Source organism: Puma concolor, chromosome D3 (assembly GCF_028749965.1).
Source record: "Puma concolor isolate L17-30 chromosome D3, mPumCon1.1.hap2, whole genome shotgun sequence".
Taxonomy (NCBI): Eukaryota; Metazoa; Chordata; class Mammalia; order Carnivora; family Felidae; genus Puma; species Puma concolor.
Window position 1 is genome coordinate 38,709,643 of NC_141678.1, and position 276,450 is coordinate 38,986,092.

The window sequence follows — 276,450 nt, forward strand, 5'->3', positions numbered from 1 at the left end:
ATCTGAGGTGAATGGAAGGCCATTGAGAAGTATTAAGCAAAGGAGAGATCCCTCTGGCTGGTATGAGAGGAATGTGCTGGAAGGCAGCAAGGGTCAAAACAAAGCAGGACAGCACAGAGGTTAGGAGGCTCTGACAGCCCAGGCAAGGGCAGGTGGAGATTTGGAAGCTACAGAGGTGGTCCCACTCGGGCGTATCTGGAGGTAGATGGGGCCAACACCTGACAGGTGTCTAGGTGACTCACGACCCCATAGGCTGAATCCTGATGTGCGCACAAACATGGGTTTACAAGTTGAGATGCTAGACTCAATATCCTTTTCTTATACATTTTAAATCCTGGATTATGCTTTAAAACAGGGCACCTGGGTGGCTCAGTTTGTTGGGCGTCTGACTTCGGCTCAGGTCACGATCTCACAGCTCGTGACTCTGAGCCCCGCGTCGGACTCTGTGCTGACGGCTCAGAGCCTGGAGCCTGCTTCAGATTCTGTGGCTCCCTACCTCCCTGCCCCTCAACTACTCACGCTCTCTCTAAAATGAATAAATGTTAAAAAAAAATTTTAAATAAGCATTGTTCTTTTTATGGATCGATGGCATGTGAGACAGGAAAATACGATCAAGTTTGCTTAAAAACTGATGATGGAGCAATTCTCTGGAGGAAATTCTTCCCTTTCAGGTGTCACTTGTATAGTATCTACTTAGAGAGCTACTCGCAACGTAGGTCCTTACAGTTCCGAAGAAACCCTTCATATTTCAGAGATGTCTGAGCGATGCCTCTACTAAATCCCTTCTCATGACATCTTGGGTCTGTGTGAGCCCCTGCCCCAAGGGACAACCTACCACCTAAACAGCTTACTAGATCATCAAAGTGAGGGCTAGAACAGAGACAGAGACTAGTAAGATCCCGGAGCTACACAGTCAAGGTTATAGAATTCTGTCACTCTCAACGCTGGCCAGCCATTTGCCCTAACCTGAACTGATCCCAACCGATTTCATGAGAGTATTCTAGAGATGCATGGAACAGGTAATAATTCAATCCAGAGAATATCCGTTTTCTATCTATACAATGTCTATCCAACCACAAAGCCCTTTTCTAGCCCATTGTGTTTTGACTAGCTTTTCCTCTTCTTTCTCTTCCTTTCACATAACTTCAGGGAGAGAACGTTCAAGCCACTGTTCTTGAAAGTTCCCCAGACAAACTCGGGGGCCATTGCAGGATGGAGTTCCTGCAAGCAATCAAAACTAAGACCTGACAAGCATAATTCACTTCTTTTAGATTTCAGTGGTGCATGAACATACAGTTACTAACCTTTAAGGCCCTGAGCAGCACAAGGTGGCCAGGGAGTTCTGGGATTCAGCCAACTTCTTGCCCTGGCACAAGATAGCTGTGTGCCTGCAGGGATGTGTTCTGCCAGAGGGGTGCCTTTTCCCTGTTTTTAGGAAAGGCAGCCTTTGGGATAGCAGTGGCCTTGCACTTAACCCTCAAATACAACAGGCAATAAGATCATTACCCATCACCTTAACAAAAATGGAGCCAGTACACTCTCAAGTTAATTGAAGAGGTTGCTTTCTTTAGAAACTGGGATTCTGGTCCTTGTGTTCTGCTGACTGGAAGATATTTAGTGATCTCCTATAGCCAAAATAAAGATTCACTAGATTGCAATTAATGAAAATAAATATCACTAATCAGCTACCATACCTGCAAAGAAAGTGGCTCTGATTTTAAAGAAAAAAAGTAGAAATCAGATTAATACTCGGTCTAGTTATCAGCATTGGCTTAAGGTGATACAGATGTTAACAGCCAACTTTAAATCAGTCTTATGTTGCATTTTGAAAACTTCTTGCCTTGTAAAATTTGGCAAAGAATTCACTTTTCAGATAATTAACTTCTACTTATTGCTGACTTTGCATGCTTTGCCTCAGATCAGAAAATAACCTAAACAGTTTCTGCATCCAGAGTGTTCTTTTCACGGGTGGGCATGCATCAAGCAAAGGAACAAAGAAACCTCAAGCCCTAAATCTTTACAATGAGTTTATGATCTGCGGTTATGTGGAAGGTTTATTGATCAGTCACTGTTGTTTGATATTTTGCTGCAAAGGGCAGAGCTTACTCTGGAACTTTCTGCTTTTGGCAACTTGGTTAAAATTTTATTACAATTAAGAGATACTTAAAAAAGAAAAAAAAAAGAAAGAAAAATCATTCTGGGGCTAGTTCATGCCATGCCAACCCTAACAAATTCTGGAGCACTGAGGAGTCACTGAGAGGCGATAGTTTTAAGTATTGGCACATGACTTCACTTAGGGGAAAACTGTTTAGAAGTATAGGAGTATCTACTAGAAGAAAAAAGAAAAAGACAGGATTCACATCAACAGCACTTTTAAACTTCTGTCATTATGCTACATAAATAGCTCAATAAGGAGATGGATGGTGGCAAGTCATTCATATGGCCCTTTATAGTTTTTAAAGCCCTTCCACCAAATTATTTCCTTTAACCCTGTGTAGTTGATGAGGAAATATAAGGAAATTGAGATTCAGAGAGGTTAATCCTGAGATCACACTGCTAGTAAAGAAACAGCACTGGGAGAGGAACTTGGAACGCGTTTCAAGAAATCATAACTTTGTTTGACTTTTTGCTTAACATTTCAAAGTTTGAGGAGCAGAACAGCAGCATCAGGAAGAAAAGATTTATGCTGCAAAGATAGGTCTCCAGGTCGTGCATCAGTAGGCACGGGATGCAAGCGATGGGTTTTGCCAGCCATTGTGTTAGCAATGATGGCTCCTTTGAGAAAACATGGAAAGGTCTTCCTTTCAAAAGAAGCTTAATGCATAAACCAGATAGCTATATTTGCAGAGTCCAAAAATTCATTTTGAGGGCTTCACACTAATGAGATAAATTTAAGAGAAATAACACTTCCTTCCAACTATCTCATTATTCCATTAAGGATGCGCCGAAAACTGTTAAAAGTTCGAATGCCTAAAACGTCTATTAGAGCTACATATTTCATTCAACTCACTGAGTTTTATAGAAACATCTACCTAGAAATTTGGGGAGATTTATGGAAAACGAAAATAATTATTTCTGCAATTCCAAATCTAAATCACTATGTCTTATGTGTTGTCTCCAAGCTCAGTCATTAAATAATTGTAGGATTGGCCCCAGTGAAACTTGCTTTCTAAACAGTTCTTGAATGTGCACTGAGCCTTCTAAAACATGCAGAATAAGGTACATTAAAAATTTGATGACCAATCAATGCTGAAAGTTTGTCCGATGTGTATGAGTTTCCATTTCATTTTACATAAATGTTTTCTAAGGACTTTTGGCTTACAAAGGACTAAGCTGGACACAGGGCTTCAATAATACAAGAAGGGGATTTACTTCCCTTGTGAGCTGAATTGCCACCTAAAAAAAGAAGGTGCTAAATTTGAACTATTGTGAATTCTTTTTTTTAAGTTTTTTTTTTTTTTTACATTGATGCATTTTTTGAGAGACAGAGCACAAGTGGGGAAGGAGCAGAGACAGAAGGAGACACAGAATCCGAAGCAGGCTCCAGGCTCTGAGCTGTTAGCACACAGACCGACGCGGGGCTCGAACCCACGTGTGGTTCTTTTGATAGACCACACGATTTTAAAGAATAGGTTTGGAAATATTTGTAGAACTTTGAATTGTAAGGCTTGGTGATAGGTCATCTAGTCATTTGGTCAACAAACATTCAGTTCAAACCTAACAACACTTTTCTCCAGATTGCCTACTTTACCTTATATTCATCAAACACGGTCTTTTTTTTTTCTGTCTTTATGTTTTTGATAACCTCTTACTACACTCTGCCTTTAGTGTCTATGAGACCTTTTAAGTTAAACTACGTGGCTTCAATCTTTTCAGTGGCATTGGCAACCCTTAGCATGTGGGTGTATCTATAGTTAGTCGTAAATGTATCTATGTGCTTTTGTAATTTCATCCATTCATTTAACAAATATTTATTGAGGGTTTATCACATACCACCTTCTGATATAGGTACTGGGGACATAGTAAACAAAAGAGGCTAAAATCCCCCTTTTCCCTGGAGCTTATAGTCAAGGCAGCTGCAATGGGCAGACTGTATATAAATAAACACAACATCTACTATGTAGGGTTGTAACACATGCTATAGAGAAAAATCAAGCAGTGAGAGAGGGGATGTGGGTGGGAAGAAGGAAGAGCAATTTTATTATTTATTTTTTTTTTCAATGTTTATTTATTTTTGGGACAGAGAGAGACAGAGCGTGAACGGGGGAGGGGCAGAGAGAGAGGGAGACACAGAATCGGAAACAGGCTCCAGGCTCTGAGCCATCAGCCCAGGGCCCGACGCGGGGCTCGAACCCACGGACCGCGAGATCGTGACCTGGCTGAAGTCGGACACTCAACCGACTGCGCCACCCAGGCGCCCCTGGAAGAGCAATTTTAAATATGGTACCCAAAGAAGTCTTCATGGAGGTAGACACATTTGAGCAAAGACCTAGAGGTGGTGGGAGTTACAGGGATACTCAAAGAGTGTCTCCGGTACAGGGAGGAAGATGCCTGGAGTGTTCTAGGAGCAGCATGGAAGCCAGTGTGCCTAGAGTTGGGTGCGGAAGGTGGAGAGCAGCAGGAGATGGGAGACACTGTGGCCAAAGAGGCAGCTCTATTAGGATTTGGGCTTTGTATTTCTACAAGGTAGAAGCAGATGAGCAAGGAAGCAAAATATGACTTATATTTTTTAAAGTTCTTATTTAGGCTGCTGGGCTGGCTGATGGTAGTCTTTAGGAGAGCAAGGACCAACACAGGGGACAAATTAGGAAGGTATTACAATAATCAAGACAAGAGATAACGTTGACCTGAACCAGGGTCACAATGGCAGAGGTGGTGTAAAAGAGTTGGATTTTGGACCTAGCTAAAGGTAGAACCAATAGAATTTATGACAGATTAGATAGGGGATGTGAGAGAAAGGGTATTATTAAGGCTGACTTCGAGGTTTTGACCTGAACACCTGCAAGGACAGAAATTGTACTGGTGAGGTATGGTCAGGAGTTGACAGCAGCAGCAGGGACCCAGGAGACTGGAAAAAGAAGAGGCTGGGGGGGGGGGGGAGCCAGGAGCCCAGGAGGCAGCAAGTGCAATGGGGCAGCAGCTAGGGCAGGGGGCCGGAGGCGACTGATGCGGTCAGAAGATTGTTACATAAGGGAGCTGGAGCAAATCAGTCAATACACTGAGGGCAAGGGAGTCAGGTTTCCTTCTATCAGAGAAGAGATTTATAAATATAGAAAAGTCAGAGGCCATAAAGAATCCTGATACGTAGGATTAGAATTGGAGGCATTGGCATGAACACACGATATAGATGTAGATACAGGTATAGACACAGATACAGAGAGAGAGAAATGTTTACATGGATATGCATTTATAGGTGGATACATAGAGAAAGAGATACATAGATATACACATAGAAATAGACATACATGTGTGTGCGTTTGTGCTTGTGTGTGCACATGTATTATTTATCTTCTTGTTCTATCCACTGAGAGAGCTTAGAGGTTATGACAGGCTGGTAGTGGTGAGCATGTTGGGTGCCCAGATCTTGTTTCTAAATGTCATCCTCCATTAAAAGGAACCAGAGCTTCTTGGAGAGCTGACTGATTGCAGGGCTGGGGCAGGGAAAGTACAAAATGAGCTGGAACATTTTGATATGCCAGAATGTAAGAAGATGCCCAAGAATAATGGGGACAGAGGGACCTAAGAGGCAGCTTGAAGAGACACCCTCCGGCCAAATCTGGGACCATTTGAGCATCAAAATAAATAATGAAAGTAGCAGAATAAAGCTCACTGAATAAAATAGGAATGAACGAGGCTACACTGACATAAATCAATACATTCAGGGAAGGGAAAGATTTTTTACAGAAGAATGCCAATTCATAAATGCGGATGGAATGATGCACACGGAAGATTGTCTTTTGAAAATCATCATTGTGGTGGTTGATGCAGGTGAGCGTCATCAATGTCTCTCATAAGATTCGTTGAGTACAGATTCAATGAGGAACAGAATATTGGTGTAACCTCAGAGTATATTCTTACAAATACCAAGGGGATTGATTACCAATGGGGAAATGGTGACATTATACAGGAGAATTTCAGTACCTAACAATCCAGGTGACCAAGGTGAACATCACAATGGTGGGATGGTTCAAAATCTTGTGCCTTTTAATGGAAATGTATGGTGAACACAGAGTCCTTTCTTTGATATTCCCAACAAGAATGCACGACCTGGTTTGGATATGAAGAAACATCAGATGGATCCAGACTGAAATCTATGAAATCTAGAGGAAATTCATCTGGTTTTTTAAAGCTGTCAAGGAAGAGCAAGAAAGACTTGGAAAGACTAAAAAACTGTAGCAGATTAAAGGAGAACAAAGAGACATGTCAGCGAAATGTAATGTGTGATCTTGGATTGGATTCTGAACCAGAAATGGAAAAGAAACGTTGTGGGGAAAGTTGGTGAAATTTGAGTGGGTTCCATGGATTGGTTGTACACGTGGTGCTTATGTGGGAGAGAATCCTGGCTTGGGAGAGATATATACACTGGAGTATTTAAGGATGATGGGAATCATGTCTACACTTGTTCCTAAATGGTTCAGAGGGAGAATACAGATCATGAGTCGCTATCTGTCTGTCTGTCTAGAGAAAGTGCAAGAGAGATCGAATGCAATATGATAATAATTGGGAAAGCCAGGAGAGAAGGACATAGGAGTTCTCTGTGCTATTTTTCCATGTTTTTGTAAGTTCGGGGTTATTTCAAAATAAATCGTTAAAAAGTGATTTCATTGGTCACGGAGCCTAATCGTATCCTACAGAAAGGAAAAAGTGAATGATGACACTCTGAGCCCCCAAAGTTCTGAACCAACCGTAACCTCTAAAGATTTATGGGTTTTACTTAACAGGCAACTCAGTAGTATCCAGAGTTAATTGCTCATTCAAAACATGTATCTAGAAGTGCGGGCTGCACCACCAGCAGCACTTGGAAAAAAGGGTGTGTTTTGTTTGTTGGAAGGACTGGGCTGGAGAGCTACATTCTCTGGTTAAAGAGGTCAGAGGCAATTTGGAAGGTTAGATGGCGAAACATTGTGAAACCACAGCATTGTGTGGAGAGCCTGAAGGGGCAGAGCATGGTTAGCCCCGGCAAAAGGAGTCACATGGGGGAACTGTTATTTGTCTTAAGCAATTTGGAGGGCTTCCTTGTGAAATAGGTGGCAGACATTTGTATGACAACCATGGATAAAAACAGAACCAACCAGAGGAAAAAAACGTAGTGCCACTCACCTCGTCTTCAAGTAAGGAAGACGAAATGGGTTCGGGGTTAGTGAGGTTCTTATCGCAGGGAATGCACAGGCAGCAGGAGCGCTTGATAGAAATGTTCCATCAGAAACAAATATCAAAAGTATTAGGGGATCATGTAGCTCCTTGAGCACTGCTTACCATAGGAGCTACTACTTAGTGAATGCTTACTACATGCAAAACGTCACAGTGCCAAGCGGTACAGGTGCATTCCCTCAGTTCACGCTTACTACAGCTCTATCGGGAAGGCGCCCTTCTGCCCTGTTCACAGATGAGGAAAATAAAGCTCACATGCAAATCAAGCATGTCACACACGGAAGTGTTGGAACCAAGATTCAGCCCTCTGTCTGCTGAAACCATAAGCCACTCCGGGATTCTCAGCCTCTACGTCCCAGCAATTCTCTTTTGTCTCCTCCTTCAGAATCTTGAGTCACTGGTACGTCCAATGGACCAGAGTCCCTGGATTTCTGTCACTGTCAAAAGACTCTGCAATGTTCTCTTTTTCTTTTTCCAGGTAATTTATTTTTTGAGAGAGAGAGAGAGAGAGAGCGCGCACATGAACAGGGGAGGGGCGGAGGGAGAGAGAGAGAGAGAGAAAGAGAGAGAGAGAGAATCTTAAGCAGGCTCCACACTTGCTTAGCTTGGGGCTCAATACCGCGACCCTGAAGTCGTGACCTGAGCCAAAATCAAGAGTCAGATGCTCAACCGACTGAGCCACCCAGGTGCCCCCGGTAACTTTCTCTTTCAAGTCTTTCTCACTCCTCTTCCTACATGATGTTTTCTCACTTGAGTCCCAGCTCCTTCTATTAGGAAAATGTACCTTTGCCAGTTGTTCATGCCTCACCTGACTGTCAACACATCAGATACGTATCTGGGTTAAGGACGATTTCTACCCCCATCTCCACCCCTACCCCCAACTTTTATCAGGTAATCCCCCTGTTACTGAGGCAACTTACACTCAAATCTGAACAAGCCACACCTTCAGTCTACTCATTGTTTCACCCAGTCCAGGTCAAAGTGCAATTCATTAAGCAAGTACTTTATCTGGAGTATTGAAATACCTCTGTGAATGGTTTGCCTCTGAACCGTGCTACCTGGTTACGGTGGGGGGGGGGGGGGAAGTTTGCTACTAGTCCCCAAAGTGGACCCAAGGTGTTAGGATCTGGACAGGGGATATAAAGCAGCTTTCCAAGTTGCTTAGCAACAGTTGACAGATTATGGCTTCTTGACTGGTTCCAACCGTCCCAAACACGCCCTGTGAAGAGCCACCTCTGTCTTCCTTTTCCTCCTGCCTCACCCTGCTGAGGATTCTACAAGGCGCCCGTTAGACAAGAGTGTGCACGTGCATGCTTTATCGCAGGTAACAGTGCCACCCCCTGCACTCACAAAACATAGATGTTTCCCCAATGGGCTATAAAATGTGCTATTTGGGAAGTTACTTTTGAAATGTTGTTCAACTAATAGGTACTTGGCAATGTACCTCTTTCACATAGATACTCCAGGAGTGCGACGTTTCTGGTTGATGGCATGGCTTTCCAGAGAAGTACTTTTCATATTTTTATAGTTTTTCTCCTCTGTAAGACTTTACCAAGTCACCTTCCCAGAAAGCATGATTTCAGGTCCTACTGAAGAGGCAGAATGGAGCGCACTTGGATGAGAGGAAGAAAAAAGAACAGTAACGTTCCTTTCGTTTACTTAAAAGGCCCAAGAGTTGTGCAAAACACAGGCTTCCCATGTGCTCCGGCGTGAGTTTTCGCGGCCTGGACTGGAGGCCCCAGGATCAAGCAAGCTGGCACACAGGCACGCTGGCTCTTCAGGACTGCTGTCTCCATAGGCAACAGGAGGGATAGGTGGCTTTCTGGATGCTGGAACCCGAGGTTCCTCCAGGGCAGTCGCGCAAATAGGGTGAGAAAAGACAGGATCCCAGGACTTAAGTTCACATTTTGGCCACTTCGAGTGAACTTTAAGCAAACACAACGCCCAAACCGCTGTCTAGCTCACATCGCAGCACACAGATTGCGCTGTGACGTTAACTCTTTTCGGAGATTGCATACCAGCAAAAACAAAAAACAAACAAACAAAAAACCCCCACAAGTATCCAGGTCCCCCTAACGCACACGGAGGGCATTTCTCATATCCTGTCTCTTTCCTCCAGTCCCCAACCTACAGAAAATTGGGTGTGTGCGTGTTCATGTGCGTGGCGGATTCTTCCCCTGCTTGCAAAGCCTAAGCCTAAGCTTCCAGACCTCGCTGCTTCTAAAGCCCAGGGAGGCCTGGAAGGAGACCCGCTCTCAGCGAACCGGCCGCACGGAGGCGGGGAGCGGGGCGGGGCCGAGCGCCGGGACCGCCCAGGCGCGGGGCACAGCCAACCAACGCACGGGGAGGGCCGGCCGGCGCGGGCTGAGCGGCGCGGGCTGTCACAGGCGCCCGACGCGCGCTGCAGGTGGCAAGTTGGAGGTGCCGCCGCCACCGCTGCAGGAGCAGCCCGGGTCTGGCGGCCCCTTCCAGCCTCCGACAGCCCTTTCCCGCCGCCGAGCCCGACACTGGACCCGGGAGAATCCGGAGGAAGAAGCCTCTGCGCAGGGACCTGTAAGCAGCCCTACCTCTCTTTTGCCCTTGCGCTACTTTTTTTCTTCGAGGAAGGTTGTGCCTGGGGGCTGCGAACAGGCTCCAGGAGAGGCTGGAGAGGAAGGCTTCGGGTGACTCAGGTGAGCGCCTCTTCTTTCCGGTGCCCCATCCCTGTTCGCAGCCGGGCGCTGGCCGGGACATCGGCTCGCCCAGTGGGCAGGGGACGGGGCGCGGGCGCCTGCCCTTGGCTCGAGGTCGATGAGGGAGAAAGCGAGGAAGGGGCGAGGCTGGTCCGGCCGGGGGCTGTCTGCCCGGGCCCGCCCAGAATCGGCAGGGACTCTCGGGCGGGCACCCCAAGGCGTGTGGACAGGCAGAGAGATGCTCTGAGATGGCCAGAGGGCTTGCACCCTGGTTCAAGCTGGCGGGGATCGCCCCCGTGCGCGCCGTTCGGGAGCCGCAGCGGAGCCGGGCGCGGCGCCTTTGCGAAGCCCTGGAGAGAGCGCGTTGGGCCGGGCGAGCGCAGGAATCTTCAATCCCCGCGAGCCAGAGGCGCTGGAGGACGTCATCCCTCTCGGCCCCGGCAACTCCTCCTCCGCCCCTTTCGCCTCCACCCCTCCGCGCCGGCGGTTCAGCCTATTCGGAGATTCCGTGCCTTTGCCAACGCGCGAAGTGGCTGCTGCTGTCACTACCCTCCCTGCCCTCACTGGAATTGGAACGCCCCGGGGTCCGGCTCTCCGGCCTTGGCCGCCTAGTTGTGCTCCAGAGACGAGTGGGGCTGGCCAGTTGTCCGCGCGGAGGGCGGAGGTGAGCGCGGACTCGCTTTCCAGTGCTCCCGCTAGCCATCCCGCCCCCCCCCCCCCCACACTCCCCTGCAGCTTGAAGCGCTAGCTCAGGCAGCAGAATGTCAGAAGCAAGACCTTTCTTGCTCTGGGAAATTGGGGGGTGCTGGTGGTGAAGGTGGAGGGGAGCTCCTAGGATGGTGCAAGCTTGGAGGAGAGGCGAGAGCCTCTGCCTCCATCTGGGCGTTTCAGCCCCTGCCTTAAAGTGGCCAGGGGCTCCGACCTCCGCGTCCGGGCTCGCGGGGTGAGGGTGCTGGTGGCAGTGTGTGTGTGTGTGTGTGTGTGTGTGTGTGTGTGTGTGTGTGTGCGCGCGCGCCAGGGTGAGCGTGTGCGATCCTCCGCGAGGCAGAGGCACAGGAGCCCGCTCGCCCTGCTCAGAGGAGCCGAGCCGCAGGGCCCTTCAGCCCCTCACCGCAAGTGGCGCGCAACTGCATCCCAGCAACTCAGCGCTGCTGCCTCCTTTCCTCCCGCTCCAGTTCCCAGGCCCCTCCACCTGGGCGCGTCCCAGGGTGGAAATCATCTGGCCAGAGGTTGCGGGTAGAGGATCGAGGCGTCCTCCCAGGCCGATGAAGCGGTTTCTCAAAACCCAGGGGAGCGCCCCGCGCAGGGCATTTCATTTTCCCGCGGCGGGGCTGTAAGGACCTCGCGTGGAGGCTGGTGGAGGCTGGCAGAGGCAGGCGCGCGCTCGAGGGAGGGCGTCGTGTCACTTGGGAAGCCGAAGTTGGGGCCGCTGAGCAGCCGAACGCCCCTGGGCGCATCTTGCTCCGAGGCCAGGGAGCTAGGCCCGCGCGGGCAGGCTGGAGGCGTGCTGCTCCGGAGGTGGGGTGGCCGGGGACCCGCTGCCGGAGGGCGCCACTGGGTCGCGTTGCCGGGGAGAAGGGGGCGGGGGGTGGGCGGGTCTGGGCAGGCCGGCGAGGGCTCGTCTGGGCTGCGGCAGTGTCGGCGGCACAGGAGTTGCGCTGAAAGTTGAGGACGGGGGGTCTTCACTGTGTGCTTAACAGCCCTCGCGGCCACTGCGGATTCAGGAGCAGCAGCCGCTCGGCGTGTTGGGCCTCCCCTTTGGCCCGCGGGCCACGGCTTTCTCTTTTCTTTCTGTCTCTGAGCCGGGAAAGCCTGGGTGCAGGTGGCGAAATCCTGTCGGGAACGGGAGGCGGCGTCCAATAAACGCGGAAAGGGGAAACGCCGGGATCCGTGGCTTAGTGCAGTCTCTGTAGGGCGGCGGTGAGCGCCAAAATCCCGGGGCAAGGCAAGGCCGACCCAGTCGAGAGGTCTCCGGAGGGGCCCCAGCTTTAGCGCCGCCTTCACCCCACCCCCAGGCTCGGCGACAACTCCTGTGTAATTCCTTCCGAAGTGCATTGGATTAAGACTAGGCCGATAGAGAGAGCTGGAATCCACAAAATGAATGAAAGTAGAAATGACTGTTAAGTCCCAAATCTAATTCCGGTTTAAACCTAAATTCCATTTGATTAGAAACAGACTCTAATCTGGTACAGCAGGGTCTACGTGGAGGCCCCTATGTTGCATTTCTCCGAATGACAGTTACTAAGGGGCCCAGCAAGGTTTGCTCTTCCCACGTTGCAATTATGTTGCCTTTGGAGGTGGGAGTGGATGTGGGGTGAGGGTGAAGGTGTACACATCTCTACCCTTAATTTATAGCCAGGAGGGGTTCGAGTTCAGATTGGTTTTGAAATGACCTTGCAGGCCTCCTTCTTCCCCTTCCTTTTTCTGCCATAGGCATTTCCCAGCTGGATCATTCACAGTAGAGACTTGAGTCTCCTCAGGGGTTAAAGATCCTCTCTCCTAACGTTAGTTTCCGAAGAGGACTTTTAAACAGGCTTCTTTTAAAGGGTAGTAACCCAAAGAAAACATTCTCTGTGCTGAGGAGCAGAGGCACAAAATAAAATTATATAACTAGACTGTGACCTCTCAATCCCAATAATGGAGATAACCCTTCACTAGAATGTAAATGATTGAAGGCAGGGCTCCGTGTTCCTTATCCTTTTATCCCTAGGGTCTGAGATATATAGTAGGTGCGGTGTTCAATTAACATTTATACACCCGCGCTTGTGATTAAAAACTTTAGCCTGAAGACATTTAATAATTTCTATGATCCATCATTATTACAATCAGAATATTAAACTAATTGTAATAGTCACTTTGAGGACTAGTGTGTATTGTTTAGTTGTATATATTTGTAAACTTTAAACTTATTTTTACATATATTGTTAAATTTGGGGTTGGTGCAACCACTTTAAATAAGAATGCCCTGGGTGCCTGGATGGCCTAGTCAGTTAAGCATCTTGATTTTGGCTCAGGTCAAGATCTCATGATTCATGGGTTCCAGCCCCGAATTGGGCTCTGTGCTAGCAGGGTGGAGCCTGCTTGGAATTCTCTCTCTCTTCCCCTTCCTCACTCGTGCACTCTCTCTCTCTCTGTCTCTCTCTCTCTCTCTCTGTCACACACACACACACACACACACACACACACACACACACACACGAATGCCCTTAAGATATTAGGGATTTTATAAATGACAGAATGACAGCGGCATGGCTGAAGTCCCTCCATAATTGTCTGGTTGAATACTTCTAGAAACGGGGATCTCACTACTTTCACAAGTATTCTATTTTAGATATATTCATTATTCAAAGGCTAGGATGACAAAGGTAAGCATGACACGGCGTCTGCCTACATATTCTAGTTGGTGAACTAAAAAGGAGTCATGATTTTGTTGCTATTGTATAGGCAGGTGAGAAAGGTAATAGGTCTTAGCAAAGTGAGCCCCAGCTTAGCGCAGCAACAGCAAAGGAAACTTCACTCAGGAGGGGTCTTGTGGTTTGGATTTGAAGAAGTTCACCCCTAGGGCCATACATAAACAGACTAAGAAGAAGTTCCCTGAAGGTCAGCCTGCCTAGTTATTGATTCTTTCCTGCTCTCTCTTTTGACCTGTAACACTCCACGTCCTCTCTCCTCTGTGCCCACCATTTTATTCAAGAAGTCTCCATGTCTGTTTCTTCTCTTCTCGAGGCCGGGGCAGTTGACTGTGAACGGTTCATTAAAAAGACCCAGGGAGCCGAATGAGTCACAGTCCACTCCGAGCAGCCACTTCCTCCTCTAGAAGGAGAATAATAATTTTCACCTGCCACCCTGTGAGAATCCCTTTATGACTTCAGAGTTATCCGAGGTACAGGGAAGGAAAGTGTGAGACCTAGCACAGGGAACATAGAATTTTCTGATTCAGAGCAAGTTAACCAAGAATCACGAGACACACAACTGATTAGAAAATATAACTTTCAGTGTAGAGCTGGGGGCTAGAGATTTGAAAGCCACTTTAGCATGACCTCTGCAGTACAGATGGAGAAATACAGAGAGCTGTTAGAAAGTTTAGGATTTGTCATTTCGCCAGGGCGAAAAAGAAATCAAAGGTAGCTACCAAGTTGCTGGGGAGAAGAAAATTATTTATATTTGGTTGAGTAGCATGTGAAACTTTCGATTGGGAGCAGCTGATGCCGTAATGACATGTCCCATTAAAGAAAAGCAGCTCTGAGGGATGTCTAGCATGTGTTCTGAAGTTCATGTGTTCTGGGAGGGGGTCCCTGGCTGGCTCAGCTGGTGGAGTGTCCGACTCTTGATCTCAGGGTCGTGAGTTCAAGTCCCACGTTAGGTACAGAGATTACTTTAATAAAATCTTCAAAGAAAAAATAAGATCTTAAGAAAAAGAAAGAAAGAATGGGCAGCAAACGTTGAGGAGCTGTGGGTTACATAGCCCAAAGTTTATCCAGGGGGTCGTACCCTGGTGGGAATGTGGACAGAGCTCAAGGCACAGGATTCCAAAGCATCTTGGAATCCTCTATAATGAGCAAGTTTGAGCAGCTAACTAGGTTAAGAACAGTGATGGGATGGGGAGTGGCTCTGGATATAATTGGGGCTGATCAGGAGAGAGCAGGAAAATAAATATTAGTGGGCAAAGGAGTGCGTGCTAGTCCTTACATTGGGAGCCCTGAAATAAAAGGAGGAAGAGGCAATCATTTCTTAGTGTGGACGTGGAACATGCAAACAAAGATGTGAATCAGAACTCAGCTCCGTACTGCTGACTCCGGCACATGATGTAAAGTCTCTGAGCTGCAGCGTCCCCACCAGTAAAATGGAGTTAGGAATGCAACCTGGGGAGGCGTCCGGAACAGGTAAAACCCATGGCACCCATCTTGCATTATAGGTTAGCTGCCCTGGCAACCAGCTTCTGGTTTTCTAGAAGCAGGAGTGGAGGTTGGCTGGGCGGGGTATTTGCAGATTTTAAGTCTTCAGCCTCCATTAGAAACCTATGCATTTCTTGCATTTCCACCTGCCACGTGGATATCTTTACCCAGCTGTTCCATGGTCACCTCAATCTGAATATGTCTAAAACTCACTCGTCAGTTTTATGCTTTCCTTCTTTATCCCGGGGCAACTGTGAATCACCAGGGGGAAACTAGTTTATGGTTTCCTCTTCTCACATGGCTCCCCCACAGACACACACCTCACAAATGTCAGTGGCCATGTTGTGGTGGCTCCTGGACTTCTAGCCCTTCAGATTTGCCACCTGTTCTGCCCCAGGCCCTTGTCACTTCCTGCTTGGATTTTTGTGCTAATAAGCTTAGCCCTGTCTCCTCCCTCCTCTCCTAACTTCTGCTTGCACTTCAATCCTTTCACAGTAGCATTTTAACTACATCACTCCCCAGCTCCAAACCTCAAGTCCCTCCTGTTTTCCTAAAATCCTTAGATCTGTATTCAGAACACTGAGTTCTGTCTCCTAGCTCTCCAACATTATATCCCACTGGTCCCAACAGGAAACCTCGCACCTGTCACCGTTTCTGATGCATCTTTTTAGCTGTGTGTGTGTGTGTGTGTATGTTTTATCACCCAATTCCTTCAACCTAAATGGAAATTCATCTTCTCACCCTAGATCTTGAAATCCTACCGGTTTTTCAGGGCTCAGCCCAAACACTACCTTCCTCAGGAAGTTTTTCTTGGTCGCGCTCGGAAGGTCCCTCTCCCTTATCTTTTCTTCTGTAGCTCTTTGCTTTTTCTTCTCACATGGCACATCCCTTGTATTTATTCTCCAGTGTGCTCCTGTTGATTGAGAGCTTATTCATCTCTCAATTCACCACCAAGGGGTGCCCAGAGTAGGGGCTCAAGGACTTTTCATTGTGTGAACAATCATACGGAGCCTGAGAAGGGGCGACACAGGAGAAAGATGTTCTAAACCCAAGGCAAGGCAGTATGAGGAGGAAGCAGCCAATGCTTGATCGGGTCTTAATAGGCAAAGTGGAGAAGAGACAGTCACCTGGAACCTTCACAAACCACCCTTTACCTCATTTGTGTTTAATTACACAAATAGTTTCAGCTTTGGTAGCTGGAAGGATCCATATAATTTTCAATATTCTTCATAGTAGAGAGGCGAAAAAGCAGACTTGAATGTGGAGAGCCAAGCCAGTAGTAACCGGGCGGAAAGAAAAATGAGGCATGCTTGCTTGGCAAGATGCCTATGAACTGCTGGAGCATCTGGAAATATGTGAGAGAGTTCTTGGTTTGGGGCTTATGACTTCATCTGCTCTAGAATCTCTTTTACAGAGCCTTTTGTCTGATTCCTAGCACGGCTCCCTGATTCACAAGATAGCATCATGGCGCGTTAATTAGCATGGGTAGTCGCTCCAATGTTTCTGATCCAGAAGAACGAAAAGACAGCCCTGCCTCTGGTGTATACGACATGTTTGAGGACAGGTGGAGAAACAAATTATCGTAAAAGGCTTGCCAGCTTCCGTATTCCGGGAATGGAAATGCTTCCAAACAGTCTTAAATATACCACCTTCACACTTGAGAGTATAAACCCATCCTCATCAAATAGTTAGAAAGTGCCCATGGCTCATGAAATGAGTCAGTAGAACAAAACAGGTCATGATCAGGTGCTGAGGTTTTGAATAGTTGGGAATTACACACTTTGTTGTAATGTTAGAATTATATACTCGGATCTCTTCTGGAATATGAGAAAGTGGATGATCTGTGTTATGTAGATTTTGACACATCGTGTTCATAAAGCTTACAGACATATGTTTCAAACTGGAAAATACGTTGGTCAGCCACTATATGAAAACATTTGGCCCATACATGTGATTTCTATCAGGACACTCTTCCAAACTCGCTTCCTCTGACAGCTTGTTCAGCCTTTCTCTGCTGCAGCTTTCTCACTGGTAAGTGGAAATATTGGAGGATTAGTATCTCTACATTCCACAGGGGATGAAAAAGAACTTAATAATGTGATAAAGTGAGATATAATATTTTAATTACTAGCCTGATAGTTTTTTAAAAATCGGCAAATCTCCCCATCTCTGTCACCTCTTCCATATAAAAGCAGATCATGGAAAATTCACAAGAACAAGTTCAAATGCAAGCAAATATTTAACCAAAGACTCATATTCACCTTTACCTAGAGAACTTATTTTTTTCCCCAATAGCCACAAAGCTCTGCAGAGCTGAATCATCAAACCAGGAGTCCCTGTGGCCCAAGACCATTTGGATAAGCTAGTGGTCTGATTTAAAACAGATTAAGATACAGGGTGCTGGGTGGCTCAGTCGGTTAAGCGTCCAACTTTGGCTCAGGTCATGATCTCACAGTTAGTGTGTTCGAGCCCTGAGTCGGGCTCTGTGCTGACAGCTCAGAGCCTGGAGCCTGCTTGGGATTGTGTGTCTCCCTCTCTCTCTGTTCCTCCCCTGATCGCTCTCTCTCTCTCCCTCTCTCTCTCTCTCTCTCTCTCTCTCTCTCAAAAATAAATAGAGATTTTAAAAAGTGTTTAAACAGATTAAGATACATTTGCATTCCACCTGAAATCCTTGTCTCTTTGAATGCTGGGTGCCCTTTTTCATTTGCATTATAAATAAGAAAATACCAACACAATGTGAGAATGTTTAAAGAGATGTAGGGGTGGCTGGGTGGTTTAGTTGGTTAAGCTTTTGACTCTTGGTTTCCACTCAGGTAAGGATCTCATGGTTTGTGAGATCGAGCCCCGCAACTGGCTCTGCCCTGACAGTTCAGAGCTTGCTGAGGTTTCTCTCTCTCTCTGCCCCAACCTCCCCCCGCCAAATAAATAAACAGACATTAAAAAAATTAAAAAGACGTAGCTACAAACCCTAAAAAATAGAATAAACATGGTGATCTGATACACAATGAGCAAATAGCCTGATATTATATTCAGAACCCATCCCAATGTGTAAGGAGTCGAAGTGAAGTATCTTTTTGAATAAAGAGAAAGATGTTCATATGTGGGTGGATGCTGGGGTGGGAGCAAAGAAAAGATGCCACCTTTTGCCTCTTTCTCTATATCTCACTGTTTTGCTTCCATGCCAATTTCACAAATTCCCTTTTATCATGGTCTTAACGATGACTTTTAGCATAGATCCTTAAGAATTGTTTAAATGTGGTCGATTTTGGAGAATGTTCTCCCTTCCTTCACCTACCTTTACACTTCTGTGAGCTAAGCTTCTGTCCCCCAGACACACACACACACACACCTCAGTGTCTGTGTCGTTTTAGTCTGGATTCTCTTGGAAACAGACCTTGAGATAAAGATTTGGGTGCAGGAGTGAGACAGTCAAGCTGCCGTAATTATCCAACTGCTCCAGTACAAGTGGGTTCTAGCAGAGTGTCTGGGGATGGACAAATCACCTAAGTTTTCTGAGTCTTTGTTTCTTCTTCTGCGGAACTGGTTCAGTAATGCTCCGCTAGCAGAATTGTTATAAGAAATGGAAATAATAGTTATAAAATGTCTGGCACATGGTAAGTGCTCCAACAAATACACCCGTTTGTTTGTGTCATATGATGCACATTTTGTAACAGTTAATTCAAATGTGACAATTTATATTTAACCAATCAACTTTTACTCTCAATATTTGTGTTTCAAGCTTTTGGTCCTGATGATGTTTGTTTATTTTTTAGTCATTTAAAAAAAAAAAAACAACCTTTAGGGGCGCCTGGGTGACTCAGTCAGTTAAGCCTCCAACTTCAGCTCAGGTCATGATCTCACAGTTCGTGGGTTCGAGCCCCATGTTGGGCTCTGGGCTGACCACTCAGAGCCTGGAGCCTGCTTCGGATTCTGTGCCTCCCTCTCTCTCTGCCCCTCCCCACTCACGCTCTGCCTCTCTCTGTCTCTCAAAAAATATATACACATTAAAAAATAAACTTTAATCCTGAGTATATTTAGATGTAATCTCTTTGCCACTTTTCAAGTTGTTTTTTTTTTAAATAGTAACCAAAGCAAAACGCAATTAGGAAGATAAACCTGATAATCCTACTGCAAAATGTTTCTGCATTTCAAAATCAAATAGAAATTATTATTTTTAGGGGCGCCTGGGTGGCGCAGTCGGTTAAGCGTCCGACTTCAGCCAGGTCACAATCTCGCGGTCCGTGAGTTCGAGCCCCGCGTCGGGCTCTGGGCTGATGGCTCAGAGCCTGGAGCCTGTTTCCGATTCTGTGTCTCCCTCTCTCTCTGACCCTCCCCCGTTCATGCTCTGTCTCTCTCTGTCCCAAAAATAAATAAACGTTGAAAAAAAAAAAAATTAAAAAAAAAAAAAAAAAAAAGAAATTATTATTTTTAGTCTACCCCCTCTATATCTGCATCATGGGTGTTGGAAAAATAATGGGCATCAGGGACATTTATCTCTGCCTACACTAAAATAATATGTGGCAGATTTATTTAGGCTCCTTGGTCTTGAAGGGATCTACACTGATGGTTTAATTACCAAGATAATTAGGTAAAACTGCTGTACCTCATTTTTTTTTTCAAATGGACAGAGCTGATCTGTTTTTTTTGTTTGTTTGTTTTGAAAGAGCTCTCTAATTGATAGTGGATGTAAGAGTAACCCATGTTTCCAAGGCCAAACAGCTTAATAAACTGTGGCACAACTGTACTTCTTGGACTTTGTCACCACCTTGCAACAGTGGTAATTCTAACCATAGTCCCCTTTCTCCCGACTGGCCTTTAGGAAGCCCGGAGGATCCCCTGCTTGCAAAACCAAGCCTTCTCTGTGCTGGGTGCCCCCCACCATTTTTATTTGTTCTTATTCTGGCCACCGTGCTGACATTTCACCTCAAAGATCCCCAAGGCACCACGGATGCTCCTAAACTCGCTGTGGCCCGAACCTAACACGGAGCCGCCAGGACTGCCAGCCTGTGATGCGTTCCTCGGCCTGCCTCAAGTCTGGACCGGGTGCAGGTCGTGGGTCACTGCTCAGGGCGCCGTTACCCCTGTGGCCCCATGAGGTCCAGTAGTCACCCCTTGCCTTGACGACACCACCACATAGCAATGCCATTCAGTGGACTCTGTGATTGCACAGACGCGGCTCTTACCCCTGGGACTCTGGCGCAAGCATCTGGGTTCTAGAATGGAGGACGGAGCAAGACATACTCTGTATCGCACTCCGAGTCTGTTACAACTTCTGTGTTTTCATATACAATGCTTGGTACATGGTAAATCTGAGCAAGTATACCCAACTTGCAAGCTTATCAAATTGTGGAATTTATTTGATAGGCACTGGGGAAGCAAGGCAGGATTTTATGCCAAAGCGTGATATGAGGGGGTTAGATACAGAAAGATTACCACGACTGTGAGTGGGGAAGTCTAATGGCACAAGAGGACAGGAAGTTAGAGGGGCAGCTGGGAAGGTTTTGCATTTCCCGTCACATCCACACTGGCCTCGGGCCGAGATTTGCCCCTTGGTTATTTTCTCCCTTGACCTGGGTCCTTTCTCAGGAGGCTCTTTGCTTTTTCTCTTATGGTTAGATATTGGAAACACAGAAGATCTTATTTTTTTAAAGGCGGGATGACGTGGATACTTTTCTGCCACGAAATTTATGAATTCCGGGGAATATTATCATGTTGCAACATCATCTGCATTGTATTTACAAGGGATGAGTAATTTGTGCTATTCTTAGCCATTTGAAAAGCATATGAAAGATGAAAATTAATTAGGTAATGCACCAATGAGTAATGCTGTACATGTGACCCGGTTGTCAGACCTTTTCCCTGAGTAAAAAAGTATCATGATGTTTTGTTTTATGTCCTGTACTTTTCGCACACGGATATACTCTTGCATTTCAGCGTACTGCATGTCCTATTTTGTCTTAAGTGTAGCTTTGCTCTCCCTACGATACGGTTAGGAGATAACTAAATGTGTTTCAGGAAAAATAAGCATTGGTGTAATTTTCCAGATTGTGGGTTCATCGTCACTTAATTTCCCTGGATGACAGTTTACTCATCTTTATGATGGAGTTACAGCTGCTTCAGCTTTCAAATCTACGATCCTAAAGCATCATGATAGATTAAAAACCTTTTGTTTTTTAAACCTGATAACACAGCATAAGTACCGTGACAGTTTTTACAGGTCAGTGTTACTGAGACAGTTTGACACGAGGAAATGGAAATAGCACTTTGCGATATAAAAGTCCTAAAGAAATTCTTTAACAAGAATGGTATTATTATTATCAGCCCAAGTAATCTCACTTTAAGTCTCTGGATAATTGGTAATGTTAGCCTGATGACAGTTAATCTACTGTTTTTCTGAACCAGCTCAGCATTTCCCCTGCTTGACCATGTTACCCGGAATCTCATTTTAGCTCCCTCTTCTTCTAACTCTCCTCACAAATTTGGGTGATTTTAAAGATATTCTGGGTAGGTTTTTGTCCCGCTGTGCCGGAGAATCCCAGGGCTGGGAACACGAGGCCAAGGAGTGCGAGGTGGGCTGGAGGGAGGCTGTAATTTGGGGAGTCAAGAGCGGGCTGCGGGAAGCATCGATGGCCAAGGAATGAGAGCAGGATCACTCCCTCCTTCCGGTTCTCTCCTCTGAACATTAGTTAGCCTCTGCCATTTGCCTGGCCACATTTTTCAGATAACTGGCTGTCAGCAGACGGAGCATGTGCAGAAAAGATAGAGCTCCCTGGGGGAGCCGCTCCAGGGGCGGGGGATCAACTCCAGGCATAGGAGGGGCTGGGCAGGTGGTTTTTAACTAAAGGAGTGAGCGAACGAATGAATAAATAAATTACTCTGAGTACAATCTTTCCAAAGCCTAGCAAGATGCTTTCTCCGTGTAGTTTCCATTGAAATCTACTGGTAGGATAAACACAAGCTAACGTGTAGCCCATCTTTCAAAATGCTTTCTCCTGACTCCGTGGAAAGGCAGTGTCGGTTACATCTGACTAGCTGTTAGTCTAGTGGAAGATGAAAAGTCCACCAGGCAGGGCTGGAAAGTAGCGAGTGGCCTTTACTGTGAGCTGCTCATATGATACTCTCTGGAACAGCTGGGCTGAACCCCCAGTGACTTTCCATGGGAATGCAGTTAACTTCCTACTTGGAAATGAGTTGATTTGAGAGAAAGTGCCTGACCCATCAAGTTATTCCTCCGACCGGAAGTATAATTTCAGCAAGATTGCGGAAAAAGAGTTGAGAATTGGAAAACACATGTCAGAGGGAAAAAGCATCATTTCCTCACGTTACACCTCACGGCGCTGGACGTGGAGGAGAGTGAATGCTGCGTATCAAATTGTGCTGTGTTCACAGAAAATTAACCCGAGTCAACCCCTGAACATCATCCTAGCACTTCCCACCACCGACCCCCCCAAAATCCAAACTCTCTTAATAGCCAAGAGCCAGATTTTGTGACATAGGAGGTGTTCAATAAATGCAAATCGCTACAGTGCCTCAGCATTGTGAACTAGGATGAAAATTAAAGCGCAGCGGTTCATGGATTTTCGGAAACAGTTGAGGTGTCAGAGTTAATCAGAATAATATTTTAAAGACCTCTATTAAACCTTTCCCTGTAACTTCAGCAAGCCTTGGCTATCCCCTTGACGCCAAATAGAGTGCGGTGAGCATGTGCATTCTACCAGGGCTGAAAACACTGAGTTCTGTTCCAAATGCATTTCTTTTTTGATGGTTGGATGGTTTTGTTGTTGTAGAGACAGGCGGAATTGCGCCTGTGTGGGGTTGCTGGCTTGAGATTTATGGTGTAGTTCTTACCCACTTTTTATTGACTCATCTCTGTTCACAAATAGACCTACTGAATTCAGGAATTTGTTTTTAGGCATTGACCTACTAAAGTATCAGTTTGCACATGATGTGAAAGCCAGCATCAAAGATGTGAGCAGGACAAGGTCAATGACCTCTGGATGTTTTGAAGCCTTTTATTGTCAATTGCCTTCATGTGGGGTTTCAGGAGTATCTTGTGCCCTTTAGACACAGGTTGAGTAACGCTGCTGACATAGTCTTCCTCTTTTTTGAGCCAGTGGCTTCTTTTCAATTTCTTACATTTCCCGCATAAGGAATGCCTGCCTATCTCCTACTTGGGGAGGTTTGGGTACTCTTTTTCTGAGTGATTTTTCAAAGCGGAAGACAAGCAGTGATCAAAGTGTAGTTTAATGGATGTTGTGCGTTTTGTTTTTAAGAGCACAGAAATGCTTCTTTTCTTTAGCCTCTGGCTTCTTTGGCCCTCGGGGTGAAGAGATTGGAGTGATAAAAGGCAGAGACCTACTTTCTGAATATAGGCATTCCCCATTTTACAGATGAGTCATTTTTCCAAAAGTGTATTTGTCAGTAGTTGTTCAGAATTTTTGAGTTCTTTACCCCGAGAGAAAATGTTAAAAGTTATGGTTAGGTTTCCAGGCTAGCCCAGACGACCACATTCAATCTATATTATAAAAAAATTTTGAAGTTCAAGCCCTGCGCTGGGCTCTGTGCTGACAGCTCAGAGCCTGGAGCCTGCTTCCGATTCTGTGTCTCCCTCTCTCTCTGCCCCTCCCCTGCTCGTGCCCTGCCCCTCCCTGTCTCTTGAAAAATAAAAACGTTAAAAAAATTTTTTGGGGGAAATATTAGCATCAGTTGTGAGAGTTTGGGTCAGGAAGCCACATGGAGAACCTCAGGTGACAATCTTTGGCTGAGTGTGAAGTGTTTTGTGATTCCCTTCCCGCACCCTTTATTTATCTCCTAGTGCTCATCTCTCTGGGCTCTAGTGTCCACATCCTGAGTCACACTCTTTAGGCTCTTCTTTCCAAAATGTATTTCTTGGGGCGCCTGGGTGGCGCAGTCGGTTAAGCGTCCGACTTCAGCCAGGTCACGATCTCGCGGTCCGTGGGTTCGAGCCCCGCGTCGGGCTCTGGGCTGATGGCTCAGAGCCTGGAGCCTGGTTCCGATTCTGTGTCTCCCTCTCTCTCTCTGCCCCTCCCCCGTTCATGCTCTCTCTCTCTCTCTGTCCCAAAAAATAAATAAACGTTGAAAAAAAAATTCAAAATGTATTTCTTGCTTCAAATGTAGTACCTTCTCTCTTTCTCAAACGAAACTATCATTTTCTTAGTTCTGCTGAGCTAATAGGAAAGCAATCTGATGGAATTAATCATTTTGTGCAAACGATTGATAATACCATAACCTTTCCATGGTGTTTGCATTAAAAAGCAGAAAGTCGGGGCTCCCGGTGGCTCAGTGGGTTAAGTGTACGACATTGATTTCAGCTCAGGTCGTGATCTCATGGTTCATGAGTGTGAGCCCCACGTCGGGCTCTGCTGGCAAAGATGTGAGGATTCTCTCTCTTCCTCTCTCTCTGTCCCCCCGCCCCCCGACTCATGCTTTCTCTCTCTCTCTCAAAATAAGTAAATATACTTAAAAAAAAAAAAAAAGCAAAAGTCTGGTAACTCAAATCAAATACAGGTTGTTGTATTTATTCCAGTTTGGTATTCATTTATCATTTTTAGAAGTATTTTTTAAAACTGATGCAGGCCATGGGGATAAACAAGAATAAAATATGATATTTATCGGGGCGCCTGGGTGGCGCAGTCGGTTGAGCGTCCAACTTCAGCCAGGTCACGATCTCGCGGTCTGTGAGTTCGAGCCCCGCGTCGGGCTCTGGGCTGATGGCTCAGAGCCTGGAGCCTGTTTCCGATTCTGTGTCTCCCTCTCTCTCTGCCCCTCCCCCGTTCATGCTCTGTCTCTCTCTGTCCCAAAAAAAATAAATAAACGTTGAAAAAAAAAATTAAAAAAAAAAAATGATATTTATCATCTCATAGGGAGATGAGTATTTATATACCACCAAGCATGGTATAAAGTGTGATAGTGATGAGTTTCAAAAGACAATTTTATGAAAATATCAAATCTTATACATTGGGGGGAGTGGGTAATCTGACGCAACAATACGGGAAAACAATTATGCATTATGTTATAAAGATATATACACTGCCAACGTAGTATTTCTGCATATCATCTTACTAATTTAATATTGAATGAATAAGATATTGACTATCTCAAGAAACCATTGAAAAATTGTCACACGTACACAGTATAAAATGTTTCAAAATATCCATATTAGCAAGAAATTGGAAAGGACACAAATGTCTATGCACAGGAGACTAGATAAGTAAATTATGGCATAGTCACAAAATGAGATATTATACAGCCACAAAAGCGAATGAACTACAGTTGTCAACCAACCATGTGGAAGAATCTTTAACACGGTTGATGAAAAAAAAAGTTGCAGAAGGTTGAATGATATAATGCCATTTTTCTAAGGCTCACGTTTTCCATGGAAAACTGAACAGCATCCTTTAGGAAAACCTATGTGGGGGGGTGGGCAGGAGGATTGAATTGTAGATGCAATGATATTGATAATATTCTTCTTATTAAGATGGGTGCTAGGCTCACAGATGTGCATTTTATTATTATGCCTCACAGCTTACACTAGGTATGAAATTATTGCACAATAAAACATTTTATGTGCATTTTTAAGTGGCCGCCCCAGTTATGGGGAAACACCAAAGAGGAGCGGTTAATTCTGACAGGGAGAGCAGGAAGGTTTCCCAGGAGAGGTGAGGCTCACCTCGGACTTGAAGGGAAAGTAAGGCTTTGGGGGTCAGGCAAATGTTGAGCGGTGGAAAGTGATGAGAGAGAGGGAGGAGGAGACACATACACAGAGGACTTGAGGCAGAGCCGCATCGGCGGGCTGCATGGGAGCTGTAGGTAGAAAAACTGACGTGAGGAGAGGATGGGGTGAGGAAAGGGATCTGTCATAGTATTTCTATGCAAGGCAACCAAGTGACCACGGTGCCTATAACCCTCCTCAAAGACCTATGAGGTTACCCATGCCTGGAAGGAAAAAAGAAGCCACACATAGATCAGAGGACAGGGAAGGGTAGTGTGGGAAAGGCGAGAAACCCAGGTAAAGAAAACCAGAGGGACCCCCTCAAAGGAACGGGTGAGACGCTGGAAGAGAACTGGAGGTCACAGAACCAGGACATCCCAGGCAGAAGTGGATTTTGCCCCATGCAGGAAGGGATTCCGTAGCACAGAAAAGGGGTTGTCTTTGGCAAAAATGGAGTAAGGAGAAGCCTTCAGAAGAGGAGGGTAAATGAAATCTCAGAAAGATTCTAGACAAACGTTAATGTTAAAGAAGTTATAGGATCTACACCTATTCAGTGTCAAGATATCCACGGATACAGGATTGTATTTTTAATATATTCATTACCGGCATCCGTCTTCACAATATATACACGTTTGCTCTCTTTCTATTTTTTGGCTGTTAAAAAACATCTATGTGTATACATATGCATCATAGCTATCTGGGATGCCAGCTGAGAAAGTAAGAAAAAAAGGGAAAGAGCCAGAGAAAAAGAGCTGCCCTTTGCTGAGCGCCTACTATGTGCCGAGCATTCTGCTCTAAGAGCTGGTGGTGTCTTTGTTCCTGGCCTTTGCCACACCTCTGCATTGTGTGATGTTAAGAGAGAGCAAAATCAAGGCTTACGCGGGCCGAGTGACTCACCCAAACCAAAGTCGATTCAAAAAAGACAGACTGGGTCTGTGAAATCATAGGTTCCCTCCTTCTTTACAACCCCTCCAAAAAAAGAAAAAAAATTGAAAACAAAAAAAGAGGCACCTTTAAATATTTTTTTTGCAACTAGATACCCTGCAAAGTTTAATCCCATGCATGTTGTGCTTAGATGGCTAGCAATTTTAAAGATTTGCCCCCCCCCCCCGTCTTGGTGTTTTACTGCCCCACTCTCCAAAAAAAAAAAAAAAAAAAAAAAATTTATTTATTTCTTTTGAGAGAGAGAAAAAGCATGGGTGGGGGAGGGGCAGAGAGAGAGAGAGAGAGAGAGAGAGAGAATCCCAAGCATGCCTGCACTGTCAGTGCCCAGAGCTTCATGCCAGGTTCGAACTCACAAACCATGAGATCATGACCTGAGCCAAAGTCAGACGCTCAACCCACTGAGCCACTCAGGCACCCTTCTGTTGCCCTAGTCTCGATGGAGGTTCCAACGCCTTATCAGTTGCTCCCTTTAAGGTACAGGCTGTCTCCTTAGTCATGCTGTTCTAACAGACGTCCCTGGAGAATGTACTTTGATAAAATTTTTTGCTGTAACAAGCCTTGTCTCCTGGCTACGTTCCATAGTCCCTCTTCACACACATTCCCTTGCCTTGACATGGCTTAGATCTGTCTTTTCTCACTGACTTCACTAATATACAACTATTTTCTTGTTATTGAAAATCATAATCATGCTTTTAGTTGCTATTTATTCCTGGAAACTGCATGTTAAGATAATTATTTTTATCCTGCCGACACTCAAGTTACAACTCATAAATTTTATAGTCATGGTGCATGGCTAATAACTCCATAGCTTCCTGCCTGTAGCTTCTCAGTGAAGAGAGAAGTGAGGTTATTTCCTAAGAGTGGAGGGAATGCAGAAGGGACTTGACATGGATACAGTTCACAACCGCTTCGGAGGAGAGAGGGGTAAAAGAGCCCAGGAGGCTGAGCAGAGATGGTTGCAAGTCGAACAAGAGGGCCTCCCCATGTTAGGAAGGGCCATTTCCTTCCACCCCAGGGCACATGGCCAGAATGGGAGTTCTGCCCCAGAGTCTGGCTCCACTGGAATGTGGGCTACCTACTGATTATTGGGAGATAAAAGTAAGCTCATCTATAAACATTTCCCGCTTCCAGATTAACCATACAGTTGACTTTAAGTGGTGAGCATGGTGAAGACACTGCACCGGACTGTGTAGGGGAAGTTATTCTTTTAGAAAGCAGCCCCAGGCCGCCTGGGTGGTTCAGTGGGTTAAGCATCTGACTCTTGATTTCGGCTCAGGTCATGATCTCACTGTTCATGGGTTCAAGCCCTCCGTCGGGCTCCACACCAATAGCGTGGAGTCGGCTTGGGAACCTCTCTCTCTGCCCCTCCCCTGCTTGTACTCTCTCTCTCTCTGTCTCTCAAAATAAATAAATAAACTTAAAGAAAGAAAAGATGTTAGAAAGCAACCTGGAGATTGATTATAGGGTGATGGAACTTTCTTTAAAAAAAATTTTTTTTAACGTTTATTTACTTTTGAGAGAGAGAGAGAGAGAGAGAGAGACAGAGCACGAGTCAGAAAGGAGCAGAGAGAGAGAGAGAGAGCCACAGAATTGGAAGCGGGCTCCAGGCTCTGAGCTGTCAGCACAGAGCCCGACGTGGGGCCCGAACTCATGGGCAGTGAGATCATGACCTGAGCCGAAGTCGGACGCCCAACCTACCGAGCCACCCAAGCGCCCCTAGGGTGATGTAGCTTTCTGATGGAGCTTTATGAATTCATTTTTTATAGCGAATCGTTATAGGGTGGAAAAGTAAATTGAACCATGAGTAATTCTGTACAACTATCACATACAGAGAAAGGGACATTAATTGCCACCTCCTACATGTATGGAATAGCCTGACTTTGCTCTGACGTGAAGACCAGAATCCGTCACGTGGCCACTGGAGTATGTTCCTGCTTCTTGATCTGCTCCTGTATCCTTCTTCAGCCCGCCTTATATTATTCGCCCTCCTGCTGTCTGCTCTAGACACACGGTTCTCAAATATTTCCATCTCAGGACCTCTGTACATCCTTTAAAGTAATTGACAAATGCAATGAACTTCTATTTATACGTGTTGTATCTATAGGCATGTATTGCATTAGAAATGAAAACTGAGGGGCACCTGGCTGGCTCAGTCGGAAGAGAATGCCACTCTTGATCTTAGGGTTGCAAGTTTGAGCCCCATGTGAGGTGCAGAGATTACTGAACATGAATGAATGAATGAATGGACTTTAAAAATGATAAAGTGTGTAAGAAATGACAACGAAGACATTTTTAAATACTTTTAATTCACTTAAAAATAACAATAAAAGTCCATTCCATGTTAACATAAATATTTTCATGACAGTTAACTATATTTTCCCAAACAAAAATAATTTAGGGTTAAGAGTGCCACGGCAATCTCTTTAATGTCTGGCTTAAGAGAAGAGAATGGATTCTTGTGTTTGTTCCGGTATGAGAAACTGAGGGTGTGATATACATCATGTAGCTTCTGGAAACTTCCACTGTTCACTCCTGAGAGATTGAGAGTGAAAAGACCAATAATATCTTGGTATGAGTAGGAAAAAGGTTTTGATCTCATCAGCCTCCTAGAAAAGTCTTAGGGACCTCCCAGGGATCCTGGGCTATAAGAACCATGACTCTAGACTCATGGGCCTTCGTTTGGTTGGAAATAAGTCAATAGGGTGACTGCCAGATAATGGAAAATAAGGTTGAAAAGTTAAGTTGAGACTGAAGCCTATACTGTCTTATACGGCCATTCCTCACCTGCTGGGAAAGAACTGAGCTTTCCTGCCAAGAGGCAGACCACAAGTAGGGACATCCCGAAGCCTCCCCGCCCCCCACTCCCACCACTGCCAAATTTCCACAGATTTGTATTTCCCAAAGGTCTTTTTCAATCATCATTTTGTTTGATCTGTACCATAACTATGAGAAAGTCATCACAACTGTGATTTCCACTCAAGGAGAAAGGTGTTTAAGTGGCTTTCTCAAGATCATCCAGTTCCTTCAAAGACCGTACCGTACTTCGACTCCCTAAGGACTTCCCTATGCAAGTTGTCTTCCCTCATTGCAAGGTCAACCCATGTTCACGGAGGGCCAGTGACAGAAATCATGGGCAGAAAGTGATGCAAAGCAGATATTTAAGCTTACTTCTGTTGTAGTGACTCGGGGATGCACCATTATATTCTCTTTTCTGATTCTTTAGCAAACAAAAATGGTTAATGTATGCAAGAGGATCCGTTAGACCCTTTGGTCGGTACTATTAAAGTGCGCATGTCTACAACGAGAAGAAAATTCACCATTCATTACCAGGACCAGTGAGAGGAGATTAAACAAACACTATCCATGAGCCAATTACTAAACTTTTAAAATATATTAAGAATGCTAGGAAGACCTTGCATGGACTCTTTTCAAAGTGTCTTAGACTTGCATAGGAAGGGAGGGGGCTATGTGCTGACGGGCTGGCTCATCATCTCTGTTCTTTGCAGGCCTATCTGTCATGATTTCTGCTATAACTCCGAGAAGACCACAGCCCTTTACGTGACAACTGTCATCCTATCATCTGCTGAGAGGAAGACCAAATTTCTTGAATTCATGCTAGGCCGCCTTTGTTCTATTACAGATTACAGTCTTTTTAACACTCTACACTGAGTGTTGACTTACACACTTGTCTTCCTTCTTTCCTTTGGAGAGTGGATCTAGGAAGAGCGGCCAAGTAGTTCCAAAGTACCGTTCTAACACTGGCTTTTTTGTTTTGAATTGTAGTAAATTACATATCACCTAAAATTTACCCTCTTAACCATTAAAATTTTTTTTTAATGTTTATTTTTGGGAGATAGTATGAGCAGGCGGTTGGGGGGGGGGGCAGAGAAAGAGGGAGACCCAGAATCCGAAGCAGGCTCTAGGCCCTGAGCTCTCAGCACAGAGCCCTACGTGGTGAGGCTTGAACATCACGGACCGCGAGATCATGACCTGAGCTGATGTTGGCCGCTTAACCGACCAAACTACCCAGGTGCTCCTGCCATCTTAACCATTTTTAAGTGTGCAATTCAGTAGTATTACACACATTCACATTGGCATACAACCAACCTGCAAAACACTCTTTGTCTTCTCATTGAACAACAACTCGCAACTGCTCCATCACCCCCCGCCCCCCGTGCCTAGTACTTCCTTTCTGTCTCTACGAACTTCACTCCTCCAAGTACCTCGTGTAAGTGGAATCATGCAATATTTGTCTTCTTATGTCTGGCCTGTTTTATTTAGCATGATGTCCTCAAGGTTCCTCCAGGTTGTGACACATGTTGGAATTTCCTTCTTTAAAGGTTCCGTCACATGCGGTATATCGTGTCTTGTGTATCCGTTCGTGCGCCAGTGCACATCTGGGTTGCTTCCACTCTTTGGCTATTGCGTACGGTATTTCTGTGAATGTGGGTGTACAAATAACGCTCTGAGTCCTTGCTTTCAATTCTTTTGAGTTAACAGTAGCTGGTGATGGAATGGATTAGTAGTGTAAGGCCCCAGCATACTCCAGGATCACAGAATTCCTCTAGCATGACCTTGGCCCAGCCTGGTTTTCCAAAGTGACTGCTCATGTGGAAAGCCTGTGACACATGAGCTGTTTTCAATGAAGACTCAGCATCGGGGGGCTCCATCTACTTGAAAATACGTTTTATGTGATTTAATACCGTAAAATTTCTTCCCTAATAAAGCAACCATCATGGCTTGTAGTGTTGAAAAACAATGCGTACTAGAAGTTTTTATGCCACGTGCAATTTTTTTCTGCGCCTTTATAAAAGGAAATAAATAACTTATTTCCTTGGTCCTTTCTTTGAAAAATTCAAATTCTATTCTCTGACTCTGACCTGTAGCACATCTGAAACGGGTTATAATTGATATTCCTTGAGAATATAGAATTAGAATGATTTTAGTCAAGGGCTTGTTGGGATGTGTAAATAATTTTACTGGGTTTTCTGATGGTGATTTTGAGTCTGCTGAGTCTTTGCCTTGCAGCCATCCTCCCCTCCCCATCCTAGTTCAGGCTTGCTTTCATTATTTTTATGTCCCTATATGTTCATACAGCTCTTTTCATAGTCTCCTTCTGGAAACATCTATTACATATTCAAAAGTGGCTTGCATGTGTTTTCTCTTATTTGCAACTGCTAAATGAAAATGTTAATGAGAGATCCCTTTGGCTCTCTCATGAATTATCTACCTTGTTTTTCTACAGCAACTTTCCCCTTAATCCGCAGTATCTTGGCAGTGGGCAGTTTTCAGGAAAGGAGAGAACTCTAATTATCATGCTTAGTATGGGGGTAAGTTGCCACCAGCTTTTGAATTATTCCTAATTTTTCTTCTCTTTTCTGCCCACCCTTCCTGTCTCGCTGCCTCTCGGAACGTGGAACGTGGATCTGCCCATCGTCTGGAAAAATGTCCTCTCTGCGCAATGGGACGTCGATTATGTGGGTGAGTCCCTGAAATTAATGTTTAAGTTGTTGGTTTTTCCCTTTGTGTGTGGAAGAAGAAAACTGCCAAATGAGATTGTTTGATGAGAAAATACCTTCAGCATCTCAGTGCCCATGTACGTGCACCCCATGTGCCTTCAGTTAGACTTAATCTGCCTGCAGTAAAGATGGAGAAATCTTGATGTGTCTTACTAGGAGTACCCAAATTCAAATGAAACAAGGATGAATCATATTCAGTGACAAAAGTTGGTATTTAAAGTTTTGCTGTTGGTATTCTGTTTGGGGAGGTTAATACAATCTTGAATAATAGTTTTTTATAACAAAGCAATTCAAAAATATCTCATATAGTTTGAAATGGACTTTTCTAAGGCTCTTGTTCAGTCGTCTCCGTTAATCACACACCTCAAATATTCATTGGTACCAATTATGGCAGATACAAATGTATTTATTTTTGTGGTTCTGGCATCGTTTCCGATATAAATGCATTGGAAAACAACACAGTGGAAATTTTCATTGTCGATGTATTTACGTTAAATGAGTCATGAATCTTGACGTGAAAACTTCCCACTTCAGTCGGTCCTTAAGTAGATGGACAAAGTCAAAGTCGCAAAACTGTTAAATATCAAACTCTAATTTCGTTGTTCTGAAGCTGGGTGATAAGGATATATAACAGGCACTCGGCCATTCTGCGCGCAGGACCACGACTGGGGGAGAGGGTGTAAGTCTGTTGGTGGATTTCTTGCTATGGAATGGAGACTAGAAAGCAGTCAGATTTTAAATACAAAAAATAAACTTTTAAGTACATTTTTTTTCTAGTTTTGAAGCATGTGGGAAGCCGGATTCCGAGAAAAGTCTTTGATTAGCAAGATATTAGAGAAGTGGCTGGTCTCATAGCTCCTATACCTTTCTTAAAGTGCTCGGCATGGCTGATTCCTGGGGAAGAAAAGAAATCAGTTGAGGTATACCTCTGTAGGAAAATCATTGTCTTGCTTATCAATTCCACTTTAATCCTGAGTCTCCCACTAAGCAAATTTCAAACTGCCATGTCACTGTCTTAGCCAGTTGAAGTAACAGGATTTCACTTGCTGGGAGCGAACACGTTTGTTGTTGCAATCTGTTATTTCTGAAATTTCTAAAATTATATTGAGTGTGAGCATGAAATTTGGCATCAAGGTTTGTAAGATTTTCTATTCTGGTGTAAGCAATTTGTGAATCTTTCTCTTAGATGATTTGGTTGTCCATAAATAGCCTTAGGAATATGTGTCATTTGAGTTTAATCTGTGAGCTGTGAGTAGTTAATTTGACACAATTAGCACCTAATCAGCTGTTTTGCCTGTTGGGTTATGTTATGACTCTTTGCTCCGTATTAAAATTTCCTTCTGGCATTCACATTGCTTGTTTTCCTCTTTGTATCTCTCCAGGTCTTTTCATCTCCCTCCTTCTCAGAAACGATAACCAGCTAGACAATCATCCTTAAAATCTCATTTTCTCTTCCAGTAATGATCAGTAGCCAGAACTTACTTATTCTAAATTGATCATGAGCTAAATCTTGTGAATTCTTTTGTCTGAGACCTTGAATGCCTTCTGAAGATAATGCTTTATTTGTGAGAGGCTCAGAAAATCTTCAGAAATCTCTGATCCTAAAAGTAGCAAAGTGTAAGCAAGGCTGTTTTCCTATTATTTTTCAACTGCCTCTGTAACCGTCCTTGTGTGTTCTCCCCACCAGCATCTCCCTCTCCTCTTCCTAAGGCCTCCCTCTACCGAGGGACTCTTTTGTTTTTGTTTTTGTTTTTGTTTTTGTTTCTTCAATATATGAAATTTATTGTCAAATTGGTTTCCATACAACACCCAGTGCTCATCCCAACAGGTGCCCTCCTCAATACCCATCACCCACCCACCCCTCCCTCCCACCCCCATCAACCCTCGGTTTGTTCTCAGTTTTTAAGAGTCTCTTATGCTTTGGCTCTCTCCCACTCTAACCTCTTTGTTTTTTCCTTCCCCTCCCCCATGGGTTTCTGTTAAGTTTCTCAGGATCCACATAAGAGTGAACACATATGGTATCTGTCTTTCTCCGAGGGACTCTTTTGAATTGGGGGTCGTTTGGGGTTTTTAATCTGTTTTTGGTGTACTTACTGGGAGGGAGATAGGCTAACTCTGCAGCCTAAAGAATTATTGGTTTGGCCAATTAGGGACCATTTTCTAAAACAAAACAAAACAAAACAAAAACAAAAACAAAACACACACACGAAGAAACAGGTGGTAGATTTGCACCCTGACCGTGATGTGCACGATCACCTGTCATTACCACCTTCACATTCAGCGGCACATCCTCACTTCCTCTCCCCCAGGCGCTGGGTTATGGATTTTACGTGAGTCCCGTTTCATTTCATAGCAACTTTATGATACAGGAACACTCTATCACCTAATTCTATGGGTTGCACAAGCTGAGGTACTACTTAACCTGCCCAGTGCCACCAGGGTCATTGATTCATGAAGTGTTTTCCATAGACATGTTATCTTTTAACCAGTTTAATATACTGTTTGATTCTTCTGTGCCCCCAAAGATGGAATTTTGGTGCATCTCAGGCAATAATATGTCATGTACAACTAAATGTGTCTTTCATCTGGCAGTTCTATAAAGCTCGTTCATGAGTCAAAAGTGACAATCCTGTGGTGGCAGGGCCTTGGGGCAAGAGCGATTATAGTAAAAGACATCTTAGGGTGATTTGCCCTGTGTAAGTGATTTCTGTTTCTAGAGAAGTTGATGTTTTTCCATCTGACAGTATGATCGTATTTTAATAGAACTAAGTAGTTTTGGTGGAAAATCAGAGGCTAACTTTTTTCCAGATGCACATAAACCTCGTACCTACAAATTCCATTTGGATTTCCAATTCTTGTTTTTGAGGGTGATCGAACTCCTTAATCTAACTATGAGTACATCTTTAATAGCTGATTTTCTGCTTTATTAGGCGGGGTAATAAGGCCTTCTCAAAATCAGAGAGACGTGAAAAGCAAAAAGGTATCTTGGTCAGCTAGCTCACCTTGCTTGAATCTTTCAAGGTACTCCATTGACAGTGTGGGAGTTAATGGAGCCAAACTATGGAAGTGTTTGGCCGGAATGCTCATACTTCTGTTGCTGAAGGTGTGCTAAAGGTGTGCATCCGCTATCTTGCTTGAGTTTTACAACAGCTTGCTCAGCCCTTCTTTTCACCTTTATTCTATCTTCCATTTGGCTTCAGAGAGACCTATCCAAACTATAAATCTAATCGTGTTTCACCTTTGCTTTAACCACCCCAGTGGTTCCATATTGCTTCTTGTGGTGCTTCTCCATAGGATTACAGGGCCTGCTGGCTGTTGGTCACTTGTGTGGGTGACACAGGTAAGGTGTTACTCATAAATCAAGTATTAATGTTTAAAAGGCATATATGTTCTAAAGCATTGTTTTAATGCTTATTTATTTATTTTGAGAGAGAAAGAGAGAGAGAGTGCATGCAACTGCACAAGCAGGGTAGGGATGGGGTGGGGGTCGGGGGGAGAATCCTAAGCAGGTTCTGTGTGGTCTGTGTGGAGCCCCAACACAGGCCTCAATCCCCCCAACCACAAGATAATGACCTGAACCAAAATCAAGAGTCTGACACTCAACTGACTGAGCCTCCCAGATGCCTCTAAAAGGTGTATATTTTTTTAAAAGGAAAATAGACTGGATTCAAGTTTACCTCTATGGAAAGATTGTTTACACTTGCTCTTATTCTGTATTATTTTTGTGTGGGAGAGAGAGACAGAGAGAGAGAGAGAGAGAGAGGATGTCATGGCTGGCCAGGTACTAGGGGTTGTGTAAAATCATCAGCCTTGCTTATCGGTCCCATCACTCAATTGTACCCAGTGTCCAGGTAATCATTCTGTTTATCAAGAGTTTCAGTAGCACTTGTGAGTTGTGATTTTGTAGTTATGGACTTTGTCTATATAATTTTGCTCATAGATGATTTGTAGGTAAGAAGGAAGGCAAAGGCAGATGACCAAAGCTCCAACAATTGCATTGGATGTAATGATGTTGTGAACATTCTCACCCCAAGAAACAATGGTTTATGATTACCAAATAAGCAGCAAAATGATGATAAATGTAAAACTTGCAATGAGATGTCATATAAATAAAAGGTTCATTTGTTTCAGTAATAATAAATAACATTTATTCTCCAATAGTCCATATTTATTTGCCTTTTTAATATCAGCCATATAATGGAGATCTGAAAAAAAAGTCTTTTTGCAAAATAAAGCAAGATATTTTGAAACATTTTATGCGTTGAACGTTTTTCTTATAAAATGATTGATTTTGTGTATAACAGATAATGTCATCACTTATGTGTTGACACCCGTGTTATTGGCACTGTGCTTAGTCACCCAAAGTGTCTCTTTGCTTTAGTAGAGGGCAAGAGTTGGAAAAATCTAGAAGTACAGGTTGTATGGAAATGTCTTCCGTCTTGTGTTTCGGTCTGTGAAGGGGAAGTCACAACAAAAGTTCTTTAGGATTACTGGCAAGTTTTTCCCTGATCTGATTACGGCTGCATTTTGCCATTTCACTCATGAGCCCCCCCTGGTCTCCCACTGCTATGCCTTTAGTATCCCAGAACCCTCATATGTCTGTGAGTTTTCTCGTATCTTCTTTCTGACTCCAACTCCTTGCCTCATCTTTCTCTAGCACATCTTGCTTCTCTTTTACACACAGCTCTTACAGGAAGTCTATCTTGATAACTTCCTCCCCGCTTCTCTGGGGTGTAAGAACCCTTTGGCCTTGTATAGCAGCCTGCATGTGCCTCTGTCACACCTTTGCGCGTTGGGCGGGAGTGAAGGACTTACCTGCATATCTCCCCCCATGTTTTCTACAATGGGAAAGAACTGGACTGCATTCTCTTAATATTTCTTTATGCCTAACACCTAAAATTTGGTAGGCTGTCACAGGTTGTGTCTCCTGAGAAGTAGGCTATGAAATGGCCATTGGTTGGCCAGTGCGTTTCTTAGGAAGTACTCCTGGGATCAACACCAAGCAAGAAAGCAGGACGGGGCAGAGGGAGAAGTGGAGTTTGCTTATGTTCCCCACAAAGGCATTACCCACCCCCCATAGGAGCTCTGGAGTTAGGGTGACCTTCGAGTTGTTTCTAGCTAGAGCAAGAGTGCCCTGGCATTTTTATTTGCGCATAGACTGGACATTTGGGGTATTGGCTGCTCTTGACAGGAGGTGTGACTGGAGCAAGGCAATTGTCTTCAGTCGAGATGGCCCACAAAGAGGACTGACAGCTGAGGGCTGCCCTCTGGCAGCACTTCCAGCGGCTGGAGGATTATAAATTCTTCCTTCCTGTCAGGGGATCTGGACCATACGTTATACCATAAGGTCCACCATAATGGGGGAAAAAAAAAGTCCTAATATTAGGTCCTAATAATAGAACACCGTACCTATTTTTGTGATATTAACTGAAGAACAGAATACCTATGAATTAGAGGAACCGGGAGAGAGAAGGAAATGAAACAGTGGACAACTCCTATCAGCTCTATTGATAGAAATGGTTTTAATCACATGGATTTCTTTCTGGATGGTAGTTAATAACAATGTATCATCATTGGTTCATTAATTATAACAATACTGTAATAATAAGAGATGGTATGAAGGTTGGAAACGGATCTGGTCTACTTGTGGAATCCTGTACCATCTTGGCAATTTACGAAACATCCGGAGCTATTTCAAAATAAAAATCTATGAAACCCCACTTTATATTTTTAATACATGTTATTTTTAACTTATTTTAAAATTATTTTAATACAAATTATTTTTTAAAAATTTTAATGTTTTTGGGGCGCCTGGGTGGCGCAGTCGGTTAAGCGTCCGACTTCAACCAGGTCACGATCTCGCGGTCCGTGAGTTCGAGCCCCGCGTCAGGCTCTGGGCTGATGGCTCAGAGCCTGGAGCCTGTTTCCGACTCTGTGTCTCCCTCTCTCTCTGCCCCTCCCCCATTCATGCTCTGTCTCTCTCTGTCCCAAAAATAAATATAAAAACGTTGAAAAAAAAAATTTTAATGTTTTTATTTATTTTTGAGACAGAGAGAGACAGAGCATAAGCAGGGGAGGGGCAGAGAGGGCGGGAAGACACAGAATCCGAAGCAGGCTCCAGGCTCTCAGCTGCCAGCACAGAGCCCGACGCGGAACTCGAACTTACGGACTGTGAGATCATGTCTTGAGCCGAAGTCGGACACTCAACTGACTGAGCCACCCAGGCACCCCTATACAAATTATTTTTAAATTGTAGTATTATTTTTAAATACTAGATATTACTGTTAATTTCCCCACCACCTAGTTCTATTTCTGTTTTAAAGCTAGGATTTATGACCCAGAGAGGTAAATAACTCAGGATAATACATAAGTTCCAATAACACCTCCTCTACATATCTCATGTAAAATTAATGCACATGCATATTTATTTATTACATATTATATTATTTGAGAGTATTTTTTGGTTGTTATCACTTTATTGATCTGGCTATGACCTGGGTTCACTCTCTAAAAAGTTTGTCACCGTAGATGTAGGTCAAGATTAAGACTTTAGTGAGTCTATTATTTCACCCCATGGGTAAACATTCAGAAGGTTGGTCTGTAAAAAAAAATAACAATGATAAAAAGATGAGTAATTCAAAACAATGGATTTCTTTATGAATAAGGAGACACGATTTTCAAAGACCCCTTACGCTTTAAGCCTTCCAACTGTAAAAGCAGCAAATGCATTGTTTGTGACGATTCCAAGTATTTAAACATCTGCTACTCTTTCCGTAAACATTTATTGACTGCCCCAAAGGCACACAGCACTGTAGTAGTTGGTGTGGGACCAGAATAAAAGAAGTCAGATATCAAGGAGATTTCAGACCATCGGTGGATGAGGACATTGAGACAAATTGATCAGAATACAGAATAGAAGGAAACTTTGGAACGCGATGTCATATGAGCTAAACCTTGAAACCTCCGGAGACTTGAGTCTGATTCTTCCAGGAAACGTTAGCTTTTACTTTTCTGCCCGAAATAATATCTCATTCAACTTTTATCGCTCCCCGACTGCTGACCTCTATGTAGTGGAAGGAGGAACACTCTTACCAGAACCTACGGTGGCCACCGAAATGACTCATGGCTGTTCCTTCTCCATTTCACTCCCAGACTCCAAATAAAAAGACCCTCATGCCTCTCAGGTTTGGTTCCTGGAGGGGAACAAGGTCCCCAAACATGGAGCTGTATTTCAATTCCAAGATTGGGCCTGCAGTCTCACAGGTCTGCCTTCTGACATTATCTTGTAATCACTTCCCCAAGTCCACTGTGGCCCTTGTCCCCTGGGTGACTGGGAGCCCTGTGCAGGTCGGAGATGTGTCTCAGCTCATTTCCACTCTATCTGGAAGAAAGGGCCTTTGTTCACTCTCTTTTCCCTTAAGGAGGCCTCCTTCCTTTTCGTGGCTTCTGTGCATATGCAGTTCCTTTGTTTTCTCTACCTTATCTTTAATTGCCAGGATGATGAAGGTGCTGATGAATAAGACATATGTCTCTCTCCCATAGGTTTACTAAAAAGGGGAAAAAAGGAGAAGCGTACGGAATTCCAATAGCAAAGTTCTAAATAATGCTTATGAGGCAGTGTCGATGATAAGGAAGTGGTTAAACATTACTTTGCTCAGGAAGAAATTGTTCTCAGGACCAATACTGAGTGTCAGCAAAATGAAAAACAATTGATTCATCAATTTCTTCCCTCCTTGGCATATAGAGAATGAGATTATTAGCTAGACAAAGTTATTCCTACATCTATTTTAGTCTGTAGCTTTCTTAATCATCCATTTTCCCTGTCAGTCCTGAAGTCCTATTTTTAAAAATTTTAAAACATCACTTACCCATTCTGTTCTTCTAACTCTTCTGACGATATTATTCTGGAGCTAAAGAGGGGAGGGCAGAAGGACTGTAAATCTGTCAGGTCCGTACTGAACCTTCCTGCTAGTTTTGACATCACCTCTCTTGCATCATGCCGGGAGTAGATATGAGGTATCTGGCTCCCCTTTATCTTTTAGAGAACAATTTGAATACAAGCTTTACTCTGGAAGTCTCCATTACCATAGTATTGATGCTGGCTACAAGGCTGGCAGGAAGGATGGAGAGACAGTGCAGTGTTGGGGGGAAAACATATAGGTGTGCGTGTTCTAGTCTCCGGGATAGGTGCCAGCCCCCACCACACTACCTCCCACCCACCTTCCTCCCCATTTGAAAAACGAATTGGAAAACCCCATTATATGGTAGCAGAAGGACAAACTGCTTTGCCATCAACATGAGAACTTGGAATGAAAATATATTTAGTGACTAATTTTCCGTGGAGACCTCTGTCATTTTTAAAGGTATTGAATAAAGCTCTCTTTCAAATATAGTTTGTTCCAGGGACGCCTGGGTGGCTCAGTCTGTTAAGCGTCCAACTTCAGCTCAGGTGACGATCTCACGGTTTGTGAGTTCGAGCCCCGCGTGGGGCTCTGCGCTGACAGCTCAGAGCCTGGAGCCCATCTCCCCCTCTCTCTGACTCTCCTCCACTCAACGTTCTGTGTCTCTTTCCTTCAAAAATAAATAAACATTAAAAAATAAAAGTGAAATAAACATAGTTTGTCCAATTCATCTCATCTTTATTTTAGCCAAATGGCTTGGGAACCCAAAGCTCACTTTCTTTTCTTTATTAAAAAAAAAAGCACCCCTGTCATCAAAGAAGATGATCCACTCCTAAGTGCTGTTCTCTATTCCTACTAGTTTTGTTTCTATAAATCATTTCCGGTAGCAGAACAATAATTTGAATCTAGTAAAAAGCTCCCAAAGGGGGAAAAATCAGCTTGCCAATGGGAAATATGAGGCAAACATCAAAGAATACTTGTTTTTCGTAAGTGTTCTGGTTAAACAGGTATAAATCCCACTATGTTAGGACTGGATTCTTGCCATAATGTTAACTGCCCCCGTGTCTATCTGACCCTGATTCAACCAGTTTCTTGGACTTTCTGGAGAAGAATTTATGTGCGGTCAATGATTTGTACTTGTTCAAAGGTTACTCTGCCACATAATTCAGCTGTCAGCAGAACTATGTCTTGCCTGCTCCAAGATTTTGTATAAATCTGAAGAGAAAAAAAAAGAGTCCACAAAATGTATTGTCCAGGAAACTGACAGCTCCCCGTTGGCTATGTCAGCACAGGGGTTTGGGAATTGGGCAAGGGTTCTCCTTGCTGCTGATCTCAACTTTGCATTTCAAGCACGTTGGGTTGGAAGGCCAGCCCTGAGACAGCACAGAGGGAGCCAACCTAGCAACGGTGGACGGAGATAGCTGTAGGGAGATAGTGATGCTTTTATCCTGCAGCAATGCGCGATCACTAAGTTTGGCCGGTTATCTCACAAGGCTTATCTCCTCCAGCGAGAGTCCACTGTGAGGCCCCAGGGTCCTGTTAGAGACTATTTTTAACTGCAAGTCCTAGGAACCCATAATTAAACATTGGTTGGTTCAGTTCAGAAGCCCCTCCCTCCGCAGACACCCTGAGATATCTGATTAGGGCTTTCTGGATTTCTGCATCATGGAACGCTGGAAGTATTTTGGATGTTCAGCCTTTTGCTTCGGGTCTGGCGTTTTCAAGTCTCTTGTTTGCTTTTAATGACAATGTATCTCTAATTGGAACGTCGTGAAGCATCTGAGTACCATGCCGGCTCTAGACACAGGAGAACATTAACCTTGTTAAAAATATCTTCACGAGCATCCAGAAAAGATTTGATGCCCCCATACCCTGGATAGATACCTCCCTTCCAAATGAAATTTAATGGTTTCATTGAATTCAGAACCTTATGGCTGTTGACTCTGTGGCAGCTGCTTTGCAATTATTAACTAGTGCCTCTCTGTAGCAAATGTTAGCGGTCCTATCAGTGTCAAGGTCTTAATTATTAGAAAGAAAAATTCTTTTCTGGTGGTGCTGTAAGTTCTGAGGATACGTTTAATTTTTTTTTTAATTTTTTAAGTTTTATGTAAGTAATCTCTATACCCAACGTGGGGCTCAAACTCATGACCCAGAGTCACATGTTCTTCCGACTGAGTCGACCAGGCACCCCAAATTTTGAGGAAACATTTTAAAAATGAAAGAATAAAAATGCTTTTTTGGTTTGGCTTCAGTTGTTAATTTTTCTCTTTCCTTTTTAAAAAAATCACTCCAAATCTTGGACAAGGGGCTCCACCTAGTGTAAGTTCAAGGATAAAAAAAAAAAAAAAAAAAAAAAACCAACAAAAAACCAGTATAGACATAAAGAAAGGGCAAAACTTCCTCCTTTTAAAAAGAATATAGCCCTTTATGATAAGTATGCAAAACACAAGAGTGATATAGTTCATAAAAAGCTTTTGGGGTTCAGATGCTTCCTGTAACTTAGCGAGATAGAAACATTCTTTCTCATTGCCTCATTTTCTGCAAATTCTTACTTTTATACTTATTTTTAAAAGGCAAAATTACATTATATATGTGTGTAAATGCAGTTTTAAATTATAAACATTTGCTTGGCCTACGGTAAATGGATTCAGATTCAACTGTCTTGTGGTGTAACAAAACAAGAATCTTAAATGAAAGTTTGGGATGTCTTCACGGTCAGTAAACTCAAGAGTTACTGCCCGAAATCACATTTTTTGGTTGTTTTCTTGTCTTTTTGTTTTGCTAAACAGGAGCTTGAATTTTAGGTTGACATTTTTATTTAATACTTTTCAGAACATCACCTACTTACTTTTTTTTTTTTTAAATGTTTATATTGCTGCCAACGTGAAGTTTCGGATTTTCCACTCAGCAACCACTAAGTGGAGTTGTACTACTGTTGATAATGTAATCTTTTTATAACATTGAAAATAGCACCATAGTGTGGTATTCAGTGTCTTTTTTTTTTTTTTTTCTCATAGAGGGGTATTTCCAATTTTTATATCTATTGCCAGTGAGTTCCAAGAACAGAAAGTATATGTATCCCTAAAGGAGTAAACCCTAGACTGAAGGGACACATACAGGAAAATGACCAAACTTAATGATGACATCAATAGCCAAGAAATGGAGAGAGTTGAGAAATTCGTGTGAGAAAAATGTCCTCTCAAGCGTTTGGACTTTTGGGTACGCAGTCTTTGCCCTGGAACTGACCCATCATTTTCTAACTGGAGTAGTATTTCTTGTATGCCTACTGGATGACAGATGTTGTATGCATATGATACATTTACTCCTCCTAACACCCTGTGAATTAAGGACTGAGATAAGGAAACTGAGCCTCAGGGGCGCCTGGGTGGCCTAGTCGGTGGAGCATCCGACTTCTTCGGCTCAGGTCATGATCTCGCGGTCTGTGAGTTCAAGCCCCGCGTCGAGCTCTGTGCTGACAGCTCGGAGCCTGGAGCCTGCTTCTTGTTCTGTGTCTCCTTTGCCCCTCCCCTGCTCGTGCTCTGCCTCTCTCTCTCTCTCTCAAAAATAAATAAACATAAAAAAAAAAAGGAAACTGAGGCTCAAAGAAATCCAATAGCTTCTCAAAAGTGTGTCTGGATTTGAACTAAATCTGTCTCTCCATCGTATGTGCTTTTTCCTCTGCACCATATTACTCACGGACACAAGACTTACAAAGTCCTTCGTGATACCAACTCTATGTTTCCAATTAATCACTATCTTTTTAAGTTTATTTGTTGATTTTCGAGAGAAAGAGTGCAAAAGGGGGAGGGTGAGAGAGGGAGAGACAGAGAGAGAGACAGAGAATCCCAAGTAGGCTCCACACTGCCCACGCAGAGCTGGATATGGGTTCGAACTCACGATCCATGACATCGTGACCTGAGCTGAAAGCTGAAAGCTGAAAGGCGCCGCTGATTAATCATTATTTGTGTTCAAGACTCCATCTCTGCTAGACTCCAAGGGAGTTAATACTATTCATGTCCTCAAGAAGCGTTCAGTTTAACCGAAGAGACTGAGTACGAGTGTGTTTCCGAGGATTACATATTCGCTTGTACATTTAGCTAAGTGCCAGATGTATGGTATTAATAATGGGTGCAATAAGAGTTCTGATTTCTAAAAGCAGGGGTGTTTCTTTTCCACCTACCCATCCCCAGCAATGAGAACTTTTCTTCTGGAATAGAGGTGATACGATGAATGAAAATTGTATTAGCTGAGAACAGTGTTCTCAAACTTTTTGAAATCGATACCCCTTTGTGCTCTTAAAAATCATTGAGGATCTGCAAAAAGCTTTTGTTTAGATAACCTATACTGTTGGTAGTTACTATTTTAGAAATCAAAACCAGTAACATGTAAACATATGTGTTAATCCATTTAAAAATAACATTAGTAGTGGTGCCTGGGTGGCTCAGTCAGTTGGGCGTCTGACTTGGGATCAGGTCATGATCTCGCGGTATGTGGGTTCGAGCCCTGCGTCTGGCTCTGTGCTGACAGCTCAGAGCCTGGATCCTGTTACGCATCCTGTGCCTCCCTCTCAGTCTGCCCCTCCCCTGTTCATGCTATGTCTCTCTCTCTCTCAAAAATGAATAAACATTAAAAAAAAAATTTTAATACCAACATTAGTCAACACATTATATATTAACATAAGGGGACGTATTTTTTTATGAAAAAAAAAACCCATATTTTCCAAAAGAAAAAAAATTTAGTGAGAAGCATACCATTGCTTTACATTTTTTTTCAAACCTCCTTAATGTCTGATGGAATTGAAGACATTCTCATCTGTGTCTGCTTTCAGTTTGTGGCCATATGTTGTTTTGGTTGGAATATAGTCAGAAAATCCAGCTCTACACCAAAATATTGTTGGAAACAGAGGGAGCATTTCAGTAGCCTTTCCAGATAATTCTTTGACCTTGCTGACCCATGAAAGGGGGTTGAGGAATCTCAAGGGGTTCCTGGACCTCACTTTGAGAACTGCTGGATGAAGTCATCTGAGACCTAGTTTCGGATCTCAGCTCTTTCATATCCCACGTGTGAAGCCCTGGGGAGAACTGTTGCGAAAATTAGAAAGAATGCACGTACAGGATCTGGCACACAGAAGGCCCTCAAAGAAACGTTTACGATGCCGATATGATATCGGTGGTAAAGTGCTGCTGTTCCGCTGGTCTGGGGTGGTGTTCAGGCCAAGTCAGAAAATGAGCCCCATATCCAGTTTGGGGGTGTCTATGAGCAAAACCATGTACAAGTGACAGGGAAGGACTCATCTCCCTCCTAGGTATATGGCTTTAGTCTGTCCAATCTTCAAATGAGGCTGATAGGTAAGCAGCTGCACGGCCTTCCTCTATTTTGACTACACTACACTAGAGAGCCAATTATGGTGGTGATTGTTAGAAGAAATGTAATGGGGTTTCTATGGGGTTCGGTATTATGTATTTCTATTTAATATGAAATGTGTCGTTTAATGCATAATTAATAACGGCAATGTTTCATTAAAGAAACAGTAGAAACTGATGTCCACGATATTGAAAAGAGTAAAAAAAAACACACACACACATTCTGGGATGTCTTTATAAATGCTTTTAAGTCGTTTAATGCAATGTGATGTTGGATGAAGCCCATGTCATCTATGACATGCGTTGCGCTCACTTTTCCCATAACACTTTGGAAACCATTCGGTCACTCTGACATGTGACGTGAAAGGGCTGTCGTCAGGATGAAGTAGGAAAATGGCGGCCATTTCTAAGGGAGGGTCCTGAACCAAGTCATATTACAGGGGGATGGATTTTTGTGCTCTGAGTCAGAAAGGGGGTTCTGAGACAAGTCCAGAATATAGGTCGGAGATCTGAGAAGCAGGGAAGACCAACATGTGAAAACCCGATGGGACTTGGGGAGGGTCTGATGCCATTGGAGGGAAGGTCAGAAACAAATATGAGCCTGAAGCTAGAGACCGGAACAGTCTGAGATGGGGCAAGGCAAGAGTATGAAAAGTTTTGGTTGAAACCAAATCTTGTAGAGTGTGCTTTTACCTAGGGTCTTGCTTAGTTGTGGAGCTAGCTGGGAGAGAGATTTCAAAATGCTGGAAAATATACTCTGTAAAGAGAACTTTTAAAAACTTACCAAAATATTTATGAAAGAATATGACATTATTAGGACACCACGGACATGACCCCCTGACAGGAATCTTGTTATTGCATTGTCGGAAGGATGACGTAATGCTTTTGCTTCAAAAGAACATTTTAGGCACAACAATAAAACGGCCATAAGAGATTCGTCATTTAGATGAAGGGAAAAAGGTCCTCTTTCTCAACTCTTGTCTTGGGATGAACAGAATGAGAGATTCCTTTCTCTTCATATCCTCAGTGGTTTCGGGTAAAACGTATTGCTAAGTAGTTTGAATGTCTCTAACTGAGATACATTTTTGAGTCTGTTGTGGTCACCTACAAGGTTCGGAGACTCAAATGTGACTCCCTTTTGAGGACCCTGCTGATCATAGAGTGTGGTTAGAACCCAGGGCTCTGACTTAGCTATGTTGCTTTGGGTAGGCCACACCCAGCTGCTGAAGGTCTCAGTCTACTCACTTATCACATGAGGAAATAATATTAGAGCGGTGATTCTCAAAGTGTGGTCCGTGGATCAGCACCATCAACGTCACCTAGAATTGCTTCGGAATATGTTCCTAGGCCCCATCCCGGACCTACTGAAGCCTAAGCTGTAGGAGCGGGACCCGGCAGTCGGGGTCCTGACATGCTGTCCTCCTCATGATTCTGTGCATTCCGCAGTCTGAGAGCCACTGGACGAGGTGATCTCTGATCACCCTCTCGTTCAAATGCTACCATATTCTAAGAGTCCTGTGGCTCAGTCTCCCCTTCAGGCGCGTTGTTGTCTGAAGCAATCAAAATGGAGAATCGTTCTCTTTTTTTTTTTTTTTTTTTAATTTTTTTTTTTCAACGTTTTTATTTTTATTTTTGGGACAGAGAGAGACAGAGCATGAACGGGGGAGGGGCAGAGAGAGAGGGAGACACAGAATCGGAAACAGGCTCCAGGCTCCGAGCCATCAGCCCAGAGCCTGACACGGGGCTCAAACTCACGGACCGCGAGATCGTGACCTGGCTGAAGTCGGACGCTTAACCGACTGCGCCACCCAGGTGCCCCAAATCGTTCTTTTTTCAATACCCAGAGGATGGAGGCTGACTTAGGTGGCTCATTTCATTGTTCAATCATTGCGGGAAGCTCTCATACCTTATTGTTTATACAAAAACATATTCAGGGCAGTGATGTTCTTCAAATTGAGTTTTGGATTATAGTTACCTTGAAGACTTAAAAAGAGCTGTAAAGATTCTCAAGGCTCTGTGTGGTAGCGGGTCAGGGGGACATACTTTATATATAATTTCAAGAGGTTCATAGATTCTGTAATGGTCCTTATGGGCTTGGTTAAGAAGAAGTAAGAAATTTGTTGGTAAGTTGTTAAAGTGAGCACATTTCCAGGGGGTCTAAAGCATCCTAAACATTTTCTCCAGTTTCCATTTGTTCAGACACTCAGTGTTGGGGCAAGTGCTGTTTTAGGCTCCTACTTCCTACGAGCGTTCACACAGTTATCTGCGAAAGTGGACCAAACAAGTACCAAATGAGCCAGAGGATTGCTTCTGCCAGAAAATATTTTGGGGAAAGTTCTCAAAAGAGATGGCACCTGAGTTGGTCTTTGGGGATGAGCTAGAGGAGCATTTGAAGCTAAGAGGATGGTTGTGAGGAAAGGCCAGAGATGAAGAACTGTTCCGGAGGCCCAAGTGATGGAGGAGCTCCCCATGAGGAAGCTGTGTCTCCCTTCCAGAGCCACATAGAAGTCTTTAAAAGAAGGGGCGCCCAGGTGGCTCAGTGGGTTGAGCATCTGACTCTTGATTTGGCTCACGTCTTGATCCTGGGGTCATGGGATCGAGCCCAGCATCAGGCTCCACGCTCAGTGTGGAACCTGCTTAAGATTCTCTCTCTCCTCCTCCACCTCCTCCTCCTCCCCCTCCTCTCCCCCACTTGTACTCTCCCTCTTAAAATAAAATAAATCTTAAAAAAAAGAATTTTGAAGGAGGTGAAGTGGGTCCCTTTCTTCCCACACATACAGAGTTCTCAGGTGTATGCTCTAACTCCAAGGATTCTCTTTGAAACAAAAAATTTCTTCCAACTAAGGGTATTGGACCTTAAACAATTAGGTCGTTCTTACAGAGAAGGTTATAATCTTATGCCCACAAGATGTTCCCTAGTGTTCAAGCTATTCCTTTTCTTCAACTGTAAAGAAGCCAAAAATGGGTCATTTTGGAGAGCTAGTAATGAGGCTGCTTGCTCTCAATGTGCCTAGCGTGAATTGATTAATTCCATACACTTAATAGGCGATCGTAAGACATTGCCTGTTAGTGTTTTAACAAGATTTTAATTAATTCTTATAGAAGAGATAATTTTCTACTTATTTGCTAGAGCTTTCCAATTATAATTACAATAGTTCTGTCTTCACCTCATGTAGCCCAACATTTGGTCTTGGTTGTTTAATTTCAGAAGAAAGAAGGCGGTCTAAAGGCATTTTCTGATTCAGTAGAAGCTTTTTTTTTTTTTGGTATTTAGGATGTCACTACTGATAGAGGCTGCCTCTGTTTACCAGGAGGGGAATCAGCAATTCACAGGCTGGCTTCCGAGGCTACCTCCTGGCAAGTTGGGTAAAGGAAAATGAAGCTACTGCCTAGTCTGAAGGTGAAAGATACAGAGTCCAGGGTCAGCATTTAGGATGTCATCGTTAAAAGTTAAATAGCCCGTGTTAAAGTCATCTGTGAACTGAACTTTTACGAAAGACACAAATTATATCATTTTGTACGTTTTGTGACAGTGTAAGGCCCCGAGACAAAGCCTTTTCCTCTCTGCTTGATAGTGATACTGGATCAGACAGAATGCACGCGGACAGTCCAACACCCTCACTCTGGGTGCATTGCAAGTAAGCAAAAGGTCTCCCCTGGTGAAGAATTAGCACCGACTGGGAAAAGTGGGCACCAGATGTTGAGGATGTAGTGGGGGTCAATGATGCATTGGAGCCATATCTATACAACGCTGAAACTTCGAACGGTATTGCTCCCCGACCCCCTCCACGAAGTCCGTACCTCTGGAGAATGGGCCCAGGTGTTGGTGTTTGAACGCTCCCAGGTGATTCTCGAGTGCAGTTAGCATCGAGGCGCCCTGGCCTTCATGACACCTGCGTGGTCGTGATATTTGGCAGCGATGTGATTGAGGAGAAGATGCCAACGGGTACAGCTAGAAAAATATACATACACTGTATCTTCCCAGAGACGTGACTTTTCAGGCCCCCCGAGTTCCCCGTGGCGATTTACAGCTGTGGTTGATGAAGCCTGTGCGGAACGAGGGTCTCCTGGGGACGGGTAGCATCGCTGGCCACTCTGAGCTCTTGCCTCCCCATCCCTCCGGCGCGCCCCCCCCCCCCCCCCCGCCTCTGTTCTGAGGAACCTGGTTACCTGTTTGCCACTTACAGGGTGCAAAGTAGCCTTTGTGACAGCCACCCCCGGACATCCCGGAGTATATAGTGCAAGATTGAGGGAAGGACTTCTGGAGGCATCCAGCCAGGACCCCCAACCGGCTAAGGACCATTTCCACAAAGGCCAGTTCGTGGTTAATCTAACTTCTATGCTGAGGATCGGGATCAGTTTTCTAATTAGTTTTGCCGCGGCATGACTTTTGAGGTAATAGTTGATGAGCTCCTCACTTCCTATTTTTCCGAAGATGAGAGACACTAAGAAAGTTGACCGTTGTCTAAAGCATTTGTGTTTAAGTCTAGAGCGTGCTTAGCTAGGTATTCTTCCATAGGAATGAAATCTGGAGCGCCCTCCCGACAGCAGGTGGCCCGGTGGTGACTTGGCAATTATTTCATTTTTCTGGGAACGGTGTGGCTGTAAAGGATTACATCACACATCTATTTTGTGATGTTCTCCCTTTCCTGCAAACCATATATTGAAATACTTGGAGAGCTTTTGCTTGATTTCACTCTTCTTTCCCTCCTGACGTTTCTTTTTTTTTTTTTTTACCCTATACTCAGGGGTCAGAATAAAGGTGACATTCCCACACATGTTCTACGAAAGAACGACGCACCCAAAATTTTGGCAGTCATTGCCATGCCATTGGAAATTTTATTTTCCTAATATTTTCCTGCCTTTCCTCCCTCCCGGAAAATGGTATTTTCCCTTCCTAAGTCTGAAAAGTAAGGCATCAGAGTGTATAGATTCCATGAATATTTATGAAACGGTAAAGGAGAGAGAAAATGATGGATGGACAGTGTTTTCATGTTTGATTTTTTGTTTACTGATTCCAGGCTTGGGATTCTGTGTGTGTGTGTGTGTGTGTGTGTGTGTGTGTGTGTCTTTAAAGCTCTATTTATTTATTTATTTATTTATTTATTTATTTTAAATTGTTATACAACCAATTTGAATTTTGGTTTGTATCAGTTTCGTATGTTTAGACTCATGTAACCAACACCACAATCAGGAGATGGAACGCTCCACCACCATAAAAAAACTCCCTTGTGCTGCCCCTTGGAAATCACTTTCTTCCCCCACACATCACCCTGACAACCTCTGATCTTTTCGCCATCACTGTATTTTTTGTGTTTTCTAGAATGTCATATAAATGGAGTCATTTACATGACATCATACGTAACCATGCGGGAGTGGCTTCTTTCTCTCAGCCTAATGCCTTTGAAATCCATGCAAGTTGTTGCCTGCATTCATTATTTGTTCCCGTTTATTGCTGAGTGAATATTATTTCGTTGTATGGATACAACTCATACAATTTCATTGTACGGACAAACCACACTGTGTTTATCCATTTTCCCCTTAAAGGACATTTAAATTGTTTCTAGCTTTTGGTGATTATGAATAGAGCTGCTATAAACGTTTGTGTACAACTTTGTGTGTGTGTGTGAACATAAATTTTTCATCCCTGAGGGCAAACACCCAGGAGTATGAGATTGCTGGGTCATTTGGTAAGAACTTCATAAGGAACTGTCCGACTTCCCAGAGTGGCTCTGCCATTTTGCATCCCCACCAGCAATGCATGAGGCTGTCAGGTGCTCCGCATCCTTGTCAGCCTTGGTATGGTGGGTACTTTGGATTTAGCCATTCTAATAGACATGGGGTGGCCCAGCTGTGGATTTTATGGGGGAGGGGAGGAGCGGGCCCTTGGTACTCCCTGAGCTCTGCATCACTCTACAGAATCAGAAATGCATTGGTCTTGGGGAATTGCTCTGCTGGTCACTCCATCAGGGATGCCCGCCCTGGTCTCCTCCTGGCCAAGCTTTGTAAGCCCAGGAAGAATGGGAAAGGAAAAGGGAAGGACAGTGGGAGAGGCAACTTCAAAGGAACGGAGCAGTTGGTGTTAGCCCTCTTCCTTCTCTGTTCTTTGGTGCCTTCTTTCTGCCATGTCCCCACCCCCTTTCCCCCGCCGTGGAAAATAAATGGCTGTTGCAAGGTGCTCCTTTTAATTCAAATTGATGCCTACCCTGAGGAAGACAAAACGCATTTTACTTCAGTGAACAGCGACGGAAGAAAAAAAATTCTAGCAAAAATAAGTTGAAATAATCAAAGGATCTCTGTGTTTTCATCTTGCTCACGGTGCCACCAGCTGTGAATCTGATTAATGTCCTTGAAGCATCAGAGAGTGACTGTCCTGGCAGGAATCCTCATTTAGAACAGCAGCAGCCCCTCAAAAGCCCCCAAACCAAACAAAGTGTGTATAGAATTGAGGAGAGATATACCTATTTTGGGAAACTTTTTTTTCCCCAAAGCATTGGAAGAAAACATCGGCAAAATTTAAGACTTGGGAAATCGGAAATTAAAACACAGAGAAACTGGGGAATATACAAACTATAGGAAGGTTTTTGTTCTCGTTGTTCAAATACATTTCCTTTTTATAACGACTTTGGATGAGACTACGCAGAGCTAAGGAATCATCTAAACATAATTAAATGTGCCTAATGGAGCTCCGTGTCTTTGTATCTTTTACGGCCACATGATCCAAAAAGATATATTACATTACTTGCTATATAGCTATATTTTATACCGTCAAGTCATGATCACCTTGAACAAGAGATAAAATAACAATATTATGATAAACCAAACACTATCCTTACTAACCTTTTACAAGAGACTCAAGTATGTTTACAGTAAGTTTTTTTATGGGTGGGGTAGGCTGGGAGGGTTTGACAGGGAAGAAGTCTGATGTGGTTTGCTGAAGATTTTAATGGTTTCCCAGAATCATTAGCATTTATAAGAGTACACTGTGTAATGAGTTGACATCATAAAGTCAGCTTTGAATTCTCCTCAATGGATATAGGGATATATTCTTTTTATGTCTTTACCTGTAGTAAATCCCTAGTATCACCTATCTACTCATTTAATTATTTATGGGAACATAGTGTGCCTACATCCCTCTAAGTGCAGTATAGGACAAGTATTTAAATACCCATCTCTCAGGGCGCCTGGGTGGCTCAGTTGGTTGGGCGGCCGACTTCGGCTCAGGTCATGATCTCGCGGTCCGTGAGTTCGAGCCCCGCGTCGGGCTCTGTGCTGACAGCTCAGGGCCTGGAGCCTGTTTCGGATTCTGTGTCTCCCTCTCTCTGACCCTCCCCCATTCATGCTCTGTCTCTCTCTGTCTCAAAAATAAATAAACGTTTAAAAAAAAAATTTAAGGGGCGCCTGGGTGGCGCAGTCGGTTAAGCGTCCGACTTCAGCCAGGTCACGATCTCGCAGTCCGTGAGTTCGAGCCCCACGTCAGGCTCTGGGCTGATGGCTCAGAGCCTGGAGCCTGTTTCCGATTCTGTGTCTCCCTCTCTCTCTGCCCCTCCCCCGTTCATGCTCTGTCTCTCTCTATCCCAAAAATAAATAAACGTTGAAAAAAAAAATTAAATACCCATCTCTCAAATTAAATACACTTTCTCGTCTACAGAGTAAGAAACTTTTTATTGAACAAAGAACCCATAAATACTTGGGTGCCTAGAAGCACATCTTGTAATGACTTTCCTACCCTTCATTTTCTTCAAAAAATAAACTCATCAGATTTGTTGATGAATTCCACTTTGCAAGTTTCAAGATTTTATTTAGCTATCCATTCTTTTCCAACCCATCACAAGGCCTATGGAAATAGGAACCTATTGCTTTAATTGTAGTGCAGAGATAATACTTTGCTGTAGGAAGCTGAGTATCAGTAACAGCCTCCTGACATTTGCTCACCCCAGAAACCTGTGTGACCTTGGCCAATGTGCTTAACTTGGAAATGTTCATGACACATGAACGTGAGACAAGTACTTAAATCTCAGGGATGTGAGAAACTAGTAGGCATTTAACAAATACTTCTAGAATAAGTGAGTGGTTCTACTATCTTACTTCAACTGTTTTGACTCAAGATTGCTTTACAGATAATGTGTATAGTTACAGAGTATATGTGTAGTTTGTGTATTTCAAGTGTATCATTATTTGATCATAGCAACATATCATTCTTAACTTACTTATAACTGGGAAAAGGCCATTCCCACACTATTGAAGTCTTGTTAAAAACATACATACAATTCGCACATACAACTTTTTGTCCTTTTGAGGTGCATCTGAGGGTACTGATTCTAAAGTTGGAGTTATTAGGTCCCAGGCCGTGGTCAGTGTTTGACCCTTGTTGACTGTGGTTGTTCTCCAAGTTCATTGCACTCGTTTGCAGGAATCTGTATGAATCCTTGTAACTCCTGCCAACGTTAGATTTATTATTTTCATTTGTGTTTCTTAGTTCTGTAGGTATGAGATGGTACTTTATATTTATTTAAACATGTGTTCCATTCATGCTCTGTAAAGCTGAATATTGTTTCAACGTGTGTTATGTTAGTGCTCCTTTGTGCGAACTGCATTTTACTCTTGTCAGGTTGAGGATGGGAATTACCTTATGGTATTTCTTAGAGGCAGGTATTTCTAACAGGCTTGCATTCATAATATGGGAGGAATTACTGTGAGAATTGTAGCTGTTTTTATTTTCATCTTTGTTGGCTGCTTTTACATCATATGGAGATTTCTGTGGATGTCGTGTGAGGAAACAGACGCAGAAAGGGAAAAAAGGAAGACTATGGCTGTCTGGGTCTGCTTCACCAGTGTCCCTTCTCCAGGATAGTCTTTTTCCGATTATAAGGCCCACAGTCACGTAATTAATTTCTACCCTTCCCTGCTTCTTCCTGATTATCGCTGTTTCCTCAAAGTTGCATGAAATTATTCTCCTTGCTAATTAATTTCTGACAGGGATAGTGACTTATGTGGGTTAAATTTCATTTCCAAGATACATATCGAAACCTATTTTAATGAACTTTTAAGTGTTCTAAGCCAAACTGTGTAATTCATTCATATTTACTTGAGGATATTTTGATGAGTTAAGGTCTTACTTCTGCTCCTCGTGTAGGTAAAGGACAAAATAATTGTGAGGGTTCTGAACAGATGAAGAAATGATGGCCAAAACGACCTGTGACACCAAAAGTTCGAATATCGGCTCTGTTTTTCCAACACCTGCCTATAAATGTGTCCTGTCATCAGGCTTCATGGAGCACATTGAACACACTAAATAGCCAAGCTGCCAAATAATTATCTTTGGAAGTAAGTTAAATTACCATACACAGAACCCTGTTTATCTTAAAGAGTGCCATGGCACCACACGCAGAAAAACATAATGCAATAAAATTCACTGATATTTTTAAAATATTTAGACTACTTGCCTATACCATATGATCCCTCATTCTTTTAGCTTCTCTGTCTAGTGTGGCTTGGCCAAATAAATGAATCTTTTTTTAAAAAAGGGCATATGCTAAAATACAGAATGTTGCTCTAACTGAATTATTGAGTGGAAGGAACAAATTTTGGTGTCCGTTAGCTTGATTTGTGGGCATATCAACGAGGAGCATCACAGGGAAGCAGGAGGCACAGCCAGCTGTGAGCTTTAGAGACTGTTAAGCAAGGAATTTTACAGAAACCAACAAGGGACGTTGAGTCACCAGGACCAGAATAGTGGGAAGCCATTACCACCCCTCGGCTGAAATGGTAAGGAGAGGAAAGTGTGAACAGAGCCCACTGGGAGCTGAAATTGTAAGAGGGAGACCATCTAACGAGAACTGTACTGGGGACAGACTCAGCCACTGGCAGCCACTGAAATAGAGAGGAAGCCTGGGGAAAATACCCCCATCTCTCTTTCCTCCGCTGCTTCCCTCCCGATGGCAAAAGCCAACCCAAGTAAGAGGGTCAGGCGGCCTGAATGATGCGGTTCATAGGGGTAGACCCTCCTGACCAGCTCCCTAGTACCGAGCAGAGCAAAAACCAAATGGAAAATGGATCTGGGTCCTTAACAGAGAAGAGCTAGCATGGTAGAATTTTGAGGTTCCCTTCGAGGAAATCTATGGATGAACACAGTCAGAAGAGAGTGTACAGCAGAATCATTTATAATTTAAATAAATCTATGTTTGCAATCCCTTGTTTCAAGGATCTTGGTTCGAGATCTTTCTGTGTGGTTTGAGTAGCAGGGACAAGCAGTAGAGATACTTTCACCACAGAGTCTACTCTCTGTAAATGACAGTTGCAGACTCCAATCAGGAGAAATTACCAGCACCGGAAAAGAATAAAAGCTAAAATGTAACCACTGCATCTAGCATATGTATTTATTTTCCTCGTTCCAATTTCCCTTCGTGAGTCTTCTTTCTTGAAAAGTTGCACACAATTCCTGAAGGCATGAAAGGATCATTCTATTAATTTGGGGAAATCTCACCCTTCCCCACACAAGGAAACCATTGACTGGTACAGTAAGTCACACGGGCCTGGAGTCCAATTTTCTGAGTCATCGTCTCGTGCTGGACTTAGTGTTACATTCATTTTTTTTTTTTTTTTTCATTCAAGTCAGCCTTGTCTTTGAAGCTGTATACCTTTTGTGTGGATTTGCTACAGATTTTCGCTTGACAGATTTTGAAGCAAATTGAAAGAGTTTGGTATTTCGGGGGTGTCTCACCGTTGATGCTTGCAGGATATTTTCAGATATTTGTCGATTTGGGTGGTGACATTTTCCTCTTTATGTTAGGAAGAAGCATAAAAGATTACTCAGGGAAGGCAGCTAACATTTATTGAACATCTATTACGTGCCACAATCTTTCTACTTTTTGTTCTTCATTTTATTTCACCAAGAGGTTTGGAATAATGTTTTATTAGCAGGCAACAATCTTTACAGTAGCTATTAATTCCACTTAACAGATGGGGAAAAGAAGATCAAGAAAGCTGAAGTAATTTCGTAAAACTATGAAGTGAACCAAATATTTAAGTTAGACTTTGATGTCTCCCTGGTGAAAATTAGCTTATCGGCTAGTCTTAAATTCAATACCACTGACAACAAAGTATGACTTACACCACATATTCAATGCCTTCCGATCACGCCTGTATCAAATGCAGTGACATTGTCCTGTGGCAGAGGCACTAGAGGAACTTTGGGTTTGCCACACATAGGCCCTAGCTGATCCTTAGTGACTGAATCTAGGTAATAAAGGCCCCAGAGCTTCACCACTTTCCGTCGTACTGTCATTTCCGGTTGCCTTATGGAGAGAAAGCCTATGTAGGAAAGGTCAGAAACATGTTAGGTAAGCATTTAAGAATTATGGTCTAGGGGCGCCTGGGTGGCGCAGTCGGTTGAGCGTCTGACTTCAGCCAGGTCACGATCTCGCGGTCCGTGAGTTCGAGCCCCGCGTCAGGCTCTGGGCTGATGGCTCGGAGCCTGGAGCCTGTTTCCGATTCTGTGTCTCCCTCTCTCTCTGCCCCTCCCCCGTTCATGCTCTGTCTCTCTCTGTCCCAAAAATAAATAAACGTTGAAAAAAAAAAATTAAAAAAAAAAAAAAAAGAATTATGGTCTAGGACCCCATACTTTAAAATGGTTCATCTGAAATTTTCAAAGGCATTTATCGCTAACAACAAAGAACACAGCTCTTTGAATTCTCAGTTGCTGTATGATCACCCCACCAATTTAAATGTTTGTTTGTTTATTTCGAGAGACAGGGAGAGAGCAGAGCCCTGCGCGGGGCTTGATCTCACAACCCTGCGATCATGACCTGAGATGAAATCAAGAGACAGTGGCTTAACCGACTGGACCACCCGGGCACCCCTACCCCACCCATCGAATAACAAACAGCTTTTCAGGGGAGAAAACACGATCACACCGAATATATGAATCAGTTTCACATCCTGATTTCAGAAATGTTGAAACGTTCAGAGAAAAAGCACAGTTAGAAATGAAGGAAATAAGGAGTTACTTAGGACATAATTTTCTTAAAGTAAACTTTTTCTCCTATGGTCGGCTGTATCCAGATGATATTCTGAAAACAAGGAGGAAGGAAAATGCGTGTTGATTCTGAATTGTGCTATTCTGGATGACCCATTTAGATAGGGATTCGGGAAAATGGGTCAGGACGGAGCAGTGCCCCTCCCCTCTAGGTGGCTCCCGAGTTAGTAGACTCAGGATAAAACTGTAACTCTGCCAAGAGTCTCAAAACTTCTCCAGGCTTCACTGATTCAGTGGGCAGTCGAAAGCCTGTCTGGTGAGGCTGGTGGAAGCCGGGCAGAGCCAATGTGTGCCGGCCGCCTTGCTCAGCGTCAGGGGCGTGGTCGGAACTGTTGCTATGTGTTTGCCACGATGCTTCTGTCATCTGTTGGTGTCAGCCATCCTGCCTGGAGTGAAACAATAAACTAAAACACAGTCAGAAAGTATTACTCCCCTGAGCCTTCTCTCTGGCTGAATCTCAGGAATTGAGAAGCCTTTCAGGTTCTCCCTTCTCTATTCACCAGCTTATGTCTAGAGTATGTCAGGTGCGTCTCATTGTCATGGTGTTCTTCGTTACCTTATGGTGTCTGCACCTTCCTCTCTGCTGCTCTCTCTGCCAGCCAGGGTGTCTGCAGGGGCTCCCCATTCCTGGGAGATGCCAGCAACTTCCCCAGCGAAGTCTTCACTGGCCCTGCTGAAATCCCAGCGTCAGTGCTGCTCAAGCTCATGTCCCTCGCAGATCCCTGGGAAATGCTTTTAGTTTGCACTTACACTTTCTTAACAGCTCCTGCAATGCCACGGGACATTTAAGTTTTTATGAGGTTAAAATATTTAAAGTGAAAATCTCCATCTACGTCCTACTTCCCGCTCAGTTGCAGACTATTTGTGTCCAATCGATAAGTTGCTTACCTGTCTGGCACTCAGTTTCCTCTTTCCCAAAATGAGGGCTGGAAGAGCTTGTGTCTTTGGTCCTTTCCAGCACTAATACTCTGTTAGAACCGTGTTGGCCATTGTGAAAAAAAATACCAAGTTGCACTTGTTGTGTTTAGAAAATGTTAGTTTTAGAGTATATTCAAGCAAATACTGTTTAGCATCTAAAAAGTAAGCATCTGTTTAGCGTTGGGAGAAATTAAGTGGTGGGTTCCAGATGTGTTTCATTTCTCTGTGGAAATATGTGCTTAAATCATAGCTCTCACAGCTGCCTGGAGGCAGCTGCCAAGACTTCCGTCCTCCCCACCTGTTTCCCTCTACCTGCCTTCTACTCTTTGTGGGATGAAGATCTGTAAAGTTCTGGCTCCGTTGGCTTCTCTGTCTCTTCTGTGTTTAACACTTTTTCTAGCCTGGTTTCCTATTACAGCCTCCCACTGCCTTCCCTCTCTGATGTCTGAGCAAAATGTAATGATTCTGGAGCCCCACTGCCTTGGGATTCAATTTGAGAGCCAACCCGGTGGCCCTTGGATTTGAAATCCCTGGGGGCGGGGGGGGGGGGGGGGTCGGGGGGGAGGGGTTTCCACGGAGATACCAGAAAGCAAATTTTTCTAGTTTGATATAAAACCCAGCATTCTGAATCTTTATTCTCCTTTTCTTTTCCTTTTCTCCCTTTTGCGTGAAAGATACAGGTGAAGCCACGGTGTCTTCGTCTTTTCAAAAGTTAAATTTTTGTGCTTGCAAGACCTGAGTGGAGTCTGATGGAAGGTGGAGGAACTCAGTCAGGGAACGTGGGTGTAAGTGGGGGAGAGGGAGCCTTGTTCGCTTTTCCCCGGGTAACAAGTATCCCCGGGTCTCACATATATGAGAGGTTCAGAGTTTGTAGAGGGTGGGTTTCTTTTTTTATTTCTATATCCCACTTTCAACTCCTATACCCATTTCACTTACTTACATCAACAGAAAACACTGAAAGTTGGGACCCATTTACCGTTTCATAATTCTCCAGGGTCCCAAGCCTCTTAAAATGCAATTTGTGCTTGTAACTGAACTTAAAACCACTGGAGAACTTCATATCTAGACACTAGACAACCCCAGAATTCAGATATCAGAAACCAAACAAGGGAAACTGGATTCTTTGTAAGTAATAATAGCGAGTGTTATTTTTTTATGATGACAGTTGCTATCATTTGTTAAGCACTGGTAACTTTCCAGACTCCATCCTCTGAGATGTCAATCTAAGTAAAACTAGATTTATGTTCCATCGGGTTGTATCACACCAGGAAGGCTTGATGGATTTTCCCCAATTTTGAGGCACGGATTACAAATATTGATTAGTTTGCTCCCACTTGGTTTTTGCTGAGGTCAGTCATAGATATGGGCCTTTCCCTCCGGAGGAGCAGAGTGAGGTCCGACCCGAGACTCCTGTGCCCACTAACATGGAGGGAGAGACCATGCTGGGAAGCATATGCTGAATATGTGAACGACGGCTACCCCTAGGAGCCCCTGGATGAAAGTCAGGAGACCGGGTGCCCCAAGGGAAATACATCTATGTTGAGTCAAGTCACTTCTCACGTGGATGACTGTGTGTGATATGTGCTGGAGGGAGAAGGAACAGGGAGTCTTTAACATCAGTTCATCTCGCGAGCAGTGCAAGGAAGGCTAGGCAACATTGTGTGTGTGCACACATATGTGTGCATGAGTGTGTGTCTACACATACGTGTGCATGAGTGTGTATATATTATGTGTGCACATACATATATGCGTCTGTACCTGTGTGTTGGAGTACGTATGTCTGTATAGAGCATGTATGTGTGCATGACTGTGTGTCTATACTTACATGTAAGGAATGTGTCTATATGTGTATGTTACATGTGTGTATACACGTATCTATGTACATGTGGGTCTATCCATATGAGTATGTATGTGTATTAAGCATACTTATTCATGTACGAGTGTTTGTGTTTATATATATGTGGCGTCTATACAGATACATATGTGTGTATACCTTAGCTGTTAGGAGCTGAGGCGACTGAACCGTCAGAGCTGGGTTCATTACTCTTGCATCATAGTTGCATGACCTTGGGGACATTTCTTATTTTTTTTTTTTAGTTGAGATATAATGGCTGTATATATATATGAGGGAGTTTCTTAACCTCTTTTTCTTTCAATCACTTCATCTTTATATTGGGAATAATAATTCATGCCTCGTAGACCGTAGTGAGGGTCATAATAAACAATGTTGGCCAAACTGTGGCTTATAAGCAACAGAAAGGATTAGTCGCTATAATCATCACCTTTGCCGTCATCCCCAATCCTCATATCCCGAGGAAACTGAGGCTGGGCAAATGAAGCATTTCCCTCCGGTGACCCCGGCAGTACCGAGTAGGTCTGGGATTCCAGCCGAGGAGAGTCTGTATATTGCCCAGAAGTATCTGGAAGACTGGTAATATCTTTCCTGCCTTTCTATCCTGTCTGTTTCTATCCTGATCGGTTCTTGTTATGATCCGTAGACAAGGTCATTCCATCACCGTGGGCGAATGGGAGGAGCTCACTCTTTTTTTGTGCCTCTAGTTGAGGAAGAAAGAGTGGCCCCTTGGGGCGCCTGGGTGGCTCTCTCTCTGCCCCTCCCCTGCTCACCCTCTGTCTGTCTGTCTCTCTCTCAAAAATAAACATTAAAAAAAAATTAAAGAGTGGCCCCTTCCTGGTGGCAGCATGGGCTCTGGAGTCTGACAGACCTGAATTTGAGCCTTTCATAGATTCACTGTATGATCTGGGCCTAGTGTTTGTTTGTTTGTTGTTGTTTTTCTTGGTTCTTCGGGTGCTTTCGGGAAATCTGATATACAAAGCTGGACTACGAATAATCCTTAGCTAATGAGACATTCTCATCAGTGTTCCTTCTTTATTTATTTGGTTATTAGTCAGACACTTTAAATAATGCATTAAGTCCCCACGTGACCACCTCCCAAACAAAATCTAGGATTTTGGTAATCACTTGGGTCTTCCCTCATTTCATCCTGTCTCCGCCTACATTGACCTCATCCTGAGTCTCATGTTTGTTGTTCCTTTATCTTCCTTTATATGCTATCTTATTCCACTCATTAGCATTCTGAAAAGGAAACTTTCGATGATAATTATTTTTCCGAAAAGGACCTAATGTTGCATGTACTCCTTTGAGACTTTTTATTGAGAAGATTCATCTCTGCTATGATACGCTGCACTACATTTGTTCTGTTCTATCTAACATTCTAATGTGTAAAATATACTTTATGCATATCCTCTCTTGTCGATGGGCATGTGGGTATTTTTTAGGATTTTACTGTTGCGGAAAGAGCTGTTTTGGCATTATTGAGCGTAACTCTTCATGTACATGTGCAAGAATCTCTCTTGGGGTAGGAGCAGAACTACTGGATCATAGGGCGTACGAGTGTTCAATATTAGGAGATGGTTCCCAATTGTTCTCCAATTTTTTTTTTTTTTTTTTTTTTTTTTTATTTATTTATTTTTTTTTTTTATTTTTGCGACAGAGAGAGACAGAGCATGAACGGGGGAGGGGCAGAGAGAGAGGGAGACACAGAATCGGAAACAGGCTCCAGGCTCTGAGCCATCAGCCCTGAGCCCGACGCGGGGCTCGAACTCACGGACCGCGAGATCGTGACCTGGCTGAAGTCGGACGCTTAACCGACTGCGCCACCCAGGCGCCCCTGTTCTCCAATTTTTAACTCTTTAACTCTCACCGGAATGTGGATTCACCGTCTTTCAACGCTTAGAGTTGTTTGATTTTTCATTTTTCCTAGTTGAATGGTCATGTCCGTGGGGTTTTAATTTGCATTGCTCTGACCACTAATGATGCCGAACACCAGTTCTCATGCCGATTGGCACATGCGTTGTCCGGCCATGGAATGCGTCTTCATGTCTTTCGATCAGTTTTCCGTGAGGTTGCTTGTGATTTTCTTATGGGTTTTTAGGAGATGTCAGGCAAGTTACTTGATCGTTTTGGGGACATTCCTGCATCTGTAAAAGTGGGGATGATAATACAGCGTTCATGGGGTCAGTGTGTTAATGTGGTTCTGTAAATATGGCACATGACGTGATAGATGATCCCAAAAATGTTAGTTCTCATTCCCTTCTCGGTCTCCCTTGCTCTGAAGCTTCCATTTGGCTTTGTCAGACTTTGCCCGGTTTGCTCAGTGGAGAATCTTTGCTTATTGGTGTGGCCAGCGTGGTCCTGCTCATGCTGTACTCGAGGGAATAAAGCAAGTTAGATGAACTCAGAAAGTGGAAGGGAAGTGGTTCAGTGGGGCCCTTGGCAAAAGGAAGGGGAACACGTCAGGATAATCATCACCTTCCTCTCAACAGCTCTGGCTGTAGGTGTGTGAAGTGTGTATTAGTAGGGCAATTGGGAAAATGAAGGGTTTTAAAAATATCCACGTGCATCACTGAACTGATAACTCTCACCAAGCAAAAGATCCTATGACGATGCTTGGGAGCCAGTGGTCAAGGAGCCCTATGCCGCTTTCTGCCTGCCTGCTGCTGGGAGCTGCTTCCATAGCACTTTCGAGACTGCTGCACAGTCATGCGGAGAAGCCACGCTGGGAACCGGGGAAAACACCGGGAGAGGAATCCGAAGGGCAGCGTAAAATGCCGTGCAGTTACTGCTTCCTGTTCCCGGCTGGCTCGTCTTTCTGAGTGTTGAATTCAAGGAGAGTGCCTGGCTGTGATAGTAAAACAATTGCTTTTACCCCCGCCCTGGATCTTGGCGTGCCTCACGGAGAATATTCCTGGAGGCACAGAAGCCCGAATGTCAGCGCCCCGGTAACTTCGGAATTTGCTGCAATGCCATCTTTCATCTGTCTCTATCTGTGTTCAAAGTCCCTCCTAGGATTTGGAGGTAAAGTTTTTGTATTCCTAACATGAAGTAGACTTAGGAGAAGTGACCGCTTTTAGTGGTTATAGCTCTGAATTTGATAAATATTTAAGCAATACCACGTGTAAATTCAACCAGGGAGACGTGGAAATTATTCTTTGTGCAGGAGGCTTCTTAAAATGTTTGCTCATTCAATGCTATGCTAATGGTTCTCTGGTTTTTTTTTTTTTTTCTTTTCCGGCTTGAATGGTCTGCTTTTCAGTGTTTAGTAGGAAAATCTGGAATTGAGAACAGGTGGACATTAGCTACAATGTCATCTCACCTTTCCCTGTGTCCTTGGTACACGCCAGTCTGACCGATTCATCTGAAACGCTTTGCTTTTTAAGGCCTCACACTTAAGAGTTTGGGAACACCATTTAGCTTGATGGCAACTTCAATTTAGGAAGTGGTTAAGGGAAAAGTTTGAATGCTCTCCAAAGACAAGAATGCCCTGTACTTATGCTTAGCCTTTGCAGTTCACAAATGATCACATCTTTTCCTTTGTGCCAAAAATTACACAGAAGAATAATGAAATAGAATTTAAATTTCTTGGGGCGCCTGGGTGGCTCAGTTGGTTGAGCGTCCGACTCTGGCTCAGGTCACGATCTCGCGGTCCGTGGGTTTGAGCCCCGTGTCGGGCTCTGTGCTGACAGCTCAGAGCCTGGAGCCTGTTTTGGATTCTGTGTCTCCCTCTCTCTCTGACCCTCCCCTGTTCATGCTCTCTCTCTGTCTCAAAAATAAATAAATGTTAAAAAAAAATAAAATAAAATAAAGGATTTAAATTTCTTTTGTAAGTAATTATCAAAACAACTTCAACAGAATATGAACAGGGAGCAGGGAGGATACCTCGGAACAATGGAGCCACTCATTTGACTAGCCTGGGAACCTATTTCAGGCTTGAGTTCTTTTTCAAGTTTGTTTTTTTTTTTTTTCGTGTTTTTATTTTTGAGAGAGACAGAGACAGAGACAGAGCATGAGTGGGGGAAGGGCAGAGAGAGAGGGAGACACAGAATCTGAAGCAGGCTCCAGGCTCTGAGCTGTCAGCACAGAGCCTGATGCGTGGCTTGAACTCATGAACTAGGAGACCATGACCTGAGCTGAAGTCAGACACTTAACCGACTGAGCCTCCCAGGCGCCCCGGGACTTGAGGTTCTTTTGTATGGCCCCCTCCGTGGCTTCTGTAAGCCGTTTGTTGATCACTGGGAAATGAATTTCAATAATTGGTATTAGAAGTGAGTAATGAACAAGGGGTATATGCAAACATACCAGTTAATGCGGAGAGATTTTTCAGTGGGCTCTTGTTGAAGCCTTCTGATCTTGATGGTTTTCACAAAGGGAGTCCTTAATGTTTCAGAAAGAGCTGTTTCTTGTCTGTCGACTGCCTCAGCCTGAGGGACACGGGGCCCTGGCTGAACAGAAATCCGCCCCTTTCCTGCCAGCTACTGGCTTGCTAATTTCTCTTAATTCGTTTCTTTTCTGATAGTAACGCTCAAAAACAATACCATTACCCAGGAGATTACGGCCTGATATTTTGAGTATCATTCCTATTTTTGTAGTATATTTTCCTTTAAAGGTCTAATTCTGAATTGTTTCTCACATTTTTGCCAGTGCATCCAGAAATTTTTTCAGAACTGCACAAAAATGGCTTTTCATTGTGGAAGGTACAGAGAAAATAGGCCTGCCTTCGCAGTGCAGTTTTGTTTTACAATACACTCTGATCGAATGTACCTTTAGCTGCAAATCAATAAGAAATCATTTATACAGAGAGCCAAAATCTTGCACCTGGATATTATATGTATCTGTAGTTTTATTCATATTGTATGTGTAAGGATATTAAGACCTAGAGAGGTTGTGAATTACTCCCAATTAAATAGGAAATAGCAGGACAAACCGAGGGAACTTAGAACGGAAACCAGGTGCCCTCACACCTGAGAACTTGCCTTACACACTTCCATCTCTCCTGCGCTGACGATGGTCTACCTGAAGTACAGGGTCCACCTTGGAATCCGGCGGAAGCTTCGGGAGAAGTAACGTCACGGCAGGTTCTGAAGGGCTCAGAAGATGCTAGACGTGATGTAGCAGGCCATACAAGTTGTGTCGTGAGTCCTAGGTGCGGTAGTTTGCTAAGAGGACGCGCAGGATTCAACCTACAATGGTACTCACAGTTAGGGTTTCTTGCACTGAAATGATACAAGGCCAAATCAGCAAAGGGAAAAGGCACAGAGTACAAAGGCCAATGTAGGACCCGCGACACAACTCATATGGCTACGGAGGGAACTGCAAGCTTCCAAGAGTCCTTTCCCAGGACGGTCACCTAGGATGTGCTTCCTTCCTCCGGCAACAAACTGTGACAACACAGAAAATACTGTCCACCCAGGAAGCTTATTATAGACTCAGTGCCCAGGATTTTTCCTGGGGGCTGGTCACATAGATAGCCGCTGCCTCGCACCTATCAAAATTCCAGACTTCCAGAGAAAAGCATGTGTTTGGCATAAACCGCATTGTTTTGTACTAGCAGTTTGGGCACAGTGAGCCACCCTGATTAGTTGCGGAGTAAGTTTCCAGACTCCAGACGAGGGTCAACCTTGCAAGGAGGCCTTTCTAAGGACAGCATCTCAGGCTGGCTATGGTAACTCTGTTGCACAGGGTCTAGGGTGGTTTACTGAACAGCTACAGTAACATTGAAAACAATTATTTCAAAGATTTTATCAGATCCCATCAGAGAGAGTTGACAGGAAGAATAAACAGATTGGAGGTAAGTAATGAAGGAATAAGAAGATATTTTCAAGTCTGGGAGATGAAATACATGGAAAGGTTGTGTGTGTGTGTGTGTGTGCACATGCGTGCACACATATGCATTTCCCCTTGCAGAAAAGGATTATTTAGGAGTGGCTGGATGGAAGAGCTGGATATATTAACTTTGAGATGACAGAGGAATCAAATTAGAATTTTTTTTTTTTTACCACAAATGAAATACATTCAAGATATTGGTAGATTACTTAAAAAAAAAAAAAAACCTGATTCTAATATGAAGTTGATGTCCATGGTACGTTCCCATGTCATGTTTACAGACACATCCCATCATTAAAGAATTTGGGATTCCTGGGTGGCTCAGTTGGTTAAACATCCGACTTTGGCTCAGGTCATGATCTCATGGTTTGTGGGTTCAAGCCCTGCATCAGGCTTTGTGCTGGCAGCTCAGAGCCTGGAGCCTGCTTCAGATTCTGTACCTCCCTCTGTCTCTGCCCCTACCCTGCTTGTGCTCTGTCTCTTTGTCTGTCTCTCTCTCAAAGATAAATAAACATTAAAAAAAAAAAAAGAATTGGTAATAAGAGGGAATGTTGACCTTGTATTACCTGTGAGGAACACACTGTTAACAGACGTAATTTTAACATGAAAATACTATTTTTTAAAAAAAATTTTTTTAACGTTTATTTATTTATTTGAGACAGAGAGAGACAGAGCATGAACAGGGGAGGGTCAGAGGGAGGGTGACACAGAATCTGAAACAGGCTCCAGGCTCTGAGCTGTCAGCACAGAGCCCGACGCGGGGCTTGAACTCACGGACCGAGAGATCATGACCTGAGCTGAAGTCAGCCACTTAACTGACTGAGCCACCCAGGCGCCCCAACATGAAAATACTATTAATGTTATTAAAAGTATGTATGTTAGGCATTTTTTTCTAAGGACCTGAATTAGCTTCTACTTATTACTCATTGAAATTAAGTAATTCTTTCCCTGAGCTGTCTAACCTGAACTTGATATAAAACAAAACAAAACAAAAAACCACACAAGTAGCTAATTTCTCCTTATTTGTTTATGAGGACTATGTGAATAATAAGAATTATAATAAGAATTCCCTAGAGGGTTGTGGTTTTTTTTTTTTTCCTCTTGGAGAAAGGTCCTGATGGGTGTAGATTTAGCACAAGAACATAGGAACTGACACACTGAAGGGTAATGTGAAATACTGTGGAACCTGCTAGTTTGCACCAAACTGGTGAAACTGTGTGTGTGCAGGCTTCTGAATATTCTAACATAAAATCTCTTTCTCGCTGATGCACCATACAATCTGGGTAAGTTTCAGCCCCGTAGGAGTATCCACGCCGTACCCCACAGTGCCTTCCGAGACTCCCATCGTTATATTTCCTTCCTCTAGTTCTTCAATTAAATATTCAAATCCTGTTTTTTTGCTCTTGATCAGAACTGGCACAGTTTTCTTTAGCCACGACAACTCCTCTAAATACCTCTTATGTGTGTGTGTTTTAAATGAAGCTTGTCTCTTATTTGTGGGGGTGGACAAGCTCGTAACAGGTTTGGGGTAATTTTTTAAATTGCATATGCGTGTGGGACAAATCAGGATGTGATGGTTGTACAGCAATAGGAACATAACCACTTCATAAATATGTATTGTGGAGATGACATTCTTATGTTATACAAATTGGATGCGTCAGGACTTTAAATGTCACCTTTGGATTTAATGCACCAAGTTCCTGACTGGCATTTTCTTGACTTTCCTTGGAAGGGACCCTGTAGCCACAGAAACTTCTTTTCGGTTCCTTGCTGCCAAAGAGGGAGGTTTCTCTCCCTCCCTCTTCTGTGCCCTCCCAGCTCCCACCTGCTCCTGTTCCCCTGAACTCACGCCTTCTCTCTGGATGTCAGGACTCACGGCCACAACAAGCCGGGGATGGCATGGGAGAAACCCTTCATTCTGCTTGGAGTCACTAAATGGGAGACCAAAGACATAGTAAGAGGATTGTCTTCTCTCTCTTCCATTGACTACCTTATTTGTGGTTAGTTTTTAAAAGTCGTACACTGCATTGCTCTAAAGGACACTTGAGGTAGGCGTCCCCATCATTAAAATAGGATAAATGAGGGGCGCCTGGGTGGCTCAGTCGGGTAAGCGTCCAACTCTTGATTTCTGCCCAGGTCATGATCTCACGGTTCGTGAATTCGAGCCCGTGTTGGGCTCTGCACGGATATCATGGAGTCTGCTTGGGATTCTTTCTCTCTCTCCTTCTCTCGCTGCCCCTCCCCTGCCCCTCTTTCTCTCAAAATAACCAAATAACTATTTTTTTAAAAAAAAATAGAATAAACGGTTGGAGAAGTCAGGGTTAAAAGACAATATAAGAGAGAAAAATAAAGGCAGGGCAAGATGTGTGTGACAGATGCCTGCCTCCGTGCCTGGTGCAGTGGAGACAGGTGGGTTGCAGATTCCACTCTCAGGTCCTGAGTGGTGAAAGTGAAGAGGGAAACATGGTCAGTTACAGATCTGAAACATCTGTAAGATACAACCCAAGTTTTTCTAATGCTAAAACCTAAGCGGACCTTCTTCCGCAGGTACTCTCACAGGGTGACGGAAAGGACAAGGACTTCGCCAACACCCTTTTAACAGAGATGGGGAGGCTCCCATGACTATGACAATGATGCCACAAGCAGGGATAGAAATCTTCCTCCAGAAATAATTCTGGATCCACTTCAGACCAACATGGATTGTGATTCTGATTCAGGTTGTCTCACCTTTATAGCAGTAATTTGGAAAAAATTAAAAATTCAGGCTAGGAGTCATGGAACAACCACATTGCCTAGAAAGGAAATGTCATTAAAGCCTATGTTAGGCCCACTGGAAAAGAAATCTTAAAATGCATCATGCTGAAATGTAATCAACTATCCGAGAGCTACGAATCCTTAGGGGCCTAGCATTTGGTACACAACGGACTGAAAAAAAATACACCCCAGAGATGATGCTTCAATTTTGATCACATTCTTTCTCATTTCAGAATAGACAAACGAACCTATAGAACATTTTGCATTCCATTCTCTAAAGAACAATTTTTTTGAGAGAGAGAGAGAACAAGCAGGGGAGAGGAGCAGGGGGAGAAAGAGAGAGAATCTTAAGCAGGCTCCACACTCAGTGCAGAGCCTGATGTGGGGCTCAATCTCATGACCCTGGGATCACGTCCTGAGCCGATCGGATACTCAGAGCCATCGAGGCGCTCCCAAAGAGTATTTTTTACTAGGCAGGCTAATGGGGTTGAAAATGGCATATTATTTAACGTTAACTAGTGGTTCAAACTGAGTAAATGTAGAGCCTATTTATATTTCTCTCTTTTTTAATTTTTTTAACGTTTATTTTTTGAGAGAGAGAGACAGAGAGAGACAGAGCATTAGCAGGGAAGGGGCAGAGAGAGAAGGAGACATAGAATCTGAAGCAGGCTCCAGGCCCTGAGCTGTCAGTACAGAGCCTGACACGAGGCTTGAACTCATGAACTGCAAGATCACTACCTGCGCCAAAGTCGGACGCTTAACCGACTGAGCCACCCAGGCACCCCGAGCCAATGTATATTTCTGATACCTCTTGGAATGCTTCCAAACGTGTCCGCAACCACTTTGCGCACAGTACACGACTTCAGAAAGCCAGAAGTTTTTCACTTTAACCTTTGAAGTGTGCTAGGGTAATACAGAAGCCCATTACAGAGCAGTGTGCATATTAAAATTCTGCCTGGGACTGGGCTTATCTTCAGAAAGAAAAGTCTCTAAAAGACTTGGCATTTGATAAGAAACGAAATACAGACTACTCAATACAATGAAACCTATTGAATTTCAAGGGTTACAAAGCTAGATGGAAAAGGCTGATAAGGCTAGCTTTCCATAATGACTTTAGTCTGCTCTTTAACCTCTGACATCTTTTGCCACATCACTGTTGCCAGGCAACGGCACAGCAATAAAACCTGTGTGAGTAAAGAAAGTTCCCGACATAAGAATGAGTTGTATTCTAGAAGCCGGTAAGCCACTTATTTAGAATTTTAAATACATTGTTTTCATGTTGAACATATCATACATGGTGGTTGAGTACCCAAAGCAGCCACTGGAAGCCTATCTAACTCCCAATGCTCTTGACGTATTGAAAGGCGGCACCTTTCCTATCCAGAATGAATCATTTTTTGATTCTCTTTCTCCAAAATGCCAAATTCCAGGAAATGAGAAAATGCCACTGAACAGCTAAAATAGATGTTACAAAGCCCTTGTATTAGAGCATATTCTTAGAGGAACATTTCGATGAATCTGTAGCCATGTACAAGAATGTCATGTATTCTTACTTCCAATGTAATTTTAACAGATCTTTCTCTTTGATTTGAAGAGTGAAAAAGGATGGTATAAGGCAGAACAGAGACAAAATTAAGAAGCGATTGCTGGGGCGCCTGGGTGGCTCATTCAGTTGAGCGTTCGACTTCGGCTCAGGTCATGATCTCGTGGTTCGTGGGTTCGAGTCCCGCGTCGGGCTCTGTGCTGACAGCTCGGAGCCCGGAGCCTGCTTCAGATTCTGTCTCCATTGCTCTCTGCCCCTCCCCGTTCACTCTCTGTCTCTCTCTCTCCACTATAAATAAACATTAAAAAAAAAAAAAGAACCGATTGCCAACAACCTGAATGCAGAGGAAGATACAGAAAATCTTAGACAACTCAAAGCATAGCTTTCTACTGCCTTGTACAAGAAGGTGGCAAGCTGCATCTACCAGCAGACATCTTGCACTGTGTTATACCTCCTTATAAGAATTATAATAACCATCCCACAACCAACAAAATAATGCTCCTTTTAAAGAGGAATCTGTGCATTTTAGAAAGTTTGAATCATAAATAGCTAACGTTTGGAAGAAAGCACCACAGACTACAAGTTTTGAAGGGGTACGTCTTTAGCTCTTAAACAAAGCTCATTTAGAGTAACAAAAACCTGAGATTTCTGTACATCCGACTTTACTATAGAAATGCAGCAATGTAATTAGACATCTGATTTATGAGATGTTGCCATGGGGAAACATATTATGAATTCCAACTAGGGACACCAGATAAACATCCCCCATTCAGAGGCACTGAAATTTAGCTACAGAAAACTATCTGCTCTTGGGAAATACACAGAAAAGAGAAGAAATGTTCTCACCTTTCTGTAAGGGAAATACATGTCTCTAGGTTAGTCACCGGGGTGTTGTGAACTATGTAGAAAACGCATTTGCCCCTGAAGACTCCAGGAGCCTGCTATCCCCGTCATCTCTCAGCTGGGCTGCTCATTCACAATGGGAATATCCCCAATCTGAGGACTAATTTATATATTACACCTCAGCGACATTTTAATCTAATTGTTTAGGAGCCTGCTGATTCTTAATTGTTGTTTTGGTCATGCACACAGCAGTGACAGTAATTCCGAATTAAAAGGTGAGTGATTGGTATTGAGCGTTGGGTTAACTTCCCAGAGTAAGCGCCGATACCTGCTAAAAATATCTGGAGGCAGCCCACCACCTCTTTAAGATGCAACCATCTAAATGTTCGGCTTACCAAAATGGAGCCCGCTGTTACTGTTCCGTTTCATTCTTGCTTCTTCTAGTGGACTGCTATAGCTGGAGGACTAATTTTGAGTTATTCCCATTCCAGATTACTGAGAATTGTTCCAAAATGCCGTGCAGCCTTGTTGAAAGGCAATGTTGCCCAATCAAATCTACAGATTATAATCAAGATACATTTTGTAAAACTGCATTTATGGAAATGTTCCCTTAGGAGATTCCATAGCCCGCGCTGAATTTAATCTTTACACAGTTCCTCCCGTTTTGATAACTGCACGTCTTGATTTCCTTTCCCGATTTTTCAGTTTGAGTTTCTTATAGAATTCCTTAAGTTCAAAGCATGTTGGGGCTACGCCAGGGCTCTTGGAAGTACCTGATAAGAAGTGGGCAGTGCACAACATTTTCAGTAACAACTTCTTAATTTGGAAATTCAGGGGTCTGAAAGTGTGGACACAGAGAGTAGAATGTTTACCATGCTTCCTCCATTGTGGAGCCAGGGAGTGGTTTGAATATGCGCGCCGCCAGAAGATGCCTTGGGGGAAATTAACTGCAACTAAGTCAGCCCCTTCTGTTGTCAGTATCACCCAAGGATGTTTTGCCTTTAATCAAGGCTTGGGTGTGGGGACAGCTCCAGTTGTGGCGATACCTCTGGGAAATCTGCATCCATATTTCACATTTAGTGTTTCAGAAACATTCTTTGATACTTCAACAAAGCCTTTCTTTTCTCATACCTGATTTTTTTTTTTTTCTTTTTAACGATTCGGAGGAATTGATAGAAGCCATAGTGGAGACAGAAGGGAAGCTCCTGGATGTGGATTGGGATGGTGCTCCACTGAGGACCGGTGGCCTTCACACTTTTTGCTTCGTACCACTTAAAAAAGTGAAAAACTATGTATCTCTTGCACATTTTCAAGCTCGCATCTAAAATCGTTATCTTAAACTTAAATGGCTTCAGATAAAATTTCAGATCTCATGCACATATTGGGCTTTTTATAATCCAATAAATACATCACTTCTTCATAGATACCTTTTAAATATCACAGCAACTGGCTATCCATCATCATCTATTTCACAAGCACAGGAACAGACTTTTCTTTTGCAGACAGTTTGCATCATTTCTTTTCCTCCTTAAACTTTTATTTCCATTCTACTTACTGCACAGAGTACTATCCTAATGTAATATTTTTATGCTTGAAAGTATCTTATTGATTACCTATCAAAATTCCCTGCAATAAAATGGGTGTACAAATTGAAATTTGAGCTTCATTTTTCATTTTATGTGGCCATAATGTTCTAAGTCTTAGAACTATTTTCTGGATTAAGTGATGATTATAATTATTAACAGTAGACACTTTAGTGCGAACAACACACATATATTACAAACTATGATAAATATTACACATAAAAAGTAATCTGTTATTGGAAATTAATCTCTTAGTAAAACAGAGAGAGCATTTTTTTCCATTAGTTCATGCATTTGTGGGTAAATATTATGGGTCGCTAAAGTGAGCCATGGCTCAGCGTCCTCTTCTTTCCTTCCCCCTCCCTTCTTTCCTGTCTTCCTCCTTGCCTCTCTCCAACCCATGTTTGTTTGTTTGTTTGTTTCTCTCTTTTCTTTTCTTTTCTTTTCTTTTCTTTTCTTTTCTTTTCTTTTCTTTTCTTTTCTTTTCTTTCTTTCTTTCTTTCTTTCTTTCTTTCTTTCTTTCTTTCTTTCTTTCTTCTTAGATAAGTACAAACAAAAGTATTGATGCAAAAAGGGGCAACTGGGTGGCTCAGTCGGTTAAGTGTCCAACTTCGGCTCAGGTCATGATCTCGCAGTCTGTGGGTTGAGCCCTACGTCAGGCTCTGTGCTGACAGCTCAGAGCCTGGAGCCTGCTTTGGATTCTGTGTCTCCCTCTCTCTCTCTCTCTGCCCCTTCCCTACTCATGCTCTGTCTCTCAAAAATAAATAAACATTGAAAAAAAATATGAAAAAAAGGTGGATGCACAGGGAAGAAGAACCATATTACAGCAAATATCCCCTAATTCTTGGAGCTAATCTATTAGCTACTTCATTTTGTCCTTCAGTTTGGTTGAAAGGAAAAACAATAGAGTTTACTTGAGCTGGGAAATATGTGGGAATCAGTTACCAAAGCGATTCCAGTCCCGGAAGAAATTTTTATCCTTCTTCTAGCTCTCCATTTCTTGCCTTGCAAATGTTTGCTGTCCTGGGACAATGCATTGTGGAGATTGGGCCTGGGGATTGGTTTGCCTTTTGCGTTGCCTAGTGGGAGGAAGGGCCTGCTAAATGGGAGGGAAGAAAGGAGAACCTCAGTTGACTGTTGCTTTCTCAGGCAGATCAGTTTTAGGATCTAGAAATTGAGAATCTGGAAACCGAGTCCCTTAAAACTAGACAAGTGCCAGCATATTCCTTGAAAAAAAAAAAAAAAAATGGTGTGCTCCCAGAGGTAGCCATATTCCAGTCTGAACACCATTGTGGCAGATAATGAATATTTTGCTATGTGATGATTGGTTTGAGGGAAAAGTTTGGATTATCAATTTAGCTGCCCTGTAGATGTTACCATTATTGGGAAAAAAAAGAAAAGCCCTATGTCTGTGTCCCACCCCACATTGTGTGTTGTCTCCCCTCTTCCCTTACGACACAAGCCCTGATAGAGGCTGTGGGTGGCTACAGGGGATGGGGCACCACTGGTGGCAGGAAATTCAGTAGGTGTGGAGCAGCTAAGGAAAGATGGGAGAATTTTTATTTCCTTGGGGACTTAGGTAAAGCACAGAGGTGATAAAGGTGAGCTAGCTGCACATCCCGACCCGTCGCTCCCAAGCTTATTTGTAACTAAGCTCATCTTCCGGTCCTTCCTTCTCGTTTCCGAGAGTGGAAGGTCCTTCCTGCGCCACTTGTGCTCACGACCCCACCTCCTCCAGTGCTTCGCCCAGAGACCCACCATCTGTTCCACATTCCCTCCTCCCCTCTTTCCGCTTTAGGTATGATTACACTCAAAACTAGATCCACTGCAGACCCTTTCATAGTGAGTTAATTCAGTCAAAATTTGGACGTTGCGTGCAAACTGGGTCAAGAAACGGGACATCAAGTCCTGCTGGGTTTTTCTCTGCCTCTTTCTAAATCCATCTCACTTTTTCCCACCCCTACTATTAGTGCCCTACTGACAACTTAATGTCCTGGTAATAATAATCATAACTGATTTATTAGTATCAGTCATTATTTCTTGTTTAAAGGGTAGCAGAAGTCTTCTACCTGGTGTCTTTCTAATCCATCCTGTGTCTTTCTAATCCTTTCTCCTGAATGCTGTCAGAACAATAGCCCTAAAATACAAATCTAACCGTGTTGCCCCCCTCGCTACAAACCATCACCCACAGGTTAAAATTCAAGGAGTTACCTTGATATACATAGTCACCAATCAATGAGACCTTAACTACCTCTGTTCAATTTTTTCCCATCTTCTGTTTTCACAGTGCTTCCCATTCCCTTGGCTATTTCAAGGATCCTGTGCCTTTTATGATTTAGCTGTTTCTTGGGCCTGGAATGCCCTTTCCCCACCCTCCTCTCCTCCTTCCTTGCTGTCTAAACTCCTGTTCATCCAGAAAACCTCCACTCAGGCTGTGTAAGGTGCTCTTGCAATAGTACCTTGGCCCACCTCCAGCAGAACGCTCCCTGCATTCAGTGAAATGATTTGTTCACATCTGTTCTCCCATCAGACAAGTAGCATGTCTATTTTTTCCCTCCAAAGCAAGAGATCAGCTCTCTTTTATCTATTTCTGCTCTTCTAACGTAGTCCTAAGCCACACAGTGAGTGTTAACAAACATCTGAACAAAACTGGGTAGGAACAGGGCCAGGAGGGTTTCAGGGGGTCTCTGAGAGAATCCAAATTGGTGGTATCCAGACCAGAGCTTTGGCGACTTCTGTGGCTGAGGGGTGTGGATGGGAGATCCTCAGGGGCTTCATGGAGGGAGAAGATGTGTGCCAGTGGCCGGTCATGGGTGTTCATCCGATGTTGTTGCCATCATCTCCAGCAGTATGGCTAACACCGATTGGATTTATACAATGTGCTGGGGATGCTACTCTCCTTATATGGTGATTTCATTTAGTCATTATTTCTAGCTCCACGAGATAGGTATCCGGCCTTGTCCCTTACTTATTGATGAAGAAACTGAGCTTTAGAGAAATTGAGTCACTTGCCCAAGGTCACACAGCTCATAGTTGGTTGCATGAGAAGTGGCACCAGGTCATATGATTAATTCTTATCTTATCTAAGGTAGTTATGATTCCCATTTTAGTTACCGAACCCCAAGTTTGGCTGTCCATCACTTGAAAGGTCGATACTCAAGAGACGAGTGTTGACTGGAAAGGAATATAAGCTTTATTCAGGAGGCTGGTCACCTGGGGGGAAGGAGGACTCTTGTCCAAAAGCCAACTCCGTGGTTTCTGACTAGACAAGAGGACTTTAATAGGTCAGGGGGTCGTTGATCAGTGAGGGTATGTAGTGACCTACAACATCTCCAGATTCTGTGTAGATTTTGTGGTGCCTGTTTACAGCTTTCAGTGCTTGAGGGTTTTGCAAGAAGTCAAATTCCTGTTCTAATTCCTGCAGGGGCTTTCTATTCTCCTCCTCGAAAGGAATGTAAGATTTCTAGATACACAAGGAGGGTTAGGAACTCAGTGAACTTAAGAACACCTATTAAAGATCACCATTGCTAGTTAGGAAGATCAAGGTGGCCTCATTTTCATTGTTTAATTCCTGTTCATCCCTCAAGATACAACTCAGTTTAGATGCAGAGGAAGCAGTGAAGCAGTTTTTCAATCATTTATTTCAGTTTTAACTTTTTATTTTGAAATAACTTTCAACTTAACAGAGGAGTTGTAAAAGTAATAGAGTATAGCCCTCACCCAGCTACCCCTAGTTTTAATTTTTTTTTTTCAACGTTTATTTATTTTTGGGACAGAGAGAGACAGAGCATGAACGGGGTAGGGGCAGAGAGAGAGGGAGACACAGAATCGGAAACAGGCTCCAGGCTCTGAGCCATCAGCCCAGAGCCCGAGGCGGGGCTCGAACTCACGGACCGCGAGATCGTGACCTGGCTGAAGTCGGACGCTTAACCGACTGCGCCACCCAGGCGCCCCTCCCCCTAGTTTTAACAACTTACAGAGACATAGGACAATGATCAAAACCAAGAAGTTGACATTGGCACAATACTATAAACTACAGACTTTGTTTATATTTAGCAATTTTCCCACTAATGTTGTTTTTCTGTTCCAAGATCTATTCTGGAATCGCTTGCATGTTAGTTGGCTTCCTGGAATCTCCTTAGTGTCTTCTAATCTTGTTTTTCATGGTGCCGACCCTCTGAAAGAGTAAGGCATCTAGGTATTATGCAGAATGTTCCTCGATTTGGATTTGTCTCATGTTTCTCTATGATTGGATTGAGGTGATGTGTGTTGGGGAGGAATCCATATAGGCGATGTGCCCTCTCTGTGTCCATCACGACAGCTAATGACTTGGTAGTGATGATATTAACTACCTTGGTTAAGGTGGTTCTGCTGGGCTTCTCTGCTAGAGGGTTGACATTTTTTTGTTGTTGTAATTAAGAAATATTTGTGGGGAGATATTTTGAAACTATGCAACTTAAACTTTCACCAACTAACTTGAACATTCTCCAGTGAATCTTGGCTGAAGCAATTATTCCTGCGGTTTCCTAATACTGATTTTTCCGTTTCCTTCATTCATCCTACAATCATTAGTTGGAATCCTTCTGTAAGGAACAGTTGTTCCTTTTCCTCCTTGTATTTATTTATTCAGTCATGTATTTATAGAATATGGTCTCATGGATATTTACTTTATTCTTTGGGTTATAATCCAATATTATCCTTATTGAATTTTTTGCTCAAATCGTTCCATCCCTGGCCATTAGGAGCTCTTTCAGATTGGCTCCTGTGTTCTTTCTATATGCCCTTCTGCCCTCTTTAGCACTTCTTTACGTTATGGCACCACAGGATGCAGCGGGCTTACCAAACGGAGCAAAGTTTAAAAATTAATTACAACTGTATTTGAAAAATAGTACTTCTCATTGGACATTCCATTCGGTGTGTCACTGGCCTTTTAGACGTTTGGCACTTCTCATGAAGGATTTGCCTTGTATGGCCATAAGAAAACCACAGAAGATAGTAAGCTCTTTGTTTTCCTTTTCCCCCCAATGTAAAGTCTTGAAAATTACTATGTAAAGTATGGAATGTAACATTCAAGTCACATAACAACGCCTGCCATTTAATTTCCTTTCAATAAATGTGCAAATGTTCCTTTTCCTGATCAATGTACCCGAACAAATGTAGATTTTTGGAATGGTGCAGCGGGGCATCCTGCAGTGTTCTCTAGAACTTTTAGGATCTGTGTGCTTAATTCCCCTATTTAGATGAATTTGTACTTTACCTGAGGCTTTGCCTTAGTTCAGTAACTGGCTGTCTCTTCCTACAAAGTGAATTAAATTTGAAACAGTTAAAATTACAAAGTTGCTCTTAGCAGGTAGATTGTGCTGCCGAAATTGTTTAGTCTTTCTAAATGTTTCTCTGGGGGAGCTTTTTCTGAGAAATTAATTTTAAGGTAGGGATGAGGATTCTTCACTCTCAAAGCTCCAGAAATCTAGATTGGTGTGGATTGGGACGTTCTCCACCTGTCACTCATCATCGTTGCTATGCCATTAATCAAGGGAACCCATCTAATTTTAAATTTAGCTTTAATCAGCTCTTGTGCTATTTCCATTTTTATATCACCCATTTATACAAACACCTTAGATTACTTTCAGCATCTCTTTAAATCAGAATTCCAGAAAAACCTAGTCCAGCACACCGATTCTGGGAGGATTTATAGGGAAAGGAGCATTTGGGGGAAGCTCAATGGAGTTACATCTGTTTTTACACTGGGATGGTATCATAGTGTTTGAGCCAAAGATCACAATAAGATGAAAAGAAAAATCAATAAAAAGTTAGGCTAAATAACATATTCATGCTGTAGAACACATGAAGGCAAAATTTTATTTTATTTTTCGTTTTATTTTTTAGTTTTTGTAAGTAGGCTTCACGCCCAGCATGGAGCCTAACACAGGGCTCGAACACACAACCCTGAGACCAAGACTGGAGCTGCAATCAAGAGTTGGGTGCTTAACCAACTGAGCCACCCCCACACCCTGCCAAATTTTAAATATGATATAACCATTGTCATGATAGAGATGCCATATAATGAATTTTCTCTGGTCTTAATAGAAAAATATGTCAATTATGTAGGCGAAAAACATTTTATTTAGATCGCATATAAAGAATCTGAGATAGTAATTAACTGTTAGGGATTCTGTTTAGTCTTCCCAGACTTTCCTAGCGAGGTAACCAAGTAAATGTTGCATGATTCGCATGAACCGCATGAGGGTTTCAAATGAAACCCAGTAACTGTGAATTCATGAACATTTACATCCATGAGTTCATTTGTAGATTGCTTATTTGGAACTCAGCAGACATTTTCCCACAGAAAGACTATCTTCGTGGTTGTCTTCCCAGGTAATTGGACAAAAGCCTCTTTCGTCCACGATACATTTAACGTCGGATGAACTGTAGTATGTTAATTATACCAAATTGCCATTTTTTGTATTGCTGCTATGAAGCTTTGCCGTTAGGGTCCTACCTCCGGTGACTGTTGAGTAAGCTAGGAGTTCACAGAAAGCCCCAATGTAACATGCTCTCTCGTTCTCATTGTAAGGTGGGGGAAAAGCAGGGCTCTGATGGCAAAAGTAGAGGCTTCCTATAGTTAGGGTACATAATCCAGAATACCTGTCACTCCGTCTCTCTCATTTTGTATAAAATCGGCATTCTAAATGAGGAAACCAGGGAAAATTTCCCTCTGCATTACTTTGTAAATAGGGGGGGTTAAAACGTCCAGATCTAATGATATGAGAACATTCCATGGTAGAAAACACTATCATCCACTCTATTGATCTGCAGCTTTAGACCGACTGTGGCTGCCTCCACTTCATAAAAATGAAACTGTAGTAGGCAAATATTTTGAAGATCACAAAGTTCTCTACAGGGAAAAGAAAGTGTTTATTCATCTTCCTAAGGAGTATATGCCAAATTATTGTTTTTTTGAAGGATTCTACAGAAATGGTCCTGGAAACGTTCCACTTTAGCAACTATCATTTAATGAATTTCAGACACTGTGTAATGTTGGCAAGGAAAATCCTCCTAAAGCTCAAAAAACTCATACCTGATGTAGGGTAATTGAATTAAAGCACTATTGGGAAAGACTAAGTACACTTATAGAATATGAATGTCTGTCCTGCTGTACCCTCTCCCAGATGATGATGCTTAGAAAATTAATGTATTTTTACATAAATATGAGTAATAATAGCTAACACTTATTATGTGCTGGGCACAACCGGAAGAGCTTAACATGTTTGATTCTCATGCAACCCCACGAAAAGGGTGATGTGGTCATCCCCACTCTGCAACTAAGATACGGAAGCCCTGAAGAATAACTTACTCCAGAGCCAGCAGATTCCAGAGCCAGGTTTAAACTCAGCTCCTAAACACCTCGGCTGTGCAGTTTCTATATAATTAAATATAATACATAATTATTCTATTTACTACCAGCTTAAAGTTTCCATATAAGCATAACGGTATCTGGATACGAATGCCATTATTCGTTGCTCATTTCGAGGTTTTTATTAGGCTCATTTCTGCTTCCTCTTGGAAAGGGTCTCATAATGGTTCCCCTAGGCATTGGGGATTTCTGTACATTTGCAAAGCCCTCTTCCTAGTGGTTTAGGCCCTAGCTCCATTAATCTTGCATACTTGTTTGCGGTGTTTTTGTATCAATTAAAGGAAGCATGAGCATTACATGATAAATTAAAAAAAAAAAAAAACAAATATATCAGAGTACATTCATTCAAAGGATTGATGACTTCTTGGAAAGGAGAGATATTCAAGTAAATACCTCCATGCAGGTCAGTACAGTTCTACTGTTTACCTGGTTATGACCATGAGCAGTTACCTAACCTCTCACCTGTAAGATGGGTATAATAGACTTAAGGGTTTTTTGTTTTTGTTTTTGTTTTTTGAATCTGGAGTGATAGAATGTGTGTAAAAGGGCTTAAGAGTGCCTGGCAGATAGTAAGCACCTAATAAATGATAGTTATTTTTACAGGTGAAGATGACTGTGTTGTTCAAGATCTTTTTGGAACTACTCTTTGAACCTCCTTCCAAGTTGGCATGTTAAACTATTCCAAGAATTCTGTTGAGTGTGCTTACGGTTAAAACTTAGGGTTTTGGTTTCGTTTGGTTTGGGTCCGACGTCCGATGACCCTGACTCTAGCTGACCTCCTCATTCATTAGCTTGGTGCGAAATCATTTTGTCTCCCTCAAAACAAACAAACAAACAAACAAAAACAAAACAACAATAATCCATTTCACCAACATGAGTACTCGCAGTTTTTGAAGCGATTGCCCCATAATGAGGCACATGCTCTTAAAAGAACTTCTCAAATAAGTGCCTTAAAAATGCTTCTCACCATGGCTGCAAGACTGGAAAGAGAAAACAAGAGAGTAGGACCCGCACACGTGTTACTGTGTAAGTTCTTTATTTGGACCCATGAGTCTGTTCCCTGCGAGCAGATGGGGTTTCCTGCGCTTACCCCATTTCCATCGGGCAGTGTGACCAAGTCAGCAGCCCCAGCAGATTAGCTATTAAGGGCTCTCACTGCTTCTTTCCCAGCTCATCTGTGGAGTTACAGGTTCAACACCCGCTTCTCCCCACCACCCTGAGGGTTGAGGGCCATCCTCCTTCACTTTGTCAAGTGGGCTGGTTCTCCAAGGGCCCCACTGCTCTGCTTCTGCATCCTGAAGTCCCCTGAGGTGCCACGAAGGGAGGAGGGGATCCCAGGGCCCTCTGGGCCTCAGGGGGGCTGAGGAGGGTGGCCAACAGGTATTATTGTGAGCTGCCCTCATAACTGCAATACCATTGTATGACACTTCCGTTTACTAAGTGCTTTTTAAATCAATTAGTTCATTTAATCCTCTCAATAGTCCTTGAAGCAGGTTTAGTCATTCAGTTTAGAAATGAGAAAAGAGATAACACGGAGATGAAGCAACACGCTCCAAGCCGAGGTTAGGGCGCTGGCGCGCGGGAGAGCCCGCACGCTGACTCCAGGCCCCGTGCTCCGTCCCCCACGTGGGGCCACGGGCGGACGCAGAGACTCAGGGTCTGCCCGGCTTTCCCTCAGCCCATCCCTGAGGTCTGATGTATAAATGTCTCATTTTCTTGCCCTTCAGGTTAACAGGATTAATCGCTGACATCCAGAGAGCCAATGGGATTCAGTAGTGAAGTCCAGAGGCCAATGCTCTCCTCTGAGGGAGAGTTGGGTCACCCTCCCTCCTAGACCGGCAACATTTCAGGTGTCAAATGTTCCTACTTCAGCCATGCTGCTAGGTGTGTTTCTCCATGGCAAGGTTTTTGTTTCTCCTCAGTCCCTGTTTGCAAATGATACAGATAAATATTTGAGTGCCCCCTATGAACCTTATTGAAGTGTCCAAGATCTGAAAAGCCTTGTTGATTTGGGGTCTATGCTTCTCATTTTCCTTTGTGTCACGCAGAAGTAGAGGGCCCCTCGCAACCACCTGCACAGGCAGCCACCTAAGTATATGGATTGAGGTGTTTCCAGTAATGACAGTCCACTGGTGTTGATTTCTCATAGACGGTCGTGGACTGTCTCCTACGTGCCAGGAGGTGTGCTAGTTGGGGACATACTGGTAAGCAGAAGCAATGCCGTCCTCAATCTCATGAAGGGAGACAATCTCATGAAGTTCCTTCGGAAATCACACACATACACGCACACACATACACAAGCACAATGCATTGTTGCAGTGGAGGCAATGCTGGAAAACAGAGGGACTGGTGCTATCAGAGCCCCTAATGGGGATATGTGACCTAGTTAGGGAATGGAAAAGGGGAATGGAAAAAAAGTGGCCAGTCGGCTCAGAGCAGAGTTAGGGGTATGGTTCAGGAGCCTGGAGAGGACTCAAGGCATTGAAGCTGCATTCGTGGGTCTTGTCCTCACCCCGGAACAGTGGGATGGGAATGTTCAAAGCAGGGGGCCACCGCATCGGCCTTACAGCTCTGAGAGTTTAAGCATGTTGGGGTGGGTGGGGGGAGGCTGGATTAGAAATCTGACAAGAGATTATTATAGAACGGAGGGCAAGGATGGGGCGATGTGGACAGATCCAGGAGATGAAGGTAAAATGCAAAGGAGTTGGTAATAGATCTGATAAAGGGGTTGAAACAGAGCAGGTGCCAGGAAGAGACCAGGGTTTCTAACTTTCTAACTTTCGTGACTGAAGATTCACTAAGCTCTCTACTACCTAGTGCTAGGAGTTTTTTCAGGTTTTTTTTTTTTTTAAAGGGTTAATGTGTCATGCTGTGCATTCTGGAAAATACAATATGAGTAAGAGATACTCGCTGCCCACCTCCCCCCCCCCCCCCCCCCAGAGCTTGCAGTATAGCCCTGGGGGGCAGGGAGAGTGGTTGAGATACTCTGTCTCCTAAAATTTATTTAAATTATGGCTGTTTCATAAAGTTGGCAATGGTCACACACACAGATCTTCCTTCCAGGGGGGTGGAGGCCTTAGAACTTGGGTGCCCTGGTAGACGAAGAGCCTGGGAATGAGGAGACATTCTTGGCAGAGGAAGGAATGGCCTGATGACCTTGGAAAGGCACCGTGAATCACTGAATAAAACCTTAATGCAGACCAAATGGAAAAACACAGTACAGGCTTCAAGCTTGAACTTACAGAATTGAGAACTCATCTTTCATGGGCATGCCAAGTACAATCAAAAGAAGTGAGCCATTTATTGGGCACAAGTGGGATGAGAGTGATTTGTGAAGACAGAGGGTACGTTGCAACTTCTTTTCCTCCAGCAGCCTCTTAAAAGTATTCACTGCCCGATCGTTGCTAAATCTTTATAAGTATCACCATGGCAACCATTGATATGAAAAATAATATTAGCCTGGACACTTCCGCTTCGGTTGATCTGACATTTTCCGCCACGATGGTCAATTTCATTGTTTGTGCAGATGAGTAAGGAGGATCCTGCTTGGATCCTGTCAGATTTTCTTTTGTCCTGGGAAGATGAATGCTGGTTAAACCCACCCGGATGTTAAGTAATGACCCAGCGCCATTTTGGGGAGGGGTGGCTTTACCATCTTTTCATCTCTGGGGACGTGGTGGGAGGTGCACCCGACTGCTGTCATCTGTGTTGGTTCAGGGGTGAGGATGGAGAGTGCTTTAGGGTGGTGGGGAGATTTTGCCGAAATCACTTCCACCAGTGGGTGTGGAGGAGGGACGCTGCATAGAACGATGCACATACTTCTATCATAGGCCCACTTCTTTCTTGTATTTAGTTTCTTCCTGCTGAAGCTCTTCCTTCTAGTGTCTAAAACCAATCTGGGGCACCTGACTCCTCAATTCTGTATTTGCTATTCCTCTAATCACTCTTCTCCCCAGAGTCCCACATTTTATAATCCCTACTGCTTTCTTCATTCCTTCATCCAACAAATGCACGTTGAATGCCTTCCCTACAGCAGGCACTGTTCTAGGTAGCTGGGACACCCATGAATAGGGGCCCAGAACCCGTCTTTGTGGGACTTAAGCTGAATGGTGGGAGACAGGCAATAAATATAATAAATAAGGAAATGGTGAGTATGTTCGGTGATAAGGGGAACCAAGTGGATAAGGGGTAGGAGTGCTGGGGTGGCCCAGGCCGAGATTTAATAAGGTTATCGGGGTAGGCCCTTTCGAGAAAGTGATACATGAGCAGGCCCGAAGGAGGTGAGGATGTTGGCGCAGGACGGAGAGAAGCCTGCTCATCTGAAGAGCTGCAAGGTCAGGGTGAGTGAGACAGGCAGTGTGGATGGGAGATGTGCTCAGACGGTAGTGTGAGATAGCATGCGGTGGGGTGATGCAGCTCCGGGGGCCTTTGGGGCCTTTGTAGGTATGTGTATGACTGACACGATCCGGTTTGTTCTACTGGGATCACAACACCTCTTTGGGGAATGACTAGAAAGGACCCAGGTGCAGAAGCGAGAAATGCGGCGAGGCTGTTGCAAGAACCAGGCGAGGGACAATGGTGGCTTGCGTCGCAGCGCTGGTGGCGGGGGTGAAGAAAAGTGGTTAGATTCTGGATAAATTTTGAAGGTAGGGCCACTAGGATTTACCGAGGGATCGGAGAATTCCCCTTTGGACTTTTTCTCAAGCTGTAAGGAGTAAGACAATGCTCTTGCTTAGTAAAATCGATACAAATCTATACAGGAGTTCCACTCATGCCACCACTTTTTAAATTTATTATTTCCCGTCCTGTAGAGGAAATCCCAACTGAACATATATGGAATTCTGCAAGAACAATTTAGCATCATGGTTGAGAGCACAGTTTGCAGGATAAAATTGACCGGTCCCAGATGGGTGACAAAGGGCAAGTTCGTTAGCTGCTCAGTGGCCTCAGTTTTATCCTTCCTAAAATATGGACCATAAGAGCTCCTGCCTCATAAAACGGTGAGGAATGAAGAGAAAATACACATATGAAGTGCTTAAAATCGTGTGGCGTATACTGTATTAAAGAAAAGTTAACAGTAATGGTTATTATTTTATTAGCATTTGCCTTTATGTTCTTTCTTCTGAAACTATAAACGACCTGAGTATTTTTTTCCTATATTAGCGTTCTTAGAGACCTTTCAGAGAACTTTTCTGTTCCTCTAAAATGTCCCTGGTAGTAGAAAGTCATTCCTTGACTCAGTGCTTGTCTGCATTCATAGTGAATGCAATGTTTCTCATTGAAGTGCATTATTGTACTGTAAACTTCCCATTCTTGAAAGTCAAAAAGCACAGTTGAGTATTGGCGATTTCATGAAATCTAACCAAATACGTATGTATGCGTGTGTATTTGGCTCTCTAGTTAGAGACTTACAGGTCCAGCCTGTAAGGAGCCAGATCACCCAAGACCATCCTGGTCCTACTGGCCATCGTGTAACCCTGGACACGTTGAACCTGCTTCTGCTTCATTTCCCCATTCTCTATAATAGGGGGGATCAGAGAATCTAACTCCCAAGGTTCTTGTGATGGGGAAAGGTAGTCTCATAGAACAAGAGCTTGTAAAACGGCTCTTGCACAAAAAAAAAAAAAATGATCAAAACATTTTGACTCTTGGTACAAATAATGATCCCTGGGCTGGGTGCCATGATGTACTATCCCAGGGCCTGCCTGAACCCTCCTGGGGAAAATGGCTAGCTCCCATTCATAAAACATTAGCATTATATTTATTTAGACATGATTTCCTATAGACCCCTCTAATTTTTTCAAATATTTTTTACGTGTTTCAGCAAAAAGCACATGCTGGAAACGTCTATTAATTTATCACTCAAGATAATCATGAGTGCTCCTGTGTATTTTCTCTGTCTCACACAAGAACTTGGAATAAAACCGTGAATGATAATGTTTTCTTTGGAGTGTTTGAAGAGCTGTTGAAATCTTCGTCATGATATTCAGTGTGTTAGGAGTTCTTTATGCCTGTTGTTAAACATGCCATCACTTTACTGACACATTACAATGAAGTGGGCAGCCAGCTATAGTAATGGGTTTCCCCTGAAAAGTGTGAGTACCAGCAAATCTGATGGTAGGCGTGACCAGGAAACCAAATGTGTTCAAAAAACCAGCTCGTTTTATAGAGGATAATGGGTACATGCATGTGTAATCCAATGGTTTTTATCAAGTACTTCAGGTAGTTCTTCAAAGGACATGAATAGGTAGCCAATATCTGCTAATTAATTAATTATTAATAATTTATATTAATTCTATTAACATTTCCTTTTATGGCACCTTTCTTTTGAAGAATTATGAATATTCAATTTTGTGATTTTTACTCCTCTTCTTCCACTCTGACTACACATAAAATTCATTTGGAAAAGGTTAAAAAAAAATACTGATACCTGGGTGTTACTTTCTAAAGGTTCTGACCTAATTGGTTTAGGGTAGCTCTCAGGCATCAGTATTTTAAAATTGTATTTTTAATTTAAGCTTTTTATTATAAAATATGTCAAATGTACACAAGGTAAAGAGAATTGTAAGAATAAGCCCATATGTATCTATCACCCAGGCATGATAGTGAACTTCAGTTGCTATCTTTTTGGGGTGCCTATGTGGCTCAGTTAGTTGAGCATGGAACTCTTGATTTTCAGCTTAGGTCATGATCCTAGGGTCGTGGGCTCAGGCCCCATGTCAGACTCCGCACTGAGTGTGGACGGTACTTGGGATTTTCTCTCTCTCTCAGAAGATAAAGAAAGGAATACATGAAGTTTAGTTGCTGTTTTTTAAGTGTTCCTGTAAGTGATTCTTCTAATGTATAGGCATGGTTGAGAACTATCACATGATTCTGTTTTTTTAATGTTGATTTATTTTGAGAGGGGATAGGGGCAGAGAGAGAGGGAGAGAGAGAGTCCCAAGCAGGCTCTGCACTGTCAGTGCAGAGCCCAACGCATGGCTCCATCTCCCAACCCCTGAGACTACGAACTGAGCTGACATCAAGAGTCGGTCACTTTGACTGGGCCACCCAGGCGCCGCCCCCCCCCCATCACATTCTTCTAATAAAATAGAAAATGGGAGGAATAATTTCAATGCATATTGATAACAAGAAAAGCTGAAATTTGCCCAAGGCCACATCATGATTTTAATGTATCATCTAGTACTCTGTTCATTGAGCCCTAATGGTGTTCATGGACATATATGTAATATGGTAGGTGTATGCCTGATTTTGTTAAACAGTGGAATAATTTGGGAATGGGCATTGAAACACCTGGAAAAAATTCAGGAAAAGGCTTGAAATATAATGGTTTCCTAGGTAGAATTTTTATACCTTGACTCAGTATCATCCTCGGCCACCTAAGGTCACTCTGCAAAACCTGGCTCAGAGATAAGAAGGGTCTGATGAGTAAGGGTAGGACAAGTAGATTAAATTTATTAAGCAGAGAAAACATGTGGGAGGGGAATGGATGGTGGATACTGCCATCAGATTCGCAGAGAAAAAGCCCTAAGCCAATGGCAAATGAATCTCAACCTATAGCAAAGAAGTTTTGTCGGAAATGCCGTAACATGTAAATATATATCAATCTGTGGGTTTTAATGAAGTCAACGTTTGAGGTTCTACCTCAACAGTGAGGCATTGTGGACAATTCCTGGTTTCTGAGTGGCAAACACTTGGAAAACAATTTGATCTCAGAGTTGGACATAACTTTAAACATGACATTGCCAAAGTGCCCACCTGACGGAGGACTCTATTCTGGGGCAATACTGACATTATGGTATCTCTTTGAACATTCTAGGCGGAGAGCCTACTGCTCATAAGATAGCCTGATGCACATTTCAATAGCAACCCTCTTTTATTGAGCTGAAATCTCCTCATTCTTTAACATCTCTTTTCATGAAAGAAAATATTTCTGATGCCCCCAATGCTGTCTTGTTACCTAAATATATGTAGATGTAGTGCTAGAATACAATTTTTCATGCTTCTAAGTCTCATCGACTATAAAATTAAAAGAACCTTATGAAGCCATATGAAAAATGTAAGACCCTTACAGTAAACCATTAATTTAATGGGATTAATGATACTGTTTTTCTGAAACAAAATTCTTCAGGTTGTACTTAAGGGTAGAAAGATATAGCCTCTGGTCAATTTCTTTATTTATTGTTCATTAGTTTCCACTCATCAGTGCAGGGGGTGTCTGTTTGCATATGTATGTTATACCAGAATGTATTCATAATTGAAAGTCTCCCTTTGCAGGGTTTGAGATTGTCAAGTCTCACACTTAACCAAAACTGCCAGCAATTAGTTCTCCATTTCCTGTTTTAATGAGACATCCCTTGGCAACTTTGTAAAGATGTTTTGTGCACTTGGAAATTAAGGTCAGAGTTGTAGTTTTACTGCAATCTTCAATAAATGGGCATCTAATCCAATTATTGCTGGAATTGGGTACAGAACAATCTTTCATTGTTATTTATTACTATACTTACTGCTAATGAACTGCTGTTGCAAATTGATGCATACGACAGGATCCAAGCAATAACTCTTGCAAAGTGCGTGCTGACTCGTAGTGTAGACTCCCTTTAGTTCTGCTCACCTCTATGCCTGAATGAGGCTAACCTCCCACCGCTTGTCTCTGTTCCAACTTCTAGGAAACATCTGGCCTAATACTACACTAACTTTGTCACCTGCGGGATTATTGTTGTGTGCTGGTCTCCTGGGTCCTGGGACCTTGTTAAAAGTGCCTGCTCTCTGGACTCCAGAGGTTCTTTTTTTTTTTTTTTTTTTTTTTTACTTTTATTTTTGAGAGAGAGAAAGAGACAGAGCACGAGGTGGGGAGGGGCTAGAGAGAGAGGAAGGAGACGGCAGACACAGATCCAAAGCAGGCTCCAGGCTCTGAGCTGTCAGCACAGAGCCCGACGCAGGGCTCGAACTCACGCACCCCAAGATCATGATCTGAGCCAAAGTTGGATGCTTAACTGATTAAGCCACTCAGGCACCTCCAAAGATTCCGCTTTGCTTAGTCTAAGGCTGGACCCAAGAATGGGTGGTATTAACAAGCACTCTGAGTGATTCTAATGTAATTAGTGTGAATACTTTTATGACTCTCCAAGATTACTGTTGACATGAAAAGCATAAAATTTCAGCTCTTTCCAAACAACCTGGATTCAGAAACTCTGGCATCCTTCTCAGATTTGCTATCAGCTGCAAATAAGCCCACCTTGCATGTTCCAAGTTCACCTTGAACAGGAAAGAGTCAATAGCAGAAGCTTTTTAAAAAATGGCTTTGACCTATTAAACACCAGATTTATTTCAAGGGACACAGATATTCTAGATGATATTTTCCTTGATTCCCAGAATATTCTAGATGCTGTGGACTAGAGTGGAATCACATTTTCAGGTTGTACCCATGCAGTTAAAGTATGTAAGTACAGTGAGGTAATTGGAAAAGGAAAAAAAAAAAAAAGTGCTGGAAAGCAGGAATCAAATTAAAAAGCAAAGCTGACATTTTTCTTGGTGTAGTTCTAGCTGTGTACCTCTTAATTTATAAAGTTAATGATGGCATGTTTGCCTGAAGAGGGTAACATAAACCTGGAGACAAAGTTAAGTTAATAAACCAGACATATGAATGCGTCTTATTACCCGGTTTTTTTTCTTCTTCAGCTAATTCTTGTTGATTGCTGTTAGGAAAAAAATATAATAGCTGGTTAGGATTATTTACAACTTTATAGGAGACTGAGAGGCTTGCTGGCATTTATTTTACGTCCTTTCGGGCAAAGTGATTGAAATGGTAAGTGTCTTAGTATAACCCAGTATCGATCATGTTTGATATATCACAGTAGTCTCAGATGGTGATAGTTTGGGAGTTGAATTTAGCAATTTTATAGGTTACCAACTTCCATTCTTTATATTTTGCCATTATATATAAACTGGCCAAATATAGTCTTAATGGATTTTTATTTTTCCTTAAGGGGAGAAGAGAATTGATCATTTAAACCTTATAAAGAACCAAGGATTAGAATAACCTTAAATTTTTTTTTAATTATTCTATTTAAAAGTGCTGAGATTTCTAAAATTTACTTGAAATGGAAAAAGTAAAAAAAAAAAAAAAACTTAGTAAGTTTTTGTATATTTTAATACAGTGGAATTTACACAATATGGATTGGCCCTACCTTTATGACTAATATTTTTACAAGAGTATAACATAAAGACAGAAAGGAGGCAAATATGAAATTCTGATGAATAGGAGTGATTTTTTAAAGTGATGTGTAGGCATGTCTAAACTTGCTTCTTCGCATGTGTACATATTTTTGTACATTTTATGCTGCATTTATAATTATTGGTGGTTTTTTTACTTCATTTTGCATCTGTGCTCTGCATGTATACAGACCCCAGAAATGATGTATACAAACCCTGAATGAAGACAGCATCTGGAAGCTTTAACGAGCTATAAACTTGACACTATTCTGAAACCCCAGAAATTCCTAAACAAATTTTTATTTCATTAGAATAAGCTTGTTGCTTTTGAATGAGGCATTAATCCCCATACTTCCCTTATTTGTTGTCCCTGGTAAGGCTGTGGCTGAAGACTTTGTATCCTGATTTCAAGGACTTGATATGCAATTCAGGCGCCTGACATTATCCTGAGCATACAACACGCCTTAACTAGTTACTGCAAATGTGGCTAACATTTTACTAAAGCATTCTAGGTTGAAAAACAGTCAACTTGAAGTGCTGGAGAATACGGAAGTTTTAAAAAGTATCACAGTGCTTTATGTGATGGTAGTCTGAGGTTGTCAAAGAAGGCAAATGAGTGTTGCATGTCTGTTAGAGTTTCGTAGGGTTTGGTGGGTCTTTGATACTCTTCTAAGCCTCATGCTGGAGGGCAAAGTTCTGATGTATTCACTGGACAGATTCTTTACCATTTCTTTCTGGGGGTCTTGTTGATGAGGCTGACCGTAGGGCCGTGATACAATCTGCAAATTCTGCCCTTGCCGTGGCTATCGGGTTGGAGTTCTCTTTGCTCAACAGATAGCAGAGCAGAATACCGATACCAATGAGTCAGTATGCTGATGACACCCGTGGTTGGGTAGAGGTTTGGGGACATCCTGTTTCTATGGTTTGGGGTGAAGTTTCACACACGTCTTTTACCAGAAGTTAGCTATACCCCTTTTCTCTGTACCATGGCTAGATATCTAGATGGCTTGTTGGCCTTCAGTAATATATTCTGTGTGGAGTAGAATAATTTATTCTACTAGATGGATGTGGCAGGGTAAGCCTTAGTACGGTGCTTGAGACCAGAACAGGCATCCTGAGACTTGGGCTGGAGTCATGGAATCCTTGCCCACGTTTCTTGGATTATTTCGGTGGATAGAGTAAACTGGGAATCTGATGGACTGGGTTTGCAGGACAAATCTGCATTAACTCTGGGACTGGGTGAAAGGTATTCCCTCAACCTAAGAGCTGCATTTCTGTAACTTACTGGCAAAGCACCAGAAGGGGTTTCATACTGGTAAGAATAAGGGCTTCTCTAGGGTTACAGGTGGCTTCATTTTTGGTAGCAAGAGGGATGCAAGGAGAAGTTAGTCTTTACGAAAGAAAGCAGGGGCGCCTGGGTGGCGCAGTCGGTTAAGCGTCCGACTTCAGCCAGGTCACGATCTCGCGCTCCGTGAGTTCGAGCCCCGCGTCGGGCTCTGGGCTGATGGCTCAGAGCCTGGAGCCTGTTTCCGATTCTGTGTCTCCCTCTCTCTCTGCCCCTCCCCCGTTCATGCTCTGTCTCTCTCTGTCCCAAAAATAAATAAAAAAAAAAACGTTGAAAAAAAAAATTAAAAAAAAAAAAAAAAAAAAAAAAAAAAAAAAAAAAAGAGAGAAAGCAAATCCAACTGTAATGGGATCATCACCCTGCTTTCTACTTAATTTTGTTACTTTCCTTCTCTTTTCCATGTAGAAAAGCGCATAATTAAGTTTCCCGATAAGAGTTAAAAAAGGTTTTTCCTTATTGCTTTTGCTCAGCAGGTATTGACAAGTGATCGTGTCTTTTTATTTTATAGACCCCTAGTATTTTTGAAGCATAAGGAATGTTGGAGACAGTCTCTTATATCATACATAAGGAAACTCAGCCCTCAAATATAGTGACAATTGAGCCCATTGGTCAACATCCATTTATTTAGCAAAAATGTTCAGGGCTTGGCTTGCAATGTGCTCAGTGAGGCACTGTGGGGAGACAGGACTATGAGGGGCTCCTGCATGATATTAGTAAGGTAGAAGTAAACATTTATTACAGAGATGGGAGCATGTTACCGGTAGGGCTGAATGCTGTACATGAGTTTTTGTTTGGTATTTTTCTATCTGTGCTAGGAAAAACAAAAAAGACAAGCTGAGAGCCAAAGATTTGCATAGCAGTTGTTTCCCAGATTTACTGTTTAACTATGAAGCAGTATGGTTTTTACTCCAAAATTTGAATTCGTGGGATATTAGGATAATTAGCTAGGTACTTCTAACTTTTAAAAAAATAGTATTTAGTATTCTCACATTTTCTCCCAAGAAAATAGACATCTGTACGTTTTTGCTGATTTTCTCCATCACCAGAAAGAATACGATTTGTGAATCAAGGAGAAAACAGTTTGCTTTCGATTTAAAAAAAAAAAAAAAACAGCAGAAATATGGCAATAAAGTGAATGAAAATATGAAGCCATCTGTGTCTGAAATGACAATGTCAACTTGGTTTTTGTTGTAAACAATACAATTTGTTCAAGTCCACTTCTAAAGGAGAGCGTTTCACACAAACATGGAAGAAAAGCCTTTCTTCATTCACAGATCTGACATGCCACAAAGCCATATACGTACAAATCTGGTATGTGCTCTCCTGTAGCCCAGACAGAAAATTAATACAGGTAGTCCCCAGATATATCTTCCAGGATTTGAACTATCACCTTTATCTGTCACTTGACACTTCAGGTCCTTGTTACCCGTGACACTTGAGGCAATGCCAACATCGCTTCCTATCAGCGTCTTGTATTTGCCTATGCATTCTCCAGGTCACCAGCTTCTTTTTCCTTTGACAGAACTTAAGCCACATTCTCTTGCTTCGATTTTCCCAAAGCTGCACATCTCCCACAGGATACAGGTTCAGAGACTCCATAGCAACATAGCAACCGTGATTTTCCAACCTTCTCTCCCGCACCACCTGAAAAATGCCCCCCTCCCCTTTTCTAGAGCTTTTGACCTGTCCTAGAAACCCAGGCCAAGTCTCCCCACCTCCAGGGGCTTCACTGACAGACCAAGCCTGTTAATCTCGGCCACAGGCTTTGATTCTGCACCACATCTTTGGCACCCAATAGTAAATGCCATAGTTTCGTGAATCCATCACCCGCCTCTCTCCCCTTAAGTGAGAGGGTGCGTTCCAGAAAGGGTGACCAGGAATATTTAAAGAGGGCCTTAAACACTTTAGTAAATATGCCTTGGCTGCTTGGCTGGAGCTTAGGTGTTGTGACCCTACTCAGAATAATTTCTTTCACTTGTAAATCAGAGCATCCGCCCCCTCCTCTCTCTTGCTGCTGAAAGCCTGGCCGATAATGACTTACTTCCCTGAAAGACTTGGAAGCTTGGGAGACCACCTGTAACTTGTAGACTTCTATGGTGGGAGGTGGGAGTCAGGAGGCGGGAGCTACCAAAAGACAGAAAACCTCTCCCGTCCCCCTTTTAATTCAAGTGTTCCCTATTAGCTTAATATTTCTTGAACACCCACCTGAGCAAGAGGCCACCAATTTGAATTTTATCTTTTAAAAAAAAAAAAAAAAAAAAAAGGAACATTACTGCAGTCCCTGAGCCTATAAATTACTCACCTGCTGGTCGGGACACCCTCCTCCCCCCCCCCCCCCCCCCCCCCCCCGCTCTCACAGGGACTGACTGGGAGGCGTGAGGAGGGGACAGAGAGCCGGGGCAGTAATCTCAAGTGGAGACCCAAAGGCTAACGCTATTGGCGACTGTCTCGAGGCGTTGTCCCCGCGTCTGCTACCCCTGCGCCAGGATGGAGGGGCCAGTTACAACCTAACTGTCCTAAAGTGCCGCGGTGGCCCCCGCCCCCGCAGCTGGGAGGCGAAGGCAGGACGCCGCTGGCTTGCTCTGCGCCGGCTCTGGGCGTGTGCCCCCGCCGCAGCTCCGCGGAGCCTCCGAGCCGCCTGCAAAGGGGGGCGGGGAGCGGCGGCGAGCAGCCCGCGTCTGCGGCTTCCTCCCCACGCCCGAGCCTCCTGCGCACAGCCGGGAGGACGCGAGCCCGAGCCTCGTCCCCACGCCGCGGCGCGCGGGCTCCCTGCCCAGCCGAGGTAACTTTTCTGGCCGCCGGAGCGGGGGGATCCGAGGGGGGTCTCCGGCTTGAGAGGCGCGGAGGACGAGCCGGAGGCCGGGGGCGAGGCGCGCGGGGTGCGCGGCTGACGCGTGGCTCCGGCGCCGCACGGCCGCCCGAACTGCGGGAGCCCGGCCCCGGAACCTGCCTGCCCTCCGGCCGGGACCCCCGCGGGGCCGGGCCGAGCCGGTGCGCTGCGCGCCGCGCCGGGGACGTGCCCGCTCCGCCCGCCGCTCTGCAGCATCGGCTGGGCCGGCGCGCGGAGCCTGAGCACCGGCCTCCGGCCTGGGGGCCTCCCCCCGGAGCCCTGGCCGGGAGGGGCGCTCGGTCCCCGCGTCCCTTCTGTACCAATTTGCCCAGATCCCCCGTTTGGGGCGCCATGTTTTAAGTTACCCCTCGGGCCGGGGGCGAGGGAGAGGCGGGCTGCGCGGGGAGGGGCGGGGGACCGGGGGCGACACTGCGGCGCCGCCCGGGGCGGGCGGCCGGCCGGCGGGAGGGGCCCTGCGCTCAGCGCGCCGCGGCTTGCGGGCTCGTCCGGGTTGCCTGGCGCGGGCGCGGCGCGGGGCCGGTAAGGTGCGCTCGGCACAAAGCATCCCCGCTCGGGAGCGGGCCGGCCGCTTTTATGTAACTTGTCGCCTTCCTGGACCTGGGGCGGCGTCCCCCGGACGGCGGCGGGGGCTGCAACCGGCCCCCTGGGGGAGGAGGAGGGAGCGTCCTAGAGAGGTTGCTTCTGGCCCGGCACCTGCGGCGCCCCCAGCCCCGGCCTGAGCTCCCCTTGCCCCCTGCGTTGGAGCCGGAGCGCGGGGAGGCCGAGGGGCGGGGAGCCGCACTGCTCACCTGGCGCTCGAGGGACTGCGAGCGGCCTCGGGAGGTGTCTGCGAGGGCGGCTTTGCGGCGCGTGGGGGTGGGGAGGCCGGGGCTTCGGACCGCGCGAGTCGTGGTCTCAGCCAGTTCCGGGCGGGTGTTTCCCGGCTCCTGCCGTGGGGGCTCGCTCTCTCGGCTTTCGCCTCTCATCTCGCCCTACTTCTTCCCCTCCCCCTTTTCCCTCTCGGCTCCATCCCCCGCCAAGTTCATGGCTTCTGCAATGCGGTGGGTGTGGTTACCTAGTAAATTGTAACTGGTCCTTTGCAGTGCGAGCAGTCTGTTCTTTCGCGGGGTTTTATACCTACGAATCCAAAGTTTTCTAGGGTTTTCTCCTCCAGTTGCAGCCAGGGTTAAAGTTGGAAAGAGATTGTTGCAGAACAAACAGAATGATAAAGAAAACATGTGGTATTAATTACGTGTGGAGGCTGGGCTGGGAAATCCTGAGAGGGCCAGGCAGTCCAGCTAATGCACTGCTTCCATTACGTGTTTAAGTTGGTGTTTCAGTGTTTTTACATTAGTCTTGCAGTCCTGCAGAATTGCTTTTGCAGATATCCTGCCTGACCTTTTTGGGGGCTCCTTTTAGGCTCTCCGAGGTGGCTAGGTGTACTGGAGGTTCCCTTCGTTAACGTTAACATCGCTGGTGGCAGAGTCTTCACTCTTAGTCCTAAAAACATTCTTTTTAAGTTTTACTCTGATACTGAAAGTCTCAAGAGATCAAACATTATAAAATTACGCTTATACCTGGGAGCCCCGGACCCAGGGCCAATTGCTGCAAATTAAGCAGAGAAGCCCCATTAAGAAACGGGAGCACATCAAGCTTGAGTGAACTCTGGGGAATAGGAGGTGATTTATATCTTGACTCAGAGTTTTTAAGAAATGCATCTTAATTTTGGTTTCAAACTTAAAAAAAAAAAAAAAACTTTAGTTGGCGTAACAAAGTTGTGAAAGGAAATAAAGGCTAGATTGAGAAACCCAACTGTAATTGGTTAATTTCACAAAGCACTGATAAAAATGTCTGAATACCAAAGACTTTTATTTGCATTATAATTTTCTGATGGTTTTGAAAAGCAAAATACATCAGATGCACAAGTTACTGCATCAAGTTTAGCTAATCCACTTCAGGCAAATAATTTTTTGCAAAAAAGGACGTTTTGTGAATGATTTATCAGTAACAAAAAAAAGTAGCCACTTTAATTTGTAATACCCCTTTTAGGTGAAGGATTGAGAAGATACAGGTAAAAAATCAGTGTCTCAGCAAACTGTTTACGTTTAATTTTCAAGCCATTTCTTCGTGAATGTGATTTAGGTTAAAGGCAGTTTTTGTCAATTCCTTACAGTGCTTGGACTTTGGCCAGCTTTGAGTTGTGTTGAAACAGAAGACCAAAATATATATGTATATATTTTTTTTTAACTTGATCAGAAGCTAGTTTATACATACGTTGGTTTTTTAAAATTGTTTGGTCAAATGCACTAGGGGCTGCCCAGATGGAAGAGGGGCAAGGCTTTGTATATCGAGAGATGTGATATTGTCATTATCTTGTGAATCTTTTCTGGATTTACTATATGTGGGATTAAAATATGGCAGGAACTTTTTGTCCAGGGTATTGTCTTACATGTTGTAATATACATATTCATCTTCTGCTTTAAAAAAAAGTCTTAAAATTCACAAATTAGAATTCATGTCCTCTCCATGAAGAGAGAGGCTGAAAAATATACGTTTCTCTTCTGTGAGAATTTGACTCTAATGAAGAGAGAGGCTTCTGATTTACTCGACTGCCCTGATCCTCTTTAATTCCCATAGTGTCTTCCAAGTTTCCAACTACAGTTTCCCCCCCTGAATGTCAGCTTTATTATGGAAGATAGACTTACTATTGAAAACCACGAATCCAATTCATCTTTAGCACGACTTCCTTTTAGAGAGATCTTGGGTGGTACAGTTGCTACATCTTTCAAAAGGCGGGCTAGCTGCTAATTTGTTGGGAATTCATCAGACACTCCTGAGGGTTCTGCTGTCATTTGCCTTGGCTGCAAAGAATTGTGTGCTCAGAAGGGAGAACTGGAGCAGTGAAGTCATTGCCCTGCCTGGTGTTGTGACATCACTATGGCTCAAAGGAAACAAGGGTGGGGCAGGCAAAACCAGACGGTCTGAAGCATCTTGCTGCCTTTAACTTTGCCTGATAAATGAATGAGACTCCTTTCTCAAGTTGAACTGCGCCATAAGGTATTGTGAATTCAAGGCTGTGTAGGAAAGTATGTTCCATAGATCAAAGAAGAAGAGGTTTTTTTGTGAAATAGTAGAACCCATTGAGTATTCCTTTTATGGGGGAAAATACTGTAATCTTTAAAAAGGGTCATTTCAAAAATTATCTAGAGAGCAAGAATAATGAGTCTATATAATTATGTTTATGCACAGAGCCAATATATCTATTTTTTTTTTTTTTTTTTTTTGCTATTCTTTGTGCTAAAAGAGCATTCTTATTCTTGCTAAATTTTTGGTTTAGGTAATTAGCGTTGTGTTTTAAAAGTAGCTGTGGTCTATAAAGATAGTGTATTTTCTGGGTAGGCAGTATTCTGATTTATTTTTAAGTGATGTGATTGCAATTGGCAACTGGCAACGATGGAAAAAGCTAGAGATTTCACAAGCTTGCAAGATATCTGCAGTGATTTGGGGTAGTTGATTTCCATTTAAAGTTTTGTTTGGCAAATTATTTTATAATTTAACATTTTAATTCTAACTTAGATTTCTGGTGCACAGATGATCACAGACACATTTCACCCAAATTAGTATTGAATAAATTATAAGCAGAAGTCTGAAATTCTGAAGCTGTAAAGTACATTTCGTGTTTTGATTGCTGAATGCAGTGTGGCGTGAGCATGAAGAAGTGAAGACCTATAGAATGGCTGCAGACCTTCATTGTCTTTTTTTCTGCCTCCCTGGTTAAGATGACTGTCGTGTTTTTCATGTGAGTGTATTATGCCTGTGGAGGCCCTGGGCAGTTCTTAACTGGGTAGCTATTCCAGAGCACATTTCCAAAGCAAGGGGTGGGGGAGGGGGGGAGGGAAGCTGGAAATGGGAAGAATAACACAAGTAGAGAAGTTGAAATTAGATACCAGGACTGCAGATCACTTGGTGGAAATGTCTTCGGTATTGCATTTTTAGACCCCGTGGTGATTGGTTAAATTGCACACTTTAGAATGGTAAGCTTCTATTAGCACCAAACCTCTAATTCTTTTGTAATTTGCAGTAGGGAGAAAAAGCTGACAACTTAATTTTTAGATTGCTGACATTTTGATACGCTGTTCTTGTAGCCCTTCCTTACAGACTTAAAACAAAAAAAGGAAAGAAGCAGAAAGGTCTGAATTGGACCTAGGAAAAAATGCAGTATTTAACCTGCTTCGTGCGTTTGTTTTTTCTCTCCAGTTTTACTTGAGTGAGTGGGTGCCTGATGTGAGTAGGATCTTCTTTTTCTTGGAGCTTCCTCCCCAAACCAAGTACCGGTCTAAACACTTATAGCATTGAGTAAATACTCTGGGACTTGAATGAAAAATGAGGCCACTTGTGACTTCTGCCTCCCTACAAAAAACATTTGAAAAGGCTTCAAAAGCACTGCTGCTTTATTTAAAAATGAGAATTATCGGGCCCGTGTGTGCAGTCATTATTTTTCGTGGCATGATCCTTTTCATAACAAGCTTGCTATTCTGCCCATAGCTTGAATGAGGTAGGATCTGGAGGTTTTCCCCTATCAGAGAAGAGAATACTGCAGGTACCAAGAGAAAAAAAAGAATGGCTTCTTTAAACGGAAGATCTGCAGGCGGCCTGCTTCCTCTCCTGCCAGCCCTAATTGGTGTCATGCAGGACATCAGTGTGGAGGGAATTCTCAGAAGACAAGGAGAGGGATCTCTCTGAGTGAAGTGTGCAAAAGCTGAAAATGGATTAGGGCTGGGTGACGATCTTGATCCTGACGTCGGACTAAAACAGAAAACGATTTTTCTGTTGTAGATCTCTCCTCTGCGGTCATTTTTGTACATAGCGTTCACATTGTCAAACGGGGAGTTTCTGTGTATTTCTGCGAGCCCCAAACTTCGTCATTTCTGGGACAAACTTCTATTTTGGCGTTTTGACGTGTCTGAAATGGGGATGTGACTTAACAGTTATCCTCAGCCATGTGGCAACTTATTTCAGTGATTGGAGCCTGCATCAGAAATTGGAGATTGGAGGTCAGCTGATTGGAAGAAAATCTCGGAGGAGTAATGGCCCTGGGAAGAAATAGTGCCTCACCAATGATACGTAGGAGATGGCTGTGGAAAAGCACAGACCACAGTAACTGAGCCGGCCTGCCATTCAAAGGAGTTGGAAATCTGACCCAGTAAAGAATTTGTAGGAATACCTTGGCCAGATGATTCTGTTTCTATGTACTTATTTATGCAAAGAATACCTAAATATTCTAAGAGTTCTTTAAGTAACTGAAATGAGAATTCCAACGTATGAGTCACAGCTCGATTGGTGGAGTGCTGTATAATGTGATCTCTTGCAACGAAGGAGGTCCTGAATTTTACAGAAGCTGGTTTGTCACTTCGCTGTGCAAAATTTTTTAAATGCTTTATAGTGCTCAGTGCTTATTGATGTGGCTCATTCTGTGTATTAGCATTATGTTTCTTATGTGTATCCCTTTATAGGAAACCTCTATCGAATGATCTTCATCTTCTGTTTTGGTCCTTGGAAGATGGTCGGACTTTGATTGAGATTTGTCATTGAGAAGACATTCCTGATTAGGACACTCCAGAAGTCAACAGGCCTAAATTTAGCTGGAGTGTGGCTTTTACACTAGGGAGTAGTAGGAGACAAGTTGAAGGAGGAAGAGTGGGGCCTGATCGTGGAAGGTTTTTAGATACGAGGCTAAAGAATATTTTGGGCTTTACTGGATAGTGGGGAGCCCATGAGGGAAGTTGAGTAGTGAAGAAGAGTGTTTGGCTGGTGATGAATATAAGGATATATTGGAAGAATAGGAGTCTGGAGATAAATGGTCTGGTGTTAATGGCCTAATCCAGAATTTTTCCGAAATGCATTGTAAGGATTTCTCTCCTCAGTGATTGATATTTTGGCAACTCCATATATTTTTTGTGGTCACATTGAGTCGGAGATCGGTGGCCCACTTTGGGGCTGTTTAGAGTGGAAATTAGATCTATGGAAGATGGGAAGATTTTCATGCTGCTTATTTATCCTTCCAATTAAAATACCTTTGTTATTTGAGATCTTAAAAATAGTGCTTAAAATGGCTTCGAATATATTCTAAAATCCTGAAAAAGAGGAAAAAAAATCTCGTCCTCTAAAGACAGCTGCTTTTAATATTTTGGGCAAACACGCTTCTGAAGCTATCTCTTGGAATGTATAATATGCTGTAGCAGAATCGGACAGACTTGGGTTGGGCTCCCAGTCTCGCCGTTTGATGGTTCTGTGACCCGGGTCAGGTCTCCCCTTGGAGTCTGTTTCCTAATTTCTAAAATGGTCTTAATGCTTACATCTCCAGGATATGAGTATTAACTGATAGAACACATGCTAAGCACGACTCATAGTCACTGATACATAAGTGCTTAGTAAATAGCAGTAGCTTTATTTTGTGTATGTATGGATTCAGATGGGTACATAATATTTTACAAGAATAGATTTCTAGCTTACACATTAATATGTAACCATTTTCTTTTTCATGTAACAGTATGTCCTGGGAAGCTCTCTCCTGTATACAAATCTGTATCTATGTCGTTACTTTTAATGGGAGATAATAATTTTCTTTGGGTCCTATGCAGTAAGGTGAAGGATCATTACCTTAATGATAGCGGTTATTTGAAGTCTTGTCATCCAGCCCCTCCTCCTCCTGCTATTGCCTGTACTTTTCATCATTTGTCTTGTAGCACACACATCAGAGGGCTGCAGTAAAAACAGGACACTTAAGCAAAATTAAAATCTCGAATGGCAATTGTGTACATCTCAGTGTTGTGTGTGCATATTTAGTTCTACTAAAACAGTCGGACTTTAGCCATATGTTTCTTTGTCACAGACGAGGAGTCTGGAGTTCTCTCTTGTCCAGCAAGAGAGTGGATGCGGAAGTGAATACGAAGGAGGCAAATGTCCGGGAGGAGACAAGAGCCCCAAACGGGTTTCATTTCTGTATTTATTGAGTGCTCAAGATCTTACACACGTGGTGAACGTGAAGGAAACAATCAGACCGTAATCGTCCACTTGTGTATAAGAAGCAAAGGGTCTGGGGGGCAAATGGAGTTTGCGATCAAGGCACATTGGCACCAGATGGAAAGTTAATTCCTGCAGGTGGTAGAACAAGTTAACTTGTGATCCCACTAGCTAACTGGGGACCCTCTCGCCCTGTGGCGGTGGCTTTCCACTTTAAGCTTTTTTCTAACCCATCTATGTAAGCAGGGCCCATTTCCCCACATTTCTTGATTTCTTTTCACCTGTAACGTGTAGTCTGTTCACAGTGATCTCCCACCAGCACAGCTTAACCTTTAGGTCCCAGGGACCCACGGTCTCCCCACATGCATTCTGGCACATTCCAACAGGCAGCAGACACCACAGCCTGTAACTGAACTAGACTCTGAGTTCAGAGTCTAGACACTTGAGAGTCTGGGATAGTCTAGGAGGTGTGGTGGGGGCATCGGGCTTCCAGAGACAGCCTTGTTCTGACGTCTGAACCCTCCCTTTGTCTTCAGCAGTGTGAGGGTTAACAAATGTCAGACTCGGTTCACGGATTTCATGCAGGTGCTCCAGGGATGTGGGCCACTCTGTTGTTTTATAGACTAGCCCATGTTTTTGACCCATCTTAGGTTTACTTGAAATCCATCGGGTTTTCCCTACATTCATGTGGCTGAGGCAAATAGCTTTATGGTCTCAAGATGGCGCTAACTGGAAGGGTGCACCTAGACTTCTACTAGGTTGCCGTTGTGGAGTCTGAGCTTGAGGATGGCCTGGAAGTTGCTTGGTGATTTGTATCTGGAGTTACATCGTGGAGGGAGAATTCTAGATTTTTGTTTACTTCATGCCATTATTTTGTGCTAATAGGTGCTGACTTTTATGAACTTGAGCTTAAAAGGAATACTGTCAGTGGACAAAGCATGGGGTTGGAAAAAGTATAGAACTGACTGGTTTGCTCAAGGCATTTGGAAAGCTCTTCCCCTTAAATCCCTGAAATCAAGGTAGCAGTAATTCATGGGGAGGAGCTATGTTGTAGAATAAAATACAGTGAGCTGGAGTAGATATGGGTCGAAACATCTGCTCACCTTCAGTTAAGTAACTTCGGGCAGGTTGCTTCATTTCTCTGGACAATGTTTCCCAGCTGTGAAATGGCGGTGATCATGCCAACCAGAAGGTTGAAATGAGACCTATATATCCCAAGACCTCTAGAGCCATGTGCAATGAGAGTAGACACATAGTAAACATTTTGCCATTTAAGCTACTTTGTTGTTGGCCTACTTTGCTTGTTCCTAGAGACTTGTTAGGAATTGTGAGCCTCCAAAGCTAAATCTGCAAGAGGAGTATGGAATTTGGGGAACATTCCACCTCAAACTCCATAATCCTAAAAGATGACCCTCAATGAGGCTATAGACTTTTGTCAAATTTGCAACTCCAAATGACAGCTGTAGGGGTTTGCAAGGAATTAGCCACGGTGGCTTTCAAATTTTCATGTGTAACAGAACTAGTGGGGGATTTGTTAAAAAGCAATTTCTGGGGATCCGCCCATAGTTCTCTCTCAGTAGATCTGGAGCTGTGTCCAGGCATCTGTATGTCCCAACGGGTGCTTCAGTGGATATTAATTCTGTGACCCCTGGACTGCATTTTGTGATTGCTGTCTTACAGAATCTTTCTCGACAACTTTCTAGTTTATTGGCTTTTTTTCTAGTGAATATGTAATCTGGAAAGGTAATGCACTAAATAGTACTAATGTTTGAGAGAATGCTCTGCATAGAGAGCCCTGCCTCGTTTTCACTGTGGCTGGTCTACCACTTAATCCCTCTTGTGGCCCTAGGAAATTAACTTACAAGACTAAGGAAGTTAGGATTAAAGGTTAGTTTTCTTATCTGTTCAAACAGGATGATGGTAGTTCTGTAGCATAAATGTCGGGAATATTAACTGAGTAAGTAAAAATACGTGGCTCAGTATGTCTTCGGTTGGGTTTATTTTCTTTCTTTTAAAATAGAGTATAATCAGTGGAGAAGATATGCTTCCATGAGTAAAGGTGATTCTATTGATCAAAATCATACTTAGCTATTTGGATTTTATAGATATTTTTAAGCTGCTATGAAGTTCTTCTATATGTGAAAATTAAAAGCTTTGTGTGTGCAAATGTTACAGTTTTTAGTGGTATCATATAAATGGTAAATGGCCCGATTACATAATGATGCATGTTAATTAGCACTATTTTTCTAAATTCCTGTCCAAGAAGGACATACTTTTCACTTCCCTATGTACAGAGGCAACAAAAGCCAGTTGTGTTTCATACTTAAGTTACATCAGTTTCTCAGGATCTAAAGATGAATTCCAGAGGGAGTTTCCAGACCTTGGAGCTATAGTTACAGTGCAGCTTGAAGGGTCTTAAGGAGCTTTCCTGACAGCATGGCTCTTGGTATAGAGAGGCAGCAAGTGAGATGAGTTGTTGAACCATCTTCAGACATTGACTTTTCTCCCTCTCATCGCTATGTCTCCAGATGTCACCAAACTTGCATCTTGGAACCACCTGTAAGAGTGCCTGAACAATAAGATCATATATGGGAAGGGTAAAGGCTGGAATATGCAGATATCAGTAAATTAAATTTCATAATCTCTTTTTCTACTTAATTTCCAATGAAATGTTCCTCTGAAACATTTACTAGTTTTACCGGCTCACCATCGTACCTGTTATTTCCACCTGCTCTTATTTAAGAGTTGGCTTTCAACCTAGGGATCTCCTTGCCCGCAACTTCCTCTGGCTAGAATCGTAAGCCACCTTCTGTGGACTTCTAGTGTACCGAAGAGTCCGTGTTGCTGGTCAGATCAAACACAGCCCCCTGAACGAGCCCCTCCACTCTGCCCTCGGCAGCTTTCCACACTCTGTGTCTCAGTGAATATTTTAACTGTCCTCCACGGTGAATCCAGGTCTTCTCCACCCGGGCCAGCTTCTGTCCCAACTATTCCTTCTCCAGATGACTCCGGTTCCAGTGTCTGGCAGCCTAAAGAAAGAAGCAAAACAAACCAACCCCGTCTTTTGACTCCGCTTCCTCCTCCAGCTTATTGCCCGTGTTTCTTTTCAGCTGCTTGGCGGTGAGCCAGACTTCTTTGAAATTATGATTTGTCCAAGCAGGATGCTCATTTGGCAACAGTGATAGTTAATTTTAAGACTCCCTCTAACGTATACCAAAATACACATCTAGACTCTAAAGACCGGTGATATGCGCCAAAACATGGCACTTTGAGCCTTTGTAAAGTTTTGCTCCTTTATTCGTTTGTTTACTCCACAGATACTTACGGAAGGCTCCTTATGAACCTGGTACCTTGCCTGGTGCTAGGATTACAGCACTGAACAGGACAGAGCAGACCTATGCTTTCCTGTTCGCCCTGGATTTTAAGCAGGGGGACAGGCAATCAGCAAATAAGTGTGGTTATAGAGAATGATGAATGCTTTGAAGCAGGACCAGATCACAGACTGTGGGTGTAGAGGACTACTTGAGATACTATCCTGTGGGGACTTTTAACATTATACAAAGTCCTTTCTGTTTGTATCCCTTCTCTTTGGGTGAGACACCAATTCTCCGTTGTAAGTGGCCCGGGGGCAGGAACCGCATCTGTAATCATCCTGTGTCGTTTCATTCAGCCATGTCAATGCTGAAATAATAGCTTTCACTCTTGTCACGCCTTTCCTGTGCCTACCTTTCCGGTGCTGTTATTTTGACTTTGAATACACATTCTCTTCTTTCTCGTTTAGTTTCTTCTGTCCCACTCAGGTGTCGACCAACTGTGAAACTAATGATGCTTGTTACTTAAGTTTGAGTTCGACATTTTATAATCTTAAAGAACATCCCCCAAATCCGTAAAAGCTTTTGCGCTTACAAAACCTACATCTGCCTCTGAGCCTAACCCACTTTCAGCTGCCCCTTTGCTGAGTTCTGACTGCAACTCTGGTTAACGGGATCCAGAACCTTGGCCGTGTCCCAACTCATTCATGTTCTGAAGTATCTCACGGGTATACACGGCAGACATTCCAAAGGCTTGTGTTTATGTGCAACTTGGCTAAAAGAAGCCCCTGAACCTCTCTGAGCAAGAGCTCTAAATTTACAGTAACCTCTTCCTTCTTCCCATAGAATTATGATGACGAGGTGTGTAATTGATGTGAAAGCACTCTTCCAGCTGCGAGGATGCATACGATAATAATCAACAGTCTTGGTAGGGAGTTAGGATGGCAAACGTTAGGGGAAGGAACATGTTTGACTTCTTTCCTGCTCTGCTCCCACAGTTCTGTGCCTTCACATGCTCTGCTCACAGTGGAATGTATGCTGAGTACTCACTAAAGGCCGGCACCGTGCAGGTGTCAGCAATAGAGCAGTAGGGAAACGAACAGCAGTACTGACTCCCCTGGGGCTGCCTGTCCCCCAGGGCACAGAGATAAGTAATTGCCTGCTTGGCAGTTCCCATCCGCCATGACTGGTGCGTAGTAGGGGAATTGGGGCACTAAATGAGACAAAGGAACCTCACCTACGCAGACTTGGGTGTGTAGTCCTGGAAGGAGAGGACAAGATGTCAGACCTAAGACCTGAGCGCCGTGACCTAGCATGGGCGTGTGACAGAAACAAGGGAGGGCTGTCAGGGTCTAGGGTAGGCTAGGAGGGGGTGTTTGAGGTGACTGGGAGTCCTGTACAAAAGCCGAGAGGAAAGAGGGAGCTGAGTCACTTCAGGGAATTGAAGGAACTTGCCTCTGGCTAAGAAGCAGGATGGGATCCAGGGATAGTAGGGAGAAGATAAGATGAGCTTTGGAGGCCGCTAGGGTCAGCGTTCAGGGCCCCATGAGCCATCACCTGGTGGGTGGTACGGAGGCAGTTGCCCTGTTGGAAGATGTGGTCAAATGTGATTTTCAGAAAAGTTACTTTGGCTCTCGTAGTAACCTGGGGAATTTACTTTTTAGGGGACGATGTATCAGTTGTAGTTAAAATTACTGTTTTTGAGTCATTTGAGTGAACAAATGAATCAATAAACTTAATAAGTCCTGACTGCACAGCCGTCTAGATTCATAACTTTGGGAAATACTTAGCCTTAAAAATTTCACTTCGGTTTTCTATAAACTAGGAATAATCACACTTCACAATAGATCTGCCCTTCCAGGAACCCTGTAAGTCCTTTACACGTTAAGTACTCACTGCCCAGGGAAGAATTCAGGGTAGTTTGAAGTAAGGACATGGTCCTGGAGACGGAGGGAAGTGAGTCACTCGGGGAAAGTGTTGAGAAGGTGGGACTTAGGAGGTGGAATTGGGACGCTAGGTGATGCGTCAGGTGGGGGAGGTGGGGGAGAGGGGAGCGGCCCCACTTACTGCTCCTGAGCTTACATCCACCAGGGGGAGCCCTGGGGTGACGGTGGGGTTAGTGACGGTGGCACAGTCGTCAGGAGTTGGGCCCAAGGGTCCTGTGGGACCTCCAGGAAGAGATGTCCAGGAGCCTTTACACAGGAGTCTGCCCACTGGAGAGGTCCAGCTTCAGGGTCAAGACTCGGAGTCATTAAAATAGGAAGGTCATTAAAGCCGGGGAAGATGAGTGCAGTATCCTACAGAGAGGACGTCTGGGAAATGCGTTTCAAGAAGGAGCGGTGTCCTGGGCTCCTGAGTACCCAGGAGATCCCGTTCCCCAAACAATTTTGCATTTAGTGGCCTCGAGGCTGGCCAGCTCTCAGTCAGGAGCCCAGAGAGGTGCCCATTTCCCTGCTCTCGTTTCTCTCCCCGGCCCAGGGCGTCCAAGGGTGGGGTGGACTGCAGTGGGTTTAGGAGAAGGGAAAAGTAAGGAAGAAGGAGAAGCGCACACAGTTGCAGGGCTGGGTTAGCTGGGTTCTCATAGAAAGACTGGAAGCATGGGCTATGAGGTATGAGACACCCTATGAATTTCTGTCCACAGTGTTTTATTCTTTTTAAAGAAGTATATTGAGAAGCAAAGGTGACATTGCTAAAAATACCACCTATGTAGAGAAGGGGCTGTATTTAAAATTGTGACAGGCAGCTTACTTTAAAGCACTGAGCATAGATTTGCCGTGTTTTCTTTTATACAGCCCTATTCTGTAGACCGTGAAAGGTTCTAATTTGAGAAAAGTGCCAGAAAAGTGATGACGGCCTTTTCATTCCCTTCATTCGCCCCCTTTTCTCCTCGTGATGACAAATGATTCTACGAGGGGTAAAATATTCTTGATCCTAGCTGAACAGAAGTGCTGCCTTTTACTCAAAGGTGAGTGTCAAGATGACCCACGGATGGTGAAGGAACCCGAGGATGCTGGGGTAGGGTTGAGGATTCTTTTCTGAAAACAGTGCAAAATATTTCGGATCCACAGAAAGGTTGAGGAATAATATGGTGACCCCCTGTGTACCCACCGTGCAGCTTAAGAAGTAGAACAGAAGTGCTGGATCTTGCCAAGCTCTCCTTCACAGTTGTGCCTTCCTCCCTCCCCTGAGCGGCCATTTTTCTGGATTTGTGTTTAGCCTAATGATAACCGTTCTTTAGTCCTTTCCACTTATGATTTATAGTATCACCAAATTACTTGTGGTATTGTTTTTAATGTTTAAGAAACAAATGATGTGCTGTATATATCCTTTAGCAGCTTGCTTTTGTCAGTCAGCGTTCCGTTGTGTTCGTGCACATTGACATCTGTCGTATTCTACGGTGCATTTCTTGGTGGGGATCAGATGCGTTAGCCAGTGTTCGTGGCTTCCTTACTCATCCTGGAACAGGGTCATGCTTCCACCTCAGAGATGTGGTACTTGCTGTCCCCTCAGCCTGGAACATTCTCCAGCAGCATAGTTACCCAGCTTGCTTCTGGCACGTAAGCCCCCCACCACCTCGCGTTCCATCCAACACTACCTGTTCCCTTCCTTGCTGACATTTCTTTATATTAAACATATTTTACTTATTTATGTTTTTCGTGCATCTGCCCCACCCAGAGAATATCAGCTTTGTGAGGACAGGCCTTCTAGCTGTTTTGTTCACTGACATAAACCCCAGCTCTTAGAACAGTGCTGAGCACATAACACGTGCCCAGGACATATTTGAATGAAGGAGTTGTTTAAAATATGATGTGAGACCATCTCATGAATTTATGAAGGAGAAGTCTAAGTCAATCTTTAACATTTAATGGCTCTGGTTTAGTTACAAGTGATTTTAACTTTAAATTGTAAGTATAACCTTAAAAAAGTGAGATCGTCTGATGAGAAAACATGCCCGTATGGCCTGCGGGATGATTCTTGGGATGTAAAAGAATTGGGATGTGTGCCAGATCAAGACATACGTCACTGAGCAGTGTCATGCTTCCAGAGTGACAGTTGGGTTCCAGTCATTTTCGATTAACTTGGACTTGGTATTCTTGATGGCTCGTTAGAGTGTCGTAATTTACCCCCTCCTTAAGAATTAGCACTTGCGCGTTGTCACTACCTTCCCAGACATACCATCTGGCCTGCCCCCTTTTTCCCCTTCCAATTTTAGCACAGTCTAAGGTAAACAGCTTTTTTTTTTTTTCCTTGCCAATGAATATTCCATTGTCTTGTAATTTAGAAAATCATTTGTACATCTCTCATGTTCCCTCTTTGTGCTGGGAAAATCAAGGTGCAGTTGGTTTTTAATTCTGAGCTCTTCCGGGAAATATCAAGTAGATAAGTGAGGTTTTGATTAGGCATGCGTTCTAATGAAGGCAAACTGAATGATAATTTTTCATTTGGAATACAGTAGGAGGTAGAAAGGTATAAAGCTATTTGTATTTTCACAGCTGGCAAGATCAGCCACAACGTAAAGAATTTCTTATCCGAAAGAAAGTTCTCATTACTGCCTGATTTCTGTTTCTTTATAGGAAATTTAATTTTTCTCTAAATCTAAGGATCGTGTGTAGAGCACAGGAGGGCAGCAATCCGGAATTTCTGTCTAGGTCCAGATACTCGGCATCAGTGAAGTGGACTGGGCTCTCTTCGTTCTTCAGTTTGTTTTCAATTACAGTTGACCTTTGAACAACACCGGTTTGAACGCAGGTCTACTTCATGTGGATTTTTTTCGGATAAATATAGTACAGTGTGTTCTGATTTGCTTAATATTTTCTTCTCTCTAGCTTTATTATAGGAATACAGTACGTAATATGTATTACAGAATCGTGTTAAATCACTGTTTGTTATTGGTAGGGCTTCAGTCAGCAGTAGGCTATTAGAACCAAAAGTTATACACAGATATCCAGCTGTAGGGGGTGGATAACCCTCATGTTGTTCAAGGGCAAACTGCATATTCCTTTTTTCTTGATGCCAAGAGTGACTTATTCCTTCACGAGGCTCTGAGATTAGTGTGAGTTGAGCATGTCCGGTTGATAAAGGACGGCTGACTGATAAGATGCCAAATTAGATATTCTGACAACTGACGATGTGGGAGTCCCACACCCCCCATAACCGTTCCTCATGAAGTTCTTCAGCTGATGGCCCACAGGATTAGGTTTGCCCAAGACATCCAAGTGTTCCACCCCTTAGGGTCCATCTGCGGTTGGCTTCACAGAGTCTAGGATGCCTGATGGCCACCGCGACTCCATTTGAAGCCATTATTCTTCAGCGTGGGCTTTAGTCAGGATTCCGTCTCAGGCCCGGGTCAGCAAAGCTGGTGTTTTGAAGTTCTCTTTAAAGAGACTGTGAGGACATAGATCATTGTTTTTCTGGCTTTCTCGTGAAATGGAATTGTCTGCTGAAACAGTCTTGTTTCTTGGTGTTCTTCTATCTGATACTGAAAGGAAGATGAAGTTGAAAACATTTTAGTAGAAACACTAGCATCATTATGATCCTCATAAGCCTTAAATATGCATCGACCATTTCTCCTATAGAAAGTATCTTTTTTGGAAGAGGTAACTAGAGACACTGACTGCAACGATTTTAATGCATCTGCCTGATAGAGAAGTTGATGGAGTGGTAAAGATGTCAATTTAGGTATTCCTTAATAATGCAAGATTTAGAAGGCCTATGTGCTCGCAGATCATTCTCTTCATGTTTTGTATTGTATATGTAATACCTATATAATAATCGTACATATGTATTGTGGCTATAATATATTTATATGTGTCATAATTAGTGCGGGAGTTTGGGATCAGATTTGTGACAGGCAGTTCATTGTCTCTATATATCATACAACGTGTATGTTTAGCCCCAGCTCAGTCACTTTTTTCTAACAGTGCAGTCATGAGCAAGTTCTTGAGTTTAACTATTTATTTATTTATTTATTTAATTTTTGAGAGAGAGAGCGCGAGCCAGCGCATGATCAGGGGAGCGACAGAAGAGAGAAAGGGAAACAGGATCCGAAGTAGGCTCTGGCTGACAGCAGAGAGCCCGATGCGGGGCTTGAATTCACAAACAGTAAGATCATGACCTGAGCAGAAGTCGGATGCTCAACTGACTGAGCCACCCAGGCGCCCTCTTGAGAGTTTCTTTACCACGGTTTCTTCACCTGCAAAGTGTGAATGGTAATACTAGCCTTGGGTTTATGTGACATTTATGCACATGTGCATATCCAAAACGGGAATTGTAGTAAAGCTGGCCTGATTGTGTTGTTATATGGGTTATTAATATTACTAATACTTCATAGAGTTGGATTCAAAATGTGAGTTCATGGAACAGCGCTGATCCACGTGAAAGCTTTCCTAGGCCATGCTGTTGCTCTCGGACAGACTCCTCATTGCTTTGGTTGTCTGGCTCCTGCACTGACCACCCAGGCCCCTGGGCTGTCCAGCCTGCTCTCCTTGGGCGCAGCAAGGAGCAAGTGTTGAAAGGGCATCAAAGAAGGGGAACTTATGTTACCTGGCTGCTCTCATCATTTCATTTCATTTTGAATGGAATACAGTGAAGTGTGGCATATCAGTGCTAAAACTGAGTTCCCTGCAATGCATGATTAAAAGTGAAGAATTGAAATAAACCAGACAGGTGATCTCACCGTGTTAACATTTGTCGTGTGCATCTTTCAGTCTGACCAGCACCTGCTCCCTTTTGCTCCAGAGAATTGCTCCTGACTCCTTTGTTGTGATTATCTGGGACTGCCAATCCAGGCTGCCTGCTCCCTGGCTACGGCGGTAGGCTGGGTACCCAGGCCTTGTCTGTCACGCTCCTCCGTTCCAGCCATGTGATCGGGCCAGCTCAGCAGATCCTCCCAGGACGTGTCCACAGATAGAGTGAAGGGGCCTTAATTTTCCGAGCGGTGGAGATAGAACAATGTGGCCTCCTTGCATGGCCCAAAGGGCATCGAGTCAAAAGGAGACATGAGATTATATTTTAGCAACATAGAATCCCTGATCTGCCCTGTTTCCTGAAAATGACCGATGGAAGTAGTTTGTTTATATTTGTTAATTAAGGATGGGAGGAAAGCAGCTGTCAGCAGTATAATATTGTAGTTAAGAGCCCAGCCAATTACTGTCTGTATGACCAGAGGAAAGTTAAATAACCTCTCTGTGCTTCAGTTTCTTCATTTGGGAATAGTGATAATACCCACTCCATAGGTTTCTTGTAAGAATTAAGTAAGCAAATATATTTAGAGATATCTGTATATATACACATACACATATGTATTTGTAGGGCATTATAAAAATATATACATATTTTTAAGATCCTTTTTATTTTATTTTTTTATTTTTTAAATTTTTTTTTTCAACGTTTATTTATTTTTGGGACAGAGAGAGACAGAGCATGAACGGGGGAGGGGCAGAGAGAGAGGGAGACACAGAATCGGAAACAGGCTCCAGGCTCTGAGCCATCAGCCCAGAGCCTGACGCGGGGCTCGAACTCACGGACCGCAAGATCGTGACCTGGCTGAAGTCGGATGCTTAACCGACTGTGCCACCCAGGCGCCCCAAGATCCTTTTTATTTTAATCCAAAAGCTTTTAAAACAAAAAACCTAGTAAGGGCATGATCTTGGACAGCCTTTCTCAAAGAAGACAAACTGATAACCAACAGGTATTAAACTTTAAAAATTGAATATATCTTGAAAATTAAATGGGGAAGAATTGCATTTTACTTTGCAAAAAGATTGTACCTAACCCTTTTAGGCACAAATTTATGTGTACATTTATCTATAGCAGTTTGAGAGTATCAGTATGTTTGACTTGGAGTGTTGGTTTATTGTTTCGATTGACAAAAAACCCGACTCAAATAGTTTGAGGAAGGAAAAAGAGAATTCATCAGGAGGAGGCTGTGGTGGTCTAGAATCAGAGGAAGGCATGGGGGCAAAACGGAACTTGGAGAGATCCACTTTAAATAGCTTCTGTCCAGAAACCTTTGTGGGTGATGTTTGGCTCAGTAGCCACATCCAGCGCCGTTTCATGTTCTGTGATGTCCGTTTACCAGTTTGTGAAATCGGAATGTATGGAAACCGTTGCCTTCGTGGTAATTGTGGCCCGTGTAGAACGTACACAGACCTGGCCTCGTGGAAATTTTAGTGGGTATCACTCCTTCTGTATATCCCTGCTTGCTTGACCTGTGATGCTTTTGAGATTGGGTCCTTGTTCTTTCAGTCTTGAAATACAGTCTGTGTAATGTGATTTGTGGTGCACTGAAGTAAAATGGAAAACTTGTCTATTGTGTCTACGGCTTTGCTTTGTTATGTTTCATTGTTTACTATTTGGCTCCTCGTGGGATGACTTTTAGGAGCGATGTTAGTTTTTCATGGTTTCAAATCACTGAATGTAGACATGGGTCAGAAACCAGGGGAATAGATGTGTTCTAAAGGCTTTGAACTCTAATGACATTTTATGGTGAGCAGGCTGATGAAAGCACTTACGTGTTTTTGAAGTCGAGCACAAAACAACGAAACCTACAGCCTCGAAAAGAGAGTCTATCGAGTATGACTTGCATGAAAAATACCTTTTATCCAGATCACCATTTATGTCCACAGATATTACATTGTTTGTGTTATTATACTGTAACTATAAACTTCTGTTTGGTATTGAAAGGAGTAAATGTTTCTGTTCTACAAAGATAACCCTTTTAGTTACGGTCAACAACCTCCTGAGATGCATTGTTTGATAATGTTTAATTGTGTTCTTGCTACAAGTTAAATTTTTGTTTATATTGTATATTATGTTTAAGGCTTTTAATGGCTGATGTTGAGACTAGTTGTCAGTATTTCAACATCTTGTGACTAAGGTAATCACAGTGATACTGAGTGCCAGCTAAATTGTTTATACTCATCCACTTATTCACCAAATTTTTTCTTGAGAACCTATTATATGTCATGCACTTTACTACCTAGTGGTGAGCAGAAACCAGAAAATTTCTGCCCACATGGAGCTTATATTCTAGTCAGATTTTCTGCTATCTCCTCTTAGCCTGCAAAATCCTTGTTAGGTAGGTATTATGCCCAGTCTCTAAGTTCTGAGTGCAGGTTTGAGCTTTAAACTCTTTGAACCTGGGAGGTGAGGGAGGGAGGCATGGGTGACATTACCTGGAAGAGAAATAATACAAAAGCTAATTAGTGTCGCATTTTCTCATTGTGTTCCCCTAAGTGATGAATGTCAATAAGAGTGTTATTCTGTGTAACACAGATGGGGAGAAACTAGTTTAAAGTGTTACTGTTTTATTATTTAAAAAAAATTTTTAATGTTTATTTTTGAGAGAGCGAGAGAGAGAGAGAGAAGGAGGGAAAGAGGAAGAGGAAGAGAGGAGGGACAGAGAGAGAGGGAGACACAGAATCCGAAACAGGCTCCAGGCTCCGAGCTGTCAGCACAGAGCCTGCTACGGGGCTCGAACTCACAAACCGTGAGATCATGACCCGAGCTGAAGCCAGACGCTTAACCGGCTGAGGCACCCAGGCACCCCTCTGTTTTATTATTAATCAGATATCACATATTAGTTTTTAGATATTTTTTCTTCAAATAGGATTTTTACCATGGAAACGTTGGGTTTAAATTCCTGGAAAATATTTGAAGTGAATTTATCTTTAATTTTTTTATTTGATTGGCAGTGACCTTCATAACTAATATTCATACAGAAGATAGATGATTATACTTTGGCCTTTCCTAGCCAGGAGATTTTTAACTCCTGGGGAGTTGCTTAACCATCCCGACCTCTCTCCCTTCCTTTCTCATAAGAGAGGCAGGCAGCTTGATTGTCTCTCCTAGATTAATAGTCTGTGACTCAGAAACATGTCCAACTGACACAACTCAGAGATAAATCTGTCAACCTGGTTGATTTGACCTTGATTATTCTTTCCATGATTTGAAGCCTGTTTCTTCTGGGGGCATGTCTGGTTTGACACCCTTGAAATGTTGTCAGTTACCGTGTCTTGCTGTTAGTTGGTATGTCGTGAAGCCCAAACAGTGAAGGCGGAGATGCGGCCACAGGTCGTGGCAAAGACCCTTGACTCACCTCGGAAGACCGAGCAGTCTCCTTGCAGAGCAGCACTCGCCACTTTGATCCACGCGGATGTTCTGGGTTTTGGTTGTCCTCACCAGCGTTTGCATTGCTGTGGACGAGGAGGATATTCGTCATTCTAGTGATTTCCATGAAAATTGACCAGTGTACAGCTTGTGGGGTGACCAGCTACTGGACGAAAAGTTATTCCTCAGCTAAATCCACCTCAAAGATGGAGGGAAGGCGTAAAGGCTTTCTATAGAGAAACAAAGCCTGTGTGCTGGATGGACCTCCCAGCTGAAAATGAAGGAGATCGTACCTTCACCTCTGGCAGAGGTCCTACGGTGACTCAGGAGACCTTGCAAAGGTGTCTTCAGAGCCCAGTTCATGACTCCAGGGGTGGGGGACACTGAGCTGGTGGCTTCAGCACTGTCTTTTAGGAAAGGCATCCAACAGTTCCATAGGAACCGACCTTTGCTATTAAAACCTACTTGGGGGCGCCTGGGTGTCAGTGGGTTAAGCATCCGACTTTGGCTCAGGTCACGATCTCACAACAGTTCGTGAGTTCGAGCCCCACGTCAGGCTCTCTGCCGACAGCTCGGAGCCTGGAGCCTGCTTCAGATTCTGTGTCTCCCTCTCTCCTGCCCCTCGTCTGCTTGCGTGTGCTCTCTTTGTCTCGAAGATAAATAAATATTGGGAAAAGAAACGCATAAAACCTATCTGGCACTTTGTTTGTTGAGGCCTAGCAGTTCTTGGTCACAGGTGATGGCTAAGTGACTCTTTGCCTGAGGAGTTTGGAAAAGGACAAAAATGGGAGACGAGATGGACACGTCAGAAGTAATTGAGGGGTTGGGTGGGCAGAAAAGCAAGAGGGTTTCGTCGTCATCGATCTCCCCCTTCCTTTACTGGAAGTGGCGCGGAGCAGTTTGACAGGCAGGGAGGACGTCCTCGCACGTGTCTGCGCCTGTACGGGGCGGACGAGCGTGGACCGTGTTCGCTGGGAACGTGATGTGTGCTTTCCCCACAGAACAACTGTGGAGGATTTGTTGTTGTTTCGGTCATGTTTTCTTCTCCTCAAAGCTTCGCGTGGGTCGTTTTCCCTGCAATTTTTCTCTCTTATCAACCCTATAATTTTATTGTAATAATTCACTTGACACACAGCCGAGCCGACATCTTTGCGGAGCATACCAGATTGCCTGCTAATTTGCCAAACAGACGGGTTCAGACGCTTTTTCGTGAGCCGCCGCTTATTCTTTGAAACTTCTGAGATCCTCATACCAAAAGAAAAAGTTGGAGTCGTCCCATTCGAATACTCCTTTTTGTCTTCAAATACACGTCCACGTAGAAGGACGTTTGTTGTGCCATCATCCCTCAGTTGGGAGCACGGGGAAGCCCTAAACGACAGGGGGAAGCCAGTTGCCTGAGCGTTTATATCCCTACGGTGGCCACTGGTCACTGTTAAACATTAGGGGATAGTCTCATCCATCTAGTACGGAAACTGTTAAGAAATCGTATTCACGCTACGCTGCTTATTCGTTAGTTCATTCAGCAAATATTTCCCGAGTGCCCGTCGTTGAGTGCCAGGCATCATTCTGAGAACTGAAGATAGAGCAGCGAACGAGCCAACAAAAGTCCTCGCCGTCCCGGCGGTTGCACTGTAGCGGCGAGAAACCGTACGTAAACGATACATTAATACAGAATGTGCAAGGTCTGAGAAGGCTCACGGAGCCAACAAAGCCGGGAAGAGGAATCGGAAGGGCAGGTCGAAATTCTGGAGAGCTTTAGGGGAGGCGCTGCGTGGGAGCCGAGCCCTGGAGGGGGCGGAGGGGAGGCCGTGGGTGTCTGTCTGCGGTAGGAGCACTCCAGCCTAAGGTGTGAGGTGGCGATGGGCCTGGCGGCTTTAGTTGCTCCAAGGACGCAAATATGGCCAGAACGGAGAGGGAGAGTAATAAGGTGGGAGGTCAGGGAAGAAATGGGGCCGCGCGCGGCACAGCTTTGGCTTCCCCCTAGTGCGATGAGAAATGTTTGGGGGCTTCTGAGCAGAACGGTCCCCTGACCTGAGCTTCGACCCGACCTTCTGTCTTAAGACATGAACTCTAGGGGCGCCTGGGTGGCTTAGTCGGTTAAACGTCCGACTTCGGCTTAGGTCATGATCTCACAGTTCATGGGTTCGAGCCCCGCATCAGGCTCTGTGCTGACAGCTCAGAGCCTGGAGCCTGTTTCATATTCTGTGTCTCCCTCTCTCTCTCTCTGACCCACCCCTGTTCATGCTCTGTCTCTGACTCAAAAATCAATAAACGTTAAAAAAAAAAAATTAAAGACATGAACTCTAGAAGATGTGTAAAGAATAGATTCTGTGGGGGAGGAGAAAGGAAGGCCAGAGAGAACAGTTAGCTCAGTACAGTGATCCAGGGGAAGGAGAAGCTGTCTAGAGCCATGAGACTGGTTAAGCTCTTCGAAGACTGAGTGTAGGTAGAGAAGAGCAGAGCTCTAAGGATTGAGCCCTGTCGTACTCCGGTGTCTACAGACCCAAGAGCAGTTGGGTAGGGGGAAAACCAGGAACCTGGTGTCGGGAGTCCTAAAGGAGAAAGCGTTTGAAGGGGGAGATGGTGCCTGTGCCCTGTGTTGCTGATAGAAAAAGCAGGGTGTGGAGCCGTGTCTAGAAGATGTTTGCCTTTTGTTTAAAACAGGGGAGCTGGGAGACATCTTTGTGCTTGACAACTGAGTATCTGGTGTGGGGGGGATACTCAAAAACCTTGACCTTGTGTCCTCCATAGAGGCACAGTGGGGCTCCAGTAAGGTGAGAGGGAGACTTTGAGTTTAAAAATCACAGGAGGGGCACCTGGGTGGCTCAGTCGGGTAAGCAGCCGACTTCAGCTCAGGTCATGATCTCGCGGTCCGTGAGTTCGAGCCCCGCGTCGGGCTCTGTGCTGACAGCTCAGAGCCTGGAGCCTGTTTCAGATTCTGTGTCTCCCTCTCTCTGACCCTCCCCCGTTCATGGTCTGTCTCTCTCTGTCTCAAAAATAAATAAACGTTAAAAAATTTTTTTTAAAAATCACAGGAAAGTGGGTGATGGGCATTGAGGAGGGCACCTGCTGGGATGAGCACTGGGTGTTGTACGGAGACTAATTTGACAATACATTTCATATTAAAGAAAGAAAAATCAGTTAATTTGGGGGTGCATATAAGCTGTTACTAATTTCTAATTCTTCAAAACATTTAAGCTGAGAGCAACTACCACGTGTCCCTTCTTTTTTCTTTCCTTGGCACTTTGAGTAGATCTTCCTGTGGGACCATGACAGGCTCTCACCCTGTCAGACTCTCAGATCGTACTTGGTGCATGCTCTTCATCCATTCACGCGCTCACAAACATTGAGCGCATAATTGTGCCAGGGATTGCTTGAAATGTTGGACGGCGGAACCGTGAACCAAATAGACAAAATGATACTGCTGGTCTTTGATACCCAGCCCTCTTCCCTCACAACTAATCCCTGCTTGATTTATTTAGCCATATGGATCTTAGAGATTCTAGTAAAATATTGTTCATACGCATCTGGCTTAAGACTCTTCCAGCTCAAGGCTTCCTTGAAGCCTAACTCTAATTTATGACACTGTTTCTGTGAAAAACAGGATTGTTGGCTCTCGACAACCATTTTACAAGTAGCATTTTAGAAATAATTAATTGGCAAGTGAGACCTCCCCTTACTCTACTTTAGCCATTCTGATCAGCAGCTTTTGTGCAATAATCAACCCTTGGTTACCTCTGCTGATAGAAATATGTAGCAAATAGTATACATCTTGACTGCCGAGTTAAAAGAAGTCAAATCTGTCTCACTAATTGTTTTGCTTAGGTCAGTCTTAAAATGAGTTTATGTTCGTCAAATCAGCTGATACCCAGGACAATAATCTAGCTAGCTACATGCAGTGAAGTGGAAACTCTGGAAGTTCACGGTGTTGAGCGTTTTTGGTTTAAGGACTCCCGGGGGGGTGAAAGGAACAGTGACCCATTATTTCCATCAGAGATGGTTTTAAAGCCCTATTTTGATTCTGGAAGAAATAAGCCAGTTTATTGGGAAATTCACCGGGGAAATAACTGACAGTGTCAGGAACTAGCATGGACATGTTAGTCCCCTGTTGACCGTGTGATTTCTGGCTGGAGAAATTCTCTCCCTCGTCAATAGAATGAGTAAGAGGAACAAGAATTCCCAGATGCTTGCTTCATATAACAGAGGGCGCAGGGAGTCCTCGGGCGGGAGAGCTGGTCTTCACATCCATTCCTTAAATATTTCCCTAAAGTATCCTCTTAATTTTGTATTAACCGTGGCATTTCAAAACCCACAAAACAGATGAGCCCTTGGTCTTCGTTGCTATCCTGTGCTTTCAAGTAGCAGAACGTGTTAGTTCCCAGAGGCGGCCCGGTGTGCGTTGCGTGGGAGGAACACGTGCGTAGGTTGTGTGAGCATCCACCCCGGACTGGGGCGCTGAGTGTGGTCCGCAGACCAAAGGCATCTGTAGCTTCTGGAACGTTTGTCAGTAAACACCATCTTACCATCCCAAGGAGCCTGTTCCAGTTATTAGCTCCGGGGGGGATCTGACTTCTTATGGGCCCTTGAGGGTTGGTTGATTATAACAGTCATTGTTTTGGTCCGAGAAATGGGTTTCCTGAGGTTGAGGACGACCGCCCCCTGCAAACGCAGCAGGTCCTTCTCTGTAGAGAAAATCTGCTGCTGTACATTTGTTTCTTGTGAGTACCGAGACCAGAATCAGAGGGGCGGAGGACGGGGCTCTGTGTTTTGAAAATGGTTTCATTTTCTTAAAAATCAGACTCCTTTTTGTCTCACAGACGGACTCCAATTTGAAGCGTGCTGCTTTCTCTTTTACTTTTTCACTTGCCCCTGTCTCGGACTTGTACTCTCTTTGCGGGCACTGTTGGCCTTAAGGATTTTTGAAATGGTGAGATTTTTGATGCTCGCTCCTAGTTCCTTCTTGCCACACCGTTTTTGGTTAATCCTGCTGATGGTGCCTGGAAAAGAGAATTACGTAAAAAGCTGGGCGAGCTGCTGTAACTGGTTCAGTACTGATGTTCTCTGCAGGTTTGCATTAGGAAGTTGCGAGTATCATTTTGAACTTCCCATTTTTTTATGCTTAGTCTCAATTTCCTACTCATGTAGTTGGCTCAAGAGTTCATTCTAAACCAAACCTTGCCTGTAGAACAGACCTATTCGTTGCAAACAATTCACATTTGCTCCCCAAGCTGAATGCTGAACAGTGGTATTCCAGTGGTACCATCTCGAAGAGGACTTTTTAGGGAATGCTGTAAAGCAAAACATTCTCAGTTCCACCCAGCAGTGTATGCTGCGGCAGCTGGAAAGTCTAATTATAGGCTGGGAAGTCCCTTAGGAATTACAGAAAGTGTTAGCAGAAGGACTGCGTGTAAATGACAGCTGTTTGCCTTGGGCACCCGGGAGCCAGAGTGCATATAGAATAGTTACAGTGTCCTGTCCAGCATCTGTTGGCTTTAGATACTTGCGAAAATCACCCTACTTAGTGTTAGTAATAATAAATTGATGGTCAATCACCGTAATCGTGTTGGCTTAAAAAGCCCTGTGAGGAAGAGAACGCACACCTTCCTTGGGTAGGTCAGAATTGTGTGTCTGAGAATCTGACTATTCGGTTCATGTAGACTTAAAGATAGAGAAATTAAATGTGATATACCTGTAATTTGGAATAGCAGACTATGTATGGGTGCAGCTGGGCCCTGTCTACACTAATGGATGCTAGGACCAAGGAAATCCCACCTCCCTGTCAGAAACATATGGCATGAGAAATATTCCGTCTGTTTAAAAAAAAAAAACAAAAAAAAAACCCTCAAGCACCAAAGTAATACCAAGAAAGTGCTAATGATTCCTCTGAATATACTTCTCAGACAGCATTTTTTGTAAGTTCATTTGAAAATCTATGCTTTCAAACTGAGGGTTGATGGGGGGGTGGGGGGAGGGGAAAGTGGGTGATGGGCATCGAGGAGGGCACCTGTTGGGATGAGCACTGGGTGTTGTATGGAAACCAGTTTGATAATACATTTCATATAAAAAATGAAAATACATGGTTTCTTTATAACTTTCATTAATGTTTTGACATTTCTTGATAAAATACATTATGTATTTTATTACCACATACATTAATAGTATTCAATGCAAATAAACTAGCTTCGTGTACTTGTCTTTGAAAGAGAAGAAAATGACACTGAAAATGAAAAATAATTATTTACAGGTGGGCGGTAATGCTTATGTGTAAATGGAGGAAGAAAATGTATTTCAAGAGTAATCATATTACCTGTATTTTCACCACTCACAGTACAACGTCTTACTTTGGTTGTATTTTCAAATTCCTCTTCTAAAGAGTGCAGGAACGTGTATGCTATTTGTGATTGGCATCAGATACAAAATGTATGTCAACTTTTTTTTGTTGTTGCTCTATCCTGTAAAGGGAAAATGAACCTCACACCATAATCAATGGTGAGGACTATACTATATTAACAGCTGTTCTGGCATTCTGTTTCAGTTAGGTTGGGGCCGGAAGGAAGAATTGCTCCATACTGAAATAATCATTGCATAAGGGTTGATGTCAGCTATGTTGCTGTTGAGAGTTGTAATTTAATACAGAAGATATACTAAGGAAAATGCTTATTTTCTTCTACTTTTGTAACCTTATAATTATGCTTTTGCCTCTGTATTAACCAAGCCAAAGTCTTACTGAAGTGAATTTCAAGTTGAAAATGCAACTTTAGCGTTATCATTTTAATCATCAGCTTTCTGTTAGGAAATACATTGACGTGATTTTCTACACTGGATAAGCCGTTATTCCTGTAAGTCACTATATCCTGTACACTTTGGGTTTAGGAATCTGAATATATGGTAAATAATGGCTAATGTTTGAGTACTTAGTAAGTATTTATATGTGTCAGACTGTAAGTTAAATGAATTCTCTCATTTGATCTTCAACCTGGTAAGAGGCCTCGGAGGTTAAGTAACTTACACAAAGTTACACAGCTCATTAACTGTGGAGCCAGTTGAACTCAAGCTCTGATTCCTACGTAGGGTTTATGCTCTTACTGTCTCTGTTGTACCATGTCTCTAGTAGAGGGAGACCAGTGAATGGTGTGAGCGGTTTCCTGACATGGCCACAGAAGAGATACCCCATAAATATTTAAATGAGAGAAAAGTCTGTCCAGTTTTTAGGTGGCCACCTTCAATGTAATCTGGTCATCCTCCCCTTTTCTTTTTTCTAGGTCTTTCAAATGCAGCACAAACATACTGGGCTCTCTCTTCTCATTAAACTAGATATGTGGCCTTCTCCAGTTCAGCCCTTTAGGATAGGTGAGATGATGCTGCCATAACCACCCCAGATCTCTGTGGCTTAAAATAGCAGAGATTCACTTCTTGCTTGAGCTTTATGTGCCTAGGACAAGGAGAACCCAGAAATACTTGGGAGAGACCGCTGTTAACTACCTCAATCACTAGCCATGTTTCCTGACCAGGAGAACTTCCTACACCATCCTGCAATGCCCAGGCACCCTGCTTAGTGCCCTTTACCCTGACCCACTGCCTTCAGTGGATCCCCTCTCTGTGGAATGCACTCTTGTCCCCTTGCTGGTGGCTCCAGCATTCTTCTATGGATGGGACTTAGCCAGGTAGGCTATTGGGAATGGGAACCTGGAGGATCTGTCTGGCACCTGCATTTGCCCTTTTTAACTATGTTTTTGGCATGGGGGGGAGGCAGTTTATGGTTTAAGTTATAACTGATGGAGATAATGGGGAGGGCTACAGTCCCCGTTCTCGCTGTCTTTCAGCCCCAGGTCTGCTCTCTAACTCATTGTCTCCCTTCTAGCCAGCCCCATGTGTATAAACTACCAGTCCGACCTCACCACTCCAAGTCCTAACCCCCTGAATTGTCCTCCAGTGTTCCCACTGAACATGGGGTTCCTTTTGTGATTAGATTCCTGCTTGCCTCATTATCCTCAGCTCTATCTTACCATCCCCAGCCCCCTCCCCAAACTCGGACACTCTCTCTCCACCTTGCCATCTTCTTTGGGCCTCAGATCTTTCTTTCTCTTGAAAGGAATTCCTGGTCTGCCAAGTCGAGGCTGAGCGCCCGGTCCCTATGTCTCCTAGCATCCAGGGCTTCCCCATGACGTGGCATTTCTCAACTCTGTTTCAGAACTATCTGCTTGTCTGTGTGTTCTCTCTAGATTATGAGATCTTTGAGGGTGGGAATGCATATTCATGTCTTTTTGTGCATCTTTCCATCCCTAGCATTAACACGCGGTGCTGTGTTGGTTGAAGGAACAACCAACATGGCTGTTCATAATAAAATCCACACTAATGGCTGTCTCATTCTTCTTCCAACCTGTACCTATTTTCTTATGTTGCTGAATTTGGCCAGAAAGGAATTTCAAACTCTACCTGACCTTGTCTTCTTGAAAGCTATTCTCATATGTTGCTTTGTTCCTAAAACCTTTCGGAATGATGTGGGTACAGATTATTGTTAAACATTTTTAATCTCTAGCAACGTGACCCTCCTGTGACTTTTCAGCCCCATCCCTGGCCTACATTTCTAGCCAGGAGGTGTTGTGTGTGTGTCTGGAAGGTCAGGATGTTGAGGACCCTTGGAAACCAAGCACTGGGAATCACCACTTTGATAATTACTCTAATCATACTCTAAAACATTACTGTAAATGTTTTATATGATAAATGTAGAAAAGAAACAAACAACAACAACAAAAAAAAACCCTGCCATTTAGCATCATGAAATAGAGATTACATATTTGACCAAAACTTCTCTTGTTTGAATCACTGTGGAGAAAACAAAACAAAACACGTAAATCTGGGCCAAAGCCTAGTCTCCTCTCTTCCCATCTTTGAAGGAGCCTTTGATCACCTTTGCAAATAAGGGAACGTTGTGTATATAGACAAAAAGCCATAGCTATTGAAAGAATGGGATTCAGATCCTTTTAACGTCTCTTTGTATCTTTTTTTCAGCTCTATTTTTCTAAGGAGATACTGGAAGGAAGTCAAAGTAATTCACTTGAATTTCACATATTCTTTTTTTCCTTCCTTATAATGGAAGTTCTAAAGCGTATCAAACTCAACAGTAGGTCCACGGCAGGCAAGATGGAGGCACATGGTTAATAATCCATTGTCGGCCTCTCTGGGTTTATTGGGAATGTAGGTCTTTGATCAACATGGATTATTTCCATTCTTTGTACTTTCCTTGTGGAACAGGTATCCCAAAACTTCTGGAATGCTGACTGGTTTTTCTTGACTAAAGGGACAGCACACAAGTATGGTTACTTCAGACACTCTTTCTTTTTTGGGAAATTGATGCCTCCAATGAACTTTTGATTCCTCATGTATTTCTCTCCTAAATTAACAGGCAAATGGAACTAGCATTTAAGTAAAAAAAAAAAAAAATACTGTTATAAATTTAATATTTCTTAGATAAAATCTGAGGGTGATGGGGTAGACTTTAAATGAATCTATTAGTTCTATCTTATTCAGTATACATCTGTTGAAAAAGTATGTGATCTATGTGCTAGGCACTGAAAAAGCTGAAAAGAACTGCTTGCTCCCTGCTGAAGGAGACCCTGTTGTCCATTTGGGTCCTAGGTATCACCGGGGCAGCGTGGCCTGTGTCCAAGAACGTGAGCACTGGTCCTGAGCACAGATGCTCTGTTGGAGCTCCCCAAATGCCGAGCATTTGGTCTTGGCTTTAGTAAGGGATGCTCCACCTGGGTCCTTAAGAGAATTGCCACCTCTGGGCCCTCTTGTCCCCACGACTAAGTACGGTGTGTTGGACTACATGACATAAGGCAGGTTAGTAGACCAGCTATCCTACGGATGATAGAAGTTCTCTGGGTCCTCAATCCTAGCTTCATAACAAAATTATTGAGTACAGATACAGTCCTATCACATTAATGGCTTTCTGGATGTGCAGAGGAGTTCTTTTTCAGGACTACAAGCCCTCAGGTATTGTTTTAAAACTGATATTGCAGGGGCGCCTGGGTGGCGCAGTCGGTTAAGCGTCCGACTTCAACCAGGTCACGATCTCACGGTCCGTGAGTTCGAGCCCCGCGTCGGGCTCTGGGCTGATGGCTCAGAGCCTGGAGCCTGTTTCCGATTCTGTGTCTCCCTCTCTCTCTGCCCCTCGCCCGTTCATGCTCTGTCTCTCTCTGTCCCAAAAATAAATAAACGTTGAAAAAAAAAAAACTGATATTGCAATACTAGTTTTCCCTTTCTATGTCAAAATAACGCATCTGCAGAGTGGGGTGAATACTTGTGTTCTAGGAGTACATGTGCCTTCCGACCTGGGGCTAGGTTGGTGTTAGCTGTAAGTCACTCATTCCCGTGTACACATTTATTTATTTTAAAGTTTTTATTCATTTTGAGAGAGTGTGCATGCCCATGCACAAGCAGGGGGAGGGGCAGAGAGAGAGGGAGAGAGAGACTCTTGAGCAGTTAACTCTACGCTGTTAGCACAGAGCCGGATGCAGGGCTCGATCCCATGAACCATGAGATCATGACCTGAGCCAAAATCAAGATCGGATGCCCAATCAACTGAACCACCCAGATAGCTTTGTATTTAGGTATTTTAATAATTACACTGTACAACACGTTCAGTGGTTAAAAAAAAAAAGCCAAGTCAAACGTGAAATATCAGAGCCTCACATCCTTAGGACTCAGCATATAGCATATAAATCTTATTGAATGATGGGTTAAATAAGTGAATGTTTATGAATCAAAGGTGATTATAAAGAGAAAGATCGAACAATTATCATACGTAACAAAACAGAATAATAGAAAACAACAAAAATCCTACAGGAGAAATTTACTTACAGTACTTTGGAAAAGAAGGCAAAGCAGAGCAATTTGAGGATGATTCCAGTGTTTTTATGTGAGCTGGTATCTTGGGCTTAAGCATATCCGGTCAGAGGCCTACAGACTTAACTTTTTGATCTCTTTCAATTTAACCTTTTAGATTAGTGTGATTCTAAGATAGCAAACCGTGAAATAGAAAGATTAATGTCTTCACTCTGGTTTAAATTTCCAACCGTTTCTTTCTTCCTACCACAGTTAAGTCTCTCCCCTCAGATCCCTGTTGTCCAAGGCAGCTGGCCCTGACTGATGGAGTCCCCAGGAATGGGTGCTTTGGTGTGGCCCTTTAAGACTCAGTCCTGAACTCAAGGAGGTGTCACCAGGGGGCTGGTTTAGACCAGAAGAGGAGCTGAGCCCACCAGTGCTGCGGAGGCCAGCCTCTTTGGGGGATGGTCCTAATTGCCCTCTGGTTTATCTTCTCCTCTCAGAGTTAAAGCATCCTCTCAGGCAAATGCAAAACCAGTTTAAGTGTTCCTGAAGAGTTTCTCAGCATTACACAGCGTCTGATTATGAAAACTGTTGCTTTTTATTACCTTCAAGTGCGTTTGCCTGACTGGCTCTGAAGTCGGGCCTCGTCTAGGTTGGTCTTTGTGACTCTTACAGGAGGGACTGCTCAGCACTCCAAGGCTGAGGGCATTGAGAAGTCTCTAAATATCGCCTTTGTTCTCACAAGTAAACGCAGTATGCTTTTCTGTGTTCACATGTAATCTGTGCTTAACTGCCCTGGGTGTTGGCATCACAATTAAGTAATAAACAGATCAAGTAGCTCTGATTCGGATTAGATGCTGTTATGTATAAGAAGCAGATACGTGGTGATGGGGAATAAACGGATATGCGGAGAAAACAGAAAAATGGAAACAGAAATGAATACTTTGCAAAAGTTTCAGAAGAAATGGAAGATAGTCCAGCGGGAGGTAGATCTTCTGTGTTGGATGATGTTAATATAAAAATTATACTGCGGTTTTAATTGTGGTCTTTTTTCCCCCATCACCAGGGGAGAACATAGTTTAGAAAGTGGAGTATGTTGGGTTCTTTTTTTTTTTTTCCATTCCTTTGTTTTAGCATGCCTTTTGGAAGCTAAATGAAGAAGAGGAAATATTTATAGGATCAGATAAGGATTCAGCTATAGTAATTATGACTTTATAGTTGTGGCTCCTTGATGCCCAGAAAATTTATTTTCATCATCTTCCTGGCTAACCAAGGGCGTCATTGTTCCATGTAACCTTTGTCTGAACTCTTTTTCCTTATCTCCCTCTTGAGAGAGCCCTGGAATAAGATCATTATCGCACAAGCTCTGATTTTCAACAGAGTTCACGGAAGCACGTTACTGGTAAGCAGCAAGTCCATGGACTTGATGGATGCTGCTGCGAGTTTTCTGACAGAGTGGCAGGAGGGTTCAACCTTCCCTTTAATTTGCTTTATTAAATGTGACTATATTCACACTGGCAGCCCTTAAGGCCTATAGAGCTCTAAAGGAGGCGATAATATTTCATAAGCTTTAGGAACTTGGCCCAAGTCATCATTGGATTTTCACATAACGTTCATTTTTCCCCCTCACTAACATTAGAATAAATTCTAGCCCAGAGATAGGAGAGGACTTGCTCCACTGGTTTAAAATTAATCCTGGTCCATTTCTTGAAGGCCTCCGATGCGTGTTGTACTCTATTAAATGCTACCCTACGTGCGTGATTTTACTTAATTCTCAGCTATTGTAAGAGGTATTTTATCTGCACTTTACCCTTGATAAAAATTTATTTTCAGAGAGTTTGAGTAACTTCAATTCACAAAGCTGCTAAGTGGCAGTGAAAGTTTGAACATGGCCTGTTAGATTTTAACCCTTTGTGGGAGATTGGTGACTTTTACCAGCTGGCAAAAGAGGTTGGTTAATGGCTCTTCTTAATGTCTCTTATAATGTCTTTAAAAAAAATATCCTTTTGCCGTTTACTGTTAATCCCCTTTGAAAGAGACCAGTCTTGGGCCAAACTGTCAATGCTAAATATTAGCTAGATAGGTTATCTTAGGCCGCTTGGAGCTTCCACTGATGTTTTCCATGTCCCTTGGTTGCTCTGTTACTTGACAAGCTTGGACAGGCCTTAGCAGAGCCTCCTCATACGGGGGACACTGTAAGGGACATCAGGGTCAGGACAGGGCATGGATGGGGCATTCTTTGAAGTGCCTTTCTGAGTAATAGACACTTCTGCCTTTTTGATGACGCGGAATGGAGTGCTCCTTTTTTAGGTAAATGTGGAGCAGGTGTGTTGTATGTGAAATCAGGGGTAAGTTATTAGTGTATAAGTACTTCTAATTCTGGCCACTCCCAAGGTGTGCTGGAGGCTTGGCTTTATTCAGCCCACCAGCCAAACTGCCCTGCAGATCCCATGCATTTGAGGGCCAGCCGTAGCCGTGGTTGTGAGGAGAATGGATTCCAGAAATTCTTAAGGCCCAGGATCTGGAGACCCTAATGCTGTCTGCTTCATTCTGGAGAAGCGCTAAAGGAATCCACCCCAGTCAAGGAAACGTCTGTGACTGCAGTGTGTCTGGAGGATCGGGCACTAATGGGCTGATTTCCCAGGTATCAGCACTAGAGATCACAGCGACTGCTTTCCCTGGTCAAGGACCTGGATGTGCTTTTCTCTCCTAGTGGACCGAGCCCTCTGGACTTTTGTCCTATCTCCTGTCCTATTGAAGAATAGTCCACATCGGGCAATGTCTCCAGAGCATTCCAGGAAATTAATAAGGGAAACAATAATAATAGTAATAATTAAGAGCTGTAGTTTATCAGGGGTCTGCTATGTGCCAGATGTTTTATATACATCATCTCCAGTCCTCAAAGCAGCCTTCTGGGGTAAGATGTTAACTCGTTTAAAGACCAAAAAAAAAAGCTTAGATTTGCAAGGTCTCACTGTTCATTTACTAGGCCGTAGAACTAGAATTCCAGCCCATGCTTGTCTGACATCAGCACCCAAGCTCCTTTCACTAGGCCACAGTGTCTTTGTGTTAAAAATGATTCTAGGAATTTGAACAAACATGTTGATTGTAGTGCCATTTTGCCTGGAATAACTAACAGCACAATTTCAAATAACGTTTCAGGAATTCAGCAGATGGGTGTCCTAATTCAGTAAGCATCATCTAACGAGTGCCCGTTAAGTGCCTGACATTCACTGTTCAAGGGCGTGCACACCCGAAGCTGAGTCCATACGTTCGACAAATATGCACTGAGCACCTACTGTGTGCCAGCCACTCTTCTACACGATGGGGTTGCTGGGGCTTGTAGCTTCCAAGGAGGAGGCAGAGAAAAACAAATAAGTGAAATAGTTCATAGGTTAGAGATGTGTTGTAGGAGAAGAGCAGGGAAGGAAGGTGGGTAGTGGAGGAGGTTACCAGGGATGCCTCACTGAGGTGGGGGAATGAGCCAGGGGAGGACATTCCAGCTGGAATCGTGGGTCCTAGAGGGGAGGGTCCCGCTATTTCAGAGATGTGATGGAGAGGTATACCCGCTCAGAGCAGGTAAGTGGGAGAGAAGTAGAAGATGAGTAAGCATTTGTGGATCATTTTTTAGGTGGGATAAAATGACTCTGCATGAAATGGGGAGTCATGGAAGGATTTGGGGTGGAGAAGTGACACGATTTGCTTTATATTCCACAAGGATCAGCCTGGCTATTGTGTGGAAAACACTACAGAGAGTGCAAGGGCAGCGGTAGGGAGACTAGTTAGGAGGGTAATGGAGTAACTGGCAAGCCAAGATGGTGGGCTGGATGGAGCGCCAGTGGTGGAGGTGAAGGTGAGGTGTGCCAGGAGGGGTGCAGTGGCCACACTTGGATCTATTTTGAAGGTAGAGCCACGTGATCTACTGAAAGGGCTGAATGTGGGCATTTTTGTTAGCTTTTTTGTGATTGTATTTTCTTTGGCCTGAGACTTCTTGAAAGATGGTGGACTGGCCCGTGGGGTAAGAACGGGGGGACGACATGATTTGGGGGAGAAAACTCAGGAGTTTACTCCTGGACACCTTAGGTTTGAGATAGACTTCTAGTACAGAGAGTAAAAACCATTCCTTGCCTTAAAAAAAAAAAAAAAATGTGTCTGGTAGCAGAGACTCTCAGAAGAAGCAAATGTTGCTACAAATACGGTGAGATCCACATAATGGTAGGAACGTGCACAAGTGCAGTGGTCGCCCCGCTGAGACTGTTTCCAGGGAGGCGGGAACTCAGCATCCGAATTGGAGGTGGGGTCAGGGCCAAGTTTTGAAGCCTAAGGTTCAGCAGTGCTCGGGGAAAGTGGGTGGGCTGGAAGCTTCTAGGGGGGCAACACATTCGGCCTGGAGCTCTTGAAGAACGACATGCTATTTAGTAGGTCATGATTACTAAAGCTCATGTTGTGAGGATAAAAGTGAAGCTTGAGGGTCAGGAAGGCTTAGGATGTGGCTGCCCTGAGTGTTGAGTCAGGGAGAAGAAAGGGATGGGGAGCTATTGAAAATACGTTATTGCATAGAAAGAAATAGCTTCTCAATTCCAAACTTGTCAAGAATCCAGCTAGGGACAAATATCGGTAGAAAACAATAGCAAGTAGGTTATAATTTGCCTTTATTTTGTTACTCTGTTATACTGTTTTCTTTTCATAACTAGTGTTTCTCAAGCTATGAAAATGCTAGGTTCCTAGTTCTTAGTTGGGATAACAGACTGAATTTGGTGAGAAGTGCTTGAAACGTCCTTGGACCCCCTGGCCGCTCCACTCCTACGCTGATAACTCAGGGGAAAGCTCAACAGGGCTGCTGGGATGAAAAGAACATAATTAAGATGTTATCAGAAAAGGGTATGACACGGGCGCCTGGGTGGCTCAGTCACGTAGTTAAGCGTCTGACTTTGGCTCAGGGCACGGTCTCATGGTTCATGAGTTCGAGCCCTGTGTTGGGCTCTGTGCTGACCGCTCAGAGCCTGGAGCCTGCTTCAGATTCTGTGTCTCCCTCTCTCTCTACCCCTCCCCTACCTGCGCATGCGTATGCTATCTCTGTCTGTTACTACTAAATATTCTGTTGGGAAAGAGACTGAGCATGACTGAGACACAAGAATATATCTATTTTGGAGTATAGCTTATAATGAGTGTTACAGATTATTAAAATGAAGTTCTTAAAACGCAAAAACATACACTTTGCATGCACCTTTTGCATAAACCAAAAAAAAAAAAAAATCTATACATCTGTGAAAGGCACAAAGCAAGACTGCTGACTCGATTTGGTGGCAATAATCAGAAGAAGGACAAATTGATATAGCCTTGACTGGGGCCAGTGATTTGTTATCTACTTGTCATTTCTGTCTCCAAATGCAGTGGATCCAGACAAAGCTTTGGGACTTGTAATTTCCTTATAGAGCAGTGGTTAGCAAACTTTAGTGTAAGAATCCCCTGGGTGTTCATTAAAAGTGTAGAAATGCTGTCCTGCTGTTCTCCATCCAGCCTGTATTCTAGAATCCCAGCGTAGCTTTTAAAAATTACCTACACCTGCGACCTGCCACCTGGTTGAATTGGTCGGGGTGGAGCCCAAGGCATCTGAGGCCAGAGGTTCCCCACACCTGCAGCTAGGTCAGGAGAATATGCAGTTTTTCCAGAGCCCCAGGGGATCCGATCCGAGTGGCCTATGACTGTCGTTCTCTGTAACCTTAAAGCTTCAACTGGTTTGCTCTATCTGCTGAATGGTGCCACCAAGTTATATGTAGAGGAATAATAGGTGTATTTCAGAAGTATGAAAACATTTTATTAGAGTCCTTTTTTTTTCCCCCTGTAAACAAATTAAGTTAAAACGTGGGAAATTCACCTAGCTGAAAGAGTATTTTAAAGAAGTGATAAATAGGTCTAGGTGCACCCAGGTGGCTCAGTTGGTTGAGCATCTGACTTCAGCTCAGGTCGTGATCCCACAATCTGTGAGTTCAAGCCCCTTTTTGGGCCCTGTGCTGACAGCTCAGAGCCTGGAACCTGCTTCAGAGTCTGTGTTTCTCTTTCTCTCTGCCCCTCCCCACCTGTGCTCTGTCTGTCTCTCTCTCTCTCTCAAAAAATAAACTTTAAAAAATTTCTTAAAAAATAAAGAAGCGATAAATATGTCTATATGAAGAGAGATTTGGTAGATTTGTTTTCTTCTGCTTATGAAAGTCCTACTTTTATAGAAAATCTGAAAAAGACAGGGATTCAACCATCCAGAAATGATCACTCTTATTATTTTGGTCTGTCACGTAAATTTTGTCTTCTCGTGGGGAGTCTGGATGTTGAATCCACAGCCTCTCGCAGAGTCCTTCCCTCTCCAACTGTACAGCCACGATTGGTTGTCACCCACCTCCTCCGTGAGGAAGAATGGCCTCCCTGCTCTCAGGGAGTAGTTTAATCTGTCCTCCTCTGTCCCTCCTAGATTAGAAACGCCAGTGGGAGTCCAGGAGACTCCTTTGCCCTGAATGTGTAGGACCCTTTCCATTAAAGATAGAGTCCCCCTGGTAAACGTGTCAGGACCTACATTTATCCTCTCTTCTTATTGGTCCCAATTTTGCTTTGCAACTTTTCCTTCTCTTCTGCAACTGACGAGTTTGAGGGAGCAGACCCTCTTTCCCTGGCCATTTGAAAGACCCCTCTCAACAAAAGAGTTTGAAGCATGGAATCTTTACAGATAAAGTTTTCACCTAGACAGATTTATTTTGCTTCCATTTTAAATGGACAGGTTAAAGGGTTTAAAATGAATTTCCTTGTGAAAAGTTTAGTAATTAAAAAAAAATTATCAACATAGGAAGTGAAGCAGGTGTTACTGTAATTAAACCTTAAAAAAAAAAAAAAGCCTAGACCATGAAGAACCTATAAAACATTTCTTAAGATGAACTGCGTTTCAGCCTTTCAGTTTTTCTTCAAATTTATTTTTGTCTGTAGGGTTTTAAGTTAATCCCCATTGAGCTGGAAATATGTGGATTTAAAAATTGAAAGAGCTGTTTATTGGCTTAGTTGCCCATTAGAGGAAAGGAATATAAATGTATAAATGGAACATCACACCTGTAGCCGTTCAGTCATTTTTAGTACATTGTGTGGGAAATTCAAGCTCAGTAATCAGAATATCCGAAGGCGGCTCCAACCATGGCTACATTTTTATCTACTGAGTCACCTCGGAGGCAGGAGGCAAGATGGTGGCTGAGCTGGGCCCCGAAAGCTTTAATTACAAAGAATTTGAGCAGCCAATGAGGAACCCTTTCAGTGCTTCAGGCCCTGAGTGAACAGCCCTGGAATAAGGAGTCCTGTCTTATCAGCACCTTCAGAGAACTCGGTGAGGCACTGTTCTCAGGCAGCTCACTTGTGTGCCAGGGAGATCTTTTAAGAACATTCTTTGTAGTCTTCATCCATTACCAGCAGAGAGATAAAAGCTGAGGCATTACAGTAAAAACAGAATAATTAAGTCCTTGGCCTCGCGTTTGAATTGAAGGATGAAAACATTCGACATTCTGTCAAAACCCCCAAAGTACATAGGAGGATCCGGACTGCCGGAGGGGCTTCCGTTTCCTCTCTCTGTGTGACTTGCGATAAGAGTCAGCGAATGCTTGGTTAATTAATTGTGGGATGGCAGAGGCACCCTGCTGTCTAACTTTGGGGAAAACCAAGTTCTGTTAATTTGGCTTTGGAGTACAGACAGGTCCTAGAAAATATTGGGGTTAAAAAAGGAAACTGATCAAATTGAGCGTCGTCTCTGAGGAGAAGCTGAGAGGTAATAACTTCTATTCATTTCCGTTCGGTGCGATATTCTAGGGTACCACAAAACAGCCAAGGGCTTTGGGGGTGAGAGTGAATCGGGTGTGATTTTGCAAGACTTCATTCGTAGACTTGTGACGCGGCACGTTTATGTTAAATGAGGCTGATGTATTCAACCATTCATTCGTTTATACATTTATACATTTAATGACCACTAGGCTGGCAATAATGGTGACTCTGTATGACTTTATAAGTATTAAATGGAAACTATAATAGAATGGCTAGAATTTCCCCATGTAATTGGTTTCTTTTTTCTTAGCAATGGAAATGCCCTCCCTCCCCCATATTTCTTTATCGATTCGATCAAATGTTACTCCTGCTGTGTGACTCTCGTCTGGACTCCTCCGAAGACTCGGATTTGTAAAGATGCAAACACTTACAGGCAGCCCACCTTTCTGGGGTTTTTTTTCTGTCTTGTTTTCATCGCATATCCTTCTGGTGACTAGTTTTGGGTGCATGCAGGCAGCTTGCTGTGAGGAGCGAACCACAGAGATAAAAGCCTTGAGACATGCATGCAGTGACCGAAAATGGGACAGGCCAGCTCGTGCACCTGAATTTACTGGGCTCCGGGATAGAAGTGAGACCTGCTGTTCTGTCTTGTATTCGTGAAACTCAGAAACGCAAACTGTTTGTTCCTTCACGATATATTCACCGTCTGTTTGTATGCAGCATTTCTCCGGACAGACAGGGACTTCGAGGACAGGTTATTTGTTCTTCGGTCGTTTTGAGACAGCCATTCTTCTTGCTCTGGCTGTCCTCGACACCCATAAAAAGAATCCTGAAGTGTGGATTCTCGGCCAGCTAGCCCCGGATGTCAGAGGGTATATTGCCCCTCACTAAGGTGCAAAGGTGGGAGGTTTTTGCCATAACCTTTCCCTTATTTTTAAAATGAATGGTTCCGTGGGAGAGAGACCCATTTCAGAAAAGAGTTGGAGAGCTGTTTGCTGGTAGATGACTGTATGGAATCTGACTCTGTTTTAATTTATTCACTGTCTATATGGTTCACACCTCATTTCTCACAGATGCAGAGTCAGATGTTGGGTAATAGAAAAATATGCTCCTGCATTAAGGTGCCAAAGATACTTTTTGCTAATACGTTCTTCCCGGAGATAGTGCATTTCTTCTGCACTGTTGGCCAATTCTATCTCCTTTTCTCTCCTCTTTTCATTTTAGCTGTGAAATTCTTGAAAATCTTAAACAGTGGCATTGGACGCTTATACACTTGAAACGTGTGTTCCTGGCTTCTTGTCAGTTTGAGGCCTTCCACCCACACACTTACAAAGTGGAAACTGATTAAAACTTAGGTTTGTCTGTTGGAAGCTTAAAATTAACCACTTATCAGTGAAAATAGGAATCTTTACTTATCAGTAAATAGGAATCTAGAAGCAGAGTGGGTATCGTTCACGTTTTCTCTAGGTGTGACAATGATCATTTATTTTTTGGTTTTCCAGGAATAAAATGGCAACCTGGGACAGAACCCTGAAGGGTCATATGAGATTAGAAACCTTTTTCATGAAGGAAGAAACTAGTATTGTCATTTTATATTATGTATATGTTATATATATTGTATATTATATATAATGTGTATATAAATACATAATTTAAAATAGGGAAAAGAGTATAATTTTATACTTTATTATTGTTTGGCTTACATTAAGTAGAAGAGTAAAATAGCATATTAGCAATATGGAATCACAGATGATCATATAAAACAATAACTTTGAGGGGTGCCTGGGTGGCTCAGTCGGTTGAGCGCCCAGCTTCAGCTCAGGTCATGATCTCACGGTCCGTGAGTTTGAGCCCCGCGTCAGGCTCTGTGCTGACAGCTCGGAGCCTGGAGCCTGCTTCAGATTCTGTGTCTCCCTCTCTCTCTGCCCCTCCCCTGCTCATGCTCTGTCTCTGTCTCAAAAAAAAAAAAAAAAAAAAAAAAAAATTAAAACAATAACTTTGAAAAGTTGTCCACTTCTATAAGAGCAGATTTTATTGGTGTACCCAATAAACTTGTGTGGAAGAAAGCTTTACTCTTGGAGGCAGAAACTAGATTTAACGCTTGGCTCTGTGTTTATTGTTACATGACTCTGGGCAAGGTCTGCGCTAACATCACTGTGCTCACCTGTCCTGTGGGTGTAACGTCGCTTCCGGGTGGTCAGGGGTGAGCTTGTAGGGGAGAACGGAAGGGAGGAGCTTAGCACCATGCACCTGTAGGTGACCTGAGACCAACCTCTCTTACTTTCTCTAATACCATACCCTGTTAATTAAAAAAGAAAATGAGGGGCGCCTGGGTGGCTCAGTCGGTTGAGTGCCGACTTCTGCTCAGATGATGATCTCACGGTCTGTGAGTTCGAGCACCGCGTCGGGCTCTGTGCTGTCAGCTCGGAGCCTGGAGCCTGCTTCCGATTCTGTGTCTCCCTCTCTCTCTGCCCCTTCCCTGTTCATGCTCGCTCTCTCTCTCTCTCTCTCTCTCTCTGTCAAAAATAAATAAACATTAAAAAAAAAGTAAATGAAAGTACAAAAGGGTTATGAGAAATTATTTCAGCTGTTAATTCAACTCATGAAGGTCCTCTTCATTTGAGAAAGTGAACTTTGCTTTTCGGAAGCCATGTAAAGCAGCACTTTATAATATTTGTAGAGTGTTTAGAAGCAAAAATGCTGTTTGAATTGTGATATACATGTTGAGGACTTAATGACAGTTTCTGCCTAAGAAAGATTTATTTTTAACAGAAAGTAGAGAGAATAGTTGCTATGATTAGCATATTCTCTCCCACTTTCTAGGATTCACTTTGCCATAAGGGCTAAACACTCTGCTCTTTCTTTTATATTTTTTTGGTGGCCTGAAATTTCCGTTATGATTTAATTTTTTGCTTAAAAGGTCAAGAATAGTATGGGAATGCCTTTGGCTAAGGGAAATGAAGTCCTCATCCAGTCTGAACTCTATTTCAGAGATAGGGAACGCTAATGAACTGCTATAAACATAGCTATCAGGGAACTAAATTCAAATATTCATGTTAACTCCTGAAAATAGATAGATATGTGGCAATTTCCTATCCCTGGGAAAGCTCTGTAGAGTGTTTTTGCTGTATATCGAATACTACATTCAAATGCTTGTCCAAGTGACAAACATATAAACATGTTGTGGGGGAAAGCACTGCCCTGTGTTTTGAAAGGTGTTTTTTTTTTTGTTTTGTTCTGTTTTTCTGTGTCAGACCCAGAGCAAGATACAGTTCATATATGGACAGTTTAGGAATTTAAATAAAACCCTTTAATAGCGCCGGCAGGGCTCTTGTGTAAAGCTCATAGACTAGAAACTCTACTGACAGTTCCTGATAATGACAGCATCTTGGTGGTAATCACGTTAAAGCTTCATGGGGACTAAGATTCTCTGCCAGATTATGTGTGAAACAAGCGTATAGGTACAAATGCCATTTAGCCATTAGCTAGGTTCTCAGATGAAGTCTACAAAAGCATTCTATACCCAAAGGGCCAAAGCTTTTCAAGTTAATGCTTTTTTTTTTTTTTTTTTTTTGAAACTGGAGCTGTCCCCTAGCCCACCAGAATACTTGCATTGTAAATAAAGGCCGGCATTGTTTCTCACCTGAATGAGATGTTTTTATTTTTTAACGTTTATTTATTTTTGAGACAGAGAGAGACAGAGCATGAACGGGGGAGGGTCAGAGAGAGGGAGACACAGAATCTGAAACAGGCTCCAGGCTCTGAGCCGTCAGCACAGAGCCCGACGCGGGGCTCGAACTCACGGACCGCGAGACCATGACCTGAGCCAAAGTCGGCCGCTTAACCGACTGAGCCACCCAGGCGCCCCGAGATGTTTTTAAAAATGATCGCTGATGGTGTAGGGCTCACCGATGAATTCCCTTGCTGAAGGTGATGGAGTGCCGCCTAGAAGAGTCCTGGCTGACCCCTGACCTGTGACGGCTGGGGGCTCCCTCCCTACCGGAGAATGCATTCTTTGCCACCTTCTCATCTTGAGGGACCCCTGTGTTTCTGGGAGACCTAACGCTTGTAAGGGAGTTTGCCTGCCAGCGTAATCCGTTCCCCCTCTCATCTCACAGCCCCAGAGTTTCAGCTGGCACTGGCAAGGTGCCCCTCCTCTCCGTCTCCTCTTCTACTGCCCTGCTCCTTGTCTGGACTGTCGCCACAGCTGCTAACTGCTCTCCCTGCTGTCACCCTTGCTCCTTCACTTGGAGGCCAGACTGGTCTTCTTAAAGTACCAGTAAGACCTCATCTTGAAATGTTCCATTGTGTTTAAAATAATACCCACCTACATAAAGTGGCTTACCAAGACCCTTACCGTCTGGCCCCGGGTCACGTTTTCTACTACGTTGGGTACCATTCTTCCCCGCACCTGCTGGGTCCCCGCTACCTCTGCCTTCTTTTCATTTCTTGACCACCCCAAGCTCATTTGGTCCTTGCGGGCCCCAGACACTAGTCTTTTCTGGAAGGTATTATCCCAGCCCCTGTATCCTCACAGGGCAAATTATTCTCGATATTGGAATACTGACTTAAATATCTTTTTCTTGGGGCACCTGGATGGCTCCGTCAGTTAAATGTCCAACTTTGGCTCGGGTCATGGTCTCATGGGTCATGGGTCTGAGCCCTACATCGGGCTCTGTGCTGACAGCTCAGAGCCTGGAGCCTGCTTTGGATTCTGTGTCTCCCTCTCTCTCCGCCCCTCCCTAGCTCATGCTCTCTCAATAAATAAATGTTAAAATATATATATATCCTCCCCTATATATATATATCCTGGTAGTAAGGGAGAAGCCTCCCTTACTACCAATGTAAGAAGCCATCCATCTGCTTTTTTTTTCTTTTTTCTTTTCTTTTTTCTTTAAGTTTATGTATTTTGAGATAGAGAAAGAGTGCTGGGGAGAGGGAAGAGAGCGTGAATCTCAAGCAAACTCTGAACTGTCAGTGCAGAGCCTGACTTGGGACTCAAACTCACGAACCACGAACCCAGTGATCATGACCTAAGTAGAAGTCTGGAGTCAAGAGTCAGATGCTTAAGGGACTGAGCCACTCAGGCGCCCCACCCATCTACCCTAGATTGGATTATCTAATAACATCTATCTGACAGTTTTTCTTTTTTCCAGTCAGTTAGAACAAAGGCTCCACTAAAGGAGAGACCCATTTGTCTTTATCTGATGTATCCTCAGGCCCCAGAACAGCTATTCAGGAAATGTTTGTTGAGTGTATTAATGGATGAAGAAACGATGCAGCCAGTATTTCTAACCTTAACTGATACATTTCCAGCCACAAGTAAAGAAACTTGGTTCGTGTGAGCAGCTCTGTCATTGCATGAATGTACACTTTTTTCCTTTGCAATCGCAGAACAACCTCTCAGACCGAAGGTTCTCTTTCCCCGTCTCTGGGGTTCAGGAATCCCCGTTTGGGAACTTTCGTTCGTTTATCAGAGTGGTCATAATGCAAGCGTCCTAGAACGGAGCCTGAACCGGCTCCTCTGCCTGTGTCTCTGTTGATTTTATTTGCAAGGGGCTTGTCCCCCCAGGAATCTGTGTCTCCTGTTTGTGCTGTCACTGAACTCTGTTCAAGGCTCTTCACTAACACGAGCTGCCGTATAAATAGCATCAGCTGCTTCCTTGGCTTGTTGAAATGTATTCGGGCACTTCTGGGAACAATGAAATATTTTTGACACGTCAAAGATACGTGGGGTTTTGTGCCCCGGCGTGTGGCACCAGTCGGATTAGCAAATATGAACCCATATCGATAAGGTGGTCACTTACATAATCATAACCATCATCTCTGTCTGTTTGCATTGGTTAATTTTTCTGCTCACACCTAGCGCTGAACGTTTTTGAGCTTTTGAAAAGCTAAAAGCCTACCAAAAACGAACCGGGTTTTCCAACGTATTACGTAAACTCTGAGTAAGTTTCCTTCAGCTTTTCCAGATTATCTGGGTAAAGCGTTGCTTCGGTGAAATGAGACCTTAATTGCCTCAGTTAATGAAGCCTTCAGCTGACCTTGCGGTGGTGGGGAGGTGGGAGGTTGGCTTTCTCGCCAGTGCCTGAGATTACCTTGCCCTGTTTGCGTTCTGGCCTTTGGGGCCAGTCGGTAAGCACCGTATCTGTCTTCTTTTATCTTGAAGGACAACATTTCCTTAGATTTCATGCTGTTACTACAATAGTATCTCCGGCCCTCAGGAATCCTAGAATTTCAGAATTTTGGAACACAAGAGAAGACACATCCCATCAAGGTCACAGAGCCTGTGTCGGACTTGAAGATGGTTTGTGCCCTTCTGCCCTGGCAGGGTGCCTCTCCTGCCCTTTGATTTATCGCTAATTTCCCTTTTATCTTCCTGAAGTAGCCTGTGATTTTTACAAAGCATAAAAGTAGCGCTTTCACTTGGGACAGGAGTTAGTGATTATTTTTCCATCAAACTAAGGTTATTTCCTGTGTAAACCCTCTCTGCCCCCTCAGAGTTGTTGAAAGCCCTCTTATTGCATCCTGGGCGCCGTGGTTGGTTTGCTTCATAGGGTCACCGTCAGAATGTACACTCCTTGAAACGGGACTGTGGCCTTAGGGGCGGCGGGGTCAGGGTGGCGGTGGGGGTGGTCATGTTTTTTAAATTCCCAGCTCTGAATTGTAGATGTACAGTCCTGTCAAAAATCGGTCTCCGTATTGATGGATCTGGGTAATCCTCTGCAGGCTTACACTGGTCATCGTGAAGTTAATTTTTGAATGATTGTGTCATCTTCATTAAAAAAAAAAAAAAAATCCAGCTTTCTGCTTCTTTGATCTTAAAGTCAGCCATCGCCATAGGAATTTCCATATCGGCTTATAAGAATTGAGGTTCGTATGGCCAAAAAGCTTGTTTAAAGAAAAAATATATATATCCATCGCCCCTGCTGCTAGTCAGAAACACGTAGCATCTCAGTTCTCTGTTGTCAAGTTGTTGAAGATCTTTTGTAACGACCAGTCCTTGAATTCCACTGTTTGGTGCTTTGAGGAGTAACTGGTCCACTGCTGCCCCATCAAGGCCTCCTTGCTTTGTTAATTTGGTCTGATTTTGAGCTGAAATAATGAAAAAGTCCAGCTGGCCCCTTCTGCTATTAGTTGTCCTTGTGGCTGCCAGAGTGGTCTCTGTGTGATGCCACAAGTCTCCTTAGCGGGATCAGACAGCCTCGCAGGACCTGACTTCCTCCCCACGTGTCTCCTCACCCCTCGCCACTCCCCACACACCCCTTATGTTCCAGCTGCAGCAGACTGCACACTCTCACACAAGTAAATGCACTTGACTTTTCACGCTGCTCTGCCCTCGACTGATGACCTCTGCATAGAACTCTCTGCTGTTTTCCTTCTTTGCACACGACTCAAGAGGTGCAGTAGCCTGCCGTGAAGCGGATTGCGTGGGGGGCAAGGAGAGGGGTGCTGGTCCAGTCCCTGGCTTGAGCAGCTGGACAGATGGAAGCCCACCTACTACTGAGATGGGGAAGACTGCTGTGGAAGAGATGGGGGGGTTGGGTGGGAATGTGGGGGCATCAGGGGTTTGGAGGGAGAAGTGCTCAGTTGGGCTGCCTCTGAGATATCCAGGGAAGGGAGGTGGGAAGTCAAGTTGTATATATGGATCTGTAGCTCAGAGAGGTCCCAAACTGATGAACTTCTATTTGCGAGCTATCATTACATTTGAAATGAAGTAGACGAACTTTCCAAGGAAGAGGGTTGGGAGAGTATGGCGGACTCCTAGAGAACTATCAAGTTGAGAAAGAGAAAATCAGAAACAGGCCGTGAAGAGGCAAAGGGAGATGAGAAAGAGTAGCCAGAACAGGCAGAAGGAAAATCAAGAGAGTGTCCAAAACACAGAGAATTCAAAGAGAAGGGATGCCCCCTTCACCTGGGGTCTATTGGCTTGCGGGGAGGTCATTGGTAAGGTGTGTTAGAATAGCGGAGGACTCTCTGAAGACTGGGTGGGAGGGAGGCTTTGGTGACAACATGAGAAGCCAGTTCCTTCCATAAGCATGGCTCTAAAGAATGATGAGGAGCTGGGACAATGCTAGAGGGGGAAGATGGGGCCGTAGTGGGGTGGAGTGTGCGTGAGCCCAAGAGCAGGCTGATTTGCTTTCCTTGTTGTCTTGGGTTTGTTTTTTGTTTCTGAAGATGGATGGTACTAGGGCTTTTTTTTTTTTTTTTTTTTTTCCTCCTTTCCTAACGCAAATAGGCAAAATCCAGGAGAAGGGCCTGGAGATATTACTGTCTTGTAGTCTGCTCACAGTTGATGGTGAATACTATTCCGTCATCACAAATGTTAACTTTTATACAGTTCTACTAGCTTCTCTTCTCCTATGAACTGATACTTGAAATGTAAGAGGAAAAAAACCTTGCTTTTTATTTTATTTATTTATTTTTTAACGTTTATTTTTGAGACAGAGCATGAACGGGGGAGGGTCAGAGAGAAGGAGACACAGAATCCGAAACAGGCTCCAGGCTCCGAGCTGTCAGCACAGAGCCCGACGCGGGGCTCGAACTCATGGACCGTGAGATCGTGACCTGAGCCGAAGTCAGCCGCTCAACCGACTGAGCCACCCAGGCGCCCCAAAAACCTTGCTTTTTAAAAAAAACAGTTTGTCCATTTTAGTCTTGTATCCCCGATAACAAGTAAATGGTCTGAAGGGTTTTTGTTGTTGTTTTGTTTTGTTTTGTTTTGTTAACAAAGTGCTTGGTTATTCAGTAGGAATCCTGCTTTGTGCAGGTAAATGACACTGCACATTTTCCTGTCCTAAGTCCTAGCTAGGTTGCTGTCTTTTAACATGCTTGAATTTTCATATCAGCAAGAGAGGGAGGTAAATTAGAATAGAGAAGCTAATTAAGCAGTCAGGAGATGGAGATTTTAAAATGCTCCTTCTAAAAGTGGGAAAGATGAGGACAAACTGGCTTTTTTTTCTCCTCACAAATAGAAAATTAGAGCTGCAGAGGGAAGCCATGACCATTTTTTATAGGTGAAATGGAACCATGACTTCATTTATACCTGCACGCCGTCTTCTTTGAAACTCCTCACCATTTCCTTTGGTAGTCATTTCCTAAATCTGTCCCTGAGAGAGGCATAACGAATACAATTCATGTCTTCATGAAAAGATAGAGGACCCTTCTTGCCATCCCGCGGGAATACTTAATGAAAGTCCTTCCCCAACTTTTAGGATGCAGAGTTTCTAGCAATCCAAGCCTTTTTTTTTTTTTTCCTTAGCTTAAGTAAAACACAGCAGATCAGGTAAATTTGGTTTAAAGAAAGGGCGGAGTGCGTCCACCAAATAATTTTGTATCTCTTTCAATTTGGAATTACAAGTGCTGGTGTTTACTTCCAGTAACTGAAATAATTGACAGCTACGTTTACCCCCAAGTGAATGTATCAGAAGGGAAGGGGACACTGGAAAATAGTGGCCTTTAGTGAGTTGGAAGGGAAATGTTCAATTTTAAGTGGAAAGGGGCATCCAAGAAAGCAAGGAATGAATATAAGAAACATCGAAGCAATGCAAATACCCTACAAATCTGCTTTAAGAAAATGCTTTGGCATTTTGGTATAAGACTAGAAGTGCACTCTGTAAAGTTACAAAAACAATGAGTTAAAGTTAAAAGTACTATATTTGGGGCACCTGGGTGGCTCGGTCAGTTGAGCGCCCAACTTTGGCTCAGGTCATGATCTCACGGTCCGTGAGTTCGAGCCCCGCGTCAGGCTCTGTGCTGACAGCTCACAGCCTGGAGCCTGTTTCCGGTTCTGTGTCTCCCCCTCTCTCTGCCCCTCCCCCATTCATGCTCTGTCTCTCTCTCTCTCTCTCTCTCTCTCTCTCTCTCTCTCTGTCAAAAAATAAACATTAAAAAAAATTTTAAAGTACTGTATTTAGATGCTTATGTTTTTAATTGTTTGCAATTTAAAAAGCAGTTTATCATTTGCTCATATGGGCAGGCGGGTAGGGAAGAAGACTTAAAAGTTTTGAAGCTGAGGGGCGCCCGCATGGCTCAGTCGGTTAAGCGCCCGACTTCGGCTCAGGTCATGATCTCACGGTCCGTGAGTTCGAGCCCCGCGTCAGGCTCTGTGCTGACAGCTCAGAGCCTGGAGCCTGCTTCAGATTCTGTGTCTCCCTCTTTCTCTGACCCTCCCCCATTCATGCTCTGTCTCTCTCTGTCTCAAAAATAAATAAACATTAAAAAAAAAATTTTTTTTAAATAAAAATAAAAAAATAAATAAAACAAGTTTTGAAGCCGAATTGATTGATGGAGGGTGCCAATACTGTTTACTCATATATACGGTACGAACTTACACCCTTTCAGATATGTGGAATTACATACTGATTCTAGTGAGATTCCAGAACTAAAATGCCTTGCATTTTTAAGGTTTATTACTTTACTATCTCTCAGCAGCAATGAAAATTTTATTACAATTAGTCAAGAAACAGCAATGATTTTCATTCATTATATTATGCATACAGTGCTGGCGAAAATCTTACACTTAAGAAATATTTGACAAGTGCCTAGAAGTTTATTCAAGGTTGAGTTTCTGTGATTTGTGTGATGTATGGCAGGTAAAGTATTACATGGTAGGTAGGTAGAAAATAATGGTAGGTTATTTTATAATTGAAATAGTTGATAAGTTGTTGCTGGGTTCTATCCATTTTGTATTTTTATTCAGCTTCTGTATAGCTGGCTCTCTGCCTTGGGCACAAGTCATGAAATCACAGAGAAAAGCAGGTCGCAAAATGGTTTCATGACCAGAATAATAAAACTGAAACTCAAAATTGGGATGTTTCTGTACTAACTTTTCTCTTTTAGTTCATGTATAGCAAGGAGCGAAGGCCATGTATTTGGAAAGATTCCTATTTTAACATCTATTAGACAACTTAAAAAAAATGCCTTTTAATATTTATTTATTGAGAGAGAGCATGAGCGGGGGAGGGGCAGGGAGAGAGGGAGACACAGAATCGAAGCAGGCTCCAGATTCCGAGCTGGCAGCACAGAGCCCCACGTGGGGCCAGAGCTCACGAACCGCGAGATCATGACCTGAGCCGAAGTCAGACGCTCAACTGACTGAGCCATCCAGGTGCCCCGTGGACAACTTTTTAAAGTTGAGAGTGCATTGATACATCCACCCCAATGGAGGCTATACTACCAATACATTTTTGCAAAAACTCCTTACGTTTATAAAGACAAGGAAGCTGAAGGAAGAGATGGTGATAGAGGTGACAGACTTGTTGGCTTAAACTGTAAGAAGATCTGACGTTTGGGGCCTTTCACTTCCCTCCACTGCCCCTTCCCCAAGCCCAGCGTCCTTGGTCATCACTAATTTCTAGGCTGAACCCTTTGTTTTATGGAAGAGGAAGCAGGAGACTAAAGACATTAAGTCAGTCACCCACTCTCCCCACATGAAAACCTACTTGCTCCTAATTATTTTCATGTATTAGATCTATAGATTATACGTAGATTTATGAAATGAGCATAGTTCATGAAATGAACTAAAATGTTTATATTTTGAGATACGATTCTGGTTCTACTTCTGTAATCATTTTGACTTTTGATTATTAAGTAAGTTGTAGTTATTATTTGCTGAAACACACATAAGAACAGAATCTTAAATATAATACTCATAGAAAATAGAAGAAGATACTGAAGGTATCTTTTTTTTTTTTTAACACGCGAGTTGGGGAGAGGGACAGAGAGAGAGAGAGAGAGAGAGAATATTAAGCAGACTTTACGCTCAGCATGGAGCCCACCTCTGGGATTGATCCCGTGACCCTCAGATCATGACCTGAGCCAAAATCAAGAGTCAGACGCTCAACCAACGGAGCTACCCAGGCACCCCTCAACATATGATTTATGCACAAAAACGCCCTGTCTAGGAAGAAAATTAGGCATCTTTATAAATGTACTTTTTCTAGTAGTTTGCATCTTTTTAAAAATTTTATGATCTAGTGACTCTTTGGTTACTCTTCTAGAGGTTTTCTAAGCCACCTAAACATTTTCTGTTTGAGTGTTTGAAAAACCCTTTGGTCTCCTGGTAAAAGCATTAGTGTGTGATCAGACCAATAGTGTCTATTACCTTGTAGGGAGATTTCAATTCTGAAAGTTGTAACTGAGTTCTGTTTTCCATTAACCCTTGAAATACCTACTTTTTCATCACTTGAGAGATTTTACAATGGTTCAAGACTATAAGGAAGAGTTATTACACATTTACACAGGTAGACAGATATGATGATGGGGTTGGTTTTATTGTTCTCCAAAAAATTATTGAAATACCTACTCTGTCCTAAGGTACTATGTTGGAACTGGGTATATTGGGGTATAAATACACCTGTTTGCCACTCATGAGGATGTTGGAAGGAGGTCAGGGGAGGGTTTGAATAACCGTTAAGTTTGATAGATAATAGGTAAGAAACCATGAGCCCACGTAGGGTAACTGTGTAAAAAGGGAATGCCTCTCTCAGCTGACACTTGGGGAATGGGGAAGTTGGTCACTTGAAGGACAGGAAAGAACATTCTTGCAGAGAACAGCATACCTAAAAAATCTGGAGGCAAAAAACTTTGCTGGGGTTTGCAAATCAAAAGGCAGTCACTTGGCTGGATCATAGTGGGGGAGAGGGGTAGGCAAGGGCCTCTGGGCAGGGATAGGGTGTTGAGGCCGAGGCTTGTGCTTGAAACCCATGGCAATTACAAGTTTGGGTTTTTCTTTGTGCACATCGGGAAGCTATTAACAGGAGTGATAGGAGTACATTTATGTTTTATGAAGATTAGAATTAGAGGTGGGTAGGAATCGACAGGGAAGAAGAGGTTATTAAGGAGTTCAGGAAAGAAATGATAGCTTGCATGGCGGCAGGGGGCCAATTCAAGATATATTTTGGAAACATGTTTTTACGTAGCTATTTGAATATGTGCAAAATTACATATTTTGCCAAAGATAGGGAAGGTAAGGAAAAGGAAATATCAAGGCTGACTTCTGGAATTGTGGCTTGAAGGAATGGCATTGCCATTTATTGGGGTGAGGAAGAAGAGTGAGGGGAAGAACAGATTTGGAAGAGGAAAATTGATTGATACTTGTGAGCTGTTAGGAATGTCAAGTGGGCAGCTGGGTTTGAAACCTCAGAGGTTCAGACCAGAGTTACAAATGCACGAGCAGTTGGCTTCTAGGAAGTATTTAAAGCCCCAGGAAAGCGTATCATTAGCTGGGGCGCAAGCGTAAAGTGAGGAGAGAGCCAGACGGAGTTTTCTAGGACATTCCCACATGTAGAGGTTGGATAAGAAGTTGCCCATTAAAGAGAATGAGAGGGTGTAGCCTGAGAGACTGGAGAAAGGCAGGAGGGTGTGGTGCGTTCTGAATCCCAAGAGAAGGAAACGTGCTGACAAGAAAAGTCTTACCACCCTTGCTGGGGCTGCTAAGAGATCAAATGTGATGAGGACGACAAGAGTGGGTTGTCCATGGCATCGTCCACCCCAGTGGAGTCAGACTGCTGTGGCTGTAGGGAGTGGGGAAGGGAGGAAGTAGACGACGATAAGGGTCAACGATATTTTTTTGAGAAGCTAGGAGTGGAAAGCAGAGAAATCCGGTCGTAGCCGATGGAGGACGTGAGATTGAGGGAAAGCTACTTTGTTTTACTGAAATGGGAACCACTGGAGTATGACTGCATTTTAGTAGAATTTTAGTCTGAAGAATATGTATTAGATTGGCTCTGAGCTAGCAAACTCACGTTCAGAGAAGACAGAAATGGATTTCTGCCTCGTGGCACAATACAGAGCAACTGAGCTGTGCTCCATGGGTTCATCCAGGGGCCCAGGTTGGAAGGGACAGCTCTGGCATCCTTCTGAATTTGAGGTCTCCATGACTGAGTGTGTGGCAATTATGTCCACCATTTTTTTCTAGCCAATGAGAAAAGGAAACCTAGGGCAAGGGCCCTTGCCTTTAGGAAAAATGACCTAAACATTTTGAATACATATACTCTCTTTTCTCATTGGTCCACACTTCATCACATGACCTCAATTAATTGTGGTCTGAAGCTGGAGGGGGAGGAATACCGGTTAAAACAAAGTTTAATTACTAAAAGATGGAGAACATGGATTCTGAGAAGAAGTCATTTGTGCCACTCCTTGGGGTGAGGAGGGGAGTTACAAACATGTTTATTTCTAAACCATGGACAGTACTTGACTTCTATTTGGTACTTAATAAGAGTTCAGTGAATTAATCTTCCCCTTCTAAAAGGTAGACTTTGATTGTAGGCTCTGAATTACACAATACCATCACCTTTGTTCCTCCTCCACCGTCTTTTCTGTAGACTTGATGCTTTCTAGTGAAAGCACACAACAGAGAATATACTGTTTACTCTCAGATTTGCTTAAAAATCTAAAAGGTAATGTTAGAGGCAGGAAGGAAATTCGATAGTTTTATTTGGATCACTATCTTGTTCTGTGTTTGGTCTGGATATTTACATATGCTTTGGGCAACTGCACGCTGCCAGGTTGACGTCTTTTGTGCAAGAGGGAGAATAGCTGCTGATTGTTAAAAATAAGTAAATAAATAAACGAACGAACGAACCCTAAATAGAAAGCATGGATGTTGAATTTCATTTATAACATAGACTGGCATTTGTGTGCTCCCTCTTCTTCTAATTATTAAACCTATTCCAGCGCATATTGTGAAGATCGGAACTCCATGGTGATTTTACTGTGGAGTAGTATTTTGTGTAATTCTGTATTTCACTAATGGCTGTGTCATTTGCTTACAATATTATACTAGCCCTTTGTTCCTGATATATTTTTTTTACCATGAAATTAGATTTAGGAAGGGAAATTCCAGGATAGGCTGGGATATTTGTTTTTGAGCTATTAACCACATACTCAAGAAATCACCTAAAACCACATGGTAGCCACTGGCATAGCACCTCTCTTGCTGTTGAAAGCAGAAAACTGCTTTAAACACAGTGGTGTGCCCCTTAGTTAGGGGGAAGAAGTAACCACAGAAAATTAAGTTCTCTGGATACGGTCACGTTCGCTTCCCTCATTTGGTAGATGTAGAAACGAAGGCACAAAATGCTTGACTCGCAAGCCATTACGAGATGGTGATTATATACTTTTGAACGTTTTTATTTATTTTGAGAGAGAGAACACGGACAAGCAGGGGAGGGGCAAAGAGAGAGCAGGACAGAAGATCTGAAGCCGGCTCTGTGCTGACAGCAGAGAGCCCGACGCGGGGCTCAAATACACGAACTGTGAGATCATGAACTGAGTTGAAGTTGGGTGCTTAACCCACTGAGCCACCCAAGCGCCCTGATGGTGGTTATATTTTAGTAGGGGTCTTTAGATGTAAGAGCAGATTACGATATAAGATCTGTTGTTTGAGTCCCCTAAAGAGCTGAGACAGACTCCTTTTTCAACGCCCGGGGGAAGGAGGAAGCCAGGAAGAAGCAGTGAATTTTCACTCATGAAGGAGGGAGAGGTGAGACTGCCCAGCCTCCCTCCAGCCCCAATCAGGGCTTGTGCAGGATGGGACACCTTCCACGTCACTGAGGAAGCCTCTGGTGTAGTTGTCATTGTTCATTCACACGGGGATAACAGGGTTCTGAGAAATCGGAGAAAAGGCATTTGCTCATGGAAGTAATGGATAGATTCAGGGGTTCCGGAGGCAGAGCAAGGGGCCCTGTGTAGGGACAGAAAGGGAGAGGGAATGAGAAAGGATATCCACTTCCATTATTAGATCATCCTTCCCAGAGATTAAAATATAGACCCGGCTGATGCTACAGATTCATTTTCCGAAATTAAATGTATCTCAGTTATGTAATTATTGTGACGTTACCTTAATGACATTGTACGGCCATCTGTGGCAAAAATCTAATAGGAATAAAACCTGTGATCATTACGAATAAATTTTGACTTCTAGTTACGTGTTAATTCTGAACCATTCACAGGCACCCATCTTTGCGGTGAATTTAGGTCGTCTGCTAGGTGCGTGCAATAGGATTGTGTTCCGATTGCAGGCCTGTTTCGCTCCTTTTGCAAAAGTGGCTCCGCGCAGCCCCTCAGGGGAGATCCTGGCTCTCTTGCCTAGGGAAGGTAATCGCACCAAGTGATGGGACCGTGCCATTTTCTGTTTGCAGAACAATCAACCATGACGACCGAATCCGGCTCAGACTCAGAATCCAAGCCAGAGCAGGAGGCCGAGCCCCAGGAGGCAGCGGGGGCGCAGGGGCAAGCCGGGGCGCAGCAGCAGGGGCCTGAGCCCAGCGGTGAGGACCAGCAGCAGGCTCTGGAACAGTTCGAGGGCGCGGCACACAGCACCCCCGTGAGGAAGGAGGTGAGCCCCGGGGCACAGGACGCAGGCGGCCACCAACTCCCCCGCACCTGCTAGCATCACCCAGAAAGCCAATTAAGGAATGTTTACTGACCTTTTCTGGGGTCTGGGGGCCGACCTTGGTCTCTTAGCACTAGAGGCAACTATGAGGGGTCATCTGTTTCCCCCTTCTGGTCCCAGGCAGATGGAAAGTTTTTGCTGTTTTGAGACTTTCAATGAATGACATTCCACAGTCTTGCTTGGTAACTCCTTCATTTGATTAAAGCACTTAAACCCACTGAAATCTGCACTGCAAGTTATTGGTCTTATCTGGATTTCCAGGAAGGACAGACCCCACACCTTCTGATTTGGCTCCTGACTTTTATTCAGGCCTATGGGTTAGAGCTAATTTGATTCTTCCCAGGGGTCACTCTGAACCTCATGTTGCCAGCTACTTTTAATGGGTGTTCAGGTGGATCTCTTTCCCTCTCCTATGTGCACGTATGTTCAATTCTGTTACCAAAATAGACATACTTAAGTTGCCACATGTGGTGTGAATATTTCTTGTAAAAGCTTTCATACAAAATATAAAGCATGATTTATACTGGGCTTTGAATGAATCCATTTTTAAGTTATTTTGGCTTAAAATTTCAAACCTGAAATCAGCATGTGTTAGAATACTGTCTCGTGTGGTAAGCAAACCCAGGAGTTCCTGCAAACAGTTGGCCTTTTCTAGGTTGGAAGTATATGTATCAAGCTAGAAATTCGAGATATTGAGGGAAGAGACACGAAATTCTTTGCAAGGTGCAACACATTATTACTACCTTAAACTGTGTTTGCATCCTGATTATGTTTTTTCCCATGCTATTTAAGTTCTGCCTTTAAACAGTATTAAAAATAACATTTATTGGAGCACCGGGGTGGCTCAGCCGGTTGAGTGTCTGACTTCAGCTCAGGTCGTGATCTCACAGTTCGTGGGTTCAAGCCCCACATTGGGCTCTGTGCTAACAGCTTAGAGCCTGAAGCCTGCTTCAGATTCTGTGTCTCCCTCCCTCTCTGCCCCTCCTCAGCTCACACTCTGTCTCTATCTGTCTCAAAAATAAATAAACATTAAAAAGAAATTTAAAAAACATTTATTTTCATGCTCTGTAAATAGATGCTGTGTCTAATCTAAGCTGTTTCATGATGGGGAGCTGAAGGATATCCTTCCAACTTAAGGAGCTGTGTTTGCCCTCATGGTTTTTCTTTAATGTTCTCTCTCTCTCTCTCTCTCTCTCTCTCTCTCTCTCTCTCTCTCTTTTGGAGATGTGATGGTGTTTTGCTTGTTTTTAAAACTTCAGAAATGTCAAATTATTAAGACTGGATTTTTTTTTCCCATTCTTTTCCTCCTAACTCTGAAACGAAATAAACGTGAGAGTGGGAAATAATTGTAGAGAAGGAAGAGTTTCTGTGCCAGGACGTGATACATGTACTTGATCTTCTGGAAGTCAGATGTTGGAAACAAACTAAGAGAGATGATACTAAGCCCTTCAAGGGAAAGGTAACTGGCGGTGGAGTCCAGAGAACTAGTAAACTCCTGCCTCTTCCCTATTTGAGTCATCTCCGAGAACTTGTCTAGCCTCTGCCCCTCGGCTTCCTCGTTCACAAAGTGAAGAGATGAGAAAAGATGGTTTCCTTGGGTTCTTCTCCCCTCTGTTTCTGTGATTCATACTAGGAGCCCAGTTACACTAGAGGTGAAATGAAGCACATTTTGGTTATCGTTGATGATTAAATCATGGGCTTGGCGGGATTTGAATTCCAGGCTATTAGTTTTATGACCTGGAGGAAGTTTGTTGAGGTTGTGCCCTGCACCCCTTTCTGTCCTCAAGTGTAAATGAGGGTAAGGATACCTAGACACCTACCTCCCAGAGCTGTCATGAGAATTAAGTGAAACAGGATTTGCCTAAAGGGTTTTACTGATATTTTTAAATCGTAATGAATTATATGTGACTACAGTGGACGTTTCATTTGAGGTCCTTGGTCTGCTCGTCTGAAGTTAACGTTGTTGAAAAAATGGGCGTGAGAGACTCAATGATGGGTGCGTGGAAACGACCCCTGGAAACACCTCCCTTTGCACACTGGTGGTTTCAGGTGCGTCTGGCGTTGACTGATGAATAGCCCAGAAAGCTTTTTTCTCATACAGATACTTTTATTTTATTAGAGGAAAAATGAAATTTCACCTTCCCTAATACATCGAAAAAGTTGACTCCAGGTAGTAAAATTTAAATAAAAATGTAGTTTCTGGTGGCTTTGCCTGTGATGAGATGAAAATGTAGATTAAAAGTGCAAAAGTCTCACGTAAGTTATACAGGCACTTAGCAAATGTGTGGCATAAAATTCCAAGGTTACCAGACTTCTTCAGCTGGCCTAAGGCCAAAATTAATGTTTGACTTTTCTGTGGCACTATTTTAATGCTTTGATACGGAAAGACTAACAGTCAAAAAAAAAAAAAAAAAAAAAGTTGGACAAAGTCGCCAGACCTGCAGGTTTTCTTATATTTACTTGTTTTAGCTACCGCTAGCCTTCTCAACTCTTTGGGCCTTTGAAGTTGGTATTTCCATTTTTCTTGGTTTCTTCACGCAGCAAATGAGTGTCTTTTTATCCTGAAGAACTTCTCACAATTTTGCCCTGACTTCCTGTGCAAGGTAGTGGAGGAAAAGACTGTATTTACAATATTCTGGATGGAAAACCAGATGGAAGATGCCACTTTAAAAGCAGAAATCCGGGGGTGCCTGGGTAGCTCAGTCGGTTAAGCGTCGGACTCTTGATTTCAGCTTGGGTCATGAACTCATGGTTCGTGAGTTCGAGTCTCCCACATCAGGCTCTGCACTGACAGTGTGGAGCCTGCTTGGGATTCTCACTCCCCCTCTCTCTCTGCCCCACTCCCTGCGCTCTCTCTCTCTCTCTCTCAAAAAATAAACTAAAAAAAAATTTTTTTTAAGCAGAAATCCATACCTAAAATCCAAAATAAATACATTGAAAGAGAACTTTGTGATTAGAGTGTCGCAAAATGGTAGCCACTGAATAAAAAGGCAAGTTGAAGTGATAAGCTGTCAAGACTGCCTTCCTGCCAAGGCCATGTGCTTTCAGCTTCTAGTATAATAGTATGTTCATGAGAGAAGAAATTTCATGCTTACTCAAGGGGCCTAACCTGAACTTTGGAACACGTCTTTCTTTGCGTTGTCAGTGTGTATTTGCAGACTAGTGGAAATGATAGTCTGGCCCGTGAGTTGGATCAGCACTAACACCGTTGGTAGTTTTTTCATAGATAGAAGAGGGCATTGGATGGTGACAGACGGCAGCTATCCTGTGAGCACAGCATAACGTACAGAAGTGTTTAATCACTGTTGTGTGCACGTAAAACTATTGTAGCGTTGTATGTCAACTATACTTCACTAAAACATATGTATATAAATACACGCCCACACACATCAAGAAGAAGGCCGTAACTAGAAGAGTCGCACAGAAAGATTTCCACGGATTCACGGGAGAATTTCACTGTTCCGTAGGATGTCCTCTGCAGTTTTGAGTCTAGCCTGGGCTACACTGCTGTGCTTTGAAAGCAGATTAAAGCTTTTGGACAGATTTGATCTGCTCTTACAGTGGCTCATTACAGTGGGGGGGGGGGGAGGGGGGGAGGCGGGAACAGACCAAGGGGATTACTTTGTGATGAATTTCAGTGCCGCTGGCTTCATTGAATTGATTTAGAGCTAAATCAAATATTTTAACAATTGTAAAATTACTGAGAAGGTTAATACTTGAAGCTCTCTAGGCCTTACCTTGTATGCATATGAGGTGTCGTGGGTCATGGAATATAGAAGGACCCAGTGAATGAAGACAATAGAGTACAGTTAGATAAACCCTAAATGACTTAATTTTTTAATGTTTATTTTATTTTTGAGAGACAGAGACAAAGTGTGAGTGGGGGAGGGGCAGAGAGGGAGACACAGAATCCGAAGCAGACTCCATCCAGGCTGTCGGCACAGGGCCCGAACCCACGAACCATGAGACGAGGCCGGACGCTTAATGGGTTGAGTCACCCAAGCACCCTTAAAGGATTTATTTTAAAGACCGGTACTATCTAATGCGTTTTGAAAAAGTCAGGAGTCCATTTGTATCGTCCTTTACTTAGTGAAGTCTTGATGCCATTTGCAAACTCAGTGTTTCTAAACTAAATCCTCGAGTCAAACTGAAATGAAGCCCTATTGGTACATTTAAATGGCAAAGTTACGTAGGTGAAACTGTTAGCAGTTTAAGCATCTGTGTACGTATACGTGTCCATTCACAATATCCTCATCCAGACATCTCTCCTGCTCTTGGAAATAGGAAAACCAATGTCTGAAGGGTTCTGCTATTGCCTGAGCAATGCAATATTTATTTCCTGTCTTGCAGTGAAAACTGTTCATTGTTTGCTCTTCACAGGTCACTGACAAGGAACGGGAGTTCGCTGCTGGGGCTGCAAAACAGCTCGAATATCAGCAATTGGAAGAAGATAAACTTTCTCAGAAATCATCTAGCAGTAAACTATCTCGATCTCCATTAAAGATTGTCAAAAAGCCTAAAAGCATGCAGTGCAAAGTGATACTTCTGGATGGATCAGAATATATCTGTGACGTGGAGGTGAGTGCACGTTTTAAAACTTTTTTTGTCCTAGATATTGAGACCTGGAGAATGTTGGTATAAAGCATCCAAGGCACTTTCTTGTGTTCAGAACTCTGGAAAATTATTCAGACCTGGTTTCTAAATACAAAATTATTTCCAAAGTCCCTAACAGATCACATTACTAAAAATACTTATAATGCCTCCAAAATGTTACAATCAAGAGAAAAATGTGATCTTAATTAAAAAAAAAAAATATTTTTCTAACACTTCCCATGGTAGGAAAAAAAAATGGAGGCCTTAAATCAAGTTTTCATTAATATCTTGTGAGTTATCATTTAAATGAATTTACTTTTTCTGTTTGAATAGTTATACTTTTTAATTTGAATGATTTTATTTTTTTCTATTTTAAATTATTTAATATTTTTTGTATTTGAATAATTTCAACCGTTCATCGGTATAAACTTGTAAATTTCTGTACACAGCACTGTAGGATAGTGTGAACTGAATATGTCCTCTTAGAGTAACTTTTTTTAATGTACATCGTGGTGGGCATTGCAGTTTGAGTGTAAAAAGGTATAGTGGCTTTTGTTTGTAAAGAAAAACTAAAATTCCTCTCAGAGAAGGAGCAGTGAGATGACTTTTGTCAGAGATAATTAGCAAGATCGAGTTAACGGATGGGAACAACACTACCTGTCCATAGCGGTGGAGACGGATGATTTGTTGCATTCTCTGTGTAGCACAGAGGACACACGGAGGGTGTGAACTCAGGCCACCGGAGCGGGAGTGCGTGTGCACCGGCCACAGTGCCTTCCCCCCACAGCTGGGAGGGAGCAGCTTGTTCTTTCCGCAGGTGATTCAATTTCAGATTTAACCTTTTCTTTCATTTGCTTATTTATTTATTATTTTTTTCAGTTTATTTATATTGAGATAGTGTGAGTGGGGGAGGGGCAGAGCAAGAGGGAAAGAGAGAGAAGAGAATCTTAGGCAGAGCTTTCTAAAGAAGAGTCTAGAAGGAAGTTTACTGAGTTTTGTGTGGGGGTGGCAGATAAATGCCGCAGGGCTGACTGAGGTACATGTAAGTGTTAACCATTCTGCTAAACTTAATTTATATCCCATGCTTCCAATGTGTTACAGATAACCTGTGGTTTTGAGTTCAAAATTTTTATTTTGTGCTTAACTTTGGATATAATTCAGTGTTACTGTTAATGCCCCTGTGAGCATTTTGAGTGACGTGGTCTTGTTGGTCAGTTATTTCTCTTTTATAATTCTTTTTATCAATTTGACAGGTTCTTAAGAATAATTCTTTTTTTCTGGGGCACAAAATCCTTTGCCAACAGGATATTTTCAGTTTTTCAATGGACGTTGGTAGTAGAAAAGAATGCGGCCACTATGGACTGACAGCCTTGTCGAGAAAATAGATTTGGGCATATGGCAGAGTGAAGTGGACTTATTTGTAGCTGACTGGCTGAAGGAGAAAAACGGACTGTGAATCAGTGACGTGGTTCTCAAGGTGGCAACAGGATTCTAGTTGAAAAAGCACATTCAAAATGCCTCTTGGTTTTAGATACGACGGCACATAAAACTTGGCTGGCAAGGTGCGTGGAATATAATAGGTAAACGGTGCTGAAAAACCTTGCCCTAAGGAAGTGTCCTTCAGTCTTGCTCTCCTCTAAACTGAGTTTTTATCCATGTCTTGGTTCAAGACACTCATGCACACATACACACACACACACACACACACACAAAGCTGAACTATTCTTTCCTTTTCTTTTTTTTTAATTTTTTTTTAATGTTTATTTATTTTTGAGACAGCGTGAACGGGGGAGGGTCAGAGAGAGAGGGAGACACAGAATCGGAAACAGGCTCCAGGCTCTGAGCAGTCAGCACAGAGCCCGATGCAAAGCTCGAACTCACGGACTGCAAGATCATGACCTGAGCCGAAGTCGGACACGTAACATACTGAGCCACCCAGGCGCCCCTGAACTATTCTTTTCAAGTGACGCAGGCCTTTAAAAGTGACTAATGGCCTGTGTGTCAGAATGCAGGCTTCTCATGAAGCAGACAGTGTGTGACACTAAAGCAAAGAAACAGGTCAAACTTTGTTTTGAGGGATCAGATGCAAAATGGAAATGTGTTGGAGGAAGGGGGTGTTCAGACTTCGTAACAGTTTGGGTGAAACTTACCTTTGGGTTTAAGTCGATTACAAACTCGGCATTAACCAGTTGCGTGGTGTAGCTGTCAGAAACATCCGTGCGGTCATGGTTGTTTCTGTTTAAGTGCAGCGTGTGGTTTGCCAAATGTGGCTGGCAGCCCCCTCTTCCTGGGCAGGAGAGATCCTGTCCGCAGTGTCTTGTCGATTAGCCCGTGCAGGATAGCATTTGTTGGAGCCACCAGACCCGGGTGTGAAAATAGATTTGTCTACTTGTAACCTGTGTGATTTCAAGGAACTCAAGCTTTCTGTGCTTCAGTTGACCGGAAAAAAAGGAGGTGAAAATACTTGCCTCAAAAAGCCATTATTGAGAAGATTAAGGTAGATACTTAGTTTGAACACTTTCTGCAACGTGGCATGTTCTTGAGAGAAACCGTGAACTCTGAACTGAGCTTATTCAGCAGAGAGTTACAGGATGGTGAGGGATCTGGAAACCTCTTCTCATGAAGAATGATTAGAGAAATAGAATGCATTGAAGAAACAAAACATTTCCACATGTCTCCTTCTAGATTTGGAGGGGACAGGATAGCGACTTTGAGTTACTCGGAAAAGTTGGCGTTGAATGTCTGTCATAACACGCAGATATTTTTTAAAGTATAGAGAGCAGAACTAAATTAGAAGTTACAGGAAGTCCAATTTTTAAGTAAACAGAAAACGCATGTTTTAAATTATTGTTGTCAACCTTGTGATCTATGTTCTGCATTAGGATTCCAGCAGAACCTGTAGGTGCATTTATGGAAACCATCAGCTCCTCAGATGTGGTCTCAGACCAGATAACTCCCAGTACCTCTTACTACTCTCAGACTCCTGGAGAGAAGAGACACACAAAAATCTGAATTGAAAAAGCAGAATTGTTGGGGCGCCTGGGTGGCTCAGTCGGTTGAGCGTCCAACTTTGGTTCAGGTCATGATCTCGCGGTCCGTGAGTTCGAGCCCCGTTCAGGCTCTGTGCTGACAGCTCAGAGCCTGGAGACTGTTTCAGATTCTGTGTCTCCTTCTCTCTGACCCTCCCCCCGTTCATGCTCTGTCTCTCTCTGTCTCAAAAATAAATAAACGTTAAAGAAAAAATTTTAAAAAAAGCAGAATTGCTTCCCTAAATCCCTGTACCTAACACATAGAGTTTCAGGTGAATTAAGAACAGGACGCAGAATGGGGCGCCTGGGTGGCTCAGTTGGTTAAGCGTCCGACATCGGCTCAGGTCATGATCTCACGGCTTGTGAGTTCGAGCCCCACGTCGGGCTCTGTGCGGACAGCTCAGAGCCTGGAGCCTGCTTCGGATTTTGTGTCTCCCTCTCTCTCTGCCCCTCCCCTGCTCATGCTCTGTCTCTGTCTCTTTCAAAAATAAATAAATGTTAAAAAAAAAAAAAAATTTAAAAGAACAGGACACAGGAGACAATAACAGGCATAACTTTTTTTTTTTTTTTTTGCATTTAATACGGCATCAAGAAAAGCGTTTTATTTTACTGAAATCTCGATGCCTAAGTGTTTTCCCCCATGGCTTATTTAAAGCCTTCATTACTTTACCATAAAACTCAACAAGGCTCACCTCTGCCATGACTTTATCACGAGACTATATACTCACATATAAAGGACCCCCGTGAGTACACTCACATGCACACACATACACACTCCCATCTTAGAATACCCTGGCCCTGTTCTCTTTTCCTTCGAAACCACAAGGTAGCATTTCCCCTCTCCCCCCCAGTGCTGTAGTGGTCTTCAACTCCTGCCTCCTTGTGGTTAGATGGAAACCTTTTTCAGTTGTGCTGGCTTTCTCCTATTTTCCTCAAGAGTAGTCTTAGGTCGGGGCGCCTGGGTGGCTCAGTCGGTTAAGCGTCCGACTTCGGCTCAGGTCACAATCCCGCGGTCCGTGAGTTCGAGCCCCGCGTCGGGCTCTGTGCTGACCGCTCAGAGCCTGGAGCCTGCTTCGGATTCTAGGTCTCCCTCTCTCTCTGACCCTCTCCCATTCATGCTCTGTCTCTCTCTGTCTCAAAAATAAATAAACGTTAAAAAAAAGTTTAAAAAAAAAAGAGTAGTCTTAGGTCATTGCAGCATTTGGTGTTTTTCCATTTGACTATTAATAATTTTTTCAAACTCTTAAATCTTGATTACCTAAAATATATTTAAAAACATTACTCCTAGTAAAATACAAGAACAGATCTTATAATAAAAGGCCTTTTAAGCAACTTGGTATCTATGTTGGGAAATGTTTACATGCTAACCCTATTTTCATGTACGCCGACAGAATAAATACTAATAGCCATTACCTTCCCATTTTTCTTGGACCATCAGAGAACACAAGTAACTTCCTGTAGCCAATTTACTCTCACAACGGCTGTTTATTTCCCAGACATAAATTTTAAAAGAGAAAATAAAAATACCCCCGTCACATGCGGTGAAGGAAATAGCGCTCACCCCGCTTTCGTCCCATTGCTTCTGTGTCGTGCAGAGTCATCTGAGTCTGACTGACGGGCGCACGATGTATTTCCCAGTGACCATCCAGTTAGAAATGTTTTCTCTTGTTTGGGCGCCATTCTGATAGCGTCTGACTTGGTTTTAGGAAAGTCAGACATGGTCTGAAATTTGAGTCCGTATTTCATAATACGAGTTTGCCTCCGCATGTGTAAGACGTTGACACCATTTTATGGTGTAGTTGGGTTCTCCACAAGAAAGCCGATGGCTGGAGGAGTCTAGTGCGTCACTGCAGAAGCTCCACGGGGTTTACCTTGCAGGTGTGACTTACAAGGACCCTGCTGTCTATGCATGGGAAACCGCAGCTTAGTCCACTTCAGCTGTAAACGCTGCTGGCCCGACGGTAAGGGGACACCTAGTGCTTCCGGGCCCAGTTAAATCCACACAGGGCTGGCACCTCCAGGGGAAACTGCCAGGGAATCAGCCACACTGGAGGGAGCGATTTCTATCCAGATTGGGGCAGATCAAAGGGGACTACTTAGGCGCGACGCTGAAACTGTAAAAGCCTGCCCCCCTCTGTCTAGAGGGCCACTGGTTGAATGGGCTCCATGCCTGAGTATCACTCGGGTCACGCCAGGATGGCTCAGAATCACAAGCAAACACAGAAATGGGGCAGTTTGCTCCAACAAGCATTTCTTGCTGCCATCCAGAGATGCTTCTGAGGAGCCAGAGAGGGTAAGACTATTTATGGCTCCATATCCTAAATGTGCTTTCTGTTACCCTCTAACTATTGGTCAGGAAAGGAATGTGTGAAAAACTTTCAAATGCTCTGTCTTGCCCATGATTCAGTAACTGTCCAAGCCATTCTTTTTTTTTTTTTTTTTTTTTTTTCAACGTTTATTTATTTTTGGGACAGAGAGAGACAGAGCATGAACGGGGGAGGGGCAGAGAGAGAAAGGGAGACACAGAATCGGAAACAGGCTCCAGGCTCTGAGCCATCAGCCCAGAGCCTGACGCGGGGCTCGAACTCACGGACCGTGAGATCGTGACCTGGCTGAAGTCGGACGCTTAACCGACTGCGCCACCCAGGCGCCCCTGTCCAAGCCATTCTTCTGTTTCGTATTTTCACTTACTGGGATTTGGTTGGAAAAACAATCAGTGTCTGAATCTTCCAGTTGCTGTAGGTTATGCGACTAAAATACCTGACAGTACCTTTGGGGGTCCTCGACTGGAGGGCACATAGAATTGTCATAATCCAAAAGAGTCGATTAGGGCACCTGTTGCTTTTCGTGGATTGTAAGAAGTAATTAACTGTAAAAAGTAGAAAAGAAGGATGTTTGCCAAACCAGTGCGAGTACTGTTCATTCGATGCTGCATAAGTCACAGGGTGTTTGAGTCTGTGTAGTTGCATAAATTCTGATTTAACCTCTCAGTGGGTCTCTGCTCAGCTGACTGCCTGACCACATCATGCCATCTGTCATGTGCTGTCACTGTGTCCTGTACAGCACGGCAGCTCCCCTGCTTGAAGATCGATGCCCCTGGGGACTCCCAGGGATGGAAGGACTTTAATTAACTTGGTTTTCTCATGTGACGACTCTTTGGTGCAGCTATGGGAACACTTACCTACAAGGCTCGTTACCACACACCCTCTCGTTCACCAGACAGAGCCAGTACTGAGTGTTTCCAAGGTGTTCAGATTTGTCCTCATTAAGGCTTGGCTAAGAAAAATGAACACTTTTTACTCAAGTTGTTAAATCTTTTCTCCTGGTTTTCATTAAAAAAAAAATAATAAACTCTCATAGTCTGTCATGAGTGTAGACAGTGATCTGTTCAACACTTTATTAAGTTTAAAATTAGGAGTATAGGGGCGCCTGGGTGGCTCGGTCCGTTAAGCGTCTGACTTCAGCTCAGGTCATGATCTCACAGTTCGTGGGTCCAAACTGCGCATCGGGCTCTGTGCTGATGGCTCGGAGCCTGGAGCCTGCCTCGGATTCTGTGTCTCCCTCTCTCTGTTCCTCCCCCCGCTTGAGCTCTGTCTCTCTTTCTCTCTAAACAAATAAATAAAAGCATTAAAAAAAAAAAAAAATAAGGAGTATAAATGTGAAAACGTAGAACCGGTCCCCGGACCAGGTGGTGGTGGTTTGGAAGCTGCCTGAATTTTGGAACCTGAGCGTCTGTGCATGTTGGGTGGTCAAAGCCCTAGCAAAGGTACAATCACTGAGGATTCTTGTTGCTTTGCTGCCGATGGTCACGTGGAGTTAAGGCCTGGCAGGCGATTTGTTCTGCGGATGTCAGGAGTCTGACCATGTGCTGCGGGAACACTAGGTTTGCTCTTTCCCCTTACCGTCCCCCGCGCCAGCGCCCTTCATGTCCCCACGGTGTTGTCCCACCGCTTCCTGTTGCTGAGTTGTTGACGTGAACTTGCCTGTTCTGCTGGCAGGCAGGTGGGAGTCGCACTTTTCACTGGCACGTGGTCCCCTGCTCCGGAGAGCGGTCTTGTTTATTTCGTGCTGCTTACTTACCATAGGGTGCTTGATTTTCAGAGATGGTCATTACCCGATTGCTTAGTGAAGGGCGTGCGTGGTCTTTCAGGTTGAAAACTAATCCTCGGTTTTCTACCTCTCACCGTCCTGCGATTCAAACTTCAGGTTATATTTCATGCTGTTTGTATCTGGTTTACTTGCTTAGATGTCACCTCCTTCAGAATCTTCCCCACTTTTATCTCTGAGAGTTGTCATGTGTGCTCTGGACAAAATCTTTTAAATTCCTTTACTCTTTGTGTGACCTTCTTGTCGCAGACCCTTCTGAGATGGCGGGTTGGCCACGGACCCCTTTCTTTGGGCTCAGGGGAGGGGGTGCTCTCTCTGCTGCTGCTTCAGAAGTAATTCCCCATAGCACCCTGGCCTTTAGGCTTAACTTGAGATTTAGGGAAAGACCACATAAAAGAAGGAATACCTGTGAGTGTAAGTGCCATTCTTGGGTGTGACAGACCCGCAGCCATCCCACCTGGCACCTATTCTGCTTCCACCTATTAGGTGCCAGTTTAGGCCCCCCATAACTCAGTCCTGGCCCTGAAAGCCAAGGAATTGCTTCCCTATGTTAGACCAAGACAGTCCCCGTTTCCCTCCTCAGCAAGAGTCTCCCAGCATGGCAGTAGCTTGTGTGGTGACCACAGCCTCCCATTCATATGGGCTGAGCTGGCTCTGTGGCCCCAGTGCACCAGGCTCCTTCCTAGCAGTGGACCTATGTCACAGCTTCAAAACATCGCTTAAGACATTGTCTCCACCAGACACCTCGTTAAAATCCTTGCATTTGCCAGAATGCGTTGATCAGATTGTACAGAGTAGGCCCAACGAGAAAGTTAATCATTTGAGTTTTAATTAACATTTGCCTTAATGCAAATTCTTTTTTTGTGTTTACAACGATTTCAATCTGTGGAAGTAACGTCACACTGTGTGCACAATCTTCCCCAGGGAGTTTTACTAATTTTGCAGAGGCTTTCCTACGAAGTATTTTTTTTTTAATTTTTTTTTTTTAACGTTTATTTATTTTTGAGACAGAGAGAGACAGAGCATGAACGGGGGAGGAGCAGAGAGAGAGGGAGACACAGAATCGGAAGCAGGCTCCAGGCTCTGGGCCATCTGCCCAGAGCCCGACGCGGGGCTTGAACTCATGGACCGTGAGATCGTGACCTGAGCTGAAGTCGGATGCTTAACCGACTGAGCCACCCAGGCGCCCCAGTATGAAGTATTTCTTGAGGACCTATTATATTCTAGGCACTGAAAACTAAGTGAGTAAGACTTGAGGCTTCGACAGAGGACTGTCTTACTCATAGAGTCCCACAGTCTTAAGTCTGGAAGGGACATTGGAAATGACTTTGTCTTCTGTCTCCTCTCACTGATGAGGAAATAGACCCAGAGCAGTTAATGTGAGGAAACACAGCCTGGAACCAGTAGGGAAGGACTAGAACCCAGATCTCCTGCCCTCTGCTTCAGAGGTCTCATTACTATAGCTCCAGAAACATTCCAAGTCTTTGCAGAAGGAGCAAATCGAAACAGAGTATTTATGTCCAGCTTGGGTTTGTGAAATAGTGCGATGAAAAGAGAAGAAGGAGGAAGACCTACTTTTCAAATTAATAATATATTAGATTCTTGAATATCTCCTTTACTGGTAATTCTGTATGCCTTTGACATCAAAATTGATCACTTTTTCTAAATTTTGTAGTTTATGTAATTTGGGGGTAAGTAAGACCACCAGAGTGGCTCTTCCTTTTCTCTCTCCTTCCCTCCCCTCTGCTGGTGGCTGGAGAGCTTTGAAACCTCCTTGAAGTACATCTGCCGTAGACGCTCTAAAAAATGTCTCCTTTTAATAAACCGGCAGCTTGACTCTAAGCCTGGAGTGGGTTAATCAGGCCTCCCTGGGAACAAAAGGGCTCTGAGGTTGTAAGCAGATCCTGTCCAAGAGGGACAGGTTAAGCCAATGGAAAGAATGCCATTCTTTTAAAACTTCTTAAACCTAATTTCTAAAAGTGGTTGTCAAGTCTTTGCTTCTGGTTATACTAATCTGGTCATAGGGATCACGAGATAAGATACTATGTGAAGAGTAGAACTTAAGAAGCAACATTGTTTCATTTTGAATAAGAAGAGGAAACTAATACAGAAGCTCTTGAAACTGGTACATGGAACAGGGTTCAGGCTTGGCTCAGCTCTTTGCCTTCATACAGAATAATTTTAGGCAAGTTCTACAGCTGCCATGGTCCAGCTCCAAGTGGAAAGGCCAGTTTAAACTGAAGACCCTAGCCATCCCCCAGAGAGCAGCAGTTTTCATTATCCTGTGATTTTTTTTTTGTTTCAACTTTCCTGATCAATTGCCAGTTCATTTTATAATTACAGCATTTCCCCCATGAAAGACAGGTTATAATTTTCAAGATTATAGCTCATCTCCCCTTAGTTAGCACTTAAATTGATGCCTTTCTTTTCATAGAAATACTCTCGGCCCTAAAGAAAGTTTAGGAGGGAGACTCTTGGTATCAGCCATAAGATTAGAAAATCTTTTCATTAGATGGGTAATAACCTGGGACCGTTTCTGCGTGGGGTGATAGTCTCTTGATTTTGATATCACTTTTTTTTCATTAGCTTGTTTCAGCAGGTGTCTTTTGACTTTGTTTCCAAGGTCAGAGATCTAAGAACAGCACCTGTGGCCTCTTTTTCAATCCAGAAGTGAAGTCCAGTAGAATCCCAGTTTCTTCTAGTAGGAGGAGAACGTGAACTCTAGTTCAGTCCCTGCCTCCAGTATGGATGGATGGTGTGTGTGTGTGTGTGTGTGTGTGTGTGTGTGTGTGTGTGTGTGTGCGTGCGCGCGCACCCATGCAGATGTCCAGCAAAATATAGAAGTGGGGTCAGGGAAGACTGGAGTACAGAATGATAATGGAGGCCTTACTGTAGGGACAGGATAAAATATTCACAAAGAAGTAGTTTTCACTTGACTCCTGGCATCTGCTCACTGATCCAGTCAGTATGACATATAGTCGAAAAAGGAAGCACCTGCTCAGGCAGTACTTGGTTTCAGGTTTTGGCTGGCACACAGGCGTTGTGGTTCTGTGTCCAATTTGCATGTGAAGGTAGGCCGACATGCTTCCATGTTACTTTGAAGAGTATTTTTAACCCAAAAGGAAAATTAAGTTGTATTTGTAAGTAAACGCCTTTTTGTCATTTATTATGACTATGATCTTGTTAATTTTTGTAGCAGAGGGAAAGGGGAGAAATCTCATAGTATGTCAGCTCATTCACATTTGCTGTTTGGGTATGGCGATTAAATAATTCAGCAGGAGACAGGAAGCATGATGAAAGAGGGGCGAAAGCTCTGCTAAAACGTTTCATAGTGATATGGAACAACTGCATATTTTTGTTAGTGACATATCCTGTGGCTAATATTTATGGCAGCCACAATTAATAAATTACAGCAGCCAAGTTTGGCACCTCTTTCAAGGCCAGTAGTGCATTCAGCTTTGAGTGTGAGTCTCATTTGGGGCTATCAGTACATGAAGAATAAATTGTTCATCATTCTTGCCAGAGTTTTATATTTTTTCTTACATTTACGCCTTCTCTCAAGTTTTCCAGATCAGATAGACACGCTCAGTCCAGTGCAAGTCGCACCAATAATAAATAGGGGGGCCATTTTAAAATTCTTATATGAGGGGCTCCTGGGTGGTGCAGTCGGTTAAGCGTCCGACTTCAGCCAGGTCACGATCCCACGGTCCGTGAGTTCGAGCCCGGCGTCAGGCTCTGGGCTGATGGCTCAGAGCCTGGAGCCTGTTTCAGATTCTGTGTCTCCCTCTCTCTCTGCCCCTCCCCCGTTCATGCTCTGTCTCTCTCTGTCCCAAAAATAAATAAAACGTTGAAAAAAAAAAATTTAAAATTCTTTTATGAATTGAAAACTTAGATTCAGCTTTGACCTATTTTTTAATTTTTTTAAATAGCCAGGGACTTTGGCTAAGAAACTTGGCCTCTCAGTGTTGATGCTGTGCTACTCAAAATATTCAGGTTCTTTACAGACAGCCTAGTAGAAATGTTGAACTGTAGTTGTACTTTCAATGCATGCACTGAGTAGCAGAACTAGCATTTAATACTTCAGTTAAAAGGATCACTTGTAGGCAGGCTTTTAAAAGTGCGTTTATGGGGGCGCCTGGCTGGCTCAGTCAGTTGAGCAACTGACTTCGGCTCAGGTCGTGATCTGATGGCTCGTGATTTCAAGCCCCACATCGGGCTCTGTGCTGAGAGCTCAGAGCCTGGAGCCTGCTTCGGATTCTGTGTCTCCCTCTCTGTCTCTGCCTGTCCCCTGCTCGTGCTCTCTCTCTCTCAAATAAACATTACATTAAAAATTTTTTTAAAAAAAATAAAAAATAGAAGTGTGTTTCTGAAACTCATAATATGGAGGCACCTGGGTGGCTCATTCGGTTAAGCATCTGACTTTGGCCCAGGTCACGATCTCATGGTTCGAGAGTTCAAGTCCCACATCGGGCTTTGGACTGACAGTGCAGAGCCTGCTTGGGATTCTCTCTCCTTCTCTCTCTGCCTCTTTCCCACTTGTGCATGGTCTCTCCCTCTGTCCCTCTCTCCCTCTCTCTCTCTCTCTCTCTGAATAAACACACTTAAAAATTTAAAAAAAAACAAAAACTCATAATGTGTAGATGTCCTAAAAATTGCACACATGAATATCTGTGGAAGTACCATGAAACAGTCAAATCAGACCTCAAGATTGTTGTACAGTAGGATAAGCTTTCACAGTTGATTCTGTAAAGAATTGAATTTGGAGCCTAAGGGGATTAAACTTTGGGAAGCAACCTGTAATAGCGACAGCCTGTGACATCTTGGCTTTGCCATTTGTTTGCACATCCCCTAAGTGTTCTCAGTTTTCTCATTTGCAAACCAGAGCTCAGGGGGTGACTGCGAATGGCCAGGGGTGGATGTTAAATGCTTACAGGTGCCAGGGACCCTGTTGGACCTATAGTGCTAGCAGATTTGAAAGCTTCCCTAACTTGATACACTTCCACCCCATAAAGTATAAAGTGTATACCTCTAGGCTTTGCCTAGAAGAATTTAAATAAAAACACTCTGTAGAGTGGAGGCTTTTTAATATAAAAATGGGATCATAGCCTTTACACTGCTTAGAGATTTGCTTTTATCCTTCAGTAGGTGAATGGGTAAGTAAACTGTGTTGTAATCCAGACAATGGAATCTTACTCAGTGCTATGGAAAGAGCCACGAAGAGACATGGAGACTTGGAGACTTGGAGAAGCCTTAAATGCATGTTTCTAAGTGAAAGGAGCCGGTCTGAAGGGCTACATACAGTATGGTTCTGATGATATGAGATTCTGGAAAAGGCAAAATTATGGGATAATAAAAGACTAGTGGTTTCCAGAGGTTGGGGTGGGGTGAGGGGCACATAGAGAGATGAACAGGCAGAGAGCACACAGGATTTTTAGGGCAGTGAAAGTACTCTGCAGGGCACCTAATGGTGGATACTTGTCAGTACACATTTGTCCAAACCCATAGGAAGTACAACACCAAGAGTGAAACCCAATGTAATCTACGGACTGGGTGATAATAACGAATCCGTGTAGGTTCATTGATTGTAACAACCATGCCATTCTTGTGGGTACTGTTGATAGTGGGGGTGGCTGTGCGTGTGGGGGGCAGGAAGGACGTGGGAAAACATTTCCCTCGACTTTGCTGTGTACCTAAAATCGCCCTAAAACAAAGTTCAGTCTTAAATAACAACAACGACAAAACCACTCACCTAGAAGCTTGTCAAGATTGAGAAATGACCTGGAAAACAGGAAATTTGCTTTTTCTCATACTGCACAGCTTGAACCTGCTGAGAGGAGACAGAAGATGTAGCTAAGGTGCTATTACTATGGTCAGAAATCAGGAGGTGTTTAACAAGCCTGAGTGTGTTCTAAAATAATTATACGCACTCCATTTCTGGCTTTCGGTGCCAGTCTCTTATCCTGCACTGACTCACATTTTACGGCAAGCAAGGAGGTAGTGTTCCTTGGCCTCAGTAATGAACTCTCTCAAATTATGCAGGAGAGTCCATTATGGAAGGGGCCTGACGACATCACTCTGTTCTTCCTTCATGTCTAGTCCCTTTGGAAGTTGGCGTGGAACATTCTTTCTAGTTCTAATGAGCCTCAACTCACTGTGTTTTCTGATTTCTTTTTTTTTTTAACATTTATTTATTTCTGAGACAGAGAGAGACAGAGCATGAACAGGGAAGGGTCAGAGAAAGAGGGAGACACAGAATATGAAACAGGCTCCAGGCTCTGAGCTGTCAGCACAGAGCCCGACGCGGGGCTCGAACCCACGGACCGCGAGATCATGACCTGAGCCGAAGTCGGACGCTTAACCGACTGAGCCACCCAGGCGCCCCTGTGTTTTCTGATTTCTTATCTGGCGACTCTGAGCGATGTATTTGAAGAGGCTTCTTTATGTTCAGTTTTATTTTAAGTGTCCTTACAAATTCAGATCATCCTTTATTTGTCCTTCGGTAGCAAGTATAGTCTATGGGACGGGGTTGCTCTGTTTTGGTTTTTTTTTTTTTGGTTTTTTGTTATTGTTTTGTTGTTTTTTTGTGTGTGTGTTTTGGTTTCGTTGCCTCTTACCATATTAGGAATTCTGTGTGGTATGCTGGGTGTTCATGAAATAGCTAGGGACACAAGAGAAATAACCAGGAAAAAGGAGAGAAATGGGAACCTACCCAGCTCACTTCCTTTTCGTGTTGGGGCAGGTCCTCTACTATCGGCGAGAACTTCTCTCTTGCCTAAAGAAATTGGGAGCGGCTCTTTGAGGTGTGTTTCCTGGACTTTTCTTTCTCTTTTCGGACCTAGGTTTTGAAACCAGGCTATTGACAGAAAAGCAAAAGTGCACATCTTCAGCTGGTTGTAAATACCTGCTTTGGAGTAGAGGTGTTCTCAGCCCCGGTTCACCGTGTTAAAAATGGTACGCATGTCACTATTTGGCAGGTAGACACGAATTACTCGAAAATGTCGGCTGACTCTCCCTGAGGCGGTGTGTAAGGCCCCCTAACGTCCAGCAGCATTCATGTATTCTATTTTATTTTGTTTTTGAATTTCCAGAGTGATTCTGCTTAGGCTTGGGATATTTACATCATTCTGCTTAGAGCTTGGGCAGGGAAGGAGACATGAAGAGCAGGCATCGAACACATTTGAAACATCAGGGGTACTTGAGGCAGACGAGGCTGGAAAGGAAGGCCAAGGACCCATCCGAGGGGATGGGTTTGATGTGCTAACAAGGTTGGGTATCGTTTAGATACTTTGACTTTCTATCTCTGAGTCCGTTACAAACTACTATAAACTTAGCAACGTGAAACCACATGTTTGTCGTCACGTTTTTTGGCCGGTCCTCTGCGTGGGTCTCCTACAGCAGAAATCAGATTATTCACTGATTGAATCTTCATCTGGAGGCCGAATGAGGGAAAGAGCCACCTTCATGCTCCTTTGAGCTCTTGGCAGAATTCGTGTTCTCCTGGTTGTAAGCCTGGGGACCTGGCTGTCGGCTGGGGACCAGTCTTTGCTACAGTCTGCTCTCGGGGCCTTGCCACGAGGCCCCCCTCAGTCTCAGCAGCACAGAACCTCCCTCACTTTGAGTCTGGTTACCTTCAAATCTTTCTGCCTCCCCTGATGTTACCAGCCTGAAAAAACTCTGCCTTTAAGGGCTCACACAGTCAGGTCAGGCCCACCCAGATTATGTCCCGATCTTAAGGTCAGCTGTGCCATCAGAGCATAACCTGACCACTGGAGTGAGATCCACCCTATTCACAGCTCCAAGGATTGGGATTGTGCAGGAAATCTTAGGGCCATCTTAGAATTCTGCCCCTCACAAGAGGTGATGGGGTTTCTGGGGCTTTACGTAGGGGAGCTCTTGGGCCATTTGTGTTTTTAAAACATACTTCTGTTAAATCGTCATCGAAGAGGAAGAGACTCAAAACAGGGACGTTAGTCAGCTCTGGCAGTGAATGCAGCAAGACATGCTAAGGACCAGAACTGAGGCAGCAGCAGTGGCATAGAGGGGAGAGAATGGGTTTTCAGGAACTGTCCTGAAAAGGAGCAGAGTTGATTAATTAGATGTAGGGTGGGGATATGGGTAAGTGATAACAGACAGTAACTTATAATGACTTCCTAATTTCTGGATCAAGTGGAGTGGCTGCATAGACAGATGTAGACTACAAGGAGAAAAGTTGATAGGGGAAGATAATGAATTTAATTCAGAACGATCGAGTTTAAAGTGCCTGGAATATGAAAGTAGCAATCTGCTACTGTAAATGGATGTGTCATTCAGCATTTGGTAGAGAGGCCGGATTGGCAGGCTTCGTGGGAGCCATTATCTTCTATACTAATTCACACTTGGGAGTGGAGGAGATTGCGAGGATAGTCAATGAATGAATAAGAAGAAGGAGGCTAGCAGAGCCCTGGGGGAACACTAGCCTTTAAAGTTGGGAATGGAGCGAGCTTGGTCAAAGCTCCTTCCCATGTCTCCTGTTCTTCCCTACACCCAATCCCCGTCCCTTTGTGCCATTAGCTTGTGCGCTGGGTGTGCATGACCCCATGGGGACATTATAAGAGTGACTGTGGTTGGCTGAGTATCCTTCAAATAGTTCAAAGAGAGAGCCTATGTAGAAAAGCATCCCAGATATCATTTTATAAATGCCATTAAAGCATTGGTTACACTATTGGGTGTAGAAGACAGGAAGCTGGAGATTGTGTAAGGTACCATCCCCTGAGAAAAAATGAAGTGTTGGGCACAAGTCTTGTGCCCCCCTCCAGTTTGTTGTCTGTTCTCCTTTTATTTCTGTAATTTGGTTTTTTGCCATCCTTTGGGCTTTAGGCTTTCCATTACACAAAGCGGTAAGAACCGTAACATTACGCTCCTTACGAGGAATGACTGATCCCTGATTTCTTTGAACTACTTAACAACTGTTAGGAGTAGTTTCACGTCGGCATACTGTATAGTTGTGATTTTTAAGGCACCATAATTATACTTTAAGCTGTGAAGGAGTGGTCTCGTTCAGAAAGCTTTCTTAAAATGTTTATCTCAAAGTTGAAAAAATAAACCCTTTATGCGTAGCGTCCCGGAGCTTTCCAGTTTGGACTATGGTGAGGACCTGCTTCTCTTTCAGGTATTACCCCCTGCCCCACCCCTGTCTCACCTTCTTCCTGGTCCAGGGAAGAAGGCATCTCGTACTGAACTCTTGGTTTGCTTCCCTCTCTCTACAGCAAAGAAGCAAAGGATTCTTTTTCTCTCCTGTCTCTGGGCTGTGTGGACCAGCCAATGAACTTTAGGCTTTTTATTTGTTTTTCCTAGGAGAGGTCATGGATTCCAAGCTGTGGGAGCTCTCTGTTGGAACGCATAACATTTCCATCCATAAAGCTAGCTTCCTATAGCTTGTTGGTATGGTCTCCCTTACGTGACGACTAGTAGGGATATCGTATTTCTAGATAAGTGAAATTTAGGTCTTTGTCTTGCTTCTCCTGCCAAGGCTGCTCTGTTTTGTTGGCGTTGCCTGGTGACTGTTTCCTGCGGTCTTGGTCCAGGATATCTCTACAAATGGCAAATTAAAATGGCCAGATTAGATATTAATTCATGAATTGCTTTGATCAGTGGAGGTTTCCTTCTTGTCAACACATAACACCTCCTTGCTGCGTGGGAATGTATTGTCTTCAGTGTGACAGACAGCTGTGTTGAACTGGTATGTACATTTGGTGTCATTTTCTAGCAGGAGTGAAAGAAAATCCTATCTCTAAGTCCCGTTCCCGCTTCGGAATGCCCCGCGTTTTCCCTGCTGCTGCTTATGGGAATGAGTGATGGTGTCCAGATGTACACAGCCAGTACAAGGAACTGGTTCTTATGACGGTGTTTGGAAAACTGGAAAGAATAAAGAGACTTGTTATTTCTTATGGAATGCCATGGTGACAGCAAATAAAGTCACTAAAGAGCCACCACATTCTTCAGGGAAATGCCATTAGACTGAGCATGTCAAGCTCATGAATGGTTTTAGATGGTTACCCCAAGCAAAATGCTTCAGTCTAATGTGCCCAATTATTCCTTTGGGGGAAAAAAAAAAAGCTATCTAAAATGCCATGATCTGCAGACCTTTAATAGTACACTGGCCAAGAATTGATCAGGAGAAAGAAGCCCACCAAAATCACATTTGGAAATGCGATGCACTTCAGAAATACATATTATTTGACTTGGGGCTTCTATTCATCCCCTGCCATGTTCTAACAAGGACTTCAGGTGTTTTTATGTAAGTGCACATGATGGCATGAGAAGAAAATAAATTGATAGAGAACAGCACCAAAAGAAAATGGAAGAAGCCAGGAAGGAGGTCAGTCCCAAAACACACGTCCTGAGCTCTTTACCAGACCCTGGGGAGGAAACCTCGACTCTCAGTGTCTGCACTATAAAAACACATCAGTTTCAAAAGTTTCCATAGAAGCACGTTTTTTCCAAGTCCAGTTGTTTGAGAAAACACTCCAATGCAGCTCTCTGCTAGCTGCTGCTTCTTCCCTGAATAGCCGTCCGGAAAGTCTCCATGGCTGTTACTTCTCAGTCTAACCTTCAGTAAGCAGCAAGTAATGATTTGTCAGTTGGAGATTACGTTCCTCGTTAATTATCTGAGATGCAATGCCTTTTATGTTGTCTGTTTATTGCAGAACTGTGTTTTTTAATAGCAGAACTAGAGGGGATATAGACATCTCTCAGGAGAGGTGAGAGCTTCACAGAGACATGTTCCCAAAGAGAATATCACCCTCCTTCTGGAAGGACTTGGGCCAGGACGTACTTGAGGTCAAGCAAATAGCTGGGGTTAATATTTGGATCTAGGCCATTGTAGAGACAAAAAGATGCTCCAGGTCCCAACTCTGTACTCTGTAGACCATGACTTCAGTGATTTCAGCTCAGAGAAACCTGAAAGCTTCAGGAGTTTCTTGTACACTCTTCAGGATAACCTCAAAGCAAACTCTCTGCCCAGGTGTGTAAATATAAACCATCTCCTTTATATAGGATTATTAAAACTGTAAGCCCATTAAATGTTGTGATTGCCACAAAAATGCTGAGTTCAGTTTTAGGACAGCTTTCAGGGGGCGGGCCGGTTGCATATTTGAGGGTGAACTCCCCAATCTGCTGTTGACATTGATTTTGTATTGTCCTCAATTAGATGAGGGAGAAGAGACCGTTCTTCCTACTTTGCCAGAGAATCCAGAGAACTTCCCTGTACTGTGTATGGGTTGCCATCCACTCTCGTCGCAGGACCCTACCTACACTGTGTGGTGTGAAAGTGCGGGTCTGTTGATCCTGGAAGATCAGGCTGATCTCATACAGTGGAGTCCAGAGAGGTCCCTGGAAACCATGATCCTCCTTACATTTTTCTGTTTCAGAGTGAGGGGTAAAGGGCATATCAGATGGTAGTATTGGAGTGGAACCATAGCTCCTGGAGGAAAACTTGAGAAATTTATTAACAAGTTAACCTGCAACATTGGAACGAGAATTTTATTTTATTTTATTTTATTTTATTTTATTTTATTTTACTTTACTGTACTTTACTGTACTTCACTTCACTTCATTTTATTTTTTGTTAAATAGAATTTATTGTCAAATTGGTTTCCATACAACACCCAGTGCTCATCCCAACAGGTGCCCTCCTCAATGCCCATCACCCACCCCCCCCCCTCCCTCCCACCCCCCATCAACCCTCAGTTTGTTCTCAGTTTTTTTTATAAATTTTTTTTTTCAACGTTTTATTTATTTTTGGGACAGAGAGAGACAGAGCATGAACGGGGGAGGGGCAGAGAGAGAGGGAGACACAGAATCGGAAACAGGCTCCAGGCTCCGAGCCATCAGCCCAGAGCCTGACGCGGGGCTCGAACTCACGGACCGCGAGATCGTGACCTGGCTGAAGTCGGACGCTTAACCGACTGCGCCACCCAGGCGCCCCTGTTCTCAGTTTTTAAGAGTCTCTTATGTTTTGGCTCCCTCCCTCTCTAACTTACTTACTTACTTATTTATTTTTCCTTCCCCTCCTCCATGGTCTTCTGTTAAGTTTCTCAGGATCCACATATGAGTGAAAACATGTGGTATCTCTCTTTCTCTGCCTGACTTATTTCACTTAGCATAATATCTTCCAGTTCCATACACGTTGCTGCAAATGGTCAGATTTCATTCTTTCTCATTGCCACATAGTATTCCATTGTGTGTATAAACCACAATTTTTTTATCCATTCATCAGTTGATGGATATTTTGGCTCCTTCCATAATTTGGCTATTGTTGAAAGCACTGCTATAAACATTGGGGTACAAGTGCCCCTCTGCATCAGCACTCCTGTGTCCCTTGGGTAGATTCCTAGCAGTGCTATTGCTGGGTCATAGGGTAGGTTTATTTTTAATCTTTTGAGGAACCTCCTCACTGTTTTCCAGAGTGGCTGCACCAGTTTGCATTCCCACCAACAGTGCAAGAGGTGAACAGGAATTTTAAAAACTAGCAGGTTTTTCATTTGTGGGAATACGGTGTTGCCTTCATGCAAAACATGGGAGGAAAAAAAATTTGCAACGTTCTAAGATCTGGCTAGAGCAGATGATACATACCCACGTGGTAGGAAAATACAAGTAAATTGGTCATGAACAAATCACAAAGATCAGAGCAGTTTTTGAAGAGTTTTGAAACAAGACATCAACCCCAGATGCATGCATTTATTTAGCTTGATTTTCTTTACTAAAAAAAAATCATAATTCTGCTCTATGCCAGGCCCTGTGCTAGGTGTGGGAATCCAGTCATGAGTAAAAGCTGCTTTCCTGAGCCTCAGCTGTTAGTAACACCATAGAGATCATATAGAAACCAGTGTAAAAGTGCCACCCTGACCAGTGCAGTGCAGGGGCTGTGCAAGCACGTCCTCTGGGATTTGAGCCGAGTCCTGGTGCTGGAGGAGAGATCTCAAAGATGGGCAGGTAGAACGTTCCAGGACGCAAAGATGGCTTGTGCAGATTTTTTTTTTTCTTTTTGGCAGGGGGGAAGCCTGGGAGGAGAAGGAGCTGAGAGAAGGCTGTCTACAGAATGTGGAAACAGGGGAGGGGCTTTGTGGTAGAAAAGCCAGAGAGGCAGGCAGGGCCTCCCAGGCTGCAGTGGTCCAACCTTCACACTTGGGCTAGCTGTGTCCCAGAGCGTCTCTTGCTACTGAATCTGACAGTGAAACACTGGTCTTCCCACATGGACCTATTCTCCCTGAGGTTTTTAACGTAAAAACAGAAGTTAAAAGAAATGTGGTAACACCCCAGAGGGGACCTCCCTGGAGTTTGACTTCACATCCCACAGTGCATCCAGGATCACAGGCATTTTGCCATCCTTGGGAGACGTGGATGGGGCTAGTTTATAGAACCAACAGTAAAAGAAGGGGAAAAGGCATCTCCTGAGCCCCTGAGAACGTCTGTAAGTCTCTCAGGCCCAGACCTCCCAGTTTAACCATGAGTGCAGGTAAGCTCCAGAAAAGATAGTTGCTTTCTCTTGAGTGCAAGATAAAGCAGACTAATCTGGACGAGCGTGTGATACTTTGCTCTTTGCTTGAAGAGAATATTTTTAATTTTCTTGTCATAAAAAAAATGTTAGGGTTGTTTCTTCAGGCAAAAGCCTGGGCCTGCTTGAAAAGCAAGTTTTCTTGATTTAATTTGCTGGATCAGTTTTTATGTGATTGTTATTTACTACCATTCGCTAATGCTACTTACCGCTTTTTTTTTTTTTAACCACAAAACTTAAATAATCATCTTAGATTCAGTTAAGAGCAGTGACTAACATTCTTTTCAGGTTAAATGAGTACTTAGAGCTGTTGGAGTAAGGGCGACCTTCTGCCCTTCTAACTTTTCTTAACGCTGCAGACCTGAGGAAGAGACGGGGCCTGTCTGGTCTGATTCTAGAATTAGGACCAGGCCTCCCTTCTCCTTAGCTGGGATGAGCAGCCTCCTCCCCACCCCCATTCACAGGAGTGGGGACTGACAAGCAAAGAGGATTAGTGCTGGCTTTCCAGGATTGTGAGCTCAGGCAGCATTAAGGCGGGATGCCCCCGATACAGTGGTGTCAGAAAACAATACTGACCTTTGACACATACAGCCAACTGTACCCCAGAGTGGCCCATATGAGGCATTAAACACGTCAGAAAAAGTTGAAGTGTATATCAAATCAAGATATTTAATGATCGAAAAGGCTTTTTCTCTCTCTCTCTACTGGATTTTAAATACTAATCTAAATTATAATATGCTCACATGAAGGCTGATAGAAGTAGCACATAGAGTGAGATCATCTATCCTACTTTTTCCAGAGGTTTGTGTTTCATTCTAGGTCTTTCGTACACTGTAATATCACTTAAATTTAAAATGGTAAAATGATACAATTACATCTTAAAATTATGTGAGTTGTTGATACCATAGCCCTGATATCCTTCCTCTTCCTGCTCTCAGCCTTGCCCTATGAATAGGCTAACATAGTTGATGGAAAGAACACAGGTTCACTTGTTACCTATTTGTTTAAAGCAATGACAATATTATTCTTACTTTTTGATCGTCGATGCCTTATAGACTTGAAAAGTGACCATGCTGCAAATTGATACTCATGAAATTGATATTAACAGAACTCATGTTTTCATTGTCAACATTTACATTGCCCACAGCTCTTTATTTGACCAAATGAATTATACATCACGATTTGAGTTTGTGTGTGTGTGCGTGCGTGCGTGTGTGTGTTTGAGAATTGTCTTAAGAAAGAGATTAAGTACTTCCTCTGACAGGAAAGAATTCTCAAAGTTCCACGTCATTCAGAATTAGACCCTGTGGTTATTTTACATTATTCAAGTTTGTTTCTCTTGCAAACATTCTGCTTCCCTAGGCCTCCTTTTCTGCATTCATTTTGCACACTTTGGCTTAGTGACCTGAATCCTTAGCAGATTAACAACAGGAAATGTTGTCTGATAGTTCACTGCCAACACCTCATATGTGTGATGTGAAACTCTTTGTAAAAAAACCAAGCCCAATGTTTTTGCTGTCCAAGAAGAAGCATGCTTCACTGGAAAGCTATTATCTACCACAGTGCATGTCTCTGAGCACAAAAGTCTGATTTCAAATAGAGACTGAAATTGCTTCAACAAATGAAGGCAGAAACAGATTGTGGCTGAGTGAAAAAGGCCTCTTTTTAAAAAAGTGGAGAGGCTTCCCGTTCAGGAAGGGACTCTTGTCGCCAATGTGCTAAAAGTAACTGTGCACTGAGTCTGAGTCAAAACATAGGACAACTCTATTGCGTTCGAACAATTCTTTCTTGTTTTGCCAGGACTATATGCCATATGGATGATTCTGTAACCATCTTCTGTTTTGGCCTAGAATGTACCAAAACAAGCCAGTGCACCCAATGTATATTAACCAGTGTGTGTGTGTGTGTGTGTGTGTGTAAATGATAATTTAATGTACCCTCGGCTTATGGATATAATACTATTTTTCAGCAATTTCCCAGCTTTACCTACACGGTGATATTTGTTTTTCACAAGAGAAATGGGATGATTCCATTGCTGCACTCTATGCTAACTACCTTGGATATAAATTAAAAAAATAAATTTTAAAAAGAAAGAAATGGGATGATTTCACTGCAGAAGGAATAGGCTTCCCACAGTATGCTGTTCTCTGCACCGAATTTCAGCATTAGAAACCCCAAATTTATTGGGCTCCCTATTGAAAGGGCCTACTCGGAGTCAGCAGCATTGATTGCCTGTTTCTTTCCATGAGCTAGGCAGTGTGCCTTCCTGTTTTATCTCAAGTGTTGGTATTATTTCCATTTGATAATGAAGGCAGTGAAGCTCAGAAAGGTTGAATAACTAGTCCAACCTCACAGAGCCAGCTAGTTATAGAACCAGGGTCCATCCTCAGGGCCGTCTTCTATTCCTCATATAGAGCATGGAATGTTGAGAAAACAAACTTGAGTAGGTAATGATGCCCATTTTAAAGATGTTTCAGTAATGCTAGATGAATCATGATCTCTGGGTAACTGAGACATGGACTGGAATCACTATTTTGTTTAAAAACTTACCAAGACCAGGGTCGCCTGGGTGGCTCAGTTGGTTAAGCATCTGACTTTGGCTCGGGTCATGATCTCGTGTTCCATAGGTTCGAGCCCCGTGCGGACAGCTCAGAACCTGGAGCCTGCTTCGGATTCTGTGTCTCCCTCTCACTGCCCCTCCCCTGCTCGCGCTGTCTCTGTCTCTTTCAAATGTTTTAAAATAAACATTTAAAAATTAAAAAAAAAAAAACTTACCAAGACCAGAAAAGAGTTTCATATTCATATTTTAACAGAACACTCCAGATCATCACTGCTAACTTAACTGAGCAAGAAGTGTGGCAGAATAATTACTAATGGGCTGATTGTGGTAGAGTCGTTGAGAAACATTGATTTGAAAGAGGTAACCACCAAGACTTTCTGAAAAGCTGATGGCTCATGGATTTAAAGAAAGGGCTGCAAGTATATGGGACATGTAGACAGAGGAAATTTCATGTCTGCCTCTCTTGTCAGCCCTGTCTAAATATACTGTCTGGATTACATGTGGGATCAGCACAAAGGCTGGAAGGTCCCATTAAATCCCGTCCCTGCAGGAATGGATTCTAGCAGTGGCGATGTGGATGATGCTGTACTAATTACTGAACTGGGTGTTGAACTACATGTAAGCCAGGAAACCCAAAACGGAGGTAGGTCCACATAAGGCAGCTGGAGCCATTTCTTGCTTCTCAGACCTTTCTAGACCTCAGATCTCTCAAAAGGGTTTTGTGGACTGTTGTCTCCGATCAGACACCATAAGCTTTTGTTCCTGGGTTGACCAAGGCCCCTTGGTATTTTCCAGATGTGGATTAAAAAAAAAAAAAAATCCACTTAAATCTTAGGGCAGACAGTAGAATGTTTTTCTATCATGAGTCCAAAAGAGAAAATGGTAAACCTGGGAAAAGCTGACTGACATAGAGTCAGGGTGTCTGATTTGGGCTCAAGATCTGGCCTAGTTTGCCAAGCATTTCAGATGTTCCTAAACTCCAGGTACGCTGTGATGCAATCGTTTAGAAATAGAATTCTGATTGACCTTTGGAAATAAGGAAAATAGAAAAAGCATTCAGTGCAGAAAAATGCTATCAGGGCAGGAAGCATGAAGAAAAATGATGGCATTTTGCTTGAAGGCAATGTGAGGGAAAATGATTCAGATTCATGCCATTAGTATTTATTAGGCACATATGTTGAATGCCTGCTGTATCAGGGAACACCATATCAGGAGCATTAAAAAGATGGACAGATGGGGCACCTGGATGGCTCAGTTGGCTAAGCGTCTGACTTTGGCTCAGGTCACGATCTCACAATTTGTGAGTTCAAGTCCCACCTCAGGCTCTGTTGAGCACAGAGCCCACTTTGGGTCCTCTGTCCCTTGCCCCCCCCCACCGCCCCTCCCCCACTTGCTCGCGTGCTCTCTCTCTCTCTCTATCAAATATTTTTAAAAATTAGACTTTATTATTTTTTTTAACGTTTATTTATTTTTGAGGCAGAGACAGAGCATGAACAGGGGAGGGTCAGAGAGGGAGGGAGACACAGAATCCGAAACAGGCTCCAGGCTCTGAGCTGTCAGCACACAGCCCGATGTGGGGCTCGAACTCATGGACCGCAAGATCATGACCTGAGCCAAAGTCGGACACTTAACCGACTGAGCCACCCAGCTGCCACTAAAAAAAAAATGTTTTTTTTTTTTTAAATAGACAGTTTGCTGTCTTTGGGGAACAGAAATACAAGTTCACAACAAACAGCAGTACATAGAAGAATTTAATCTCCGGAAGAAAATCCGTGGTCTATTCAAGGAAGATATGTGACAGAATAAACTACCTATATTGACACACCCTCAGATTTCAAAATAGCTAAAATAAGGTACAAAAGTGTCACTTTTCCTAAAATGTCATACATTTTCCCTTGTATTAACACAAGTGGTTTTAAATCGAAGCCAGTGTCACAAGAGGGTTCCCCCCCCCCCCATTTTTCAGTATGATAGTTGAAAGAAATGCATACGTGAATAGCGAGAGTTAACACACACACATACCCGGTGCCGGTTTGGTCCCCGTGCCCTTCCTGAAAGAGCGAGAACTGCCGGTTAGCTCCTGTTCTCAGGCAAAGCAGCTTGCTCTGCCTCATTTTCCTCATGATTGTGAAGCTTCAGGTAGATAGGAACCATAACCAGCTTCCAGAGCTAGGAGATGATACTTGGCTTTTGCCGATTTCTCTAATTTCTCCTCTTCTTTGGAGGAGAGCTTCACTCTGGCCAAGTTCTAGCTCTGTGAGCCTGAAGAAAAAAAAAACACAATCTACGGTTAAGTCTGGGGTCGAGACTTAGGACAGTCTGTGCTCCCTGCTTGGGCACACGTGGTCTTAAGCACAGGTTAAGAACTGATTTCCGGAGACGTGAGCATCAGGGCAGTGCACCTTTGGGGGACCCCATGCAGGGGTAGTTGTTTCCAGGTCAGCTGAAGGCCATGTAGAACCAGCCCCTCACTGGGCCCTTCTCTGTGTTTGCTCCTCCCAGTCACCACCTTAACCTGCTAAGGAAGCTGTTAATGCTTCTGTGCTATTAAAAAAGGGGAAGCCAGGACATTTATTCACCTACCCGGGCTTATTCTTTAGTAATGTAGCAGGTTGTAGAGGACAAGTCCATATTTAGCTCTGCAAAGGCAAAACGTCATCCCTTGGAAAAGAAAAATCTCAAACTCACAAACATTTGTTTTGCATATCCATGGCTTAAAATTTAGCAAGTTTTTTTTTTTTTTTTTTTTTTTTATCATGGTTTATCATTTCTCATTTGTACCATTTTATTCCGGCACTGGGCTTGTTTGTCGTTTCTTGAGAACTTATATTTCTTAAGAAAACTTGTTGGATTAGAGGCCCCTGGGTGGCTCAGTCGTTTAAGCATCCGACTTTGGCTCAGGTCATGATTTCATGGTTTTTGGGTCTTGAGTCCCGTATCGGGCTCTGTGCTGACAGCTCAGAGCCTGGATCCTGTTCAGATTCTGTGTCTCCCTCTCTCTCTGCCCCTCCCCTGCTCATGCTCTGTCCCTCTCAAAAATGAATAAACATTAAATATTTTAAAAGCTCGTTGGATTACATTTTAATCATGTGTGTGCATGTACATAAATTTTATCATAATGTAGCTATGAGTGTGGGTACAAGAGTCTTAAAGGAAACTAGGTCTAAACTCATTCTGAAAAGTTACACATTTTCTTTAAAAAATGGCTTTAGAGTCCTCATATTTAAGATTTTAAGTCATAAACATAATTTAAAGTGTCCCTTTCAACCGTGCCTGCATGAATCACCTAGGAATCTTGAAAAACGTGTAAACACCTTGGGGCCAGCTTCAGAAATTCTGGTTCGATGAGATGGGTTTCTGGGCATTGGCATTTTTAAAATATGCCCAGGATCCATGCAAACCATGGCTTTAAAATAGTGCTTTTACAACATTGGTTATGATATGCTAATGAGTAAAATTTTACATGAAGTTTTATCGCGTCACCTTTTTGATCTCTTAACGGTGTTTGACCGAAACGAGACTCCATAAAAGACGAATGTAGGATGCTGCTGCCGGTAGGCTCATCTCTGTGGTCAGTAGGGATATAAGTTGCGTACACAGATAGGCAGCTGTGATATAAGGCAGAATATGGCAGGTGCCTTCTTGGTGCTATATAGTGCCATAATATCCAGAGGAGAGAGAGAGAGTGGCTGGGGGGACAGGAAATGCTTTAACAAAGTACAGTAGAGAAGCGTCATGACAATGAGAGAGACTTGACATGCAGTGGGCAGAGTAAGTGAGGGACATTTAGAACGTCAGTATGGATAGTGCCTGATACGATTGAAACACATCAAACCCGATTCAATCCATGAGTTCATAGTGGTCATTTGCAGCAAGGAGCTCATTATCTTGAAACTGGATAAAGGAGCAAAGGAGTGAGCATTGATCCTAACCTAATTTTCATCATGAAACTGTGTTTATGCAGCAAATAATACTGACAGAGAAGTAGCTCCTCATAGACATACTCCGACTAATAAATGCAGGAGGAATCATTAGGATTCATATATGCTCATCTTGCAACTTCAAATTAATGGATCTAGGGCAATGATCATCAGGGACTGCTAATATCACAAAAAAGGCAAGTGTCACTTTTTGCCTCCTGATGAAATTGCATAGCATCACTTGATGGAAAATAGTCAAACCAGAATCAGATCAAGCTTCTAGATTTAACTGCCAAGTTACAGGAAATACAGGAAACAGAGGAACACGTGAAGTTATACCATGGAGATGCAAACAGTAAGGTCTAGACTGAGGGAACTCTACGACCTGGTCTCCTACATTAATTCCAAGGGTGAAGCCAAGATAAATGGAGAACTTGCAGATTGAGGCTAAAGAGATGTGTCAGCCAATGCAGTGTATAGACTTCTCAAACTGAAAAAGAAATAAAAATGTTTGAAACAATAGGGGAAATTAAAACACAGGCAGTCTCTGACTTACGGTGGTTAATGTAACTGGCTGTTTTTTGACTTTATGATGGTGTGAAAGTGCCGCTCGTTCAGTAGAAACAGTATTTCAAATTTTGAATGTGGATCTACTTCTAGGCTAGTGATATGTGGTAGATAACAGGCTATAGTAGCCGCTCCCAGGCAGCTGGGCCACCAACGGGGGTAAATAACCCATACGCTTTACACCCATTCTCTGCCCTTGCAGCCCTTCTGTTGTTCCCTAAACCACCTGAGATACTCGATGCTTGATTACAGAATGGACTTTGTGTCAGATGACTTTGCCCAACGATAGACCATTGTAAGCATTCTGAGCACGTTTGAGTGAGACTAGGCTGAGCTGTGATGTTTGGTAGGTTAGGTACATTAAATGCATTTTTTAACTTAGGGTATTTTCAACTTACCATCAGTTTGTGGAGCATAACCCACTGTAAACTGAGAAAGAAAGGTCTGTACTGACTACATATTTGATGATACCCATGACTGCTAATTTTGTTTAAATGTGACAAAGGTATTGAGATTACTTTTTTAAAAAGAATAGAGGTGCCTGGGTGGCTCAGTTGGGCATCTGACTCTTGGTTTCGGTTCAGGTCATGATCTCATGGTTTGTGAATTCAAGCCCGATGTCAGGCTCTGGACTGACAGTGTGGAACCTGCTTGGGATTCTTTCTCTCCCTCTGTCGCTCTACCCCTCCCCTGCTTGCTCTCTCTCTCTCTCTCTCTCTCTCTCTCTCTCTCTCTCTCAAAGTAAATAAATTTTTAAAAATAAATAAAAGAATAGGGTTACATACTAAGACATAGAGATAAAATTATTTGCTGACATGCTTCAGAATAACCAGGGGAAGGATGAAGCGAGTGGAACTCAAGGTGACCCAAGCTCGTGGTCCTCAGAAGGCATTTGTTGAGGTTGGGTGACAAGTTTACAGGGCTTCATTATATGTCCGCTCTACTTTTGTATGTGTTTGAAATTCCCCACACTAAAACATTTGCAAGTGATTTTTAAAAAATACTCTTCTAGGGGCACCTGGGTGGCTCAGTCGGTTAAGCGGCCGACTTCGGCTCAGGTCCTGATCTCATGCTTCATGAGTTCCAGCCCTGCATAGGGCTCTCTATCAGCACAGAGCCCACTTTGGATCCTCTGTCCCCCCTTCTGTCTGCTTCTCCCTCTCCCCCTCCCCATGCACGTGTGCGCACAAGCTTTCTGTTTCAAAAATACTTAAATTGCTCTTCTAATGGACAAATAAAAATAATAAATTTTATCACGGACTTGCCAGAGGATGCTGGTTGATGAGCAGTACAATTGAAAACTAATGTTTTACAGGCACTGTTGTTAAAGATATTGAATGACCTTTGACTTGGGGGAAGTTTCATTGATGCTGCCGAAAATCTTATTTTCTGTGCTTGTGTTTGAGTAGTGATGGCAGCTGTGTCCTCTCGAATTTAGCGCTCAAAGAAAGCAAAGCCTCTGAACCTCAGCTAATCTGCCGTTTTGTTGTTTGCAGTTTGGATTTCCTAGTTGTGCAGGGTAGCTCCTGAGCAATCACTTCACTCCATCGCCCAGCCTGTGTTTGTTACCAGATCACGGTGGGTTTTCTTGCAGGCATTTTATTTAGACTCGGGGTTCCTGTGTGTGCGCACAGAATAAAGGTGCATGGCAGCTTTTCCTAGGATGATTTAATTTTACCATTGGCATGCGTTGTGATTAAAGTTTTTGATTTCTCTAAAATGTTTAGTCTTAATAAAAATTCCAAGTTTTCCAGTATGGAGTTTCATCAAAAACTTAAAAACAGAACTACACTACGACCCAGCAGTTGCACTACTAGGTATTTATGCAGGGGATACAGGCGTGCCATTTCAAAGGGACACATGCACCCCAACAGCAATGCTATCGACAAAAGCCAAAATGTGGAGAGAGCCCAAATGTCCATCCACAGGTGAATGGATAAAGAAGATGTGGTGTGTATATATGCATATACACACACATACACAACGGGATATTACTCGGCAATCCAAAAGAATGAAATCTTGCCATTTGCAACTACATGGATGGAACTGGAGGGTATTATGCTAAGTGAAATTAGAGAAAGACAAATATCATATGACTTCACTCACACGAGGACTTACAGACACAGAACAGATGAACATAAGGGAAGGGAAGCAAACATAATATAAAAACAGGGAGAGGGACAAAACATAAGAGACTCTTAAATATAGAGAACAAACAGGGTTACTGGAGAGGTTGTCGGAGGGGGATGGTCTAAATGGGTTAGGGGGCATTAAGGAATCAGCTCCTAAAATCATTGTTGCACTCTATGCTAACTAACTTGGATGTAAATTTAAAAATAAAAGTAAAAAAATTAAGTTTTCATTTACTCGTGATAAAAATAAAATCATTTGGAGCTCAACTTTGTTAGCCTTTTTTAGTGTTTAATGAATTATTAACCATTTAAAATAAGGCATTAAGTATTTTTGTCCCTGTTCTTCTCCTTTCAATGAATAGAACTTTTCTGAGCAGTTTTATGTTTACAGAAAAATGAAGCAGACAGTACAGAGACTTTTCATATAACCCCCTCAAACTCTCTTCTCCCTGCTCCCCCTTTCCCTGGTTTTAACATTTTATATTAGTGTGCTACATCTATTGTAATTGATGAACCAACGTTGATACACAATTATAACTAAAGTCCATAGTTTCCATTAAGGTTCACTCTGTGTGGTATAGCCTCTGGGTTTGGACAAATGTGTAATGACATGTAGCCACCAACATAGTATCATCCAGTGTTGTTTTACTGCCCTGACGATCCTCTGTGTTCCACCCGTTCACGCCTCCCTCCTCCCTAACCCCTGGCAACTGCTGATCTTTTTATGGTCTCCATAGTTTTGCGTTTTCCAAGATGTCATATAGCTGGAATCATACATACAACCATTTCAGATTGGTGTCTTTCACTTAGTAGTAGGCATTCGCGGTTCCTCCATGTCTTTTCATGGCTTGATTGCTTGTTTCTTTTTAGTGCTGAATAATATTCCGATGTCTGGATTGTAACAGGATTTGTAACAGAATTTATCCACTCACCCGCTGAAGGACATCTTGGTTGCTTCCAAGTTTTGACAGTTTTAAATAAAGCTTCTATAAGAATCGATGTGCAGGCTTCTGTATATACATAAATACATGAGTATGATAGCTGGATCATATATTAAGAGTCTGTTTAGTTTTGTAGAAACTGCTAGACTGTCTTCCAAAGTGGCTGTGCCATTTTGCATTCCCACCAGCAAGGAATAAGAATTGCCATTGCTCCACACCCTTGAAAACATTTAGCGTTGTCTGTGTTTTGAATTTTAGCCATTCTCATAGGCGTGTAGTGGTATCTTGTTTTAATCTGCAATTCTCTAATGGCATATGATGATGAACATCTCTCCACATGCTTTTCTTGACATCTGGATACCTTTGGTGAAGCATCTGTTCAGATCTCTTGCCCGGCTTTTAATTTAGTTGTTTTCTTATTGTTGAATTTTAAGAGTTCTTTGTGTCTTTTGGATACCAGTCCTTTATCAGATATGACTTTGCAGATATGTTCTCCCAGTCTTTGGCTTGTCTTCATTCTCTTAAAGTTTTTCTCTTTTGACGCGTTTCTCCTAATGTTCAACACTTTCATGAGTCAATTTAGAAAAAATTTAAATAAAAATAGTTAAGAAGGAAAACTGTTCATATTGCTTGGGGAATTTACCATTCTTTAGATATTTAAAGTCTTTGACTCCTGGGGTGTAATATCCCCATTTACTTTATCAGAAACAGAAACCTCACTTTTTAGTGGTGAAAAGAGGACAGAAAGAAGGCAATCCAACATTGGTTTGTTACTCTAGGAGAGCAAAATCGACTTTTCTGGGTGTTCAGGGGTTAATACTGAACGGTCTGAGCTATGAATGCCCTTGAGTCAGAGACATGACTTAACTCATAGGAAACAGCAAACAAGACTAAAAACTATTATCTTCTCTGGTTAGGTAAATTATCCATTAATTTAGAAAAACCTCTGTCAACATTTATTTAACCTACTCAATTCTGACTCATTATGGCTATATATAAACACACCTAATGACAGCAAAGTACCTAGATTAGATTTGATCACTTAATGAATATCATGTCTTCAGTAACTAAATATTTAATGTAAATTATTTAAATGTTTCAGTCTGATTGTTGAGCTTTAGTTGTATTTTAGGTGTTGTTACCTAAAGATACACACAAGTATCGTTAAGTAGAAATAACTGCCTTGCAAAGTTGAACAGTGTACAAAAATAATAATAATCTGAATTAGAAGAGTCAAGAATTTGGGAGAGTTGGGCGTAATCCTATCGAGGGCTGGAAAATAATCCAACTCCGTCCACTGGCAGTCTTTCTCCTCCCACATGCAGGAGGGTGCTGAAGCCACATCTGGGCTCCGTGGGAAAGAGCCTCGTACCCCTTAGTAATGTTTGCCACGACACAGGGGACCCAGTCATAGCCTCGAGCCCATGGCACCCTTGCTTCACAGACTCTTGTATCTTCACTCAGGGATGAGGAAATGAGGACCCAAGTAACTTAAAATGCTCTTCCAGTGTCACCTAGCTAGCTGGTGGGTTGTGGTGATATTTAGGAGGTAGGAATTTTAGGGTTTACGATAGCCATCTCCAGTAGACCCCAGACAACTAATCTTGCTTCTTAGGGGGGACAGACAAACAAACGCCAGCGTAAAGAATGGGCCACTACGTAATTGTCTTAAGAACTGTTTGTAATGTTCAAAATAGGCTCAAAATATTCAGTGAGAAAAAAATCCGGTCGATTCAAGAGAGAGCTATGAATCATTAATAGAAATCAAATTGTGAGGAGCCAGAAAAGTAAGATCTAGTTAGTACAGTGGTCTGTCCTTCGGCTAATCCCCGCCACCTGCTAGACAAAAGGAAGACCACAGCAGCCAGAAGACCGCTAGCTAAGACAATGCCCAAGGCAGCCTGCGGCATATCCAGAAATGATTCCACCATTGAAGGGCTGCTGGGTCAGAGAATATAGGAGGCTCTGTAGAGAAGACTTTCTTTATTTGTTTTTGCTTTGTTTTATTTCTACTTATTGAGAAAGTACTTGGGCCAGACTCTGGTGTATCGGGTGGTGGGGGGAGAGCGCGTGTGTGTAACTATTGTGGTCTGGGTAGTAAGCAGGCAGTTAACTATCTAAAGAAAGCACAGGACACGTTAATACTGAACTGCCTGTTGGCACCACAAGGAGTTGTCTATGTGCTCCGTCAGCAAAAATGCATACACGGTAAGTTCCACGTTATGTACCCTGCCCCGTGTCAGTCACTTGGGCTGGAAGAGCTAATGTTTATGGAATGCTTGATATGTGCCATCACTGGCCCAAGTTTGAATTCCTTGTGTTCTTTGAATGTCAGCCATCCCAAAGAAGAGGGTGGTACCACACACATTTGACAGAGGGAAAAACAGAGAGGCTCACATAGCTGCAAAGGGCCTGATGAGGAGTCAAACCCAGGTTGATCTGCTAAAGCCACCACTCGGCCATTGCATAATGCTGCCTCTCTCATCTGCCTTTCCTGAACTTGGGTTCTTGTCTGTAAACTGAAGATAATACCAGTAGAGGCATTGGAAGAAACAAATTTTTATGAAAACTTTATAATTTGTTCGACGTTCAGAGATGATATGCTGTTTATTAAATAAAAGATTCAAACCAGTGAACAGCATTTCATTGTCATACCATTTATTCATATCCATGCAACAATGTAGTTTTGCTATTTTCATGCATTATTAAACTTTTTTTCAAATACATCATTGAGTGTTTAGCGAGATACAATTTAGGCTTTACTTTTGTATCATAGATTTATCTTTTTTTTCCTAAATAGTCCTGCTTCAGGGGGCTGAGCAATTTACTTCCAGCATAATTATAGTTGCTTAGTAATAAACAGCACTTACAGGTTTCTGAATTTTTACTATTTTGGCATACACAGTGTTTATCAATTTTCCTACCTCTCATTGTTACTGTATTAAATCTTAGAGGTAAATGTGCTTAATGTATCGGGGTGAAATGTTGGCACTGTCCAAACAAAACGTATTTTAATTGTTGCCAGTTAATCCATCTCTGTCTCCAAGACCAGGTTGAGAGACCTTTGAAAGATCCCATGAAAATATGATACTGGGTATCACAGTAAATTAAGCTAATAGATAGTTTTGGTTTTTTTTCCCCTCAGATGACTACCTTTTTCTCTTCTCCAAATGACTGTGTTATGGTTAAAATATATATGTATAAGTGTATAAATGATAACTAATATATATGTATAAATGATACACATTTATCATGTATATGGTAATGTACATGATTATATGTATAAATGATATGTATATGTATAAATGATAACTATATAGATGTATAACATATACTTATCTATATATGTATAAATAACTATATAGATGTATAACATATATACATGTATATATGTATAAATGATAACTAAAATGTTTAGTTGTGTGTATGTATGTATAAATGATATGTATATGTACCTTATATGTATAATGATACCTTATATGTATAAATATATACATTTACATCTTATATGTATAAATGATCTATGTACATCATTTATACCTTATATGTATAAACAATAACTAAAATGTTTAAACTTCATGAACATTTAATGTTTAATAGGAAGGATTTCTCAGAAGGAAATTCAGAGAAAATTGAACACTGTAATACAAAACTGAAATTTGTGGCCAAAAAAAAAAAAAAAAAAAAAAAAAACTGTAAAAATAAACCAGTGAAGTTAATGGGCTTTAGAAAGCAATCGGTAGCTAGAATTTCTAAGTAAGCATTGGAATAGGAAGTCTTAAGGGGAAGTCTGCCTAAGATAAGGGATGGGTTCGATTCTTCAAATGTGGTCGTGTGGGGACTGAGTTAGGGCATTCTGAAACACGGCTTTTGTTGCTCCTTTGTACTCTTTCACTCTCAAGATTTTTCTATTTCACAAGATAGTTGAGGCTTCTAAGCCCCACATCATTTCCCCAGCTACTTCTATTTCGAAATCATCAGCAGGTTGCCTGAACTCACTCAGCGGTACCAGTGAGTTTTGGTTTCATTAGTTGGTTGTCAGGGCAGAGTTTTGTAGGCGTGGGCCCACGTTATTGAACCTTTTCACTAGTTAGGAGATGGTGAAGTGGTCAGATTTGAGTGTCACGTACTGAACAGTTACAGCAAGCAATATTTCAAATTTTATTGATTCTTATCCGTGGCAATTGAGAGAACTTTGTGTGTTGACTTGTTTTTGTTTTATTTTCCAAAGAAACGCTCCAGAGGCCAAGTGCTCTTTGATAAAGTATGTGAACATCTGAACTTGCTAGAAAAGGACTATTTTGGGCTTACGTATCGAGATGCCGAAAACCAGAAGGTGAGTCATTAAAAGCAATACAAAACCTATGTCTTGAGTATTGCTGCAAGAAAGGGAATGAGAACTGAACTGGTGGATCATTTTCTCCATCTCCCTCATCCTCCCACATTTACACCTTTGAGTCCCAAAATGCTGTTAATCACCTCATTTCTTTATTAAAGATATTATTGATAACTTCCTTTAATCTTGAGTATTCCAGAAACATTAAGTCAGTATTTCACACATGAGTTATTTATGGTTCCAGGAAAGCATCTTATATGGTTCTTTTCTTGGATGATGTTTTTCAGTGGATTTGAGCCCATGAAAATCAAATATATCGATACTAACTAACATAGAAAACGTATTCCCTGACTGATGTCCCGTACTTAATTCATCTTTGTATGCTTTCATAGCCTTACAAAATCAAACTATGACACGGGTCGTTTGCTGACCAGACCCCTGTCTAATGTATTCAGCAGGTATTTAACATAATACTTCTATAGACTCTTACACCTGAGTAATACAGTCTATTCAGGGCTTTGTCTCACTGATTCCCACAACTACCTGAAAAATAAAGAAGAAGAAATTGTTTCTGTCGTATTCGTGCTTGAAACTAAGTCACAGAAATTTTGCTCATAGATGTTACTTTGTTTTGACGTTGTGCATTGAATCATACTTAATACCTACCCAATTCACTGAACAATGTCTAACTTCGTTACTAAACATCTGAGTTTTCTGATGAGGAAAATAATAAATCTCAAGTGAGTGTTCATTTGTTAGAACACTGTGGCTAAGAATCTGTAACCACAGAAGTCACTCTGTGGGCAAAGGCATCAGTATGTCAACCTACATGTGTCTTTAATTTATTCTAGTAACTTCTTTGAACATAGAATCCACTATTGTATTTCTCCTCTGTTTCTGCACTGGCTCGAATCTTTGAAGGTAGTGTTGTAAAAGAAAATTATCTTGTCATGCATGAATTGTGCATACACACACATTGGCTCGTCACACTGGTGCCTGAGCCCTCGCAGGGCCTGGGGAAGGGGCACCAGAGGTGGGGGAAGGTCGTAAGTCCAAGGGCCTGCCAGCAACCGTTCCCTCTCAGATAGGCTTAGTGCATGTCTCTACCTGAGCATTGTGAAGTTATTTTTATTTTTCTCTGGTTCAAATTCAAACTGTCATTTCCTTTTCAGAATTGGCTGGACCCTGCTAAGGAAATAAAAAAACAGATTCGAAGTAAGTTCTTTTGGATTATTTTACATGGAGATGCGAAATGAGATGTTCAGAGAGCATGGTTGTCTGACTTGGTGGCCCATACCCACATAGCTAGTGAGAACACCGATTTTTTAAAAGATTAAGATCTCAAATTTTATCTTTGACAGGTTGGTCTGGCGTAAATACCCATTTTTAATCATCACAGCTCAGGAATAAAATGACTATGACATTTGACCTATTTCCCTGCTTGTGCACAGTGTGAAATGTGATTTAATCAGGTGATGCTGCAGTTGACAATTAACCATTTAAAAGTTCCAAGCTTAATGTTAATTAAGCCTAAGTGCCACAAAAGTATAAAAGTCAAGTTAAAGGTAATAGTCACTGGCTAGTTGAGAAATAGAGTAACAAGTCAGACTGAAGTTTACTATCTGGTAACAGCCTCTATTCTTCTTCTTCTTTTTTTTTTTTTTTTTTTATTAATTTTTTTTTCAACATTTATTTATTTTTGGGACAGAGAGAGACAGAGCATGAACGGGGGAGGGGCAGAGAGAGAGGGAGACACAGAATCAGAAACAGGCTCCAGGCTCTGAGCCATCAGCCCAGAGCCCGACGCGGGGCTCGAACTCACGGACCGCGAGATCGTGACCTGGCTGAAGTCAGACGCTTAACCGACTGCACCACCCAGGCGCCCCTTCTTTTTTTCTTTTTAATGTTTATTTTTGAGAGAGAGAGAGAGTGTGTGTGTGTGTGTGCGCACGCGCGCAGGCACGCGCGCACAGAGGAGGGGCAGAGATTAAGGGAGGCACAGAATCCAAAACAGGCTCCAGGCTCTGAGCTGTCAGCACAGAGCCCGATGCGGGGCTCGAACCCACAGATTGAGATCATGACCTGAGCCGAAGTCGAACGTTTAACCGACTGAGCCACCCAGGTGCCCCAACACCCTCTGTTCTTGGTCCCTAAAGGCAAGTTAAGAAATGCATATTTCCTAACAGACAAACCAATTGCAGGAACAGCCCACGAAACTGAAATACAGGTAGCTAGAAAGTATGAGACAAGTTGCTACATCTTACTAATAGTTAAATGCAAATTAGACATCCTTTTTCACTTACTCAGGTTAACAAAGATTGTACAAGTTTACGAACGCACTGCGCTAGCAGCTACGTGCACAGCTAGTAGAGTGTGAATTGGTACCACCCTTTAAAGAGGGTACTTGGTCAGTATTTATTAAAATTTAAAATGCGCTTGTTCTTTGACCCCGAATTTTACTTGTAGAAATTTATCAAGGATTTCCGGTGCCTTTGAATGAGATATCCGAACACACCATGTTCTAATAAAAAATAATGAGTAGTGAAATGGCTTAATAGTAGATCTCTCAAAAAAAGTCACTGTAATGTAGATATTAGAGAGACTAATGATTATGTATACAGCTAAACATGTCTATCATATTTTTAGGAGAAATTTGATATATTTACTAATAAGAAACTTGGTAATCAAGTTTTTCATGGAGTTTTTTTCATGGAGTTACTAAAAGCAGATGTGTTGAATATGTATCCTAATATGTTGTCCATAAAGTCTTCTATATTCATCTAATTAATGAAATGCTGTTTCTTTCTTGGGTGATTTGCAATCACAAAAAGCCCTTTGAAAGTATTTGGTAGAAATAAATTGGGATTGGGGTGCCTGGGTGGCTTAGGTGGTTAAAGTGTCCAACTCTTGATCTCGACTCGGGTCATCATCTCACAGTTTGAGTTTGAGCCCCGCGTCGGCTCTGTGCTGACAGCCTAGAGCCTGCTTAGGATTCTGTCTTTCCCTCTCGGGGCCCCTTCACTGCTTGCTCTCTCTCAAAATAAATAAACTTAAAAAAAAAAAAAAAAAGGAACAAGAAGAAGAAATCGGGATTGAAACCAGGGATAGCTCCAGTTGTGAAAACACTCCTTTTCATTCCGAGTCCTAATAAAAAATGTATGATGATGAATGTGTCCTAGGAATTTTTTCATGGAGTTACTAAAAGCAGATGTGTTGAATATGCATCCTAATATGTTGTGCATAAAGTCTTCTATATTCATCTAATTAATGAAATGCTATTTCTTTCTTGGGTGATTTGTAATCACAAAAAGCCCTTTGAAAATATATTAAATGTCAGGGATAAGTCACAATATTGGTAGAAGAAAAGCTGTATAAACATCTATTTTCTTCTCTCTTGCTAATGGAATTCTTTTCTTTTTCCTTAACTTCCCATTTATCCTGTCCTCCTACCTTTCTTTCTGAGAGAAGAAACAGGGCAATCAGAACTGAGATTTAAAGGATATTTTCATCATGCAGCTTAGGCGATACTTGTGACTGCAACATAAAAAAACTAAGTGATAATCCTGCAGATAGAGGAGGAAACAAGGAATATTGGAATTTTTTTTAATTGAATCTGGTATTTTTATCTGTATTCCTTATTGTTTCCCGTGCACCAACGTGCCTTCTTTCCACAAAATTTACATCCTATCAACACAAAGAACTGTTAAATCAAATGGAATTATTGTACCATCATCTCCTTTTCATAAATATAAATGAAAGCCAGGAAATACAGATCAAAACCACAAGGAGATATGTATCACCTTACCCCTGTCAGAAAGGCTAATCCCGGGGCGCCTGGGTGGCTCAGTTGGTTGAGCATCTGACTCTTGATTGCAGCTCTGGTCATGATCTCATGGTTGTGAGATCGAGCCCTGTGTTGGGCTCTGTGCTGTGCACGGAGCCTGCTTAGGAGTCTCTCTCCTCCCCTGGTCCTCTCCCCTGCTCACGCCCTCATGCTTGCTTGCCAGCTCACTCGCTCTCGAAAATAAGAAAAAAACAACAATAAAATTTTAAAAAGGATAACGTCAGAAAGACAAACAACAAGTGTTGGCAAGGATGCAGAGAAAAGACACCTCGGTGCACTGTTGGTGGGAATATAAATCAGTGCCGCCGCTGTGGAAAACAGTACGGAGGTTCCTCAAAAAACTAAAAATAGGACTAACATATAACGCAGCAATTTTACTTCGGGGCAGTTAGCCAAAGAAAACCAAAACACTAATTTAAAAAGATATACTCACCCCTACGTTTTATCACAGCATTATTTATTTATTTTTATTTATTTCTTTTAAATTTTTTTTAATGTTTATTATTTTTGAGAGAGAGAGAGACAGAGTGTGAGGGGGACAAGGGCGGAGGGAGAGGGAGACACAGAATCTGAAGCAGGCTTCAGGCTCTGAGCTATGATCACAGAGCCTGACGCAGGGCTTGAACTCATGACCCACGAGGTCATGACCTAAGCTGAAGTCGGACGCTCAACCGACTGAGCCACCCAGGTGCCTCTATTGCAGCATTATTTATAATAGCCAAGATATGGAAGCAGCCCAAGTGTCCATGGACTAATGAATGAATAAAGAAGAGGTGGAGTGTGTGTGTGTAAAATAAAAATATTACTCAGCCGTAAAAAAGAGTGAGATTTGCTATTTGCAACAGCATGGATGGACCTCGAGTATATTATGCTAAGTGAAGTAAGTCAGAAAAAGACAAATATCGTATGGTTTCACCTCTGTGTGGAATCTGAAAAACAAAATAAACAAAGCAGAAACAGATCTACAAATACAGAGAACTGATGGTGGCCAGAGGGGAGGTGGGGCGTGGGGAGGGGGGGGTGATCATGGGCAAAAATGGGTGAAGGGGAGTGGGAGATAGGGGCTTCCGGGTGTGGAATGAATAAGTCACAGGGATGAAAGATACTACATAAGGAATATAGTCAGTGGATTGTAATGATGATGTGTGGTGATAGATGGTAGCTGCATTTGTGAGCACAGCATAGCGTAATGTCTAGAGTTGTCCAAGCACCATGTTATACATCTGAAACTAATGTAACATTGAGTGTCAAATATACTTCAGTTAAAACGCATATACATGCATATTTTAGAATTAGGTCTTCTCAGAGAAGGGCAATCAACCTGATATGTTAAGTTACTTAAGAATTTAAGTTACAGGGGTGCCTGGGTGGCCCAGTTGGTTGGGGGACCAACTTCAGCTCAGGTCATAATCTCAAGGTCTGTGGGTTCAAGCCCCGCGTCAGGCTCTGTGCTGACAGCTCAGAGCCCGGAGCCTCCTCCAGATTCTGGGTCTCCTCTCTGTCTTCTCTTCCCCCCTCCCTTGTGTTCTCTCTATGAAAAATAAACATTTAAACATTTTTTTAAAAAGACTTTAAGTTACTAATTGATGAGAAATAGAAAATTCTGAAACTGAAGAGTTTGTTATCAAAAAATTATAATTCTAGTCATTTTAATGTAGACCAGATGTTAAAATTTCTAAAAATACTGTATTTTGTGATGTAAATATATTTATAATATAATCATTTCATGCTATACAGTGTATGGTCTATATAGTGTATATAGTAATTTATAGTAATTTTATGCCATGAATGCAGCATACTTAAAAATTCAAGATTTGGTAGCCATACAATACTAAGTTAGAATTTTCTATAAGAATGAACTCTTCAGTTTCATAGTTTTCTATCATAAATTTGTGGTGAAATCCTGTGTTAACATTTTAGGAATATCATTTTAACACATTCACGTGGTTTCTTGTTTCTAACCAGGGCCATCATCTGAGCAGATTCAGGCTTGTGAGCCCATCATTACATAATCATAGTTTCCCAGTTGATTAGTTTCTATAAGATTCTTTATGGGAATATATATTCGAGCCATAATCTGCCTCTCTTGTTAATTTCAAATCTTATGCCTCATTTAACTAGATTTTTTTTTCTTGATGGGGGATAGATTGTAGTTTCCTTAAACATCCCACTTCAAAGTATGGTCCCCAAGCCCACCTGTCTTGAAACCACAAGGGGGTTTATTAAAACCACAAGTTCCAGAACACCTGGGTGGCTCAGTTGGTTAAGCGTCCAACTCTTGATTTAGGTTCGGGTCATGATCTCACCGTTTCGTGAGTTTAAGCCCCATGTCGGGCTCTGCGCTGACAGTGTGGGCCGGCTTGGGATTCTCTCTCCCCCTCTCCTCATGCTGTCTCTCACTCTCTCTCAAGATAACTAAACATTAAAAAAAGAAGAAGAAAAAAAACCACACACACACACACAAGTTCCTGGGCCCGTACACCAAATCTCTTGAATAAAAATCTCTGGGTAGACAAGGGATACAGGAGTACTGATGCAGAGGGGCACTTGTACCCCAATGTTTATAGCAGCACTCTCAACAATAGCCAAATTATGGAAAGAGCCTAAATGTCCATCAACTGATGAATGGATAAAGAAATTGTGGTTTATATACACAATAGAGTACTACGTGGCAATGAGAAAGAATGAAATATGGCCCTTTGTAGCAACATGGATGAAACTGGAGAGTGTGATGCTAAGTGAGATAAGCCATACAGAGAAAGACAGATACCATATGGTTTCACTCTTAGGTGGATCCTGAGAAACTTAACAGAAACCCATGGGGGAGGGGAAGGAAAAAAAAAAAAAAGGTTAGAGTGGGAGAGAGCCAAAGCATAAGAGACTCTTAAAAACTGAGAACAAACTGAGGGTTGATGGGGAGTGGGAGGCAGGGGAGGGTGGGTGATGGGTATTGAGGAGGGCACCTGTTGGGATGAGCTGTGGGTGTTGTATGGAAACCAATTTGACAATAAACTTCATATATTGAAAAAGAAATAATAAAGGCACATTTAAAAAAAAAAATCTCTGGGTAGAGCCTAGGAATTGCCATTTTTAGCCAGCACCTCAGGCCAACTATAGTTTGAAATTTATTTTCCCGCTGTGAGGATTTTTGCATCGAAATATCTTTCTTCTACTTTTATTATGTCTTAGTTTCCAACCTAGAATGTTTATCTTAAATTTATCATGAGATTGTTTAATTACATTGCTAAACTATTCATTGGATTCGAGGCATACTTTGAAATGGATAAAAATTCTAAAAAAGAGAAATAAATCCATTTCTCGTAACTAATCCGTTAACTTTCCTTCCAGTTGCTTGGGGGGAAGCCAGCTCTCCTTTATGAACCTCACCATTGGCAAGCAGTGAGGAGATCCATCATAGCAGAAAATGAATAGGCATCAATAGGAAAGTAAAACCAGATCCGACCATTTTTCAAGTAACAAAAGGACTTGGAAGAATAATCACTAGAAATATATTGGATTGACCGATAGCTTATAATTCTTACTGCCCATGTTTCAGTAATATTTTCTGAGTGATTTAAAAATGATATTAAGCAGCCAGCGATACCTGGCCTTATGCCACTTCTTTAAAAGACAACTCAGGGAGTGATCCTGCCATGTGGAATTTTAAGTATAATATGAATGGTAGCATCAAGAATATGCTAGAACTAATAAAAGTACCTGTGCCGTTAAGATAGAATATAGGTATCCTCTGCAGCTAAGAGTGTTTGCCTCCTTCGCAAGAGAGTGACCCAAAGAAAGCAGCTAGCACTTAAAATGCTACCCCTTTCTTCTGAATGTTTGCAAAGGACTTGTGGAGAAAATGGAAGTTTCCAGAAGTCAGTTAATGGGGAGAAGAGGGTGTTAGGGCATCTTTGGGGAATATCTGAAACATAAGGGCTGGACTGTGAGGTCACAGAATCCCAGAGTGAAAAGAGTGGCTACAGCTTGTGGTGTAGAGGAAAGGCTTCCAGCATGGAAGCCAGGGAGAGAGGGAGGAATTTTTCAGGAGCACATTCAGAATATAAGCAAGGTCTACACTGTGGCACTTCTGTGGTTACTACACGGAGGGAGCAAATGTCTGGTGAAGGAACAGCCAGACTTTAATAAGGTCCTGCCTTAAAAGGCCAGAAGAGAAAAACGAAGTGAATGTGAATTAAAGGAGTGATCCGTTAGAGAGAAAGCACATGGAGAAAAGAAAAGGCTGTTTTTCCTTGTTTATAATGATAAACCACACACAATTAGAGACAGTATTAATAAAACGGAGAGTTGAGTAGAGCTTAATAACGTTTCAAGCAGAAGTGTGGACAGTACAGAGAGTACGTGACTGTAAGCTGACACCTGGTTGATTCTTTTCCTTGCTGGAGAGGCCGAAAGTCGATGCCATAGGATAAAGAAAGGCAAGACGTTAAGAGCATCAGCCCAAGTCGTGGCCTCATAAGGAGGTGTGGAACTTAGTAAAGTACAGTTAATACATTCAGGCCTCTCTTGAACCAGACATTTCCCCAAGTGAGAAAAGAATCTTCAGCAGCCTAGAGAGCAGCTCACACAAATATTGACTACAGTAAACCTTCCGTTAAAAAATTATCTTGAACGGTCCCTTGACGTGTATTGTAATGGGATTTGACCTGCAATGGCAAAGCAGGAAGGACAAAGGAAATGGGATTGTGCCTGTACTCTTGGTCTGTGAGCTATCCAGAGTGTCATAGCAATAGAACCAGTCAATTCCGGACTTGTCTGATTGAGGATTATCCGTACCATTCCTGTTTTGTCCCTCTTCCAAAGGCTTACCCTCGTCCCTGAGAAAGGGAGGAAGCCTAGTCAATTTCCAAGCTAGTTAGAAACACTGGTACAGGATTTGGGATTAGATGAAGTTTCAGACCTATCTGGACTTCATTTGATGGAGACTTTCCGGTTTTCCACTTGGGAGCAAAGGTTGCCTGGGTGTTAGTACTTGGAGTTGAGGCAGTTCTAACTATCAGAATAAGAAATACAAAGGGCTTTTCTAAGGTTCCATTCTAATGTCTCCTCTCTGCAGGTGGTGCTTGGCACTTTTCATTTAATGTGAAATTTTACCCACCAGACCCCGCCCAGCTCTCTGAAGACATCACCAGGTATTTGAAAGTTGGCTCTGAAAAAAGGCAGGCATATCGGGAAAGCTGCTTGTCTTTATTCTCCGGAGAAAAGCGTGCTTACGTCTGGTAACCTCACAGTCATCCCCACAGAAATGGCAAACCAAAGACAACAGAGTGAGAGCAAACATCTGATGAGAAGATTTGCCAAATCCTGTCTGTTCACAGTGAATCTTTGGTGCTAAGCTGATAGTTCCCGCTGGCTGACCGTGGCGGGAAAACACACAGCCCTGAGAAACTGTCATCCACCTGCCACGATCACAGTGGATGGGATTCAGCATTAAATGATACAGCAATTTCTAGCAGTCCTGCTCTCAAACTCCGAGTCAAAAAAGTGTTCACGTGTGTATCATTTTTTAAATAGCTGCCGTGTATCAGATTGGTTATATAAAAGGCATAAGCATCTAAGCAGCGATTTAAAAAATGATACGTACATGCACACATATGATACGCATAAACGTGTACATTTAAGAGTTTATTTTCCGTGACCTGTCTAGACAAAATGATTAATTCATTTTGGGGAAAGAAGACCCAGAGAAAGGAATCGAATGTAAAACTATTCTTGTGCGATGACTGAGCTCTGGGTGTGAAAGGAGTTTCCTTTATGAGGCTGGCCTGGGTTTGCTGTGTGTTCTGGGCTTTTCCGCATCCTGCCTTGGAACCCCTGGCTCTCGCACCCTGGTTGGCAGTCAGTTTGCAGCCAGTCAGGGTGACGTTGTGCCATGTGTGCTGGGTTTTCTGTGTAAGCCTCACATCCTCCTTGGAGGGCTTTTCAGAAAAGGGAAAGGACTCAAAAAAGCTCTGGTGCCTTGCTATGAGTAAAAATAATTCCAGCAGGCATGTTAGGAGAAGGGCAAAAAATAGTTACAGAGGATTTCTTTTACATGTGCATGAAATCAAAGAAAATGTAGGATTTTTTTATTTCAAGATAACTTTTTAATAATATTGAGGAACCACTTAGTTGTGGCTAATTGATTGGTCATAGAGCCAAATACACCTGGATTTGAAATGCAGTGCACACACGGTTCCCATCTATTTGTGCAATGTTTACAGAGTGAGTCTGTATCACATGGAGTTTCCTTCACATTTAGAGGGGACCTTAGGACTTTAATCATAGTCTTCAGCTTCAGCCGATTAACAGTTTATCTCTTATATGAAAGGTATTTGTATATTTTATTATACCTCTATGCTGGGCCTTGAAGAGTATTTTTAAACGTCATCAATGTTAACACTTACCTTGGGGTCTTCTGCAGTTAGTATTAGATCTATAGATCTTGAAAAGCAGAGTAACAGGGGAGATAAGTCTGCTATTAATGGAGATACTTGCATGATTTCTCGGCCAAATTAAGTGGAACATGTTTTGTATTCCTTGAATAGAAAGCTGTACTTTTAATGAGGAGGTTCTCAGATTTTAAAGTAGTAAGTCTTCAGAGTTAATCTTCCTATCAATTGGATTCTAAAAAGTCCGCTAAATAAAAAAAAAAAAAGAGAGAGAGAGAGAGAGAGAGAGAGAACTTGAAACAGGAGAAATTGTTCTCATAAAGAGACCACTGCATGAGGAATGCAGGAGGTCGAAAGCAGAGTTTATGATGGTGTAACTGTTGAGTTAGCTGAAATCTGTCTCGGTTGTAGGGCAGGACCTTTAACCAAGACTTTAAAATGAAACTTCCTTAAGGCTAGTAGAGACCTAATAACTGCATTTAACAGCACCATTTTTGTATGATAATTCCCCCAACCAGAGATTGCAGTGAGTGTGTTGAGGGCTCATTTATTTGATTTTAAATGTTAGTTCTTGTAAAAGATGTTAAAGGAACAGGTCATGAGGTTTCTTTTACTCTGTGCTTTAGTTATAAAAGCTTGTTTTATTATGAACATTGGCTTGCCTCTAGATGCCCTTAAATATTGTATTTTGTAGCCAAGCATTTTCCCCTGACATCCCCTGACATCCCAATCAAAATACAGATGAAGGAAAATTCTAGTGAGATTTTTCAACAGGAAGAAATCGCTTACAGTACAATATGTATCAAGTGGCCTGCTTTTCACATGTCCTAATGCTGGCTTTTTGCCTTGTCTTTTGGTTCCTGGAAGGTACTACCTCTGCCTACAGTTGCGAGATGACATCGTGTCCGGAAGGCTGCCCTGCTCCTTTGTCACCCTGGCCCTGTTGGGCTCCTACACTGTCCAGTCAGAACTTGGAGACTATGACCCAGATGAATGCGGGAATGATTACATTAGTGAGTTCCGCTTCGCCCCAAACCACACGAAAGAACTGGAAGACAAAGTGATCGAGCTGCACAAGAGCCACAGGTCAGTGCAGAAACCCTGAAGACATTCGACTTAGCGTGTGCCTGGGTGGGTGAGCCTCACTGGTACCACCTGCTTTTCCCAGGACTGATTTCAGTGGCATGCAGGTTGGGACTGCAGCAGAGTGAGGTTCTGTACTTGGTACAATTCTGGGTGGTTACATTGTGGCTCCGATGCTCTTTGAGAGCCTTTTGTCTTGTTATTCTCCCCCACCCCCTGCCGACCACAAACCTGCTAGTGCCTCTTCGGGGACTTGCTTAGTATATAGCCAGGGGCTAAGTGGGAAATATTACAGAGAGCAAAGCAGCATCGTAACACATTTTTTTTTCTTATCAGAGGAATGACGCCAGCAGAAGCAGAGATGCATTTCTTGGAAAATGCCAAAAAGCTGTCCATGTATGGGGTCGATTTACATCATGCCAAGGTACGCATTTTTCAAACCCCAACCTTCCTATTCAGTTGTATTAAATTCAAGGTTATTATTAATACAGGCCGGTGATTTTTACTACAGGCATTATAAACAAAAACTGGGGGATTCCACTCCGTGCTTGCTTTTAAGGCCTACTCAATGATAAAGCACATTCAGCTCTCTGATACTTGGACTGAAGGGTTTGCTCTGCATGGCTCAAACTCCCATTGCTCCTGACCTCAGCTCCTGAAAGGTCACAGTAGGCAAAGCCTCCGATTGCCTGTTGGTTCAGTTATAAATGTATCTTCACATCGCAAGCTCCTAACTCAGCCCCCTTCCCTGTCACAGTTTTATCTCCCGCTTTGTGCCAACACGTGCCCTTTGCTTCTGCCAGATCCCCCTCTGCCTTTTCCCTGAATATGCCTCTCTTTCTCTGGGCTGTCCTCCTTCCTGTCTACCTGTCCAAACTTGGCCAACTGTCCAAGACCCAATCGTCACATCTCTTATGTGCCAAGTGCTCTTTATGCCTCTGTCCTGGGTGATCACCCAGCACATAGCAAATACCTGTTAAATTGAAATAACTCTCTAGAACTTGGGTTCTCTGACAGACAATCAGTGCTTTGAAATAAGGTTATAATTTTGAAGCTCAACTAAAATTAACCCCCCAAGCTAAGGCTTGCCTAGTTGAATGGTGGTCGGCGAAATGTTAAAATTCTATCTTGGCTACGGAGTCTTTTGAAGAAGTTGGGACCAGGCTGTAGGAGGGTTGAGGTGGCGAAGATGCGTAAAGGTGTTTACTTTGGGTCACACTTTTCCCATAATCTCTGTATTTTTCAGCAGTGAGAGAATGACTGTAGGGGCTATTAGTCTATTATTTGAGCAGCTATGAACAAAGGTACTGGAGAAGCACAGGAAGCCTTACGAAAACTTTCATCCAAAACATAGGAAGTTTGTTAGGATCGTGGGGATCGATGCTGGAACTTTTAGTAGCCTTAAAAAGATGAGTGTTTGAAGTTCAGAGGCAGTTTCTTCTGACTTGGGCTGTCAAGAGACTATCACTCCCGTATGGGAACGTGCCTTTAGTACTAACGGACTGCATAGTCACCAGTTTTGGGACCCAAGGAACACGCAGTTAACGGGCTTTCAGGCATTCAAGTATCTTACACCGTCAAGGTTGGGGCTAAGAAATGAAGAGAGTTTCAGCTGGCTCGCACCAACCCAGGGGACCCGTCTATGATCTGCAGGCTCTGTTGATGCTGGAAGTAAGGCCCCTCCCTGGTTGGCTCTCAGTGAGCAGACTGATCCCCACTGAGTTTGGACAAGGAAATGGTGGCCATCCGATAAACACAGGTTTGATTGCTTATGTCTGCAGACCATGCTGTAGATCATACAGGACAGGCACTTCCAAGGCCTGAAGGCCTGAACACTAGCAAAATCTCATAGACTCAGCTGGGGCATACCTATCTGAGGGATGTGTCGGTACATGGAATGCCGAGCTCTTTGACATTGGTGTGTAATTACAACAGCAGCTATAGCTCTATTTACTTGCCAGTTTGTTATTCTGTTTTTTCACTTCTTTCTCACTCAGATAAGAAAATGTCGTGTATTTTATGCTATAGAAGGCAGGATGAGGATTTAAAAAAAGATAGGGACATACGCTAAGATTGCTTTTCTCTTCGAGTTTTTCCCTAGGTGGCTAACAGATAGGGAAACAAGAAGGAAATGAAGGTAGCCTGAAAATTCGAGCAAATTGAAAGCTTGTTTTTTGAGTTACATTACTCACGATGAATCACTTACTGCCCAGGAAAAATAAATAAGTAAAAGATTAGGGCATACATTTGGGGCAGTACAGCTCTAGATTTATCAGTGTTCCTATCAGTGCAAATAAAAATCACTTAACATTGCTATAGCTACTAAATTAAAATAGATCACTGCTTTTTCATTCACTAATATGATTTGAAATCACGCCAATTAAAAAGAAAGTTAAGGAAGCACCAATGCAGCCTATGACAGGATTTCATCTGAATATTAAGTATAACGAATGTTCAGCTGCGGACTCCCATTTTCTGGCACAGCCACACTCCATCATTTCAAGGAGGAAATTTACTGAATTAAATTAGAACTGATTTCCGGTTATAAGTGAGATGCTTCTCTTCTGTGGATGGTATAAAGCTCTGGGCTTTAGGGCCTATTTAGAATTTCTGAATTGTGATTTTGGACTCCATGGCTCTATAAAGAATACCTAACATATTATTAGATGCGGGTCCCTTGTTTTGGAAAACCTATTCTAAATGCTTTGTCTTTTTTTCTTAGGAAGACTGCCTCTGCTTGTTTGTCATTTAATGTCAGTCTGAGTAGGTGCTGTCAGAGTCATTTATTCCATATAAGATTCTGAAATACAGATAAAACTCCTTATTGGGTATCCCATGGACCGAGTGATAAGTGAAGGATGCAGTTTGAGCAGTGATTTTAAATTAAGGGAATAGTACACTCATTTATTTTAATTATGATAGACTGAGACCATCCAGATCTCCCTTCAGTGCTCCCTGCTAAAGGGAGCATCTAATGTGTTTATTGGTAGGGAAACACCCACGTCCCCAGTAAAGACCGCGGTGACAGCTTTCAGTACAAAAAAATTACCAAGCTGACGTCAGGACTACGGGCTGTGGCAGAACACTTGATAATCAAACGTGTTACTCTGTTCTTACTTCGGAGTAACGACATGGAAACGTTGGTTCAGTTTAAAACCCCACCTATTCCTGACGTTTTCTTTCTTCCCTTGCCCTCTCTTTCAACAAACGTGTGATGGCTTAATGCCTGCTAGGGAGGTGCTGTATGACCGCTGATTGGGCAAAGGTAAAACAGAGCTCCTGCCCTCAAGCAGCTTCCAGTCTTGAGGAGAGCAAGGTGTGGGAGGGAGCTGATTGGAGCGCCACTTGCTTGGGGTGTGCTGGCGAGGACAGAATGATACAGGGACGCGGGAGGCCTGTGTGGTGGAGAGGAGGGGTCAGAGGAGGCTTCCTCATCTTCCCCAGGAAGGATTCTGGCTTCTCGTTACTCAAAGACACTAATGGGTGATTTAAAAATAATAATAATAACAAAAGAGCTTTTAAGTGTCCTTTCTTCCGTAGGTCAAAGGCCTAGTTCCCCAACTAAGCTCTGTATTTATCACCCAGAAAGCGAATCAAGGACCTTTAATCAAACAATCCTCCCCTCGTGCCTGCATTTCTGCTCTGGGCACGAGGAGTCACCTCTGAGCGGCCCTGTGAGCACATTGGCTGGTTCTGAAGGATCAATAGTGCCAGCTATTTGTCAGTATCAGCTCTAGCTCTTCCAATTGCTCGTTCAGATGAAAGCCCCTGATAAATGGTGGACAGTTTCTGGTCTTTGAGCTCTCCTCAGAATTTAATTATGTTGTAATATCCTGCCATCAAGTATTTCCACTTGTGTAGAGTAATTTTGTACCTTAATGGAGCGATCTGTTTCCAGGGTAAAATATTTCATTTTAATCCAGTTAGATGGTATTTGTAGACTTAAATTTCCTAGAGATGGACCGAAATATTTATTTTTGATTCTGGAAATGTTCATTTTCTGCCTTGCACTGGCAAGATTGAGGAAGTAAATGCCCACAGTGGGGATGAGTCAGACTCTCCTGTTAGGATTCTTCCATACCCCCTCCCCTCTTCACCACTGCAGAGTGACTCAGTTCCAGGGACAGTCCTGCTGATTAATATGTGGCAGAAGACCTCAGCTTCACCTCCTATGTGCCCCCTGCTTCCAACATCCAGTGTGACAAGGAGATGGGGACGGAGCCTCACACACAGTCCTGCCTTCTGTCCTTTGTGTCTCCCCCAGTCAGGGCCATCACATGGGTTGATTTTACCCCGTTTCACCCAAATACAACATGTGGGGGGCATAGGCTGGACACACTCAGTCTCCTGAGCTTTATATGACCTCCCTGATGACCTCTGATCTCTGAGACTTCTCATCCCACATCCCTAGGAAGTGACCTAAAGGTGAAGTAAATGTGCCAAGTAGCAGAACAACAAGCTATAAATATAGCATGCTCCCACTTAAAAAAAGAAAACTATATACCTATAGAAAATGTGCTGATATTCATGTATGTGAACCGGTTTTCAAATGTGACTGCAACTGGGCAGTGTGTGTGTTCTAGGCACATTGGGGAAGTACGCTCGTAATTTAAAAAATGATTTTATATTTAAATTTCACTCTGACACTAATGGTATGTAAAAAAGATTTTTTTCTAAGGCTCTCTTTTAACGGAACAAACTCCAAAACACTCTTGAGAAGGGGCAGAGCCTCTCTGTTAGTATCCATATCAGCTGAACGTTCTATCTCTGCAGCCAGGCTGCTCATATTCAATTGGGAAGGACCCTTCACCTCTCCATGCCTGAAAAGTGTCCTCCTCTGTAAACTAGGAACAGTCATAGCAACTCTCTCAAAATATCACCGTAAAAATGAAAGGAGTTAATACACATTAAACGGCTGTAACCATTTTAGAAGGGCAGCGATGATTTCTTCCTGCTATTAGCACATCATCTGGTCGACCTTCTCTGTGTGCGGTATTTACGTTGTAAGATACCTGAGCGTGAGCCAGTTTAACTCTGACATATCTCCATAATGATTAATATCTTCATTAGGAGCCTATTACTTAGTGGCAGTGTTTAAAAAAAAAATGGCTGCAGTGTTCTTCGTATTTAAATTAGAGCTATAGATAGTCAATTATAGCTTCTTTCATGGAAGCTTAAATTCCCTACTCAGCTGTCAGTGAAAAAAAGTGAAATACTGATCCATTGTTTCTTGGTGCTCTTTTCCAGGATTCTGAAGGAGTAGAAATTATGCTAGGAGTTTGTGCGAGTGGTCTGTTGATATATCGTGACCGACTGAGAATAAACAGATTTGCCTGGCCTAAGGTTCTAAAAATTTCATACAAACGGAACAACTTTTACATTAAGATCCGGCCAGGAGAGGTAAGTAGCCCCGCATTTGCGTGTACCTTGAACAAAAAGGCACCTGATGGCAAACAAAGATTTAAATTGCCTGCGCCCAAGTTCTGAACATCATAGGACATGGTGATTTCTGTCTCAGTGCCGAGGAGAATTTATCGTAGACTTGTCCGATAAACAGCAATAAATAAAACATTTGCTTCTTTTCAGTGGTTTGATTCTAATTTTGTCCCAGTGCATAGATTGAAAAAGTTTTATTGTTGAAGCTTTTAATGTAAAATCAGGATTTGTGAACAATGTTTTGTATATTTCCAACTGCGGTATAAAAGAAACTCTTAGGTGCTAAACCTTTTGTGAATAAAAAAATAGATTTCTTCCTGTTTGTCTCTGTTTTACATGTCCATGACCTGTCTTTGTACTCCAAATCTGTTGGCACCCTAACATGTATAGCTTAGCGATAATGTGATCAAAGCACAAGAAAGATTATAGCAAGAGACACCAAGGGTAAATTACATAAGCGTCTCATAGCCTCGTACATTTCTGCCTTTTTCTTTCCATCAGGTAGACTGATGAAAAAATCAAAATCGTTAACTTATCGTTGCTCCTCGGGTACAACCATCCTGAACTACTTATATCCTCCAAAGTGGTTTACACATAACAGGAGATATTTACCACCTATGATCTGTTTAATAGATGATGAATAAACATCCAGTTTCTAACGAGCATGCATAATCTAATGGAGGCAGGCAGAGTTCTAAGTTGGCAGCTCATCCGTGTCTCTGAACTTTTTCTGGTACAATACAGAATGATCTCCTGTCTTCCAAGTCAGCCTGTCCATTGGTGGAAAATGTAATTTAAAAATCAGGTTATATGTGATGTAATGTGATGCATGGTGACTACAGTTATAATGCTGTACAGTGTATGTGAAAGTTGCTAAGAAAACAGATCTTAAAAGTTCTCATCACAAGAAAAAAGATCTGTAACTATGTGTGGTGATAATACACATAAACACTGAATCATGTTATACACCCACAACTAATATAATGTTATATGTCCGTTGTACCTCACTTTAAACATTTTTTTAAATCATACTATAAAGCAAGGAATCCTGTTTAAATATAAAGTCAAACTTGTCTGTGAAGACTGAAATAATCTGGAAGCTTTTCATGTAAATACCTGAAATTAGTTTTTTATAATTCCCTAAAATTGCATATTAAACTTATAACCGATAATATGTTTGGTTCATCCAACATTTACTAAGCGAGCACCTGTTTATCGTTGAGCACGATGTTGGTCCCTATCCTTAAGGGACTTTCTGTTTGGCAAAGAATCAGTCTCGTGCACTTAGAATTCTGTCGTCATGATACGTATCGCACATAGGAGAAAATTCTACATAATGTGGAACAAACAGGCTGGGGTGAGGGCCCAGATGGGAACGCTGGAGAAATGCATCAGGAGACAGTAGTGAGCCATGGGAGGTTTTCAAGAGGACGTGATACGCTAGACGAATAATTTGGAATGAAACTCTGCAGGTTAGCAATGAGATGTGGTAAGACCTAAACTAGGGCAGAGGCTGTGGGAATAGAACAGAAGGAGCAACTGTGAGGGAAGTTTCAGAAACAGAACCAGTAGGTCTTGGACACAGGGTGGAGGAGGGTGCTAAAGAGGGGAAGGAGTCCATGATGATCAGAGGCCTTCCCTTGGCATGCGTGAAGTTGATGGACATGATATTATTAGACAAGAGGGGAAAACAGAGAATTTCAGAAAAAAAAAATTAAATTCCTCTGAGACATTTTCAGGGGGTGATTCTTGCATAGTAAGAAATACAGGTTTGAAGGAGTCATCCACTGCATCCATTCTATTGGAGGCCTCAGGCAGGAAATAAGTTGCCCAGAGAACAAAGGAAGTTAGAGAAGAAGAGACCCTCAAACAGAAACCCTGGGTGACATCACTTTTTGAGAGGGAAGAGTAGGCAGAAGAGGACCGTAGGGGGATGAAGAAAAGCAACCAGAGAAAGAAAAGGGGCAGGACACAGTCCCAAGTGACAAGGAGACGAGATTCTGGGCACATGATGAACCAGCGGGGCCAGATGCTATTGACAAGACGTGTGGGCTAAGAACTAAGAAAAGTGCGTCGACTTGACAAAGCCCGGTGTGACACTGAAGAGTTCGAGAAGATGGTGGGAGGACCCTGCAGGTGGCAGTGAGGTAAGGGGTGCAGTAGCCAAGGCTTCTCCTTCTTGACCTTTGTCAAGGAGCGAGATGGGGTTGTGTTTCAGGCAGAAGCAGGCTCCAAGAAAGTTGCCCCCCCCCCCCGCCACTTTTTTACAATCATGTAAATAGGCTGAGAAGAATGAGTGAGGGAGAAAATGAGTGATGGCACAAAGGCTCTGAAGAGGTTGAGAAATTGGTACAAAGCACAGAGAGAGAGAGAAGCATTCAAACAGCGTGAGGATATAGCAGGAAAGAAAACCTTCCCGGCTTCTTGGCAGCCGCGAGCACGAGTGTGGTGCATATTAGATGCGGGATGAATAACTGAAGGATGGTTTAGTCACGATCCAGAATGCTCTGGTTTGCTGATTGGCTGCAGCTGTTGGCCAATAGCGGTTTTTACAACTTACCCCTCCGTGTGAACGTCCAGAGTGAGTGAAAAATTGGGAAAGGCAGTTGTAGTTGGAATAGCTTGTGATGTATTTCCCAGCCTCCCCACCCCCAACCCCAGCTCGTCCCTCTCAAATAAGAAATCGAAGTCAAGCATAGTTATATCTCCTATGCCACACATAAGGCCCCTCTTCTTGGTTCTTTGCTATGTAAATTACTTTTTTTTCTGTTGACTGTGTCAACAGTCCAGTTGTTTAATGCTCTTTTGGAAAGGTTTTACTGTTTAAAATGATTGCCCTCTGGTGGCCTGATGCATACTGTCGGCAGAAAATAAAAAAATATTGAGCATCTGCCATAATAATATTAAAATACATTAGGAAGTCGGATATTTTGCCTTGAGAAATCAAATGGCTGATAGATTATCATCTGAACTATACATGCTGAAAGATAGGAAATCGTGTTCTCCCTATGTTTGTATATATAATATCAAATAATCCATAGATTAGAATGCATAAACAAAATCAGCAATATCTGATACCAAGTCATCAAATACCTAGGACATATGCATATATTCCGACCGGATCCTAGGAGAAAGTGTCTTCCTGAAAATGCTGTAGGCTCTAAACATTGTGTTTATTCCTGTATGTATATTCCAGTTGAAGTCATGGTGTCATAGAGACACCATGAAAATAAGGCTTAAAAATGAGATCAGGACAAATTGGCCTCTGGAAGAAATCCAGATGCTGTCTTTTTTTGCATTCCGTTTTCATAAAATCCATACTCGGACATAAAACACACACATAATGCGGTTATCTATGTCTGCAGCATTTTAAGGAGAATAAATACAAGATTTTTTTTTAATGAATAATATGTATAACATGAATTCTGCAAATAGCGCTTGATTTTGTGAGTAAAGGAAAAAACTTGTGGGGGGCATGATTTGTAAATGATTTTCTTTTATTTATAATTGCAAACCTGACTTTACTCCTCAATATGTGTTTGTTTGTTTGTTTGTTTTAATTTAGTTTGAACAATTTGAAAGCACCATCGGGTTTAAGCTGCCAAACCATCGAGCTGCCAAACGTTTATGGAAAGTATGTGTTGAACATCACACATTTTTCAGGTAGGTCAAGATGATTTCATTTCTTCCTCAGGAAGAATTAGAACAATTGGAATCACTTCTACTGAAAAAGTTTGTGGGGAAGAATGTGGAAGAATATCCTTTCTATTCCTTCAAGTTCACTGTCACCAGGTTTCTTGACAAGAAATCTTTATCTGCCCTGCTTCCCCTTTCTTTATTACCTTTAGTGTCCTTTCATTATTTTTATAAGATGCCCACTTCAAGGATTCAATCCCTTCCTTAACATTTCAGTCATTTCTTAATACACTGGGCTCCTTTGTTTACTCAGACTATCAGATTTGTTTCTATGAAATAGCAAATTTTATCACCGTCTTCTTCACCAAGATCACCTATTTAATTGTTCTTTGGGTTTATAGAACCATAAACTCTTCAGTTGCATGAGATGTTAAAGTTCACGGATTCCAGGCCAACTCCCATTGTATTTATAGCCTCTCTACAACTCCCTGGTTGACATGTACTGTGGGAATTGATTTTTTTTCCTATAAAATCACATTTGGGGCGCCTGGGTGGCTCCGTCAGTTAAGCACCTGACTCCGGCTCAGGTCATGATCTCACGGCTAGTGGGTTCGAGCCCCACATCGGGCTCTGTGCTGACCGCTCAGAGCCTGGAGCCTGCTTCGGATTCTGTGTCTTCCTCTCTGCCCCTCCCCATTCGTGCTTTGTCTGTCCGTCTGTCTGTCTGTCTCTCCCTGTCTCTCAAAAATAAATACTTAAAAAATTTTTAAACCATGTTCATTTAACATGTTATATGTTAAACGCACAAAGCACTTTACCTTTGACTGAAAAAGTTGAGATCGCATTCTTAATGTTTGACTCAACAGTGTCTCTCGCATTTTTTCTTTACTATCTTTAGACTGTTGTTACCAGAAGCACCTCCAAAGAAATTCCTTACCTTGGGCTCCAAGTTTCGTTACAGTGGCAGGACGCAAGCCCAAACAAGAAGAGCCAGTGCGTTGATAGATCGTCCTGCCCCTTACTTCGAACGCTCATCCAGCAAACGCTACACCATGTCTCGCAGCTTGGATGGAGGTAGGCATCACTTCCTAACCTTTAGTAATAATAATCACGAATGGCCACCCAGAAATAGTATGAAACCATCCCAAGCTTTCAGTGAACATAGGTCCTCTTGAGAAGAGAGTGAAATAAAAAGCACTCGGTCCGTGGCCCAGTGACAAGTTGTAACCCCCACCCTCGGGGACAAAAAAAAAAAAAAAGGTGCCTTGGTGAGTGTAAGGTCTGTTATTGGTAGATGTATATAAAATTACTCCATAAAAGAATGATGCTTAGGGAATGAAGAGCGTAGCTTTCATCAGCCAGCACCCCAAATTTGGAGAAAGATTATCTCATTCTAAATACAGTTGTCACGTACTCTGTAAGTAACTTGGTTCTCTTATTGGCAGATCTTAAATGATTACCGGGTTTGTTTCAGTCAGTTTGTTTCAGAAGGAAGACCATAAGTTAAATTTATCTCTGTTTCTGCAAAATTTTCAGGGATAAATTGTGACTGTTTCCAGTCAGTGCATGATAGCTGATAGAAAGGATGACATTTAAATGGTAGAGCCAGAGGCTGCAAGTTAAATCCTCCTGTTAATATTAATTACTGCACCAGATGGACTGGGGGAGCATTGCCATGTAAATGTTCTCCACCGTTAAGTCAAATGCGGAAGTTAAACAGGGAGAGGATCACGTAAATAACATTTCTAAGGAATGACATAGTAGTGAGTTTTTAGCAGGTTTTTGTCTTGTGTGACAGTTTTGTGTTGCCGTCCATAGTTTCGCACAAATGTGCTTCCTTCAACAACACACGGCAGCTGGAATAATACTTAGAAAGTGATTCATGCCTGGGGTGCCTGGGTGGCTCTGTTGGGTAAGCCTCTGACTTCAACTCAGGTCATGATCTCGTGGTTCACGAGTTTAAGCCCCGCATGGGGCTCTGTGCTGACAGCTCAGAGCCTGGAGCCTGCTTCACATTCTGTCTCCCTCTCTCTTTGCTCCTCCCCCACTTTCTCTCTCTCTCTCTCTCTCTCTCTATCTCTCTCTCTCTCTCTCTCAAAAATAAGTAAAGATTAAAAAAAATTAAAAAAAGAAAGTGACGCATGGCCAAGTCTCTGCTTCTAATTCCACCTGGAGATTAGTGGTTTTATAGAAAACGTATCTGTGTATATAAAAAGAGTAAGTTTCTAGCATGTGTGTACAACTTTAATAATAAGCAAAAACATAAAATTAAAATAGTAAAAATAGAGTAAAAACAAGTAAAAATAACGAAGTTACAAGTGCCTGGGCTCCCCTTCCTCCTTACATTTTTGCCACTGCTCACCACAGTCCCGGCTCTCTCTTCCCTTTCCCTGTAGCCCAATGTGGCTGATTGGGTGGCATACTCCCTGAATCCTCCGATTTAGAGGATTGTATTTTGCTAATGGAATACTTTATAAACAGTTGGTAGAGGAAGTCAAAATTGTGTCAGTTGTGCTATATTATGTATGTTACTGGTGAAGAAGAAAAGCACTCACCTGGTAGATAAACCCAGACTGAAGTCCATCCGAGTAGCACCTGGCAAGTGATTTAAACTTGCCAGGTCTCAGTTTTTGTCACCATCTCTAAAATGGGGGTAAGGCTGTTTGCAAAGAAAGAGTGAATGAGACGTGCAAAAGCGTTCTTTCAGGTGTGATAATAATTACATTCATGATTATTCTTATAGGCTTTTGTGAGCTGGCCTATGACGTTAATTAACCATTCTGTATTTTCTAATAGTTGCCTGTTTTTCAAATCTCTAACGTGGAGCTAAACCTTGGGAATAAAGCGTTTATTGGGGCCATTTCGGGTTGAACTCAGATGCTGAAATATTCACGTTAACACTGAAGCTTTTCTTACTGCTTTGTTCCATTTATCCTTTCTCCTTTAGAGAATCTCTGTAAACTCTTTGTGTATTCCATAAGTCAGTGTCGAAGGAACTTTCGTAGAATCACACCTTTTTTCCCAGGCTCTCATCCACTTTGTTCAGTGATGTGTACCCAAGGGAACACATTTGTTGTGTACGTGGTTTTCCTCATGGCCTTTTGTGTGATAATGATTGTTGACAAGCAAAAGACAATTGTGAAACAAATGTACTAATAGCATACTGTCTCTTCCTCCCTGCCTGAAAGTGATGTTAGTATGTGTTGTCTCTCACTCTTTGGGGTCCTGCCAATTCCCGTATGTTTCCTGTGGTGTTGAGTGGGGTGCCGTGGCTGCATGTTGGAACACAAGTGGCTTTTTGCAAGTTTGCATCCTATGTACAACAGCCTAACTGACCCATTGGGAAATTGCATCTCATATGAGCTTTCTCTCATCAGTATGAGGAAATATAAAATATCTTAGTGAAGATACCTTAACGAAATGGTTTAGCTTTGATGAAAGGATTTCAGAATATTTTCTTACGTTTACATTTTAAACTTCCTAAACTATGAAGCTGGTTACATTTTTCCCATGATCAGCTACTGTGTATTGAAAAGAATCATTTGTAAGTTTAAATAAGTTACATACACCTACAACCTAAACTAATGAGTACCAGACTTTAAAAATGTCACTGAATTAAGCATCTTTCACTAAGACATTTCAGCAGGGCTGAAAGGCTGTGTCTTCTACCTTTTATGTTTGCATGTCTTACATCTGCATGGATTTCATTAGCAACATTTGTCTTGTCTTCCCAAAATAGCCGAGATGAAGGAGTGTATGCATATCACGGTAATCTTTTTAACGTGCGGTAGAAATTAAAACGTTTCTGCACTCCAGCTGAACAGAGTTGCCGTCCAGATTCTATAATCTCTCCAAATTTTATAATCCCACGAAGATAGTTAATTTTCATTATCAGCCATGGGACTTTTGATACAGTAGGAGTGATGGACTCTTGTAACCATTGCTAACGACTAATTAAAGAACGCAATTCGGTGCTCCTTGTTGAATGGCACTTCCCAAGATGCGTTCAGAGTCAAGTGTATGAGAGGAGTTGTCCGCTGCAGATACCGCTCTTAGCTGTGGGACTCACCACCGGCTCCTGGTGCTGGAGCCAGCCAGTTACTCTGTGGGGTAACAGGCTCGCAGCAGCCCAGCCTCTTGCCCCTCCGCTGCCGCCACGCTCGCGCTTGTCCTCACCGCAGAGCCTGAGACTCACTCTGGTGGCTTCGCGACATGAGCGTTTAAGTCATTTTAAAACACTGGTATAGAAGACACACAAAGCTGTGTCTCCGAGAGCGCTTAGGTGCGGGTGCCCGCAGCGTTGACTGGAGTTTTCAGACAGACGTGGGGAGGGGTACTTTTCGCCATAACGGGGCAATCGGTGGTGCTCTTCAGCCTTCTGACTTAACTATTTCAGACTTTTTTTCTTCGGTTGTATTTGCTTTTAGCGTCAGTGAATGAAAACCATGAAATATACATGAAGGATTCTGTGTCTGCTGCAGAGGTTGGTACTGGCCAGTACGCCACAACAAAGGGCATCTCTCAGACCAACTTGATCACCACTGTGACTCCGGAGAAAAAGGCCGAGGAGGAACGGGACGAGGAAGAGGAGAGACGGAAGAAGGCAGAGGAAGCCACGCCGGTGGCCGCAGTACGGCACGAGGGAAAGGTACATCTCCCAAGCTCCCTCCGAGAGCTTGCTTAGACTTTCACAAGCTACTTAATAATTCTGAGGCTAGAAACCAGGAATGTGTTAATCAGTCAGACTTAGGGTAGTTCCAATTCCAGCAGTAGTCACGTTCATAGGGTCAGTTTCTAAATTATGGTTTCCTCTGTCGACATTTGTCTTCTGGAAGATTTCCTTCTTAACGTTTTGAAAATTTTTATTTGAACTGATATGCTATGTAAGACTTTCAACAGCCGTCCTGTCCGTGTATCTTAAAAATACATTTAGGGCCATATGACACTTTTCTGTTTGGGCTCACGTTTCAGAACTGTCACTAAAATTATTTTCTTTGTTTCTGGCCCCATTCTCCTACCCAAGTACTGTATATTCTTCTAGATATACAGTAATCACATTGCCATTCTTCTGAGCGCAAGTTACTGAGTGACCGTAGCCTCTGTATTTATACACTATTTCCCCTCTTACCTTGTGACCATAATCTAATCATCAGAGCAGCGAGCAGACATGTTTTGAAAAGAGCTATTAAGGCAGAACTTTGCAAGGGAAGATGGAAGGTGAATTTGGCAGCAGTTTCTCCAAGGTGTTCTATTCATCAGATTTCTAAACTTCATTTCACCCAGTATTTCTTACGGTATGTTTATTTTTGGTCCTCTGGCATTATAAAGCAACTTTTCAGAAAAATAAAAGTCAGGAAACCTGTAGACAATCTGCTTCTGGTTCAGGATCCTGTAGGTAGCAGAGCAGCTCTCTAAAAGTAGAAGAAAAAGAAACTATATTGGGAGGCTTGTGGGTAATGATGATGGTAAAACAGAGTGGCTCCTGGAATGTACAGAGTGAAAAGAAATAGAATAAAAATGTTGTGCAACTCACAAGAATAAAAATGTTGTGCAACTCACAGGTGTGCTACAACTTGCCCAGATGTGACTCAAAAGTGTTCTTTTGAACTGGGGGTCTTCAAATATAGATTTCTGTCGCTGGGACTCACCTGGGTCTCTAAAGAAAAATGCTTCTTTGGACAAGAGTTACACAGGGATGGGTAGATCCACAACATATTGTAGTTATGTCAGAATATTCCACGTGAAACCCTATCCATTTTTTTCAAGGTAAGATCATTTATTTACCAAACACAAAGATAAAAACAGGATAGGAGATGACGGCAAGGATATTGGATCACTCTTGCTGTTAAAACAGGCATGCTTTGTTCTGAGTTTTGTTTCTACGCTCTTACTCTCCAATTAAGTCAAGGCAGCTTGTAAATAGGACGTGAGAAAAAGGTAGTATGCCTGAAAAGCAAATGATTTCCATGATTTCCCGAAATCACCCACAGCAGCCGACAATTCTCGTGGATGTATAACTGTGATTAAGTGGCACATTAAAGGAAATGACTTTTAATTTGCTCCCAAAATAGACCCAGGCCATGTCTCTTTATCGAATTTGAAAAGACCACCAATTTGTTTATATAAAATATAGCACGGAACTATCCTCCCTCCTGCCATTTATGCTAAGGGGAAACAAAAAGACCAAAAATTGTGACTCTCCTAGTCTGAATCTCTGAGAAGCCAGCACTTTGACCCAAATGCCTTCAGAAAGGCAGTGGCCCCAACCTTGTGCTTAGGTAGGCAGATGGCAGTCTTCATTTTCCACAGTGCAAAGCTGTCCTTGAAAAACCACCTAAATAAGTGGCATGGAAAATTAAACCTTCGTTTTATTCTTCTCCCTCCTCAAAAAGTAACAAAGAGGGAACTCATTTTTTTAACCAAAATGAAAGTATATTACTGAAAATAGTTCTTAAAAGACTGGTCCCCTCGATTGCTTTGAGAGGAGGGATGTTTCCCAGGCTAATGATCACCCCAGGTGCCTGGGCAGCTGTCCGCCAGCAGGGGAACAATGGTCTGCAGGCAGAAGTCAGCTTGTATCTTTTATACATTGTTCTCGCTTGAATGAGATATGTGCAGGGTCATGTTTATTTCAAACACAGCGCCTCACGTCAGATGTGAGTTTTGAGAAAAGACCTACTTGTCTAATACCTAAAAGGAGACGCTTCTAATAGATCCGTGATACGATTTTATTTGTGCACGTTCTTACCCTCTTTTTATTTACCAAGTCAGGATTGGGAGTTACAAGCCAGGGCGACTAATTTCCATGCTCTCAAGTCTCTAGGCAAAACACACGTGTACATGCACACACACGTGCACACTCACACAGAGTGTCAGAGAGAGCAGTGGAAGTCTAGCTTCAGGCTCTGTGTGACCTTGAATTGAACTCCTGGGGCCCAGCAGCTTCTGAGCTGTGCCAGGTCCTGTGTGGAGCTTGCTGGCTTCCCTCCACGCACACCCACCCCCACCTGGCTCAGCAGCCCTCCACCACCTGCAGAGGAAGCCGGCTGTGGTCCTAGAGGCTGCTGGGGCCAAAGAGAGTGGAAAGGGCCTCTCTTTGCCCTGCAGAAGCCTGAACTCCCCGGGGACACTTTTGTGGGGATGCCTGCCTTTATCATTCATTCTGTTAAGGACTCAAACCAGGGGAGTTACATCTAGTGATCACTTGCTTAAGAACAACCTGAAGGCTGGGACATTGTACCTTTCTGTTATTTATGGACCACAAATAATACAAAGGGATAAGGCTGATGGGCCACATCACATGAAAACACATTGTTTTTGCTAGTTACCTTATTGAGGCCTCCTTTGAGTTTTAAGTTCTGTTTACATCCTGGAGAAAGGAGCCCAAATAGAAGTTTTCAAAGGAACCTCAATTCTGCATGGAGCATGAGCTCCTTAAAATGCTAATTGTCGAGCTCCCTGAGTGGCACTACTGATCAGATGGGAGTGGGGCCAGAAACTTCTTGATTTGGAAACCCACCTGTTTGGGATGCAATTGACTCAGTGAGGAAAGGTAACGCTAAAGATTTTTTTCTTTAAATCATCAAATCTTGGATTCATTTTCATTTCTTAATTCAACCAAACTTTTAGTAACAGATCTATTAGCTGGAGATCAGGAGACGTTATTGAAAGTCTTGATTTTAAGTTATCTGAGAGTTATGTTTGCTTTCAAAACCCTAAAGCTTTCTAGAATTGTTGGTCTAAACAGACTTTGTGGATGGTGTGAAACATGTAGACTTTGAGATTACCCACCAATATCTTCGGTGCTGACTTAAAAAAAAAAAAAAAAAACGCAGCCTGTAATCGACAGTCTGATGGGGGAACAGTAGCCATTCGTGGTATCTTTGGCATGTGGCTTGAATACTTTAAATACATGAACAACCATAGTGCTAAAATTCTTGTTTTACAATTTTATATTGATACCCATAAGAAAAGTAACTAATTGCAGTTTTCTTTTTGTCCTTTTGCACCTCTGTTTGCTGCTTTCTGTCTCTCTCTGTCTCTTTCACATCAGTCACCTGGGCTTGGCACTGACTCATGCCTTCCGTCCCCCCCATCAGCCCATCGTCCCCCTGCACTCCCCCCAGAGCTCCGTAGGAGGTGTAAGGAGAATGACCGCCAACCCCCGGGTGTCGAGCCGGCCCAAGGCGCCGTGCCCGTGCGCGGAGAGCCCGCCCTGGACTCTGACCACAAAGGGAGGCCGTCCTTAGGGGACCAAGATGTGGCTTTTAGCTACAAACAGCAAACCGGCAAAGGGACCACCCTGTTTTCCTTCTCCTTGCAGCTCCCAGAGTCGTTCCCTTCTCTTCTAGATGACGATGGGTACCTCTCTTTCCCCAACCTGTCGGAAACCAACCTCCTCCCCCAGAGCCTGCAGCATTACCTCCCGATTCGCTCACCCTCCCTTGTGCCCTGTTTCCTCTTCATCTTTTTCTTTCTGCTCTCCGCCTCCTTCTCAGTGCCATATGCCCTCACTCTCTCCTTCCCTCTGGCTATGTGCCTCTGCTACCTGGAGCCCAAGGCGGCCTCCTTGAGTGCCTCACTAGACAATGACCCGAGTGACAGTTCAGAGGAAGAGGTGTGTACCTCGGCACAGAGCACACTTCCCTGTCGTGGTCGGGGCTTCGGGCCGAAACAGTGTTAGGCGCCTACCGCACTAGCGGCCCTACTTTCAGAGCCTCATTTATTGTCTGTGCCGACACGTGAGAGGTTTTTGTGTGTCGGGGCGTGCGACCCGGCCCCAGGGTTAGGCACAACGCCATGTGGATGGAGCAGCCTGCACCCAGCCCGGATTCGTTCCGCTACCCGCTGACTTCTCCGGATGCTGAAGGACTCAGACGTCCGTTTCAAATAACCTGTCAGCTATGTTAAAAAATCAGGGTTAGGTTCAAGTTCTGGTCAGTTCTCGTGTCGTAAAGGAAACGACCCAGGAGACCGAGAGATAAGTTTAACCCAGGTTTACGGAGCGTTACCAGAATGCGTCCTGGGATAATCACACATAGTGGTGATACCAGGAGGTACGTGATACTCAAGGTGAGGTGGCAGCGAACCCCGTCGGAGGTGTGCCATCCTCGTCTGGGTGGGTGGCTTCCCCAAACTGGCAGTGCCTCTCCTCCCTGGGGATTCTGAAGTGTCCCCACTCTGCCCTTCTGTTGTCATTGCCAGGCTATCACTGTGACTCACGGAGGTGAGCCAGACCCCAAGGGTGTGTTGGGCCACAGAAAATGCTTGGGTAGCTTCAAAGGCCCACACGACCTCCGTGGCCGGTAGGAACGCAAAGAGGGCCGGAAGTAACTGCGGTTTTCACACTTAGGAAGAGATTCCTTTAAGATGTCCGCATGCCGTAAAAATGGGCTGTAACTTCATCAGCACTAACAGTGCCAATGGATAGATTGGGTAGCAGCGATTCTTTCAACCCCAGCAGAGGCCAGAAGATCCACACACACCGGACAGCCCGGGAAGGTCAGGGAGGCTGGATAGGCCCCTGTGGCTCTCAGCCCGGCGTGTGCTCAGTGGAGAAAGGACGGGGCCTGCAGCCTCTGTCTGAGAAAACATGCCGCCTGTCTGTCTCCTGTCCCTTACCCGAGCCAGTGGGTGAGTTGACATGGCAGCCGTTAGCTTTGCCTCTTAACTACTCTCCTGTCACACGACTCCACAGCTGTATGAACAGCCCAGCAGTTCCCTTCAAACAGAGCGCAGGGGAAAAGAACAGAAGTTGCCAACAGAGGGCCTGGCTGCCACCCACCCCCCTGCCCACACCTTCCCTAGGCCCCTCCAGCTCTTCTGTTCTCACAAAGCAAGCCTTTTTGTGGCAGGAGACAAGCCCAGCACTCCCAGCATTAAAAAAAAAAAAAAAAAAAAGTCACAAAGTCAAAGCAACACTAAAAAAAAAAAATCTGTTCAGTTTTCAGCTCAGCTAGAAATCATAATTTGAGGTACACCTGTGAGTATATAGAATTGCGAGGTGTGTATCTATATTTAGTGATATTATGACCATTTCTTAGCAGCAGAAGAGAAAAAATGGAAATGGCCTCATAGATGTTTAAATAAAAGTTTGGCCTTTTCAACCATTTTCAAGGTTCTTAGGTCATATGGCCCCAAATCTATTTAATACAGAATTAAATTTTTATGCATGGAAAATATTTCAAGAGAATGAATCCTAGCTTTCAATATCGCTATTTCTCATAGTGGCAATATTATCAAATAATGGAGGACTAGAACAGACAACATTGAGAATGCAAGATTATCTCCAAAGACTGTTAGTATTAGCTGGATTCCAACCTGGACATATATTTTTCCTTTAGCAATGGAGTTAGTCGTCAAGCTAACACAAAACAAAAAAGATGGCCATTTTGTGCTTCTCTGAATTCTCAAGAACTGAACTTTCCCGTAGCAAACCACACAGATCTTGTGCCTAATCCAGGGTGTACATCTTGTTGTAATCAGTGCATGAAAATTAATGTTAAATTTGGGCATGTCTGCATTACATCAGCAAAACAAATCACAGCAGTTACCCGGCGCAAGCCAGTGACCACGTGACTGGAGCCTTCCAGCAGATAACTGTCCCTGTTCTTGCAAATCTCTGAGACTGCGAGCCAGCTCTGGCTGGTGCAGTCCTTGTAGCCCTCCTCTCCAGCCTGGGTCAACCATTACAGCCCTCCTGACACAAGACTTCGCGTGTGGCCATCTGTTCAATGTCGTCTCTTAACCCTAAGTGTTAAGAGCTGTGCCCTCCGGGTCGGGCTGAGCCGGAGGGCTCCTATGTAGGTCATTCCATTTAAGAAGAAGAAGAAAAAAATTTTTGTTTACATGGCCTGTTTTAGTCGCTAGGCCTCAAGCACTTTGGCAACTAAACGATGATTTCATGTAGCATACGCTTCAGCTATGTCACGTTCATTTTGCAAAATCACTAATGACTATAATTCTTTTCAAACATTTTATCATCCCTGCTTCAAGTTTTCACGTCTTGCAGTGTGGCTTAATTAGTTCCAGCCTTTCTCAAAAGTGAAACCCAGTGGAGAAAGGCATAATCATTTTAACTATAACGCTTGTTGACCAATCATTTTTTTCTTTTGTACCTTCAAGAATGGTCACAGAAGAAAGGGAACAGAATATTTAATCATCGGTCAAGAAACATGAGCTGAATTTAGCTCACTATACTGTAGATTGTAATTATGTGTTAATTTGTGAGGAATTTTTTTCATAATATAAAAAAGATTCAAATTAGGAAAAATTAATAGATCAGCTGATTTTTAACATTTTAAGTTATGTAAACAGAATTATATGATAGTTTGCAATATGTTATACATTTCATAGTTTTGTTCAGTCATATAAAGAACGGTTGCTATAAAAGCTGCTTTATTCAGCCTTCTTTTATGGACCATTTATTGATCATGCACTGTATTTGTTCAATAACCGATTACATGCTCAGTAGGAATTTAAGGGACTTTAGATATGGCCTAAGCTATTTTTTTTTTGGTATAGCTAGAAAAAATGGTAGTAATAATTATGTAGTATTATAATGTAACTAACATTATATTAATATCATTACAATTAGCATAGGCACTTTTACGTCTGTGTATGTCAGACATTCTATAAGGCACTTACTCTCCATTACCTGATACAGTTAGGGCTGTTACTTTCTCCATTTTACCAGAAGGAAATTGGGATTAAAATGTGAAACATGCCCAGTGTGTCACAAATTTAAATGGCAAGGATTTGAGCCTATGTCAGTCTGACATCAGAGCCCCTGCTCTTGACCATGACTGTAGTCTAAAGCCAAGATGCTTTAGTAAATTTTAAAGCCACGAGGGAAAGTATGTAGGAGGAGAAATACTTTCAAGCCCTTTGGAAGCGTTTCACAAAACTGGACAGCGCAGGAAGCACAGGTCATGCTTATTTGTCCTTGAAAGCCTAAGGTTTCTTTGAGCTACTCTGTGCACTTGTACAATAACCCGTGTCTCTCCCCCTAAGTCAAATCGGCCTTTCCCTAGGCTGGCAGTTGGTGATGCCATGCTACTGCCATAGCAGTGATTACCCTTAAGAGAAGACCAATAGTCCCCCCCCCCCCCCCGCCCCGTACCAGGTGTTGCCAAGGCAGCCAGGCCATGAAAACGTGTCTGCACACATTCTTTACTAAACTCCCGGAAACTGTGTTCCACTGAAGTCATGGTAGCTGGCCGCCTCGGGCGCACATGCCAAACATGAATTTTTAACGTATTTTCTTTTAGGAATATATACAACGAAAGCTTGGGATAGTGCCAAGAAGGCAGCCTAGCCAGAGTCAGGTTGGTGTGAACATCGCACTGCCCCTGTCGTCTTTCTTGCCAGTCCTTATTGTCAGGATCGCAAGATTACTTGAAGAGGCAGGTTCACAGGTGTACAGCCCCCAGTTTTGATTTTTGTTTTCAAAATATTAATCGTTCATCTTTGCTGCATGGAATTTTATTAATGATCAGTTGACATTCGTGGAGGGAAAGTCAGCTAATATTGTATTATGGCATTTAGGCGTCCCATTTTCAATGGCGATGGTTCTCCTATACTCCAGAGAAAATCGTTTGTTTTCGATCATAAACCTCTATGAAGCAGCTTCAAAACCGATCCTGAAATTGCTATTCTCATTCTCCCTTGAAAACTTAGGCTCTGTCAAATGCTGTGCTTTGTTTTATTTGTTTACAAGTAGATGTCTCTCTTTCTCTGTTTTTTTTTTTAATTATTATAATTTGCTTCATTTGAATGGTTGTTTTGGAAAGAGATGTTTACATATCTCGATACACATCTTTATATTGGAGGGTGGGGCAAAATAAACACCACATTTAGTCTATAAAAAAAAAAACGAACCCTGCTACTTGAAAATTGAGTTCTATTTTTCACATATAAAACATATGCCTGTGAGTCACTGGCATGTGCTTTTTATAATTAATAGGTAATGCAGACAGCCTGATGGCCATAAGTGGGTGTAAATTATCAACATGATATAAATGAGGGGCTGAAAGTCCAGTGACTGTTATAGTAGCTTTTTATTTAAATTTACATCGTAATTTATCATTGAAATGTGACCCATTACAAGAATAGAAAAATATATATAAACGTCAATTTTATTTGCATTAAACATTTTTAAGAGATCTTTCTCAGGGGTTTAGTTGAAAGGGGGGGGAAAGAATGACAATTTGGTTTTCCTGAGACATGAAACCAGACAAGTCAGCTCGGCTAATGCAGTGCCTGCGGCTCCCGCAGGCTGTGCGCCTCTGGTCTTCCTCTGAGTGGCTCTGCTGAGAAAACCTAGCTCTGGCCTTTCTTTTGCTTTTGCTTGAACCTGCATCCTTGTGGGAAGGTAGTAGGATACTGATCACGTAGAAAGAGAGTGAACTGTTTGACCTGTGCCATACCTTATTTGACCAAATGGGTTTGTTTTCTATTCCTGCCTTCCTCCCGGACCCTGGTCACTTCTGTGATCAATAGACCGACAGTGAGCGCACGGACACCGCGGCCGATGGGGAAACCACCGCCACTGAGGTTGGTATCATCACTGCAGGTGTCTGGTAGTCGCCTAACGAAAGTGCCTTGTGAAGGGGTCTCTGCATTCGGGAACTCGGCATATTAGCTTTTTGAGTGGAGCTAAGTTCTAACTTGGAAAGTAGGAGTTAAATATACTCTACTGCCTAGACCAGTGGTACTCAGACTCTGGCCTGCATCGGGATAGTCCTCTGCAGGGCCCCATCTTCACATTTCTCAGTCAAGGAGAAGGTCTAGGGTGGGACTCGAGAATTTGCATTTCAGACAAGTTCCCCGGGGATGTTGACTCTGCCCATTTTAGAATCACATTTTGAGAACCCTTGGACAAACCAATAATACTTAAAAATATATATATATACATTCCCCTGTCCCCAATGAGAGGCTGTTTATGTGTGATAGCCATGATGAGGGAGGAGGAGAGTTCACAATTAATTAGCTTATTTACTAGATACAGACCTATTTTTTGAAATCCCTTAAATCCCAGATGGTCAAATAATAATTATTAAAATACGCAGTTTTGTAGATTGGATGGATACAACCTAGGTCCCTTAAAAGAAATGGATTCTCAAAGAAAAAATTGGCAAATTACTGTTTGTATTTGATTTAAAAAAAAAAGTGATCACATCGAACAGTGACAGGAAGATACTGTGCTATCATTTATCCATTATAAATTCTTTAGGATACATTTAATATGTGCACTTGTGTTTTTTAAATTTTCTCTACCAGTAATGAAAATTTCCATAAAAACAGTATCTATGGTAATGGAAGCCAAGACATTCCTTTCCTAAAGTGCTAGCAGATTTTTTTTTTTTTTTACTTTGTGATATGTTCACTCTGTTTTGTTTTTTTTGTTTGTTTTTTTTTTGTTTTTTTTTTAGTTTTTTTTCCCATTATCCAGGTAGAACGGTCTTTTCTACTTAGATATTCAGGAACTAAAAATGTGAATAGCATCTGTATAGTACTTAATTGAAAATATCTTCAGAAAAACTTTTTAAAAAGGAGTTTTGTTAAATTGCATCTTTGGAAAATGCCAGAGTTCAATTCAAAGTTTGGAAATCATAATTTTTTAAGTTAAAAAAACAGCACTGGCAATGAAAAAAAAAATAATCATCATCGCCATATTGTAGGGGCACCTAGCTGGTAAAGCATGTGACTCTTGATCTTGAGGTCATGAGTTCGAGCCCTGCTTAGTCATAGAACCTGCTTAAAAAAAAAAAAAAATTTTTTTTAAATAATACTGTAAAACTACTATCCAGATTCTTTTAAGCAATCATGTATAAATTTATTACAAGTTAATAATTTTCGGTGCTAAATATAGCAAAATTACATCTTGATTTTATAAGAATTATTAGTTATGTGTTAATACATTCAGTAAACTTCACTGTAATCTTAATGTGTGCCCTAAATGGAAAATATTTTGATAATACTCTTTTATAGCAGTTTTGTAGGTTGTTAGGTAATAAATATTTCAAGCATGCAAACCCTTGCCTGCGCCATAGGTGACTGTGAAGCGTAAAGATAAAGATCTGTGAATGCAGGATACCCTCAAGAATTAGTGTGTTACCAGCACCGTGTTGGTTACCTGTGCACTCTCGCGCTTTTTAAACACTTTCCCCTCCCTCCTCTCCGGAGCCAGGACAACAGTAGAGCAGGCAGTTTTATTTCCTTAGAAACAAAACTGCCAGGCAGGCAGTCTTGCCCCATTAGGAGCTAAGGAGATGGAGACCATGATGGACTGATTTGTGGCAGGGGTCTCCCTCTTCTCACCTGTAATTACACTGTGGACAACTCCCGTAGCACAGAGCCCAGGCCCTGGGTCAGGTGCCCCCCCCCCCGCCCCCGTCCCGGGGAGAGACGCAGGCTTACTACTGCCTGCCCTTGTGGTGAGGCCTAGTTACCGGCACTCAGACACCAGTCTGAGGATTAAGCAGGTCCTTGAGATGAGAAATATAAGGATAATGAAGTAGCTTTTAGACAAAGGTTGTATTTTTTAGGAACATTTTATTTTTTTTTTTAATTTTTTTTTTTTAAACGTTTACTTATTTTTTTGGGACAGAGAGAGACAGAGCATGAACGGGGGAGGGGCAGAGAGAGAGGGAGACACAGAATCAGAAACAGGCTCCAGGCTCTGAGCCATCAGCCCAGAGCCCGACGCGGGGCTCGAACTCACGGACCGCGAGATCGTGACCTGGCTGAAGTCGGACGCTTAACCGACTGCGCCACCCAGGCGCCCCTTTAGGAACATTTTAAATGCTGGTAATGTTGATGGTAGGTGATTTTTTTTTTTTTTTTAACTTGTTGACTTACACCGTATCAGTCTTCTCTCTTCCCAAATGTGTTTTTTAAGTACATGGGTTTAAGAAATTCAAGGTTCCAAGAAATTCTTTCTTATTGTGTTTTATTTTTTAGTATCATTTTTTATTTTTTTAATTAAAAATTTTTTATTTCTTTTTTATTTATTTTTTTTAGGGTTCCAAGAAGCTCTTAAGTGTGGGGACCTCTGTGTTAAAGTCTTTGTGCTTCTGTTCTCTGGCCTACAAGTTGGGGAAAATAATAGCTAACCCCATGGGATTATAAAGATTCATACATTCCCAGGGAGCTCTCATTACTGGGTGATCATAACCATTCTTGTGAATTTTAGTTGTAGTGTGGCTCCCCACACTTCCTGAACCATTTCCTAGTGTTCATTAAGGGTAACAGGGCAGGCCCTAGCTGTCAACCTCCCACTTATGTGTGTGTGCTGATCTCCCTTAAAAGTCTCCGGGTTAAAGTGTCAAAGACCCACTAGGCAAGGAATCTTTTGCTCCTGTCTTCCATTACATGTGAGAACGTCGTGGCTTGCATGTAAGAAATAACTCTCCGTATACAAGAACAAACTAGTGCCCCCTTCTAGCAAGTTGATATAGACCATAGTTCTGCAATCCTAGAGTCAATTACATGGTAAGACTTTATTTCCCACTCTTTCTTGATGCTGGCAGTCGGACCAGGAGGAAGATGCAGAGCTCAAGGCACAGGTAGAAAATTAAAAAGAAAACAAAAGCAAAAATCAGTGTGTGATAAGTCATTGTCTGTCTACGGTGTTCCAGTCTTCCAGCATGCTCCGTAGCCGGTTACCGTGTTGTCGGTGCAATGTGGAGGACGGCATTGGTTCCCGTGACTACCGTGTCCCTTACTTTTCCCTTTCTTCTCCACTTTTTTCAGAATAGTCTGATTAAGCGAATAAAGGGTGAAAATGTGTATGTCAAACATAGTAATCTTATGTTAGAGGTTGGTATTGGTATATACCAGTGCATGTTTGTGCGTGTTGACATTTCTTTTAGTGGCATACCCGTGGGCTCATACAATGATGCATGAACTGTGTGCTCTCACCTGTGAATAAGTGGGGATACCTTCTCAGCCTACTCTGATTCCTTCCTCTCTCCTAGATATAGATCCCTTTTTCTGTGTGTATTCATTTTAATTTTTTCTGGTTACATGTGAATTACACTCTACGGTTTGCCTTTCAAAAACGCTTTTGATTTTTATGCTTGCGTGAACTGGATTTTTTTTTTCTTCTCTTTTCCTTAGAAATATCACATTTTCACCAAAGTGCTTGTGGTAGTGTCATGAGCCCTGATCAGAATTCTTTTATTTTGACTACTAATGAGATTGACGTTACTTAAAAAACACACACACACACACACACGCAGATAGGAAGGCAAATGTAAAACGTTGACTGTTGGATTCTCTATGTTCTGAATATAGGAGCTAGATAAAACTCAAGATGACCTGATGAAACATCAAACCAATATTAGTGAGCTGAAAAGAACCTTTTTAGAAACCTCCACAGACACTGCCATCACAAACGAATGGGAGAAGAGGCTCTCCACCTCCCCAGTGAGACTAGCCGCCAGGCAGGAGGACGCGCCCATGATCGAACCGCTTGTACCCGAAGAGGTCGGTATTCAGGCACTGCGTCGCCATTGTCTTCTGTTCACTCGCTAGCCTTGCCTCTCTGCAGGGTGTGCGCCTGGGGACCCGAGTTGGCAGGCTTCTGAGTAGACAGTCTCACCACCTGTCTGTGTATACCCTGAACTGACATAGTCAGGGCTGCAAAAGTAAAAGGATGTGGTGGCTGAGGAGTGAGTAGTCGCGCCACAGGGTGCTTGGAGTGAACAGGGAGGCTCCGGGGAACCACGGTGCATGCAAATGGGTTTATTCTGACTGTAAACCTAGATTTCACAGCTGGGAGAAATTGAGATACTGTCTTAATGAGCTGACGCTTTTTCTGAAAATGCTTTTTCTGCTGCACTAAGAAATGCCCCGAAACCTCACGAATGTTTCTCATCAGTTGCAAGACGAGGTGTTACGGAGATTGTCTAATGTTTGAACGCTCATCTGAAGTTGACAGAATCTCAGGACCTCTTTTACTCTGGGGATACCACACCAGGCTTCTACTGATGCAGTCGGTGTTCAACTGGATTTTGATTCTTAACTGATTTTTAAAAATATGCCTGATTGGTTATTTTAACTGATTTATAGTCAGTTTGCATTTGACTTTTAGTAGAGAGCATAGAGCCCACAATGTCTTTTCACGTAACAGCCTTCCATATTGGAAAGCTGTCTTTCAATGTACAGCCAGACTGGGAGGATCCAGCCGACACTACGTCTCGGCCTCCTCCGTGGGACCCACACATGACAGTGGTGCCACTGTCAGCTGTTAGACGTCATCGTGCTGGTCTTTCAAAGGAAGTGGTTTTGTAAAACTACCTTTCTAGCATTGTATCGATTACCTTCTTTCTTCTCAAGACTCCTTGACTGTAAGAGACTTGTCCAGAAACCTGAGAAAGAAGAAGATGAAAACTTAGGCCTTTAGGGGAGAAAAATTCTTTTTTTTTTTTTTTTTTTTTTTAAATTTTTTTTTCAACGTTTATTTATTTTTGGGACAGGGAGAGACAGAGCATGAACGGGGGAGGGTCAGAGAGAGAGGGAGACACAGAATCGGAAACAGGCTCCAGGCTCCGAGCCATCAGCCCAGAGCCTGACGCGGGACTCGAACTCACGGACCGCAAGATCGTGACCTGGCTGAAGTCGGACGCTTAACCGACTGCGCCACCCAGGCGCCCCGGGAGAAAAATTCTTTAAATGGTAGTCTGTATGCAACGCTCAGGTCCTTGCAGTGAGAAGAGGAATATCATTACACTCATTTTCATCATTTTCCAAGCTTCCCTTGAAAGCTGTTTATCAAAAGTGACCACAGTCACCATGTTCACGACAATTCCAATCCCAGCTAAAAAGTGACAAGGTATATATCCATTTGAATTACGTTGAAAAGGGCCCTTTTATGCAGAATAAATGAACTGTTGCCGGAGTATTCCTGTAGCATTACACATCAGTTTCATTCAGATTACTTGAGTAATCTATAGTGAGCTAGTAGTGGTGATTATATTCTAAGAATATTATGTATGTTTGCTATAAAGTGGGAATGTTATTGCCAGTGGCTTCAACTTTCCAGTATTGAGTTAACAGCAGAGAAGTAGCAAGGATGCGCCAAAGCAGCTCCTCGTTAACGCTGGAAAGTAGACAAGCCCATATACAGGGCCCGGCACACATAGGAAAGATAGAGGTGTGGTACGTGAGGGGTTCCAGGTATGTCTTCTGTCCTTGGATCTCTCCCTTTACAGCCTTTTATGATGCACCTAGGCTTCGTCCCTGCTACAGTTTCATTTCATTTAATCCAGCACCAACATGTAGACTGATCCCAGTCACTTGAATACTAAACGTTTCCAAATCCCAACCAAAATGCAATACCCGTTAGCACCTATGCAGCATCAGTACATTTTTTAGTGTAGGTGGTAGTTTTATAGGTATTTCAGCTTAGCGCGGCCGATCCTCCTTATTCACGGATTCCATATTTGCACATTCGCCTACTTGCTGAAATTCATCGTAACCCTAAAATCAGTGTTAATGGCGCTTTCACAGCCCTCGGCAGACAGCCACAGAGTAGTGAAAACTTTGAGTCGCTCACTGTGCACATTCCCAGCGTGGGTTGAACAAGGCAGTGTTCTGCCTTCTTGTTTCCATTCTCATACTGTAAACAAATGTGCTTTTTACGGCCTATTTAGTGCTGCATTTTCGAGGGTGATTTTGCTGTGTAATATGACCCCCAAACCTAGTGCTGAAGTGCTAGCAGGTGTTCCTAAGCACAAGAAGGCTGTGATGTGCCTTTTTGGAAAATACGTGTGTTAGAGAAGTTTCATTCAGGAATATGCTATAGTGCTGTTGACGGTGAGTTCAATGTTAATGGATCAGTAATAAGCATTAAATAACGAGTCTTGAAACAAAAGCACATATAAGACGAGGTTATATATGGAGCAGTCGATGACAGTATCGTGACCAGAGGCTCACAGAAGTCTTAACCGTGTATTTCCCACAAAATCAGTGGTTCACTAATTCACTGTTCATGGTGATTTCATTGAACATAATTACCGGGAATAACTAGAATCGGCTCTATTTGTGCATTTTCTTGCTTTCTAGTCTACCCTTGCTACTCAGGTCTTACATGGGCTTCAATTTGGGCCAAAAAAACAACCATACACCATGACCATCTATTTACAGATAGGGGAGAGTTCTCTTCATTCTCTGAATCTGACTTCAGTGACCCAGGCCTTGGGGGTAACTCTAAGTGCATATTAAAATTGCCCACAGGGGGGCGCCTGGGTGGCGCAGTCGGTTAAGCGTCCGACTTCAGCCAGGTCACGATCTCGCGGTCCGTGAGTTCGAGCCCCGCGTCGGGCTCTGGGCTGATGGCTCAGAGCCTGGAGCCTGTTTCCGATTCTGTGTCTCCCTCTCTCTGCCCCTCCCCCGTTCATGCTCTGTCTCTCTCTGTCCCAAAAATGAATAAACGTTGAAAAAAAAAAAAAAAATTTAAAATTGCCCACAGGAAAATTTTAAAATACTGATGCCCAGGATCTATTAAATCAGAGTCTGGGGGCACCTGGTTGGCTCAGTTGGTGGAGCATCCTACTCTTGATCTCGAGGTCATGGGTTCAAACCCTGCTCGGGGCGTGGAGCCTACTTTAAAACAAAGGGAGGAGGGATCAGAGTCTGATTTAGTCTGAGCTGCACCCTTTATCATTTGAAACCTCTCCACATAATTCTAACGGAAAGCCCGGTTTGAACAACCCTGGCCCAGGGAGAAATGAGGGTTATGGCTCTACAGAAATCCCTAATCCCGTCAAAGTGAGTAACACCTCTGTACGTTTTGCACGCCAGTAAACGCCTTATTTCCCAATTATGATGTAGCGATGAATGTTTAAGTAGCGAAACAAAATGTTTGGGGTGCACAGCTGTGACTCTATTCTGACCCATATTAAAAGTAAACATTTTGATTCTTTTTTTATGGGCATCTCTTCACTTGTCTTTAGCCGAACTAACTGAATTGGGGTTGACCGTATATATAGGATTTTATTTTAAGGTTTATCCCCTTTATGTTACCCTTTTCTCTCAGTGGACATACACAGTCCCGAACACAGATAGTGTTGATATATTCAATTAAAGACAAAGACATTTTTGAAATTAGTTGATGTCAGATAACAGGATATGCTGAAAACCACTGTTTTCCTGCTATTATTGGGTTTTTTCAGGCTTTCATCTTAGGAAAATAATCTTTAGTTCAGTGACTATAATTAGAGGCCTAGCAGTGGTATCCTGAAAAGTACCTATAATTTTGACCTTTCCTTCCTGTTTCTTATTTCTCTATGAAAAAGAGGCTACAATTGAAAGTGAAACAAACCAGAAATCCATATTTTATGATTCCACATAGTACATTTTGTCTTTTCCAATGCCTTTCCCCAAAATGGGACAGGATAGGGACTTTTTTTCCCTTTGAAAAATCTCTTACTTGTTCCTCATCGAAAAAGGGGCATAGGAGAACGATGCTATCAAAATCTGTCACTAGGTCCTCCAGGAGAATATTCCAGATGCTCCCTTACAATCTCTTATAGGCAAACTTAAATGCAGTACTGCCAGATTGGTACAGACGTGGACATATTAAATAGCTCTCACCAAATTATATTGTTTACAACAATAGGATTTACTTTAAAAGTTCCGTTCTCCTAAAAACTTTGAGCTTTCTGTTACTATTTTTTTTTTTAAACAATTTTTTTTTTTCAACGTTTATTTATTTTTGGGACAGAGAGAGACAGAGCATGAACAGGGGAGGGGCAGAGAGAGAGGGAGACACAGAATCGGAAACAGGCTCCAGGCTCTGAGCCATCAGCCCAGAGCCTGATGCGGGGCTCGAACTCCCGGACCGCGAGATCGTGACCTGGCTGAAGTCGGACGCTTAACCGACTGCGCCACCCAGGCGCCCCTCTGTTACTATTTTTTATATTACTCTTACTAAATACCTTTCTCTCACTGCTGCGTGGGGTAGTATACGTATGCATAGAGATAGGCTCAGTGGCTAATACATTGCCCCTTGAATTATTCCTATCTAATACTAAAGAAAGGAACAAAATGTAGATGAAAGGAAAAAGCTAGTGGCTAACATAGCATATCTACTTCAACGTTTCTTAATGTTGTTATAGGTTAAAGAAAGCAAGATCTAAAGTACTTGCTTTTTACCGAGATCTTTTGAAGTGGACTATTTAAAGTCATTCACCATCTTATAGGAGTTCCAGTCAACTTTTGAGTTCACTTTGTTTATTCGTGGAATAGTCAAGAAAGCCATGTAGGTCTGACAGGGTTTGCTCAGAGTAGTCGCTGATGCGGTGACCCATGTGCATTATTTTGCCTGGGATTAAGCAGCACTTAAATGGGGAAGACAGTCCAGGATTTGTCCGATGTAAGAGTGAGGATTTTTGTTCCTCACTTAATTTTTTTTTTTTTAATCTTAATGCTTCCTCTCACTCCTCGCTGGTGCAGTTTTGCAGAGGACTGACCTAGACACTGTTGAGATGCCAAGGAGCTCTTTCTATTGCTTGCGCGTGTTTTGCGTTTCTAGAACTAGAAAACGTGTGAGCCCTACGCTAGTGTTTCAGAAAAGAATCTGTTACTTTTTGGAAATAATTCTTAAACTTGGAGATGGTTTCAGACCGTTTTTCAAATTCATAAACAATGATTCTGATTCACTTCTTCAAAAAGAGATGAATATTATATGTACAACACAATCAAAGAACTCTCTTCCTAACTTGCCTTTTTTGGAAACTGTCTACTTCCTCTTCTCCAACCCAACCCCCTTTATTCAAACAGACCGAAGAAGAAAGAGAAATTTCTGAGAAAGTTATATTTTTGCAGCAAGAAAGCTCTCCATTCCTTGAGTCTCAGGTAAAAAACAAACATAAAGGGATTTCCCAGGAGGGAATTGCTCTTCAGATTTCAGTGTCATTAAAGTGTTTTTAGTTTTTATTTTCCTTTTTAAATTGACCTTAAAACTAAGGTAGGTGTATCATTTTTGCTTAGATTCTGGGGAGGGGACAAAGGAATTTTATTACCATTTTCGTTACCAGCCATCATTTCTTTATGGCTTTTGTGCCTAGGTGATTATATCTGTGTATGGCCAGTGAAGCATTATAATTCTGCTTTCTAATGATATTATTGGGGCTTCTTACTGTCTGCTTTACCCATAGAGTGATACTAATTTAGATGACCTTGACTGATTTTGAAAGTTCTGAACTTTTATTGGTTTTCCCACTAGCCGAGTATGATAAAGAAAATGCAGGAAGGAGACTCCGCGGTTACCTCTCGTCAAATCATTTTCCAGAAAACTGTCCCATCGACCCTAGAGGTTATTTTTCAATTCATTTCATTTAATCCAGCACCAACATGTAGACTGATCTGTAATTGTTTTTTTCCTAAGGCACACACATTTCCAGATTCAAGTTTTCAGAGTAAGGCAGACCAGAAAGTAGAAAACACTGTAGTTTAAAATGTAAACCAAGGCTCTCAGCTGCCCCTGGTGTGATTTTGCTTCCCTCTGTGATCTGTAAGACTAGTCAACTGCCCGGCCTCATCCTTGTAGCCTTCTCTCTCAATTTTCATTTCTTCTGTCGTATTGGAACTAAGACTAAGGAGAGTGGCAGAGAAACTATTCACACCATGAGCTTCAGTTGTAAGTAAGATTGGACCACCATGACCTATTTATAAGAGGCTCCAACAATGCCCCCAACTATAGTCCCTTGACGACCGGCATACTCAGTATTTATCGGATAGGAAGTGCTATGGTAGATTTGATCTCCTATATATATAAGGAACTATAATTTACAAACATGAAAAATGATAATCACAGAAATTTGTGGAATGCTGGCAAGTTCTTTGTGAAAACAGCAGATACGACGCACAGTGTTCTAGTTACCATGGAAAACTGTCTTTTTGTGTCCACACAAGCTAAATAACTTGTACAACACCTTCAGTAACATCATTCAGTTTTGAAATCTAAAATGATGAGATGCTTAGCATAAGGTCCGGTATATTCTTGCAAAAATTTACCACCAAGTTATGTTCCTATTTAAAGAAACCTGAAATTGCAACTCTACGTGCAGACTGTATTCCAAGCTGAAGGTTAGAGTTTGTAAGTTTCAGATAAGAAGAGATTTGCAACCAGAATTATTAGATAATAACACCAGCCCTGTGCAGTCACATCACAATGTAGCTTTTGCCCTGGTTTCTTAAAGGATTCTTATTTTAGAAATGAGACCATCAGCATTTCTAATTTAGCTTTTATATTTCAAATATAGGGCACAGAGGATTGGGTTATTGTAGACAAAGTACCCACTGAGGTAGTTGATGGTGATTCGAAAAAGATTGTGACTTACAAGGTGGTGACCGTGAGCAGTAGAACCGGAGACATCCCAGCGGATCTGTTAAAATCTGGTGCCATTGAAATGCAGAGCTTCGAGGACTTGGCCCGGGAAATGCAATTGAAAGGAGAAAGCAAACAGAAAATATACGCTCTAGGAAAATCCTACGACACCGTATCCGGCAAGATCGTAACCATGACTGGAAAGGCCAAGGAGGGGGAGAAGGCAGTACAGCCCTGCGGTCTGGAAGCCCTTCAGAAAGCGGACAGAGCGTTGTCGGAGTCGGTGAAGATCATCCCGGTCACGGCCGATTACGAGGTCCTGGACGTCGCCCCCGATGAGACATCCAGGAGAGGACCCGAGGTGCATACCCCCAAGCGGAAACTGTCCGAATCACTGGCTCCCATCAAGGAAGCCGATTCCCGGCGGCCGAGCCCCGAAGAGGACGAGCTCCAGAGAGCCCTGGGGCCGGGCCGGGACGCAGCGCCCCACGCTGGCCCGGAGGGCGCGCACCCGGGCAGGACGGAGCCAGCGCCGGAGGGCGAGGTCTTGAAAGTGGGGCTCTTTGGTCCCAGGAGGAAGAGCCTGTCCGAGTGGAGATACTCACAGGAACCGGCCTTCACCGTGGCCACTGCTCATTACGTTACCGAGTCCTCCTCATCTCGAGTTGTGGTAACCAGTGCCTTTCCCTTGGACCACCGTTTCAGATTCCAGCATGACGTTTTTTTTTTGAGGCAGTGCCCTTCCACCCTAAACTTTTCTGTTCTCGCTGTTTGGCTTTTTGTTGAGAGCAGCCAACCCAAGCTTTTTAAGTTTTGTCATGGTTAGATCAACACTGCAGTCCAACGTAGGCGTTAAAACACTTGCCGTTTTATTTCCAGCTCCCCGATCCCGAGATGTGATAGTGCTGCTGTGGCTTGCAATGAAGGGAAAATGGTCTGCTTAAACCAGCACCGCCCATGTCCTAATAACTCTCTCTGCTTTACCAAACAAGAGCTCATGGTCACCTCAATTTGCTATTTTATTTCCCATTCTTTTCTGTTTCCCAACTTTGTCTGGTAGATTCCCTCCTCCCTCCTCCCCCCTTCCTCCCTTACAGTTTTGTCTAACCGGCTGTGAATGTGAATGTGCCCGCCTATGTTCCTGTCTCTGTGCTTGACTGCCCGTTTCTTTGTTCACCCAGACTAAACAGTCTTCTGCCGAAAAGCTCATGGATGGCTCTGAAATCTTCAGTTTATTAGACTCTGCGAGAAAACCAACGGAATTCATAGGAGGGGTTACTTCTACTTCTCAAAGCTGGGTTCAGGTGGCCAGTTGCTTCCTCCTTGGTGTTCCTGACTCTGCCCATTTGCCTTTCTTTATGCCTCTTGGCTGTGTGCGTGTGTGTGTGTGTGTGTGTGTGTGTTTTGCATCCCAGGGGCTTTGCCTTAAACGCCTCAGAGGTGTCGTCGGTTATTTTCCTTTGTGTCTGCCTGGCATAGCTGTCATGGGCCTTTAGCCCCACCAGTAGAACATGCTTCAGGTATTCCAAAGGCAATCGTGTTGAGAAATCATAATTTGCATTTAACTTTTTAAGCATTTTATGCTCTCTGTTAGGTGTAAGAAAGCTGCCAGAATCCATGGGAGTGTGCTACAATGCTTTCATTTTGTTTTATTTTAATTGCATTTTATACCGCGTCCCGTTTCTTTTGCGGCTTTCCGGACATAGCACAGGCTTGAGGGCGTGTGTGTATGTGTCGGGGGCAGGGGGCTCGCATCAAAGATTCTGGCAGGAGGAATGAAAGCTAATTTATGTTTTGTATAAGGATTTCTGCTCATAAGCACTTGACACTGGCTTTAGGCGTCCTGGCGAGTGGCTGCGTTTGTTTTTATTTTGGTTTTTTGACCCTCGGTTTATGGAAAGTCACACTGACCCTGCCATCTTTTCCCGTGCAGAAAACGGAAACCAAGACGGGGCCCAGCAAAACAGAGCCGGAAACAAGCCAGCACCCCCAGTCACTTAGCGCCGAGAAGGTTGTGCAGGAAACCGTGTTGGTGGAGGAAAGACATGTCATGAATGTGCATGCGAGTGGGGATGCTTCTTACGCAGCTGGAGAGGATGTGGATGCTGCGGCACAGGCAGCATCTGCTGATGCTTCTGGCTTGAAAGGGAAGGAGGGCTCTGCCCTGACAGAGGGGGCTAAAGAGGAAAAGGGGGAGGTGGCTGGCAAAGCTGTCCTCGAACAGGAAGGAACGGCCACTGCTTCCCATGAGTCAGAGGAGGAGCAGAGTGCAGCAACCCACGTTTCTGAAACTTGGGAACAAAAACCTCATTTCGAGGTAACTAATAGTTGATGTTCCTTTCAGCACTAACGTAAAACTGATATGTGTGGTGGGAGTCCCCGAAATTTAGTTAAGCATCAAGATGGAGCTAAGTTGAATTTTCGACCTTTTCCAAATGCAGTTTGTTTCTCCTCTTATATCCCTCTTGCATGGCAATCTCAGGAGTCTCCATGCTGGTTTCCATCTTTGGGGTCACGTGCATACACATTTAATGATTATTAATAAGGTGTAGTTCCAGGAAATGGTTTCTACCTTTGCTGTAATTACTGTAATTGGCAGTAAACCTGGGGACTGCGTGGCCAACAAGAGCATAGAACATTTGATCAATCTTCTTTTTTTGATCAGTGTACTTACCCAGAAACTGTGCTTGCCCAGGTACCAAATGCCAGAACTTTGTTCTTTATCTCTCCGAGATTCCTGAGTTCTGTGCTGTTGGAGGTTCTTAATGTCTTAGCATCCATTCCTTTTTTCTAAGACGTTATTAAACAGAAGGCTGATTGATTATTTTTGATCTATCTATGCAGTAGAGGAGGGGGAACACAAAAACAGTTTTTTAGACATTTCCTTCAAAATGCCTTCCTTTACCTGGAACATCCCATGTTTAAAAAAAAAAAGAAAGAAAACTAATCCTGAAAGACTGACATCTATTTGGTGTCTGCCTCATTCCTCAACTTACTCTCCCCATGTAATACATAAACATTTATTTCATACTAACCTGTGCTTATACATATCCACTGGGGGGGGGGGGGGCGGAGGGGAAAAAACCCAAAAGCGTGCCTTTGTGCAAACTGTAATAGCCACTGCCTACTTCTCATTGGTACAGTCATCGACTGTGAAGACAGAAACCATCAGCTTTGGCAGCGTTTCACCAGGAGGAGTAAAGCTAGAAATTTCTACCAAGGAAGTGCCGGTAGTTCACACAGAAACGAAAACCATAACATACGAATCCTCACAGGTAAGACCGTCTGTCGAGGCCGGAGCCCTGGCACCTTGTTTTGCCGCATTTACTGGCTTGCTGCATTTAAGTACGTGATACTTAATGTGCCGGACTTAGAGGGCCCAGTAGCCAAGCTGTGTCTATCAGGAGCGATCATGGTGATAAGCATAACTTTATTACCAAGCAAAAAAAAACATCAGGTGACTTTAAGCAGGTCTTCCTGCATCTCAAAATGTAGAACAAGGCTCAGGAGCCTATCGCCTTAGCCACAGGTCAGGGAAAATAGCAGTTCAGGCAGACACGACTCACCTTTCTGAAGTCCCGGTGTTTTAAGGATGGTTCCCTCTGGCTGCCTTGGGTGGCGTCGTACCCATAGCCAGAGCTCCTGTGTGCTGACTGAACAGCGCGGTGGTCGTGAGAGAGAACTCGGTCATCCTAATGCCCTGAGCTAACACAGGAGACCTCTGGAGAGGTCAGTGTTTGAGTGTGGTGTCTGTTCCTCTGCTCACACAGGTCGATCCGGGTGCCGATTTGGAGCCGGGTGTGCTGATGAGCGCACAGACGATCACATCTGAAACCACCAGTACCACAACCACCACCCACATCACCAAAGTAAGTGGGGCGGGAACAGGTAAAAGGAAGGCATTCACACGGAACTTCTTCCCGGTTGAGCTGCGCAGGCCCAGGGTTCTGTGAACATCAGGAGCCCGCGTTGCGCTCTCTTCACCCAGTCTCTGGGGCATTTGTCCTTAGGTGCTAGTTTCTGTTTAGGAATATGCATCCCGATGCCTTTTGCTTAACACAGAACTCCAGCGCTTAGCACGTGGTAGGTGTTCCAGAAGCACCGGCCAGCCTCACCCCCAGAACTGCATTCCGGGCTCACTTCTGAAATTAACCATTTTAAGTAATTGCCAAAGAATTGTTTCCGTTCTTAATGATGTTATTGAAAACCCTGTTAGCGTTTTCTCCCAATTCCCCCATTGAACAACGACTGTTCCTCCAGTGAGTGAATTTCTGACGCTTGCCTGTGCCTTGCAGACTGTGAAAGGAGGCATTTCAGAGACGAGGATTGAGAAGCGCATCGTCATCACAGGAGATGCGGACATTGACCACGATCAGGTAGTGTGCGTGGGATGGCAGATCCCCTGGCAGAGAAACAGAGGGGGGTCAGCCTTACTCTTCCCAGCGTTGTTCTTTTAGTCCATCAGGCAGTCTAAACCGTTTTCGGAATTAACTTTTCAGTGTGCAGCCTCCAATTCCTTTTGCAGTCATTGTACCTCATTTGTAAATGACGTATATAGATCTAGCTCCTAAGCCTCCACCTTGCTACTGATCATGCATGTTCCACCTCCTTTTTTGTCTTTGCCCTTCTGTGATTTCCTGGGGATAGGCTCTGGCTCAGGCAATTAAAGAGGCCAAAGAGCAGCACCCTGACATGTCAGTGACCAAAGTAGTGGTCCATAAAGAGACCGAGATCACACCGGAAGACGGAGAGGATTGACCCCAGGTAAGAGGCGACACTGATTTTCTAGACTTGGCCTTGGCTGGCATGTAGCATGGGACACTTCCCTCTCTCCTTCCCCTGCCTCCTCCTCTCTCTTTCTTCTCTCACTGGCATTTTGCAGGGCTGCTCACCAAGGGGATAGAGAATTGGTTTACAGGCGCTGGTTTGTTTCACATTTGGGGGCTCCATCCTGTGGACATTTTGCTTATTCTGCCAGTTAGAGGATCAAGAAAGAAGCAGTGTTTGCGTGCATGCCCTCACTGGTGTTTCCTTTTCATCCATGCCCTGGACTCTTCATTATCCAAATTCGAAAGGTCAAATTTGATTTCACTTGCCATGTGGCCTAATTAGCACTAAGGCCATTTTGTTCTGAGACGTATAATTTGTGTGTTCCAAATACTCGGAAAATGTACCCCTTTCTCCTTTGGGCAGAAAACTTATCCCACTTATTGTAAGCTTTCTCCGCAGCTATGTTTGCTTATGCTCCTATTTATGCTCTTGTTTTTGCTTTGTTTCTTACCTTGAAACCCAGGCATTCACTTTCATGTTGGATGTCTTGTATTTTCTGTATTCTTTGGGATGCCCTTTTTGCTTCTTAGTATAGCATCGTGCCTCAGGAGGAGGCAAAAATGCAGTCTTGTTTCCTGCTTTTCTGCAGAGACCGTGTGCATGCCTTTTCAATGGCTGTTTGGCTCTCATCGTGAGCAGATAGCATCTTGTGCTTGCGCACAGACGTGTTATACACACTAACCCGCCGTGCAAGGACTCCCAGGCCCCGACCATCCCCAGAGGGCTTTGAATGCCGAATGCAACAGTTGCGCTACTTGCTCACTTGCTTACGTGATAGAAGTCTCTTGAACACTTCACGTGTATAAAGGAAATAAGGAGGTTCTCTACCACTGCTTTAGGGCATAGAGATTGATGAGTGGCCTCTCAAAGAAGATAATGCAAAGGTCACTCATTACGTTCGAACGAGTCCTATGACTTGGAAGACAGAGAGCAGAAAAAGGTTTCTTCAGTGAGCTTCCGCCACGTGGGTGACGTTGTGGTTATTTCAGAGAATGCGTGTCAGTGACTTAGGCTGGTATTTTACAGTATCTTGGCAAAAAGTGCATTTAATAACCTGCCTGCAAGATAGGTGTTTTGTGGCCTTCATCTGAGGAAGACTCTCGGGTGTTTTCCAGGGAGTAACTGATCAAATCTCTTTCCTACAGGAATAACTTAGCCTGCATATGAATCCAGTCATGCAAACCATTAGGAAAACCAGAGCCTATATGGAGTCCCCTCTTCTAACCCAACTGACTTGTATCTGCCCATGGAAAATTTCAATCCGGAAGAACTGACCTTGACCATTAACAAAGACACTGGCAGAGAGATCTTCCCATAATAAAGCAATCCGAATCAGCATCACGAAACTGATATTGCATGAAGCAACGATAAAATTACAAAAAGAGTAGCATTTTTAATTTCCACCAAGTGTCTAAGTTTTCAGCTATACCTGCACGTTCATAACCAACAATATAAACCGTGATCTCATGTAACACATAAACAATCCATGCCTTTCATAGTTTATCCAAGTCTAAACAAAACTGCAGTTTCTTAGGTGACAGATCTTTTGTTTACAGACAGACGAAGATGACCCTAAAATGCTAGAAGCTGTCTAGGTCCGATGTGTCAGGTTTATCCCAGATTAGATGTGCCAATAACCGAGTTTATTCAGTAAACAACTTGGATCTTGTACTTGTTTCGCCTGGTTTTATTACTCCGCCCGTAAACAGCAACGACTCCCGATCGTCTGGAAATATTTAATGCTTACAATCCTGCTTTGTGTATCTGACTTAATCCGTTACCAGGTAGTACTGATTTTAGCATATTAATGTGAAATTTCTTCCTCGTTCGCTTTGGTCTGCGTCCAATCCGGAAAGCTTCCAAGAGTTCCCTGACAAGTCCTAAATATATGTGAATTGTCATTATTTGGGGAAGAAAATCTGTATTTTTGTTAGTTTACAATATTATGAAATCTCACCCCGGAAAAACCTGTTGGGCTTCTGATGCTTCGTTTTCTTTCTTCGTTCCTTCTTCCTTGTGTTTTTTTAAGTTGATTTTTTTTTTCTTTTACTTGAAAAAAAGCGTTTTATTTCCAAATCTGGTCCATATTTACAATCTAGTTCAGAGCCAAGCCTTAAATTGTACAGAATTTCCACTGTAATTAAAGTATTTAGTGTTTAGTTATAAATAGCCTTCAAAAAGATATATTCTCCATTACACTGTCAACTGCATCACACAGCCCATGGTGAATGTATGTTTCTGCATAGCAAAATAAAAATGGTAAATGCATTTAAAGCTCTAATTCTCTGTGTGTAATACTTTCGGTACTGTATATATCTAGCCAAGAGGCAGCATTCGCATGACCTCAAAGGCTACTTCATCTGCATGATAGAGAGCTTGTCTTTTTACAGGACAAAAGGTGTACAGGGTGACACGACAATGTGTGGACCCCTCCAGGTGTCAGAGATGGGAAACAAGAAACATACACATAAATGTTCGGTTGCCTACGAAGGCCTTAACGAGTACAACTGGTTACCACACAATCTCATTTTCAAAGTTTTAGGTTTTTTATAAGAGGTTCTCCTATAAACCCCAGTGTTTCTGGGTGCCGTTAATCTACCAGAGAGAGCGAGACCTCCCTCACGCCTGCGCCATAGCTGAACAGATGAGCTGGTGCGTTCTACAAGGGCCCATGCAGCGTGTTCCCACAGTTCATCCACATCAAACTCCTTCATGCCAGGGCCTGAGAGTAAGACTTTTATCACCAACTGCCAATCTAACGCCTGAATGCACTCGCTGGCTATACGCCATCGGGTCACACTTTACCTAACTTGATTTTTTTAAAAACTTCAATTAAAAAGATTTTCTGCCCCTGAAAATTGTTAGATGTGACCACGCACCTTAGTCTTCGTGAGGGGGTCAAATTCTTATCATTTATCTATGAAGAAGTTACCATTTGTCCTTATTGTCAATACTACCTACTCATTGTAGGAACTGAAGCATCATTTTGTGTTTGAAGCTAATCAAAAAATGTGTTGAGGACCATACACAAAAATACAGTGGAATGAAGACCTAAGTGTGAGACCTGAAACCATAAAAGTCCAAAAGAGAACACAGGAGGTAATTTCTCTGACATGGGCTGTAGCAACATTTTTCTAGACACTCCTCCAAAGGCAAGGGAAACAAAAGCAAAAATGAACATTGGGACTACATTAAAATGCTTCTGCACATCAACAAAACTAAAAGACAGCCTACTGAATAGGAGAAGATATTTGCAAATGACGTATCTGATAAAGGGTTAGTATCCAAAATATATAAAGAACTTACACAAATCAACAGAAAAAAAAAAATCAGATAATCCAATTAAAAAATGGGCAGAAGACATGAACAGACATTTCTCCAAAGACATACAGATGGCCAAAGACACATGAAAAGTTCAGCATCACTCCATCAGGGAAATGCAAATCAAAATTACAATGAAAGATCACCTTACACCTGTCAGAATGGCTAAGCACAAGAAACAGCTGTCGGCGACAATGTGGAAAAAAAGGAACCCTCACGCACTGTTGGTGGGAATGCAAATGGGTGCAGCCATTGTGGAAGACAATATGGAGGTTCCTCCAAAAATTAAAAATAGAATTGCCCTGTGATCCAGTAATCACACTGCTGGATATTTACCCAAAGAATACAGAAACACTAATTTGAAAGTATCTATGCACCCTTATGATTATTGCCGGATTATTTAAAATAGCCACATTATGGAAGCAGCCCAAGTACCCAGCAATAGATAAATGGGTAAAAATGTGTGTGTGTTCATGCATGTATGTATATATACATACATACATGACATCCATGCACACACACGCACAATGGAATATTACTCAGCCACACACACAAAAATGAAATCTTGTCATTTGCAACATGGTTGGAGCTAGAGGGCATAATGCTAAGTGAAATAAGTCAGAGAAAAACACCATATGATTTCACCCATATGTGGAATTTAAGAAACAAAACAAATGAACAAAGGAAAAGGCAAAACCCCAAAACAGACTCTTAACTATAGAAAACCAGCAGAGAGTGGACAGAGGGAGTGTGGGGGTGGGTGGGTGGAAGAGGTGAAAGAGAGTAAAAGTACACTTATCACGATGAGCCCTGAGTAATGTATAGATTTGTTGAATCACTACACTATACACGTGAAACTAATGCAACACTGTGCGTTAATTATACTGGAATTAAATTGTTTTAAAAATTATAAGTTGAAATTTTTGGAGAAAAATTAATACTTTTTTGAGAGGAGAATGGTCCATAGCCTCCCAAAGATGACTGCACTCAGTCTGCTTAGCTTATATCCATCAAGTTGTACCCGTGTTAGCTGTTTGAATCTTAGTTTTTTACTTAAGTGCAAATGACATAACGTTGTGTTAGTTTCAGGTGAACAACATAATCATTTGACATTTGTATATATTGTGAAGTGATCATAATAAGTCTCGTCAACATGCATCACCATACATAGTTACAAAATGTTTTTTCTTGTGATGAGACCTTTTAAGATTTGGGGCGCCTGGGTGGCTCAGTTGGTTAAGCGTCCGACTTCGGCTCAGGTCACGATCTCGCGGTCCACGAGTTCGAGCCCCGCGTCGGGCTCTGGGCTGATGGCTCAGAGCCTGGAGCTTGCTTCTGACTCTGTGTCTCCCTCTCTCTCTACTCCTCCCCCGTTCATGCTGTGTCTCTCTCTGTCTCAAAAATAAATAAACGTTAAAAAAAATTTTTTTTGAAAAAAAAAAAATTTACTGTCTTGGCCACTTTCAGATATTCAGTACAGTTTTAACAATAGTCACCGTGCCGTCCGTGTTCACTGTTTAAAACCACGCCTAGTGTTTTCGTGTTCCTCTGTCCCCAGCAATAAGTGCTTATCCATTTTCATAAGATTATACATTATTAAGGTTTCTTTTCCTTTATTATGCTCATAGTTTTTCTAGCCCGCACCCACTATTATGTGGGGGTTCCAAAAACACTCCCACATTCTGGGATATTTATGACAGCAGTGCCCCACGGCCAGTACCAAAATCAGTGTCTACTTATATTGCTTGATAACAAATCACCACACAATGAGCAGCCTAAAATAATGTGTGTTTATCATCTCTCGGTTTCTGTGGTTCAGGGGTCTGGGCATGGTTTTATTGGCTCCTCTAAAAGGCTGCAGTCGAGGTGTCAGCCAGGGCCGGGGTCTTATCTGCTAGCTCAACTGGGGAAGGATCCACTTGCAAGCTCTCTGTAGTTGTTTGCAGAATTCATTTTCCTGTGGTTGTAGGACCCTCGGAAGCTTACTTTTTTCAAAGCCAGCAATGAAGGAGGAGACTCTCGAGTGTATGCTAGCCAGACAATCTTCTATAACATAACATAATCAAGGGAGTGGTTTTTCATTACTTTTGCCGTATTCTGTTGATCAGAAGCAAATCGTGATGTTCTGTCGGCAGCACCAACAAATTTAATTTAGATTCAGAGATTATTAATGACTCACATTCCTTAACTCAACAGTTTTAAAGGTAGATCCCAACTAAAATTGGCCTGTGCTCATTGCTCAACTCTCAGGTAATCTCAGAACGTTTCTTAAACCGTTACCTCCAATACAGAAAAATGCAGCATCGCATTGGGTGCGGAAAAGACCCTGGAGATCGCCCTTCCTGAAACTGAAGAATTCCACCTAGTTAGCAATTTCCCCCACAAAAAAAGAAACACTTTGCTTCTCAGTTTGCTCTCAGATTCCGTTTGTAAGAAAACGAGCATCTGTGGTTCTCTCAAATGAGCGGAAAAACAAATCGCAAACCTAAAAGCAATATGGTGTCGCCATTGGTAACCTGCGTTCCCAGGCTGATCACACAGGGATCTGAAGAAACTTCACTTACAGAATTGCCAACCTTAGAACAACGTATAGGATCCTTTCTCTGGAGTCACGGAGTGAATTGGGCCTAGTGGGTTAGATCACACACCTTGTAGAACTAGTCAGCCTTTTGTTTGTTTGTTTTACAATTACTGTAATCCATTTCCTCCGTTTTGCTGACTTCTTGCCAGCACATCTCTTAATTTAAAAACACTAACATGGGCTCTGGAACATGGATCTGCAATTGCTGCTGAATTACAATGAGGGTTATACGTACCTTCCTTTAAAAGCTTTTTTATTGGTCTCACTCCTGCAGATTAACCAGCGTCAGAAGCCTCTGTCTTGGATTGCCATAGAGGTGGCCTTATGTTTTAATGAGCATTTAATCTTTGAGTGAAATTGGATTACTCCATTTTTTTAAAAAAAAACTATATTTTGTGGCAGGCCATTGGTGCATGTAAAACTGTATTCTCAAAATGACATTTCATTTCGACAAATAGTTTTTATCAGAGCTGATTAACTCTAAGGAAGGGTAAGAAAAAGAGCTAATGCTTCCCGAGTGTGGTTATGAACACATGCACACACAGTGGCTTGTCATGTTTCTTTGAGATAACTGTAATCTTTTAAGAGATTGAGCAGGTTCTTGTAGCACAAGCTTAAAGAAGAGCTTATCAGCCAAGATAATATATGGATTTTTTTTTTAACGTTTTATTTATTTTTCAGACAGGGAGAGACAGAGCATGAACGGGGGAGGGTCAGAGAGAGGGAGACACAGAATCTGAAACAGGCTTGAGGCTCTGAGCTGTCAGCACAGAGCCCGACGCGGGGCACGAACTCACGGACTGCAAGATCATGACCCCAGCTGAAGTCGGCCGCTTAACCGACTGAGCCACCCAGGCGCCCCCTGGATTTTTTTTTTTTTTTTTTTTTTTGAGACAGAAAGTGTGAGCAAGCAGGGGAGGAGCAGACAGTGAAGTGGGGAGAGAATCTTACCCAGGCTCCACGCCCAGATAGAGCTCCGACAGGATCCTGAGATTGTGACCTGAGCCGAAATCAAGGGTGAAACAATTAACCAACTGAGCCACCCAGGCACCCCTATGTGGATTTTCGTAAGTGCCCTGTGCAACAGGAAGGAGCTAGAATGTTTTTTTGGCTGACTTTCAGGCTTACTCATTCCCCTTGAATAATACTGAAGTCAAAATGATCTCTAAAGACCAGCAATGACAAAGAAATGCACATTTTAACACAATGTAATTTTCCAACGATCGATTGGCCAAAGCATCCTTTTAATTCCATGCCTGGTGAGGATGCAAAGCAAAAGCCATTTCTGGTGGGAGTGTAAGTTGGTAATTTGTGTGGAGTAGGATCAATAAAACATATTCTTAAATTTTTTACAAAGATTTTGACCCAGCAAATCCACTTGTGGGGATTTTTCCTAAATAAGACACAAGAGTTGTACAGGATTTAATGTACGAGGATGTTTATTTAGCTCAGTGTTGCTTCTAAACATGAAAAAGGTTTAACAGTAAATAGGAGGAAATTTGTAAGTAAATAATGGAAACGACATGAGATAGAATACTGTGGAACCACCCAAAATTGTAAAATACTGACCTTATAGAGGAAATAATCCTAACATATTAATTAGTGTAAAACCAGATAAAACAGTTTATATGTTACGGTGTTAAGCAGGTAAAAATGTTTACTCACAAAAAATGCATAGACCTATACCAAAATGATGGCAGTGACTTCCTGTCTCTGAGGGCAGAGTATGTAATGATTTTCTTTCTTCCCTGTGCTGTTCTATTTTTCTAGTCATTGAGAGTGTCTGTAACCATTATTACATATATATTTTTTTAAGTTTATGAAAGAATACCAATAACTTTATTTAGAGCCTGAGAATAATAGAGAGTGAGAGATATGTAAATGAGAAGGAGGCTGGAAAAGTGACGTGTCCTTGGAACTTGAAAGCCATTATTACAGTCACCAAATGCTACAGATGCCTTTGTGAACTACTTACTTCTTTAATCACGTACTAATTAGAATGGTGATAGATGAGTTTCTGTTATAGACAATGAAGTTATTTATAGTAACACCCTATGCTGGATCTTTTCAAATGAATAAACCTTGCCTTGAATGCACGTTAGCAGTTTAGGCAGCATATTTGCTTTTGAAGGGTGGTAGTTAGTAAACCATAAAAGCAATTTTCAGTGTTTCCACAGTGTAATCGAAAGATCATGCTTCTTTGGGTTTGCTTAACTTTGGCTTCCCTCTGCATAGAGCCGCCTGTCACTAGCCCCATATTTAAGTAAGTATGGTCTCAAAAAAAAAAAAAAAAAAAGACGACTGGGTTCAGCAATCCTGTGCCCTGTCACTAATTTTGTCACCATCAGCCAGTGACTTAGACACTTTGAGCTGAGTTTACTCATAGTTAAATAGGGAATGATAGCCAGCTGTAAAGACTGTAAAGGTGAAAAGCCTTTAGACCCATGAGAAAGTACATGACCAAGCAGGAATGTAGGAGAACATTCTTTGTAGAATATAAAATGGAGTTTTATCCCATCTTTTCTCCCCTCAACACCGTGCATCACTTATTCTGTGCACAAGAACCCAAACTAGTTTATCGCAGAAATAGCTAATTGCCTCTGTTGGAGAAAAAAAAAAATATCCCTCAGCTTGGGGAAAGAAGTCAGAAGCTGCAAAATCCCCTTTTCTTGTTACGATTCCTTGTGATGTGGGTGGCCACAGTAGGGTCCTTCCTGTATTGGGGCCAGTTTTCACTTTGTTCCGAGGCAAAACAACAACAAACAAAAAGCATGTGTACGATGACCCTTATGTAGGTGGTTCGTGCTTTTCTATGGGGGAGGCTCTAGTTAATATTGTCAGCAATACAGTGAATATAGAGCAGCTAGCTCGCCTGGTATCAAGCATAGAAGTGTGCATCGAATCCAGAACCTAAGCAGGCTGCTTCCTATGATCATTGCACTGCTTGTTGGGTAAGGTGTGTATCTGTACAGGCATGTACATATTTGTGGATTAGCTATATTTACTGTATTTGCTGGGACACTGTCGGAATACACAGAGTTAACAGGTTGATAGCATTGCACAATTCGAAAAACCATTTGTGTGCTTGACTATGTTCATGTCATACCTTTCCTACGAATGCTTCTTTATATATATTTTTAGGCATATATATATATGTATATATACACACATATATGTATATGTTTATATATATACACACACATATACGTATATATGTATATATTTATATATATACACACACATATGTATATATGTATATATTTATATATATACGCACATATACATATATATGTGTATATTTATATATATATGCACATATACATATATATGTATATATTTATATATATATGCACATATACATATATATGTATATATATACGCACATATATATGTATATATTTATATATATATGCACATATACATATATATGTATATATACACGCACATATATATGTATATATTTACGTATACACGCACGTATACATACATGTGTATATATTTACGTATACACGCACGTATACATGCATGTGTATATATTTACGTATACACGCACGTATACATGCATGTGTATATATTTACGTATACACGCACGTATACATGCATGTGTATATATTTACGTATACACGCACGTATACATGCATGTGTATATATTTACGTATACACGCACGTATACATGCATGTGTATATATTTATGTATACAAGCACGTATACATACATGTGTATATATTTACGTATACACGCACATATACATATATATGTGTATATATTTAGGCAACCCTTTCTTTTTAATACTTACTTTTGAAGAAGAGAGAGAGAGAGAGACCGAGCATGAGTGGGGGAGGGGCAGAGAGAGAGGGAGACACAGAATCCAAAGCAGGCTCCAGGCTCCGAACTGTCAGCACAGAGCCCGATGTGGGACTGGAACCCACAAACCACGAGATCATGACCTGAGCTGAAGTTGGATGCTAAACCGACTGAGCCACCCAGGTGCCCCACCTGGGGATGCTTCTTGAGGACCAAAGGAGTTCGCAGTCAACATAGACTCTGCATCATCCAGAGCCAAGGATCTTACATCTAGTGGCACGTTACACTTGGAGATTTTTTTTTTTATTAATGATACTGAAGTCCGAGCCTCTAAAGATTCTGAGCTAATTGGCCTGGAGGTGGGGCCCTGGCATTAAAGTTGTTGTTGTTTAACACTTCCCAGATGAATCTAATGTACAGCCAGTGTGGAGAATCACTGGTCTTGTGAAGTGACTCTCAGACCTAAGCTTGCATCAGAATACATGGAGGACACATTGAAACCCTGGGCCCATGGGACACCTGAGTGGCTCAGTTGGTTAAGCATCTGACTTCGACTCGGGTCATGATCTCACAGTTCGTGAGTTTGAGCCCCGTGTCGGGCTCTGTGCAGACAGCTCAGAGCCTGGAGCCTGCTTCGGACAGTCTGTCTGTCTCTCAAAAATAAATAAACATTAAAAAAAAAAAAAAAAAATGAAACCCTGGGTCCCACTGCCAGTGTTTCTGATTCAGTAGGTCTGGGGCAAGGTCTGAGCATTAGCATTTCTGGCAAGTTCTCAGGTGCTGCTGCTGTCAAAGTGTGGAAACCGCACTTTGAGAACTACTGGCCCGGTAGAAAGAGCAATGACTTAGGATTGAGGATTTCCGGGCGGCAAGTCTCTTAACCTGTGATTCATCGTTGATAAAAGGAAATTAACTTCTCCCTGGACAAATTATTGTGGGGATTTATTGAGACCATATTCTGAACGTCACACGTGGAATGTTTCTAGTGCTAAATGTGCCCAGGGCAATACTGTTATCTGCCTCGTGTTGGGAGGCTGTGAGATAGAGTGGAGTGATTCCCGGGAACATTGAGAGAGACCAAGGAAGGCAAAATGACAAAAGCAGCAACTGGCAATGCCACTGGTCAAGATGAAAATAAGGGCGCCGGGACAAGAGTTGTGTTTTTTTTTTTTTTTAATTTTTTAAATGTTTGTTTATTTTTGAGAGAGAGAGAGACAGAACATGATCAAGGGAGGGGCAGAGAGAAGGAGGCACAGAATCCGAAGCAGTCTCCAGGCTCTGAGCCGTCAGCACAGAGCCCGACACAGGGCTCGAACCCACAAACCATGACCTAAGCAAAGTCAGAGGGCTTAACCGACTGAGCCACCCAGGCGCCCCAGGAGCTGCGTCGTAAAGGCACAGCTGGAATGGCCTTGCAAACACCAAGAAGAATAACCAAAGTGGCAGAAAGTCACAAGTTTCCAAGGAGGCACCAATAATAAAAATTATTGCAGTGAGGCCCTCAAAGTGCTTCAGCGTTTGTTTGTTGTAATCACACAAGACTGGCCTTGCACACAGGCTCTTCAAAAAGCCTTGAAGTAAACAGCACTGGAGAAGAAGCAATCGTGGCCACACAAAGCTGTTCATAAAGAGGCGTGCGGGCAGACAAAAGCAGCAACAACAACAACATGCAATAGAATGTGGAGGGAAATTAGAAACCCAGATGAGAAAAATCTAGGTGAGATATAGGAAGTGACCCTGGAATCGATCCTTGGAAAATGTATACTGTCCAGCAGACATCAGATAAAGAAGGCGGTGGGGGACGAGGAGCAGGACTCTCAGAAAACAGAAGCCTGTCCCCCAGGAATGCTTCATAGATCTGGCACCTTATGACTCCAAACAGCTGCCATCTGCCAGTGCCATCCCTTGCTCTGGTAACTGTGGGAGCGTTAACCTAACTGACAATTTAACGGAGACAAGCAGAGGTCTAAGGGGGAAGGTCCCAAGAGAAACACTCCGGTGTTCACGACTGAGGGTCACCAAAGGGCGCCACCTGCCGGTTCTGATCGCAAATCCTGCTACCCGAGGAGCCGAGCCGAAGTCTCAAGACAGGACTGGAGGTGGGGGGGGGGGGGGGCAGGATGAGGGAAGGATGGGGGTGACTTGGAGCAGGGGATGTGGGTGGTGGGGAATCTCCTGTCTAGAGATGGTAAAGGAAAAACAAGATGGAGAGCACATGTCTGATTTCAGAACGGGCTTATGATATCCTGCAAGTGGTGGGGAACTGGGCTGGAGTTCTTATCAAGCAGTTCTTCCAGTTTTATATGGTTTGTATCATGTAAGTGACACGTAAGGGAAGGTTAAAAATAGAGCAGGTGCTTCAAGCAGGAGGATAACCTGAACCGTTGGAAAAGATAGAACTAAGAATTCAGTGGAATTTCTTTTGTATGAAACCTGTCAATTCTCGGAAATAGTTGGGGAAAACTGGTCTGATCAGTTCATACTCTAGTTCATACTAGATGTTTAAAGACTGACAATACCAGGTAATATACTAATGCCGATGACGCTATGAATTTCTGATTTGATGATTCAGAACACCCTTCCAGGATTTCTCCATGTATCAGAGTCTTCGTGATAATATTTCTTCTCACTATACAGTGTTGTGGATACAGGGGGTGAGGGGAATGGACAGGAATGTGTACTGACCTCAGGACAGAGCCTGAAAGTTGCTTTTAGGAATAAATTCCTTGTAAAAGCCTGTTTGTTACGGGACTTTAGCATCAAAACGTGATATAAAACTCACTTCACGTGCAAACATTAGGTGCTTTGAACTTTTAAAAACTTAGACTTAAGGTGAAGAGTTTCCTGTGACCAGAAATACGGACGATCCACTGGAAGCATGAAGCATGACATCACCTCTGACATTTAGCGATTGGAGAGCCCCAGATAGATTGTCAAATAGATTATGCAAATCTGACTAACTTGGATATTTTGGGTATGATTGGGATGTTCTGACATTTCATTATGTTTTTAATGTTTATTTTCGAGAGAGAGAGCATGAGCAGGGGAGGGAGGGGGAGAGGGGGACAGAGGATCTGAAGCAGGCTCCACGCTAACAGCAGATAGCCCGACGAAGGGCTGGAACTCACGAACCGAGGTCATGACCTGAGCCGAAGTCAAACGTTCAACCAACTGAGCCACTCAGGCACCCCCTGACATTTTTAAAATAGAAGGAATTATCCCTAAGATTGAAGACTTCCTCACACAGCCTGGCTTCCTTCTGGGGGAATAATTTCTCACGTTCCAGCTATTTCTGAGAAAGGCCAAGTTTCCCACATATCACTCTCAGCAGATGGGAGTCGGTGGAGGACGGGGGCACATTGGGATCTGAGGGCCATTGGGAACAGAAGGGACCAGCCGGCACATCCACGAGTTACCTGGGCCTAAACTTCCCTGAATCACAGAGGCCAGAGTCAGGGGACAGTCACAGGTCGGAGCACATGAAGACTACAGGTCGGAACAGCAGCAAAGGTTGGCAACAGACAGGTAAGAAGACAGAGGATTGAGAGAGGAGTCGAGCATGGCTGGCAGAGTCCAGAAGCTTACCAAGGGCTTGCTCCTCTGGGCACAGATGGCTTTTTAAAACTCTGATATTAGCATGTTGGCTTGTCATTGCCCCTTCCTCCTAAATGTGAGCTGGCAGGGAGCAGAAGATGAAGGGGACACAGAAGTCTAGTGAGTGTCCTGGCCAGTTGGATACCTATTAATTAAGGCTTGACAATAAATGGATGTCTTTTAAGAACTAATGACTAATTTCTAGCTGTCGTTCCGTGGCCGTGGCCCATGAAATGCCCCTGCTGTGCCCAGAATGGCGCCTATGGAATTTTTTGGCAGGGACTGCGTATTAAAAAGAATAAACACCTGACTCCAGACCTTTTAGATACGAAAAAAGAAAAATGCTAACGCCATTTATAAGGCCATGCATGAGTCATGGTGACTTACAGCCCTCCCCTCCACACACACACACACACACACACACACACACACACACGCACATCCCTTTGGTATTTTGTTCAACTCGACCCTTCTTCCAGCTCCAGCCGTCTCCCAGTGCCCACTCTGTCCTGAGGTCCGTACCCATTCATGTCCATTTCCTTTACCTCTCTAGGGTGGCTTTTCCAGGAGGTTCCCCCTCCTTCTTGATTTCTCTTAACCCCATTTGTAATCAATCTCTCATTACATTTCTTCCAGCATCCCCTTTCGAGTGTACCATTTGTCCCTGCAAGAACACTTGATCTGTAGCTACTCACTAGCTTTGTGACGTTGAGTGAGTTTTTAGCAAGTCTTTCAAATCTGTCAGATGGGAGAATGTGTGAAGCGATAGTTTAAAACCACGTCAAAATGGCGATATTTGACCAGCCTGGACCGACAGAAATGGCAAGTTCATGTGCGCCGTGAGAACTAGTTAAGCGTTAAGCGCTTCAGGTAGTGCCCAGCATCTTGTAAGCGATGACTTCTTTCTGCTTGCAACACTCAGACCCGATGAATTCCGTGTTTGGCCAAGGAGAGCAACTCTATGCCGCCTTCTTTCCCCTCTCCCAAGTAGATGATGCTCATTTATGATAATCCGACTCCTCACCGAGCCCAGAGGCAAATTCAAACCCTTTGAAGGTAAGAGGCACTGCTTCCCAACCCCTCCTCGGCTGGTCTCGCCCCACAAAGGGATTTTCACTCCCACCGGCCGGTTCGTGTAGCTCCAGAACTCTCCGCTGCCATTCCCATGGGCACAGCCCACTCCCGGCATCTCTCAACGGGATTTTTTTTCACAGAAACGTCCTTCCGTGCGATGGTTTGCTCTGCCTGGCCCTGTTAATACTTGATCCCACAGCAGTTACCTTCAGGCTTCTGTGGGCTCACCTACTTGCTCCAGAACTTTTGTGTGATTTTGTTTTTCTGGAACAGGTGTGTTCTGGATTTCAGACGTTTTATAAATAAGCGTGACTTGCGGGGCTCCGGGTGGGAGGCGGGGTGATGAGAAGCCACCTGATCGGCTGAATATGTCCCAAACAAGGCTGAAGCAGAGCTCAGGTTGTCTCTGGGCGTGTCTGGGGGTAATTTGCCGCAGGTAAGAATATTCCAAATAAATCAGAACACACGTATGTGCCTATTTGCACGCCGCTGTCCCCGTACTAATGGCAGCCTTGTCTTTTCAGCTCAATTGAGCTTTACAGCTCAATTATCCCAGCTCTGCACTCACCCTGTAATCTGTCCCTTCTAAATGATACCACAACATCTGAAAGGTCCTTCTTTACCTTGACGGTAAAGAGGTTTTTTGAGTTTAAATGCATTTTATTTTTAAACCACCTACATGGCACGTTTTCTTAGAAACGATGCCTCCGCTCCAGATAAAGCAAGGTCAGAATAAATGAAGAGCTCAAGATGACGTCAGTCCCATCCGTCTTCAGTCCTGGTGTTGTGTGACTGAGCAGCGGCCAGCTATGACGACGGGTGATAACGTCCAAAGTTAATAGCCAAATTCGGCCACATTTTTCCATTTCTAAACCATCCTTAAAGAAGATCATACATGGGGTCACACCCTCCTCGCAGTAGGCCAGCGGGGCAGCCATGCCTCCCGGATTCATGTTTTCACCAATAAAGGACTGGTAGTTTTTAAAAATAGCAAGGATGTGCTCGATTTGTCCTGCAGCCCCTGTCATAAAAGGTTTCACCCTTTCTGGCCTCTGTTCTTCAAGTCTGCCTTTGACTGATTTCACGTAATCTTTGATGTACTTCTCGTAGGCTTCCTTTGTGAAGCTGGTTTCCCGCAAGTGATGGTTTATGACAACACCCACGCCAGTGAGGACTCAAACTTTCTGAAATCCTGCTTCTCGGTCCTAGGTCCCAGCCAGGTCCAAGGTTCCTTCAGCTTTTGGATTGAATTTAGAACATGTTCATGCAAATAAAATACGAAGGAACCAAAGCATGCACAGAGATTTAAAGAATCAAGACAAGATAACAGGGGTAAAACATCTCCCTCCCTTCTGAAATAATATGCTCGAATACAAAGGAGGTACTAACGAGGCCAGACTTTCCTTACTTTTGTTAGGTGGATTGCCAAAGAAACCGTCCCCACCATGAACACCGTGCAGCCTTTGGTGTGTATGCAGCAAACATCGCTCAGAGGTCCTGCCGTTTCGGTGGAGTCAGTGGTTTCCCTGCCGCATCAGCAAACTCTATTTGGCATTAACTCATACCAAGAGCAGCACCGGATTGATGTAGCATATTAATTAATTTAAAGCGGAAACACTCTTCCTGCGCTGTTGCTAAGAGATGTAAAACCCACCCACTGCTGGGTGGGGTGGAAGGAGGTGGGAACAGGCACATACTTCAGACTGCAGACCAGGATTATCCGGCTGGTTCTGGGAATGAGATCAGGGCAGATAAGACCGCTCACCCAAATGCAGTGGGGTTTTTTCCCCCCTTGTCTACTAAAATTTAAAAATGTAGTTGTTCTCCTATCAACGTCTTCATTTTGCATGCGGTTATTGTGTATGTACAATTGTGATTCCGTGTGCATTTCCACACGATATCCTGAATGCATACACTTAGCATACTAGTATATTTTAAGGATATGTAACTTTGCCTATGAAGAGTAATCCAAATAATGTTGTAATTCCTTTTCCTAACTCAGAGAAGAGAAAATACTAGTACTAGATTTTAGAGCCTCCTTAGGGTGTCTTCTGTCTGAGCCAGGTTTAGCCCATGCAAGTATCACATGAGTTCTATATTTAAATGTTGCCAGAATCGTATTTCACTTTCCAGTGTATTCACTGCAATGTTGCAAGACATTGCTGTATTTCGGGGATCATTTTGCTCTGCCTTCAACGGTTTTGTCAGGCTTGAATTTATTTGGGGGAATGCTACCTAGTTTGATTTCAGAGGAGTTGTCCTTGAGGATGGAGAAGCCAACGGCCCAAGGCGGTTTTGGACACCGAGCTAGCTGCCTCCTGACTAGATGTCAGGTGCTGCCCAACTTCTCATCCACGTCTGGCCTTCCATAGAGCTCAGACTTTCCGAGTACCTCATGGTGACTTTAAGGTGAATTTTTTCATTAGCCTCAGCTATTGGGCTATATTTAAATAACTATCTCTGGAATACTACTCAGCAAGTGTGGCTCAACTCTGATGACATCTTGAAGAGCACAAACGGAAAGAATCTATTGATCAGCAAACCTCATGGTTCCAGTTGCCAGGGTTCAGCTTAAGTCTGCGGCCCTCAGCCTGGATATGAACAGTGACCATGGCTGTGCTTATAGGAAGCCTCAAATCCACATCCTGGCAAGCTCACCCAAGTTAAGGTGGCCAAGATCCTGCTCAGAATACCTCTCTTCAAAGTGAAGCCCGAGTGAATTCCTTCCCAGGATTCCCCCCACTGCTACAACTCCCCTGGTGGGATCCACCATGGTTCCCTGTCAGCAATCTATAATCCCAGCAGCCGGTGACTTTTCAAGCAAAGACAAACTACATTATGTTTTGTATTCCCAGCAGCTAGTACAATACCTGATACATATATGTTTAGTAAACTACTAAAATGAGTGCAGAAGTTGGATAAGATCTGATCCTGATTCCTAGACAGAAATAAGGGCCCACCTGAGCGGAATCAAGGGCATGGGGGCACTGTGGAGAGAATCCAACCAGCTCTACACCTGGTGGGACCCAGAGAACCATCACCCCCCTTCCAGATCTTTCTGTATGACCCGGGACCTGAACCTTCAGATCCATTTTCCAGGTCATTGTATGCCCTATCTACCCGAAATTGAGGTTTTGACTTAGATTTTATATATGCTCTGAGACCACCCTCCATGTTTCAGGGTTACTGTCGGTCAGCTTTTAATCAGCTTGATCACATGACCGCCAGCACCCCTGTGAGGCGTGCTGTCCGTCATCAGGAGTGCTCAGCCTAAACATCACCAGCTCCTACTCTTTTCTGGAAACTTTTCAAGTCTTTTAGATGGACAACAGGTCTGGTCATCCTCTATAGTAGGCCCTCGACAGTATGAGGCCTGCAGACTCTTTGCACCCAGGGGTGATAACTCAAATCACCCACAAGTGTTGGGAATCACAGAATGTCTTCAGTGCTGCTGAGATTTATATAACTCTTTCTTTTCACCTCCTTTCCTTCACCGTGACTGGAACACCAACTAATGTCCTGACCATGAAGGCATGGGCTCCACTCAGAAGAACCTCTTCTTTTCTGAAACAAAATAATCAGGAACGTTGACAGTCACAGCAGAATTTATATGAGCAGCTTACTCCCCCAACCGAATCTTCTCACACTCTTATCAAGAAGAGCAAGTAGCTTTGGCCTTCTGTATACCTGACCCTCCAAATTAAAACAGACTGTGATCAAGGCCTGCTTGACAAATTAAGGAGACAGTTATCTCTAGCAAGTTGATTTTTGTGCGGGAGGTGATGCAGTATAGAAAAGGGCAGAGAGTGGATTAGGGCTTGCATATGAAAGGGTGAGACCCATGAGTAAAAACTCGTATTCTAGCAAATCATGACCACTGTGAATATGTGACTGTATCATTTGGCCTGTGAAATGCCATAGACGTGGTCTAATATTTCATGAACAAATTTGCCACTCCTTGCTCCATCCCTATAAAATAAAGGCCAAAAACTTCATTGTGACATTCAAGGCAACTCACGCTGAGAACCTACCCACCTTTTCAGCATCAACAGTAGAGACTTCACAACTCACCCATAGCCTAGAGTGTAGACACATCGGGTCCCCATCCCTCAAGCCCACATTCACACTTTGGAATATTGGTTCATGGTGAGCCCTCTAGACCAGAACTTGCCACCCTTATTTACTTAATAACATACATAGTAAGTCATAATTTTGCATGGCAAATGGGGTAAAGTGGAAGGATTTGGGGATGTATGTTGGGCTGTGAGAAAAATAATGGTTTTCCCTTATATAATTATGAGTAAATATATAGACAGTACCTTAAGATAAATGTGATTTTTAAATAATATTTTTAATATATTTTCAATGTTTATGATAAGTTTCCCATGGTCTTTACACGAGCATATGTTTTCAGTATCTGGTTTTAATGCCTGAAATGTTTCCATATGATTCCTCCACAAGAAATTTTAATGATGACTTATTCAAATTCTGATGGTCTCTCTTGGTGTTATTTTTAAATAACAAGGTAATAAAACTATATAAGCCATTGATTGTATAATCATTCTAAATTTATAAGGCCTTGTTATATTTAAATACCACAACAGCTCTCCTACTGACAAATGTAATTTTTAAATTCTTCTGATAATGGATTTTAAATCCAGTTGAAGTTTTTATTCCATTATGTCAAAATTTATTTGCATATTCATTCATACAAAAACACTGTTATCGAGCTTTTATTCTTTATCAAGTTCTCTAGGTAGTAGTGATTCAGCAATGAATAACAACAACAACAACAACAACAACAACAACATCCCTGCCATCATGGAGTTCACATTCTGGTCAGGGGAGACAAACTATAAACAAACTAAAGTAAAAATTAGGGTTGTCTTTAGCAATGGTAGTGCTGGCCAATTTTGAATAACGTGGTCAGGGAAGACCTCACCAAAAATATGATATCTGAACAAAGACCTGGAGGAGATGAGGGAATGAGTCAGGTGGCTCTGTGGGGGAAGAGCGCTCCAGGTAGGAGTCAGAAGCATATGCAAAGTGGAGATAAAGAATGTCACCAGCTTGTTTAAGAAACAAGATGGTGGCCGTGGTACACTGAGCAAAATAACCATGGCAGGCAATCGTGTGATATGAAATGGGACAAATAACAGAGGTCAGATGATAGGGAGCTCTACTGGCCACTGTGAGGACTTCCTCTAAGTGAGATTGAGAAGCCAAGGCAGGTTTGATAGCACAGGAGGGATAAAACATATATGGTTGAAAAGATGACTTTATCCTCTGTGTTGAGGATAGACTCTGTAATAGGGTTCTCCAGAGAACCAGAACCAATAAGACATATGGAGATATATATGAGGAAATTTATTATGGGAATTGGCTCACACAGTTATGGAGGCCTAGAAGTCCCACAGTCTGCCACCTGCAAGCTGAAAAACAAAAAAAGCTATGGTGTCATTCTCTAAGTACCAAGGCCTGACAACTAGGGGAGTTGATGGTATAACTGAGGTCTGAGGTCAAAAGACTGAGAACCAGGAGCTCTGATGTCCAAAGGCAGGAGACGATGGATGTTTCAGCTCAAGAAAAGAGGGAAGTCACCTTTCCTTCACCTTTTTTTCTGTTCGGGACCCCACTGCTCTAGGGGATGCCCACCCCATTGGTGAGGGCAGACCTCCTCACTCAGTCAACTAAATCAGACGCTAATCTCTTCCAGAAGCACCTGTATAGACACGCCAGAAACTAATATTTTACAAGCTATCTGGGCATCCCTTGGCCAGTCGAGATGACACAACGTTAATTGTCACAGACCACAGCGGGGCAAGGATCGCAACAGAGAGGACAGTTAGGGGGTCTTTGCAATAATGCAGGCCACAGATGACAGATGAGAAGAATCCGCATTTCACAACACTCCTTTTGGCCCGTTTGTATTATTCCTCGGTGCCACAGTTCACCAACTGGGAAGCTGTGCTCTGCAGAATCTATAGACGGAGCCAAAGGAAGGTACGTAGGGACCTTAAGTGTTTCCATTCCAGATTTTAATTTTACATATATCCCAGGAACATTGAATCCGAGGTTAAACAACCCTAAGCCCTGAACCCAAGTTTAAACAATCAAACCATAATTCTTGAGCCTTGACGTTATTGAAATGAGATAATTTTCCTATGCCACAGCCTTAGCTTGATCTGTTAATTCTCAAGTACGGGTGAGAGCATTAGGCTCTGACATGGGTTCAGCCATGTCCTCATCCTGGGGACACACAGACTCAGGCAGTGCTCTCTGCATTTGCACTTATCCCACCTGCAGAAATCACTCCTGGGTCGTCCTCCATGTGGTCCTTTCTGTGCGTACCATCAAGACCTTTAGTCTGCCTGGAGATGTGTGCCTAGGAGAAGGAGAGGTTAGGAGACCAAGAGTCCCCTGTCATCCTCCAAAGGCTTGCTTCTCTGGCCCTGCCCCAGATCCATGTCCAGTTCGACCCCAGTTCCTCACTGACCCACTGCCCATGACCACCTATCCGCACAACAAGATTCAGACCTGGCCCCTACGTTTATTCCAGAGTAAATAATTTATGTTCTCCACAGACTGATTGCCACCTCACAGCTCTGTGACTTTCTTCTCGCTACTCCCTCTGCATGGAGCCTCTGCCCACTTTCTTTATCAGGTTAACTTTTACTCATTCTTCAGAGCTTCATCCAGGCATCGTGGCCAACTGTTCATGGCTAACCCTCCAAACAAAGTGCTCCTTTGAATTCCCCTGCTGTTAGAGGCACAGCATCGTATTGAAGGCATTGCTTTGTATCTTTCTTTCCTACCAGACTCTTGAAGTTTTCAGGGGCCGGAGATGATATCCTATCTACTTCCACACTGCCATGAATTTCCACATTGTTTGTGAAACTCAGACTCTCCTGTCTGTAAAGTTTACCCAACAATTTCAGTAGTCCAAACTGATTTCTTCCTTGTCTGAATTCTCACCAGAACCAAGTGACTTTGTAAGTTGTCTGTACTCTGTGATGCTGTGTTTTTCACCCGCTGCTCAGCTCGATCCAGGTTTCATGCAGATTAGGATCATGTATTCAATACATACTCTAATGGCCAGCAAGACTTAGCACAGGGATACACACAGACCACAGATGCAAAATCCTTACAGACTGTTCCACGAACTCTAGTTTCTAGTTCCACAAACTATGATTTAGGGAGTGATTGTGAACATTATTTAGTAAACATTCAAGGTGAGATTTGATTCTTTAGGTGAAATGTGGTTAAAAAACAGGTGAAGGAGATGAAGAGGCACAAACTTCCAAATGAAATAAATGCATCAGAGGAATGAAAGGGAAGTATAGGAAATACAGTCAAGAATATTATAATAACTTTATATGGCAAAAGGGGGTAACTACATTTGGAGTGAGCATTTTGTAATGTGTGCAATTGTCAAATCATTAAACTGTATACCTGAAACTAATTATAATGTTGCATGTTAACGATACATCAATTAAAAATAAGAATTTTTTAAATATAAAATCTATGATAATCCCTTTTCCCTATTATATTCATGTCTTTCCAAAGACTAAAGAGAAACCCTCAAAAAAATGTAGAGAAAATCCCAAAGGAAATAACACCAGTATAGTTGGTCATTCCGCTCCAAAGTCTGTGTCTCTTTGAAGCTTCCATGTTAGAATTGTCGTAAAAGCCGATATTTAGATACTTACACGTTCCATGTTGACATCATTCTGCTCACTCACATGTAAATATAATTTGATGGCTATTACAGTCTCCCAAAGTTAACAGTTATCAACACAGGAAAACATCATTTATAATAAAGTTGATCAATCAGATCCATATTTCATTTTTTATCTTTCTGGTTTGGGGTACAAAAGATTAATTAGTAATTCAAAGAACAGACATAGATGTAACTTTGGGTTGTAATTATATAGTGACATTTGGAAATTTCCAATATACATCTTATAGTATTGGGTAATCCTTAAAATATTGTGTAGTAAATTTAACGAAGTAGAATATTATTACTTTAAAAAAGAGAGAGAATGCTCACAAACCATTTGTAATCTGGGAGTAACTGCATACGCTTAGCAGCCTGCAGAGTTTGGAAGAAAGCTTACTGATGTAGTTCTTTTTAGACGCTTTGATTATCGTGGCTGACTTTATATTTAGCAACTGTCCTGTCAAATCGCTGTGCGTGTTGTTTCATGTCACATACTTACAAAGTGACGGGGACTTTTAAGTTTATTAAACTAAGCACCTACTATAAGTGATGGAATAGAAGAGTTTACACAACAAGAAAACTTACCCTTGAAACGCTTTTGTAGCAGCTAAAGAGCAATGAATGCCTCTGCTCATATAATTCCTTTTTGGTGTGTAAAAATTGTTCTTCTAAATGACTTAGCCTTTTAAACAAGATGTTCTTATGTTTTATTCATATTTATGAGGAATAAAACACTATCACATAATACGTGTCCTTCTGGCAGTTTATTTCAGATCATTTTAATGAGATATTTTAAATTTTAAAAATGTAATGTACGTTTAAGGAAGAGATCAAGAACAATAAATATTCCCTACGTTCAGCTCTGAAATATTTCTCTAAAACTCTCTGAAAAAAAACTCATGGCCTGCAATGACTTAAGGTGTATAGAGTGAATACATGGAATTCTGTAATTCTATGTACTGGACTTAGACCTTGGGTGTTTCTAGTGCTATTGGAATTGTCCATGGTGTTCAGTCAAGTTCAGAGTTAGTCCTAAGCAAGTGGTTCTCAAATGTTATGCTTTTATGACTTCTCCATACTCTTCAAACTATTTAAGAACCCAACAAGAGGTGTTTTTTCAATTATATCTACCAGTATTTATGTTATCATATATTTAAAAGAAGTGTTAAAAATATTTCATTTAAAAATGATAAATATATGTTAGCATAAATAACATATTTTTTATTAAGAATAGCTCTATTTTCCAAAACCAGAAAAACTCAGTAAGAATAGTGGGATTGCTTTACATTTTTTTTTTTTAATTTTTTTTTTTCAACGTTTATTTATTTTGGGGACAGAGAGAGACAGAGCATGAACGGGGGAGGGGCAGAGAGAGAGGGAGACACAGAATCTGAAACAGGCTCCAGGCTCTGAGCCATCAGCCCAGAGCCCGACGCGGGGCTCGAACTCACGGACCGCAAGATCGTGACCTGGCTGAAGTCGGACGCTTAACCGACTGCGCCACCCAGGCGCCCCGCTTTACATTTTTAAAGCTGTCCTTAATGTCTAGATTAATGGGAAAACAGGTGAATTTTCTTAATCTGCTTTTGCATTCAATCTGTCGCAGTATATTACTTTGGTTGAAGAATACGAAGAAAATCAAGCCTCATACAGATGTATTTTCGTGGTATTCTTATAAAATTTTGGACATTCTTTTTTTAATGTTTATTTATTTATTTATTTTGAAAGAGAGCATGTACATGAGCAAGAGAGGGGTAAAGAGAGAGGGAGGGAGAGAGTCCCAAGTAGGTTCCATGCTGTCAGGGCAGAGCCCAACATGGGGCTCAACCCCATGAACCGTGAAATCATGACCTGAGCCAAAATCGAGAGTCGGACATTTTAACCGACTGAGCCACCCAGGTACCCCTGGACCTTCTTAATACGACACCAAAACTCCACAAGCGATATATGTAGAATCTAAAGCCGTATCATCATACTTCTTATGTTCTTTTATATCATAGTACATTGGCTTGTATCTTCCACTTCTGACTTAATTTATGATTGTAATATTATGCATTGGTCATTTGGAAAATATTGGTTCACTGGGTTATGCAGATCTTTTAAGTGGATACATTTCATTAAACAATACCAAAAAATCTCTTTCATCAGTATAATCACTAATATTATAATACTCAAAATCTTTAAGCTACAGAGCTGAAAAGTTTACGGTGGCAAAGACAAGTTTTCTATGACTCTAGTTTTAAGTCGAAAGCCTAAATTTCATCACTGGCAAAAACAATTTCAGTTGAAGTAGTTTTCCTTGAAGTGGCCAGCTCTTTTCATTTGTTTTTGAGAAAATGTCTGCCAAAACCCAAGTCTGAATAAGTGTGGTTTGTCTCTTGATGAATCATATCCCAAAGCATAAGCCAGTTAGTTTGCTTTGCAACTCAAATGGCCACACAGGTGCTTTTCCTCAGGGCAAATATCATACATTGGTAGGCAGCAAAAATGCTCTTATGTACTTCCAATCTCACCATCAAACTACTAAAAGACGTATTAAGGGTTGAGATCAAATAAAATTAATATTTTTTATTGCTCTATAAAAGGCATCTTTCTTCATTACTCTTTCTATCTTTCTCTCTTCCTCCCTTCTTCTCTTTCTTTCTTTCTTTCTTTCTTTCTTTCTTTCTTTCTTTCTTTCACTACAAGTGCATTGTGTTGAATAACATGACTTCTGGGAGAGTTTTCCCCCACTACCTGGACTTGCTCTAAACGGCCAACAGTTTCAGCCACCATTGTTTTTGCACCTTCAGTGCAAATGTCCACACTGTAAAAAGGGTAAATAACATCTCAGTATTATTAGGAGAACAGTTTGACTGAAAGTTCTTTGAGAATCATTGTCCTAAGAAATCACAAACTCATAGGCCACTGGAGATGCAATGGACACCCCAATAGAATCACAATTTTAGAAGAGGCATTGAGAGACCATGTAGTGAAATTTTACATCTGTCCGACATTTTCAAGTATTACCGAGCACAGAGTACTAATATGGGGTATAGCAGTCTGCATTCTATAAAAATAGAATACATGGGGCGCCTGGGTGGCGCAGTCAGTTAAGCGTCCGACTTCAGCCAGGTCACGATCTCGCGGTCCGTGAGTTCGAGCCCCGCGTCAGGCTCTGGGCTGATGGCTCAGAGCCTGGAGCCTGTTTCAGATTCTGTGTCTCCCTCTCTCTCTGCCCCTCCCCCGTTCATGCTCTGTCTCTCTCTGTCCCAAAAATAAACAAAAGTTGAAAAAAAAAATTAATAAAAAAAAAATAAAAATAGAATACAGCTTCCATTTTACAATACTATAGATGAGTATTTTCAACTAGGGATTTTTCATTCCTAAAACATCCTACCCTATACATAAATGAAATTCCTCATTCATAAATTTAATCCCATCACTTATTCTATTTTCAGTAGAGATGGAGGTTACTCTGCACAAGACTATTTCTAAAAGCATGTGAAGTCAGTCCTCTCTGCCTTCTCAGCTTATTCAATCATAATACGATCCTTACACGTTTGCTTTTACAACCAATTGATATCCCCTTTTTGACGCACCAGTCTTTCCCAGGATGCTTTTTCACGTACACCTATTCTTTCCCGGTCCATCCCTTTATCACTGGCTTTGCTGATCTGAAATATAACCCACATCTTCCTCCAGCACCATTCCTACGTGCTCTGCCGTAAGAATGTCTGGCTTGCAAATGCCCTTCCTCATGGAAAGCGTCTGAACAATGGCCAGCACCATTGTCAGAGCATTTCTATGCACGCAGAGGCTGAAGGGGTATAAGGCTAGAATTTGGGCACACAAGGGAAAGGAGATCAACTGTATACTGGACCAGCCTTGTCTGATAGAGCTCTCTGCAGTGATGGAAATCTTTCACACCTGGGTTGTCCCACAGAGGAGCCACGAACAGCATGTGGCTTCAGATCTTTGAAGTATGGCTTCTATGACTGACTTCAATTTTATTTTGTTTTAACGAATTTAAATGTAAATGGCCCTCTATGTGCAGTAGTTACCCTATTATACAGGAAAGTAAAGACTCTTCTGTGGTAATGGGAGTGTTCCAGACAATGGAGCCCATGTGATCCTGAGGCCTGAACGACTGTGAAGCAGAGACCCGCTCTCCATTACAACCCACACGGGACATGTAACATGAGGAAGAAATACACTTTTATGTGTTAAGACGTACGAAATTCGGAATCCTCTTGTTGCTGCAGCAGAACTTCAGCCTTCCTGACTGAAAAGAATACATATCACAACCACCTGAGCACCAAGGCCCCCTCCCAAGTTGGGTTCTGGGCACCTGGGTTTTGGGTTCAAAACCAAAACTGAAGACCTCTCCGGGTGAGCTGGATGCATGCTCGTCTGATGAAGAACAAGTGTGAAAGGCAACATCGTTGTTACTCTGGATGCTACAGAAGGGAGGCTTGGAAACACAAAGGTAAGTTTTGCAAGGTCACTTGGCTATTAAGTGAAGGAAATACAATCTGAACTTGCCCTTTGCCTGCACCCTGCTTCCTTTCCTCTTGTTAGAACTGGTGGGGATGGTGGAAGAGAGCAGAGTGATATGTCCTGGCTTCCAAATTGAATTTGTTAATGCTTTGATCCTTATTCTAATACTTTTAAAAAAATTAATGTTTATTTATTTTTAGGAGAGAGAGAGGTGGGGAGAGAATCCCAAGCAGACTCTGCACTGCTAGCATTGAGCCCGATGCAGGGCTTGAACCCCCCAACCATGAGATCATGACCTGGGCTGAAACCAAGAGTAGGTTGCTTAGCCCACTGAGCCACTGAGGCGCCTCCCCCCAAACCTATTATTTTTATGGAGATAATTCTGTAATACTATATACTAATAATGTTTACCTGGAAGAATAAAAGACGAATGCTAGCCAAGAGAAGGCGATGGGGTTGCAGCTACGGATAAGGAGAATCAGCCTTAGGTGTCAGCGCGAGTCCTTGAAAAGCAGCCGCTGAGCCAGAGCTGAGAGTTGAAGAGGTTAATTTGAGGAGGGGGAGGACGGCCTCTGAAGGGTAGGAAGCAGGACTGGACAGGAGGAGACTCAGGCGCCCGGTCAGATCTGACACCCGTGAAAGGCAAGAGCCAGGAGGAGCCACCACTGCCATGCAGACGTGACAGAGTCCCGGCCAACCCAGTGGAGAGCTCTTGAGCAAAAAACGATGCCATTGGTAGAGTCCCTCCCCTGGGCAGAAAGGGCCGGGCCCTAGCAGTGCCTTCCGGTCCGCTCCTCACAGCTGAATGGCAAGCTCTTCGTGAGGGAGGCCTGAGGAGGCACCTGCCAGCTGCACCGGACCAGGTATTCACACACACAGTAAAGGTACTGCCACCAGGACAAGATGGCATTGGTGTAAAAACGGGAAGGGGGGTCAGTGCGATAGAGCGAGGAGGAAAAATTGCATCAGCAAATGAGAATCACTATGTGCGAAAAGTTTAATTCAGTGGGAGAAATCGATTATTAACAAATGGCGTTGGCTGGAAAATAAAAGTGGCTCCAGCTTAGGCATGGGCAAAAATTCATGCCAGAGGCACACAAGACGTACCTAATAATTAATAAAATAATTAAAATACTGCAAGAAAATCCATGAAGTTGTACCCATACAATCCAGCAGTGAGGACGGACTTATTATTCAAGGCTGGAAACCAAGAAGGTTAATACCAAAAAAATATATAGGAATATATAAAACCTCTGTTGAGAAGAGATACTACAAACAAAGTCACTAGATCGATGATAGAACAGGAAAATCAGTTTTAACTCAGATAAGAGAGCTGGCTTCTTTTATGGTACAGCCGTAAGTGAAGAGGCTGATTTCTTTAAGCTAGGAATGAAAATCAGTTATGTATCTTGTAGCCAAAAGATATGCCTACTATTTACGGTTTCCGTGAGAGTTCAGTGAAGAAATACGGATGTAGGCACAAATTCTATGACCTGAAACTCTTAAGTGATGCCTAAGGGAGAGCCATGGTGACTTCCTCCAGTTCCCGATCCTGCTGAACAAATGGAAGTTGCGAGAAAATCTGACCCTCCTTGTAGGGAAAGGCACTCCCCACCGCAGGCATGCCTGGCTGCGTGACTCGTTTATGTAAATGTGGGGGGTTTGCACCCGTATCCCTGTAGAATATAAAGAATGCCCCTGCCTAAGAATATCCCCTAGCCCTGTGGGGAAGTCCTAATTCACCCTAGAAGCTATAGTCATTTCCTAGATGTGGAACACATGAAAGAGGTTAGTCTTCAGGAAACGGAGTCTAGAAAGGTAGGTCTCAAGGGTGTAGATACCTTTGAAGTGACCCACACCTCGCAGAGGTAAAGATAGACTCAGTTGTGAGACCGGAGAGGGTCTCAACTCCTAAGCCACCTGTAGATAGATGAGGTAGATTAAGTGAGATATTTAAGCATCGAGGTTCCCTGCAGCAACTTCCCATTTGTTTTCCCAAGCCTCTGGTAAGCATCTCAGCCCTGTCCCTGCTTTACAAAGTTACTGGTGGACCACAGCATGAAAAGTCCAAGGATTTGGTGACACCATTGTAACCTTCGCCACCTGGGACAATGCAACCATAAGCTTACTATTCCTATGCGAAGTAGAATTACTTGCTTTCGTTCTTTGTTTCTTCAAGCTTCAAACTATACCCCTTTATCCTAGGATGACAATATTTGTCGAATAATTCAAAGTTCTTCTCAATCTATATAAATTGTATTTTTATGTACAAACTCCAAGACCATCAATATGCATTTGAACTAAATTTGTTTGGAAATATTCACGGGAATAAATCATCTTGGTATCACAACCACCGCACATCAATGTATAACAATAATTTTCATTAGGTTTCCCTCCCTCTAAAATTTGAAAGAGAAATAAATCTTATCCATATCTGTGACGATTGCAATCACAATAGAAATGGTAATTTAATTTCAATATTTCCACGAATGCATGAATATTCCTGCATGTATCATTCACGTGATTTATGCACAGCACATTCCATTGAAGCTAAAAGTATGCGAGGCCTAAAGGCACAATTATATTTTTAATCCTAACCTCTTTCCAGTAGTTTTCATTTACATTACAGGGAACTGTCTGGCTTTAATGTGACATTTTATAAATTATTGTAAGCCAACGTGGGACGGTGGAGAGAGAACGAGATCTGGAATTTCTAAAAACCTGTGCAATTGTCACACAGGACAGGGACCTGAGGGTCTGAAGCCAGCTCTGATCCAAGGTCGGCCATTTTTTTTTTTTTTTAATTTTTTTTTTTTCAACGTTTATTTATTTTTGGGACAGAGAGAGACAGAGCATGAACGGGGGAGGGGCAGAGAGAGAGGGAGACACAGAATTGGAAACAGGCTCCAGGCTCCGAGCCCTCAGCCCAGAGCCTGACGCGGGGCTCGAACTCACGGACGGCGAGATCGTGACCTGTCTGAAGTCGGACGCTTAACCGACTGCGCCACCCAGGCGCCCTGGTCGGCCATTTAATAGACAATCCACTTTACTCACATCTCTGCACCTTATGATTCCTTGTTTGTAAAAGGAGGTCTGAGGTGAGGATTAAGGGAGTCAGTGCAGGGAAAGCACTTGCCCTGTGCATGGCCCACAGTAATACTGGTCCTGGCCTGGCCCCTGGCTGTGTGATGCGACACCAATCACAACCTGTAAGGGTCTCGGTTTCGTTATGTAGAGCTAACAGGTTAGACAGAGTAACCTGCAAATTCCCTTTCAACGTTGCATTCTATATTCTTATATCTGGAAATGGGGTTTTTGTTTTGTTTTTGTTTTGTTTTTGCCCAGAATCATCTACTCCCTCTTCAAGTTTCTTTCCTGCTAAGACTCCCATGACCAGCACCCTGCCATCTGCACGTGCCACGGAGAGAGAGTCCCTCCTCTCTGAGTCCCCCAAGTTTCTTGTCTCCTGGGATTAAAAGCTCTTAGAGCCAGAGATGGTTTCCTTCTCATCTTTGTTCCCTCGAAACTCCTGTGCAGTATACAGCGCCTAGTACACAGCAAGTGCTACATAAATGTTGTTTGAATGAATAGGTCGATGAATGGATGGATGGAGGTAGGGATGAATGGATAGATGGGTGGTTTGTTAATTTCCTAGGGCTGTGTTAACAAGGACCACAAACTGCGTTGCTTAAAACAGCAGAAACGTACTATCTCACAGTTCTGGAGTCTGGACGTCAGACATTAAGGTGTTGGCAGGACCAGCTTGCAGCAGAGAATCTTTCATTTCTTCTAGCCTCTGGTGGTTTGCTGGCCACCCTTGGCATTCCTTGGCTAGCAGCCACATGCTTCAATCTCTGCCTCGTATGGCGTTCTTCCCTTGTGTGGCTGTGTCTGTGTCTCTTTCCTTCTTACAAGGACACCAGCTTGCCCTGGTGTGGTATTACCTCACCTTAACTAATTACAATCCGGTAACAGCCCTATTTCCAAATAAGGTCCCATCCATAGGTGCTGGCGGTTAGGATTTCAACATATCCTTTTTGAGGATACGATTTAATCCATACCAGCTCGTTAGAGAGCAGAGAGGTGAATCCCCTTTAAAAGCAGCCTAAGTAGAATCTAATGGTCAAATATATTTAGTCTTCTTTGTAAGCAAAGAATAAAAACTAAGTGAGGGGAAAGAAAGAGGAGTGAGGTAAAAGCCACATTCCTAAATCTTAAAGATAGAGTATAATCAGGGAAAAAGAAAGTCGAAAATGCAATTGTAGACTATCTCTGTGATATGGATCTCTAGCAAAGCCTTCTGTGGAATGAGCTTCTAGCAAGAGTTGGAGGGTTCAATTACAAGCTTTCTCTCTGTCCCACCACTAGAACCTTAGAGTTACAGATCTTGCTTTGTTGTGTCTTTGAAACTTCACCCCCCTGCATGAGACGTCACTGAAGTTATTGCCTCTAGCATTTCCTACTTCCTATGTAAGTACTATGCATACACGTGAATATTATAAAATATGAAGTTGCCCTTGTTTTTAATTGCTGCATTGTTTTATACGCAGTAGGAACTATGCTAGTAATTTTTTTTTTCTTCTCGAATATCTTGCTCTTAAAACACACACACATACAATAGTAATTTTTACTCACTTTACTTCGGTTTACCCTTGACCTTTATATCCATTCATAATCTAGGTCAACATACAATAGGAGGGTGTGTGATGCAAGAGAAAGGAACAAAGGCATACCCAGCTTGTGATGCAGGTAAAACCCTCAAGGCATTTGCCTTCTCTACCTTTTATAATAATAGTTCATAGACCTTCCAGTTTTCATTAAAACCTCTAGTGTGAAGCTTGATGTTATTTTTTTCTGTTAGCCCTTTGGAGAATATAAAAAAAGTGGATTGAGAATTTACAGCACAATGAGAATTTGCCTATGGATCCATTCAGAAGTTTCTCCAGCTCAGCCCTGATCACCACAGCATGTCATGTCACACACAAACGACAGATTTGGGAGGGCAAGTGTCTTCCCCTAACTTCTCAATGGCCCCTGAAACCAGGCCCTTCTAGAAACAGCATACCTTTCTCATTTTATGCCAATCTGAAACTGGAAACTCTGGCACTAGGAAGTCCATTATTTAAAAATGAATTAATCAGGGGCGCCTGGGTGGCGCAGTCGGTTAAGCGTCCGACTTCAGCCAGGTCACGATCTCGCGGTCCGGGAGTTCGAGCCCCGCGTCAGGCTCTGGGCTGATGGCTCAGAGCTTGGAGCCTGTTTCCGATTCTGTGTCTCCCTCTCTCTCTGCCCCTCCCCCGTTCATGCTCTGTCTCTCTCTGTCCCAAAAATAAATAAACGTTGAAAAAAAAAATTTAAAAAAAAAATGAATTAATTAAATGCATAATATCTTCAAAAATATGGGAACCTTACTATTTCTGCCAACCCAAATAAACTTTAAGTCAAATATATGTTTTAAGACATAATGGAATGTTTCCTCATGTGTGCTATTGTTTAAACTTAGAATCAGAGGCATGTATCACTATAAGTCTTTGCCAAACGATTTTAAAGGATGGTTGGAGACAGTTTAATGCATCACTAAATCCTATCCGTGTTGCCACTACAGTATCTCCTGAATCTGTGTCTTCCTTCCCAGTCCACCCATCCTAGTCCAAGTTACCAGCACGGCTAACTGGGAAGTCTGCAGTAGCCCCCTGGCTGGGGCTCTGTGTCCTCTTTGGGACCCACCCGTCACTGCATACAAGGTGATCTTTAGAAGATAAATTTGATCAATGTTCCTGCCAGTATCCCTTTATCCTTCCCTTCTGCTGTTTCTTCCTGTTTCCTTCTCACAATAAGAACGTGTGCTTGGAATCTGATCTGCTGCCTCAGCTCAAATGCTCCTTAAGCATAACTGGGTTTGTATGGACCTTGATTTCATCCCCACCATTCTGTAAGTACGTATTTGCCTTGGTACGTATGAAAATTTAGACTAATGCCTGTTAAGGTCCTTCTCAGTCCAAGATTACCATGGAAAAACAACACATTAAAACAGGTCTTTGGGAAAAGCCTGTGTTATGTACTGTATTTTTTACATTGTGAGAAGCACATTTTTCACATTCTTAAAATCTCCGTAATCAAGATGTATATATCACAATTAATGGTGGGTCACAACTTAATCAGCAAAATGTTTTCTTTCTTAAAACTTCCTAAACTAATTATGTATCTCACAATCACTGGTGTCCTAACTAAAAAACAATACCTATTCCTTGAGGTCCCGGTGGGTTTTATTGTGCCATCCTAAACTTCTATCTCAACTAACGTCTGGTTTTTTGCATACGTAATCCGATCAACAACTACTGATTATTATTATCTACCACGCGTAAGGTACTGTGTTACGTACTGTTGGATGTAAAAGTCAATCATTCATTCAGCAAGTGTATATAGATACTTACTCTATGCTACATTTTGTTGTATACACAGTGATGCATGGTGATTTTGGTAAGATCCGTATCTTCATGGAGCTCGTATTCTGGTGTGACAGTAAAGAGGTAGACAAAACATAACAATAGTAATGACAAATTGTAAATATTGCTATGAAGGAATTCTGTGTTACTTTTTAAAAATTGTTTTAATGTTTATTTTTATTTTTGAGAGAGAGAGACAGAGCGAGCAAGCACAAGCTGGAGAGGGACAGAGAGAGGGGGAGACAGGAAATCTGAAACAGGCTGTGTGTTGAGAGCAGAGAGCCTGATGCGCGGGGCTCGAATTCATGAACCATGAGATCATGACCTGAGTAGCTCAACCTACTGAGCCACCCAGGTGCCCCCTATGTTACTTTTTGAGAAAAGTTTTCTTGATCAATTATCTTTCTGCCTTTTCTGTCCCTGAACACATTTCCTCACCGGCCCAGAGGCCTTTCCGGATAAATCTTTGAAGGCAACATTCCCAGAAATAGTTCAATACAATCTGAAGCTTAGAAATGTTTCTGAGAATTCTCTCTGGAAACAAATGTACTTCTTCCTGTTAATACATTTTCTTCTAGCTACTGATTATTCTGGAAAAATATGTTTAATTCTGGGTATTTTGCCTTCATGTTTCTAATGCTTTCACAATATAAGTATGGGAATCAATAAGTCAACATTTTTTTTTAAATGTTTATTTATTTTTGAGAGAAGGAGTGAGAGAGAGAGAGAGGGAGAGAAAGAGAGGTGGGGCGGGGGGGGGGGGTTACAGAGGATCCAAGGCAGGCTCCGCATGCCGAGAGCAGCGAACCCGATATGGGGCTCAAACTCACAAACCACGAAACCATGTATGACCTGCGCCAAAGCCCGACACTTAACCAACTGAGCCCCCCAGCCGCCACAATGAATCAATAATTTTTAACTTTCTGTTTTTATTGCCCTAGGTTGCAATGTAGAAATCAGAACATATTTAGATTATATAATACCTCTCTCGGGGCGCCTGGGTGGCGCAGTCGGTTAAGCGTCCGACTTCAGCCAGGTCACGATCTCGCGGTCCGTGAGTTCGAGCCCCGCGTCGGGCTCTGGGCTGATGGCTCGGAGCCTGGAGCCTGTTTCCGATTCTGTGTCTCCCTCCCTCTCTGCCCCTCCCCCGTTCATGCTCTGTCTCTCTCTGTCCCAAAAATAAATAAACGTTGAAAAAAAAAAAAAATTTTATAATACCTCTCTCTGCATCTAATGTCAATGTGATATGTGTCATACTTACAGAGAACTTTTTGTGTTACTTTATCAGACAGGATACACAACAACCTCTGCTCTTTAAATGACTGTATCCTAAACCCTACGTATAAGATTACCTGCAATTTTTTTGTGCTGCAATAAACATAATAGAAGATATACCATTGTTAAATGTGTATTTCAGTGGCATTAAGTACATTCCCATTGTGCACAACCGTCACTAGTATTTATCTCCAGAACTTTTACATCATTCCAGAGAGAAACACTTCCCGTTAAGCAATAATTTCGCATTCCCTCCGCTGCCCTCCAAGCCCCTGGCAACCACCATTATCCTTTCTTGTTTATAAATTTGGCTTCTACTATTTCAGATTCTGTGTCTCTCTCTCTCTCTCTCTCTCTCTCTCTCTCCCACTCATACTCTGTCTCTCTCTCTCTCAAAAATAAATAAACATTAAAAAAATTTTTCAAAAAGGGGAGCCTGGGTGGCTCAGTCGGTTAAGCGTCCACCTTGGGCTCGGGTCATGATCTCGTGGTTCGTGAGTTCGAGTCCCACATCGGGCTCTGTGCTGACAGCTCAGAGCCTGGAGCCTGCTTCGGATTCTGTGTCTCCTTCTCTCTCTGCCCCTCCCTGACTTGTGTCTCTCTCTATCAAAAATAAATAAATGTAAAAAAAATTTTTTTTTAATTTGCTTCCCTTTAAAGACTGAATAATATTCCATCATACCATATTTTTGTTTATCTGGTCATCTATTTTTTTTTTAAACGTTTATTTATTTTTGAGACAGAGAGAGACAGAGCATGAACAGGGGAGGGTCAGAGAGAGGGAGACACAGAATCTGAAACAGGCTCCAGGCTCTGAGCTGTCAGCACAGAGCCTGACGCGGGGCTCGAACTCACGGATCGTGAGATCATGACCTGAGCCGAAGTCGTACACTTAACTGACTGAGCCACCCAGGCGCCCCTATCTGGTCATCTGTTGATGTGCACTGGGTTACTTTTGCCTTTTGGCTATTGTGAATAATGTCATTGTGAACCTCATTATACATATATCTCTTTGAGAGCCTGCTTTCAATTCGTTTGGGTCTATAACCGAAAATGGAAGTGTGGGGTCATATGATAATTTTGTTTTTAATTTTTTGAGGAACCACTATACTGTTTGCCATAGTAGAGACACCATTTTACATTCCCACCAGTAATGCACATGAGTTCCAGTTTTTCCACATGCTCAACCACACTTGTTATTTTCTGTTTTTGTTGTTGTCTTACATAATAGTCATCCTAATGGGTGTAAAGTAATATCTGATTGTAGTTTTGGCTTGCATTTCCCTAAAGATTAGTGAAGTGGAACATCTTTTCATGTGCTTATTGGCCACTTGTCTGCGTTTGGGAAAATGTCTATTCAAGTCCTTTCTCCATTTTTTTAAATCTGGTTGTTTGGTTTTCTGTCGTTGAGTTATATCCATTCTTTATATATTCTGGGTATTAACTCCTTATAAGATATGTGACTTGTAAATATTTTCTCCCATTCTGTGGGTTGCCTTTTCTCTGTGTTAATAGTTTAAAGCACAAAAGTTTTTGGTTTTGATGAATTCCCACTTATCTACTTTTTCTTTTGGTATTCATGCTTTTGATATTATATATCCAAGAATTCACGGCTAAATCCAATGTCATGTGACTTTTCCTTATGTCTTTTTTTCTAAGAGTTTTATAGTTACAGATCTTACATTTAGGTCTTTAATCTGTTTTGAGTTAATGTTTGCATATGTTATAAAATGAGAGACCACCTTGTTCTATTAAATATGGCTACCGTTTTCCCAACGACATTTGTTTAGAAGACTGTCTCTGGGACGCCTGGGTGGCGCAGTTGGTTAAGCGTCCGACTTCAGCCAGGTCACGATCTCGCGGTCCGTGAGTTCGAGCCCCGTGTCGGGCTCTGGGCTGATGGCTCAGAGCCTGTAGCCTGTTTCAGATTCTGTGTCTCCCTCTCTCTGACCCTCCCCCGTTCATGCTCTGTCTCTCTCTGTCCCAAAAATAAATAAACGTTGAAAAAAAAATTAAAAAAAAAAAAAAAGAAGACTGTCTTTTCCCCATTGAATGGTCTTGACACCTGTGTGGAAAATCATTTGACCAAATATGTGAGGGTTTATTTCTGGACTCTCCAATCTATTCCATTACATCGGTCTTTATGCCAGTGCTACACTGTTTTGATTACTGTAGTTTTGTGATAAGTCTTGAAATTAGGAAGGATGGGACCTCCACCTGTTATTTTTCAAGACTATTTGGCCTATTCAGAGTCCTTTGAGATTTCATACAAATGTGAGGATAGATTTTTCTCTTTCTGCAAAGAACATTAATGGGATTTTGATAGGGATGACATTGGATCCACAGATCACTTTGGGTAGTAGTAACACCTTAACAATAATTAAGTTTCCAATTCATGAGTACAGACGTCCATCCATTTCTTTGTGTTTTTAACTTATGTCAACAATGTTTCATGTTTTTTCGGGTATAACACTTCTGCCTCCCTATTCCTAAGTGGTTTGTTTTTTTTTTTTTTTTTTGATGGATTGTAAATGGAATTATTTTCTTACTTTTCTTGTTTCTCATTGTCAGTATTTACAGATGCAACCAATTTGCCTGAAATGTTTTAAGGGATTTTATTCAATAGGTTAGTTCACCCTCTCCCCCTTGTCTTCTAAGCTGTCTGCCCTGCTATGCCATAGAGAGACCACATAGTTGAAAGCACCCTTACTATGGAAGCGGTTTCTAATGGGATCATGTCATGTTTCACAGACTGTTTCATTTTATCGCCCCATACTTCATGTTATGTTTTACTCTTATCCTATTGGAAGAAATGAAGACAAAGATAAAAATGTACCTCCGAGCCTCTGCGACCTCG

General features: G+C 42.9%; 1 protein-coding gene across 30 annotated transcripts; it reads left to right on the top strand.

Annotated features, from left to right (window-relative positions):
- The first annotated feature begins 9,742 nt into the window (after positions 1-9,742).
- Positions 9,743-241,580, top strand: EPB41L3 (erythrocyte membrane protein band 4.1 like 3). 30 transcript variants are annotated; one of them, XM_086682533.1, is made up of 26 exons: positions 149,772-149,968; positions 154,406-154,603; positions 189,640-189,744; positions 190,917-190,959; positions 198,663-198,738; positions 200,845-201,063; positions 201,397-201,484; positions 206,308-206,460; positions 210,062-210,159; positions 211,031-211,206; positions 214,560-214,780; positions 218,186-218,749; positions 223,633-223,686; positions 226,665-226,700; positions 226,888-226,953; positions 227,431-227,622; positions 232,921-232,995; positions 233,366-233,455; positions 234,405-235,139; positions 235,651-235,773; positions 236,403-236,786; positions 237,613-237,744; positions 238,240-238,338; positions 238,765-238,845; positions 239,117-239,233; positions 240,445-241,580. In XM_086682533.1, the coding sequence occupies exons 1-25, from the start codon at positions 149,783-149,785 to the stop codon at positions 239,225-239,227; spliced, it is 4,305 nt and encodes a 1,434-aa protein (XP_086538659.1). In that variant the 5' UTR covers positions 149,772-149,782; the 3' UTR covers positions 239,228-239,233; positions 240,445-241,580. The 30 variants fall into 30 exon arrangements, with proteins under 30 accessions (XP_086538642.1, XP_086538638.1, XP_086538635.1 ...); XM_086682516.1 differs by lacking the exons at positions 232,921-232,995; positions 233,366-233,455 and adding an exon at positions 9,743-9,924 and having other exon boundaries at positions 149,805-149,968; XM_086682512.1 differs by lacking the exons at positions 232,921-232,995; positions 233,366-233,455 and adding an exon at positions 32,076-32,096.
- Positions 241,581-276,450: the final 34,870 nt, after the last annotated feature.

Excerpts from the sequence above, each read along its gene's own strand:
- EPB41L3 (XM_086682533.1), top strand. The coding sequence starts at position 149,783 with ATGACGACCGAATCCGGCTCAGACTCAGAATCCAAGCCAGAGCAGGAG. Across the intron at positions 223,687-226,664 it reads GGGAAACCACCGCCACTGAG|TCGGACCAGGAGGAAGATGC; the intron begins GTTGGTATCATC and ends TGATGCTGGCAG. Across the intron at positions 226,954-227,430 it reads ATAGTAATCTTATGTTAGAG|GAGCTAGATAAAACTCAAGA; the intron begins GTTGGTATTGGT and ends TTCTGAATATAG.